Source organism: Indicator indicator, chromosome 29, assembly GCF_027791375.1.
Source record: "Indicator indicator isolate 239-I01 chromosome 29, UM_Iind_1.1, whole genome shotgun sequence".
NCBI classification, from domain to species: domain Eukaryota; kingdom Metazoa; phylum Chordata; class Aves; order Piciformes; family Indicatoridae; genus Indicator; species Indicator indicator.
In genome coordinates, this window is record NC_072038.1 from 11,378,658 (window position 1) to 11,663,744 (window position 285,087).

A 285,087-nucleotide genomic window follows, 5' to 3' on the forward strand; every position below is an offset into this window, starting at 1 on the left:
CTGGACTTCATTATCTCTCTCAAGAAACCAGATCTGGTGGTGTCACCCTGCAATAAATTTGTGTAACTGGAAACCTCTGCACAGGCACACAAACATAAGAGGACAACTGAGCATTGCCCTTCTCTGAAGGCTGATATATAAATATCCTGGACTGACCAGCAACACCTCTTCTCTGCTGTGAGTCCAGCAAAGTCTGAGCCTCCAGATCTTTATTTTCTTGTTTGAGCCTTCACCATCAGCACATAGAATGGCTTAGGTTGGAAGGGACCTTAGAAATCATGTACTCCAACCTCCCCACCATGGGCAGGGACATTATCATCATCAACACTCACCAGCACCAGTAGATGCAGGTGATGGTAAAACCCTTCACACTCTTTAAATCATGTCTTGAAGTTCTGGATGGCTGGGAATGCCTTTTGGTTAGAGTCCACCACAATGGCTTCTTGGTGTGGTGTCACCAGCAGTGTTGACCATGCAGCACATGGCTGAAGGCTATCTCAGTAGGGCTAGAAAGGACCATCCAGGCTGATCTCTGGCTGATATGATCATGGGCCAAGTTCTTGTGGATGATGAAGTTGGTAGTGAGGACTCTTGTGGAGTAATCATTTTCCATGTCAGCTTTCAAATGCAGTGCAGCAGGTAATAGTTTACCAGGCACTCCTTGAGTTTTTTGTGAGGCTGATTTTCTGGCTGTTTTCTCAATTTTAACCTCTTTTATTGGTGTTCTTAAGGAAAATCAGTATCAGCAGCCTGCTGCTTTGCAGAGCTCACACCAGCCCGTGTTCTATCTGGTTTCATACCAAGGCTTTAGCCCACACCATTGCTTCTTATTTGCAATCTTGGCTCATTAAGGTGCTAATGTGATGAAGCAGGTTGTTGTCTTTACCTTGGGGGGATCTCTTGTGGGTTGATGCATTGATACTGTGGACAGCCCTGTCAATATGCTCCTCTTTGTTCTCAGCAAGTGCTACAGCACGTCGCACGGTGATTTATGGTCCCCACCTCTTGTGTGTGCTTGGCAGGGGTGGCCAGGGTGTGTCCTGGGAAAAAGCTGGGGATGGGCCATGGGCAAAAGGCTGGGGGAGGTTTCTGAGGAGACCTTCCTTGGCCATGTCTCTCCCTGACTCCTCTCAGGTAGGAGCTCAGGGTGGAACTGGTTCAGCTCTTCACAGGGAGAGCCTATTTCTTCAATAATCAAATGCTGCAATGGATTGAGGAGATCATGGAGGTCTGTGAGGATGCCCCAGATAAATTCCCCTGATGGAGATGTTAAGACAACAGACAGAGTGGAGGTGGGATGGGTTATTTCACCCCAGCAGCAGGGTAGGGCTTGGCTGGCACCAACCTGCTGCTTTGAGGCTCAGTTTGTCACTCAGGTGCCTTGATGGGATTCAGGGGATGGAAACCTCCCCATCAGCCCTGTGCAGGGCTCCTGTCCCCTGCAGGGACAAGGCAGGTGTCAGAGACATCCCCAGGCAAGTGGATGGCAATGGTGAAGCTGAGTCCTGTGCACGTGGTGGTTTGGGGAGCACCCAAAGTGCAGGTATCTGCAGGGCAGCTCCTGTCCCATCATATTCTCTTCTCTGTTTGAGAAACCTGCATCTAAGCCTGCTCAGCACCAAGAACATTCATTCCCACACAGGGCTGGCTTCGAGATTTATTAGTGGCATACAGTGCATGTTATATGTTAGTGGTAAAAGCATTTGGGGGCATGGAGTGCTGATAAAGAGCTGTTTTTGGGGAAAGGAGGAGACATTTGGCATTGTCACAGTGTAGCAGAGCAGGTCTGGAGCCTGGTCACCTGTGAGAAAAGCCAGAAATACACCAAAACATCTGCCTCCCTTTCTTCCTACACACACTTGGTGCTGAAACATTGCCTGGGCCTCCCTGGTGATAAAAGTTAAATAATTATCAATAATCTGAGTCTCACTGTGGCTAATAAATAATTTTCAGTTGGACATTATGTAAATTTGCAGCATTTTTTGGACTGGTCATGCATAATAAAGTAACTACAGTGATTAATTTTTCACCCTCAGAGTTTAATTAAGATCATTCAGGAGGTTTGGGCTGATGCACCATCCTATAAATCACAGCCCAAGCCACTGCCTGGCTTTCAGGTTAGAGTGGTGTTTTGGGGGTGGAGATCTTGCTGACAGATAGTCACTCAAGTTGTCCTCATCAGGAGGACCACCAGTTAGTCTTCTAAGCACTGAAATGATGTCCACTGGTTATTAACGCATCTGATTCTCTGTGTGCTTTTCTGGGTTTAATTTTAGGGATGGTCTTGCTCCATGGTCTTTATTTCTGTATCACTCAGGGCAGAATGAAGAGAGTCTTGTTCTATGTTAGCCTAATCAGCTTGTGAAGCCAGGGTGACTCAGCTATCCAAAGGGATAAAGCAGAGAGCATCAGGTCACATTTTACTGCAGATTAAGTGTATCCAGGTGTGGCCCTTTGCAGGGACAGCCACTGTGCTTTGAGTGCACAGCCCTGGTTGAATCCCTTGTCAGGCTCAGCAGAAGCTCTGCAGGATTCCCAGGTCAGTGTTGGTTGTGGCTGTTCTAATTAGAGACCTCAGAGCTCCTCCACAGTGCCCTGAGTCCCACACTTCTGTGCTCCTTTCTTGTGCATGTGCTGCTTTCAGTGTGTGGAGCAAAATGAGCAAAACTGCCTGGGATATGTGTGGGATGGCAGCTCCTGAGATGCAGTTTTCCCTCTGCTTTCTCTAGGTGCCTTCCCTGCCACTGGGCTGTGTGCACTCCTGGCTTCTCTGCCCCACAAGTCAGTGCAATCTGGCAGGATGGGAGCCTGCCTGACTCATGGGGAAAGTTTGACTGGAAAGCCTTGCCCTGCTTATACAGATGCTTGGGTTTCTTTTCCACATGATTTTCTTTTTTCCTTTCCATTTTAAATAAATCAGGAGTTTAGCCAGGAAAGGATGCTGAAAGGAAGCAGTGCAGGTGAGTCCTGCAGAATTTCACACTGTGTGTATGAATAGAAACTCATCTCAGGAGTGGGTTTGAAACACATGAGGTGGAGGGAGGGTAGTTTCCCTGATGCCCAGAAGGTAAAGCATGAAATGGCCATCTTGCTAAATCCTCACTGCTCCACTTGTTATCCCGGAGTTATGAAATAAGCAGAAGATGCTACTCTGGAGTACCTATCCCTAAACCCTACTGTTTGATTCCAGAGTATCTTTGTTGTAATTCAGTTGTATTCTGAGGAGCAATCAAAAAAATAACTACTGAGCTTTCAACTCTTACTCCTCATCAAATTCTAACCTTTCTTTTAGTTTCCTTGCTGTCAATCCAGAATAACCCTGTTGAGATGAGGAAGTTTTCAGTCAGAGCTCTGCAATGTGTCATTGCAAAGGAATGGCTCTGGATTTTACCACACAAACCTGGCCCAGGGTGTGTGAAAAGAGATGGGCTGTGTTAACCACGCCAAGCCACTCCCTGGGCTGGAGTGTCTTCAGCCTCAGCACAGCAGTGCAATAGGCAGCAGTTCTCAGGAGGACCAGAACATCAAGGCAATAATTAACATCTAATTCAGCAGTTAGATCAGCATCTAGCTGGGTTCCTGCATTAAGGAATGGCTTCCAGAGGTGAGCAAGGTTGGGGCTGCTCGCTCTGCTCTGCTCCACGAGGCCAGGCACCCATCTCCCTCCACCTGCCTGGTGGTGAGGGAAGGCAGCTCCATAAGGGTGCTTCTGAGGGCTTGTGAAGGTCTAAGGAGTCCCTCCCCTGCTGTGATTCAAAGGCAGAGCAGGGACATTAGCAGAACCCTACACTCAGCATCTTCTTTACACATAGGCAGTGCAAATAGCTTTAGGCACCTCCTAATTTTCTTGAAGCTGAGAATCTCAGTATAAATCCACTTAAAAATCTGTCAAAGGATTGTGGTTTGTGTTGGAGAAATCACAGACAGTTCTTTTCTGGAGAAACGTGCTTTGCTCTGCCATAGTCTTGGTGACCAAGTCCTACATTCTGCAAGTTTGGGTGGCAATGCATAACAGAGCTCTGGGACCTTTCCTGCCAAGCAGCCATCCTCAATGCTGCCATCACCAGACATCACCTCATGGTGACCAAGAAGATCCCCTTAGGGCTTCAGTGTTTTACATCCCCACTCTAACCCTGTGTACTTAAAGCTGGTGGGGATGGTTGAACCATAGGAAGAACAGTCTGTGTTCCCTTTGGGAAGCTGTGAGGAAGCTTCATGATCTTTTCTGCTCCCAAAGGCAGGAGCAGGTGGGTGCTCAAGCTTCCTGCCACACTCATGGTGCCTTCATAGCCACCTCCTGTCACCAGGTCCCCCTCAAGCTTCTCTTCCTGGCTCAGACCCCAGCAGCTTTGACTTTCCCTGGCGTTTGGCTCCTCCCCAAGGAGAGTTCATAGCTTCAGCATTTCCCTGCCTTTAAGTCCTAGGTGCAGATTCTGGCTTTGATAATTTCTTGCTGTTTGAAAGATCTTTTTGATTTCTGCAGCCTTTTGCTGCACCTCCTCTTTCCCCCACAGCATGTGAAGGACCTCAGGACAATGGAGGCAGAGTGCTCTGCAAGCTGCTTGCAGGCAGCTGCTTTGGAGATTTGAACTTCTGTCACTGACTTTCTGGTCCCTTTGTTCAGCCCTTTACATTTTCCTTCTTTGTTTTAGCCTGTCTGCAGATATATTTTGGTTTTCTTCCAGAAAAGCCTTCACTTGCTCAGTTAGTAAGAGAGCTCTTTGTGGAGAGTAGCTCTCCTGCCATTGCATTTGGGTCTCCCCAGTGAGGATCTGCCCCTGCCCTCTTCACACCAGGTTCTGCTGGGCATCATTCTGCACATTTTGCTGCGTGGTGCTTGCAGATAAGAAGCTGTTGTGGGTCAGGCCAATCCATGGTGTCCCAAGCTCCAGTTTCAGCTGCAGTCGCTGCTCCCTGCCCTGCTGGGTCAGTGCTGTTTTCCACACACACACATGGGCTCTTTCACCATCCCCAGTTTTTTATTTGCCTTTGTCTTACTTAATGATTTTGCTGCTTTGCTCAGAGCAGAGGTTATGAGGATCCCAGCTGAACCTCTCACATGTTGAGAGGGAAAGGGAGATCTGGGACTACCTTCTGAGCTTTGTGTCCCACCCACCCCATCAGATCTGAGCCCTGGTCTGAGATCCAAACCCTTGGCTGGGACCTGGGCATGGCCCATGCAGCACAGGAGGAGTTTGTAGAAACAAGCCTTGGTCTGGAAGGCATCTGCCTGCCTGTCCCCAGGGCAGATGCAGAGGTTGTCCCCAGCCTGCCCCGCATCCATCTCCAGCCCCATCCACTGCAGGACAGCCTCCTGTGGAGAGCTGCCCTCCTGCTGCTGGGCAACCAGTGGGAAACCTTGCAGAAGGCTCTGCCACTCCATCTGTGTTTGGTCTCTGCCTGGACACATGATGAAGAATTTCTCCTCTCAGGGGGTTTGTGGCACTTTGTGTTGCTGTTTTCCCTCTTCTCACAGTCTGTTTTAATTGTGGCTTTGCCCTCATAAACTGGGGGCTAAAGCCTAGCAGATTTGACAGTGTTGCTTCCAAAATCCTCATTGAGTTGAGGGGCTGCTTCAGCAAGACCTTCCTGAACAGTTCTTCACATTGGCCCCAAACTCTTCCCTCACTTTGCGTGCTGTGGTGTGACAGCTCGACTAAGCCAGGGGAGCTGCCTCCTTCTCCAGGATTTAGCCACCAAGACCAAATGAATGTCAGGACTTGACTTGACATGAGCACAGGTAAATATTAGAACTTCTGGAACCTTGCGTCTTGGCTGAGCTGCCCTAGCCTACAGGTTGGGCTGAGCTTGCTTTGTGTTTTCAGGACTAAATTCCTTCTTGAGGCCGTGGCGTTAGGATCGCATTCGCAAGGACCATCTCTCACAGATCCTGTGATCTGTTTTGAAGCCCCTGCCCCATGTGGGTGGGGAGGCTGAAGGGCTTGCTGCTGGCACAGGGGTGATGTTTGGCCTGGCTGGAACCGGGTGGCTGTCGGAGCTGGTTGTTTGCTCTGTGTGATTGATGACATCGGTGTGGCACACAGCGCTGCCTTGCGACACAGCCCTCTGACGTGGTGGCCTGGCTCCCAGTGTGCCCTGCTGCAGAGCGAAGGGAATATTTCAGCAACAACTGAAACTCACAGAGAAACATGCTACTTTTTTTTATTAGTATTTTTCCTCCTGGAGCAAAAGGCCTTTGTCAGCTGACAGGAACAGGGCACTGTGTCCTGCAGGGTGTGCACTGTGATGGCTGTGGATACAGGAGCTGTGCTGTTAGCTGCTGAAACACTCTAGCCCACTGCCCCCAGCTCTCCAAGATGAACCCATCCAGCTCACCCCAGTGTTATTTGATGAAGAGGCTGAGGGAACAGGCCTGGTTTCCCCTGCTTTGCTACACCCTGCTCTGTGATCTCACGGAGGTCAGCATGAGCCACACTACAGCAATCCCGAAGCCCCAAGTTTGCAGGAAATGTGCATCCTTCAAACCTCAGGTGGTTTGCCAGTAGGAAGTGGGTATGTGAACCAGATCCTGCGTTCCTTTCCCCATCTGCTTTTTGCTGGTCAGCTTGCACGTGAGGTTTGCCTTTATGCAGGGAGGTCTCTACAGCCCCACTGGGGTCTTCAGGCACTTGCTTAGTGTTAATGCTGGGACTGTGGAACTGTTGGGCTGGATCCTAGCCTGCTATGATTACAGAGCTGGAGTTACTGGGAGGATGGGCTTTGTCCCATCAACACCTCCCTGTCACTGCTGAAGCAATGCTACCCTTACATGTCAACACTGAGAGCATATCTGCTGCAGCAGCCCATCTGCTGGCAACAGTGAGAGATGCCCTTTAATTCCTGTGCTTCAGAACAATCCATCTGCAAATGTACCTGTGCCTGGAGCCAGGAGCTCCTGCATGAGCTGCAGGGCTGCTTGTGTGAAGAGGGGCTCCTCATGTGCATCATTTGCCCAACTGGCTCCAAATGCCCAATCTTCAGCTGCCTGTTGGATGCTCTGGAGAAGACTCCATTGCCTTGCACACCACAGCTGTGTCCAAGCAGAACTGAGCAGCAGAGAACCACGAGCTGTGTGTGATTGTGACCTGACACATTCCTGCATCAGACACCTGGTCAGGGGCATGTGTGATAGGCATGGGATGGGGTGTGGGTGCTGATGGTGTGATGGAGATGCCAGGCCATGTGAAGCTGTAACTTTGGCTGCACCCCTGTGCACAGCAGGAGAACCAGCAACAGCCACAAAGTGAGAGATTGAAAGGTCTGAAATGAGTTCTGAGTTGGCCTTTTTGTCTGAATTAGAGTAAATATACAATGGTGTCTTCCCTTCTCACTCCAGAAAGTCTTTCCATGATCCCAGCATTGAAAGATTGCAGGTTTGGATCTCCCCCTTTGAATCAGAGAATCATAGAACCATTGAGGTTGGAAGAGACCTTTGAGATCACCAGGTCCAACCCTGGCAGTGACCAGAGGGTGAGATGTTCCAGAGCACATTTCCTATCTCCACTTAATCATGAAAGACAGAAAGGAAAAGAGATCTTGTGTTCAAATCTTGGTGTTCAAATGAATTAACAGGGTCTCAGAAAACTGAGAAAGCCTTTCCTGGAGCAGTGAGCCCTGTGCCCTGCCCTGCATGGGATTCAGAGTCCTTGGTGCCCATGGAACCTGGCTGAACACTCACTGGGCAGAGCCAAGGCGAGGAGCTTGGCAGCTGGGCTGTTAGCGCTGCCTTTGAGTCCTGCCTGGGCTTGGGCTGAAGAAGACAGATGAGCCATCACTGCATGCTTGTTTCTCTGGCCACAATGACTACAATGAAGTGCCTTTTTGTTTTTTTCCCCAGGGAAGTCTGATCATTCTGTACACAGGCCTGTCCTGTCAGCTTTAGGGATCTGGGTGCAGATGGAGGATGGGAATCCGGCCCAGCCCTTGGGGAGCTGCTGTCACTGCAGGAGCCATCACAGTGCCGCTGCCGAGGGTATGTTGCCTCTTTCTACCTTTAACAAACCCAACGATTAAAATGTCTCCTGTAGAGTTGTGCTAACTCCATGTGACTCTTGCACACAAACCCACAACAGCCCAGAATCTCCTCATGCAGCTCCCATCCCTCAGTGAGTCCCCACCACGCAGTGTGGCTTAGCCAAGCACCCACTGACATCAGGCTGTTGCCTTTCCTCTAAGGAAGTCCATGGATGTCTTTGTCCATGAGAGCTGGGCCCCAGCACATCCATGTGCATGGTGACACTTGCCATCAGGCACCAGAAGCACTACAAGAGAACTGAGAAGAGCAGCTTTCAGAGTGAAACTTGAGCAGAAAAACTGGGGGGAAACAGTGCCTGCTTTGGCTTGATCAATAATGCCTTTTCCCAGTCTCTTCTGGGGAAGAAAAAACAAATCCATGACTCTGCTAGAAGCAATTACATCTTAGGTTGAAGTAAATATTTGGTGTTATGTTGAAATACTCCTTTCAGCCTGGGGGTGCAGTTTGGCTTGGTAGTAGAAAGCCTGTCAAAGAGTAAGCTGTAAAGGTGAAATCTTCAAGGGGAAGTGGAGAGAAGCTGCATGTGTTCAGGGCAGTCTTAGCTCTGACCTCTCCCTCTGAACATCTGTGGGGTGAGGGTTAATGGGGATGAGGATGTGCCAGGTAGTGGATTTCAGCTTGCAGCAGCACCAGTTTTTGCCATTTCACTGCAAATTGTGTGAGAGTTGTTTTTCAAAGCTCTGGTTCCTCCTATCCTGTAATTATCTGAGAGTCTCGGCATTCTTTAAAGCTGAAGGTAAACTGACAACTTCAGGGATTGTACAGAATCCCTTGAAAAACAACCCCAATGTTTTAAAAGGAAGAGGGACAACTAGAGGAAACCCAAAATTATGTTTCTTTGAAATCTGCAGATGTGTTTGTAAGACAAACTTGTGATTGTGTGGCCCAGGACAGGGCTCCTAAGTACTCAGGGTTGGTAGCACTGAGTTTATTTTCCATGCCTGGATTTCTGCATGGCCTTACAGCAGGAAAATGCAACTTTTTCTGCTGTTCTGTAAAAGGAAGCAGATCTCTTTGTTGGGTGATCTCCAACCCAGACTGTAGCATACAAATCAATTCTATAGGGCACTGCAAAAGGCTAAAATGTCACTCGAGCAGCACAGAACCCAGGCACATGAGGGAGGAAGAGCGTTGTAAGGTAAATGGCTTATGTTTCTGGCTCAGAGGGAAAGGAGAAGCATACAGTGTGTGTCCTGCAGAGTGAAATTACAGAACTCAATGTAATTAGGTCTTCATAAATAAAATCCACATCTGCTGATTTATGATATATTTATTTCTCAGCCTTTGAAAGGATGGCTGTCCCCACTTTGCAAACCAGTCATTTGCAGACACTGGGTCTGTAATTCACCAACTGGCACAACCAGAAATTTGTGGATTTGAATCTGGCCAATGCCAGCCCCAGCAGATCTGGTCCAGAGGCACAGGCTGGGATTCCCAGTGAAGGAGGCAGGGGAAGCAGACTGCAAAGGGCACCTAAACCATATTTTTTCCCCTTTCAAATGTGTAATTATAAAGATTAAGTTGCTGGTTTTGTTCGTTAAAAACCGATACTAGTGTAATATATAATTACAGCCAAAGAGACATCCTCTTTGTAGGCTCCAGCTAAAGGTCCCCTTCCCTAGGGAATATTTCGTGCTCTTTGTGCAAAAAATAGGTGATTAGTGCCCAAGTCATGAGAGAGAACTAAAAGCAGTTGGAACAAACCTTTCTTGTGTGAGACAGAGAGCTCAGGACTGGATCAAGACCTAATGAAAGGTGCCTGTGAAAGGCTAGATGGAGATGGCTTTGCTCACACTAAAGAGGTGTCAGCTGTCCTGCAGTGTGTTGCTGTACCATGGACTTCCACTTCTTTGCCCCAGCATTGTATGCAGGTTAGACACCTGCTCTCCTCTCCACCCCTCAGCAGGTTTGGATATTGGTGCCTAGATGACTCCTGAGAACAGGAACTCAAGTGTGAGTTCTTGATGTGGTTTGAGCCACATTATGGTTTGCTGCTGGTGGAAGAGGGAGATCCTGTTCTTCCCTCTGCCTCCCAGCTTCTGGCCACATATTCCTGCTAGTCAAGCTCTGTCACTCAAACCAATGATTGGGACACACGGTTCCAATATGAAGTCCTCAGCTTCTGCATGGGCACCTCAGCTGCTGGACACAACATGGCACACATTTTCCAGAGTGCCATTTCTTCCTTTTTGCACCCTCCCAGAGCTGCCTTCAGCTGACACAGATGTCTGCTGGGAAAGAATACATAAGGACTTGCCACCAGCTAACTGGGAGTGTTACTTGGAAGGTCTCAGTCAGAGCCCTGGAGGAAGGTGGTGGCTCAGGGCGAACTGGAGTGTCAGGGTCTCCTTTCATCCCTCTCAAACTCTAGCTGCTTTGAAGAACATTTCTGTTCTAGCTGTAGAATCAGGAGCTCAGCTGGAGACAAAACAAGAGCTATAAGTTGTTAGCCACTTCTAACAGAAGGTAATATTGGATTTTAATCTTTAATGTTGAATCCCTGAAGGACTAAGGCCTGTGACAGCACTCTGGGTGTGTGCTGACCAGGAGCCTGCAACAACTGATTTCTGACTTCAGAGAAAGAAATTCATAGTTGTAACCACATTAGCTGCTGCTACAGGGTGTGATGGGTCAGGAGATTAGTTTTACTTCCAGTCCTAAAGACAGGTTCATTTCATCTGCTGTGGAGATTGGTTTGTCTTTCACTGTTGAGCCTTCACGTCATGGGGTACAGCTCTCCTCTCTGAGTGAGCAGGCAGAGGCTGAATGAGGCAGCTCTCCGAAGTGGGGCTGTCACTGGGGGATGGCTCTGTCTCCACAACATTGCAAACAGGCATCAAGGCACTTTTCACCAACACATTCCATCAATGCTAGAGACTTGTCGTGCAGGGAGTAGACAGTGACTGCAGCAGAGGAAGCAGTTACAAGCTGCTGCCATGCAAGGAGACAAGATAAATCAATAGGAGCTAAATCAGCACAGCCAGTAGCCCTCACACCTCCCCTGGAAACTCCATTAAAATCCACAGCCTAGGATCTGCAGGAGGGGTTGTGTGTGTGAAGGGTGAGTCAGGATTTGAGAGTGAGCTAATGTAAGTGACACCCACTTCTCAAACTGCCTGAAAACACTTGCTGCCAGAACATGCTGCCAAAGACAAGAGTCCTACTAAGTATTTGCTGGCTGTCGCTGGCCTCAGATAAATACCTTGGGAGGGGAATAGTGGAGGAGTCAATCAAAAGATAACACTGAGTGAAAGCTCAGTTGCATAACACAAGAAGAAGTCAAATTTATCCAGAGCTGAACACACGAGTACTGGGGGCACAGTTAGAAGTGTAATGGCTCAGTCACAACCCAGAGAGGTGTGTTTGAGAACAACACACAGCAACAAGCTCTGACAGATGCCTCTGTGATGGAGCTGCTTGTGTTACTGTGCTGCTCTTGTGTGACCTTTGTGATTCAGCTCAACTGATATCTGTCCTGGGCCTTCACAGAGCTTTGCAGGTTTCTGACAGCATCCCACTGAGCGCTGAGGTGCAGGCAGGCTTGTGAAAAGCCAGGCTGAGGGCCTGAGCCTGGCAGAAGTCTGCTGGTTGGCACAGTGAGCGCAGTGTTTGCAGCACCCAGGGGGTGTGTGCAGCACATGCATAGGAACCTCAGACACTGGGATTAGTGCAGAGGCACAGCCTCGGATCTGTGCTAGAGTTGGTCCCTGTGTATGTGCCAAACCAAGGGTTGCCAGAAGTCCAGCAGTCACTACCCCAGCCTGGCTGCTGGATAACTAAGGCCTCTGCTTCTGCCAGGCTCGGCTTGTATGAGAGAAAAAGTATCCAGGGGAACCTGAACACATGGCAGCTCTGTGCAGAGAAAATAGCAGCAGCAGCAGCAGCAGCACACTCAGCCCTGGCTCCCAGACTCTCACAGCACCTTCAAGAGAACTTCCCTTTTTCCTAGTGCTGACAGGAGCAGGCTGGGAAAGCCCTCAGGACTCACAGGGGAAAAGGAGCTGGATGAGGGCTGGATGCACAGCAGTGGATGTTTCATCTCTGCCGCTTTCCAGAGCTTCCCAAGGAGTTCAGTACGTGCGGGCTCTGGCTCTGTGCTATGAAAAGGGCAGAAACCTCAGAGTCATTTACCCAGTGCCTGCCAGAGGAACTGCAGGGATAAACTAGTCTGGTCCTGCACCAGTTTGGCAGCCTTTTGCAGAAAGCTTCATACAAGAGCATAAAGGCACCACTCAGCAGTTACAAGACAACTTAGAGTTGTCAAAGAAGTTACAGAGCAGGAGGTTCTGCCAGTCTTGGAATATTCTTCAGCTTCAGTCCCATTTCTCAGGTGTTTTGAGCCCTCCACCTGGGAGGTGCTCTAGAAGCAGAAGGCATTAATACCATGGAACATAGAGTAAGGGCTGCACAATGTAAAACACATGCAGCATGAGCAGGAGGAGAATTCTGTGCATGCTCTCTGCACTTGGCTGGGTCTCGAGCATGCATTAAATTCCAGCAAGTAAAGGCTATGGAGTATGGATCATAAACTCAAATTCCACTGCAAAGCTGTCAGGGCAGAGATCTGACCAATGCTATAAAATATGAGAAGTGACTTTAGGAGACTCTGTTGTGATGAGAAGGATTCTGGAATGGTTTTTCAAAGGTCGGCTGCACAGCGTTTGCAGAGCAGGAGGCGCCAGGGCTGCTCTGCTCTTTTGTAACCCCCCTGATGCTGCTTGAGCCTTGGCTCCACACCTCGCTGGGGGAGACTCTGATTCACAATGGGATATTTGGGCACTGTGGTAATGGGAACTGGGAAAAACTCAGAAGGGCTTTCATGATGAATCACAGCTTATCTTCTGCACAGCAGAAAGGAGGATTCCAGATTTTTTTTCCTGCTTTCTACCTTTATGAGATGTATGGCAAAGATCTTCCAGAAAGATCACAGGGAGAAAAAAAAAAAAATCCATCCTCTCTGTTTTCTGTCTGCCCTACAACAGACAGCTGGGAGATAATTCACTCCTAAGTGGTCAGGTTAGCTGTGCTGGCTTTGGTGTTGTGTGCATGCTGGCAATGCCACCTAGATACCTGGGCACCACTCTAATGTTCCAGGTGGCACCCATATATACCTTGGTTTTGCAGAGCAAGAACTGAAGCCTAGAAGATGGACTTGTGGAGCTTCTCTAGTGGATTGCTGGTGGGAAAGCTTTGGCGTTGCCCAGCATTCATCCACGGGCCAGCTGTTGTAACCAGACTGCTCTGATGTGCAAATTCCCTCTGATCTGTTTTGGGGGACCTTTGGGGCTGCATGGGAGGTGAAGATGAAGAGGGCTGCTCTGGCAAAGCCTTCATGGTCATGCTTAAAAAAGATTGTTAGGTAAGTTTAATGTGGAGCAAGTTTTCTCTTCTACCTCTGTGAAGTTTGGTAGGTCTGGGAGAGCCTGTGGTGCTGCCACTGCCTTGGATGAGTGGAAAGGACCTTCTGGGGCTTCACTTAATGGCTCGGAGTCCTGCAGGCCTAGCCCTTCTCCCTGCTCCAGCACATCTGCTTTGGTGATAGTACCTGCAGGTTTCCCATGGACCAGCCACCACATAAACCAAGAGAAGCTGATTTCCCATCCCAGCAGAAAAATGCTCTTGGGGAGGAGAGATAGAGGGTTTCAGGTGGTTGTACCAGCACCATGGAGCACCTCAGGGGAGTCCCCTAGAGAGAGAGAGGGCAGAAGGTAAGGGAATGTCCACGTCAGATGCTGGTGGACAGTGGCTGTTGTGAGAAGTACCCAGATGCCAGGCACTGAGCCTGGCCTTGGGGAGCAAGGGGGAGGTGTCTGTGGGCTTGACAGCACGAGAGTGGCAGGAACCTCCAGCTGTGCCAGCATGGGAAGCTCCACCACGCTCAGCCTCTGCCTGTGCCTCTGAAGCACTGAGCTCAGCCCAGGGATGGACAAGGTCTTCCGTGGCTGTCTAAAGAGATGTGTGTGGTGCCCCTGTCTGAGCAACACCAACCTCATGCCTTGTTTCCTCCAAGACACAAACCAGCAAAAAGGGAGGGAACTTCATTAGGGCTAGAAACAGGACAGTTTTGGATTCCCAGGAATATTTGCTGACTTTTCAAATGCACCCAGCATGGGCTTACAGGAATTCAGACTGAAACAAGCTGAGCAGAGCTCAGAGAGCTCCCATCCCTGCAGGCTGTGGAAGCACAAGAGCTGCTCTGTCCTGCCATGCCCAGGCTGTGTGCTTTGGGCATGGCACAGCTCCAGCACAGAGCTTCTCCTTGGCGCTTGAGCTAGGTCATTCTGCAGCTCCCCTGCATCCCTGGGTGTTATTAATGGCACACCTGGTGCCAAACAGGATCCTTTCCATTCTTAATCTGTGATTAACAAGGTTGTTAAAGTCATTCTCGGCTCTGCTGAAACCAAACAGACTTTTATATGACACACAGGGCAAAGGCTCTGTCTGAAGTCATCTTTAATCTTACTTCTAGGATTAAATCCTATGTAAACAGTCACATTTTATCAGCTCAGCTACAAAGTAATTTATTTATTAGTCTAATTTTAGTCACTTGTAGGTAATTCAATATTATTTGAAAGTGGTTATAGAGGAGGGAGCAGATCTAATTTTCCACCAGCAGAGCAAGGAAAGGAGTCCCCTGCTCCCACAGAAGGCTCTTGCCTGTTGTGGAGAGTTCCATGGAATTCAGAAGAGCTGTTCCAAGTGTGTGAGCCATGCCATTGTGTTTTTTTGGCAGCTCTGCTTGCCATTGCAGTACATTTTTTTCAGTGTTGCATCTCCTTTTACTGTGTTGTGCAATGGCATTTTCAGGACAGAGCTGTGAGTGCTGAGCATTTTGCTGGAAGCTGCTGTACCCATGGAGGAGATGACTTGGGGGATCCCTTAGAACCAGGGGAGGATGTAACTGTGGTGTCCCAGTCTCTGTGGCAGAGTTTTAGTGCCATGGCTGTGTCAGCTCTTCCATGCAGCTGGACTGCAAATCCTTTATCAGCCTTACTTATTTCATGAGCATTCAGAGGCAGGGAGAGAACCTTGTGAACACAAAGATGAGATCAGATTAGCCTTTGCCTAAGGGACTTGATTTTTCTTTCTGGAAAACATCTTCTACTATGGAAAGCTGAAAGATGTTCCCATGTTGAATCTGATGTGCAGGCTGAGGAACTATTTCCCTGTGCATGAAGGCATTCCAGGATGATTTCTGAGTGACCATGGATATCATTTTATTGCTGCTTGGTGCTAACAGCTGAAGTAGGTTAGAGGAGAAGAGGGGCTGAAAGTTGATAGCACAGTGGAAGTCTGTCCTGGAATGCTTTCCAAATGGAGACTTTTCTGTCCTTACAGCACCTGGGATTTCCAGGTGATTTTGATGGGATCAGGAGGCTCTCAGCAGGCTCCTTTGAAAGAATATGCCTCTGTTTCCTACTCCTGCTTCTAGCTGGGCTTTGTAGAGGCTGCTTCCCAATGGCTGGCCATGCACGCCTTAACTCCCATTTCACAGGCAGCCTCATTGTGTCAGGGGGGAATTTCACCCCTAACTGCTGATCTTTTGTTTTTCTGTTGGGAAATTCAGGCTGAATAAAGGCCAAAGAAAGCTTAAAAGTTTCCCCTCTTTTTCTGCCCAGCCTCTTGCGTGCTGGAGTACTGCTCAGATCACGATTAACTCACACTGGTAACTGAAATCCCCCCTTAAGGGATCACAGTGGTGTGATCTAAAGTAGGAATGCCTTAATTTGGGTAAAATTGATCTCATTTGGGATTCTGCAACATTTCTAGCAGCTGGCCTGAGTTCTGGGCCATACACGTCCCAGTCCTTCACAGAGGCAATGCTTGCAGAAAACATTTCCCCCTTCATTCACAATTCAGCTATCTAAAGCCATTTCATTATCTTCCTGACTTGTGTGCCTGTGTTTGGGGAGGTTTTGAGTTTAGAACACTTTAAAGAATACTCTGAGATCAAATACTGCAGAGCTGTCCCTTGGTCTGTGTGGTTGGGAAATCTGGATACCAGGGCAGGAAAGGCCAATATAAAAAGAATGATGTGACTCAATTGACTGTGAAATTCCTGTAGGAACAGGTGTAATTGTGATTGTAAACACTTTTGAGATGGTTTACTGCCAGCTTTAATCCCTGCAGAGGGGATCTTTAGGAGTAACAGGAGAAATGTGAAAATAACTTCAAAGGCTGAGTTAAAAGGTCAGGAACAGGAACCTCAGATCTGACCAAGGAGCAGCTGAGCACAGAGGGGTCTGTTGATTGCTCTGATCCATCGTTGTCCTCCAGGTAGATGCATCTGCAACTCCAGGAGCCCCCAGTGGGGATCCTTAGGATGGTGGTCACGTCTAGCAGTCCTCTCTAGCATGACCTTCCTTTTCCCATTGGTTCCATTTGTTTAACAGGGTAACACAAACTGTGTAGCAAATTGATCAGAAACCCCAGGAGGAGGGAAAATGAAGAGCAAAACTTGGCAGCTGTGGCACTGTCTCTGCCAGAAAAAGTGGTGCTGGGTTGGAGTCACCCTTTGGGGAGGGAGGCACCAAGAGAGTGGGTGAAAAAGGTCATATTTCCTCCTGCCCTGTGGAGGGCACAAAGCTTTCCTTTAATGAATGCACAGGAAATGTAGAGGCAGGCAAGGGGCTGAGAGCTGCCTAAGGAAGTTCGTTAGGGGCTGAAAGTCCTTCCTGTGATGAGGGCCAGAGCCAGAAGCAAAATGCCACTGGAGCTCAGGGCTGCACAGTTCCTTGCAAAGGCCTCTTTGCTGGCTTGAGTTTTTCCCACTGCCCTTAAGGAAACAAAACTCAGTGGTGATTTCAAAGAGGGAAAATGAGAAGCTATAAAGACAAGCATGTAGGAAGTGCTAGAGAGTGATAAGGAAGCCAGGGTGGTAAATCAAAGCCTGAGGAGGAAGGATATGGAGGGCCAGGCAAGTATAAATCTTTCTAAACCCATCAAGGACCTGGTGGGGCCTTAGAGGGATGTGAATGGAGAGTCAGTGGCTGGAGCTGCTGAGAAGTTGAATGAATTCCTTGACTTGATAAGCAAGAGAGAGCAGCTAAAGGTCACATACTGCAAGGAAGACAGGGGAACACAGTGGTTTTCTATGTGGGGAGAGAAAGAAGGAGTATTATTGAAAATTTTATGTGTGTAACCCAAGCAGACAGTTGGGAAATTAAAACTATTAGCACGGACAAGTCCACAGTTTTAGATGAATTGCAACCTACAATTCCTGGCCTTGGTTTCTGGTCTTAGTGTTTGAGAGGTCCCTGGGAGAGCAGTGGTGTCTGAGGAAGGAGACACAGTAAGCATTGTGTCCTTATCTGTAAAAAAGAAAAGGATATGACAGCAATTAAAAAAAAAAGAAATTAGACAAGTTGTAGGGCAAGTGAAGTGGATATTGCAAAGGGGCAAGCAGCAGGCAAGGTTTGAGAGCTGTTCAGTGGACAGTGAAGTGGCTCTCAGTACCCAGCACCTCCAGCTCTGAGGTGCTTTGAGCAGGTTGGACACGTTGAGTGCTGTGTGCTGGCACAGCACTGGCTCCCCACCACAGAGGTCTCCTTTTGCAGGCAGCTCTGAGGTGCTGCTGCAGCACAAAGCCTGTCACAGAGAAATGCAGTGCCTGGGGCTGTGCAGGTCACTGGGAGCAACCTGCATACTGGGGTCTCCCAGATTCCCAGTTCCAATGACAATGGTGGCCATGGTCCAGTCTTCACGTTGTGATTTTTCAGTGCCCTGTGAGTGCCAACAGCTTTCAGAGGTTGATACTCTGTGCCACTTGTCCCCAGCCATTGCAGTGGCAACTGACAGGCTGGGTCAGACTGGTACTTCCAGTTGCCCTGCTGTCCTGGGGCTAATCTCCCACTGCTCTGATGCAGGAGATGTAGTCAGGTTGCAGCTCTGTGCTCAGATGTCTTAGCTATGGTCAGAACCATTGCACCATGGATTTGATTCATTGCAGGGCTGAGCTTTGGACAGGCTTTCTCCTACATCCATCATGAGTGGTGAGATCTCATCCTGTCAAATGGCAGAGGGCTTCTGTCAGGTTATTTTAGCCAAGCCAGTGTTGTCCAACCTTATTTTGAATTTATGGAGCTCTACACATTTGACACAGCAGACCTGAACTCTCTTACAGTAAACTTAAGCCTCTTTACCATCTCCTTGCTCATGGAAATTCTTTGGAGCTTTCCACAGAGCTACAGAAAGAGGCTGTGCCTGCAGGGAGCACAGCTCAACCCCCGCCCAGGTTAATGAAGCTGTTGCTGCTCAGAGCCTTTTGTTTTCATAGCTGTGTGAAGATGGAGAGAAGCAGAGAGAAGGATGCAGTACCACAAGCTCTTCTCACCTTCAAGAAATGAGGAATACTCTTTATTTAGAGACAGTTGCAACAGAGTTCCCAAGACTCATGTCCCACTAAAGAGCAGAGGCACAAGGCTCCTCTTGTGAGGTGTCAAGTTTCCCGGGAGACAGACTGAGCAAAAGAGAAATGTTGCAAGTTTTTGGAAAAGAGATTTATATATAAATGTGTTAGGGGAAAAATACCTCAGCTCACACACATGGAGATTCTTCTATTGGGCTCTGTTTGCTATCTTTCTTCAGTGTTTTCAAAGATTTAAAGGAATTTAATTAAAAAGGCAGTTTTAACTACCCTCTTCTTTCCAGATATCAAACACTAAAATAAAATGAGGTATTGGAGAGGCTGTTTTATACCCTTTTTAAAACTGAACACAAAAGCCAAATGAGATCATAGGGCTTGTTGGGGAAGCAATTTCCAGCAAAGATGAGGAGCTGCTCCTGACACTGTACAATAAACAGCTGAACCTTTGTCTGGAAACCCACAGGCAGCTCTCATCATCCATCTTTGCAAAGAATAAATCCAAAGCGGAGCTCAGAAGGTGACTGGGACAAGGGGTGATACTTACAAGGAGTAACCAAAAGAGTGAGGGTTGTTCTGCATAGCTGAGCTGAGGCCACTGCTTTCTGTAGATGCAGCAGAGGAGTAACATTAGATAAAGAAAGGAAATCTCTGCTTGGCAGGGTGATTATAGAGTGTCGTGGAATGACACATCTGTCACCTGCCCCAGCTTTTGCAGCTCAGTCAGATTTCTTGCCTTCTGCTCTGGCCTTGAGAAAGGACCCCTGGAGCCCTGGGCTCATGAAATTGCCCATTTTGTTAACTGAACTGAGCCACAGCTGTATCCTCCCAGCTCTTCTGCACCGTGAAAACCTATGACTGCACCTCATGTCTGGGCAAGCAGCAAGGTGGCCTTGGACAACCTGAGTTTCCCAAGGAGACCAAGCTTTAGGTGTGGTCATCCTGTGTGCCTGGGGGTAGTTCAGACGATGTCAATGAGACAGAGGATTTCTCAAAGCTCTGAAGCTCCCTGAAGCATGCTGGACAGATGGAGGACACAGACACCATTAATATACCCCAAAGAAAAGGCAGCAGCAAGTAGTCCCTCCACAGCAGAGACACCACAAGCATGCTCACTAGACCTGCTGGTCAGGAACTGACTCCTTCATAAACTCGTGTGTGTGATCACCTCCTCTCACCACTCACTTCTGGACCCTGCTGGGTGGTTGTGTTAACAACTTTCCTCACTCACCTGCCCATCGTCCCCAGGCCTTAAGCTCTGCTTAGGAGGATACCTCAAGTGGTAAAGGAGAAAACGAGGAGAGGATGAAGGTGCAAGAGGAGGGGAGCTGCAGTGGGGCAACAGCTGCCCCTCAGCACATCCATTGTTCCTGATCAGAGGAGCAGCTTTAAGAAGTGGTGTCAGTTCCAGGAGCTGGATCACTGACTTCACCAATGTCAGTATGTCCCTGCGGGGGCATTCGCTCCCCCTGCACTGGGAAGCGACAAGTTATTATTTAACAGCAGAGCTCACTCAGAGGAATGGATTTCTGTGTTCGTGACCTCTAACAAGTATAGTGGTTGTTTACTATACTCTGAGCCATCCAGCAGTAGCTATAATGTAATAATTGTAAAGAAATCCTCCTGAAAATACATTTCTGATGCATCAGCAAAATCACAGCAGGCCCCTCCAGCTGGCACTGAGCGTCTAAGCTGAGCCCAGTTTAAGAATCAGATGGTGCCCTGCATTTTGTGCAGCTCTGCAGAGTCTCTCTGGAGGAGCCATGGAGCCAGTGGAGACAGGACAGGAGCCACAGGATCTCTTCTCAGTGGTCAGCAACAAGGGAAAATACCAAGTCCATTTTCCAGCTGGACAAACAGGTTCTGGAAATCAGAACACCAATGTTTTCTAATCTGGCTACTGACCCAGTGGTGCCTAGGTCTGGAGGCTCAGTCTGAGCGCAGGATGTGGTGGCACTGTTCATGGAGTGTTCGTGGAGCGAGAGTTCATTCTGGTTAGTTTAGTTCAGCCCTACATGCTAGAATAGCATCTGGAGGTTCCTGCAAGAATCACTTCTGTGCTCAGTGTCAGCAAACCACAGCTGATGTTCTTTGAGGAAGGATCTACAAAAGCTTCAGACACTGCTACCTGGTAGCAGAACCACCAAAAAGCCTCCCTTCTGCTGCTGCCATTCAGAGCTCTATGGCCATGGATGGGGTCATCCATGCTATCAGCCTGGAGGGGAATGCCATAGCTCAGGTGTTTGTTTCCTCTTCCAGCACTGCTGCAGTGCAGCACATCCCTGGAGACAAGCTGGAATCTTCAGAGACCCTGCAATACCTTGGTAGCCCTAAACACTACTGTGCCTTATTTCCTCACCTACAAAAAAAGGTCAAGATAAAAACCCCTCAACTTAGGGCTATGTTCAGGTTTGGAAAACAGTTTTAGTACTTGAGAGAAGGTTTCTGTGGAAGCCCAAACTGTAATTTATTGCTTCAACTCTGAAAGTGTTGTGTTCTACACTCCACAGCCTGCTCGCTCGTCTGCTGCTTAGAGCTATCTCACGAAAAAGAACTCGGCTCTGGTAGCTCGTGGCTTTGGCACAGCTTGTTGAGTCTGAGGCTCACCAACCTCTCCACAGCACACAGTGCTTCTGTGTAACTTTGCAAGCTGTGTTTGACTTGTCTGAACTTGAACAGTCACTAGTGATTGATTAGCTTCTAAAAATACCCACCCGCCATGGTTCGAAGTCCAGAGAGCTCTTGTTGATTTCGATGGAGACCTTCCTGCTGGCCAGAGGCTAAGACAGACATCTGACAGCTGGCTGCTGCTGTCTGGGCTCTGCTCTCTGCCTCCTGCCCAGGGAGGGACCAGCAGAGACCCTGGTGATGGGCAGTGCATGTGCCTGGCACAGCCCTGCTCCACCACACCAGATAGCTCTGGGTGCCCATGAGCAAAGTGAAGGGCAGGATGAACACAGCCCTGCAGGTCCCTTCCCTTCCTGCATCCCCATTCCAGGCTCCCCCTGCAGCTATTGGCATAAGTGGGGTGAGCTGCAGCTACCAGCAGTCCAGGAGGTGCTGTAGGTGTCCCCAGCTCTGGGAGAGCTCTAAGAGCCAGGTGTACAACTGCTGCAGAAGAAGGGATGGCAGCATGCCTGGGGAAAAGCTGCAGGCACACTACTGATGTCTCCCAGTGCCTCCCTGTGCCTGGGGGTACTTGCCCCTGAGATGGTCAAATGCATGGTAAGCGTAAGAATTTAGTCTGGAAGGAGCTCAGCAGGGCTGTGTAGGAGCTAATTAGAGCTCTCCAAAGTCCTTCTAGAACCACTAGCTGGTAAAAAGGGGGTGACCTCTTCCATGGTGCTGCATGCAACAACTCACTGGCTCTGGTGGTCTGGTCAGCAGTGCCAGGCTACATGTGGTTGGCCAAAGAGGGCCAAAACTGTGCTTTAACTGTTACCTGATTTCTGTGGGGAGCTGTGTGATGAACCCAGGTGCTTTAAGGCTGTGCAGCTGATGGATGGGCTGCTGAGACAAACAGTTACTTAGGGTGTGACTGGTTGCAAGTTGAGGAAAAGTCTTGTGTGAAATGGGCCTCAAGGTTTGCAAAGGACTGCAGAGATGGAGGAGGGTCCTTTGCAGAAGAAGCCCTGAGGAAGAGTTTGAAATGCATCTAGTGAACCATAGCAGCATATGCAGATGTGATGCTGAGGTGAATTAGGATTTGAAGATGACCAATTAAGTTCAATGTCTGTGACAATCTGGTCAACATTTGCAGCCTGGGAGGCTGACAGGAGTCCCAGCTGCTGCTGCTGGAGTGGTAGAGCCTCCATTGCTGGTGTTTGCTCAGCATCCTCTGCAGCTGCTGTGATTCATGGGGTTTGTGGCAGACAGGACACACTCCACAAACCAGGAGAGGAAGAACACCTTAGGTGCACAGTGGAGCACAGACTTGTATCTAATGATAGCTTGTGTTGATTGGAGGGAGATGCGGCTGAGGATGGACTTTTGTTGCCTCTGGGGAGATTGCACTGAAAAAAAACTCTCACAGAGCCTTCAGGTTTGGGAGCTCAGCACTTCTGAATTATCAGCTTGTATCAGAGCTAAGTATCTGTCCCCACTTCTGACCTCAGCAGCCATCCTGGCACTGGGGAAAAGAGCCAACCTCAGACACAAATCTGACTTCCCAGACACACGGTGGCCATTGGGCCATACACCCCTCCAAGCAGCACTGTGACACTCTCCGTGTCCATGTAGAAGAGGGTGACTGAAGCAGAGAATGGCAGCTCTGTTCTCAGCCCCTTTGCTTTCTCTGGTTTGCTTTGCATGCTCCATGGTGGGTGTCTGGAGGTCTCCTGTTTAGTGCTCTTACTGCTTTCTGTAGTAACACCAACTGAGCACTAAGAGCCAAATCAAACAAGCCGTGCCAATGAGGCAAACATCTCACCCGACCAGCAAAGCCAATGCCTCTTACCCCTACTCAAGCTTAGAAGTAGAAACCAAGGACCTCACTGCTCAGCAGGGAGAACACAGCAAATGGCAGCTGTGGGGCAGAAGCTGCCACATCCCCCTCCCTGCATGTGCTGCTCTTCTCACCCTGGGCTCGAGGTGGAGACTGGCCAAGGTGAAGGGCTGGCTGTTCTCAAGGTTGTAATGTGGCATCTTCTCTCATGGCCTTTACCAAGCTGGGTCTTGTTTTGCTGGGTTGTAAGCACCTCTGAAGCCCCTGACCTTTAGTGGAAGCTGGAGTTTGTGTTGTGTGGTGCTGAAAGCCCTCCAATGCAGCTAAAAAACAGCCCCAAACCACCTCCCCTAGTGCGGAGCAGTGGTGTGGTGTTGATGCAGGCCTGCTGGAGTCTGGCTTACAGCAGTCGGGTAGCTGGCACTTTCATGGGCACTTTTCCTTTTATTCTCTGTCTCTGCACAATATTCCTGAAGTTTTTCTCTGTTTGCTTTCCCCCAACAAGCCTCAGCCTTCATCTCTGTCCTCTTAACTCTGTTTCCTGTTGTTCTCTGTGATCTCCCTTGTTCCATCTTTCTTCTCTTCTCTGGTTTCCTCCCTTTCATTTCAGCCCTTTTTTGTTCACCCTGGCTCAGCCCATCCTCCCAAAGGGGAAGTGTATCTATTTCATTCCCCTGTCTCCACTTCCCTCCCAGCCCCACAGCTGTTCCCTCTCTTTCCCGTTCCTACAGGCCCCTCTCCTGCTCACAGCACCAGCCACTGCCTTCTCTTTTTCCTCTCCATGTCCAGCCCCCTTCCTCCAACGCTGGAGGTCACCAACGGTGCAACAGAACATGACCCAGGAGGGGGATGTTGCAGCCAAGAGTCATTGTGCCTGGGAGATGCCAAGTATTGTCTCAGCAGCATCAGTCTGGGCTGCTTTCATCTGGCTGGACCAGTTGCAGCACCAGCACTGTCATCCCTGTTCTGGTGGTTGGTGCCACACAATCTGTCATTACACCCCAGACATTTGAGCCTTTTCTTCTGTCCCAGTCTGAACGGCAGCAGAGATGTGGTAGGCTGGGAGTGTTTTCTTAATTTCAAACTTTCTTTTCTCCCCTCCTTGTGCTGCACTTTACCAGCTAAGCACCAGGCACTGTGGCTGCAGATCTCTGTGCTTTGCCTCATGTCAAAGTGTGTTCTGGTTGTGCTCAGTTGAAAGTAGTCATGGAGTTACAGTCTCAGCTGGAGCAGAAAATAACCTAACAGGCTCATGTGCAGGTACAGAAGATGCCTTCTGCCTCTGTCTTGTGCCACTGTTGTGCCCTGCTAAGTGGAACACGCTGGAGGAACAGATGAAGAGGGAGTGTGACTGGGCTGCATCACAACTCTGCCTGTAGCCTGGGCTGAGTTCAGCCTGCAGCTTAAAGGTGTGAAGGGGGAGCTGGGCTGCACTGTGAGTATCTGCCTCACAAACCATCTGAGCCCTGCCTCGGGCATCTTTTTACAGATGTGAGGAATGATGAAATCTGGAAGGAGAACCTGCACGGCTGATCTGGCAGCGAACAAACACCACCTTGGCGGAGCCCCCAGGCACGCTGTGTGCAGCCCTGGCAGCGCGCTGCGGCCCCAGAGCTGCTGTTCCGCTTGCTCCCCAGCTGCCATCGCAGCTCCTACTCTTTCCCCTCGCCTCTCCTCACAGGTCCTGACTCGGGAAAGCCAAGGGCGGCAGGAGGCTGCGGTACAGCCGCGGCTGGGGGCGAGCGCGGAGCAGGGCTGAGCTGCCCTGTCCCTGCCATAATTATCTGCTGCAAGCAACCGAGAGAACGACGCAGTCGGTCCTTCTGTAAGGACCCCCCTGGGGCCCCAGCGGGTAGCTGAAGAGCTTCTCAAAGGACGCTGCTGGGTAGGGGTTGTTCAAGTGAGGTGCAAGTGTTTCCTCTGCAGGTTCTGACCTGCACTCACAGGTTCCTTTTCTCCAAACTTGACTCAGAGCAGCAACCTGGTCCCTCAGCATGTGGCAAACGCCACAGGTGATGCCTTTGAAGTGACCATCAGCATTTTAAGGGGCAAGTACAATACAGAAGTGAGATGGAACAAAACTCAAGTACCGCTATAGCTGGTGTTACCCCTGGCTAATGATCGTGATTGAAGAAAAGAAAAAAGCTGAGTTACACCAGCAGCCTGTCCAGTCTGAGTATATCCTAATGACCCCCTGGCAAGCCCCACAGCTCCTAAAAGTGCCCACTCTGCTTATAGCATTTAATTGGTTTTGTAGAACGTTCTGAAGCGTTTCTTGTTAATGGCTTTCACAATGTGGTTTAAGGGCTGTTGTTATTAATGAAAGTAACTGTGCTGAATGGTGATTCGATAAAGATGAAAGAAGCATTTATGAATTCCACCTCCCTTTCAGCTGTTGCTAGGAATTCTCACTCCTTCAGAATATGTTGAATTTAATCTTGATTTCTTCTTGTTAGAAAACGGGGCTATTATATTCTGATTCTAGAGAGATAATACTAGTGGGGTCAGGCCAGTTGTGAAGTCCCCTCTGGTGGTGAAAACCCATTTTTTTCCCAGCACAACCCAGTTCTTCCCAGCATACCAGAGAGGTTTCCTTGCTGTGAGAGAAAACAAGACTGGTTGAGGAATCCCATAGAGCACCAGTGGAAGAGTAGAGAAGCAGTTTGGGATTGGGGTAGTTGTTTTTTTAAAGATGATTAATGGATCTTAATATTGATGGAAACATGAAAAGAAAATAATTTGTCCATGCTGGATGGGCAAGTTTTCTTAATGGGCCATTCTCCATTACATTGTCATTGCAATGAGTGAAGCACTTTGTTGTGTATAAATTAATTAGGGACCTGCATTTCAGTGCTGAGCTGCGTGGGATTGGCTCCAGTGAAACAGGAAATGTGGAATGTCTAAAGGCTGGTATCTGCCACAAAAATGGCTCTGTAAACACTTGTGGCACACAATAATGGGAAGTACTGCAAGTTATGTTGGGACTGCATCATAAAATTATCATAGAGCTAAACAAGGGCAATTGTGAGGAGGAATGTTAGCAGAAAAAATGGAAAACATGTTCTGTTCTGAGGGAGCTTTGCTTGATTGGGGTTTGATCCATGCACGGACTGACGTCTGTGGCACAGGAGACAGGTATTAATCACAGGAAAGAATTTGTTTGCACAACTAGCAGAAAGCAGTTCTCTGGAGAAGAAAAAAACCAACAACAAAACTTTCTTTTCCTGGACTGAGCTTCTGGTTAAAGATGGATCACATCCATGTGTAGAACCAGCAAGGACCGAAAGGCAGTGTGAAGCTGGAGAGGGCTGAGGGACAAGGGATGTGCCCCTGCTCTACCCATTGCCTGCTGTGTGGTGTTGTAAGACTCCTTCTCTTTTCTGTGTTCTTCATTACCTCCCACTCTCTGGTATTTTCTTTGTTAGCTCTTTTCAAGAGCAGAGAATTCCTCACACCTTGTGTTAGTGCTGCCTGTAACTTCCCCAGGTGCTAAGGAAATACCCAGACTGCTGCTGCTCTGCCACCCTGCTCATCTTCCTAACTGATTCTTTGCCAAACTGGGTGACAGGTTGGACTTTGATGATCCTTGAGGTCTTTTCCAACCTTATTGATTCTGTGATTCTGTGTGTGAAAAGCAGCTGGAGAGAGGTGATGCTGCCACTTTCCTCAGCTCTGGCAAGGCCTCACCTGGAGTATTGGACTAGTTGACCTTTGGAGGTCCCTTCCAACCCAAACCATTCTATGATTCTGTTATATAAAACAGTGACATGGATCTGCCTCTGATCTGCAGGACAAATCTGGGGTAACTTCAGTGAAACTGAGCAGGAATGAAATGGGTGTTTGCTAGAGAGGAATGGAGACATTCTGTACAAAACACAGACAGGACTCACAATGAAGTTTGTAATTCAAGACAGGAAAATGGTGTGTGAGATCTTGGCTGCCTGCACCTTGCACTAGACTCCTCCCATGGGATGGCTGTGTTCCAGTAGAATCAGTCAGGTTTTCTGGACTGCTTTCCTTGCAGAGTGGGCTATAAATAATCATTATTGGTATTGTAAAGGAAGCTGTGGGCTCCTGAGCATCCACGACTGAATTCTTAACTTGTCAGGTACTGATCCATCTGTTTTCCTAATAATTGTAATGATGGTTTGTGTACAAAGGAAGGAATATAATACTACTATTATTTTTGTCTAGGTTCATGAACTGATTGGAGCAGAGCCTACCTGTGGCTGTCTGATGTTCAGGGGTAAGCATTTTGTGTGTGCCACTTAGCAATGTTAGACCTTAGCCCCTAGCTACTCTCTGCAGACAATACCAATATGTTACCAACCTCCCATGGGGCACATCTGATTACTGAGGGAAGAGTCTCAGCAATGAAAATGCAGTTTCATCCTTCTCAAAGTGCCCCTTGCCAAAGTCAGCCAAGGGCCCAGAAGCACTCACCCTATGATGAGTGCTGCATCATTAACATCCTGCTAACTCACTGTGTGCAGGGCAGGCACAGACTTCCTGAGGTTTCAGGTCCTATCATGGCCGAGCATTGCTGCCCCATTTCTTGTGGCCTAGCCATGTCCTCTTGGGCATCCAGGGTCTGAGAAGTCTAATTTCACAGAATTCAATGGACCCAAAGGTAAGGCATTGATGTAGGAGGGAGATGGATCAGTCCCACTGATGGCAGTGATTAGGACTGCAGTCACTGTCACATAGGTGCTGAGAGCAGGGTGCTTTAGTGACTTGGTCTTCAGGTGCCCAACTCAGTGACCATGCTGTAGGAAGGGAGCACAGCTGCCCAGGAAGGGGTGCTGAATGCTGACAGGTACCCCTAAACATGGTTGTTGCCAAAGTGAGTTATTTCCTCTTGCAGACCCAGTCCGAAGAGCTCCTGACGTCGTCTTGCTCTCCTCTGCCTCTTCCCAAAGGCAGGTCTTGTCCACACACACAGTCAGCACAGCATCTCTGCCTGGAATTTATGCTTCAGACCTCAACTCTGTGAGCCCTCAGACAGCTCGTCTGCAGCTGCATCAGGACACCCACAGTCACAAGTCTCTGCTGGAAGGTGACAAGCAGAAAGCTGGTACTTGCTCTGTGAATACTTTTCCTCTGCAAAGTCCAACAGGTGAGCACAACCCACCGGTGGCCCAAGCGCTTTCGTTTGGCTGAGCAGTAGCCTTGAGCAGGGAGGGAGCATACCTGCAGCTGCCGCTGCTCTCAGGAGTAGCCATCGCCTGCAGCTCTTCCTAAGCTCTTTCCCACAGCAGAAGCAGCTTTGTCCTGAGCTGCTGGTTCTGCAGCAGCCAGACAGGCTGTGGAGTCAGCGTGGAGGAGGGACTGAAGGGTGTCCCTCTGATTTGCCATCACTGATAGGCAGTGCTGGAAAGTCTGGGATTGCCAGTTAGACCCACCACAAACTGGAGCATTGGTGTCTTGCTTCCCTCAGCAATTCCAGCTGGAAAGGCTTTCCAGGACAGATGGAAATGTGGCCCCTGGGCTTGTCATTGTGACTGCAGAAAAGCCTCAGGCATCCATGCTCTGACCTGTCTGACCAGTTGCTGTGTGCTTCTGAGGATGCTCTGCTGCCTTTTCACTGGAAAGCAAAAGCAGTTTTGTGCCGAGCAGGCCATAGATTTTTCTGTCTCTTTTTATGGGTCTCCTCTATGCCTTCCCCTGCAATGGGGGAGCAAAAGGGTGGTGCACGCTGTGGGTTTTAACTGGACACCATCCCTTTAATGTGGAACTGTGTTTTTCTTTCAAGACCAAAAATAAATGCTAGTGAAGGAATAAACAGATGTGCAAAGCAGGCTTGGACACTTGAGAGACAAGCCTGCTTTGTGCTGCCCAGAGCAAAAAGCCTGCTCACAAGGAGGTTACTCTTTTAGAAAACCTTGAGTCCTGTGACACTGCCAAGGTCAGTAGGTGCCCAGCAGAGTGGGCATGAGAGGTGCACAGTTTTCTAGGTATATTAAGGGAGAGGAGAGAGGAGAGGAGAGATTTCCTTTGGTCTGCCATTTCATCTCTTTCCACAGGCTTTGATGTGCAAGTTTGATAGTGGAGGATAGCTTCCATCTGTCAGTCTCACACTGTTGTGGGAAGCGAGAGCTTTGCTGCTGCTGTGTTGCAGCTGGGAACACAGGTGAAGCAAGGACACATCATGGACAGGATCCCAGAGCAGTTCTCATGGGAGCAGGGAAGATTGGTGGGGTTCAAACGCCACAGTCAGGATAGAGGCTCAGTGAGAGCAAGGCCAGGCCTTTAGAGGGGCTGAGGAGATGAGCACACCTTGTGCTGAGGGCAGGGCTCCTCTTCTCTAAGCCTGGCCCTATACAGCTAGTCTCAGCCAGGCCTTTGCTCCCTGCCTTGGCTGTGTCTCTGGGGCAGGGCAACCTGCACTCTGTATGTGCTTTGCTTTCTTCAAGAACCAGACAGGATTCGAAGTAAATAGCTTAGCAATGACACCCTAGTTTTCAAGTGAGCAAGGTTAGACTGCTGCAGGGATCCCAGGGGGATTAGGAAGCTTTGTACTTCACCTTAGGTGCTTAACTAATTCCTCATACAGTGCAGAATCTTCTGAAATGCAGTCTTCAGATTCTTTGTCTCAGCTGTCCATAAAATGAAAATCCTAATTAATACTGAGAAGTGTTATGGTGCTACAGAGCCTCACACACAGAAAGGCAAGTGCAGTTCTTTTACTGTCTCTAGAGCACCAAGCTCTGAGTCAGCTGGAGCCTCTGAAGGCTCCAGTTAAGAAAGAGCAGCTTTTAAATGTACCTCATTAGGGCTGAATCTCCAGCACCATGTGTAGTCACACACCAACTATACTCATCTTGAAAAGGGCAAATATTGAGAAATTAAGGGAACTAATTAGGGGAATCAGCTGCACTGAACAGCTGAGGAGTTGAATGTGATGGAAACTGGATTCCAAAACTGGTTGGAACATGCAGGAGAATCAACCTTGAAGGAAAGAACACTGAACATGGTGGAGTGAAGAACCAGCCCCAAACACACGTGGCGTGTTACCTGGGAGCAGGGCAGGAGTGGACAGAAGGTCTGGGCAGCTCAGGGGGCTTCTGTTCACTGGCAGCCAGGGACTGTGATGTCTGGAGGGGAACCACTGCAGAGAGGGACCATTTGCTTTGCTCTTTGCTGGAGCCCATCACCCTACCACAGGGCTGACAGCAGCTAATGTAGGAAGTCCTGAACAGCCATGGTGCCAGTGATGTGCTCAGTCCACCCACTCTGGCCCCTCTTCAGGAGATGTTCTGTCATCTTTACCACAAGGGTGGTACTAGAGAAGAGTAGTGGGGCAGCCTCATTCATCCAATTCTGATTTGCTGAGGTCAGGAAATGTAGAGGTAAAATGAGAAATGTCAGAAGCTGTGAATTAGCCTTCAAAAAGGAAATCAAACAGATGGCAGAAGGTTTCAGCTAGATAAATACCAAACAGAAAAAAGAGAAGAGATGTGGTTGTTATGTAGTGAGAATGGGGTTAAAACCAGTCTACATGTGGTCTAAAAATGAATTAAAAGCACTTTGCTCCATTTTCAGCAGAGGTGGTCATAGTGAAGAGTGAGGCAAGGACAGGATTCTTGTAGGAAAATCCATAAGGGAATGGAAATTACCACATGTATGATTGAAGGGAAAGCTTAAAGAATTCAGTGTGCTCAGATCTAGGTGCACTGGCAGATTTCCATCCCAGGATTTGGAAAGAACTGGCACATTAAAGGAGCTCAGCTTAACCTCATATTTCTCTTTGATGACTGATTTTTTTTCCTAGACAAATGAAACGCAGGTGATTGACTTGATCCAGACTTGAGTCGAGAATCTGATCTTGCACCACATGGGAAATTAGTGGTTGAAGCTGAGAAGATGGGGATTAGTGTGGATGGCAAATGCAGAACTGTTAAAGCCAGGGACAAGGAGCTCTGTGGAAAGGAGAAATGCTGGACAGAGGCAGTTAATAAGTGGAACTCCCCAAGGGTCAGCCTTGAGCCAGTCTTATTTAGGTGGTTAATGACTCTGGCACAGCAGGAGGAATGTGGTGGAGAAATGTGCTGAGGACAGAGGCTTTGTTATACAGGGGAGGATCAGAACATCAATCAGCAGGAACTGAATGAGGGAATTTGTCTGAGATCGAATAGACAAAGTAAAAAGACATGCAGTTAGAAATTAATAACTAGAATATCACATTGCTCACTTGAGGATGACAAAAGCAGGCTGGTGGGGAGAAAAAAAAACAGATTGAGAATTAATTGCTCTGAGGGATAACTGTGAGCCACCGATCTGATATGGAAGAGCAAACACAGTCCTAGAGGTACAGGTTCACTCATGTTCAGGGAAGATTAGCAGGTACAGAGAAGGACACTGAGGCTGATCAGAGGGTTTAGAACGAGAGGAGACTGGAAGAGCTCTGTTTGTTTAGTTTCTCCAAACAAAGAGTAGAGCAGATAGGATTGTTTTCAGTAAATACATCTGATAGGTAAAGACCCAAGAAAAAAAGAGAATTGCTTAAACTAAATTATGATGCTGGCACAAGAACAAATGATATTAAAGGCTGGAAATTTAAAATAAGTGCTGAATTGCCTGCCAAAAAGTGAGATATGATGTAATTGACTCTAATAGGGCAAGACTGGAGCAGTAACCCAGAGCCTTGTGTTCCTAGATAACTGCTGGGCAAGGAGTCAGCCATGCAGGGTGCTGAAAGCAACAGCCTAGCCCAACACCTTAGATGTGTTCCCAGCCATGGAGCAGTGCAATAAATGACTGAGCCCCACGCTGCCCCTCCCCAGTACTGATCTTTCTTACTAGGAAAATTACTGCCTCCTTGGCTCTCCCCTGGGAGCTGGAAGCAGGAGATGTGCTTGGCCCCCAGCCCTCCCCTCTTCTGATGTCCTGTCAGCCCAAGTACCTGGCCAGGGGATAGTGCTGCACACCTGCAAAGGGAAACCTGCAGCAGTAGGCACTGGCAGCTGACAAGCACTATATTGGTGAAATTTATAGACAGATTCATGCCTCAGCAATGCCCCTGCAGTGGCAGGAATTCTGCTGACCATGGCACTCATCTGGGTGATCCCACAGTCCCCTCAGGAGGCCTGGGCGTGACAGGCAGTGCCCTTGACCAGAGCCAGGGGCTCCCAGCTCTGCTCTGCTCTTGGCACAGGCTGGGAGCTCCATGCTGCTTGTGTGAGCACGAGGAAATGTAAGTGGCTTGTGGAAATGGGAGGAAAAAAAAAAAAGGAGGCTGATAGTGAATCTTTTATTTCAACAGCTACAGTGAGGTCCTTCCCTCCTCCTCCCTGTATGGGAACTGGCAAACTCAGCTGTTTAACAGCATAAACTCATCTCAGCCCTGCCTATAAATAGATAAATGAGATTCCTCCTGTCCCAGTGAGTAATTCTGACATCCTCCTGGTGCCTCACAGAGAGCTGAGTCACAGGCACGCTGCACTTCAGTCCCAGCATTACTTACATGGCCTCAAAGGAAATTTTAACACATCCAATGAATCATCAGGGATTGGATCATGTTTAAAGTTATTCCATTGGCATTTCCCTTCTATTGTAGCAAGTCTGCCAACATCTAAAACTTCAGCTAATCTGGACTCAAAATGCATTGAGGAAATATCATGTTGACATAGACAGCTGCTAATAAAAAGAATAAGAAAGGTGCTTTTAAATCTCCATCAATAAACCAGTGACCTTCAGTGGAGTCCTTTAGTGCTTTGGACCCACTGATTCTGTCAGACTCCTGCCCTGGTTTGTAGCTGCTTATTTAAAGGGACTCAAAGCTTGAAATGTTTTGATATTCAATGGTTAGGCCTCTAATTTAATCTCCTGCAGGTTTCCTGCCAAAATACTATTTGCATGGTGCTGAAGCCTGCTGCTCCATGCTCGTTCTCTCACAGACACACATTCCTACTCCTACCCATGATAAATACAAAATGCCTGCAGAGGAGAGACAGAACCAGAGCAGCGCTGAGCACAGAGCACTACCATGCTGCTGCACAGGGCACTGAGCTCCTGTCTGAAGCAGTGACTCTTGATGGAGCACTGTCTCTTGCTACCTTGCCTTCCCCCAACTGGTACGGGGTGAGCTGATCAGCTTAGAAGCACTTCAGATCAGAGCAGGTCTTTCTTCCTCAGAAAACATCTGGAAGAGTGGAAAATTCTCCAGCAAAATTTGGGAGCTGTGAAGCAAATATAAAACTGTTTCTCTCTGCTGGTTTCCTGCCTTGCCTTTTGTATGTTAGGACTGGCTGGCCCATTTCACCCCTGATTACCAGACTGTTTCAGCGAGTGAGAAAATGCCAACCAACATTTGCTGGGTTGCTGCTGGGATTTAGTGTTCTTAGACCTCAAACCTGTGTCTTATTTAAACAGCATTTTCCTAGTACCTTTTCATCAACCAATCCTCCACCTGTGCACAGATTGTTAATAAGTGTTTGTTCAACACATTCCAGCATGAGCTGCAGTTGCTCCAAGAGACACTGCTGTCTTCTGCACCAAGGCTCACTGCTGATTTCTCAGCCCAGCACAGCCTTGGCTGCCAGTTTTCTGCCAGCTGTTAACTATTCAGGGATACTGGGAGAGGGGGAGGGAAGGGGAATCAGTTTTGGCTCTGCCAGCAGAATTGGATATAATTCAGCTACCTGTTGACAAATGATGATTTGTTTAACAGCATAACCTATAATATTTTTATAGCTGACAGTTTTTTCATCCTCCTCTGCAGCTGGCAAACACCTGAGCTATTCCCAGAAGTTCCTCACAGAGATCCTTAATGGGGCAAGTGGGTGATGTCAGCAGGATGCTGGGAGAGGGCAGCTCCTTGGTTGGCCTCCTTCCAACTGCAGCTCTCCAACACCTCCAGGCTGCTGCCTGGTGGGGAGACACCGCTGCTCTCTGGTTCAGGCTGGGTTAGAGCTACACAGTTTAGAAATAGGACCTAATAATTCCAGACAGATGAGGGAGTTGATCATAAAGGATGTAAAGCCTAACCAGCTAGCTCCTGCTTGGGCCTTTGAAATGTGCTTGAGCAAATTTAGAGTGGCTCTCCTTAGAGTGTCTCTAAGGAGAGCCAGATTCTGTAGGACGTGTCCTCAGCAGCTCAGAGAAGGAGACCACTAATCATTAGTGTGCCTTGGTCCCTGGCTATTTTAATCCCAGTTGGAATACACATGCAGTTCCCACTCCTAAAAATGGTATTTGACTCCAATGCACATGATTTCCTTTGGCTTCCTTTCCCCAATTAAGAGTAAGCTGTAACGACTTGGAAGCCCATGTGGTGGAATCCATATATTTGCTTCTCGTTTGTCATGGAGAAAAAAAAAAACAACCTTGGTGCTACACATAGCACAAGATCTGTGCTGCCAGCCATAAATATCAGAGTGTATTGGCACCAGGAGTGTGGTGTGGATGTGCAAGGGCTGCTGTGCCCAAAGGCTGGTGGCCAAAGCCTGGTCTGTGTAAGGGAGCACTGAAGATGCCATTGGGCCCTACTCTATTATTAGTCCTTTTCTGTTCCACTTTATTATGTAATGATGAAAAGTGCCTCTTGTATATGCTGGCACTAATTAGGGAATGTCAGTCTGCTGTGGGAGAAGTGAATGAATCATCTGAAGTGGATAAGCTCGGAGTGTATTTGTAAACTGCAGGCTGCTGAAGCCAGCAAGTCTTTCTTTAATTTTCCCTTTAAAAATGCTGAACAAAAGTCACCCAAGTTTAAGCAGCAAACAAATTGCTCATCCAGAGAGTCAGGAGCACAGTGAATCCTCCTGATTCTCAGCATCTCTCAGGAGGCAGGTGAGCAGCCTGAGAAGTCTGGGGGTGTGTCATTGCCTTCCCTTAATTACAAACTAATAAATAAATGGCTCATGCCCATCTCCATGGGCTTAATGGGATATGATTTCCACACTTGACTGCTGCAGCTCTGAGTTTCTCTGCTCCCTTTCATCTATGAAGATGCTTCTGCTGGGGTCGCACCCTGCACGCTTTGCCCTGTGGTGTCTTGGATCTGTTCTTTGTGGGCTGTTCTAACACCAGTACCAATCCAGATGCACCTTCCAAGGATGTGCCACATAGCAGGAATGGTTCCTCAAGCTTAGTCTGCCCACTGTTGCCCAGTTTTCAAGAACACAACTGTGAGAATGCTAGTCCCAGGGTGTTTTACCTCAATAGGGTCATCCTACTGAGCAGAGACTAGGGATGGCAGCTTCAAGGAAATCTGGGGCAGTGCCCAACTGCAGCAGAAGCTGAATGCATCATCTGAGTCTGAGAAAAGCCATGACTGTCTGTACCTTGCAGAACACCTTTATTTTAGGTATTTCTCCATTTTTCCCAAGCCAACTTGGAGGTCCTAATGACACTGAGCTTTCAATATAAAAAAACCAACAACTAACCAACCCATCCAAATTTGTTCTTGAAATCTCAGTGGCTTAGCCTAGGCACTGTGAAATGGACTCAGAAGTCTGCTGAGACTCACCTGAAGTGCCAAAGAGGGACTGGCAGGGCTGGATCCTACCTGCAAGATATGCCCAAGGGAATCTGCATAATCCCTTGGCCACATCCCAAGTGTCCCTACAGCCCTCTGCTGCACCTACCCTCTGCTCTGACAGGCAGTATGGCAGCTGGAAGGGCTGTGTGTGACCTGCATGACTGGGAGTGCTCTTTCGGGAACAGAGAACAAAAATAGCCCTGAAGTGCTGTGTGCCGCCCCTGTCCCCACACACAGCCATGGGACCGTCCACACAGGTCCTACGAGATGTGTACAGAGAACCTGCAGCTTGCCATAAAGTACAGGATACAAGGGTGTAAAGCACTGGAACAGCTCCTCAGGCATTTACACAGGCAGACTTCCCAAGGCACATAAGAAAAAGATCCATTCATCGGGGCCCTGGCTCCAGGATGAATTGCAGGAGTTGCTCCGCAGGCATCTTCTGCAGAGGTTCAGAATTGTCTTTTCAGCTTTAAAATCCGTGAGTGGGTTTCTCTTCACAGTGACAGAGCTGAGATAGGAAGAAGCTGGGGAGGCATATTCCAGCATTTCAGAGTAAAAGTGCATTTATTTTAACACATAAATATTCTTAAGGTGCTGATACTAAAGATAAAAACTGTAACACAGAAACACGTCCAAGCAAGTTACAAACCCTCCTTCCTGATTGTCCTGTTTTCAGCACAAAGAATATTCCACTGGAGTAGTTGCTGCTCTGCAGCCTGTTGGCAGTTGAGGTGACTGGGTCCAGCAGGCTTGGTGGTATCAGAATCAGAACAGATTAATTCCATCCACACATCTGGCAAGGAACCATTCAAGCCCTCCCATCCAGGTTCAGTGTCAGATGAAAAACATAGGAGTTGCTAGATGAAGAAATCCTCACGGAGAGGAACAGATGATCTGGGGTTCCCTATGATGGGCCAGTGTCAGAAAGCAAAGGTTTCAAAGCAGGACATCCCGAAATAAGCAGTTCCAAAGTTCCTGGGATCAGGCTGCAGGGGAGGGCACTCCCAAACAGTCCTGTGGGTCCTTGAGTAGCCAGGTTCCTTTGTTCCCAACTGGTTCAACATTACCCATCCTTAGCTGATAGCAAGGTGCCTTCCTTGTGCCCACTGTCTCTCTTATCTGGTGACACAGTCCCAGGGACAAGGATTGCCTTTTAGGGCCACATGTGGCTGGCAGTGGCAGGATGACTCCGTGTGAACAGGCTCCTTCCACAGCAGCTGGTGGAGCTCCTGCCTCATACCATACCTTAACTGGAGCAGCCTCAGTGTGCCAGGACGCCTCACAGAGCTAAGCCAGACCTGGGACTGGCTCAGGGGCTCCACTCTCTTCTCCTTCACAGAGAATCTGGGTTTAAGGAAAGTGGAAATGTTCCTGAGAGTAACAAATGACAAATGAGTAAATCTTGCTCCAGGGCCATAGAGTCCAATGAAAACTGGGTGAGGGATATGTAAAGCAAGGCTGTGCAGTTGCTGTGGAAGAGAAGCACGTGTTTGTAATTCACTGGTGCTGGCAAGCAAAGCAGAATTAATTGATAAACTTATCAATTAATTGGTAAACACCATCCAAGCCTTTCCAGAAAGGTGAGGAGTAAAAGGGTCTCCTGCTGCCGTGGGGCCAGGCTGGTCTGACTATCCACACACCTAGGCAGAGTTAGTAAAGGATTAAAGCTTTGAACACTGCTACAGAGTTCAATGAAAATAAAAACTTTAAGTCAACATTCAGAAGCTCTCAAAAAAGCAAAGGAAGCATCAGAATGCATGAAGGTAGCAAAAAACTAAGGATTCTGATTTTATTTATCAAATTGCCGCTTTGCATGCAACTGCTGCATCCCTGGGCTGAGCTGAAAAACAAGAGCAGAAATAAAGCTCAGAGACAGGGTCTGTGGATGAGCAGAAACTTAGAGCAGCTGGCTGAAGCAGTAGTAAAACAGGGAACTGGAGGAAGGACTGGGTTGGGTAAAGGTTTTTCCCTGGGATTGGATTAACTGTGTCTCTGGTTGCATTTCACTCTGATGGGACAAAACACAAGACAGACACCACAGGGAGGAAAAGAGCTCAGTTTGTCCATCTGCCCCACTCTGTGTTCCAGTTCTTGTGCCCAGAGCTTCATACCAAGTACAGGCTCCATACCACAACTCCACCAAAAATACCTTACCCAGCCTGAACCACTGCCCTGACCTGCAGGCAGCCTGCCACACTCACCCTGCCCCAGGCACTAGCACTCTGCTCCCAGGCTGCAGGCCACAGCTGACCATTGCAAGAACAATAAGGATTTTTAGGGGCATTATGACTGGGTTAGTAAAACACAGCTGCCCCTGAAAGTCCCTCATTTTTCTTGCTGCCACTCAGTCCGTCCCTGGGAGGGCAGAGGTCTGCTAGGCTCCTTTCTTCCCAGCATGGCTGTGCTGTCTCATGCAGGCAGGCAGGGCTCTGCTGGTGTGCCCAGTCCCTGCCCCAGCCCTACTGTCCAGCTGTGCTGTGGCCAGCGAAGGTGTGGAGCTGCTCTGTCATCCCTGCAGGCTCCCTGCTAAGCAAACGCCACACTGCCTGTGAGCCTAGCACCAGATGGTTCGTCTGTCACAGGCAGAAATGCCACTAAACAAAGTGTGGCACAGCTAGCTGCAGGCAGCCTCCAAGCACCCCAGACCCCTGGGGCAGCTGCAGTAATGCCCTGTCCTGCAAACAGGGTACTGGCAGTCAGCTGAGTCCAGGAGAGCAGGGACCCTGGTGCTGAGCAGCTCATGCATGTCTTGGCCTCATGGATCAGAAGGGTTGGGCTCAATGATCTTGAAGGTCTTTTCCAACCAAAATGATTCTACCATTCTCTGAACCTGCAATCCCCAGGGCCTGGCTACAGCTCCCCACAGGAGCAGGTCATACCCATCTGCCCACCACACAGGCAGTTGCTTTTAATTTATTAGTAAAGCTGGGATTGTAATTAGGAAATGACTACTGATTTCTCAACAACTTTCATCTTAAGTAATATCTGAAAAAGATCTAAAAGTTCCATACTGAAATGGTGCCAAATAGTTGGCTGGGAATTTTCAACCTCTATTCACAAGTCCTCCTGGAAAACCCAGCCCAGCCTGGCCTGTCCTTAGGTCAAGGAGTAACATTTTCTTGTTTAATTGATCACTAATTTGAATTTTGATGGAGGTGGACTCAATAGAAACCACATGCAGATTCCTACAATTCTGCTGTTGTTTCCCCACGAACTCTGTCTACAGGGTGCTGGGATGGCCCCATCCCCATGGTGGGGCTTCGAAGTGTCCCTGCAAGCTGTTGCTCTTGAGAGGGACTGTGTCATGCTTGAGGGCTTCCACAGCATTATGGCAGAGCAGGGAACTCCTGAGGACTCTCAAGGCTTTTCTTCTTCTGCACTCTCTCCCTGCTCCACTTACAGGCTAGGAAGAACACAAGGGGTTGAGCATCTCCGAAAACCCAGAGGTGAGATGAGAGTGGAGGCACAGTGATGCTCCAGAGCACAGCTCCCACTCCCCCCACCCAGGCCCAAGTACTTGCTGGCCTCATCCCGAGGTGTTAACATTCAGGTCCAAAAGAGAGGCCGAGCTGCCCCACTCAGCTGCCCCGAGCAGCAGCTTGTTTGGAGTTGCTGCAGTTCAAACATGCCATCTCCAGGGACACAGCCTACTGGCGTGGCCACCCTGCATGCAATGGAAACTCCAGGGCTTGGGGCAGTCACAAAGATCACAGCCAGGTGCCACATGAGACCAATCTCTTCACCCCTGCAAACAGGATAGGACACTGCAATGGCAGGGAACCTGGCATCCAAACCCCCCTGAGGCCCTCTTGCTGCTGTACAAAACCACACCTCAGTGTCACTGAGAATGTCGACACCAATGAAAGCAGAGGCTATGCCCTGATTTGGTAATCAAACATAAGCCATGATTCTGCTCCAAACAGGATTTGCATCTTTGAAAAAAATTACAGCAGCACTATAATCATAAAAAAAGCAGCAGCCCTCTCAATGCTGATGACGTTGGTGTCCTAAATGAAGCATAAAAGCCAGAGTCTGCAAGAAGCTCAAGCATGAGTCAGAGCAGCAGCAGTCCCATGCTGAAAGCAGCACTCAGGGCTGCTTCATTCATTTAAGGAATCAATTCCTATGTAATGAGCATTAAGTAGTTTTTAGGACTAAAAGTGAGATGCATGCTGTTATTATTTGCAGAAGTTCTTTTTTTCCCCTTGGACTGACAATAAACAACTCTTTGTAGCTGGAGGGAGCACCAGGTAGGTCCCTGCAGCACTAGGATGAACCTCTGCCCCAAGGAGACCACCACTTCCCCAGCAGCCAAGAGTCCACCACAGACAGAGCATGCCCAGGGCACAGAAAAGCAGTATCAGACTCATGGCAGATTGCAGCCTGGGTGGGCTGCCTCACCCCCCATATTAATTTACAGGTACAGATTCCAGCAAGTACAGCTTTGTGCTGCTGCAGGGAACCCTTGGTGGAGGCTTTCCGTGCTCCTTCTCAGACTGCAGAGCCAGCACAGACTGTGTGTACCACAAGAAGGGGATACTGCCCAAGCTGCTCTCAGCCCCCTGTTACCCCAGTGCCACTTCTAGCTAAAGCACAACCAGATTTGAATCAGCAGAGCACCGACCTCTGTGTGACACTGATGTCAGCAGGCTGAATCAGGACTGAAGGCTTTTTGGTTTGATTTGAAACAGAAAACACAGCCAACCCAAGGTAGAAAGTGATTGCAGTTGCTAGAATTGTTCCAGCTTTAGTCATCCAAGGGGACTGTTACAAAGAGCTGTTTCCCTGAGTTTTTTTTTTAAGTGTGAATTTTGTCTTGACAGTTTCCTTTCAGAAACAAAAATTGAAAACAAATCATCCCCCACACAAAACAAAGGGGCAGACCCTCAGCTGGATGGGACTGGTATTGCCACCAGTAACACCACTCACAGGAGAGCCTCTGGCCGTTCTAACACAGCTCCTGAGCCTGCTCTGACACACAGCAGCAAGATGATGACTGATACCAACCAGGCCCTAAAATGAATGAGCTGCTTTAGTGAAATGCTGGCAAAGCAGGCTTCCAGGAACCACTTACTTGTTTGCTTTCTGAAACTTGTCTTGTCTCAGGTTTGTCTCCCAACACCAAGATGGGGCTGATCATCACCTCGAAAGTGACATGCAGGGTCCCCAAGAACCTACGTAGCACAGAGGAGCAAATGCATGACTATGATCCACCCTAGTCTAGCCCCCAACTGCAGCCAGCACTGGGGAAATGCCCTCAGCCCTGCAGGTTATAGAGAGCAGCCTTAGGGTCCTGCCTCTCAGCAGGCTGTGCTTTGTGCAGGCCAAAGCATGCTCCAGAAGTGCTGATGTCAGCTGGGTTCATCAGTCTCCCTCACCCACATGAAAATAAAAATACATGTCAGGAAAACTCAGGAAATCTTTCACTTTACCAAGGAACTGACAACAAAGGGCTGGAAGGCCTCAGCTGCAAGGACAGGCTGAATTGGAGTTGTTCACCCTGGAGAAGGCTTCAGGGAGACCTTCCAGGGGCCCTTCAGTACTTAAAGGGACTGATCAGAAATCTGGGGACAGACTTTTTAGCAGGGCCTGTTATGGCAGGACAACGGGTGATGGGTTTCAACTGAAAGAGGGAGATTCAGACTAGAGAGAAGGAAGACAGTTTTTACAATGAGAGTGATGAGACACTGGTACAGGTTGCCCAGAATAGAGGGAGAAGTCCCATCCCTGGAGACATTCCAGGTCGGACTGGATGGGGTTCTGAGCAACCTGCTCTAGTTGAATATGTCCCTGCTTGCTGCAGGGGTTTGGGCTAGAGGAGCTTTAAAGGTCCCTTCAACACAACCCAAACTATGATTCAATGACACTGTCACCATCTCCAGAATTCTGAGCTTCCTGTCCTCAAGACCCAAGGCACAGGAGGATACACTGCACTGGGACCAAAAGGTGAAAAAAATTGAGGTCCAGTGGGACCCTTCTGGGCTGGCAAGGGGTAGGTTTGGCCACATGGCTTTTACATTCCCACTTCTTTGCAATCCTCAGCTGGGAGCATCACTTCTCTGCCACCCCCAACATCAGCAGAGGAGCTGGAAAGCCAGAGTTATTTTTAGGAGTTGGTCTATTCAGACCCTGTTAATCTTGACTGGGTCCCTTTTGAAATGGCAGGGTTGGATAATCAAACACATTACGCAGACTTTCCATGGAGGCCACGTTGAAAACCAGCCTCCTACCACTCAGATCTGTAGGAGCCAGCAATTGGGAGGGTAACGATTGATGCTGCACTGACTTGCCTCATTGTGGTGACCTCACCAGCATTTATATGTGGAGGCCTTGAAGCACAAGGAAATTAAAGCAGTTAACTGACTTTAAGTATATAAAATAAAACAATTACTCATCAAAACGTCTTATAGAAGCTGCCACATTACACCCATCTTGAATGGCATGGGACCATTGCCTGGCTCACACTGGTGAGGAAAAAGATGGCAGTGTTGCCTCCTGTGACTACTGTATTAAACTGGTTTGCATCATTAAACTGGGACAGGAAGGGAGAAAAGCACCAGGGGAGGAGCTCTGGCTGGAGAAGTGGCACAACTGCTAGGAAATTAACCAGGGCACAGCCAACCAGCCCAGTGTGGCCACAGCTGTCCTGTTAAAGTCTCTTAGCCACCAATGGAAGGAGGGCTAGCATACTGATACCAATGCCTTGCTTGTGCTGACTTTCTGATAATATCTAGGCCTGGTTGTTCAAGTTACAGGCCAAAGTTCTGCTCAGCACCACACTCAGCACCCAGCCATCAGCTGCTGGGTTCACTAGTGCAGCTGTAACCCAAGGGTATGGCCCCAGCAGAGACCCAGCAGTGCTGGAGAAAGCCAAGCAGATTGGTAGGTGTATGGAGAGCATGCAGCAGCAGAGGGATGTCTGCTGGGACCCAAAGAGTGAGACCACAGAGCTGTGCCTGGACTTATCACCACCAGGAAAAGCAGCTGGGCTGCTGGCATCAGCCTGCCAGTGCTGCCTCCAGTTCTGAACCTACCTAAACTTTGATCAGCAAGTTAAGAGAGAAGCTGCCAGCCAGAGCCTGCCCAGATTGGGCTTTACTGGAACAGAATCTGGGCTGACTGGCTTCAAAGGAAGCAAAGAGTTGTAGGAGAGCAGCAGGAAATTGCCAAGCAAGAGAATTTTAAATCCTGTTACTTTAAAGAAAATTAGAGCATTACCATAAAAATAAATGGACACACCTTGCTCCTTGCATGGCTCTGCTACCCAGCCCTGCTTTTCCACAGCTAGTCAGACAGAACAGAGCCTAAATCACTCTTTTAAGCTCATTTCCAAACTCCAGCCAAAAATCACTTTCTGATTCACCACGTTCTCACAGCAGCATTTAGAGAATGCCAGCAGGCTGGTGCTGTGCTACACAAAGTACATAGGAACATGTTTAATTGCTCCATGGACCAGGGATGTGATTAATCGTATGCTTAAAGTTAAGCATGTGCTTAAGCATGTCACTGACCCAGAGCTTTAAGTGGATCTATCAGGGATCCTGGTGCTCCCCCTTTTCCAGTTCTTTGAGGCTTAGTAAGTAGAAAGATAGGAGAATATTCCTGTGGTTGTACACTCCAAAGAGTTCATCAAAGTCTGGTTTCTGCCTTCCTTTTTTAAAAAAAACTTACAACTTCTGTGCTTCTTCTCCACACCAGTGCTGATCTGGGGTATTACAACAGTATGGCTGTTACCAGAATATATTAGCATTAAACCACCAGCTAATTATTATCATTCACAAGTTTGGAGAAAGCTTGGGGCTTTGGTTTTACTTTGCCTGAATAAGGCTGCAGGTAAGAGCTGACATTCAGCTCACTCACACGCTTTGGGGATTAGTTCCCTTCTATCTGAGCAGTGTACAAAGCCCTGGAAAAAAATAAATAATTATGAAGCATATCATTAAAGTGACTGCCCTGCTAGCAGTGGACTCCTCGGATGGAAGAAGTCAAGCATAAAACGTGCATCAGCTATGGGTGCTCACGTAAGCTCACATTTCATTAGCCACAGCGCACACCATCCTGGGCATTTTGTTCACTGCGCTCTTCTACCTTTCCAGCAAAGTTCCCAGTTCACAATAATTTCAGGAAGGTCAAATGGTGTCCGTTCCCTGGGGAGGAACAAGCAGAGGAGACTACTGGGAGCTGAAAGCTCTGTTTTAATTTATTTTTTAAAGACACAAGTGCCTCTTTAATGACTAAGGAAATCCCTACTCGGGGAGGTGGATGGACAAGAGCTGCTTCTCGAGGCAGGAACATGACCTGTGCCTGCTGCCAGCTGGGGCATGGCAGTCAGGGAACACCCATGTCCAAGCTCACCCAGTCAAATCCCTTCACAGACAAGCCAAGAGACTTCAATTAGAGCAAAGCCTGTGCAAATCAATTTTCAACAACCAACCAAGAGCACAAAGGACTTGATCACAAGAGAGGAGGCACGTGCCTGAGGGAAGCCTCAGGAAGAAAAGATACAACTGATAAACGTTTTGGCTGTTCCTCTAACTAACCCCATCACATGCTGGTTTTTGCCATCAAAAGTGCCTGGTATTAATATGGGGGCACAGCAGAGAAGAGAAAACCTCACAGTCCCCAGAGCAACAGCTGGCTGAGCACAGCTACTGCCCTACAGAACAGCCTCATCAGATGTGTTTTCAAGCACTTAAGCCTGTGCTTGCTCCCTGCAAGCAACTGACCATGATGCAGTACTAATGTAACACCAATAGGCCAGTTAGGAAGTACTTCCACATGGAAAATGCACTTCAAAGTTATTAAAAGTTTGAAAGTGGTGAATTTCCAGCCATTTATAACTACACACTGCTCTAAAATGACAGCAGTGCTCGTGGCTGTTCAATCCCAAACCATCACCAGTCACCAAAATTAGAGCAGGGACAAATCCTGAGCTGGTGCAGGCCAGACAATCTCCACTGTCTGCAGGAGATGTTTTATTTAGCACTGGGCACACCTGCTCTTCCTTGGGAGGGCTGCAAATCCATTCTGTGGTGCAGAGAATCCACACACCCAACTTGTATTTTAAGATTAAACTCCTATCAGATATTTTGAAGTTAAACTGAAGTTTGTGTTCTTTCTGAAAGCAATAATATCTTAACAAGTATAAATAGATCCAAAACTTTATGTAACTGCTATTATGTAACACCTTACACTGGCTCCTAAGCCTTTTCCGTACCCTGGATGTACTGCATGTTCATTTGGCGCATGTGAATCAACTCACTATACAAGGGGCTGGGCTGGGGTGGGGGTAAAGAGTTCACTGCAATGGAAATCCAAAGTGAAAAGCTTATTACCACCTTTGCAAAACAGGCATTAAAAGCATTGTTTCATTGTGTCTCACTTAATAGCCATCGATAGATTCAGTGCAGGCCTGAAAGGAGGCTGCAGTTAGTGATAAGGCTGAACAAGACAAAACTGCACACGCAGCATTAGTGTCATTGATGAGTGTCAATGTGCTCACTCAGGCTGTGACTTACTCCCCAAGGAAAGGCAAAACTAGCTCAAATGTGCTCCAGGCAAACCAAACTCTTCCAGGGAAGTAAGTGCAGTATGTGAATCCTGGAGCTAAATTTAGGCTGGGACTTGGCATGAGGCAATTCTAATCTCAGTGTAGCGCTTCGACTAACAAACACCACGAGAGGACTCAGTGAAGCTCTGCTCCATGTTACCATCAGTTCTCAGGAAGTGCTGGAACCTCTTTATTAACTCAGATTTAAGAAATCCAGATGAAGTTACTCAGCTGAATTTCATTGTTCAGAGGAATTGGGGAGGGGGTGTTTTGTTGTTTTTTTTTTTTTAATTAATACTTTTTAAAAGACAAACACAAGCTGGGTTTTGGGTGCATACAAAAGTTCATGTGAAACAGACAATACATTGAAAGCTTTACATCAAGCACCATTAACTGTGCTGCTGAATAATACACAACACTGAAAAAAATGCACACTCAGAGTGTCTGATTCAGTTTCATCACAAATTACGTTCTTTGCTTGGATTTCTGGCCCAAGGTTAATTAAAAAGGACAAGCTCGTTTCTGATTAAAGGCCTTTTAGTTTCTTGCTCTGTAGAACTGTTAGATTTGCATGGGAATGTTTTCCTCCTCCAAAAAGATGTCTTTCAAAATGAACAGATGAACTCACAATTATACAAAATATCTTTGTAGTCAAAGCAGATTTTGTAATTAAAAAAAAAGGAAAAACTTTTAAATGCAGCTAAGACTTCAAGTCTACCTTTGTAGTATCCTTCAGGCGTAAAATAAACCCAGAATGCCAGAAATGAGGAAACTTTTATCTTTCATAAACCATCCAAATGGCATTTCATTTATAGGTTTAAATCGGGCATATTTTAACTGAACAACATTCAAATTCTGCTTTATGAAACAAGATCTCTTTTCACACAAGATTTTTCATGCACATTCTGGCTCCAAAGCTCCAAATCAGTTTGCCACAACTTGTTTCACTGGAATTAATCAAAAGACTACCAAAAAAAAAAAAAAAAAAAAAAAAAAAAGCCAAGTGCCAAGGAGACATGCTCCTAGCCTCAGCATAAAGTGTCCTACCAAGCAGCGCAGCCTGGAAAGTCCCAGCTGTCAGAAGGAGCTGGTGTTTTAGACAAGAGATCACAATCAAACTCCCAATTCCTGAAAAAGTCTCAATATTTCACTCCATAAATTCTTAATTCATTTTCCAGTGTTTGCAGGTCACCGCTGGCTCCACCCGCTTGAGGATCAGCAACTGCTGCTGCTCCTAAAGAAAATTCCATGTTGGGGAAATGTGATCTTCTTCCAGATGTTCCAGCACACAGCACTTCTGCCTAACCCAACCTGATCTTCGCTCCGTAATGAAGCCAGGAGTTAAACAGCTCCTGGAATTTATGCCCTTCAACTCCTGCAATTGCATATTTGAGTTTAACCCTATTGACAACATCTCTGCCAAGCAGCAGAGCTGCTCCTAAAGAGGCTTTCTGCAAAACCAGAAAACCATGACTAATTTTAGCAGGCCTTTAGGCCTCTGGTAGATCAGTTCCTACAGGCTGCTGATTGAATTAAATGTAAGTGCTTTAAATTGTGTTCTTCGCTGTATTTTAAAAGTTATCAGGCAAAGAGATCTTGCTGAACAAAATCTGCTTCTAAATTTAATAGTTTGAGGAAATTCCACACTTAGAACTACCAAAAAAAAAAAAAGTAAAGTGCATTTATAGATTCAAGAAAGAATTGGTATGTCACTGTTCCATTTCATCAAGATTTCAACAGGAAAAGGACAGGACAAGTCCCTGCCCTACCTGCAGCTGTACAGGACTGAGCCCTTCATCAGACTGGACTGTTCAGAGCAACATTTGCTCCTCTAAATAACCCCCAAAGCAGCTCACATTCCTCCCTGCTCTGTCAGCTGCACTGAAAGTGCCTGAGTGCTGTACTGTAACTGAGCAAGACTCCCAAGCTGCTCAGATGGGACACTGTCATTCAAACAATAGTAATGAATGACCACATGAGCAGACATGATCACAGTACCACAGTGTACCAGAGGTTGGAAGGGACCTCAAGAGATCATCAGGTCCAACCCCCCTAGGGGTCAAGGCTCCAGCCCTTAACCTATAAATGGTGTCACTAACAAATCTTTGCTGGGAAAATGCTGAAATCCTGCATGATGCCATGGAATGTGGGCACATCATCCACCCACATGGACATGCAGGACACCAGGAAGGACTTTCTGCCAAAGGAGAGGAAGAACAAAGGTCTGTTGCCTGCTGCCACAGAAGGGAAAAAGAACAACAGCTGAACCCTCCTGAGCTGATAGGCCACTGAGGTCCAAATAAAATCCAAGAAATCTACACAAAACCAAATCTACCAAGTGATGTCTTGGAAATATTTTTATTATCCAGTGCCAGAGAAATATGCCTTGAATCTGTGGTCCACCATCTATGTGGGGAAGAGGAAGCATCACCCCTGGTTCACATCCTTCCGTCTGCAGCCATATGATTTCCACACCATGCTGGCTCACACTAAAGTTCACACAAACGTGAAGGCAGGTGGTGGGATCTGAAAGATCCATTCTGCCCTCAGTAAGGATGGGTTTCCACACCCCAGTATCAGACACTCCCCTCTTTGGGATCCCAGCAGTTGTAATCCTCTTGTTAATAACACCACACACCCCTGCCCCTGCTCACTGACTCCCCCGAAGCAGTTGAACCCAAGCAGAAACCCCTCTGCACTCACCAAAGGGAGACAGCACTGTGCCTTGGGAATGCCACCCAGATGCCACCAGTCTTTCTGCTGTTACAGGGAAGTTAACTGGACTTCAAGGAAGGGGCTGAAGCCTCAAAGGGGTTCAGGTCAGCTGAAGCTACCCTGCAGCAGCCCCTCCTAGGCTCTCCTGCCCTGCTCTTCTCCCCTCTGGGTCCTGAAGAAGGGAAGTGATGAAATCAGGCGCTGGAAGGATTTTCTCAAACAAACCAGCAATGGAAGGGAAAAGCACATTCTCTTCCATGTCTGGTTTGCCTCTGCATGCTTAAGAGCTGGCCTGCAGCAGGAGCTGGCACAGAGCACACCCATGCTCAGGGTTTGCCATCTGCAAATGGGGCCAAGAGCAGAGGGGAAAGTGCCTGCAAGCTGGGTGCATGCTGGATGCTTCCCTCTTACAAAACTTAGCCCTCACTAAGGGTACAAGCTCTGAGAAAAGTGTGTCCAGATTTCTGTGGAAGGTCTGTCCTGAACAACAGGCACAATCTAACTCTAACCTGCCCCTGATTACATCTATTTGTAACCCAGACACCGCAGACTTGCTATGCTCTGTGTCCTCCTGCAACCTAAAATACAACTCTGGCTTGAAGGTCTCTATTTGCAAACAGAGATGAGCAGCAGTTCCTAAATTGCAGGCAAACATTTGACTTCACTCAGTGCAATTCAAAGAATATCCTGCATGAACCCCACCCTACCGCCCAACAGCTCAAGCCCTTAATGCCTAGATAGTTTTCTTTCAGGCCTTATCACAGATAAAATATGGCCTCTTTTTTTGTTGTTGTTGAAGGAGCAGAACCTGCCAAATATTTACCAACTCTTTCAGAAGGCTGAAAATGTCACTCCTACAGTGTAATAAACTTCCCCAGAAAGGCCCTCATAAATAGAGAGCCTTGCTGTACTGCCCAGAACTAGTTTAGTGTGGCCTGAGCATTGCCAAGTCTGACTGAGGAAGAAAGCATATTTGTACACACAGAAAGATTAGCGAGAGGAGCATAACGTTTAGAAGTGAAAATAAAACAAAGCCTCATTATTAACTGGGGAGGGGGGAAAGAACTGAGTCTGCATCCCAAAGAGAGAGAAGGACATTATGAAAACTTCAGAGGCTCACACTGTAATTTAAGAGCCTGTCCACAACTTGCAGCAGAAGCTTGAACCATCTTCTTTAGCATTTGGGAAATGCTAAACTACAGCCGGCCCTTCCCCCCTGCCCCTCACCCCTCCAGCCCAGCCTTCAGAGCAATATTACTTAAAAATAAAATCAAATATTTTTACTTTGTAATTCGACCCACAAAAAAATCATTTGGGGCATAAGGGAATGTTCCCTTCCAGCCTGAAGTTTAATTCAGAGAGAATGTTTCAAGTCAGCAGTGTAAAACAGATGCTGAGGAACGCTGCGTGGCACGGCCTGGCCTCTGGGGCACTCCCAGGCGTTGGGAAGCGCCTGTCAGTGCGGCGTGTGCGCCTCAGCTCTAAGTAATCACCAACGATCCAGATGAATGGAGGAAAAAATACATTCCTAGTACCAGCAAATCTATCAACAGAGCTCTAGCTGCTATAAACTACATCCACACTAGCTCAAACAGATGAATGTTGCTAAAAAAATGTGTCCTTTCACCTTGGCAAGTGCCATTAAGGAAAAAAATTAGTTCTCCAAGTGCCTAGGGAGCTGGAAGCTCAAATGAACACGTTTAACGAGTCCCAATGACCATAAAATGCTGAGCACTCACTCCATACAGAAGCCAGGCTTCGACTGAATCCTGAATGATGTACAATTGAAAGATAGTGACTCAAATTATGCTTTACAGTGCTCCCACATAGGTCTGGGGGGGAACATGCAAAACTTGCCAGTTACTTAAAGGCAGGAAGAAACCAATTACTGCTGGATAAAAAAAAATAAATTCCAGATTATGGTAAACCTGACAAAAGCTAAACCCAGCAGTTCACCCAGCTTTACAAAGCAAACCACAATTAAGACCATCTCTTATGAAAGGGAAAACTACAGCTAGTCCAAGAGCCGCCACAGCAACACCGATACCCTCAGCAAAAATCACTGCTTGCCAGTGACACCCAAGCTGTCCAAGGAGTTGGAAGGAGCTTGCTAAAGAGGCACAGAAACCTACTCCCCATTCCCCTCTTTCACACCATCAGGTTTTAATGGTAACGACACGGCTCCACACGCTGGAAGTATTTTTACACCATGCTCGTCTCCTTGTAGCGCTGGCTCGTTCCAGTGTGGATGATTAGAATCAGATTTCTGTGATTTCACTGCAGATTAATTTCCTTAAGAGCTATGGATCTGCAGAGAGGAGAGGGCTGCAAAACAGCCCAACAGAACTGTCTCTAGCAGCACTCTCTCCAAAAAGGGCAACTATTTTTGCATTTACTCCTCACTTTCACATACTTTTCCTTTTTGTGGCCTCTAGACAAGAGTTCTCTGGGGAAAAAAAATGGGCATATGAGGGAAAGAAATGTGGAAAAAAAAAGTTCCTTTAAATTCTGGGTTCAATGCAAGCTCTCAAACAATATGTGGAATAGGTCAGGAAAATTATCAATAAACTTGATGAAGAGGTTTACAAAGAGAAGAGGCCCAAAGTAGAGCTGACTATCCCCAAACTTAAAGAGTCACTCAAGGCACTGCACAGGAAACCATTCTGATAGTTGGAGGTCTGTGTGCCCAATGAGCGGCAGAGGGCATATTCATATACATCTTGGGCTGTGTTTGGGTACAGAGGGCTGAAGGAAAGTATGCAGAGCTCTACAGTTCCATTTGCAAGCTCTTCCTAATTGTGAAACACTAAGAAAATATTGTTATTTTATGAGGAAGTTCTACAGAATAGAGCAACTAAGAACAGGGCTTATTTGCAAAAAATGTCACAGGATCAGAGGATAAACGTTGTGTGGAGTTGTAAATTTCTCTGTACACATGCAGAGTATGGAGCCCATGCAGTGCTGCATCAATGAGAGAACTAAATTCTAAGTAGCTCAGAAAAACACACATATTTTAGTTTTCCATTTCATAGACCTTAGCCATGAAAAGACTGCTCTCACTTGGCCTTTTTCCTGTTCTAGATCAGTATCAGTATTTCTTTATTCTAGGTCAGTATCATTGACTTCACAAGTGAAGTAAAAGCAACTCTACATAAAATAATTTTTTAAATTATGAGGAGCCTTAATTCTAATCTGAGAACTTAAAATGTAACAGAACACAGAAGGGCAAGAGAGTTATAAATACGGTGCTATATAAGCACAGAGTCATATACACACAGGGAGCTAGATGTACAGTGCCCAAAGAAGGAGCAGAAAGCAGTGCCTCCAGTGCTCCAGTGCCGAGCCCACACCAGAGACAAATATTGAGGACGTCAGGAGGGTGGGGGGCAAGCGCACTTCGCGAGTAAGAGGAGTTGCCGTACCTACGGGGCTACATTTATTAAATCAATCCTAAAAATGGGACAGAAAACGGAAAGCAGATGCGTTTGCGGAAAGTGAAAGCGGTAGAGGATGCACATGGTCCTGCCGGAGCAAAGCCGGGCGCTAGCTCCCTAGTAGGACAGGGCCCGGACACTGCGTCCTGCCAGCCCGGAGCCGGCCGCGGCCGGGCACGTCGGGGCCCGCCGGCAAGCGGCAGAGCCGGCCGCCAGCACCGGCAACACGCGCAACGTTTAAAGCCCTTTCCGAGGTGGAAGAAACCAAAACGCACTTACGGTTCGCAGAGACCCAGCTCCGTCCTCAGCCTACAGCCCGCCCGAGGCGAGCTAGGGTCACCAACCGGCAAGAGCCGCCCCAGTAACTCTCGCCGGCCCGGCCCCAGCCTCCGCGTCCCGGCGGGAGCCGCCCAGGGCAGCTGCCCCGCCGCGCTCCGTCTTCGCCCGCTGCGAGCCCGGCAGGTCCTGGGAGCCGAGAACTGGGACTTTGTAGGCCAGTTGAAGACACAAACCTCTCATCTCGCCCGCAAAGACCCAGCCCTCAGCTCGCCCATCAGGCGCAGGCAGCGATTTCCTGTCACTGTTTTTAACTGAACTCCCCTCACTGCCCGGTGTCTATCGCGGAGCCCCCGGACCCCCGCCCCGGGGCCACCGAGGACCCCACGGGAGCGGAGCCGTCCCTCGGCATCAGCCACCGCCCCCAGCCGCCGGGGAAAGCAGTGATCCCCGCCGCACCCTCCCCGAACTTGCGAGGTGGCCACTGCCGGGTCCCAGACTCGCGGACGCCCCGAAGCCAGCCCCGCACTTCGCCCCGGGCCCGCAGCCCCCGGGCCAGGCCCCGACGCGCATCGTGACTCGGCATCGCCGAGCCCGATCCTGCTCCTGCGGGAACTTCGTACGGCGGGAGGGCAGGGAGAGCGAAAACACCTCGTACGGTTCAAACGGACAAAAAATCCCCAAGTCCTCCGTTACCTGAGGAGGGAGCACCGGGAAGGGGCTGCAGCCCCTGCGGCCGCCTCCCCACCCAGAGCCGCAGGTTCCGGGGATTACTCCCGGGAAGGGCTCAGGCTGAACTACAACCGACAGGGGAGAAACGGCGGCGAGCGCAGTCCGGTCCCTTCTGCCTCCCGCAGCCCGGCTGCTCCCAGACGGGTATTTAAACTGGTATCGATCACGCTGGGATTTTTCCCAGCTTTCCTCTTTGTCCTTGCAAAAGGCAAAATAATTAAAAAAGAAAAAAAAAAATCGTTGCCACAAGGGACACTGAAACGTTCCTCCCGGCTTCTCAAACTGCTTTTGCCTCAGCGAGCTGAAAAGTCCCGACCCAAAAGCAGCAGAGAAGTAGGAGAAAGAGAAAAAACAATCCCAAACCAAACAGCAAAACCAAATACCCCAAAGCAGCAATTCATAATTTAAAAAAAAATAAAAAAGGTCAAAACCCAACACCCGAAAGCCATCAAACCAGCCAGCGGCGAGCTGCTCCGTGCACACAAGTCCCGGTGCGGCGGAGTTTCTGTCCGGCGGCAGACGCACATCCCTCGAAAGTTTGCTCCACGTGTTGCGGCCGCGTCCCGGGAGGGTCGGCGCTGCCCGGCACACCGGGGCGGTACAGGCCCGCTCCGCCGCTCCCTGCCGCTCCCGCGCCGTTTAAGGAAGCGGCCAGTCCCCACCCCTGCGCCGGGCAGCTCCCGCTGCAGCCCAGCTCGGCAGATTTGGAGTCTCTCCCGGGCTGCTCTCCCCACCCCCCCAGGCCCTCCCCGACGCTCTGCTGGCCCATCCGAATCAGCACGAGGAGGCAGAAAATAGGCATCGCGGCTCCCAGTGCTCTGCCGGTGCCACCCGGTACCCTGCCGGTGCCGCGACGCTGCCGCCGCCTCCCGCCCTTGACCGCGCTCCTCCCGCCGGCGCCTCGGTCGGGGCAGCCCCACGCCGCGCACCGCCGCCGGCGGACGGCGACCCCTGGTGGCCGCTCGCGGGTAGCGCGGGGCGGTGACCGGTACCGGGACGTGAGCGGCGCCCTGAAGGAGAGGCTGCCGGAGCCAGCCCTGCCCAGCGCCAGGACAACCTCTGCAAGAGCCGCGCTGCAGAGTGAGCCACGGGGATGGGCACGGACCTCTCCCTGTGGCAGCAACCCCTGCACTCGCCCCGCAAATACCGCGTCTGCTCAGAGCCAGCATCTCCCGGTGCATCTCCCCAGTCAATGTCTTTGTGAGTCCAGCATACTGCTGCGTGCCCCGCACGGGCCGCGTCAGTGCCCAGTCTCTGTGTCTGAGATGTCAGAGGATCTGCTCTCTCCTCCTGCGTGTCCCGTTCCGGTCTAGTAAGGCTGGGCAAGCACATCCATGTGATGGGCGAGCACATCTGTGTGCCCCGTGAGCACAGCCATACGAGTGGCGAGCCCTGGGCACACAGCACAGCCGGCTGGTGTACACCAGCCAGTGGGGTTTGTCAAGACTCCTTCATTCAAACACATCCGGTTAAAATCCGTCCTAAGGAAATGCCAGGAGGCCCTCAGTCATGTGAAGTCAGCTCAGCAGGGACAGCTGAAATGCCATGAAAAAGAGGATTTTCTTTCTTCCTGCTCTTCATTCTTGCACCACTCCTCAGCACATCCTCACCTGCCTCATCATTTTTCAGCTTTATGGACTTTTAGGAATGAAACTTTTATATGCTTTGGGTAGGTACCAACCCAACATGTCAGGTGCAGTCTGTTCTCCCAATGAACAGGTGACAGAACAAGAGGAAATGGCCTCAAGTTGCACTGGGATTGGCTTGGGTTGGACATAAAAAAACAATTTCTTTCTGCAAGATGTCAGCAATCAAGGTGATGTTCACTGAAGATCACAGCAAGAACACAGCTGATCAGCAGGCCCACAAGAGGTGCAAACTAGAATGAGTTTATGCAATGAGATGCGTTTACCAATTAATATCTCCATCACATCTTCTCTATCTAGTGGGAAAACCTCAGCTAAGCAAGCATCTCCAAACTGGGCTTCAAGAGCTAAGGCTAAGAAAGACCAAAGCCAGCATACAAAGCACTAATCTTTTAAACGCACATCCCTGGATGTTTCTCCTGTGTTATAATGAAACCACATAAGACAGCCCTGTATATGCAGATTGAACCAGAAACCTTCGTGTGCTCAGAGTTTTATGGTTCCAGCATCATTATGGATGTGGTAAGTGACTCTCCCTGGCTTGCGTAGATAGAACATGACAGAGAGAATGTGGACTGATCCATCATGAAGCTGCTCTTCATCAACACTGAAGCCATCCTCTACACAGAAGAGCCTGTTCCTTGGCTGGAAGCCTGATGAATATTTAGAGCCAAGGAACATGTTGTTTAGAACCAACAGTTGAATGCAAAGTGAATCATGAACCATGGGCTAAAAGGTTGGAAAAGAGAGAAGTTGTGCAAGCTGGAAAGAAGATGTACTGGTGGAAGGTCCGGAAATGAAAAATTTCTTGACCATCTGGAAATGTGACACCCATAAATTTGTTCTGCAGTGATGACGCCTGGTGAGTACTGGTAAAAATGAAGGCTTTCAAAACCTGTGTAAGAGACATTAACCTCTTCTCTGGTGATGGATGGTATAGAAATCACTTAGAATGAGAAAAGACCTCAACAGCTTTATAAATGAAGAGACTGTTACTCTTACAGAGACAGCAAGTTACACCTGCCAACCTCCTATCATCAGTCTTTTTTTTTTTTTTTTAAATACTGTTCTTGCTCTTTGGCTGCATCAAAGATCCACTCATAACACCACAGACCAGTGCTGAGCACAACAAATTCATAGCAAACAATGTACCTGCTGCGTGTCTGGAGGAAAGAGCACAAGCCAGGGAATGGAGCAGTTTCTTCCAACTGAAGCTGATGGCACACAGCTTAGCTGGTGTCCTGACCAACTGTTAGCTATTTTCAGCAGCCTCATACATGTTGTCTCTTGCTGCCTTGCCCCCACTGGTACTGATGTGAAGCTCCTCTTTATTGCCATGAGAGCAGGGCAAGACTGCCACACAACATTTTTTTCCTCAGCAGAAGGCTCAGCTGCAGGGACCCTGATCCCATGAGACATGCTCAGCTGCTGGCAGCTCACTCCCACTTCCACTGATGGCACTGCCAGCCCTGTGGTGGTAGCTGGATAAGGCACATTTTCAGGCAAGTCTTCCCTTGGCAGTAGGCACTTCCATACCTGAGAAGGTCAGGTCTTTGGACTTCATCCCTTCCAACAAATACCTTCTAACTGCTCTCCACCATGTGCAGAACCCATGTGCTGGGAATGCACAACTACAGTCCCTGCCTGGATGGGAGCTGGGCAGAGGATTAGCTCTGCATTCAGTTCAGATGTAATCACGAGCATATCAAGTTGTGAAGCATCACCACTTTCACAATTCTAAAAATAAACACAAGCAGCTCGTTTGCAGCAGTTTGGCAGCCAAAGGGCTAATATATTAATAACATTAGCCCAACAATGCCCCAGAACAATAACTGTGGAACAATAGATTCTATCACTTCTGAAAAATAACACTCTTTGGAAAAAAGAAAACACTTTTACAGGAGCCAGAAACCAGATGTAGCAGCTTCTTTATAGGTCTTCACAAAGTAGAAGGCTGGTGTGATACCTCTGAAGTTAGGAAGGATCTTCCATGAGTAGGAGCCTGGACTGCATGTTGCTGAACTGGGACATACTTAGATCCCGTGGATGCAGTTTGGTCTTGTTGAATGCATCTGTTCATCTGAGCTTTTCTTTCTCCATCCTGCCCGTGCTTATGTTGTACCTTTCTCTGAGAGCAGATCTCTTGATTTGCTAACTTTCCAGACTATGGTACTAGGCAGCAGGTAAGCAAGTGTGGTTTATAGCCAACAGCTTGGGATTTCAATATCAGACCTTGCTGACAGAGAGACACAGTTGAAGAAGCTAAACTGGAACGCAATGTGGTGAGAGAAGTAACTGGAACTGCACTACTGGCACAGGATGAAATTTGCTGGTCTTCACCAGAAAATGACTCCATGCTGGAGATCTGGAGTCAGATAATTTTTATCAGAACAAAAAAAGAATAGCAAGTTTATGATTCAAAGCTCTGAAATGCGCAAATGCAACATATTGCAACAAATGCAACACAGCTGGCCTGACCACAGGTACCTCTGCAGGAACACTGAGCAGCCAAGTCCATTAAGGATTTAGAGAAGCTGCAGCCCTCCCGAGATCTTCACTGAGACCTGGTCAGCTCTGAGCACCCAGTAACACTAGTAAGACCCAGTCTGCTCCTCTGCTCACTGAGCAAGGCTCTGCCCATCCAAAGAACTTCTGGCAAATTGTCAGCACCAGATGGATGCCCCACCATAAATGTGACCTTCACATTTAACATGTGTGCTGGTGTGTATATGAGGGAGAGGAGAAAATCACAGGACTAACAAGCTATGATTAAACCCAGAAATAATGGTTTCCTGTTCAAACAGAGCTATGTCTTCTCTTAGCACAACTACCTCATCTCCAATTGTGTCTAGTAAAGACAATTACTGGGGGAGACATATGTGTAACCAGATGTAGAAACAACAGTCATGTTATGCTCAGTGCCATACGCAGTTTAAATTCTTTGAGGCTGAAGAAGCTACATCTAAAAAACCCACGTTTGTGTGCTTGTGCACACAGGAGCAGCTGTCAGTGGGGAAATCCCCTTAGCCCACGTTAATCCTATGTCCCACAATCCCCAGGGATTAAACAAATGCTCTAACATTATTTCCCGTAATGCCCTTTCCCTGCAGGGCTTCAGTCCATGAAATCCACTCCAGCCTTTGCAAGTTCCAGTTGTGAAGCAGGCTCTGCCCACTCTATATTTGGTAGCTCGCAAGCGCTCCTTCAGTTGGTCTTGGAGTGATGAAAGGACAGGAGTCAGGAATTCAGCTCAGGCAGAGGCTCAGGGGAGCAGGCTCAGGCTCTGACTGGGAGCTCATTTCCCACTGCACAAGGCTGACAGAGGCACCAAGGCACTACAGAGACTGCTGTAAGGGGACGTTGTTCACAGGACTACACAAGATGCTTTCTTAAAATTAAAGGTGCTGCCACAGTAGCATTCCTCCCATCCACACCCAGGAGCATGAAATGAGGCTTTAAACTCAGCTACACCAGTAAAGCTCCACATGCCTTCTGCTTCTTTTTTTCCTGTGATGAAATCTGTGTTTGAACTCATGTATGATCCCTGTGAAATTAGTGAAAAGGATTCCATCACCCTAGATGCAGAGGCCTTACAGTCCCAGGGAGGCTGTGACAGGACAAACAGCACAATGCTATCAAGCTCTTCTGACCAGCTGCATTCAACTGAGAGCCACCATATCCAGCAACAACACAAAGTTTCAGGCTGGGGCTCCTGAGAACCTTTTGACATATTTGCAACCCTAGCTGATCTGATGGCTCCATCCCTGGCCTGAGATTCCTGCCAAAGTTTAGTGTAGCCCTTTGAAGACAGCAAACACAAAACACTACATTGGGCTGTCTTTGCCTTGAACTCATATCCAAGCTTCAATCCTTCAACTTAGATGATTGCACCAACTGAGCACTACAGTTTGAATTGCTGCTGCCACCAAGGAGATGGCATATCACAGTCACAAGGAGCATCACCACTCTGGGTACCCACAGATCTCAGTCACAAAATCCTGCTGCCATGATTCATGACGTTCCACCTTGCTGTCAGAGGAGCAGCAGCAGCATGCTTCCTTCATCCTGGTCAGAGAGGCACACCTGGACCTTTTCAGCAGCATCTAATTAGAGAGGACAGCAGCGTTCTCAGGGCTGCACCTCTGTAACAGTTTCTACTCCTGTACCAAAGCAAAAATGCCACTGAGATACTTCACGACTGCTCCGCTCCTTATGTTTCTAGAGGAGGGGACACTAGTGACTCAGTCCCTCCAGCACAGAATGAGGGCACTCACTACTCTTCCTACAGCTGCCATAAACAGCATTTTCAAGAGGGAGGGGGAAACGTCCTTTTTCCTATCTCACTGTCCTTTTAACATTACTGAGCACTGCAGCATCCAGCAGATTACTGCTCGCAGACACGTACCTGCTCCTCCGGCAGAACAAATTGAGTGATTTCTGTTCCTGCTCCAGCTTTAAGCATCCAGACAAAAACATTTTTTATTCATCAGTGGTAAAAGGCTACAGCCATTTGACTTTAAACACAGACATGCTTCTGGGCTCTCTTCCAGGAAGTCTGTGTCACCCAGGCTTTAGATCGATATGTTTGTCTGCAAAGTCACCCTTTTGATCTGCAATTTTTCATTTTGACACAAGAAATGCCTTTTGGTCAGGCTTCGGCAGTCCATTAAATTCCAGGCATAATGGAAATGGGAATCACATTGCTGTAGCCATGTGAAGATTTCCACAGTTTGGGGTTTATTTACTCAGGGGTTAATTTACTCAGCAATGGATTTGAGATTCAGACAACACAGCAGATACTGTTCTCCTGCCTCATCTAAGATCATTGTCACCTGTCCAGTGGTTTGTTGGTGGTCTCACAGCAGTCATGGCTTTATAAAACACTTTGTACATGGAGTTGTCTCATCTGCAGAAAATGCAATTGCAGTAAAGTATTGCAGGCACTGAGCATCCTCCAGCTTGGTTCTGGCCTTGACCATGTACAAAGGCAGGAACTGGGCACCAGGACACCAGCCCCAATGCCAAGAGCAAGGGCTCTCACAGCACATGGCCCAGCTGGCTCAGCAGCCGCTTACCCCTGGCACACCACTCTGTATTTGCACAACTTGGCATGAGGCTTTTCTTTCCAAGTTCAAGGTTCCAGAGCTTGAGTTGGTTAGGTATTTATCTTTTTCCCTCCTTCTTTAAAAATAAAAAGGTGTCAGCCATTCCATGGAGGGATACCCAAAAAGCAAGAGGGGTAGGAAGACAATCAGGGACATTATGAATGGGCTGAGCAGGTCTGAGTAAAGCTTTGGGACAATCCCCCCCACTCAGCTCCACACAGTGGGCTCTGAGCCATGCTGTGGGATGATCTCACCCCATTTCCCTCGCCAGCACCCAGCCCCTCCTGTGCTGGTGACACACTGCTTTGCAGTTGCTGAGGTCTGACCCTAGGGAGGACACAACACAAGCTCAGGAGAGTTGCAAAGCACTGAAAATGTTTCTGTATTCCGAACAAAGAACATTATGCTTTTAGTGCCCTTATCATATCTTACCTTTCAAAAGCAAGATTTTTCTGTCAGCCTCTCAAAAATACATAAACTACACAATTCAGAAGCACTGCTGGTCTAAGTGATTCATTTTTACACTCATTTTAAAGAGGTCATGGAGATGTCTGGATTCTGAGTAACTGGGTTGTCAAACCAGAAATGTCAGGAAATTCTGTATCTAAATATGGCCAAGAGTTTCAGCAGTAATACATCTTTTAAGTACATTAATTGTAATGTGGTTTTATTAGGTAATTAAAAGGGGCCTCATTTTAATCCTAATTTAATAACTCCTTGGTAAATAGGGGCATTATATTCAGAGGGAGGCTGCTTAGTATTTACTGGAATAAAATCAAAGCTCTTAAAGCAACTCATATGGGGCACCTAAAACATTTAATGGTTTTGGTCAGGACTTTGTGCCCAAAATAAACAACCTTCCTTCATCCACCAAGAAAGAACAAACCCCAAACCATCTCCAGCATAGTCACAAGCAAGTCGTAAGCATTTTGATTAAAGTTCATTGGCACCTCAAGACTTTAGCTGTTGAAGCCAAAATCAAATTTATTGCCTCAGTAAGAAGAGGGGCCAGGAATTTAGGAGGAGCTCCCACAAAGTGAAGGCAAAAACAAGACTCTAAAGAGAGGGGAGTTAGGAGAACCAAAAGTCTGAGTGGTGCCCATCCCAGTGAGTCAAGAGAGAGCACCACAACCAGCTCTGTGAGAGCAGGACAGTTTGTGTGAATTTTGACTTTAGGCTGGACTTCGCTCACACACAGGGTCAGCTTACACAATTTTGTTAGTTTGAGCTGCTGATTTACATCAGCTGAGGTCTAGCTGTTGATCTCCAGCTTTGCTGACCAACCAAGCAGTGCTCCTGTCCCAAGCAAGGCGGGACAAGCACAGCTCACAGCTGAGTGACAGAGACATATGTGGGGCCAGACTTCCACATCCTGAGCTCCTGCTGCAAGAATCCTCAGTTATCCAAGTAGCCTGCAGCCTGAGCCAGGGCTGGTAGCTCTGTGTCTCCAGTAGGCTCTGCCCAGCGTTGTGCCCTGGTGTAAAATGAACATGTGAGCTTGGAGCTTTCCTGGGGCATCCTTCATGAGGAGCTGGGCAAGGAGTCTGTGGAGGGCCTTCCTTGCGGGACAGCTGGAAGTTAGAAGGGAATATTCCACTTCTTCAGAGACTGACGCTGAGCAACTGAAAAGCCAGAGCTCTGCTGAAACACCTGGTTCTTAGTCCTAGGCTCATCGCACACATTTGGGCAAGACGCAGTTATGGGATGGCAAGTCTGTTTCAGGGAGGACCTTGCTTTTGCAATTGGTTTCAACCAGAAACAAACCCGCAGAATTTGGAAGTTCTCTGCAAAAGCTGCAAGACAGCTTTTGAATCATTAGAAGCATTTCGATGTGAGATACTGTACAATTACTTAAAAAAAAAAAAAGTTAAACCAGGGTGTTTGAAAGCTGGAACTTTCATCCTCAAAAGCCTCCTACAAGGCTGACAGGATTCTGACAGCACTGCATTTTCCAAGTAAAATTGTGTCTACATTTCCCCAAACAAGTTCTAGACTGCATTTCTTGGTTTTATATCAAAACATACCACGGGGTTTTTATGGCTTATTATTAACATACTCTACAACTGTTTAGTGCAAGTCTCCCGAAACATCTTACACACATTTCCAGTACTTTGAGAAAGACAAACAGCCTCCTACTCAGTCAGTTGCAGCTTTTCCAAGCATCAAAGGAAGCAGCTATTTGTCTAGAAGAGGCTCCTTTGCTCTTCCCAGCTACCTGGCTGTTGTGATTTCGCAGTGAAATGATTCTGTTCACATATTTTAAGCTGTCTGAAAGCAACAATAATCAAAGTGACATTCTAGAGGCAGCACATGTGTAAAGCTTCACGTATTAACCCAGCAACCGAGGATAGTTCTAGTGTAAAGGGTACAATTGCACCATGCTTTTTGTAGCTGTATTTGTTTATTCCAGGATTCAGCCTCTCTTTACCACTGAAGGTCTCTATGGGGGAATTACATCAATCCCAGCACCTATGAAGTAACAGCAGGAGGGATTCATCACTTGCAACTCACCCAGCACTTTCCCTATAGCAATGCAGTGCTAACATCAGATTTTGTTTAACTGTGATTCACTGTGCTTAGGACAACTGCTCCGAGACAAAACTGAGCAATCCCTCCGGCAAGAAAGCGGGTACTGTGCTGGCTTACGCCGGTGTAATGCCCGGGAGAAAACACCCAACACCGAAGCTACAGGGGCCCGAACAGGTCCCACACCCTCGCTCCCTGAAGCCAGCCTGCAATCCCCGTGTCGGCTCTCGCCAGCTCACCGTCTGCGTGGATGCCACGCGTGTTCTCACCACAGCGCCTCCGGTAAACACACGTGGCAACCACCACCACTCCACGGGCTTCACGGTGCAAGTCCAAACGGACTGCTGCCATCCACGGCCTGTACTGCCCCGCTCTCTGGGCTCCGCATCCGCTCTGCGGCCCGGAGCGGATCCGGGACACCCGCGGCCGAGAGCAAAAAGCTGCCGCAAACGAGGCGGCGTCCGCGGCCTCCCCGCCGCGGGGCTGCCAGCGTACCGCGCTGCCTCGGCAGGCACGGACGGGGTTCGAACCCGCGATCTTCGGTTTACGAGACCGACGCCTTACCACTTGGCCACCGCGCCTGACGGGCTAACTGCACCCCCGCACCGCCAGTGGAAGCCAACAAACCGCCCGCCGGGATCGGACCCGCCCCAGGGACCTGCCGCCGGCGGCACCGACCGGGCTCCGCCGCGCCGAACCATCCCCTGCAGCCCCGCCCACTTCGCGAGGGTTGCTGCAGGAACGTGCAGGGCGGGGCACCAGGAACGGGCGAGGCTGGCCCCGCGGAACCTGGGACAGGAGCGCGGCCGGGCCCTTCCCTGGCTGAGCAAGGTCCCTCGGACACCTTTTTCTACTGAAGCCACCTGGGCAGCGTGCCCCGCGCTGAGTCCCTCGTCAGGGCTCGGCGGCATCACCAGCGCTGCCCAAATAGACCCTCAAATGGGGGGGTGAGCAGCGGCTTTGCCTCTCCTGGCCGACAGCTGCTGACCTTTCTCACGACGGTAACGCTGTGCATCGCTACCGAAACACGGAGCTGCCGCAGGAGCCAAACCGGAGAGTTGGCATGAGAAATGCCAGTGCTGAGCTCACACCCCCAGCCCTGCCGCTCTCCAGGGCCCGGCACCTGCTAGAGGGACTGTTCCGGCCCCGTCTCCCTGTTTGCGGGGAGGGAGGGAGCGTCCCTCCCGGAGCAGGAGCGATGGGAACAAGGCCTGCTCGCAGCACCGGGACCTGGCTTAGCGCTGCTCCTGCCCCTGGCATGCTGCTCCCATCTCTCTCCCTGTGCCAAGCAACAGCGTTTCCACCCCTTCCCTTGGGATAGTATCAGGCGATCCAACACGGGTTTGTGTCAGGAACTATTTCCTTTTTACTTCAATCCCATTATCTTCTGTTTACATGGTAAAATCATACTGGCATAAATCATAAACACAATACTACATTATTAATATTTCCTCCTTTGGGTTTCCAGCTACCAAATATTTAGTCTGATGGCTAATACTTGGTTAAGACCCAAGAAATGAATCAGCTCTCTTTTTTATCACCACTAGTTGCAGGACAGGGGAGAAGAATCTGAAGGATGTGGTTTGGAACCATTGTTTGGCTTCACACTGAAATTTCTCTTCCTGGTTTCCAGTTTTCAACCATTGCTGGGCAGTAGAAAGTAATGTGGTGGTTTGAGGCTTACACATGCCTTCTGAAAAACCCAACCCAAAAAGAAATTAAAACAATCCAACCCCAGTTAGAACTGCCTGCCTGTCAGACAGAACATAATCCAAATCCCTCCCTTTACTTTATACCTATGAACATGTATCCAGGCACCGGTGCCTGTTTAACCAGATCCCAGCTACACAACCTTCATTACAAGAGCACACACTGCATCTGCAATATGCTCCTTGCACAAATTAATGAAACACGTGTGGGATGGATGAACAGCTCATTCCAAAGGGTAAGTCCCATTTTTAGGTGTTAACACTTCCAAGCCACTCTCTGATGCTAAAAGCTTTACTCTTGATGCCCTGATTGATTGGGGAGCAGCACTGCAGCCATGCCATGGTAGTGCTGCTCCTCCCTCCCCAGCTCTGGCAGCCTGGGTGTGAAGAGGCTGGCCATTCTCTGCTGCGAGGAAGATTGGCTGCAACCACCCACCACCCCTGATGGGAGGCTTTGGGGCTGCACCTTTAACCCAGAGTTAAGCAGTAGTTCAACAATAACTGCTGCTGCTGCTCTTCAAGGCACTCCCCTCAAACACACTCTGCTGCTTTGCCCAACCAGGGCTTGGGTCCTTAGGCCATGCTTTGAACAAGGAGGCTGAAGGACAGGCTTGGTCCAGGGTTATCTCTCTTTCACACAGGAGAAGCACTCAGGTAAAGCAGAGGATGGCAGAAGGGCTCAGATCAGTCCTGCCCCATGAGCCTTCAGGTTTTAAGTAAAAGCCTAAGCACATAAAGAAAAGCCACACAGTGACCATAAGACTGCGTTACATAAACCACAATCTGATGTGCTACAGTACAACAGGGACAGAGAGAGTGCAGCCCTTCAGTAGCTACAGTTCATCTACCTCATTTTGGTGCCACAGCTCAACTCTTCTTTCTTTTCACCAACAGCCTGCACCCTAGTTGTAAACCTTATGTTACAACATTATGGCATCAAAATATTAATGACCCTGACTGTTCACCACTCTAAGGACAGAGATCTCGATGTGAGGGAACAGTGCTTTCAAGGAACATGCCAGCTGGGAGAGTCTCTCTTCAGCATTACATGGGTCAAAAGACATTTAGAGTGGAGTGACACATCCCAGACCCCTGTCTGCCATCACAGAGCTCACAAAAATGGTGTCACATGGGCCATCAAGAACAGCAAACAGAGCAGAGGAAAGCAGCAAAGTCCTAGCTTTGAGACTGCTATGCTGAGCTGCATGTGCCAAACCAACATGAGGAGATCAGAGCCTGCTGACAGACTTGGGAGCTGCCTGGTGCACTTGTGCAGTGCTCACATCAGATGTATTTCCTCTTTGCAACCACTCTCCTTGCCACCATCCAAGTTTTCAGGAGTCACAGCTCCTGAAATCTATTTCCTGCTCTGCCTCATTTAACCTGACTTCAAACCCTCTTTCCCTTCTCATCCCCCCCTCACCTCCCGCCAAAAAAAAAAAAAAAAAAAAGTAAAAGATAACAATCACCTCCTAGGAGTTCTACGCTTTAATTCCTGGTGACCAGGGGTCTTGGCTCTCCCCAGTCTAATAGGAAAAACAATTTGTTAGAAACTACTACAAACTTGGTGAGGTACATAGCGATGTATTCATGTCCTCAGAGAAATAGTTGTTTTACTTTCCCAGTGTGTCTTTCTTGCATACCAGTGAGTAACTGCTCTGGAAGTAGGTCAGTAGTACAGCACGCTAGCTTGAATTGCTGAGATTTGGGAAGAAAACTGCTCCTGGGCTCTCAGGTGAAGTGATTTAACATACACAGTGGGGGATTTTCCTTGAGCCTGCTGTTATAAATCTGAATATCCAACATCTCATTGCCGTGAGGAATTTGGGAACAGGGAAGCCTAAGACAGGAACACACAGGTAAGTTGCTCTGTGGATTACTCATACACTGGTTTTGCTCCAATTCCCCAAATATCCCTACCCTGAGGAGAAAAGCTGTCCAGCAACCCCATGGGATGGCACTGTAACAACATGCACCAGGATCAGAAACCACTGACAGCCAAATCAAAGCAGTTTGCACACTATGGTCACTTGAAGATCACTATAATGCTTTTTAAAAGAAAGTATTGGCCCCACAACTTGAACTGCTCAGTGAAGCCTTTTCATTTCCTTTCCCTTCCTCTCTTTCTTCCAGCCCCTCTGGGAGCAGAGAACTTGCAACACGCATGGAGGCCTGGTTCTCTGGCTTTACACCACTCACCATCAATCACACGGGTGCAGAACAGTCATGTTTTTTTTCCACATCAAGGGTGCAAGTGACACCTAGTGAAGTGGGGTGGGAGCAGTAGCTTTGCAGAAGGCTAACTTTAAAGCCACTAAATCCCACTGCAGAAGCACAGCCGTGAGCTACATGGCCATGCCAGTGTGGGCTTTGCTGGCATTTCCCTGCTAACCCTGATGGCTTCCCTCTGACCTGCTGCTGGGCAGGGAGGACAGGGCAGCGAGCTGCACGGGGCTGCTTGCTTTGCTGCTTCCCCCAGGAGTCTCCCCAGCACACCACAGAAAGGCACCCTTTTTCCCCAGTGAGAAGTACCCAATGTCTCTGTAGGCTGACTGCAGCTGCCCCTCTTCCAGCAGCATTTCCCCAAAATAACAGACCCCATTTTTTGGTAACAGTGCCCACAGATACCAGCCCTGGGCCCATGGCGCCCTCTCCTCACTCCTTGCAAAAAGCAGCCTTGCACCCGAGCAGATACTCACTTACTAGCCTGTTATTTGACTCTAAAATGACGGCCATAGAACAGACCAGCAGGTCTAGCAGCTCAAACAGGAGAAGATAAAAGAAATTTACCTCAGAACGTTGGTCGGGGGCGGGCGGCCTGCAGGCACCGCTGTGTCCTCTGCCTTCCCGCCTCAGAGAGAGCCTGTGCTGATGGTGACTTGGCAAGTTCTCCCTGAGCCTGCACCAGGCCTAGGGTCTCCTCCTGTCTCCACTGCTTCCTGGGTGATGGGTCCCAGCTGCCAATGCTGCCCGAGAGTTCTTCACCACGGTCCTGGCCCCTCACATGCAACCTTTGCTGGGAGCACACCCGAGAGCTGTGGCTGCTGCCGAGGCCTTAGCAACATGCAGGGGGCCGCTGGGCCACCCAGGGCAGAGCACCCCCTCCGGCTTCTCAGGTGCGCAGAGGGAATCTGTTATCTTTAATTTAGCTGTAAACCTCTTCTGTCCAGTGCCCTGGGGTGGTCAGTGCTGGCCACATGAGGCCACACCATGCACAGTGCCAGACCGCCCTGAGGAGGCGGCTGCAGGCAGCGCCGTCCTCACAGCAGCTCGCGGCTCCCCAGGACAGGAGCCGAGCCCGGGCTCGTCAGCCGCACGGGTCAGTAACGAATTCTGCTTCAATCACTTTAACAAGCTGGCTCCAAATCATGCAAACAGCTCCCAGCTGGAGCTCCATCAGCTGAGAAGGGGAGCGCTGTGGGTGGGGAATTAACGGGGTGGTCCTGTGAGGCTTTGGCATTAGGTATCCACCCAATTCTTGGGAATTGAGCACAGCTGCGGCTGTCAGACAGAACCTGTGCCGGGACAGCCACTCCCTAGTGGCACCGCTGTAACTCAGGCCAAGCTGATGAAGCTGGCACTTGGGCAGGTGAGAGCAGAACCACAATCCATCAAGTACAGAAAGAGAGGTGGATGCAGGTGAGGAGGGACATTCAATCAGTCACCCACTACAGACAAGGTTTTTAGTCATGCAGGAAGAGCAAATAATTTATTTACATATCTGATTGTACCTTACAGCTACCTGAAAGGATCCACAACAGCAAGGACAGCTTTATTGTCCCCAGAAAGCATTTCATGAAAATACAGAGAAAACAGTGTAATGGCACATTGCAATAGTACTGACAGCACTTCACTGGTGGTGCAAATCACAGAATGAGATTAAAAATACTCATATGCCAATTTGGCTGGCTGCTTTTCTCTAGCTGGCTGCTTTTCTCAGTTGTTTGTTTGGGTTTTTTGTTTGTTTGTTTTCAGGAACAATAGAGCAAGTGGACTTTGCTCACTTTCATACCAAGCAGCCTTTGCAGTAAAAAGTAAACCCACCTCCTTGCTTCTAAGGCAGCTTTACAATGTCAGGTGGGTGCCAAATTCAGTTTAAAAAGTGCTCTTCACTGAGAATGGAACATATGATTTCTGATCAACAAATAAACAATTTGAAATCTGTGTCTAGGGGCCAGTGAGTGGGTATTGATAAACCACGAGATGTGAGAGGGAGAACAGTTCAAGCATCTCACCAGATGAGGGGGTCAACACTCAAGAAATGAAAGCACCAGCTCAGGAAGAGGGTGGTGGGAGGGAAGGACACTTGTAGGACGAAGTTACAGATGGCCCAGTCTCACAACACATCTATTCAGCTTCCCGAATGCTGCAGGAGAGTGCTGTGCTGCAGACCCCATGTAAGAAGCTTATTCAGCATTTGCCAAAAGAGCAAAAGTGAGATGCTCAATTCCTCACATCCAAAAGGGGAAAGGTCTCCAGTCACACAGATCCATGATCTGTCCCTAGGAAAAGCTGCCACAGAAGCCAGGAAGTGAAGTGATCTAAAGCAATTTACCCTCTCTAAGAAAAGTCCATGAGCTGGTAATGCTATTTCTCCTTCCATTTCAATTGGCAAAGTCAATCTCTTGCCAACACCACAAAAACAATCCCAGAACTGAAGTGAACCTGAAACGGGAAACATTTTCAAATGAAATTTTGGTGTCCATTTCAAGTATAAAAAGAAGCAAACTGGCTTCAGCATGAACAAAAACTATAATCACCAAGTCAGAACTGTAACATTTAGTTGAGTGTTTTATTATTTTGAATTAAGTGAAACCAACAAGTGGATAGAATTGGTCTTGTAAGGACACTAGAGCAATAAATCTGGGGAGCGTGTATGTGACATTGCCATACAAAAGAGAGCAGCCCTCCAACACAACACTTCCAAAAGGAGACAAAGAACTGCTAATTTTGCTACATAATTCAGATCATGCCCTAGTGCTTCTAAAAAACCTGTACAAAACGAGGACTTTTTTTTACATCTCGGAGGCACATGAATACAAATCTGATCTATTTTATATATACACATGTACATTCCATGAGAACCAGGAAGATCCAACAAAGAAAGTGGGATAAGAAAAGTGCCCAAAAGAGGAGATAAAATGTGACAGTAAAATGTATCCTCGCAACAGAGAAAGGCACAAGTACCAAAATACAGAACCATGCAGGAAAATGTTTAGTACAGTCTGTGCAACAAAGCAAAACAAATGGCTACCACACCCCCCTGTACAGTTAGTTCTCTGAGAACTCAGTATTTAAACATACTGCCAGTGCAACATTTACTGCCCTGCTGGAGTGTTCCTCTTTTGACCTCCTTTCTCCAAACTCATAATAATTTAGCTATGGATAAGGTGCTCCACTAAATAGGGCTAATGCTGGGCAGTGTAAGATCACTACTCTGGGTGGATGAGCAGCTGCAGCCCTCCTGCACCACTCACTCTATGTGCACTCAATTTGTTCCTGCCAGAGCAATCACCTGGGTGCCCCTTGCCAGGGCACTGTGGTGTAGCAGGGGTTTGGCAGGGTGAATGTCACTGCTGAGAACAGTGACATGAAAGTGGTACAGCTGTGACACATGGGCTGTCAGCTAACAACACCTACCTCACACAGAAACACCAATTCTAGGGGCAGGTGTCCAGACTATACCACACAAGTCTGTGTTTGTTATGATATGTTTTCATTAGGTGTAAAGTGTTAGTAAAAAGTAATCCCTCTCTAATCACTTTTGAATACCTGGCACTGCTCTCAGTTGTACAAGACTTTGAGACTTAAGCCAGGAAGTTAAACCCCCAAAGTCGGAAGAGCACAAGGTAGTAGCTCTGTCAGCTGGCTCCACATTGTGGCAAGCCATGGTACAGAGACCCCGGCTGCAGATGTTTCTCTTACCAGGCTGCTGTCCTTACCTGTAATGTTCTCTTGTTAAGCTAAGCTAGGAGGGCTGTGCCTTGTAAACAGTGTGCAAGTAGAGCATACAATGGGATAGCTACACAGGAGCAAGGGAAAACTCACAGGAATGTGTCCATGATCCCTTACCTGGATGGACTTCAGGCTTATCCACCCCATGTGCTAATACATCATGAGAATCAGCTATGTTTTGCCACACAGATGAGACGTAACTAGTCTTCAGGACCACACAAAAGGCAGATGAAAACCTCCTTAAACTGGGATGATTACAGCTTGTCACTGCTGCACTTCAAAACCTGACCAATTCCCAAACAGCTCTAACTTTAATAGAAGTCACTCAAAAGGCTGCCTCTTTGGGTGTCATTGTAGTGTTCAATCAGCACCACACTCCAAAACCAGAACTAGGCAGCAGCAGAGACTGATGTCTGGAGGGAAGCAGCCAATATCAGGAAAACTCTTGAGAGAGAACATTTCAGATAAAGTTTATAAAGAGTTTTTTTTTCTGCAGTAGCTTGTGTGTGGGGTTAGCCTGATGGAGAACTGAATAGGCTTTAGGTTATTAAAACTTTGAAGCTAAAAAGCTATTTTTACTTTAAAAAATATTTAGGGGAAAACATCAGTCACCAGACTGACCTGCAACAGCTTCACCCATAATAAAATCCACTTCAGGAGAGAAGAGTTACTTACCAAAGTCAGGCAGCTCCATCAGCAGGGCTGCTGCTTCAGCCAGCCCTGCTAGTCACAGCAGCTAGCAGCATCCACCTGCCACCCTGAGACACTTCCCTGGGGTCTGTAAGCAGCACAAAGTCCTTTCACAACCAACAGACAGCACCACACAGGGGTAATGCCATCTTTAAGTGCAGGTGAAGAGTCCTGTGGGCAGGGAGCTGTAAGTAGCACCCTTAACCTTAAGTGGCTTAATTGCTCCTCTCTTACCTTCTGGGTGGCACATCCAGAAACAGCAGCAGGTGGGAAAGGTGCATGTGTGGGGTGTCCAGGCTGTTCCACCTGCTTCTCCACAATCAGAAGCTGCTGCAATTTAGCACAGGACATTTAACACCATCCCCAGGTGGCAAGGGGGGAATCTTGCAATTCCTTCCCCCAGGTTACCCTAGAGCCTCAGGAAACCAGCCTTGAGACATCACTGTTTGAACAGAGCTGTGCCATCCCTCCCATAGCACTCCAGTCCTGCAGACTCTGTGTGCTGGCTATCATGTCCCATAGTTACTTCTCTGGTCCCTTTCCAGTCACTTTCTACCTGCCTAATGCAGATACAATAGAAACCAGTTTTATTTTCTTGCCTTCAAGAATGTTTCAACTTTCTCCCTTCCCATCACTCGAGGAACACATCACTGAAGGCAAGAGCACAGAGACTGCAGAAAAATATATATGTATTTACATCCATAACTGAATACATGGTTTATGTATTCAAATGCAGGAAAAACACATCACATATACACACCAAGATACATCAAGAGAATACTAGGGGCAGGACACTGCCAACAGCAAAAAATACACAGAAAAGCACAGTCATTGCTACTGCAACATCCTTCTGGGGAGTGTGTTGAATAGAGGAACCACCTCTGTGCCCTGGGGAAAGCCAGCTACCTGGGTCTCTTTTTCTGTGCCAATTGGTGTGAATTAAAAGTGAGAAATACTGACTTAAAAAAAAAAAAAAAGCATGGAATATTTTTTTTTTTAGCATTCCACTATCCAAACAATTCCACAAGCTCCTTCCCTAAGCTACATTATTAGTTAAAAAGGCCCTAGCCCTACAGCACACAGATGCAGCTCAGGAGAGCACAGGCACATGTTGAAGTCCATCCTTACTTAAGGCAGCATTTCAGCACAGACTCAACTTTAAAGCTCATGTTCTGTCCCACGGACTCCTGTGAGCAGCCACAGCACATGGTGAAAGCTAAGCACCTGCACAAGTGCTCATCTCAGTCAGGATGTGTTCCCTGGGCAGAGCTTTCGATATGCATGGGTGTAGTGGCAACTTCTGCAAGACCAAACTCTTTGTATTGCCTGACAGGTAGAAGTCCCTCTGCAGCAGACTTCTCTTCAGTGTCAGGACCCAGCTGGTCCTATCCACAGCTTGCCCACAAAATGTCAGACTCAAAGGAGTGCAGTGAGTCTGGGGAGGGAAGGCAACTCAACACATGCTTTCAAGGGCTGCTCCTCCTCCCTCTGAAGCAAACTAGTTCATGCAATTCTTCTAGTTTGTTTTTTTGGTTGGTTGGGTTTTGGTTTTGTGATTTTTTTTCATTTATTTTTAATAAGAAGCATAATGTAATGTGTTCCTTCAGTGAAATCCTTAAAACTAAGGGTGAGGGGAAGGGGCAGGATCCCAGAACTCATCTTAATGGCCATAATAAACCCCTGAAAATAGGGGAACAGATTTGAAAACAGTTTCTTAGCCTCAATGCTACCAGGACCCTGGCATAAAACCCAGACATGCACACGCACATACTATAGAGCAGGCTGGCTCAAAGCATCCCAGAGCAGGCTCCAAAGTGATCTCACATAACAAGCACTTTGTGCTGACAGTGGCAAACAAGTGGATAGTGATTTTCCACAAATAGCAACAATTCTGCAACATCTTCCTCTTCTTCCCTTTTAATTTGTGTCTTTCCTTTTCTCTAAAGTTTGGCTTTTTTTAATCCTACACGTGGTTTAAGCACTAAAGCTAAATCAAACAGGAAATTGCACAGTCAGCACCAGTCAGGAACTGAACCTGGGGATGTTAACTGGTTTGTGGCACCCAAATTCCTGGAAGAACAAAAGAACAATTTTTGCTCCTGAAGTTAGGGCCAATCCATGTTTCCATTGTCTTTTTTTTTTTCCACCTTTACAACTAGAGGTAGAGTCATTTTGTCCAGTATCTAAAAGAGCATGATCCAGTTCTATTGTTATTACATTAATATACAGAATCCATCTTATCACAGGTATTGAAAGTGCATGGGGAAAAAAAAAAAAGTCTACCCAAGCCAATCCAAGGACAAACAACAGTGTACCAAATGTCATAGAAACACAGCCGTGTGCCCACACTCACACCTAGTGGGTATGGATTTGTTTATAGCTTCAGTTACAGTATCAGAGTGGTGTTTAGATCCAGTGGCATGTGCAGAAATGTCAGGCAGTTGCTGCTTTCCCTTCTCATGTTCTCCTCAATTCTTTATTTCCAAGATAGAAGGGTTATGGTCTAGGATTGCCAAAATGATCTTGTCCATGTACTGTCGCAATCTGTAATTGATCTCTTCCTGTTCTTTAAGGGCTTCCATGAGCTGAAACACAACATTTGGGAGTTATTCCTGAAGGATTCTCACTAGTTTATATAGCAGCATGAAATTCAAACAGGTGAGAGAGTAGCATCTGCTCAGGATCACCAGGTCCCCTTTTTCATGGGTATTCTACCTCCAGCTCCTGCCTGTATCTGCATTAGAAGCAATCTCTGTGTTAGGAATGTTTACTGTTAAGGGAGGTAGTGAACAGTCATCACCAAATACCTTTTGTAGGTCATTTGAAACATTCCCTATCTACCACATCAATCCACTCAGCATCCAAACCGTGGATGAGCTGCTCCATCTCAGGGCAGCAGCTTCTCAATACTCAACGCAAAATCTAAATCACTTGGCATGAAAAGCTGCTGAGCAGAACAAGGATTTTGCTGGTTCCTACTGGACCACTATGGGCTGCCCCTCTATCATGTTCATTTTCATCATCATTCATAGAAGTCCCATCCTAATCTGTAGTTTCTTGCCTTCATTTTGATTTTACAGGAAAAATGGCACAAAGGCCAAACATTTCTGCAGGTCTGTGAGGGTTACTAAGCCTGGGCCACAGTTGTAAGGGAGGCACTTTCCTCCTCTGAGAGGGGAAGTGTTTGCATGAGCCAGAGTCATGAGATTCAGAAGGAGAAATAAAGACTTTTCTTGACAATAGCAAAGGCCCAATTTGCTTTTACCTAATTAGAGCTCAACAATTAAAAGCCTTTATTCACTGTGCTCTGGTTCAGCAAGAAACTCAAGTATGCACTTCAAGGGACTGCCCAGGAGCCAACAGGGTCATTCAAGTACAAAGTGGGTAAAAAGGTCTGTCTCAGGCCTCCTCTTGAAGAAGAAATGAAAATTCTGTCCAGAAGAATTAAAGCATAAAGACAAACAATTCCTTTCAATGTCCTTCATTACTAACCTGCCTTTTTCCCTGGCAGCTCTTGCATATATCCATTGGCCTGATCTTGGGAGGTGTCCTGGAGCTTAAAGGAAGCTAAACCAGCTTGACTCAGCCCATAATGGGGTCTCCTGTAACATCTCCCAAAGCATTACCAGGTTACTACTTGCATGCTACCTGCTTTCTCCAAGAACCCAGCTCTGCTATAGGAAATATACAGCTCAAATTTAGATCCAAGAGAAAGCTCATTACTGAAGTAACTTAGGACTAAATCTGGGACAGAAGGTAAAAATTCCAGTAACTAGCTCTGATATTTCTAGATGGAATTAATGTCCTATCACCATGAGACCCGATAAGATAGATGTTAAAATTAATCCATTGTAGAACAGTTCACTGAGATTCTAACAATTCCAACTTTTTTTGAGAGAGACAAAAGGAAGACTTACATTAAAAGGTGCATCCAAAACCACTGTTAGATTTAAAGCAATTTTCTAACACTCCTGAACTCCCAGCAAAGCAAATTTTTCTGTTCTTCATTTGTCAGCTTCAGATAGTTCAACCTTGGCAGTTAATTACAGGGAAAAATGCTTATTTTTGGATGTAGTACTTGATTTTAAAAGCACATTACCTCATCTCTTGATGCAGAATCAATTTCAGCAGCCAGTGACTGGGCTTTTGTTTGTGTTGCAAAGAGATTTTTAGCTTCATAAAGACTAAGACTTAAAATCTGTCCATTAAGATCATCATTTTGGTCACGAAGTTTCTGATTCTCCTATTTAAGGATGAAAAGACATCACTGTTAACTTCTTCCTACAAGGGTTCATTACAATAGAAATGGCTTCTTAAAATCACAGGTAGCTTGGATGACAAAGAGTAAGGCTGCAAGCTAACAGCTACTCTAAGCCACCGGTGACAAGTCCTCCCTGCCTGAGCCAGGCATTTCCCACGTGCACAATTCATGCTGCCTGTGCAAAGAAGCCCCAGCCAGATGCAATGTGGGGGTCTTGAGCTTGTGAGAAGCACAAAGTCTCAAGGCAGTGGTGTTAGGGGTCGCAGCTAGAGGCATTCTCCAAAGCCTGTACATTTCACATGGACCGAGAGGCCCTTCCCTGCTCACCTGCTTCAGCCGTTTTATTTCATGCTCCATCTCCACCTCTCTGGTCTTGGCATTGAACTCACTCAGGCTGGATGAAGAGCTCCTCCCCCGCCCCGGACGCTCACACTCCAGCTTGTAGAGCTGCAGGTGCTCCAGCTCCTTCCGCAAGTCTTCGATGAGCTGTGGGCATGCAAGCAGGCCATGTCTCCTCAGCCCTACACCACCAGCCCTCCCTGGCAGCAGCTGTGCTGCACCTCTGTACTCTGCCAGCAGCACTCGGTGAGCCTGGCTGAGGTAGGACAGTCCTACAGTACAGCCCCTGGCTCCTCCATGGAAGCACAGGTCACTGCAGAGCTGGAGGTGGCTCTGATCTCTAAGCTTCATGTCCCAGAGGCACAATTCCCCTTGCAAACATAGTAAGGGAATGTTAGGGCACACATTCAAGGCTGCAAGGTCTGAAGGAGATGTAAACCCTTTGTGTCAGGGACTGTCATTTATTAGGTGTTCTGCAACTTTCATCACCCTGTGGATACCCCTCCCATAGAAACACAACCCTGTCACACATTCAGTGGATGTTGTATTTTCAGTATTCATCCTGCCCACCCTTTTTCAGATGGGCTCCCACGCAGATGAGGTGCAATTGCTTGGTCTCACATCCCTCTTCATACCCACCTCCTGTGTGGCTTCCCTCTCCTTGTTGAATTCCAGTCTGTTCTGCCTCAGCTTGTCCATCATTCTCTTGTACAGATCCATCTCGTCCTTCAGCCTCAGGCTGGTGTCTTCCAACCTGTCCGACATGCGTTGCCTCTCCTGGAACCAAGGGAGAGCTTCAGAGCCAGCTTGCAAGTGCAGGAGCCACCTCCAGTTTTACAACCCAAATCTACAGATGCAGCTGGCCATAAACTGGTGCCTGTCTTGGGACACTCCTGCCACAAAAGGTGACCAATGTTCAAATTCCATTAATGGTGTTGCTTAGGGAAGGCAAACTATAGGAACTGGATCAATTACTACACAAATTTGCTCTTACACCAATGCAGCTGCTGTGAAATTTCTTAGGAGTTGTTACCTCATCTAATCTCTCTGTCTGTGACTTCAGTCGCGTGACAGTGCATTTCAGCTCCCCATTTTCTTCTTCCAGTTGCTGAACCCTGTGTCAATAACAAAAATCTTATAGCAAATGCCTTTTCAAGCATGCAGACATGCAAAATAACATGCTTCAAAAAACCATTTCACTTGCACTTGATAAAAGACCAAGAAAATCTTTCTAATCTTAGCATTTTTAATCATAAGATGTTGGCTGCTGTTCTTTGCTTGTTTCTAGGGCCAAAAATCCTACACAGACCCTCAGACTCTTATGCACCTAACAACAGGTATCTAAAAAGAAATGAGTAGGAAAAAACAAGCAGACACAAGTGTTTGCTACAGCTGGTCACCATCCCCTCCTTGAATCCATGCCAAATATCCAGCTAAACCATCTACACGCACCATGTGGATGAAAGCATTAATGTAAAGCATCCTCCAAGCTTTTGGGTATTAGCCATGGAACTGCACAGCTACTCTGTAGAGCTACTAACCTGGAACCATCTGTGCACTGCCTGGTTGAGAACAGCCTATCCCTGATGTGCAAAATAAAAACGGAAATGAAGAACTATTCTGTTCAGGATGGCACCAAGATGTTTGTTACCTTGTATTCAGCAGTTCGATTTCAGTGCCCTTCTCTTTTTCATACTTGCTGTATGCTTCCCTATGTCTCTTTATCTCTTCTTCCAGGGTCTGTTCTGCTGATGTTTCTTGATCTTTCAGTAGTTCTTCTAGCTCATGAACTCTAAGGAAACCACATCTCATTTCAGTAACAGCTTCAAAAACACTCCAGAAGAAGTGTACAACTTCATTGCCTTTCTCTTTCCTCCCCATTCCTTTATTCCATTTTATTTCACCCTCTCTCTTGGCATTTAATCTTCCTAATAAGTATAGAATTAAGTAATATTGGTTCATCTATTATTCTTTTATTCTCAGTCTCAAGAAGTGGGGACTATGACCCAGCCTTCTCTTGCTGCAAACAAGAAAACAAACAGTGGCAACTTGTAACCTTAGAGCTGGCTCTGTACAAGTCAGTTAAATTTCTGTGCTAAGGAACTTGCTTGGAAGGTCCGTGCCTGCTGAAAATTCAGCCCTGCTCCACTTGGACTTCCCAGACAAGGCCTTATCTTAGCAGCATTATGCAGAAAGCTTGGCTATATTTCACAGGCAGAGATGTTCCCTCCCTGCAGCTTTGTCCTAGCTTTGCTCTGACACAGTAAAGAGAACAGGCTGCATGCTTGGTTACCTGTGAACCAGCTGGGTGTTCTCTTGTTTCAGTTTGCTCTTCAGGTCACCATTTGTCATGCTGTCATTCTCCAGTTCTGTCACCTTTTTTTCTAAGTATGTTACCTGGAAGGGGAGGTGGAAAAGAATCAAGTTAGAATCTCTCTTCAGACAACCTTTCACTGTTTCCAGCTGGAATTTACCCTTTTCAGAAGGGACACACTTCCCTGCAAAGCCAGCAGGAAAATTAAGCTCTGAAATTCTAATTGTGAGCAAGAGAGCTTTGCCAAGCGATGCATGCTGCAGGATTTTGTTGGGTACATTAACTGCAGCACACAGCTTCTCACCTTTTCAGTGATATCATTATCACAGGAGTCTATACTGTCTCTGAACAGGTCTTCTGTGCTGCCATTACTGCTGCTGAAGTTACTGTTGTGGAAGAGTTGTCTGAAAGATCAGAAAGATAATTAATTTGCTTGATGAGGATGGAGGAGAAAGAGTCTGGGTAGTGTCTTTCAGCCTGGCTCTGTGCTTTGAACATGCAGAGCTAAAATCCACGCAGTCATTTCAGTGACAATCACAACGGCTTAAGCACAAGTCTCACAAGAGACTGGCAGCTAAATGAAGTCATACTGAGCACAATCAATGACATTAGTTCTAGGGTGTGAGCTCTTTGTTGCTTTTTATAGGATCTTCCACCAGCCCAGGGCTGGTTCATTCAAAGGAAGATCACAATTCTCTACATCCTTTTTAAAGTGATGCTCTTGCTTTCCTTTGCATTTCAGCAACAAGGACAACAAGACCTACATTCTGAGAGTGAAAGCAGCACTAGCTGGACTGATGGATTGCAGTATAAAGGAAGAAAGTTGGCAGGCAAGGAAGCAACTCTCTATGTTCTCAGCAGAGCTCTTTCCAGTCCAGGGGCCTGCTCCAAAACTAGCAGTGGCTTCTATACTCTGTAATATCCCTACCCAAATACAGGCCACTTCCCCTGAAAACTTGTCTTAGCACCTTTTTGCTTTCCAAAACTTACTCCTTCCTCCGCTCTCACTTATGGAATTTTTACAGCTGATTCCACATGTATTCATGAAAAATTTGAAGACTCTTACCTTCCAAAAGCCGTGCTTGATATTTTCCTGTTAGGGCTACATGGATATAGAAGGAATGATACAAGAATTAAACACTTATTTGAGCAGTGTTGGATTCAATCTCAAGTTAAACTCCAGCTGAATTGCACAGCAAAACACACTATTGACATTTTTAGTGAAGTAAAAAAATGACTGAGTCAAAAGTTGCAGTTTCCAACAACATGAAGGTGAGTGGAGCCACAAATTATTGTGATCATTAATAAGTCAATTTGCCAATACTGTTAAATTTAGCAGAGATTTGTCAGTGTGAATCAGAGTGAAACTAACATTAGAAAGAGCACAAAAGGACACTGAGTTAGTGATGGACATTTATCCTGGATCCCCAGTTTTTAGATGATTAATAAACAGTTAGCTTGTTCTTCCCCATACAGGTCAGTTCAGCACAAGAATCACAGAGCTGAGATGCTTTCCCTATCCACAGCTCCCTTTTGGAGTCCATCTAAACGAAGGACTGGATTCCAGACCACAGCACTAGAACCAGCTGAAAACATCCAGCTGCAGCTCTCGCTGCAAGGATGTCACATCTCTGTGTGCACATTGACACACAGCTCTGTCAGGATATTGCTTTCCTTCAGCCTCCCTCATAAAAGCACCAAAGCCCTGGCTGGTCACAGGCTGAGTGTGAGCAGACTCCTTGTTAGGACAGGACATTTTTCATATCAAGTCCTACCTGTTGTGTCATCAAGAGAAGGCCAAGCACAGTGTGCTCTGTGCCACAGACTAAGCAGACAGGCAGGATTTACCTTCAGTTTCTAGGGGGAGCTAGCAGCCCAACAATTTCCTTCCAAATCCCTAGAAGATTGTTGGAAGCACTGCATTCTTTCCAAGTGCTCAGCACAGTTTGGAAGTGGATGGAGTGGGAGAGATAGAAATGTAAGGAAAAAGTTGAAACTGAAAAGAACCCCAAAAGTAACTCTTGCCATGGCATTCATCATTTTCTCCAAGTTCCCCTGAGGACAGAAAAAATCCCCCAGGAAAAGAAGTACCTCTGCTGACCAATAGCTTCAGGAGGTGTATGTAAGTTACATGCATTAGCTAAGGATCTGCCAGATCACTCCGTCCCATCAGGAGAAAACAGCAGCTAACTGTACATCTTTACCAAGCAGCACAGAAGATCCCACTTCCTGAGAAAAAAACCTGGAAATACCACTCTCACTCTGCAATCAAAGAGCTCATCAGTTGAAATATTTGAGTTTATTAATGCTTCCTGCACCTTAAGTCAGAAAAATACTTAGCTAATGAAGAACAGCATTTTATTTGAGGCTAGGTGTCCAGGTCTGAATTCTTACTGTTCAGTAAGCACAACACATGTAAGCCAGGACAGGCTACAGGGAAGGAGAGAGCTCTTCCTTCCTCTTGCCCTGCTGCTAGCTGCTGCCATTCCAGGGGAGCACTGCTAAAAGCACTGCAATAGGCTGCTTACCTGTTTGCTTTCAAGTTTTTCAGCCTGGCTTCCAAATCGTTGAGGAGATTTATCTTTTTGCAGCACTGTGAGCAGTAAACATCCAGTAACTCGCTGTTATAAACATGCCTCATTTTGCGGGGGGTTTGGCCAGCACTGTTTGCAGGAAAGGAGAGATGTTACTGCTCATAGAACCAACTCACAACAGCTTTGCTCTTGGCAGTGTGTCAGAATCACAGGCAATGGACTTGGGGAACCACATCTAACCACAGCTCATCTAACTTGAAGCTGATGATGGAGTCAGGACAAATCTGCCTGTGTGGGCTGAGGCGTTACAGAGGATGTGCTCTGTGTGTCAGAGGAAAGAATCAGTTTGGGTGCCTGGAAGAACAGTGAAAGGTATACAGAGTCCATGTGATGTATGTAGCAAAAGCTGCTACATTAGTCTGTTGCACACCTTCCCATACACCCTGGCATGCAACCTGAGGAGTTTTTTTTCTCCAAGAGAAACACAGGAAGATGAAAAACAGAGTGGTCTGGTAAGAAGAAGTCACACAAACCTCCTCAGATGGTAGGATGGAAGGAACCCTAGAATGAGGAGAGAGGAGCAGACATAGGTCTAAAGGGGAGATAACATTAGCTCTTGGTATGATAAAGAGAAAATAAACTCAAATAAAAGTGAGCAATCATGGCATAAAGAGCACAGAGCCCCAGGAATGGGAATGAAAAGGGCTGCATAAACCTAAAGAAACAGAGGATGAAGGACACAAGCCACCATCATGAGAGGGCAGTGGAGAGGGGTGCTGGCTCTGCATGCATGCCAGAGGTGGCAAAGTTGGATTACAAGTGCTTGAAATAGAGGGGAACACATGGGGGCTGCATGCAGAACAGAGGGGTGCAGTGAGCTGGCCCTGTGTTAGCAGTGAAGCACAAGACCTTTGTGTGCTGTTGATCCAAGCAGGCAAATCCTAGAGCACCTTCACGCTCAGCTCTTCCAACCCTGCTCACCCATTCCCTTGCTTGGGAAAGGATTTTCAAACCAGCAACTGACTTGGTCAGAGCTACAGAGACTGAGGTCACATGCAGGAAACTGGTGGAGTTTAGTGGCATTTCCAGCTCCTAACAGAGAGCAGCAACTTGGTTGTGCTCTTCAGGACGTTCAAAGTCAATATGGATGCTTGTTTCAAACCAACCCCTGTCTGTACAGAGCACTCCACCTGACAGGTTAGTGCTAAGGCTTTGTCATATCAGAACACTAAAGAGAAACAGCTCTCTTGCAGGTCTTCCATCCATTGCATCAGGGCTGGTGCTCAGCAATGAGCTCGTTTCCAGCCTGCAGCAGGTAACTTCCACTCCTAGCCCCTAACTGTCTGCAACAGAAAGAAATCCCTACAAGCAGAGCAGCCCAATTGTTCCAACAGGACCCGGCAGTGGTTATCACAAACAATGGATTTGCTCTAGCTCTCATGAAGCGTAGTCTGTCACTCGAAGGGCAGAAAAAGAGCTGATAACATTTTGCTTTTAAGGTGAGTCTGTATAAGCAGTGCAAACTCTGGAGGGTCAGAGAAGAAAAAAATGGAAAAAGTGTTTGTTAATGAATAAGGAGCAACCTGGAAGATACAGATGAGCCAAGGTCAGAGTAGGCGTTGGTTCTGGTCTCATCATCAGGGCATGGGCTACTGGGAGTAAAATCCACATCATCTCCTTCCCCATAGTCTTCAAATTGTTCTTCATTACTGATCAGAGAGGCGGTGGAATAAGTGGAGAGGTCAGATGCTGCAGAAGGGTTGCGAGGACTTGACCTGAAACAAGAGGTCAGAACATCTCGAAGGCCGACTTTGATAGCATCTCACCTCGCACGGCATCTTCCACCTTTACCGCCTGTCCCCTCAGCTGAGCTCACAACCCACTTGCCCTGTGCTGCGAACTGAAGTGCTAAACACACCTGATGTGCATTTGCCACAGTGCCCTGAAAGACCAGAGCATGAGAATCTAAGAACAAGCCACCTGTAAGACAGGTCTGGACACCACAAACCATTTCACTTCTAAGAGCACATCTTGACAGCCCTCAGTCATCACTGCCACACGGTGGTGAAGACCACTGCTATGGGACTTCATGTTCCTGTGCATGGGATAGTGAGAGGAACGTGAACAAGATGGAGATGCTCCATTCCACAACCACTTTCCCAGTAGACCACATAAACCTTCTCCACACTCCATGAGTTCCAGCCACTCTCTTTTGTGTGGTCAGAACAAACTTCATCTCACTGCATGCCTGAGAGCCACTAAAGCTACTGAGGTGACCTAACAGATACTGGGTTCCTGCCCTTGTTTCCATCGTGACAAAAGGAGCTATGTACTACAAGAAAGGGCTGGTTTACTGCCAGAGAAGTACCTAAGAGAGTGCCAGACAGGTAGGGGATGGCAAGAGACTGTGGTCACAGAGAGGGGGCATATAGATAAACAGATCTGCAGAGCTGGGCACCACAGGAAACCAGCTGGCAGAGCAGTTCTGAGCACATTACCTCTAACACAATGGAGCAAGTCTGCTGCAGAGGGTGCTTGGTGATTCTCCTGCCCAGAGTCCCCTGCAGGGTGCCATCTGAGGCTGGTATGTTTTACACCCAGGTTTGCTGAACTCCTACCTCAAGCATGCATGCAAACTCACAGTCAAATTCTTATGAACAAACTTCTTACAGAAGAGGCTAACATCTAGCGCCTGAAAAATGCTCTTCTTGTGAAGCCCTGGAGCTGTTCCTACTGCAAAGCAGAATCCAGTGCCTCTGTGATGTGGACAAGGCACTGACCTCATCTGCTGACACTGGGTGCAGACTGGGCTAAGTTTTACTCTCTCTGTTTCAGGGCACAGTGCTCCAGTCTTCATCTCCACCAGCTGAGCCATGGCACTAGCTCCCAGATGATTCTGCTCTTCAGCACCTCAGCAACATTGTCTCCTAGGTTCCTTCTGAGTCTACCTTGACCCTCTTAACCACTGCCTGCACTTTTGAAGACAGAGAGATTCCTCTTCCTGTAATACTGCACTGGTGAGCTGTGGACAAGAGATGCAACAGTGTTCCTTTGGTGGATGGTGCAAGCATATTTGCATATCATTCCCTCCAAAAGCAATTAGTTGAAGAGGAAGCCTGCCAATGTTTCAGTTATGTGCTCTTTTGTTTCTCCTATTTTGATGAGATCCATTTATAACCTGCAATTCATTTATCCAATTCACATTAACAGAAATTAGGGCAAGCCAGCCTGGCACACTATTAAAGGATGAAGATCATCAAGATAGGAATACTAGAAACAGATCAAACATATCTAACGAGGCTCCTTGACTGGGAGGTGGATTAATAAGACCAGACATCACATTAACATCTCTTCACAAAGAGCTGCTGTGCCACAGACACTCTGTGTATTGGTAAGGTTCTGGGGGCCTCTGATCTGTGTATCTGCAACTGCTGTCTGCACCTCAATGTTGTTACACCAGGTCAGTTTAGGAAGAAGCTCCTCATAATGCTTCTACCAGGGCTGGAGGTGAATGCCCAGTCCTCGACTGGGATGATACTTGTCCATAAAATCCACTCTCCAGCACAACACCCCTGGAATCACCACTTGCCAACAGCCTGGAGGTTAGCAGCCCCTTATCCCTCATGCATTGCTTGCCTGAGTTTCTCTACTGGCAGCTCTGCAGTCACCACCGCCAGACCTGCCTGCTGCTGCCACTCAGAACTTGTAATTTACAGTTATTCCTAAGTTTTGCCAAACCTCACACTGCTTGGGTTGAAACAGGCCATGCTCAGGGTTGGTTGTAACAGTCACAGGCTGGAAACTCTTGAAGAATCACACAGCCTTTATCAAGAGAGTTGCTGAAAGCAGCTGCTTTCTCCCATTTTAACATTTCCAGAAGGAAGCTTTCAGGTCTGGGCTGATTTTTTTAAAAGCTATTTTCTGGTCTTTGGAGCAGGACTTCAGAGGGCTGAGGAGCCTGATACACAACTCACCTGCTCCTTCAACAAACAGGCAGCACGGTTTGGCCAGGGCAAAAATCTCCACTGTGTCTTAACACAAAACTATGAAGCTTCTCAAGTGTTTTCCCAGATGTACCAAAGCTGAGGAGGCCTCAGATGATAAGCCAGGTTCTATCAGTAGTAGCACAGCAGCTCTTAGTAGTTCCTGCTCACCCTACAAGGAGGATACAAGAGCACAAAGCCTCCCCCATCCCCTCCACAGAAGCCTGAATGGCAGAGCTGGAGGAAAGAGACTCACTTCAAATGCAGTGGGACTAAAACACAAGGACGGGTGCTTTGAAGAACTGGGAGCGGCAAGGCAAGGAGATAAGTTGGATAAAGAGCTGATAAAAACTGGAATTCTCTTGATAAGAGTCTCTGGGATTGCTTGGGCAAATGGGAGAAGGGCAGATCTCAGCTAGCTGAGACATTCAGGAGTGTAGAAAGGAGGCTGCACAGAGAGCATCTGAAGAGGCTCAGAGAAGGACTTCTTCAGCCATGAAAGAAGCTCCAGAGGCACAAAGCAAGACAACAAGCCAAAAATAGGGAAGATAGGGCAGAGGCTTACAAGGCAAGCCTGGCAGAGCTCAGTCCTGTGGTACTGCATTAACTCAGCTCAAAGCAGGATTAAATCAAGTTGGGTCCTTTCCCCCACCCAATCAGCTTTTACCAGCACCCCTGGTACCTCCTGGGAAGAGTCAAGTGAGGATTACAGACACTCCTGTGTTAACAGCAAACTATGTTACACACATACATGCCAGGACAGCCTGGTTTAAACACAATTCACTGCTGCACACTCAGGGTTATGAAAGATCAGAAACAGACAGAATTCACTTGGTACACAGCGTTGCAAAGCAGATCTGCAGAGCCCACAGCTTCAGAGAACTAGATGTACAACAACCTAAAGCAGCATTCCCCATGCTGCACTGCTTTGCAAGAGGTGTTTGTTTCAACTCCAGCCCAGAAAGGCTATGGGAACACAGAGCTCCTCTGCTTTGGGGGATGCTAACCAAGTGATCTATTCTGGAGAGACCAAACACTTCAACACACTGCACCCAAGTCCCAGGAGTGCTCACAGAACGTGCCAGAAGGAGCCAGGGCTGAGACTTTAAGCCACTTAAAGGACCTGAACATCCATCTCCCTTACATTGCAAATGGATATTAAGATTCTAAATCCCTCAGGAATCCTCAGCCTCGCCCAATAGGGATTAGTCACATCAAGGCTCCTTCCTCCCCAGATCTTTTGCACGTGCCTCAAAACAGGGCTGCCATGGGGCAAAGCCATCACTCACTTGTCACCAGGCAGGAAGAGGCCACCAAGCACACCATCCTTCTCCTCGCTGCGACACACATCACAGGCCTCAGAGCTCTGGGCACTCTCGATGGCACTGTCCATGTCAGGCTCATGGTGAACCTCCTGCTGTGCCAGAGTCATTGTGTCCTCATCAGCAAACAGCTCCGACTCGCTGTAGGCGCTCTCGCTGTCCAGGTAGGCACAGTCCTGGATTTCACCACCCTGGTGAAAGAAGAATTGGGAGTCAATTCAGATCATTCTTCAATGGCACAGGAGAAGCACTCTCTGGATGCCCTGGTAAACAAGAGTGGTACTGAATAAAAGCCATAAACAAGTCTGACCTGCTTTACAAAGCCAGGTCCTGCAAGCCCCATAGACAGCCTGCACCTTCCAGAAGGGCTCAAATACTGTCTCTGACTCTTCTATAGGAGACAGCAACACAACACTCGGCTGTCAGTTTTGCCCTAATTTACTATTAAACTACGCTGGAAGCAATAAATGCCCTCCAAGTTTAATTATAAAAAGAGGCATCCCTTGAAAGAAGATAATCCAGGAAGTCACTGAGTTAGTCCTGTCATTAATAGCATCGATAAAACAAAAGCAAGCCAGAGGAGTCTAACAAATTACTCTGTCTTTCAGGATGGGCAAAAATACAGAAGGTGAGTTGGCAGATGTCAAAACATTTATGGTAAGTCTTGGTGGCAAAGATGTAAGAGAGCAAGAATAAAGAAGCCAAAGGCATCTGTTCCTGCTTCCTTGAACCAAAGGTCTTGATTAAGTATCCACTCAAGTCAGCCTTCATTCTCAATACTGCAATGCTTTGCTTTTGCTGTTCATCTCCTCCCTCCCCTTCTTGCCCCATGAACACTCATAATGGCCAAGACAAGCTGTCTTCTATTTCCTCATCCCTGAGGGACAAATAAAAATTCCTAACTGAAAAATTGAAGCCAAAGATTTTCCTCTTTCCTTTGATACTCAGCAACACAATAGTGCTTTGACAGTTCCCATCCAGCGTGGCACAAACAGCCAATGACTCCAGAGCAAGTCCTGCAAGTGCTCTGACTCTCAGCTCCACTACAAAGCTCACCTGCAAACTCCACAGGCAGCCTCACCATTGAACTGTTGCCAGCAAGTTCAGGCAGTTAAGGCTTAGCTTACTGGAGCAAGTAACAAAGCATTTCATTCACTGATACACCTCACACTTAGGCCCAACTGCCAGCCCACCCAGGAATCCCAAGGCACTGGCAGTCTGGAACCATCACAGGTACCAGCTGCTCTTCTGATGAGCAGTTCACTGGCACTGCTTGCAGCGACACAGCTTCAAGTCAACCTCTGTAGGCTCTCGGCACTTCCAGGCTAGAGCCACAGAGGCTTTTGCAGAACTGGTGATGTTCTATGCTGGTGGCACCATTTTTCTCAGTGCCTTTTTTCACCTCAGCCAGAAGCTGCAGCTTTTTAAGATCTGCAAAAACCCTGGAAATGTAGATCTCACCCTCCACTGTTTTTTAGCTCCTGAAATACCAGTCTGTGACTGTGACAACTCCTAGGACACAGAGGATTCAACCCAACTCCACTTGCTCAAACCCAGTTAAGTCAGGAACACTCAATCAGTCACTTGTGGCATTTGAATCTCCAGGCGCACACTCAAAGCAGCTATCTGGATGCTCTCCTAGCTGAGCTTTCAGCAGGTCCTCAAGACACACAAGTATTATCACTAAGACACTTCAGCACTCTACAACAAGCACCACATCTGTATGAGCCTTCTCCCTCTTTTCTGTGTCAGCATTATTAAGCCTGCAGCTTTCCCTAGGTACTGCTCCAAGAGGATGTCCAAAAGGATTTCTTCTCAGGCTGTGCCATGCAGTATTTATGGAAGCTATGCTGCCCAACCCAAACAGATTTATAGCTTCACAGCACCTTCAGCATGGCCATGACCCCACATCCACTGGGAGCTGGTGGTCTTGCAGGTCAGACACCAGCTATGGAGATAGTCCTGGCCCTGCTGTAGGTTCTTCAGCTCATATTCTGACCTGCACCTTGCATCCTCAATTAGACCTTGTTATTAGGTGCTGAAAAAGTAAAGATTGTTAAGGGCAATTAAGATGTTTCAAAAGCTTCCAGGAGTGTTTACCTAACATTTCCCCAGCAGTTCCTCCTGCATGCTGAGCCCCACAGGCACAGAGCTCCTGGTTCTCTTAACAAGTTTAATGCTGTAATGGAATTGCACCAGCTGACGAAAGTCTGATCCAGGAGGGAAAGAGAGGCATGGAGCACCCCTGAAGGTGGGGGGCAAGAGGAAGCTCTTGCACAGCCCCTACCTCCCAGTTAGAACATCTTCTTCAGAGGTCTTGGCAATGTCTCTGTCTAAGCAAGTTTTTGCAGCAGGAAAATCTCACTGGTATTAAACAAATTAACACACAAAAGTAAAGGTCAAGAAGATCATGAAAGACTCTCTTTTTGTTCCCTGTAGGTAACACCACACATTTGCTTTTTCTAATAATAGCAGCCTTGAGGCTCTTTAAATAAGTCCATTAGCAATTAAATGTGCAGTGTCATCTACAGAGGCTAAGGGCTCACTTTGCTTTCCTGTCACTTTTCTGGCAACCTAACCTTCCCACATCTACTTGTGTTGAGTCTTGATCTCTAACTACAACACAGATGGAGCTGCACCCATGCTGGTCAGTAACAGATATTCTTTTTTTCAAGTGTAGTTGCTCTTGTCCCAAACTGGCACTTCTAACCCCCATGGGAAAAACCAATAAATAAAAGAAAAAGAAGAAAAGATTGGAGCTTGTGGAGGCAATGACTCCTCATAAGCCTAACACCTGCTTTACAGCTTCTGAAATGCCCCACTGCAAGACTTGGAACCTCTCATCAAAGCTGGTCTCCTCCTTCTGCTGCCCCCATTCTCAAGCTCAGGGAAGTTCAGGAGCTGATGAGGAACAGATAAATGAAGAACATGAGCTCCCCACCATGCTGCTTTCTCACCATGGAGAAAACAGATGTCATATAGCACACCAAACCCTGCACTTCCAGCCCACCTCTGTCCACAGATCTGGAACCTACCCCACAGACCTGTGCAAAAAAAAACCCCAAATAAATGGATGTTTAGGACACACAACTCAGATGCTCTTCCAAGTATTTGGCAGCTAAATCTCACCCCAAAGATCTCAGCCCTTTCAGAGCAAGCAGCATGACAAAGAGTCCTGCCATGGAGGCTCAGCTCCTTATCCTGCATCAGCTGCTTATTTATGCTTTTAAGTGCTGAAGCTCCACCCCGCAATCAGGGCTAAACATCACTGTTTCAGCAAGGTGTACAGAAGTAGTGTGCACAGAAATGCCACCCATTGTGCTGCAGCCTGCATGACTGCCGTGGGTAGGAGCTACATGCCTGGCTATTAAGCTTTAAGAGCTTCAGGGTGGAGAATCACTGCAGGTTTCCAGGCACCAGAACACCTCTGATGTGCAGCACAGAAATCCTGTAAAGCACAGGGCTTGGATAATCATCCAGGTGTCTCTTCAACTTGGCAAAACCAGCCTTCAGTTCATTGAGCAAAAACTATTCCTTTGTGGTCGACATAAAAAACCAGTAGGAAAAAAAATAGACAAAGCACCTTTAAAGCAATAGTACAGGTTAAAAAAGCTACTAGAAGAGGTTGGAAATGGGGCACGTTTATAACACTAGTAAACAATATACAGACATCAACACCTCACTGACTAAAGCCCTAAGATATTTGAAGCTCTAATTGTTCAGTGATCACAGTTTCTCACAGGACCATACCTTCAATGATGCCACCTAGCAGAGGCTGCTTACAGCCCATGCCTAAGGAAATGAAACTCCTAAAGAAGAAGGGAGAGGAAAAGGGAGAGGGGAGGGGAAAAGGGAGAGGGGAGGGGAAAAGGGAGAGGGGAGGGGAAAAGGGAGAGGGGAGGGGAAAAGGGAGAGGGGAGGGGAAAAGGGAGAGGGGAGGGGAAAAGGGAGAGGGGAGGGGAAACGGGAGAGGGGAGAGTGGGACAAAAAGCCTGACTGCATACTACACTCTCAAATGATTCCTTCAGAGTTCATATACCTACACCACTTCTTGTACTAAATTAGAAACTGGCAAGGACAAGTGTTACTCAGGTAGCCTTAAAAGAACTAACTCGAGTTTAAACAGTATGCCAAAGCCAGGACACTTCTCTCCTGAGTCATTTGTTTTCAGTGTACATGCCATTAGCCGAAACCAAGTAAGAGAATGAGGTCCTGACGACTTGAATATGAATCACTGTCATTCTGCTAGGCAGCTCCCTTCTCTGTTGGCTGAGTCAAAAGAGATAAAGTTGCTGCTTATCATCCGGGAAGATTCACATTAAAAACCCCAATAATGAACGCTAAAATACCAGCGACACAACATAGCTGCGGGTAGCTTTAAAGCACTAAGTACTTTGCACTTTATCTAATCAGATGCTCAAGATAACTCCAAGTGCTTCCCAGGCAGTCGGCCAGACGCTTCTGCAGCGGCTGCTGAATATTCAGCAACAGTTTGCTGTATAGAAGCACCTGCTGCCCGAAGATCCAAGGCCATTCCACAGAAACTAATGAATTCCCTTCCTCGAAAGAGGCAATTGTGTGGCTGCATTGAAGCCAGATGAGTAACACGGCCGTGCCTTTGCACAGCCACCCCAAACAGGAGCCAGAAGACAGAGATTCCCATGGATGCCTCCTGATCCTTGTGGAGCAGGAAAGCGGCGTCAGCATTAGGTGGGTATGGGAATGGAGCTCTGCACTGGCTCTGCCAGTGACCTGCCTGGGCTTTCCCAGTTTGGAAGCAGTCCCTAAAATATGCACATAAAGCAGCTGAAAGCCAGCAGCTTGGCTGACAGACAGGCTCCATGACATGCCTGCACCAATACATTCATGCTGAGGAGCAAGTCTAGTTAAAATTCGCTCCCATCACAGCCAAATCACCAGCACCCCTGACATTTAAACAGCCTCTCAGTATTCCAGAGGGAAGAAAAGTCCTCATCTCCCACCACGCGGGCAATTAGATTACCAAATGCTGGAAGCCATCAGCAAGCACATCAGCCACAGGCACTGCCCTCATCAGGACTCTGCCCCAGAACTGTCCCCATCCCACAAGCTGACTGCTGGCTGTGGGACAGACACAAGTCTGTGTCCCTGCACCCTCCCCATCCCGTTTCTTCCCAACAAAGTGCAGGAAGTCACTTCACCACAACTAGAAGGGAAGAGGTGCCACGCAGAGATGTGCCAGGCTTGGTGGTCTCACATGAAATGTCACTTAATGTTGCACATCCATCAGAGAGACATCCAGGCTCCCTCCTCTTTCAGCAGCCACTGCAGTGGAAGGCAAGTGTTCTGCTAACTGCTGGGTTTGTTACCCAGCAGAAGGGTGTGAAGCATTTCTGACCCATGTGTTCAGAAACACTCCTCCATTTACACCTAGTGGGCTACAAACTTCTTGTACAGCACAGATTCTCCCCCAATGTATTTCCTTTCCTTTCAGTTGTCAGGCAGAGGTGGAGAGCTGCTGATCTGCCCTTTGATCTGACCAGGAACAGGAGAAACTACGTAAGAGGAAAATGCAGAAGCACCAAGTGAGACCACGCTTCTGCTTCCAGGAGGAGGCTGAGCTCTCGCCCACGCCGCTGCGGCCGAGCACAAGGCAGAGCAGGGGCTGCAGAGCAGAGGCAGCACGGCAGCGACGCGGCTGCAGGTAGGCTGATGGGGGAAGGAGGGAGGCATAGACACTGCTCCATCTCCTGCCGCAGCATGGAGGAACAAGTTCCCCCTGCAGCTGAGTTTAAAATCGCCGAGTTCAAGATGTGTGCAGAGCACGGTTATTTCACTAAGCTGTTCACACAAGAAGCTATTTTAGGGCCGCAAGTTCGTTTGTTCAACGCAGTAACTTCCTCTGACTGACGAGTTACACAAATCTACTATTTAAAGCTCAGTTAAAGGCAAAGTTTCACACACTGCTGCCGTGGGTACTGAAGGGACTTCTAGGGGCAAGTCTGTTCCTCAGATCTGAACCCAGGACGGAATGCTGGACAGCATCCTGGAAAGCTGCGGAAGATCCCCAGGCAGAGGGCAAGCTGTGCCTGCGCTCAGAGCGCTGCCGGCCGCCGGCTCCTTCCCGGGACCCTATCTCAAACAAGCCTGCAGCTCAAGGACAACACGTTGTGACTGAAAGAACAAGCCTCAGCTTCTGGGCTATTCACACTGAACCACACGAGCAGAGGGCACAGGGGTTCTGAAAGGCTGCTTTGTGCTCTGGATAGGAAGTTCAAAGTGAGGTGCTGGCTGGAGCCAGGCAGGGAACGGCAGGAGTCAGAAGTGTTTACACTCTGCTACCTGTCACTTTAATTGGCCCTAATAGACACGCCAGACCTCGTCATGTACAGCACTCCTTTTCACAGGTCATCGCTTATGCTCTGAAAGTTTTAACATTAAAAGACTTTAGCAGACTGCTAATTTGATCTTCCGAAGAGAGTTAAAAAAAAACAACCAAACCAACTCAGAGAAAAAAGCTCTTTCCCATTGCTTTGAAGCTGTGTCCCATCACTCCCTGAGTTGCTTCCCACTACAGGACTATCAGACACTCATCAGTTGGCAACAGAATGATGAAGATTGCTGTGACAGAGGCTCAGAACAAGGAGCAACATTTTGCAGAAGGAAAAACATCCAAGACTGCAGTGTTGGGTACCTTCCCTTCACCTTCAGCACAGATGGGACCAGCACAGAGTTCAGAATAAACCCCACCAGATTGTTTGGCACCTTGTTCTAACACTGATCAGGGCACTTTGAGCTGCAAGGCAGCTCCCATTCTCTTTTACATAGCTAGAAAGAGAGGTGCAAAGTGGCACCCTGCAGATATCCCATGAGGATGGCACAAAGGCCACTCAGGAACTCCCAAGCTGTCCACTCCAGTAAGAGTGAGAATGAGACCTAATTATCTGAAAGCCTTTGGCAACATTTAGACTGTGAAATGCTTTTGACTGCAAGCCAACAGACCTCTGCAGACTGGTACCAGAGCCCTTTCCATACAGCCAACTGCTGGGACAGCCCCCAGCAGGTACCTGCCTGCCACCCCTTCCTCCAGCCAGCGCACCCAAGTCTGTCTGTTGGAATGAGCTGTGGTCAACTCAGCATCATCTTTGCAGCACGGACGGGGGGGTGCTGCAGCCCTTGGTTTAAAGAAGCTGGCATACAACTAAATCATTATTCATATTTGCCTAAAAAGATCTGCATAGCAGATAATAAATGTGACATAATTAACCCTCTTGAGAAGCCTTTGCCTTGAGATGAGACAGTCTCTTTCTATTTTTAAAGTCAGAACAGCAGTAGCAGGGAGGGAAGAAAATGTCAAACTTTTAGCAAGGATCATTCCCTGGGACTGGGGCTGGGGCCTGCCCACTGAACCTGCCCCTGTGGACAATGGGGCCAGCAAAGGTGGCTCTGGTACCTCATGGGTAGTGGTGTTTATGTTGGCATGCACAGCTGGTGACAGAATTATGAAGATTGCTGTGCCCTGGGCACCACACAGCCAGCCACGGGCCAGATGTCACGATGTTCCTCACACACAGGAAACCCAGAGCTGCAGAGTTCATAGTCTCAGGCACTCCAAAGACACCCCAGCACAGACCAGCCTTAAGACCAAGGCTCAGGGGTAAGGTCAGATGACCTGAAGCCATGCTACAGGTGAATATCTACACCACCTCAAAGAGAGCTGGAGGCTGCTTGCAATGTCTTTATTTTAAGCCTAAGGCACAGCACTTGCTTCTCAGTTCAGTTCCTTCATTAACCAAGCTGAAGTTACAAGATGCTTTTTGCCACACAGGAGACAGCTGAGCTCACATGCTAACTTGTTTTCCTTGAGAAGCCTCAAGGTCACCCAGTCCAGTAGTCAGTAAATAGCAAAAAACTTGCATCATCCTCGCCTGTGGGTGCTGCAGGCACATGGATGAAGAGCTCCTTGAGCAGAATGAGTGCTGCTGCTCCAGCCCACAGCTAGGTGAGGAGGAGGGGACTCCTGGTACCTCTACAAGTACTATTAGGTATGAGCTGTGAAGAACAGGAAGTTGTCCCAGGCAGGAACAGTTCTGCCAGTGTCTAAGCTCATTACTTGCAGGAGCCCTGGCCAAACTCCCTTCCCCCAAAGAATTTGGAAATGATAATATTTGTATTTCTTTTCTATAGTGTCTGGCTTCCAGCAAAGATGAGGAAATAAAGACATTTAAAGAAAAACAAAGCAAACAAGATCTTTGCCTCACAAATCATATTTCTGTTTTCTCACCCACCTGTCTTAGATTACACTGCAGTGTCCAGAGGGGAGGAATGGCTGGGGAATGGGAACATGTTCAGACCCCAAGAGGTAGAGAAACATCTCGAGTTTCCCCAACACAGCAGGAAACCCAGCCCTGCTTGATGAGTAGTTTACGTTGGCAACCAGAGGGAAAGCATTTAAGGATGAGGCTTTGCTCTGGTGAATATGGAAATACTTCCCAGAGCTCAACGGCCAGTCTGAATGCAGAGAAGCCTAAAAACTAATTTACTTCATGTTTAAGAAATACTGAAATAGCTCTGAAGAACTCCTCACTAGGAGGAGGAAGGAGCTCCAGGACCTTAGCTATTTGTCAGCTGGTGGCTGGGCAAAGCAGAGGTTAAGTCATCTCTGCTGCAGGAATAACTGGAACTGCAGCTTTTACCCAATAAGATTTGCAAGCACTGTAGGTTTTTAAAACATTTTCTGTTTTATAAAAGGCATTCTACTAAATTTTGGAAGAAAGGCTCTCACATACCTGCTCTTTTATTTTCTTCCAAAGCGAACACACTTAATAGTAGCTGCCAAGTACATCACAGCACTCAACACGTGACAAACACAAACTAAGAACCCAGTGCTCATAAACTCTGGCACAGTCAAACAAACTGTGTTTTTTCACTTAGAAGGTAAAACACAAAACAGGGCTTATTTTAGAGTGTACAGCTCTGCATGGGCAGGAGATGTTTCTACCCTTGAACCTGCACAGACAAAACAGATAGGGACCAAGTGGAAATAATTTACAACAACATTGGTTTACACACTGAAAACAAGATTCAAAGCAGAGCCATGTTCAGAGAGCCCTGCTACTACCCAGCAGCATTAGCTGCGCTGCATTGTCAAGAAGCACTCACAGAGCCTGTCTGATGCTGGGTGCAGCGATCACCTAAATGACTATGGAAAGAACAAAAGGAGCTGCATTATTACACTGCAGTTCAGAATTTAATGGGTCAGCTACCCAAACAGGGTGAGCATTTCAGAAAATTAATGCTTGGATAGTGGTTCATCCTGCAGCAACCCATGATTAGTTTCATAAACATTAAAAATACTCCACCATGAAAGCGTTAAGATCAAGGTGTGCTCAATTCATGTGGCAGGGCTAGTTAATCAATAACTGAGGCAAAGCTATTCCATTCCCCGTGCTGTTTTGGCATGAGAACAGTTTTGCTTTGCAGTGTTTGCACATGGCTGAGATCCCTCAGCCACCGTGGGGGTAAAAGCCCTGTCAAGGCGACCACAGCTGAGAAACATCTGCATGTCAGGTGGCTTCTGGGAGACTTGCTGCTGTTTGCAGGGATTCTTTAAATAACAAAGTTAAAAGAAGCCCATTAAAAGAGGTTTTTAAAATGCTTGAAGACAACCACATCTAGCATTGGGAACAGCTCAAGCTCCTCTCCAAACAGCCAGCAGAAATTCTGCTATCTCCTTCTGTAGCCACTTGTGTGATTAATATGCCACACTACTGCATGTATGGGGTGGTGACACCATGTTATTCCCCCCTCCCCAAAAATCAGAAGGGCCACAGGCAGAAAAATCACTCTTATCACCAACAAGTTCACACTTTACTTCTTACTGAGAACCAAGAAATGATTAAAGAAGGGACATCCAGTCCTATTACTGGGGAGCAATCCCACTTTCAATATGGCATCTGTCTGGAGTAAGACTATTTTGAAGGGGAGCAGCTATGGCAGCATGTCAAAAGGGACCCAAAGAATGATAAATTATACTGGCAAAAGGGCTTGAACACAGGTGCCATGAAGCCCACCATCTGTCCCTCCTCCTTAATGTAAGTAGTTAAATCAGCCAAAGGACATGAAGCCAAAACGTTATCTGTGCCCCGAAAGCCACTAACCTCATAAATCTGCCAGAACGAATGAAGATTATTGTTACTACCAAAGCAGCAACACTCAACTGCCACCCAAAGCCCAGCACTAGCAGAGCACAGCACAGCATTTGCCTGCCCTGGGATCACTTCTGCTTACCAGAAAAGCACAATTGTCCATCTCCATTTCAGAGACCACAAATTACTCCAGACCAAGAACTGTTAACATCTCCTGTTTCCCACTGCGGAAAGCTTCAGAGGAAGCTTTCTGCTGCAAGCTGCTCTCTTAGGCACATAAAGCTGGGGCCTGACTCCACTGGGTTCATCAGGCAGGGCCACTTCAGCCACCACGGCAGGGCCACACGGGTGCCACATGAGGGCTACACAGAAGCATTAAAGTTGGTGGCTGTCGTGACAGCCACGAACTAACCGCGAGTCATTTTTTCCTGCCTATGTCACCAGCATCCCAGAGACAGCAAATGCATTCAGAACCACAGCGGGGTACTAAAAACCTTCAACGGTAAGTGACGGCAACCCAAACCCTTCACCAGTGCCACAGAAAAATAATTATAGAACGAGCTCCTGGATGGGGTTCACCCTGAAAAAGTACTCTTTTCTCTGCCTTCCCTTCGGAAGATTTAAAACCCAGGGATTTGGGCATCTCCAGGCGCCAGAGCCGAGTGCCAGGAGACTCAGCAATGCAGAGGACCCCCCCTTTCGTCCCTGACACCCCCATTCACCCCGCAGCTTTCCATTTTCTCCAAGGCTAAACCTCTCCAGGACCTTCCCACCTCCACAGCGACTCCAACCTTTCCGCCTAAACCATTGTGGGGTGAAAAATCCCTCCTTAGGCAAACAAGAAAGAAAGAAAAAAAATCCGAATACACCAGCCCCGCCGGGTTGCGCTCTACCTGCCTTATTTCCTGCCTTCCCAACCGCTCCGTGTGCAACCATCAACGCGCTGGTACCTCAACAGGAAGGGCACAGGGATGCTCTTCCCCTTCTTCCTCAACCCAAAGCCACGACTCCGGTGGAATTCCACGGCCAAGCGCGTTACCGCCCCCGCGGAGCTGCCCCACGGATCCCTCTTCCCCCACGCCGCAGTCCCCAGGGCGAGCTCCCGCTCTGCCCCTCAGGAGAGAGCCTGCCCCGAGGACAGCAGCGTGGGAACCCCCAATACCGCCCCGAAACTTCCTTCTCACCTCACACGGACCTTCCGCCTGCGCTTCCCGTACCTGGCCCGGCTCCGGGACGACAGTGCCGTCCCCACGCCCCGGTCCCGCCCGCAGAGGAGGCGGGAGGAGGGCGGAGGGCGGCGGAGGCGCGTCTCCGTTTGGCGGGCAACAGTTGGCGGAGGCGCGCGCGGCCCTGCCCGCGGTTGCTAAGCAACGACGGGGCGGGAGGGAGGGCAGGGTGTAGCTCCCGGGGTGCCGTGACGTCAGAGGGTGGACAGGGAGAAACGTCGCCCCTGCCCCACAGGGGTGGTTGTGGTTGGGTACTCCTGTGAAAAACGCTCTCCTCCAGCTTCCTCCAGGTCTTCCTGACCCTGCTGGTGGTTTTAGTCCTAATTCTCCAGTTTTACCCAAAATTAGCCATAACGACTGATAACAGAGCTGCCTGGGGCTGCTGGGGAATTAAACAGCAGAATCTTTTAGGTTGGAAAAGTCCTTTATGATGAAGTCCAACCATTAACCCAACATTTCCAAGTCCACCACTAAACCATGTCCCTCAGCACCAGATCTACATGCTCCCAAAGACTGTTGTCAGAGGAAAAACAGAAGAAGTGTGGCTCAAAACCTTGAGTGATTCTAAATATCTCCGTCTATATCTGCTCAAACCCAGGGCAGCCAGAGTCCTGTTCAGACATGGTGTGGTGGGAAGGAGGAGATTACTGAGCAGATCTAGGTGAGGGCAGGTGAAGCATGGCCCCACCCCCCTCGGGCAGGTGCACCCACAGGGTGTGGGGCAACCAGCTCCTTGCTGCAGGTGCTGGGTCTGTGAGGACCACATCTGACACACCAGTAGGGGAATTTTTGCAGAATGGTTTCAGGTTTCCAACGACTCATAAAATGAAGGGGATGCCCTGGTGGATAGGGCCCCTGAGGACAGTGAGATGTTGGGTCCCTGGATGGGAATAGTCTCTGGGGACACCAGGGTTTGCTGAGGATGACCTCTCCTGTCCAGTGTGCCCTCATTCCTACAACTGGGCAAGTATAAAACACACGCAGGGCCTTCCCGTGCTGGTGGTACCAATCTGAAACACCCTCAGGCTGCCACAAAGCAAAGCAGACCTTGTTAGGCAGCAACGTCTGGTTTGTCCTTGATTTGAATCCCTTCAAGTTACAAGATAAAGCAAAGCAAAACAAAAAGGCTGAGCACTCTCACACTGACTTTGTTATTTTCAATTCACTTCACTTCTTAGAAGTTGTGTAACTTCCTTTTTCACAACGCCCCCTAAGAATTGTGTTTACTGTGCTAACGAAAAATTAAATGGAATCTGTTTCTGCAGCTTTGCAGTAGAGGAACGAAAGGCAGAGGGTGGTATTTGAAAAAACATTGTCTGCAAAGCTCCTGTCCAGGAGCCAAACCCTGCCCTCCCCGACTGTCAGTTCTCACTGAGCATCACACACAGAAGGAAACACCTTCCCGTAAGCACTTCCCTCCCAACCAAAATGGCCCTGAAAGACTTGGAAAGAATCCCCAGTCCTTACCCTGCTGTTGGATTAGGCTGCATTCCCAAACCTGCTTTTGAAGTTAACTCTGGATATTCCAGGAATGTTATGCAAAGCTCTTCTGCAGTGTTTTAGTGAAGTGCATGTATATGGAGTTATAGAGATGCTGACTGAATGATCAGTTAAGTTTTGGACTTCACCAAGTCCAAAGATAGGGAGTTTTCTAGAGAGCAGGGAGGCTCAGGAGTTAATTGGAGCAGAGGATAAGGAAATTATAAGAAACAGACCAAAGTGAGCAATGACAAAGCCGCTGGCTCAGGCTTCACTCAAACCCATCTCATAGTCATATGCCCTGGGTATCACCTGAGCCTGCCCTGTTTTCATCACAGTGACTTCTGAGTGTGAAGCATTGCTGTTCCAAAAGCAAAAGAAATTCCTTAGCCTCATTCTTACATGCAGAGCTTAAAGCAATCCACTGAACCTGATGCTTTGCTTTGCACAGTCAACCAAAGAAAATGAAAAGAATTCCCCCTGCTGAACAGAGAAGCATTGGATGGCTGGGGGATGCCTTAGCTTTGGTGCAATAAAGTGTAACAGCAAGAGATGAAGGTGAAGAGCACCTTCAGCCATCACACTGCTGTCCTCAGGTGTCTGAGGAGGTCCCTTAGATTTAGCAGGGCAGGTCTTGGGGCAGATCCCTGTACACCCCTGGGATCCCTGCCCAGGCAGTGGGCTCTGGAGCCTTGAGTTTGGGGCTCTCCTGGGAAGCTGAGCAGCAGCTGATGGTGAAGAGTGTGAGAGGGATCAAAACCACCTCCTCTCTTCATTACTCTAAATGAAGCCATTTTTACAAGGCAGATCTGGGGACAGACAACTTCACCACTTATTAAACAGGACACCTCTAAAATCAGCCTTTCCTGTCAGCACCCACTTTGAAAGAGACAGTTGTGTGTCAGGGCTTCAGTGCAGAATAAAGAACAATTAAAAATGACATAATTACTGGCACAGTGGTTTCCTGAAAGATGCAAGTAAGGACTGCTGTTACTACACTGCTCAGGCAGCGTCACAGCACCCTGTGAAATGGTTCCTGATGCTTGTAGAATGATGGCCCAACACAGCTACACTTCCAAGGGCTTCTGAGGAGTAAAATGCAACATAAATGTTTTACAGACCAAGTAGCAGCAGTTAGAACCAGTATTGTACAACAGAGAGTAAGCACAACTGTGTGGTGCACCTGCTGCATGTGCTACCCAGGGCTCTGCCATTTTTTACACAGTCATCATGGAGAAGAAATAAAAGTCTCACTGGGAGAAGTGTTCCTTAGGTCCTAGAAAATGTACAGGTTTGAGACAATCACTTCTTATTAAAGAATGACTTACAAAAGCTTCATTAAATAATAATCTTAGCTGTAATACAGGCTCATTTCTCACTTCATTAAAACTAAGCCTGACTAAATGGAGATTGTTATAGGCTGGCTTTGATATCCATTGAGGCAAAGACTTTATTTTTTACTTATTTAATGGTAAAATTATAATTTTCTACTTAATATGATTTGTTTCCTACAAAGGGAAAAGCAGAGCACACTGCCAGGTTGGATGGGGCCTTCAGCAACCTGGGCTAGTGGAAGGTGTCCCTGCCCATGGCTGAGGGTTGGAACTGGATGATCTTTAAGGTCCCTTCCAACCCAAACCATTCCATGATTCTATGATCATGGCTGAGGGAAGGCAGATGGCCATCACTACCTGCTCTTGGAGCAAAATATCTCTGTTACCTGAATTGACACAGAACTTTAATGGCTTCATACCTAAGAGCAGCAAGGGTGAGGAGGAAGGGCTGCATGCCTGTGTGGAATGCCCAGGAGAGCAGCTTCTGCTTAGTAAGACTAGCAGCTGCCACTCTAATGAGTCAGCACCACAAGATGTTGCATGTCATTTTTTCCCACTTGAGACTGAACATCTCTTCTCTTGTCATAATTTCAGGCAGCTGAGGAATTGGTGGAGGTTAGTAAGAGCTCAGATGACCACAGACATTGAAATACACTCCAGGCTTCATGCTCAGTTTGTGTGAATAGGATCTGCACACCTGGATGCTCACGAGCATTGTGTTTTCTGACTCCATCAACAGCACAGCTGTACGAAGGCAGATGTGACCCCTGGAAATGGCAGGGCTCTGCCTCACATTCAGTGTCCATATTAATTCATCTTGGTTTTCCCTAAATCTCATCTGTCATATGCCTACCTGCACACAGTGGTGTTTGCAGAGCGTGTGTGCTTGTGAGTCCTGTCAAGGGGCTGGGGTTAGGGTAGTGACAATTACCTTTCCATTAATGGAGAGCAGACTTTTATCCCCATTCCCACAGGAAAGAAAAGAGATGGCTACACTGGCAGAGGATGCTTGGCACTGCCAGATCCCACAGAGGATGTTTCTTCAAAATATTCATATTTGGGTACTAAGAGGAGGATTGCTAAATGCAAAGCTGAGTGCCTAAATCACAATCACTGCTGGCTTCCAGAAGCAGCCAGAGTGCCTGTTGAAAGCAGAGGCTCCTAGCCAGGAAAAGCTGGGCAGGGTACGCTCTAGGCAGTGCAATCTGCTGGCCTCATACAAAGCACTGCAGTTCCTTCTGGAGCAGTTCTGAACAAAGGTTGGCACCTCCTCTGTTGTTCCAGAGGCAGAATCCTTCCTCTGACTCTCACTAAGGCATCACCCACAGGCTAGTCACCCTAATGATAAGAAACTGGAGCTGAAATGTGAAGAACAGAGACTAATTAATAATGAAAATAATGAGATCACCAGAATATATATACCAAACCTGCATCTTAATTGTCTTATGGAAACTGGCAACTCCAACCCTGCTTCAAGAGCCTTTAATCATACTCTCTCTGATGATTATTGGTGGCTATTTTGTTCAGATACTTCAGTCAAAATACCTTTTGTGTGAGTTTTTCCCCATCAGCAATAACCAGCCAAGTTACTACTGCACCTAACTGCTCTGCTTCAAAATGAGATATTGCAGACTAGTAATTACAGCTGGTCTGATCTTCTCATCCACTCTCATCTTATTTTGGAGTGCCTCCTTTGAAGCAAATGCAAGGAGACTGGTTTGAGTTACTACAGTGTTATTATGACTCCCTTTTATTATGACAGAACAAGCCAAGAATGATCCCTAATTAAGGCAGTTTCTGCAGAAACACAGGGAGTGAAGCGTCCCTGCCCCAGAGATCTTACAATCAGAGTAGGCAAAGACAGACTTTGAGGTAGGGAAAAGTGGACAAAGAATGCAGAATGAACTCTCTCCCAGCTGCAGTTTGCTCCCATGATGTGTTTGCAGGTGAAGCCAGGAGGAGGCTGAGATAGAATGAACACAGGGAAAGTGTGGGGCTGCTGAGCTGAAGACTGCAGAGGAGCATGAAGCAGGCTGCGTTTACAGCCTCTTAGGAGCTTTCTGCAGTTTCCTCCCTGCTCTCTCCTTCCCTGCATCCCTGGATAAGGCAAGAAGGTCAGCTCCAAACTTCAGCAGGACAGGAACATTGCTCTGGGTGGAGCAGGCTCAGCTCAACCCCTGCTCCCACTCTCAAGAAACAAGACCCCAGGTGTCTCCGGAGAGGCTTATTTTAGCAATTATGGAAGCAGCTCTTCAGACTCTACACTGTGGGGTAGATCATGGGGGACTGTTCTCCCTGTGATCCCCACTAACATTAATAACAGCAGAATGCTTGCTTGCCTGCTGTCCTCAGGAATATGGCAGACAGCCTGGCAGATCAAACAGCATGGGTCAGGCAAAGAGCTCCCAACAGAAGGTCTCAGTGCAGAGGAGAGCACTGAGGGCAGGATGGAGCTGGCTGAGGCCTCATTGGCATCAATTACATGGGCCTATAATGAAGTTGGACCTAACTCTCTGGCATGCAATTATAGCATAAAGACATTTCAGGGTACTTACCCATTCCTCTCTCCAGAGACGAGCTCCTTGCAGCCTCTCTGCCATCAGTAGGTTACATTTTGGTTGCTTAACAAGGCTGCATTTGGAGGGATTTTCTGTTCTCCTCTCCAAAAGCCTGAGGGACAGTAAGTCAAGCACTGCAAATCCAAAGGGCAGACAGTGGAACAGGACAGGGACCCCTCTCTGGAAAGCAGTTTATTTTTTGCTCCCCACTGCAACTTTATCATTAGGTTTTTCATTCAAGCTCTGAAGGTGTCTCATAACAGTAGCTGTGAGTCCATGATTAAAGCATTTGTCAAAAACTTATGAAAATGTGCTGGGCCCAAAATCTATTTAGCCCTTCTCAAAGTGCCCAGTAAGAAAATTTTTTAAATGAAGCAACAGATTACATGAGCAAATTCAAGTGCAAAATACGTAGCCTGGCCTTTAGAGAGAGGCTGTGCAGCCTGAGGGCATGGACAGGGGAAAGAGTGAGCATCCCTCAGGCACCTTAGAGCTTAAGCCAAGGTAGAGCCAAGCAGCTCCATGCTGCACCAGAGAGATGCAAACACATTTACTCAGCTGTCTCTGCTGCAGCGAACTGACTGCTCCTTGTGGCTGCAGGGACAGGAGGGCTTTACTGGCTGCTTTACCTGAGCAGGAGTGAAGAGCACATCTTTTGTGAATGTCAGCTCTGACCATGTTTTCATGACAGAATCATAGGTTGTCTGAGGCTGGAAGGGACCTTAGAGATCATCTACTCCAGCCCCCCTGCCATGGGCAGGGACACCTCTCAACTAGACTTGGCTGCTCAAGCCCTCACCAACCTGTTCTTAACTCATCCAACACGGTTTTAAGGTCTTAGTCCCCACTTCGTATAACATAACTTGTTAGCAGAGGAAAGGAAAATAATCAGCTGGCCAGGATAAGAACAGTTCATGGTCACTAGTGGCTGACATTTCACACACAGCTAACAGCAAGGTTGCAGAACAGAGCATCCTGAAGCAATTAAAAGCCTGTACCAAGCTCACAGGCACAACTTCACTTTGGTCCTATTCCTTGTTTGCATGAACATATCCCTTTAATCACCCAGCATTTCCCACTGCTCTGTGGGATTTGTTCAGGACACAGGCTGGATGGTGCTCAGTGTAGCAGCAGCCATTCAATATCTGCTTCAGTCTCCCCGATCAAAGTCTAGCTTCATCTCTTATTTAGGGCTACTACTAACAGCCTTCTCTGTAGACAGAACTATTTATTTCTCCCCGGGCTTTTCTGTGGTGTTCATCACTCTGACATCTGAGTGCTCTGTGAAGATTAATTTATCTTCATAAAGCCCCTGTAAAATGAGAGAAGATGGCATTCCCATTTCACAGATCAGGAGCTGTTGCACAGACAGATTGAGGTCAAACATTCCTACTCATGATGGCTCCTAATAGGAAATGTCTCAGATCTAAAGTTTTCTATCTATCTTCAGATACAACACCAAAACAAACATCTTGTGGTTGGTGTGTTAAAGCAGAGCTCTGACTAGCTCTTCATGAAGTCAGGTACTGCAAGAACAGGAGAGGAGTAGGACTGTAAATGCTGGTTACTGAAGTAAGGATGAAAGCTCTCTGAGTGCCAGTCTCAGGAATACTGAAAACCAACACAGACACCCCCTGTGAGTATAAACCACATCCTGAGCCCTCAGTGAAGCAGCAAAACACACCTTGAAAAACTATAGACACAGGGTTTTTTTCTCTGCAGTTTACAACACAGGACCAAGTCCTGGGAGCACAGCTGAAGGTAGGAGGAGTTGCAGGTTCTCTCTGCTTCCTGAGGTCTGGCCCCTTAAGCATGGACAAAACCAGAAAGCTTTGTAGTGTGGAAGACCACCCCGGGAAGGAAGGCTTTTGTTTTATTCGTGTGTTAAAAGCATCTGTGGATCAGCCATGCCAGTATCAGTTTACAGCATGGAAACACCGCCCAGGGGACTCTCTGGACTCATCTTTTCAAACGCTGGTACCTCTTTGTCAGTTTTAATGAAAGGCAGCTACCAAAACAAAGTGAGCCATGTGGTCTCAATGAAGCAGAGACCCTGGCAATCAATAACAGAAACAATCTGCACTTACTTGCTGAGAGAATTTGCTTTCAGCAGCAACATCTATATAACAAGGCATCACTCAAGACCTCCCTTTGCTCTGTCTTGGGACAATGAGCCCACCGTGCCCAAAGCACATCTGTGCTGATGGAAACTGGCAAACCAGGGCAGTGTTTAGGCTGATAACGTGTCCGTGCAACATATGAGGGGTCAGAGCTTGTAAGATATTTGATCCTCCCTCTTCTGTTCTAAAATGGACACTTCTGTCTCAAAAGAAAACTTCTCTGATAGAAAAGTTGATATTTTTTTAACGCAGCATGGGCATTCTTTCCTGCTGGACTTCACGATCTCTTTCTCAGAAGGCCACAGAAGTGCTCTCCTGTCTCCAGCCCTGGTTTTTAGCAGATGAATAATGCAGATGTATGGTTCAGGAAGACACCAAAACTTGGGGTGAAGAGAGACACGGAAACTAAAAGCAAGTCTCTTTCATTTGTTATCCCTGAAAGACATCAAACTGTGCCACAGCAAATATTTGTTAGTTGAGACTTGCAATACATCTCAGGCTCCCAGACTGCATGAGTTAGATTGTTTAAATTACACTGCACATCAAAGTTTTATTTGTTTGGAGAATTGCAGCTGAGGCCATTAATCTTCTTTGTTTTATCAAGCCAGTGCCATCTCCATGTAGCACATATCTAGTAGATGGAGCTGCTTGACCAGAGCTGGTCATCTAGCCAAATGCCATCACCACCACCAGCTGGCTGGCACCAGGGGAAACACACTCATCAGGAATAAGGTGGCCTTGACTCAGTCCTCTGTCATTGACAGCTATGGTGTCTCCATCAAGGCTCAGTGAGGCTGCCAGAGAGAAAATGAGGGTCTGAAGAGTAGGAGCTGAACTGCTTGTTGCATTTGACTGTTTTCACAAGATCCAGTTGGTGCAGATCTGCCTACATCAGTGGCTCAGGGACTCTGCTGCCTTACAGTGTAGTGCCAGAGATACTGCAGTGCCACACCAGCTAAGCTCCCATCTTCCATAGTCACCTGTGGCTGCATGGTGACAGCAGAGTGTGACAGACCCTGAGTCCCCAGCCCCTCACCTCCCTGGGTCACCATGGATACAAGAGGGATGCGCTGGTCCATTTCCTGTGACTCTGCACTCCAGTGACGCTGCAGTGCTCAGCTTATTTTTCACACCTTGGCAGACTCCTGGCTCTTCACCAAAGGAGGAACCAGATGTTTTCAGTTCTTTCTGCCTGAGAGACACTGCAGCATTGGTGAGCAGAGGAGCTGCCTTGTCAGGTTAAGCATATTTCAGTAACTAATGTTAATAAAATCAGCTCAGTCTAAGTTGCAGCTGCTGCAAGTTTGTCTGTGTCTGGTTCAGGATTAATCTGTGGTTTAGGATCTTGGGAGAAAGTCAGGGATGAGCTCAACCATTAGTTCTATCCAGAAACAGAATTTCTTTTTTGGATATGGCTGAAAAGTAGCAACCACCAAAATATTAACATATGGAGGGAAGAGCCCCACGACTTCCTATAAATAATGTCTGCACAGCATTTCCAAGGCAGGGCTGGAGACCACAGAGGGAAAAGTCCACTCCTTGTGAGAAACAGCCCCATTTCAAAGTCACACATGGGCAGTCTCACAGCCAAGACATGAAGTGAGTTCTAGCCTTCAAAATGATACCACTTCCAGCCTGGACCATCCCCAGCACATTCCTCTACCTCTGGGATCAGTGGGAAGAGAGAAAGAAAACAAGGGGTTTGCATCGTGAAAGTGGTGCTTTGTAAAACAACCTTCCACAAAAAACAGAATAAAAGGGAAAAGATACAGGTAGAAAACTTTTTTGCCAAGCCCTGTGACCAGAATGTTGCTGTCTTCCTCCACACCACTCTTGCCCAGTCATCAGATCCCTTTCTCAGTATTTCATTCTGAGATCAACCAAGAGCCAAACTCGAGGCTCCCTGGGGACTGTAGTGTGAAAAGCCAGCTGCAGGAAAACCAGGAGCTAAGTCAGCAGAGTTCAGTAAACATGGACAGAGTGAACAGCAAAGGGAATCTACTTAGAAATGGAGCATCTGTGAACAACCATTTGCTCACAGGGACTAAGGGACTAAAGGACTTGCTTTGCTCCCCAGGTGTTTTCACTCCAAAGGTACATTAAAAGGCTTAGGAAATCCTGTCTTGATTCTGCAGCAAACAGCTCTGCAAAGGCTGTGGCAAACCAAACACCTAATGCAGAGATGAGAAAACAAGAGGGGTTTTTCTTGTACAGTCATTTCATGTTCTAGCCTTTGCTCTAGCCCAGCCAGATAGAGACAGAGCCTCTCTGGGCACAAAACCCCCAAGATCCCAGACCACAAGACATAAAAACATTTCTGTGCACCGATTGCCTCCTCACAATAACCTCATTATCACAGCTGTCAATCAACAGGACAAACCAGTCACCAGCATGGGAACTGTGATAAGAGATGCTCACCCTCAAATGCATTTGCTGCCTGGAACAACACGAGTGCTGGCAGCTTTAACAGAGCAACAGGCTCCTCAAAGCCAGAGCTGCAGTCTGTGCCCTGTCTCTCCTCTGCAAGGGATGGGTCACACAAAGAGCTTCCCCTCGGCTCTGTGTCATGCTGCGAGGGCTGCAGTGCTCAGCCCCTGCAATTCCATCCCCAGCTAGTATTGATTTGGAGGGAATTGTTTAAGGACCAGATGCACAGACTCATCTAGCTTTATATCCCACAGTGGTGATGTCCCATGATCAGCCTGAAGAACCTAAAAGCCTTTTTCATTATAGATTTCCCAGCAAGTCTCCACTTGCTACCTCCTTCCCAAGTGGTACTCAAACCCTGAGTATTATCAACTACTCACCTGGCATGAGACCTCTCTGTGGTTAAGGCAAGTCCTTGGTTTGCTGCTAAAAGCTATCTAACATTCCTAAGACATGGAGCTGTTGGAGTGGGTCCAAAGGAGGGCCACCAAGATGATCAGAGGGCTGGAGAACCTATCCTATAAAGACAGGTCCCTTCCCACCCCGAACATTCTGTGATTCTGTGTGGCTCTCTGTAGCTCAGAATCAGGCTTTGCTATTGAACTGCAGGTATTCACTCACGGTACAGTTAAGTAGGAAGACTTGGCTCAGAACTCTAAACTGCAAATGTCTTCATTAAGGTCACATCTCCCATGGTTACTTTTCAGAGTAAAACCTGGGCAGCAGTGAGGAGGGAGGATGTAGTTGTACAAAATCCAGGCTGAGCAGCATGGATCAGCACATGCATGGAGTCCCAGTCACCTTCTGTCTCTGCCATCTCTTTACTTCCCAGCTCAATACGTGTAGCACAGCTACACCACCACCTCCAGAAGCCCAGCATGGTGGAACGACCTCACCATGCTGTGATCCTTGGCTGTAAGCAATCCAAGTATTTGGAATCTGATTCTTGTGGCCATTTCCCTAGGTTGCACGCACGGTCCTGATGGCTGCCAGAAGAACACTGAGGTAAACTCAAACTGTGATAACAGTGTGACAAATGGCAGCTGATAGAAAACAGATCCATTGTTTCTCTTTAACCGGAAGGAGCTAGGATTTCATGTGTGTAATTAGTGGTTTCTCCTGGCATCATTGCAATAGTTTGTGTCACAAGTTTATTCCAACAGGAGCTCAATTTTAGGTGGAAAGCACTAGAAAGGACAAGGGGAAACCTGGGGATATTGCACAGGGAGCCTGCATGGGCAGCTGAGTGCTGCTCACCTGCATGCTGCTGTTTTGTGAACAAGGAGCTGTGCTGATCTCCCCAGGCTGCCCCGGGAGAAGCTTTGCCCAGCAAGTGGCTCTTTGGAGATGCTGTCTGGATCTGCAGGGCAAATGCAGAACAAGGGAGGATGTTCCAAGGCCACAGGGCTTGGATACTATCTGTAATTTCTTAATACTTGCATGAAGAGAAAGAGTGGCTACTGCCATTTCACTGCAGAGAAAGGTGACAGAGAGAGGCTGTGGCTTTTAAAGGTGTTCTGACACCTCCTTCCCACCCTCTAATTGCTTCTGCTCTGTATTTGAGTAATGAAAGCTCAAAGAAACAGTGACAGACTTTGCTGAACAGCAGCAATACAGCCTAGGTGGTCTCTAGCTCCAAAACTACTTCCATGTGACTTCTCCAAGCTCAGACAAGAAAACCATGACAAAGTTAGGACTCGGATGCTCATTTCCCTGTTCTTGCAATGCCACCCCCAGGGCTCTGATGAAGAACCTTGCTGGGATGGATGCTGCACAGGACTAAAATTGTCCTCATCTGGGAAATATTTTCCTCACATACTTGGCTTCAATCTCTCCCTCCTCCATGAGCAATGGGCAGCTACTGGGAGATCCGAGGACTTCAGATGATTAATTTTCTGCTGTGGCAGAGAGGATGTTTCCTTCTGCATCTGTGTTTTTGTTCACTGGTGCTCAGACAAATGACTAAGCCGTGGGCAGCGATCTGGAGCAGCAGCAGCATGCTGGCTCCTGAGCACACAGTGCAGCACTCATTTGTGAGGGTGGCTGATGGGACCAATTGTCTGTCCTTCCCAAGTGATATTAGCATTTTGTCATTTAATCATAGCTAACATCAACACTGAAAGTCTCTCCAAGGCCTGAATAAAGTACATTGCAGAGCTCCTCAGCTGAAACCAATTTTTCTCCTCCCGCTCCTGGGAAGGGTGGTGTTTTTTTGATGCCCAAGGATGCTACAGCAAGCTGGCCACCAGACAAAGGCAGCCCACAATGAACCAGTGAGTACCAGCACTTCTGCCACAGCCTGCTCTAAAAGTTCCTGACATCAGTGGCAAACCTTCTTTTTATTACAGACACATTTTGCATGAGCCCTGCAAACCCTCATTCAGTTGTCTTCTCTCACACTGAACCCCAGCTATGCTACATGAACAGCTCCATTGGTTTGAATTGGTTTCCCTGGTAGGTGCTGCCCTGCCTGTAGACTGTGCTGACCGTGTGAGCAATGGCTCCTCCAGGCAGGCTGAAGATCTCCCCAAGGCTGGGAGACAGGTCTGGAAACTTCTGGTACCCTCTATCCACCAAGCTTAAAGGCTTAAAGGGCAATGGAAAGTGTGTCCTACCAGATGGCTTTGCTCCTGCAGCTCTCTGAATGCTGCTAGCACCTTCTTCCCAGGAATAATCAACATCTTTCAGGCTCACAAAGAAATGCTCTTTCTAAATGTTGGCATTTTCATGCAGCAGTGAACAGCAATAGATATGGAGTGAACACTTCAGATATACAGCAGCTCCTCCAGAGGGTTTGCATTTGTACCTGTCCTGCAGACACAGCATGGAAACTGCAAGTCTGGGGTAAGACCTTATGCAAGTCTCAAGAGTAAAGTGCCCATCACCCCAGAAATAAGCCTGCTCTCCCTCTCTCCCACCCTCTCTGCAGACCTGGCTCTGAGGACACTCACACCAGACTTCCATGTTTGTCTTTTAACACTTTTCACTTCTTTTTGCTTCTGTTTTACATTGGGGTGGCCAAGGCTCAAGAGCAACAAGTTCAGAGGCTTTCTCAAATCACAGTATAACAGCAGGTGGTCTCCTCTATGGCAATCACACTTATCATTAGACAAAAGGAAAATGAAGGAAATAATTGCAGTGTCCATATAGGGCCCCTCCTGTCAATGATCCCTGATGTGAGGTGTCTGCTCCGATTCCTTCCCAGCAGCTCAGCCTCAGGTAGCCAGAGGCAGCACTGACAACCCAAGGATGGGTCAGCATCCCCAGGCACTCCTAATCTGATGTCCAGCATGACTGAAGACTGGCTTCAGCTGCCTGAACACGGACATGTAATGCCCCTGCAGAGCCCTAAGATACTCAAGGCACAGCCTCTCCAGCAGCTCATGCCCACACAGCAGCACCGCCTAAACATTGGCACAGGCACTCAGGAGACAGAGGCTGCAGGTGAGAAGAAACACATCCTCCAATGGTGTTGCAGCACAGGGCCCCTCCTGGCTCCATAGCCTTTCAGTTCCCCGTCCAGTTTGCTGGGCTTGCTGTGATGCCTGTGCAGCTGCAGCCAAAGGTATCTCAGTCAGAGCCATCTCCCTCTTTAACATGCTGAGATGTTCTGAGCTGTGTGATCCATTCTCCACTCAGTCCCTCTGGAAAGTGCAATTTAACTGGAACAGCAATCATGAAGTTTCTCCACCTGAAACCCAGAGGAATGCACAAGACCCAGGGGACTCTCCTCTGCGGCTGCAGACACTGCTGGCACCTGGGAACTCTCCCATGGCTATGCAGGCTCCTTTTCAGACAGTTATTGGATTACAGCTTTCAGGCTCAGTGCTTTATGCTTTAGGCTTTGTCAGACCTCTTTAATCAGCTGGTAATGTGACACTTCCTTCTATAAAGGACTGAGATCTACTTCCCTGGCAGCAAGCCTTTTCCTCTAGGAGGTCAGCCTGGATCTCTGATTTCTGATGTGCTGCTGGCAGCAGGGATGAAGCAATAAAAGAAGAAAACCCATCGGGATGGTTGTTATTTCCATGTAAACCTGACAGGACATCCTGCTTGGCAAGGACATCTCAGTGAGCTCCTGCAGGCTGACCCGTTTCAGCCCCAGACAGCAGGAGAGGCTGAGCTCTTGCATTCCTCCCAGATCCCACTGGGTCTAAGTGCTTGAGGTGATTAAAGAATGAGAAGTGAATCTCTAAAAGAAAATCAGAGGTGGCTCTCATGTTTTAACCCCAGCCAGCAACAAAGCACCACTCAGCTACCTGCTCCTTCCTCCCAGGGGGATGGGAAAGAGAATTGGAAAAAAAAGATAAAGCTCCCAAGGTAAGAACCAGAACAGTGGCACAACAAACTCAGATACAAATCTGAGCAAAAATGCCCCACAAGAGAGATGTTATCTGCTCATCTGGCTTGCTGAACAACCTGCCTTGCAAGATGTCCTGAGACAGGAGTGGTGCTCAGATGAGGAGGGAGTTTTTACAGAGGCTTGTAGAGATAGGATGAGAGGGAATTGATTGAAGCTCGAGAAGTGAGATTCAGACTGGAGATTAGGAAGAAATTCTTTCCAGTGAGGGTGGTGAGACACTGGAACAGGTTGCTCAGGGAGGTCAGGGATGACCCCTCCCTGGAGGTGTTCAAGGCCAAGGTGGATGGGGCCTTGAGCAACATGGGCTAATGGAAGGTGTCCCTGCCCATGGCAGCCTGCTTTGAACTAGAGTGTCTTTAAGGTCCCTTCCAATCCAACCCATTCCATGAATCTATGAAATATTTACTAAGGCTTAGACATCATCATCTCACCTGGATACACTGGTTCCCTGCTTGGTGAAGAAGCTGGAAGCACCTCCTTCCCCTCTTTTATACAGCAGACCCCCAGGTGAACATCTCTGGGCAGTCTCTATGCAGCACACGACCAGACAGAGCCAGTCTTGTTATTCCAGCATGGAAATTCTGTCTGTTACTGATTGCTCTGCAGAAGCCTCTTTCGTTGGGCATGAATGAAAGGCAATGACTAAAACATTGTATGAAATTAATTTAATAAGGTTCAGTGATTGAAATGGGAAAGATTTCCCTCAACAATTTGTTACAGGCCAGATCCAGCCACTGTGACCAGCTCTGCCATCAGCCTAATTGAAATCTGTGCAGTGAGTAGGGGCAACAGCTTTTGCTCTCAATTAACCCTGAAGAACAGCTGAAATCTTTTTAATCATTCTGAATTATCAGCCCTTCTTTCATCTGTTTTTTCAAAAGGTCTGGATATTTATCCAGCCATTAAGAATCAAAGAATGATTTGCAGAGGTAACATAATTTGAGATTGTGTATTAAACTGTGTGTTTCAAAGCTAGGACTAAAGATCAGGAGACAATTTGTATTTCATTTGGAGGTAGCAGGTAGGAATCACCTACAAACACCCACTGCAATGTCTGCATCAAGTCCCAGCCCATCCTGGCACAGACTACTGGCAGGAGACTGAATTGGATGCATTTGGAATTGCCTAGATTTTGGTTAAAGCTGCAGAAAATCCATGTCTGCCATTCTGACTTATGCTGACCAGCACCTCCGTTGGAATTATTCCTTATGGCTTAACTGAACTTGTTTATAGGGAACAATAACATCTCACAGAGCTAACGGAGACTTTTGAGTCTGGGTGTAGTAAAATTTGTGGCAAACCAGACCGTTCATATAATCTAAAGGTCTCAGCAGGTACCACTGAACCTGGTCAGTGCCACTGGCTGGTCTCACCCCAAAAGCAGCAGTGTGGGGGTTGTAACCCACATGTGGCTCCCAGGCAAGAGGCAGTGCCTGGGCTCTAGGTCGAGGCAGCAGCTAAAGCTGCAGAAGGCTTCATGTGAGAATCTTCTCCTGATGAAAACCTCCCTATTAATAAAACAGTAGGGAATGCAGAAAAGCAGATTTCTCTCAGAGTGAAATGTTTCTCTGGGAGCTCCCCAAGGAGCCAGCAGCAGCTTGTTCCACAGCTAACATGACTTTGTCACAGCCACGTGAGCAAGAAACACTTCAGTGTTGGGAGCAGCGAAGAGAGGCACAGAACAGGAAAGCTGGGCAAGCAGAATGAGCAGCTTCCAGTAACACAACCCCCAGCTACTGGAAAACCTCCTGAAAGGTTCTAAGTTTGAAACAACCCATGACCTAATTAGGTGGCATGGTTACTGGAGAACAGAAAGAAAGGAGGGGGAAGATAAAGGTGGGGGAGAGAGAGAGGCCTAAGTGCTCAGCAGCCCAGCCCAAGCTAGAGCTGACCAAGGCTGATGTTTTTATTTAACACACACAAGCATGCTCTATGAGGCATGAAGGAGGCAAAGATGAAAGGGAACTTCCTCTGTGCTCCTGGACAGACTCCTCATGGAGCACACCTTGCATATTTTGATGAATGATTTTTTTGGTGGAGATCTGGAACAAACAAGTATCATCCAGGTTGGTTTCTGTTACTAAATTATCACATTTTTTCTCTATGGGGAAGGATGGGTTAAGAATCTCTAAGCAGCCTTGTAGCAAACAAGTGTTGCAGTGAATTGGGACAAGACGTGATAAAGGTGTGATCTGTTCTGCATCTTTCGCAGAATAATTCTCCATTAGTCACAGCAGAAGCACAGCTCAGAGGCAGCTGGAACCTCTGAGCCAAGAAGAGCATGGTTCATGTGCGCAGGTTACTTGGGTGACACATGGCAGCTCTCTGTGGGAGCAGGTCCAGCAACTCAAAACCAAGCAACACTATACTCTTGAGGTCATCACAAGAGGCTGTAATGTAAGGGAGGCATCAGGAGTATCCACATGGATACTGCCATGGAGTGCACAGGCACAGTGTCTCTCCAAGGCAGGAGGCCCTGGAAAGGCCAAACAGTTAAAACATTACACACAAGGAACTACCTGAACCACCTTCTGCCTTGCCATGGCTGTTACAGTCCTTCTTAAACATGCCAGGTCAGACCTTAGCTGGGATTTACCATCCCAGTGCTGACTTCAGTGAGCTTTGCTGGTTTAAGTGGTGAGATTCTGGTCGGATATCTCCCAAATGACACTGGAAGAGCAACAGAGCCAGGCCAGCCAAACCCTTGTCACTTGTCAGCCAAAGAGGTTACAGCCAGCCACAGCTGGCTTCCCATAGACACCCTGCTGGGAGCAGCTCTGGACAGCAGCAGAGCTGATGAGGTGCAGCAGGCTCCTCTGGCTGCTGTTCAAGTCTGACAGCCCTTTCCTGAACTGCACATTCCTTCAAACAAGGAACCAAAGCTACAAGGATCTGGCCTGCCCATCAGATGTTTGAAGCCTTTGAACTGAGTTTCTTTAAACTCCCATTCCTCGCCACACAAAGCATTTGTACAACTGCCCCATCAAAGAGCATCAATAAATCCAGCCCTGACTTCTTCCTCCCACTGCAGTGCTGCCTGTTCCCAAAGGAGCAGATCTCCATTCTTCGTTCACTGTACTCTGTGACTAATCTCCTTCATCCCCACAAAAGGAGCTGCTGAGAAGTGCTGCTGTGTCAGGATGGGTGGCACAGGGCACTCCCCTGCCCCATCACAGAATGACAAACAGACAGACTCAGCTTGCAGGCAGCTGCTTGATTCCTGGCCCTGCACGATGCTGCAAGTTGCCTTCCTCAGGACAGCTTCAGGCAACTGAGCTGGGAAGGAACTGCAGGTGAGGAAGCCACACCACTGCCCTGGCCTCTGCTCTGAGCACCAGTTGAGGCCCCATCCCTGGAGACATTCAAGGTCAAACTTAATGGGGCTCTGAGCAACCTGCTCTAGTTGGAGATGTCCCTGCTGACTGCAGGAGGGTTGGACAAGATGCTCTCTGAGAGTCCCTTCCAACCTGATGCATTCTGTGATTCTGTGACCACAGCCAGCCCAGCCCTCTACTGTGCCTGAGGGTTGCTCAGCTCTGTGCTAACACATCCCAGGCTTCTCCACAACATGTGCCACCTCTCTGCCCAGGAAAGCTCAAACAAGGAGAGCAGACACACCTGCAGTGATGGCTGTTTGCATCAGCACCATGGGAAGAGGTTGCCATGAGGACGAACCAGCCAGTCATGCCCACCCAGCCCACACCCAGCCCACACAGGCATGACACATGCCAGGCAGGGAGGGCTGTGTGGGCCCACTACAGCCCAAGGGGACATGAGCTCCTGCTCCCAGGTCACACTGAGAGACGGTAGCAGAGGCTAGAGGTGACTTCAGACACCCCTATCCTAAGCCAGTCACACAACCACAACCTTGCCCTCTCCCCTGGTTTGGTACCTCTGCAGGGCTTGCATTTCCACAGTCACTTTTTAGTGCATTCGAAGTAAACACAAACACTTCAGAACGAAAAAAAAAAAAAAAAGCTCAGGGCAACAAGAGCTCACTGCAGGGTCTGGAGCTGCATAAGAAAGCAGACATCTCGGGACAGCCTAGCCCAGCTGAGTCCTCCTCAGAACGACAGCGGGGCAGGTGCTGCCAGGCTGCTCTGTTGCATCAGCAGAGCAGGAGACCTGCAGAGCCCACGGAAGCGACCGGGGAGCTCCGGGGAGGCTGTCCCAGCTCCCTGGCTCCGCAGACAGCTCTGCTGTAGGTAGCACCGCACACAATGAAAGGGAAGAGCTGACAGAGGGGGCAGCGGCGGGCTCTGCTCTCCCCACCGCGAGGTTTGCTAAGGTTCAGCTCCTTCACTGCCACCATGCAGTTAATGGCTACTCAGAGCAGCCTCACACTAATTGAAAGCAGGCTGCCGTGTGCTTTAACGGTGCCTTTTAGCCTGATTTACATCCCTCATCTACAGCAGGTTAACAAAAGCTGGTTTCTCGGGGATGAAAATTTACCATCCCTTAATTTGAAGTTCTACTTACTGAGAATAGCTCTGGAAGTCTCCGCAGAGGAGTGCAGGGTCTCTAAGCCTCTCTGGATAGCAGGGAAGTTTTCTCCCTTCCCTTTGCAGGAGTGGGATGTGAAGTCAGACCTGGGACACTGTGCTGCTGAGGGCTCTCTACTGTGTATCGTTGCCAAGACACCCGGGGCAGGCTCCAAAGCTTCCAGATCTCGCCCCGGCTAAGGCATTCCTAATCAAATGCTCCTTTCATGGGAGCTTCCAGCACGGCCACGGGTGTCACACAGAGCAAACTGCATCATCTGCTTCGATTCAGGTAAAGCTGAACTCCCAGGCAGGGCTTGCATGGGTTTGAAGCATGGCTGATTAACAAACCAGGTTCTATCTGGAGCTGTAACAAGCTCTCTACCTTACTCTTCTGAAACAATTGAGTTTTCTGCCTCACCCTCCTGCTTTCAGCTGCTCAGAGGAGATCAGAGACCACTGAAGCCTGCCTTTGGATTTGATGCTGAAGTCTGCAGTGGAATCAGTTGTTCCTGAACAACTCTGTGAACCTGCTATGCCAAAACTGTATGACCTGCAGTTGCAAAATTCTTGATCTCTGGAAATACAGAGAATTCATAAAATCAGCTGCTGCAATAACACAACACAAGTGACTAAACCTCTGCAGTACGGCAACAGACCTGTGCCAGTCAGGCCTTACCATGCCAGATGCTGGTACCAATGCACAAGCTCTATCCCCCAAATCCCCAAATACAAAATATATGAGGCTGCAGAGAGCAAGAAATACCCAGACAAAAGGAAAACAGAAGTCTGAAGGGCAGCAGGAGCCAAAGTACCAATCTGAAAAAATACCACCCTCTGCTACCTCGCAGACCAGTACCACAGGTGCCACTTGGGGCTTCTATTTGAATTTGGTCTCTTTTATATCATGTTAATTGTGTTAATGGCTATGCCCTACCTTAGAGGTGTTGAGATGGGAAAGGTTCACAGAGCTCATGGAAGCCTGTGCAGAGCCAGAAGAGCTGAGCAGACATTCAAGAGTCCCATTTTCCATTGCTCCTATGTGACAGCCAATCCCAAACACACTCCATCTTCCTCATGCAACAGCAATCTTTGTTTCTGCAGGTAAGCTGATTACAATAAAAATACTGACATTATGGCAGCCAGGCCAAAGCAATTACAAATGATCAGGATGTCTGAGCTGGCACTGTTTCATTATGTTATTTTCTATGCTCCTTGTTTTGAGTTAAGGTAGGCTAGCAGGGAAGGGTCAAACATTTAAAAGACTGCAGGTTTCAGGGAGGACATATTTAATCCTTTCCTCCTACAGTCACCACTCTCTGTGTGTAAATAACTTAAAAGAACTCCTCATATGAGACCACATACAGTGTGGCCAAAGTAAAGCAGTTAAATAGATCTTCCCAGTAGGGCCTCAGGTCCTGATTTCAAATACTAGTGAGTTCAAGGACAGTGGGAAGCAAAAGGAGGCAGTAGGCTCAGGGAACTACCATGGGAAGATAACTCCGGTTTTGCAGATGGGTTTTCACCCTTCTTTATACTTCCAGAGACATCCTCTGGAATAAAAAGAAGAAACTGTTCTTCTGCCTGCTCCTGGCACTGTGTTTGCCTTGAGGCCTGGAATGTGCAGCCCTCAACCAGCTTCATCATTTCACCCAGAAGAGATTAAGCATGAATAGTTCTGCAAAAAAAGATGATCATCTATTAGTAACACTCATTATGGACACCCCAGGGAGGGAGACAGCTGAGAGGGTTTGTGTTCTTTACACACAGGTGCTGAAGGCACTTCACTCTCAAGCAGCCAAGGCTCAGCTTCTAGGTCAAATCACTGCATGGCTGTGTGATGTAGGATTCTCTCCATAAAATTTAGGGATATAGTAAGTCTGCAGAGCTTCTTAATTCAGTGGCTCTCTGTTTGGAGCTTGTCTGGAGATATCTCAACATAAAGCAATTTTCCTCCTTGTCTGAAAGCCTCACTGCAGGGCTGCAGGTTCAGGCTGAGCTGGAGGATGGGGCTGCTTAGCTCTGCAGCAAGGCTGGCATCAGTGTCCCCAAAGGGCAGACCAGCAGCAGTGATGGAGCTTGCTGTGACTCTGGGTCCTCCTCCCAAGAGCTGGGGCTATGGGGCAGGGGATGAAGCCAGTTCCTCCACAGAGGTGCCAGGAGTGTGCAGTGTGAAAGGAAAGGGAAACCTTCCACTCTCCACAAAGATCACAGTTCAGCAAGCTGAGCATCATTACAAATGTATCTCTCCCATTCACAACTGCCATTAGTCTTTCAGGAGGTTTGAATGTGAGAAGGCAAATTAAGTCCTTATCTGCTCACACTTCCAAGCTTTTTACAAAAGCATGCCTGAAGTCTGGAATGAATTTGGTAGGCAGCAAGCTTTTAGCCTTACATGGGGAAATCGTGCCTAATGAAACACTGATTTTTATCAGACTGCTTCCCTCTGTTTCCTTTCTGGTGGGTAATGGAAGTTCCACCCACCACTTAGTTTTGACATGCATAACCCAGAAAAGCCTCAGCTGGCTGTGCCAAGGCCAAGTGATAGGTTCCTTTGTGAGGAGATGTCTTGGGGCTCTTGTCGCATTCCTCTAAACACCTCAGGAAAAACGAAGTGCATTGTTAGCAGCCAGCAGAACAGCAGCAGGCAGCAGCCATTCTTCTTCTGAATGGGAGAGAAACAATTTCTGATGAAATATAGTTCCTGTTACATTCCTAGATTGCTTTACTGGATCACTGCCCTGTCTTTCACCAGCCTCGGGCTGAAAATAGGAATTCTGAAAGAGAAATGCTGATCCTCTCAAAAAAGAATTACAGGAAAAGGTGAAAGTTCTTGCTAAAAGGGTTGTGGGACATTTATTTATTGTTTTTTTTCTAATTGGAGTCAGTTTCTTAAAATGTTTATGTGACTAAACAGATTTGTTCAAAATCTGGTCAAAATGAAGTTGAAACTCTACTCTGAAAGACATCAAAATGAGATTGAGGCAATTTCCTTTCTCCCGAGCCAAAATATTGTTAAAATCAGGATTTTACAGAGATTTCAACTTTAATAGGAAACAGCTCTGCTCTTTGAATTGGCTCTCTGTCTGCTGGGAAGACAGCCAGAGAGAGTTCACACCAAGCTGGAGTGCAGAGGTGAGGGACTGGTGGCTGCAGTGTGAAGGCTCAGACTTCCTCCCCAAGCCATGCGGCAGGTCAGTAACTGCTCCTAGCACAGCAGAGCAGTTGTGGGATGGCATCTCCTGATAGTTCCTGGGGTGGCTGAGCGTGGTGTGTGCTGCTCTGGAGAGCCAAGGCTGCTCTGGAGAGCCAGTGCTGGCCTGCAGGCTGCATCTGGGATCAGCTACTCCCGCCTAGCAGGGGCTGCTGGCCCTAATGCTGCTTTTGTAGCCCAGCATTGTATAGCAGAAAGGCTTCAATCTGTCTCCTCAATGCCTGTCAAAACGCACTATAGCTGCACTATAGCTGAAATTTCTCCTGGTGGCACAGCCAAACTACAGCTATTGAGAAGCTATCTCATTTCTTCCTAGGAGGAGATACAAAGACACATAAAAATGGCAATTAAATTACCCACAATAGACTGTGTTAACCACTGCTAGCTAAGAAGCCACCTTGATCCCTTTTGCATCTAAGATATTCAGCACATGACACCGAGGCCTCAGCTCACAAAGACTTTTCAATCTGGGATTAAAGATGTTGCATGGGAAGCAGCTCTGGTAACCCACAGCAGCAGATTCTAGCTGGAAAGGAGGGAGGAATCAATGGCAGAGGGGAGACAGGAGGGGATCTGCACTGGGAAAAGGGGTGCAGAGGAAAACCACTGGTTTTAAACATGTTTAACCACCTCTGGGACCAGGCAATTGCCTGACCATGGTGGAAGAGAGAAGTTACACAAGCTGGCAGTTCTCTCAAAGCCTGGTTCCACTGGCTGGAGCTCCAGTTCTTGAAACATGGTCAGAATCTGGAAACAATCCCATCCTGGGAGAGGGAACCCCAGCAAAACTGGGGAAGGCAGAGCTAGGGAGGGATATGAAGTCTCCCTAACAACTGGTGCTGGAGGTGGCAGTTTTTCCATAGGAAGACTTCACTTGTTTCCAGCTTGCATGATTGCTTCTGCAAACATGGCTGCCTCCTTTCAGGACTTTCTTGAAGAAACTTTTGCTAGTTATTCTCCAGCTCACTCCCATTTAGCCATAGAGACTATTTTTAGCTGCTTTTATTTCAGCACATATTCTTGGAGAGTTTCTGCTATTTATGTGGTCTCCATTTCCCTTCTCTTGGCTTCTCTGGGGAGAAGCTCCACAAGGTCAGCTATTGAGAGCAGAGCTTGCACATCATTCCTCCTCCTGTGTCCTCCACATAGCAAAGCCTGTCAGAGCACTTCTGAGGTCAAGTCTTTATCACCACCAAGATAGATAATGGAAAGAAAACAAGCCAAAGAAACTCAAACACTCCAGTTCTTCAGACTGCTTGCAAGGCCACCTCGAGGCTGGGTTGGGCAAAGGTCTGATGATCAGGACACAAAACTGAAGGTGCAGCAAATATACACAGACACAGCTGGGTACAACTGAGCACTAAGAAGCATGAGAAAATTGCTGCAATTCATCTAGGGTGAATCTGACACCAAGACTTGAAGTCACCTCTTTGTTTGGGGTCACAGAGCTTTATAAAACATGGGAGGCATGAACTCAGCAGCATGTCCCTGGCCAGCATGGTGCTAGGTGTGTGTCTGCTGTTTGAGCTGGGCTTGGGTGTCTTAAGGCAGAGTGTTATACCTTGGACACAGCCATGGTGGGACACAGCTGACAAGCACCCCAAACACAGCACTTGAATAAAACTCACAGCTCCACCAGGGGGAAAGTTCCTTACCCCAGCCTGCACTGCTTGCTTTCACATATGGGAATAGTGTTGATTTATAATTCATTTTCACACTGCTGAAGTCAGATGAATGCAGTCCTGTTGTGCTTTAACTGTGCCCAGACAAAAGCCTGTTTTTATCAAACACAAGTTTAATAGTGTGGAGGTTCCTGCCTCCCTCCCAAATGTGCCTGCAATTTTTGAACGAGCCTAAATTTTTTGGTGGATGGAAGTGGGACTCATGCATGCAAGCACACACTCAGGAGACACCACAAATATTGGCAGATCTAAACCAGAAGAAAATCAGTTGGAGGTAGAGGTGAAAACACTCTCAAGGTACAAATGTTAAGGAAGCCTTGAGTGCAAATTGTAATTTTTCTCTTTGAGTCTTCCCACACAAGTCTCTCCTCTACCATGGGGACATCCAGCATGCTTGAATATACAACCTCACCTTCTAAGAGCATCTTGTACATTGATCCTCAAAGTATGGCCCAAGCTTATTAGCCTTTAATCTGCCAGGTTAGTAGGAGCTCACAGGGAGCCAACATATGGATGTACTTCTGAGCCCATCAACAGCTGCAGCAGAGCAGCTAAGTCCATTACACTGAGCAATGGAGTTGGTTGGACTCTTTTCTTGTTGCCAATATGGCAATGATTAGGGCTGCTGTTGGTTCAGTAAAGAGCTGGCAGACCAAAATGATCCCAGAAGTAATTCAAGGAGGACAGAGAAGTTACCCTGGGAGTCGTGGCCCCCTGTGTTCCTCTCCTTGAATGCCTTGCTTGAAAATAGTAGTTATGTGCAAGCTGAAGTCTGGGCTGCTAAATGGTAATTAGACAGCTACATGGGAAATAATTACCTGATTATGAGATGATTAATTAGCATGCTGTCGAGATACCGTAGTCCTGGCATCTAGGGAATACATTGCATTTCTTCTTTGCTCCTTACAGGATGCTGATGGCAGCACAAAGCCCTTCTGCTCTAAATCCCTACAGAAATGAACAGCAGAAGAGCATAGAGGGTAGCTCTCAGTACCCAGGGACTTAATGAAGCTAGAAATACAGAGAGCAGACTGACCCAGCCCAGTCCTGTCACAGCAGATCTAAAACAGAGAAGGAGACAGCTTCACAAGGAGCAAGAACCACATAAGGTCCTACTTGCACCACTCCTGACAAACACTCAACCTGCCAGTGGGAGAGAGCAGCAAGTTCTGGCCATCTGTGTATGGCAGTATAGGCTCTCTGCGTGAGCATCAGCTCCAGAACAAACCTTACACATTTTGAAAGCTGGCTGCAGGGGCTGGAGGGTAACAGCACATGCACCTCTGCCCCCTGAAACACCAAAAAAGGCTGATAGGACAGGGCAAGATTTCTAGCATCAGCTCCTTCTAGTAGATTTGACACCTTCTGATCTTGCTTGAAGCTGACCAGCTTCCTCAACTAGTGTAGGTGAGCAGAAAGGCAAATGCCTTCAGCAGCCCCACCACCAGAGCCCTGGCTGGGGCAAGGAAGCTCTGCTTTGCACTCTGCCTTCCATTTGGGCAGACTTTGCAGACAGGGGAACAAGAAAAAACAACCTGGAAAGTTATTAGCCCATGAAAGTGAGCATCAAATCCCTTCTACATGCACAGAAACACTGCTGGCTGTGACATGTCAGCTGTGAGATCTGGGCCAGCAGGCAGGCTACCAGCTGGGACACAGGTCCAGGTTGCCACTCAGTGAGGGGCATCTGTGCATGTAGCCACCTGGCTCTTCTGGAAACCAGCCTGACTCTGCCACCACTTGGGCCTTATCACTGAAAACCTCAATTTATCTTCGTCAAACCTGGGAGGAATAGCAATTTTCTAGCTCCCAGAGAATCTGTGACATGAATTCATTTGGAACCTACGAAGCACCTTGATGGTGTAGCAATGGAATAAGCACTGTAGTTTCAATGTTAGTTTCAATGCTAATTCCTTCAGCTACATGCCTGTGGCTGTCACCTCCAGGAGTTTAACAGACACCTGGCATGCAGAAGCAGTCTCTCAGAGCTAACAAGGCTCCTTATCAAGTCTGCAGATCATTGCCACCCGTGTAGGACCACCCTACTCTTGTCCCTCCAGGGTAACAGAGCAGCCTACTGGAAGATGATGGTGAGTGACAGCCTCAGTGCACTGAGCCTCTGAACTCTGCTGCTTTGCACCAGCCTTAGGGAGGAGCAACCAGGGTGGCAACCCCTTAAAAAGTCCCCCAGTAACAAAGGCTCACCCCACTCTCTGGCTGCAGATTTGTGAGCAGTCTTCCCCTGGCTGGCCCAGTGTTCCAGGCAGTGTTTTCTCCTCCTGTGTGTGCAGGCCATCAGTACTTCTCACATTCAAACCCTTCTGCTGGGCCAGAGTCTGGCAAAGCCTTAATCCAGAGAAAGCAAAGTGCTCAAGTCACCAGCCCCTTTGGAGGCATCAGGAATCAAGTCCCTGTGCAAACTACAGACACAAGGCCACCCAGGCCTCCTGGCCATCACCTCCCTGATAATGCTCAGCACTGCAGCCTGGCTGCAGAGCACACTGCCTTGAACTTTGCCTCCATGTTATCTCTCAGCTAGACAGCCCCGATTAACAACTTTGTGTGAGCCCAAGCAGCTCTAGACAGTATTTTCAAATGTCACCACTGTGAAAGATGGAAAAAAAAATAGGTCAAGAGGATTATGCAGGGTGACTAACAATTGCTGCATGCTGGGCTGAGATGTGAAGTCTGGCTGTGTTTTCTAAGGTGCATAATAATATGTCCTGGTCTGACCTGTGCTGCTGTTGACACTTTTTCTGAGCTGATGCCTTCTCACAGATCCCCATTAGGCTGGAAGCTTGAACGCCCACCATGACTGATGCCAGCAGAGTGGAAGGGCTATCAAACTTTGCAGAACTCGCATTTAAGTTTCACTTTGTTTCTCAAAAGCCAGGCAGCAGAGGCAGTTATTTAACTGGCAGGCCCTTTGGGAGCCGTTTGTTGCTGTTCTCAGGCTGTGGGGCACAATGTGTTAATTCACTTCTCATGTTGCTGGCCAACAGGTAAGAGAGAGGAGGAAGCTGTTCTGCTCAGCCAGCACAGCCAGCACATACAGTCAGGGGAATGTGCTCTGCCAACCAGCTTGCCATCCAAAGAGCCAGAACTGGTAGTTTTGTTCTTATTTTACTGATAGAGAGGATAGGATGGTATGATAGAGGGCATGGTTAAGCTACCCTGCCTGAAAATCAGAGGGAAATGAATTCAACTATTTTCTCTCCTGGTCCTGCATTTAGCATTAGAGTCGCTCCAGGTACCTCTTTCATTAACAGGGAAATTAGAATTAAATTTTCTTATCTGAGAAATGTTCATTAGCCAAGCATTTGTATCCATCTCACCATCCTGCTCACAGAAATATGTCCCTTTCCAGCTACAGAACTTGGAAGAGAAGGCAATTCAGCTGTAGCTGACCTGAACCTAGAGCTCCACACAGGAACTCTGGAGCAAAAAGTGATGCAGCAGCCTCAGAGAGCCACAGAAAACAGCCCTTTGTTTCTGTCAGAGCCCCTTCATGGATTAGAGGATAAATATAGCCACAGAGAAGCTTCCTGGAGAACCAGAGACATACCAGGAAAAACATAACCTACAGTTCAGCCTAACTGTGAGGAAGATCTGAGAGACATTTCCTCTCAGACAGCAGAGGCCAGCCCTTGCATATGGGCTGTTGGCAGCCTGGCAGAAGCTGGGTGTGATGATGCTAGACTGGATGGTGCTGAGCCCTAGCCATGGAGCAGGGAACAGCAGGTGCAGATCTGCAGTAGGAGGCACTGACACCTCCTGCAGCTCTCACTGCACTTCTCAGAGTGCCGCAGGGAAAGCTCCCAGCTTTGGGAAGGACATGGAGCTGCCCAATAAAGCTCACCAGTGTGGGCAAAGCTGAGACAGTGTCAGTGCTCTCAGGACCTTTCTGAGGCACCATCAGGTTGATTTTGTACTGCTGTTGGGCAGTGTACACATTAAGAGAACAGGGGAGCACAGCACATAACACACAGCCCACAGCTGCCTTTAGAATAAGATTGGTTTCAATTCCCAAGCAATTCTACACTGGCAAAAGAACAGAAATTCCTTGCTACAGTAAGAGCAGTCCCTGTGAATGAAAAGGTCCAGCCCAGGCCTTTCAATGGGGTCCCACTAAGGCATTGCCAACTCCAGGCTCATAGAGAGCGTGGGCTCCCTACCTCCCTCCCTGAGGTACTGCACAGGATTTATCAAAGCATCAATTTCTGCCCCATTGTTAGGTCTCTGCAATCACAGGCCAAGAAGATTAGTTTTGCACATGGTCCTTGACTTAGGTCAGCCCAAAAGTGACAAGAATGCTTTTCTTGCTTTTAAAAAGAAGCCTGCTGGAGCCAACCAATTGTTCCATGCAGCAATTTCTGCCCCAAGTGTAAAATCTCCAACTGCTCATCCCCTGTCCTTCATCCTAATTAAACAGTGATGAGAAGTAATCAGGAGTATTGTCCATGGCCCTGCTGCTGCACAGAAGGAAACAAAGCCTATGACTAAGATTCCTGCTCAGTAGCTGCACCAAGACTGGAAGCACAGGCTGGGAACATCCATGCAAAATGAGACAGCCCAGCTAGGAGCAGGGTGAGCCCAGCTAGGAGCCTACAGTGCCCCATGTCCTGTAAAGAACAGGTCATGGAAGGGCAGCTCCCTGTGCTAAATGTGATGAGTCTCCCTCTACCATGTCAGCAGAGAGTAACCTACCCCCAGTTACCTTTCACATTCTAATTCCATAATCTGGTCAAATCAAAATCCTGAATTACTCTTAAACACTGATCCCTGCCCTTGACACTCACCTCTCCCTTCTAATTAATCATCTTCAGTGTGGAAGTGTTTAGATGCTGTGAGAAAGAGATCCTGGGAGGCAGTGAGTTGTCAGCAGGGGGGAAGCTCTGGGACACCACATCATGGAAGAAGCAGTTACAGATGGTGAATTAGCTCAGGAAGCAGAACCCCTGTGGTCCATGTGGTTCTTGTTACCCACTGGTGCTTGTGGACATGTCAGGAATGTGAAGGCAGCCCTGGTCTGCTGGAGAGCAGGAGCAGGGGAAGAGGATGTGCCTGCCTGAATGCATCTGCACCAGCCAGCCCAGGGAGCTGTGCTAACAGGGGTGAGCCACGAGCAGATAAGGGAGGATGTCCTAATGCAACTCCTACATCCTAATGGGAGCTCATCCAGGAGATTCCTTTCTCTCTGACTATCAGTTCCCTCCTAAGAAGAAAGGCATTGCACACAAAGACTTCTGCAAGCATCTAAGTCAGACTGCATATGAACAGTGCAGTAAATCAATGGCAATGGTTGGGCTCAATGAGGTCTCCTCCAAGCAAAACGATTCTGTGCTTCTCCTAAGGACAAATCAAAGTCTCTTGCAAAGCCAAACTCTTTATCACAGTTCTGTTTACACAGGCTGGCAAATCCCCAAGGAATCACCCTTTTCAATAGGCTTTTTTTACCTTTCTGTGTCTACCCCACACATCTCCCTTCCCAACACTTCCTAGCCATGGTAGTTTGAACCCAGGCTGCCAGGTCCAGCTTTCAGCTCCAGATGCTCATCAGCATTTGTGTCAGCTCTGTCTCCACATTGCCATGGCTGAATTATTCCAACTTAACCTTCCCAGTAGCTTATCACAACACCAAGTACCAAAACAAGCCTGAGATCCACTGCACCTACCCACCTCAGCAGGCTGCTCTGTCTCATGGCCTGTTCCTCAACTGATACCAGTGTCCACAGCCTGGGTAAAAGGATGAGACAAGGAGCAAAGCTCCCAGGGTCCTGTTTAATCCTGTCTGGACTTCTGTAAACTCAGAAAACCTAACAACTGACAGTTTCTTTCCTATTTCTCATCTGTTTAGACTGCAGTTCTTGGAGCAAGGATGTTTTACTCTGCTTCTAAGCACCGCCTGGCCAGTGGCAGTCCCCATCCCTGGTGGCACTGCCCTACCAGTGTGTCCACAGCTATGAAACCAGCCCAGGCTCTGCAAGGACTGTGCTGAATGGGAAGGAACAATCTGTTCCACCAAGCTTAGGATGAACTTCAGCAGCCCCTCCTTGGCATACAGTGCACTGGTCAACAGAAGCTGCATTTCTCTGCATCCTTATTGCAGTCAGGGCCTGTGTGGCCCTGGCTGAGGGAAGGTCAAATAGCCCATATCTCTTCTTCATTTTTAATCGTTATTTCATGCTGTTATTTCAGCTGCTGGAGGCACAAATCCCTCAGGAGTAATTCCTAGCTGCTCTCTGATAGGCTGCCCTACTTTTTCTTCCTGTTCTGTTACAAATTGCTTATTGCAGCCCTGATATGTGATGGTGCCTGTCTCCACCCAAGCACATTCCCCACTGCAGCATCTTTAAAAAAAAAAAAAAAATCACATTTTGATTCTTCTCCAGCTTCTGAAAATAACCAAGATAATAAAGATCTAATTTTTAGCTCCCTGAGCCCAGCTGAGCACAATGGTTTCATTTTAAAACAGTGCCACTGCCTGTGCCAGAGGACATGCCCCTGGCCCTGCCAGGCAGCACCTCGCTGTGGTGGTGTCCCACCATGGAGACAGGTCTCAGCATCACCAGGAAAACCTACTGAGGGCAGACACTCAAGTGGGCAGGCCAAAGTCCATGTGGTTTTGTGGGGAGTTTGGACATTGCAAGAGCTGGGTGTGAAACACAAGAATGGGAAGTGGGAAAGGTGTCCTAGAGGTTTCCTAACCAGAAAAGGTGTTGGGCAGTTTCCTGAACTTCATGAGTCATTGTGGGGACAGTTCTGGAGGTCCTTGAACTCTAAAATACTGTGGGCATATAGTGGCAGCTGCATGACAGGAATGGTTCCTGTAAGATTTCACCTGTGGAGGAAGGATATTATGTAGGTGGGAAAATTCTTAGCAGCCTGTGCAGCAATTTTGTTCTGAAAAGTGAGAGAAGCTGCCTCAAAAAAAAAAAAAAAAAGTACTGCTCTGCTGGGCCAGAGGCTGGAAGGCAGAAAAGAAGCAGTCTGACCCTTTTTGTTTGCTGGTGCAGTAAGGGATTTTCCTGGGTTTGTTTAGCTAGAACATCTCTTTGTGGTTGACTTTCTCTCTACAGTTTCATAATAACCTGGAATCTTGGCTTTATCAGCCAGCTTTTACAGGCTTACACAAAACCTTCTTCTGAAGGAAAAAAGTACATAAAAATAAACCTACCTGAACCAATGCTTTCTACTCACACCCCACCTCCCCCATGTTTCAATTTCACAGATTTTGCCCCCAAAAATATTCCAAGAAGTACACTCTGTGTCCCAAAATCTTCCATAAATGCAGCACAAATTTCCCCAAGCAGCAAGCAGAAAAGATATGAAGGAGAGCAGAAAATAGAAAAGCAAACCCAAGGAGGGAGGCAGCTTCTTGTTGTGGGTTTGTTTCACGGCAGTGCAGCACACCCTGAGTGCTGTCATAATATTTCTTTTGCTCATGGTGTTAAGAATGCTGTGTTCATTCCACAGCACAAATTCAAGTGCGCAGATTTTCAGTACAGCAAACAAAAGTCAAACTACAGATTCCTACTTACCTGAAAGGTTAATCAATAGGGATGTGACTCCTTTGGTAGAAAGAGACCAACTTTTACCTTTGAGTCGTTTCACAGCCTCTACCCAAAGAGTGAGCCACTGCCTAAATTGGTTTATCCATGGCAGAAACAAGGATGAGATGAATATTTTGCCATAGCAACTGACAATTCCAGATAAACCACCCCCAAAGCTGTGCTCACTCAGAAAAATCAGCTGATTTAAAGCTTGAAGATAATGCCTCAGAAATAAAAAAGGGGTGAGACAGAAAATGTCTATTAAACAGAGATTCTGTGACAGCTTTCCAAATGACAAGCTTTTGAATGCTATCAAAACCCTGCCTGGGCCACAGAACTTAAATAAACACTCAAAGGAGAGTCCCATACAACACAAGTTCAGAAGGTGACTTTCCTGTAGATGCCTGTGCTTGAACTTCATCTCTGTCACCAAGTCACAGCAAGGATGACTGAGCAGGGCACTCACGCTTCCACCTGTTTGCAGCCACCTGGCCAAGAAGAGCCCGATGAAGTGGTAAACTTTGACTCAGACAAGTCCCTGTGGGTAGTGAACAATGTTTGGTTCCTCACTGGTTTAACCTTCTACCTCAGGAGGCCAGGAGTTCACCTGCAAGTGCAGGTGCTTAACATTGACCCCAGCTAACTGGCAGAATCTGTGCCAAACCACTGACAGACGCCAGCCCAGCTCAGCTTCCTAAGCCCCAAAAGACAACACTGCCTGAACAAACCTTGCTGCACTGGGATCCTGGGGGCTGTGGGCACTCTGACACCATGGCCAACAGGTCACCCCCAGCCAGGAGCAGTCTCCTGCTGCTCTCAGGCAGTGGGATTGCATTTGGAGTGTTGTGGCCAAGACATGAGAGGGAAAACATTTCTCCCAGCCTAGGATCTCTTTGATTTCAAAGTATTTTCTTGGCCCAACCTCAAACTTTTCTCCATTTTGAGAAAGGGAAGAAATCTTATTTTTTTAATGGGGCCAGTTCTTCTTGTTATTTCATTCAACTGAGCAAGAACAAGTCAGGGAAAAAATAATTTCCCTTTAAAAATGTCCATGTGTGATGTTCCACCCAATCAAAAATTGAAACTGGTTTTGCAAAATAAAATAATTCTCAGTCTCTCTGATGGCTGTTTTGGGAGCAGTCAGCATTTGTTTTGTTGAAAGGTTCCTACCTGGCCCCAAGTGCAGCACTGCTCATTCTCTGTGCAGCAGATCTTCAGGGCAGCAGTTTGCAATCAGCTGGAGCAGGCAGAGAGGAAGATTCTTTCTGTGCAGGTGTTTTGTCCCAAGGACATTCACTTTTGCATGTATGCACAAACACAAAACTCAGAATCCAGAGCAGTGCCAGGTGGAAGCAGGCAATTTCCATGTAAATTAGTCCTGACTGGGGGCATGCTGTGCCTGCTCATTGCTCTTGGTAATTGTGCACTGGGGGGCTCTCAGCAGTTGTAGTTAATGTTGCTTTCTGATGCTTGGAATAGGAAAAATGAATTGCTGAGAGTGTTGCCCTTCGAGGACAATGAACTCCTCACTGGGGCCGACATTGTGCTGCCTGTGTGTAAGCCTGCCTAGGAATGTGGAGTTTTTTATCTCTCTACCTGCATGGCTGTGCTCATCAAGCATTTCTTCTCCCCCCTGCCCCATCCAGTGAGGGGTTCAGTCAACAACCACCACACAAACTAACCCAGGCTAACTCCTGTTGGGGTCTAAGAAGTCTTCCCCACTGATTTCAGCAGGGACTGGGATCAGTCCTTGTGCTGGGCTTCCCAGAAGGCCACACTTGGAGATGTTGAGCTTACTCATGGCTCAGGGGATGCATGAGGGGAGGGAGAATGTGGCTGATTTAGGAGCAGCAAATAGAAAAAAGACTTCTAGATTAGACCATGGAACCCAGGGAACCCTCTGCTTCCCTTGGCACATCCAAGAGAGATGCTCAAGCCAGAACATTCCCCAGTTGATGTGCTGGGGGACAAGCATGTCCCAGCTTTTGGTTACTGCAGGAATGAGGATGCAGCCTCTCTCCCAGCTCCTTGAGGGAAGACTATGATCTGCTCATAGTCACAGTGCAGGTCCCACAGTGACAGCAGGACAGAAGAGGCCCCCAGCAGCTGGAGAAAGGAAGCAAACTGGAGGCATGCAGAGTGCTGAGCACTGCAGAGCACTAACACTCCAGGAGTCTCAAGCACGGGCAGGGAACTCTTCCCAGGCAAGGCAGACACTGAGCATCTGCAGGGCTGAAACATAATGGGAGCCAAGAATGGCTGAGTGTGGGTGGTGGAGAAAATTGGAGGCTGATAAGAAACAGAGGGGGGAAAAAAGCTTCAATTTGCTGTGTTTAATATTGCTTCTCCTTACCACACAAGCTGCTTTTTTTTCTCTCTCCAGCTCAAGAACTTCTTAGCTGCTTTGTCTCTGCTAAGGCAGAGGCATCTGTGCTAACACTATGACAGAAGGCAAGAGAAAAGCTGTGGTTTGCACTTGTAGTTGGGCAACACCTGGGCTTAATGTCAGCACAAATAGTATGAAGAAAACCCTCTGACAAATGAGGACAATCGTGGTGCCCAAGAGCACTGCTGACTCAATGGTCAAGGTGGAGTCATTGCTTCAAAACACACCACCTATGAGATGAAAAATGGTTTAAAATATCTAGCTACAAACTCTCCAAAGTTTGCCCACTAGACCTGACACCCTTCACTCAAAGTTTGCTACAGCTTCTAGCAGGAAGAGTGAATTCAGAACAGCAGGGGAGCACAGACCCGGAGCAAACTACGAGGGGTTACATTTTCCAGGGGCTCAGCACTGCCCAGTCTGCACCAAAGATGAAAACACATCAGCAGGCAAGCTCTGAAGGATGTGTGGTGCTGTGTGGGGTCAGGTTAGTGCTGATCCCTGACGTTGTCTTTGGGGTGGACACAACCCCAAACTGGGCAGAACTGGAAGTGATGGGGCAATTATTTATTTGGCTGCTCTAAGATGTGAGGTCTTTGCTTACTCGTCTCTACTGAAGTGACCCAGAGGGGTTTGGTCACTAGCAAATTAGCCTTGCTGCAGCTGCTGCTGTGCCTGGTGAAAGGGATGTCCCGAGTGGGACAAAGAAAGGGAACTTCATCTAACATGGGAACAAGGAGAACTGTAAGTACAATAAAACATTCAATGATTTCCTGGGCTTTGCTTTTAGATACGCAGCAAGGACAGCAGAAGTAGAGATGCTAACTGCAATTCCAGGCTGCCAGAGGTCTGAGACCTTTGTAAGATCAGTTTCACCCCGCCCCAGGCCAGCTGTGCCTCCAACTGCTACCTTCTTCCACAGCCAAATGAATCCCCATTTGGGTCACAGCAGAAAGGCCCTCTGTGTTCTGACATAGGTGCCAGCAGATATCCTTCAGCAGCTAGTGGGGAAAATCAACTTTTTCAGGAGCCAGTGGGGGACTGCTAATTGCTACTGAAAATATTTTCAGAGCCAGTAGCCCCAGCTCCATCCCAGAAGCAAACACCATTTATTTGTTATGTTTCAACTTTTTTTTTTTTTTTTTGCTGCTCATAGAGTGTAATTAATCACTTGGCAGGCAGGCAAACACACAGAGGACTGGAAAGGAAGCTCCTTCTTTGACATGAAGCAATCCTGTGCCTTGTTAAGAGGCAAACTCACTCCCAAATTTACAGGTGAGAGCAGGAAAAAATAAAGGAAAAAAAAAAGGAAAGAGCAACTCAATACAGCAAAAAATAAGAAATAAACAACCCTGATTCCAACAAGGCCCCTGCTATGATGGTGTCTTACCACACTCTCCTCTGCTGGGTTTGCCTGTATGGCATTTGGGCATTGATTTCACATGGAAAGGGAATTACTGACATGTGAAAATAAAGCCTGTCCTTTCACAAGCAGCTACTCAAATAGGTGCCCTGCTACCTGCTGGTGAGAGGCTCTCAGTTCTGTCACCTATCTGGGTGGGCCAGATTCAGGCTCCCTTCAAATCTCAACAGCCAAAATACAGCAGGTGGAGAGCTGAAAAATTCACCTCCTGCTGCTGAGTCCTTCTCCCCTAAGCCCAGATGCTCAGACAGAAAATCACCTCAACCCAGGTCACTGCAATGCAAATCCTGGCCAGGGAGCTGCAGATGCAGCCAGCCTCATTCCTCTGAGTCCTGTGGCTACTGCTCCCAGCTGGCCAGGAGCCCAGCAGGGCCTGGAGCCAGCCATTGGGAAATGCTGGGCACAGGCACTTTGCTTTGTGTGAGCAGGCTGAATCTGGGTCTGGGTTTTCACACACACAGTTCAGCTGTGGACTTACTGTCAGTTACCATCCCCAAAAGGCTATCCAAGGGCTCTGAAGTGCTACCAGATGCTTGCCCCAAAGCAAATCCTGCACACTGGGCTAAGGAGACTTTTGTCTCCTTTCAAACTGGAGCCAAAACAACAGTTGAGGCTGTAGCCTCAAACAGTGTGAAGGGAATTCAAGGGTGGATAAATTGGCTCCTGGCAGATACAGAGGATTTCTGTTATCTCTCTAAAGGCTGTGAGAGATGGAAATTATACTGATAAACAGCACTTGACAAGCAGTGCCTTGGATGGAGCACAATGAAGCCCTTCAGCAAGTCTGCAGACTGAATTCACAGAGGGGCAGGGAGCTGAGGGGCTCTACAGCTCCTAACCCCCAACTGCAATCTCACCCTTCAGCTTGCTCTGCTCCAAAGACAGAAGATGCTCCTTGCAGCCTGAACCACTGCTGGTGGAAGTCAACAGATTTCCCACTGCTCTGAGAGCCCTGTAGGAACCCAGTGCTGCTCCTTGCTTTCTGTGTCGCACCTGACCAGACTGGAGCTCAAAGGAAGGGCTCTCCCCTCACCTGAGATATCACTGACACAGCCTCTCATGATAGACCTTTAGAAACCTTCCAGGGAATGGTCTTTGCACTTTCAATTGCATATACAGTGGGATTTTGGGTTTTTTTTTCCTCTTTCTTGGACAAAGTTTTAGACATTAAAGGCTTGACAGCTTTTGTTCTTCTTCATAGTGAAGGAAAAACAAAGAGTAAAAGCAGACCATATAGAAAATGCCAAATGATGTGCCCCAAGCTGCTGGTGTCAGGGGAGTCTGTGGATCAATTTCAATTAATTGCATCTGGTTGGTTGCAGTTAAAGGCTGGAAGTTTGGCACTTTCTTGCTGGTTTAACTCAACCTTTCTAAATATCTGAATCTGTTCAGCACCTCCCTGTGGCTCTTGCCACTTCCTGTCATCCCCTTCACCTCTCCAGGTCTCTGCCTTTGGGCTTCAGAAAGCTACAACACAGAGAGTGGGCACTTGGTTGGGGAAGCAAAAGTGAAAGCAGAGTGACAAGGGAAACCTCCTCTTCCTCTCAAATCACATTGTGAGTACAGAGACAGCAAAACAATGAACCAGCTCAGCACCTGCTCTTGTCTGAGCACAACCCCTGGGGTGGAATAAAGAAGATTAATTCCCTTTTGAAATATTTATTTGTGCCATCACAGCAGATGCATCCTTCCACTGCTTGACAATTTGACTGCACCTGAGAATCAGATGGACATGCAAAGGCTGTACTGGGATGAAAATCAGACTAGGCAGGCAACTACCATTTGTGCCACTGGGAGCTGCCCAAAAACCTGACTGCATCACCAGGAATTCACACTCAGGAAAGTCTGGGAGATGGCAGGAGGGGTTGTATGTTTTCAGTGTGTGCTTCCTTGGGAACAGGGAACAAATCTCATTAATGGGATAGCCTCAAATCCACCCAGGCCTCAGTTCTCCTCTGTTTCATCAGACTGAAAACTCCAACTCTCTGCCAGGCAGAAGATGCTTACAGCCAGTGCCAAGCCTGCTCACAGCCTTTTACCAGTCTTGAACTGACATCTAGCGAGTGGTTTCCACACTGCACCTCAAGAGCAAAGACTTGCAGATGGAAGATCTCCTCTGGAGGGCAGCTGTGCAGAGGAGCTGTGGGATGAGCATGGGATGTAGAACATCCTCTCCCCACCATGACAGCTCATCTGCCCTGTGGGCAGGTGGGGAAGAACCTGGTTCTGCTCAGGGGCTGCACAAATGCTGCACTGGCCTAGTAAAAGTGCACAAACAGCTGCTGGGCTCTCTGCAGTGATGCTGCCCACTGCAACAACAAGGGGGGCTGGTGGACATCAGAAGTCCTACCCAGGAGTGATCAGCAAGGCTTCCACCACAGCACTGCCAGATCAACTCTTTCTGAACAGACAGGAATGGATAAGTGGCAGGAGTGGTGCAGTTTGCAGCCCTCTTACGGTTTGTCTTCCAGCACCTTCCACAGCAGATCTTTGGGTGACAGCAGATGTGCAATTAGGTACAAATCACTGTTTTCCACTTGGTGTGGTGTCAGTGAACTTCTGTGTGATGTCTCCCTTCACTGCTAAGCAAATACTGAGGCTTGTGAGAGCAATGCTACCCAAATCCCAAATACTCTCATGCCAGCTGACAGCTACCCTGTGGTCAGTGCATGACACCAATATGGAAGGCCTGCAAACAGTCATGAATCCAGGAAGGAAGAGTCAACAGACCAAGCAAACCAACAGCACTGACAATGCCCCAACCACACAGCACTCCAGGGGCTTCCTCAGCCCACCAATGTGAGACAGAATTAGTGCTTCTCTTACCTGGTAATAGTAATCAACATACTGTGGCTCATAGTGCTGAGGCTCAGAGTTTTCAGGAGACAGGACATCTTTTAGTAGCTCTTCACAGCCTGAGAAGAAGAAACAAGAGCAAATGGTCAGGCTGAGAGTTGATCTCATGAGACTGCATGGATGGTGAAGGAAGAAACACAGCTTTGTACCTGATCCATATGCACATATCCCTCAAAAGCTCTGGGATATGTTTAAAGAGCTGTGACAAAGCTCTGCCTTCAGAGTTCTGCAGAGCACAGATTCACCATGGGGCACTCCAATAAGAGCAATTACCCTGGTGCTGAGGGGCACACTCCACCACAATCAGCCTGGCAGCTGGACACTGCTGAGCTCACTAATCTATCCTGTGGGACAGAAACCCAAACCTCTGCAGCTGGCAGGCTTGGCATGAGCCAGTGTCTGTTGCACAGCAGTGTCAGAGGAGCAGCTTCTGATTTTCCCTGGTCTAAGGGACAAAAGGGCAACCTCTGAATGTCATCAATGCCTCTCCAAGAACAGGGCTGTCAGAGTGTGTGGTGGTTGGCAAGCAAATAGCTGCACACTACAAACAGAGATCTTAAGCTTCTGTGTTTGCTTTTGCCAACAGCCACATTAACAGCTGGAAAAATCAATGTCTCTGTTTCCCTCAGTCCTTCTCTTGTGGGAAAACCCAAGACAAATATAGCAGCACTGAAATCACCAAATGCCTCATTCCTGTTAATTACCAGTGATGGTGCTTGGCAGAGTGAGCTGCAGAGGGTGGTGGCATCAGGCCAGCTTGTTTTAGAAGAACCAGCTTCCAGCTGGGGCCTGAGCTGTGTAACCTTCTCAGCACGTGGTGTACACTGTCCTCCTTGGGAGCTGCAGGCAGCCAGCAGCATTCTTCTCTTCCATCCCATCACTAATACAAGACATGTGGCTGTGACATTACACCCTGACAGCCACTCAGGAGCCAGAAGGAACTGAATAAGGGAAGGAATTGTGAAGTGCTCAGCTTTGTGCTGCGAGTTGACCTTCTCTTGTTTTTAAAAGAGAGGAATAACCCCTGTAGGGATGAGGATACCTTGTGGTTATGGAGGGGAGTCCCTTACAAAGGAAAGGAGTACTTAACAGAGCAGAAAAGGTGACCAGAGGGAAGAAGCATGATAGAGAATCCTAGAGCCACAGAATCATAGAATTGGAAGCTATTAATTGCACACTTCTGGGCATGTGTCACTTTGTTGGAGAAGTTAATGGGCAAGAACACTGTGCTGGGGTCACTTCCCAAAGAGGAGCTCAGCTGGGAATTACAATCACAGAATCACAGAATGTTAGGGCTTGGAAGGGACCTTGAAAGATTATCTAGTCCAACCCCCCTGCCAGAGCACCTGAAGTAGATCACACAGACAAACAGTAACTTAGTGTCTAACAGAGGCAAGATTTTAAACTTGGCTGCCTAGGGAGGGCATCTTCCTACACAGCTTGCCCTGCCTGTGACTCACATTTCCCACCCAGCCATGATCCTTTTCTTTCTCTTGCTTTTATCTTTGTGTCAGCTTGTGCTTGGCTGAGGCTATTTTCTAGTCCTCTTACAGAGCAGAATTCAATTTACAGTTTGTGCCTTTTTGACATTAATAACCAAATCTTATTACTCATCAAGCAGCCTGGTGCCAGCACCCTCTGCCAGAGTCCTTACACCTCTGAACTGCTTACTCTACTGAAAGGTCTCTGATGGTATGGAGCCTTCATTCATTAGGGTGAGTTATCTCCAGCATAAAAGAAAACAAATGCCAAGTGCTACACAGTAATGGATGCAGATTGGTGTAATGGAGATGTGCTCACACAGCTCTAACAATCCCCAATAACAATCTCTTCAGCCATCATTTCAAGTCTTCTCCTAACTCAGGTTTACTAACAACAGTGCTTCCAGTTAAACACCTCCAAGAAATCACTCTTCATTTAAGATCATTAGGTGAAAAGTTATGCCCCCACTCCCACCTATCCCTTTGGTGGGGAAGTCACAAAGGTTGTTCCTCTTCAAAGAAGGATTTCACTGCCCAAAATAAGGGGAATCAGAAACCTTTCTGCCTCATCCCCCTGCAAAATGTGATAGAAAGGTGGTAAATGCCCCATGCCCAGAAACATTCCAGGTCAGGCTGGACAGGGCTCTGAGCAACCTGGTCGAGTTGCAGATGTCCCTGCTCACTGGAGGGGGCTTGGACTGGGTGACATTTAAAGGTCCCTTCCAACCCAAACCATTCTGTGATTCTATGAAATGCAAGCCAGACTCATTAGAGCCAGACTCATAAATAGCTCCCAGATCTCCAGGGTCTCAAATCTAGAGTTTAGTGCAAGGTCTTCTGTGTCCCTTCTCTGCTGTTCAGTTTTCACCTAAGATTATTGCTGATCACATTCTTTCACTTTCCTTGTCCATCAAGGCAGATGCCTTCATGATAGCCCTGGGGCTGGTTAAATTCAAATTCATAATTCATTGAGTAAAAACAGTGGGCAGAAAGCATTTCCTTCTTTGCACCTAACCCCCCTGGGGCAGCCCTCACCACCTCTTCATGAGAGCTAGCTGGCACAGGCTTCTCTGTCCTGATCCAGAACCAGAGAGGCTGACCAAGCATTTGAGCCATTTCCAGAGCATCACCAGGCATTTAATCCAATTTGTTTCCCTATTTAAAATGGCAAACAAAGCCAAGCTTTGCTCTCATTGCAGTCACAGGCCAAGCTCCCTGGCACTGACAGTCTCAGATGAACCTGCACCCCAGGTCTATCTCCTTCTGCAAAGGTGACTTTCTGGTGGGAAGGTGTTCGGGTGTGCAGCATCCAGTGTCCCCTGCAGGAGAGGTTAGCCTGGCATGCAAGCTGGCATGACAGCTTGGATCTGCATCCTGCAGGGAAGATTTGCATGTTATTACACTCCACAAAAAAGGGAAGAAGAGAAGCAAATGCTGAGAGGCAGTTTTCCCTCTGAGATTACTGAAACACATCATTGCTACCATCACTATCTAAAGGCATCTGAACGTGTTCCAATATCCATCAAACCAACAGAAGGATGCTCACTAGCTTCAAGAATCTTAGGGCTGTGCCACTGGTTTTATTTCTGATAAGAACTGTGTTTAAAGACCAAATTCTCTGCTGCTCTTTTTCCCTGTGAAGACACAAGCAAGGATCTCTGAGTTCTCTGGTGCTGGACCTTTCCCTGGGCCAACTTTTATCACAGGGAGCTTGGCTTTGGCACACTGTTGGGAACTGCATCAGCTTCCCTAGTCAATGTTTTTCTGCAGCAGTGCTAATGTATCTCACCTTTTGCTCCCCTTATCTAGATAATAATTTGAATTTCCCAAGTACTCCAAGAGGTTTACACAAGGGGCTGGTGTGTCTCAAACACTGTGCTGACGTCTTCTTGTTACCAGAGTGTATTTTGGCCTGCAGCCTGGGAAATGCCAGTGAGCTAAATGAGCCTGCCAGAGTCCAGACAGAAAACAATGGCAAAATCAAGGTTTACTCTGGCAGATCTCTGTATGGAAATATCAAGGTCCTGGTCAGCAATCTGCACAGGGAGCACACAAGGTGCTCTCTGCCACCACTACTGCTCCTGAGCAGAAATATGCTTGCCTGGGCTTGCAGAACTGCCACAATGGATATTGCCAGCTGCACACAACGTGCACCCAAGGCTAGAATCTGTCCATGAATAAGCTCTGCAAAGAAGTGAAGGAACACTTCCTGGCTGCTTTAAGGATCTCCTGCACTGAGATGTCTTCATTATTGCTCTAACTTCATTTTCCAGGAAATAGTAAAACTGATGGCTGATTAGAGACATTTCTTTTGGATCTCTGCTTGTATCAGAGGATATTGGTGTGCTTGATATTGTCTTTCCCTTGTTCTGGTTGGGAAAATTTCGTCCTCTAGGTTTCTGGGCAGTGCTCAGAGGGAAGACATCACTGCACTGCAGTCATAGTGAGGCATCAGATAGAGGCAAAGAGCTCCCCAGGAGCAGTTCAAGCCCATGAGTGTTTCCTGCTGCAGCTCCACAAAAGGATGCTGCCTAAGGAGGAACAGGGCCACAGGGCTGTGCATTGTACAAATCACTGTGCAGGGTGACACAGGAACAATCTTCTATCTGGAGGGAGAAATTAACTGCCAGATCACAAAACCAGAGTGGCCAGAAGCTGCTGAACTGAGCTTGTCTGGCTAAAGCCACCTGAGGAGGCAGCACAGGGGCAGCTCCTCTGGGCCACTCAGGAGCTTGTTTGACACACAGATGTGCACCAGATCCTGTTTAACAAAGCCCTGACTCACTCCCTACTCTGGTCTGTCCAAATCAGCTGAGTTAGAAACTATTTATTCTAATATTTAAAAATGCATTCACAATCACAGTTCATTTGAGCAGAAGTGGGCTGGGGAGTAGCATAAGAGCTTGGAGTTATTTGCACTTTGCAGGGCAAAGTGGAAGAAAATGTCAAGTACCCTGCCATGGTCAGAAGAAGTCTGCTGCAGAAGAACTCCTCCAAGCAGCACCAAACCCAGGAGGTCATTTATCCTTTTTTTTTTTTTTGGTCAAAATAGCCAGTTAAGATCTTTCCTTTTTTTGAAACACCTGCCCAGGACTGGTGAACTCCCAAAAGACAGTGCTGGCTGGCCACAGGCAGGACAGGAGCATTTTCAGTCCTGAGCAAAGACGATGAAAGCAGTTTACAGATTACTGAAGGGCAAGACACGACCCTTTAGCTCCTTGTGTCGGTGTGAGCTGAAATTCCCCCCCCACCAACAAGTAACCAGGCTAGCCCAGTCTGGAAGCAAATGAAGTCTGTATTTACAAGCAGAGTCTAATATTTACGATGAAATGCAATGAATATGTACAAATATACAAAATTCACAACATTTACAAATATATACAATCAACAGAAAAAGCACAACAGATCTCCCTTTGCTTCCCCCCAAGGGGACCCTCCCAAAGGGGCCTCTCTCTCTCCCAGGAGCTTTCCCCCCAGACCCTCCTGGACAGAGAAGCAGAGTTAGTTAAGCAGAAAGTTGTTAACTTAGCTGCCAAGGTCAGTGTGTGTTATCTTCAGCCAGAAGAGAAGAAGAAACAGCAGCCAGACAGCCCAGCAACTGCCCCCACTGCCGAACACAGAATGTGCAGAATGCCTACTTTGTTTTGGGTAATAGTTCTTAAACATTTCTATCTATCCAATGGAAGTGTTTAGAACAATCGTTATTTTGCTTTCTTACACCCAATAGTGACTTATTTACATTCTTTCACTTTCTCTGTTCTGAACTTTGCAAGGAAAAATTAAAAAGACAGTTTCAAACCATCACAGTCCACCCCTTCTAAACAATTCCATTGGCTGCTACTATCATTTATCTAATCTAAAATAATATCTACAACAATAGGTGAATAAAGACCATAGTCCATTCCGGCTATTTCAGATGTAGATGATTCAAAAGAGTCAAATCACAGGAAAAACAGCAAACAGCTTGTTTCCTTGCAGATGGAGCAAAGAAAGGAACAGGGACTCTCAGGTGACTCAGGGCTCTCAGGGTTCGTGCACCGTAGATCTCATGGACTCTCCTCTTAGGCGCGATGCTGTGTCTGCGCAACACTCTGAATTTAACCTCTCTCAGCCAAAGTTAGATTTCTTTGTGGAATACACTGAATTTCACCATTTTCTTGCATCACCCAATAGGTGTGACCAGGACCTTCAGCAGAAACCACCCCTCAGACAGGTTTGACCTCTCCTGAAGGAGAAAATACCCAAACAGTTTTGCCTAACAGATTCTTTTCTCTGATAACAGGAACTCTATCACCTTCTTCCTTTCGCAACAAATCTGATTGGGCAGGTCCAGCTCGATTCACTGAACCTCTACTATTCACTAACCAGGTTGCTTGTGCTAAATGTTTCTCCCAGTTTTTCAAAGATCCACCCCCCATGGCTTTGAGAGTGGTTTTCAGCAAACCGTTGTAGCGTTCGATCTTCCCTGCAGCTGGTGCATAGTAGGGAATGTGGAATATCCACTCGATGCCGTGCTCTTTGGCCCAGTTTTTCACAAGATTGTTCTTGAACTGAGTTCCGTTGTCTGACTCAATCCTCTCTGGAGTTCCGAGTCTCCACAGGATTTGTCTCTCCAGGCCAAGAATGGTGTTACGTGCAGTTGCATGAGGAACTGGATAAGTTTCCAGCCATCCAGTGTTCGCCTCTACCATAGTCAGCACATACTGCTTACCAGATGGAGAACGAGGTAGAGTGATGTAGTCAATCTGCCAGGCTTCACCATACTTGTACTTGGACCATCGGTCACCGTACCACAAGGGCTTGATCCGCTTTGCCTGCTTAATAGCAGCACAAATGTCACAGTCATGGATGACTTGTGTGATAGCATCCATGGAAATGTCAATGGATCTGTCACGAGCCCATCGGTAGGTTGCATCTCTGCCTTGATGTCCTGACGAGTCATGGGCCCACCGAGCTAAGAACAGCTCACCTCGGTGTTTCCAGTCAAGATCAGGATCAGGATCAGAGTTTGTGTCCACCTGGGAAACTCTTGCAGCTAGATCTGCCTGATGGTTGTGTTGTTGTTCCTCAGTAGCTTTGCTCTTAGGAATGTGAGCATCGATGTGTCTCACTTTCACTGGGATTCTCTCAATATGAGCAGCAATGTCTTGCCACAGATCTGCAGCCCAGATTGGCTTTCCTTTCCTCTGCCAGCCATTCTTCTTCCAGTCTTTCAGCCAACCCCACAAGGCATTGGCTACCATCCACGAGTCGGTGTAGAGATAAAGCTTTGGCCATCTCTCACGTTCAGCTATGTTAAGAGCTAGCTGGACAGCTTTTACCTCTGCGAATTGACTGGATTCTCCTTCTCCATCTCTCGCTTCTGCAACTCTGCGCGTTGGGCTCCACACTGCAGATTTCCATCTCCGCTTGTTCCCAACAAGATGACAGGAACCGTCTGTGAACAAAGCATATCTCTTTTCATCATCAGACAGATCACTGTAAGGAGGAGCTTCCTCAGCATGAGTTACTCTCTCCTCTGGAGGTTTTGCACAGCTTGTGCCTTCTGGCCAGTTTGTGATCACCTCCACCAAACCAGGCCTTTCCAGATTTCCCATTCGAGCTCTCTGTGTTACCAGAGCCATCCACTTAGACCAGGTAGCATCTGTTGCATGATGTGGTGAAGAACCTTTGCCTTTGAACATCCAATTCAGAACTGGCAATCTAGGAGCTAGAAGAAGTTGTGACTCAGTTCCAATCACTTCAGAAGCAGCTTTCACTCCTTCATAAGCAGCTAAAACCTCTTTCTCTGTTGGAGTGTAGTTTGACTCTGAGCCTCTGTAGCCACGACCCCAGAAACCAAGAGGACGTCCTCGTGTCTCCCCTGGAGCTCTTTGCCACAAGCACCAGGTTGGACCATTGTCACTCACAGCTGTGTACAGAATGTTCTTAATGTCTGGACCAGTTCGGACAGGTCCCAGACCCATCGCTTGGACTACCTCTCGCTTGATCTGGTCAAAGGCTGCTTGTTGCTCAGGACCCCATTGGAAACTTTTTCTCTTTTGAGTCACATCATATAGAGGTTTCACAATCTGACTGTATCCAGGAATGTGCAGTCTCCAAAATCCCACTATGCCTAAGAAATGCAGAGTTTCTTTCTTGTTGATGGGATTTGCCATGGTGGAGACTCTGTTTATCACATCCATTGGGATGTGACGGCGACCATCTTGCCACCGCACTCCCAGAAACTGGATTTCTCTGGCAGGTCCTTTCACCTTGTCTCGCTTGATAGCGAAACCAGCTTGCAAGAGAATGTCAATGATTTTGTTACCTTTCTCGAAGACTTCTTCAGCAGTCTCACCCCAGACGATGATGTCATCGATGAACTGAATGTGTTCTGGAGCTCCACCTTTCTCCAAAGCATCATGGATCACTGCATGGCAGATGGTTGAACTGTGAATCCACCCCTGGGGCAAACGATTGAATGTGTACTGAATGCCTCTCCAGGTGAAGGCAAACTGAGGCCTGCATTCCTCTGCTATGGGAATAGAGAAGAAAGCATTAGCAATGTCTATGGTAGCATACCATTTGGCCTGCTTGGATTCCAGCTCATATTGGAGTTCCATCATGTCTGGTACAGCTGCACTCATGGGTGGAGTTACTTCATTCAAGGCACGGAAATCAACTGTCAGACGCCACTCTCCATTCTGCTTTCTCACTGGCCAGATTGGACTGTTGAAAGGTGAATGAGTTTTGCTGATGACCTTCTGACTCTCCAGATGATGAATCAAGTTTTGAATGGGCACCAAAGAGTCACGGTTGGTTCTGTATTGTCTGTGATGCACAGTTTGAGAAGCAACCGGCAGCTTTACATCCTCTATCTCATGTTGTCCCACAACTGCAGATTCATCTGAAAGCTCAGGTCTAATGGACAACTTCAATTTCCCTCCATCAATTTCTACAGTTGCTATTCCAAAAGCCCATTTGTAACCCTTAGGGTCTTTAAAACGCCCTTCTCTCAGAAAGTCAATTCCCAAAATACAAGGTGCATTAGGTCCTGTTACAATAGTATGTTTCTTCCACTGCTTCCCAGTTAAACTTATATCAACCTCTATCTTAACTCTTGAAATCCACCAGTGACTCCCTGAATAGTTATAGATTCTCCCCCTTGATAATTTGTTGGTATTATGGTGCACTGAGCTCCTGTGTCAACCAAGGTCCTGTACTTCTGAAATTTTGAAGTGCCAGGCCACTGGATGTACACATCCCAATAGATTCTGTTATCTCCATTATCCCTTACCTCCCCCTGGCGGAAGGCAGGGCACCCCTAATGGTGGGGATTACCTCCACATGTACAGCTGGCACAATGTCCAGCACCAGAATTAGGATCACTGTTGGAGCTATCAGAGTTGTTCTGGGAAACCGAGGAAGCGACAGCTACCCTCCTGGTATTGTTACCTCGGGATCTGCCCCTCTGCAGCTCCCGTAACCTCTTGAAAAGATCAGAAGTTGGTTGACCATCCCATCTGTTCATGTTCTCACCAAACTGATCACGCAGAGTTACCCAGATACTGCCACGTGATTGCCTCTGCTGTCTGTTTTGGTTTGACCTGTTCTGGAATGGCCTCCTTGGAGCACATCTGTTCCTAACAGCTGAAACTTGTATCCATCTGGAGGAAGAGGAATCAGAATCATCCCCCTTCATCAAGTTGGATATGGAGGTTTTAAGTTCCTCCTTCAGCTCTTTCATGCAATTCTTTATTTCTCCAGACAGAGTTTCAATGGCTGAAACCAAAGAAGTACGTGCAAGACTATCCTCCAACTGCCTCATTTGGTCAGTGAAATGGCCAACAGTAGGAGGCACTCCACCATAATTTCTTGCCACAATCCTGCTTGCCAGAATAGTAGCGTAATTAGGAGGATGTTTTGGGTGCAGGAATTATGGGTATGAAATAAGGGGTGGAGTGTGGCAGTTTAGGCTGGATGCCCCCTGCCACTGCTACATGAGATACACCTCTGGTGTCCTGGGTGCCCACCCAGAGGGGTGGACACAGGAAATGGCGTATTTCTACCCATAAATCCTACGCCCTATAAGGCCATCTGCAGAGTCATTCTCTTCCTCTTTCTTCCCTCTGCTCCCCTGGGAGATGTCCTCTCTTATCGGGTAATGCCGGGGGAGTATCCTCAAGGCCTCTTAGGCCTGTCTAGGCCTAATGCCAGCAGGAGAATGGAGGGGGGGGCAGTCTCAGACCTGGCCAGCCTGAGACTTGCCTAGCAGTGGGAGGGGGGGGAAGGAAGAGCCCTGAGGGGTTGGGTAGACCCTCAGGTGGGAGGAAGGGAGGACTGGGAAGCTTTTGGGAATCCTGTGAGGGGATTCTGTATGCTTTAGGATGTTCTTTTCCACTATGCTTTGTAGTTTGTAGTTTTCTGTAGCTTCACCGATTCGTTTTTCCATTTAAACTTTTTCTATCACTCTCCAATCCGTTTGCGTGTGTCATTCTTTTGTCCCTTTCGGGGCAAGAGATGTTCTGGCTGGCCTCAAACCAGCACAGAGGAGCAAGCTTAATGAGCTTTTTGACAAGGCCTGTTCCAACAGGAATTTCATCAGGATTCAGAGTCTTATGATCTCCATACATTACTTCTCTCACAGCAAACTCTCTCAGACGCTTGATTCCCTCAGCTATTGTGGTCCAAGGCTTAGGGTTCCATGGTAAATCATCTCTGCTGGGGTACCTCAGCAGGACTGCCAGTAGGAGGCGTGCCCACAGAGAAACTTTACCAATGCACTTGCCTAGGTGCCTGTCTATGCCTGTATCCTTTGAGAGCATCCCCAACTGAGAGGCCGACTTGTCACCTACCACCAATGCTGGGGCTCCCATATCAAAACACCTGGCTAGCCAAGACAGGACTGGCTCATTATCTCCTCTGATGTAATCCTTTCTCACATGTCTAATTTCCTGTCTGGGTGCATTAGCTGACTGTATGTCATCCTCATCATCATCATCATCATCATCCTGAGGTTGCTGTCCCCATAATCCTGTTGTAATCCTCCGCTGAATTTCCTTGAGTTCAGAGGCACTACCAGCAGTTGCTAATCTACCAGGGTCTACATCATGACCTACATCTCCATCATCCATGTGGGGTCTCAAGAGGTCTACCAGAGTTTTAAGGCTAACCCTCTCTTCCTCACCAGAAGGATCTTTCTTAACAGAGGGACCCTGAGTAGAAGGACCCTCATCTCCATCTGCACCATCTCCTGCAGCATCTGCATCTCCTCCTGCAGCTCCTTTACGCTTTCTGCTTACAGTGGCCACCAAATTTACTGGATTGGTTTTCACATTCACAGCAGAGTTGGAAGAGCAAGTAGCCTTATGTCTTTCTTGACACAGTGCTATCAGTAGCCATATGATTATTCCAAGGAGCAACAAAATTAAGATTAGCACAAGATGTCTAAGGTACCAAAGAACCTCTGTAGCTGTAAGAGGAATAACAAACTCAAATGTGTCTGCTAGCAGATCCATAGTTGAGTTACCATATCTTCTTAGCCCAATAAGACCACAACAGAATTCACCAAAATTCAGTAACTTGTTCTTAACCCAAAGAAATGACTTATATGCCACATATCTCACAAGCTTGTCTATCATGCAGGAAACAGCCCATCTGTAGACAATCACACTGATAATAGATAAAATAGAATGACTCAGAATCCAAAACAGCTTCATTTTGCTTCCTAATCTGAGCAGAAATAAATCATACAAGCAATCGAGCCCCACGTTGGGCGCCAAAAATAAAAAGTGTGTCGGTGTGAGCTGAAATTCCCCACCCCCCCAACAAGTAACCAGGCTAGCCCAGTCTGGAAGCAAATGAAGGCTGTATTTACAAGCAGAGTGTAAAATCTATGATGAAATGCAATGAATGCTGGAGCATGTCCAGAGAAGGGCAACGAGGCTGGTGAGAGGCCTTGAGCACAAGCCCTATGAGGAGAGGCTGAGGGAGCTGGGACTCTTTAGCCTGGAGAAGAGGAGGCTCAGGGGTGACCTCATTGCTGTCTACAACTACCTGAAGGGAGGTTGTAGCCAGGAGGGAGTTGGTCTCTTCTCCCAGGCAACCAGCACCAGAACAAGAGGACACAGTCTCAAGCTGCGCCAGGGGAGGTTTAGGCTGGAGGTGAGGAGAAAGTTCTTCACAGAGAGAGTGGTTGGCCATTGGAATGGGCTGCCCAGGGAGGTGGTAGAGTCACCATCCCTGGAGGTGTTCAAGAGGGGATTGGACGTGGCACTTGGTGCCATGGTTTAGATAGTCATGAGGTTTAGGGTGACAGGTTGGACTCGATCTTTGAGGTCTCTTCCAGCCTTCTTGATTCTATGATTCTATGAATATGTACAAATATACAAAATTCACAACACTTACAAATATATACAATCAACAGAAAAGCACAACAGATCTCCCTTTGCTTCTCCCCAAGGGGACCCTCCCAAAGGGGCCTCTCTCTCTCCCAGGAGATTCTTCCCAGACCCCCCTGGACAGAGAAGCACAGTTAGTTAAGCAGAAAGTTGTTAACTTAGCTGCCAAGGTCAGTGTGTTATCTTCAGCCAGAAGAGAAGAAGGAACAGCAGCCAGACAGCCCAGCAACTGCCCCCACTGCAGAACGCAGAATGTGCAGAGTGCCCACTTTGTTTTGGGTAATAGTTCTTAAACATTTCTATCTATCCAATGGAAGTGTTTAGAACAATCATTATTTTGCTTTCTTACACCCAATAGTGACTTATTTATACTCTTTCACTTTCTCTGTTCTGAACTTTGCAAGGAAAAATTAAAAAGACAGTTTCAAACCATCACACTCCTTTCAGTTCACTCAGGCTGCAGACAAGACTTTTTTAAGGGAATTTTTACAAGTTTACCTTCAGTTTCAGTTTGAAATTTGGGGGTTCACCCCCTAACAAAGTCCCTTTGCAGACAGACATTCTGGCCACAGGCAGAATGCTCTGAGCAGGGGGTTTAACCCATAGTGCATCAGGCAATTTTCACAGGCAATTAAGCAATTTTAGTACTATAGGAAATCAAATCTGGTTACCTAATTGAATGGTGCTGGTTCCTGGCATTTCTCCTAAGAGCAATAGCTTTTATTTTATCTGCTCTTGGACATTTAGTGGTGGATTAGACTCATTTATGGTTTTGGGCTGTATTTAGTAAAATCTAGTTAAGTCTTTGAAAACTTTGAAGTACTTCTAAGAGTAACCAGCTTCAGTTCATCAAGCAGCTAGAGTGTGATTTACAACAGGAGAGCTCAGCGCTCTTCACACTCACATGACAGCCTTGGAGCCATCCCAAGTACTGCTGCTGTCACTAAGTTATTCTTAACAGATTCATCAAATCATCTCCACTTAGGGAGTGCTGTGAAGTTTGAGGTCTACAACTAAGAACCTAAATGAGTTCATCAAGGCTTTGAGGTTTTCTGCAGTACTTCACTGAGATTCCTGTGCTAGTGCAGCTCTCCAGGCCTTGGATACTGGTAGGTATCACAAACATGTGTCTGGCAAATGACTGCACACATCCATCTCTTACTCCATAGTGGATCTTCAGGGTGAAGCTGGTACAATACTGTTCTGAGCTCTGGGACTGCAAATTAGATTTTAAAGCTAGCTGGAAGAGATGGTCAAATCTCAGCACTGGTTTGTGTTTGTTCAGAGCATCTGAATGAAACTATAAAAGCAAAGAAAAAGAAGTCTCCAGTGGAGCATGAGGCCAGAAATAGTCTGCTTGGGTTGTTTTGAAACCCCCTAAATTTCATACTATATTACTTTCATTTTCCTTCCCAGTTCAGATAACCTGTCACAGTCTAAGATACCAGAACAGCAAATTTCCCCTTTTTGAACATTTCTTTAAAGCTTTGGGCAAATCTCTGTTATTGGAATTTTCATCAAAACTGCCACAAACTCATGGAGAAACATCTCTACACTTTAACTTTTATCTGCTCACATAAAGACTGCCTCCTGAAGCTTTCCAACCAGCTGCAGTAATTAGACACCTAAAGATCCAGGGAAGCACTGAGATGGATTTTTGAAGGCACCTAATGGTCTGGGTTACTATTTTAAAGATTCAGAGGTTGCTATTGCTGCAGGTGGGGAAGTATAAAATTCACCACTGTGCCCCTTCCACACTGATAATGAATATGAAGGAGCTCCTGCAACTCTCCATCTTCAAATATCGTAGCAGAGCATAATTTAAATGTCCTTAAAACTTCTGCAAGATGAGGAAAAGACTCTCTTGCTCCAGGAGAAAAACAGGCTGTGTGGTTTCATATGAAAAAAAACCTACAGTGACTCTGCTAAAGCACAAAGATTCATCACTGCAGAAAGGTTCTGTGCTGATGTGGCTCATGGAACAGCTCAGGTTGGAAGGGACCTCATCTGCTCCAACCTCCCCACCATGGGCAGGGACACCTCTCAGCCAGACTCAGCTGCTCAAGGCCTCATACAACCTGGCCTTGAGCACCCCCAGGGAGGAGGCAGCCACAGCCTGTTCCAGAGCCTCACCACCTTCCTACTGAAGAAGCTGCCCCTCAGCTCCAGTCTAACCCTGCTCTCTCTCAGCTTTAAACCATCCCCCCCCCTTGTCCTGTCTCTAGACACCTTCATGAAAAGTCCTCTGCAGCCTTCCTGTAGGATCCCTTCAGGTACTGGAATGCAGCTCTAAGGTCCCCCTGGAGTCTTCTCTTGTTCAGACTGAACACCCCAAGCTCCCTCAGTGTCCTCATAGCACAGGTGCTCCAGGCCTTGGATCATCTTTGTGGCCTCCTCTGGACTCTCTCCAGCAGCTCTGTGTTCTTCTTCTGCTGGGGACACCAGAACTGGAGGCAGGATTGGAGGTGAGGTCTCAGCAGAGCAGAGTCAAAGGGCAGAATCCCCTCTCCTGCCCTGCTGCCCACACTCCTCTGGCTGCAGCCCAGCACACAGATGCCTGCTGGGCTGCATGAGGGCACTGCTGGCTCCTGGGGAGCTTCTCAGCAACCAACACCCCCAGGTCTCTTTCTTCAGAGCTGCTCTCAACCCACTCTGCATCCAGCCTGGATTTGTGCCTGGGATTAGCTGGACCCAGATGCAGGACCTTGCACTCGGACTTGCTGAACCTCATACACTGGCATTGGCTCACTTCTTGAGCCTGTCAAGAAAGCCATTGCCCTCTGATTAGTACCCAGTGATCAGCGCTGTTTCCATGGTTAAAAAAACCTCTGAAGTCAGAACACATTTGCCTTTATCCTTTAAGTCTGCATTTGCATTCATGCTGCATCCTCTCATCCCTGGGAGCTGCAACACGGAGGTCAGCAGGGGGAGCTCAGCCTTTATTTGTCAGGGTTTGGGGTTTTTTAAGTGGAATATCAAAGCAGAGAGACTATTGCAAAGACAACAGAAACCTTAAAATAGAGGAACAGGTCAGACTTAATTAGAGCCTGCCAAACGTGGCAAGAGCCTGGTATGCCTGCACAGCACGTTAGGAAGAGCAGCTCCACTCAGGCTCCCTGCATTGCAAGTGGCAGGAAATATTTATCACATCAGTGCAATAAATTCAGTGCAGCAAAACCAGTAACTGACTCCACTGAGCAAAGAGGAATGGATCCCCAGCTGACCTTGCTGAAATCAGTGTGAATTCAGCCTTTGAGAGATGTTCTGGATGCTTTCAAAGTCTCTAAGCAGTGTCACTTCTTAGCCTACCCTGGTTTGACAGAGCTGCTAGGTAAGAGGGTAGAGGTGTAATTTCATGGCAATTGCTCTCCAGACAGACACTGTTATTAGGAATAAAGCAGTGCAGTGAGCAGACAGAGAGGACAGCTTCAGCAGGAGTAAAACCTTCCCACTCCCCATCCCAATGAAATTGCTGCAAAGCTTTCAATTTGATGGCAAGGCTGTCCCTGGCTCTGGCAGAGCCTAATTGCATGGGGAAAGCAGCCTAGGCAGCAGGGGGCTCAGCACAGATGTTGAGGCAAAGTCCTTTAATCCACAAAGGACCAGCAAAAAGAAGCAAAGCTTTCCATAAATAGAAAGCACCCTGCCTGTCCAGCATTCCATCCCAGAGACCCAGCAGGAATGAGTTCTTCAACACACTTCTCTCTGGCATAGACAGCTCTGCTTGATAAAGTCCTCCCCATCACTTCCAAAGACCCCTGCTGTTAGTGAGGCTCCTCAGCACATCCCTCCCTACCATTCCTGCTACTCAGCAGCCAGAGAAGATTAGTTGTCTTTCCCATCTGATAGTGCCAGCAGCTGCTGTGGAGGTGCATGACTCACATGTCATGAGGTCTGTCCAGCTCAGAAGCAGTAGGCAGGGGGCAAGCCTTGATGTCCACTTGTAAAGGAACAAAACACTTTTAATTTGTATCATGCAGAGTGAACAATGCCCTGGTTTTATGGGGGAAAGAGGCCAAGCTGCAGATTCTAGATCCAGAGCTTGAGGTTTCTCCCTGCTGCATGAGCTGCTACCACCAGTTACAGAGCAGGCACTGAAAACACTTCAATGTTTGGGATTTTTTCAGGTTCCAACATTGTTTTTTTCCCAAGATCCATACCTGCATCTGAAATGCTCCAATCAGCATCATCAGAGGTCAATTCTTCACCACTAAGAGATGAATCTGTTGTTCTAGATGCTTCAAGCCTCATGCTTTAAACAAACACAAGGCAGTGAACTACCAAAACCACCTTAGCACTACATCACCTCTGTGCAGCAAAAAAATTTCTTCAACGTATTATAAAGGCAAGAATCTATGAGATATTGATGAGACTTCAAATGAATTTAAGAAACATGGCAAGGCATTGGGAGAGTAAAGCTTGAGTGTAACCATTTGGCTTCCAGTGCTAAGAAAAACACAGCTTCATACTCCTGAAAAAGCCCACTGGATTTATAGGAGGATCTCATTTTGCACTCTTAATCCTGTTGCCCCAAGCATCTGCAATGGGCTGAGATGTCAAAGAATCATGTTTGTATTCTGCTGCTGCCAAGACAAATTGGTTTTGCTTGACGACAACCCTGCAGCTACCCCTGGGGTATGGCTGCACCAAAAAGCAAGAGGTGACAAGAGGGTGCAGGCTTTCCACCCTGAAAGGCAGCCACAGCCTGCCTGAACTTTGGTACCACCAGTTTAATTTTCAAGAAAGATATAGCTGGTACAGACCAACCCAACCTTCATGCTGCGAGGTAAGCAAGAGAAGCAGCTCTGCTGAAGAGGAGCTGGGAAAGCAGGCACAACAATCCCTTATCAGAGACAGACACAGCTGGCTTGGCACTGATGCTGGTTGAGCATTAACAGCATTAATGTGGTGCTGAGGGAGCTCTGGGTGATGCTGCAGAGCAGGATGATTCCTCTGTATCTGCTCACATGGACACACTGATAGCCAGCAAGTACATCATATGGACCCTGCTCATATGCTCCACGTAAGGCTGTTAAGCTCTTCATAAACCTGGAGTATCCCAGAGAGTTCCATTCAGTTACATCCTTGCAGGACCAAACCTTATGATACGAATACATGGATCAGGTCCCACCAGGAGAGCAAGGATGGTAACTCCTAAGGGATCATGGCTCTCCCAAAGCCATGCTGTCCCTCACAGTAAGGTAACATAGCTGCCCACCCCTCCACTGAGGGCACTGCCCACTGGGGACAAGGGCACAGGTACTACAGAAGAGATCTTCTGAGTCACATCTTTTCTGATCATATTTTGTGCACGGCTTTAGACTGTGAGTTACAGAGGACTACCAAATGATTTGCAGGGCTTGTGTCATCTTTAACCCAGGACCCAATTTGCTGCAGACTTTCCTGGATAAGGAAAACCTCTACTATAGGCTTTAGTGCCTACAGGCTCACCTATAAACTTTCTTTCTGGGCTTTCTATTGCCTTCTCCTCAAACACCTCAGTGTCACCTTGGAAGGTGTCTCCAAGAACATGGACTGAGATCAGCTTCTCACTGTAATTTCATAGAACTGTTCTGACCTCAGCTGCCATAACTTTAATTAAAATGGCTGTGGTGCTAACTTCTTGCATCATTATGGCTTCCTAATGAGCTCATTGCAGCAGACTCTCCAGAGGCATCTCCTGGAACCACACTGTGATTGCTGTGACATTCATCTTGCCCCTGAAGTGGATCCTCTGGGCTGACAGCACTCTGGCACTTTGCTAAGGACATACTACGTGTCCAGAAAAGGACAGGCTGGATTGTTTAGCTAAGGGAAGCTAGAAAACTATCTGCCAGCAAAGCAGCTGAAATCCTTCTCCACTGTTTGTTTTGTGCCTTTGGCTGAGCTCTAGAGCAGAAGAATATCTGCCAAGGACTCTGTTTCTTTGCAGAGGAAAGGGTTTGATCTACCTGGTCTTTAGAGCTTGCATGGCCAACCTGTAATCAACCCTTTTCATTCCAGTATATGTCCTCAGGTACTTAGCTAAACATTCAGGTACTCAGGATGAGTACAAATAGTCTTAAACATCCTAGGAGAGAAACTAAAGGCCAAGAGCTCTCTACCTTCCTTCCATGAATCAACAGCAGAACCAGAGGAGCACCTGGAAGTACCAAACTTTAGCACTGCCTGCTAATCACCAAGCTGCTCTTTCTTCTCCATGTCTCTGTAGAACACATCCCATTTGTTCTGCAAACCAGCAGTACACTAACACAGGAGCCCCTGTTCACCGCTCACCTCTGATACGTCAGGTGCACGAAAGGCAAAAACTTCCTGGCTCTGTGCCCGCAGCTGCCCTCCTGTCACTGCAAATAGTCACAGTCAAAAGAGAGGATGCCTTTGATCATTACGCTTCCTGCAGCCACAGGAACATTAGTGGAACTGAATTGGACTACTTGGAAGAAATATGCACATACCTTTGATAGCAAAAACTCCATGACAGAAGTCCTTAAAATTGATTCTTCCCAAATCATTTGGGTCCAAGTACTTGGCCAGTTTTTCCACCTAAAAGACAAGATCATAGAATCCATGTTGAGCTTGGTGTATCAGCTGTTGCTCAGGTGGTCTACACCTTCTACAGAAAACCCCAGGTTGGGGAATAGCTGTAGTGTTGACTTCACCAACCAACACACTGTTCTGCAAGGAGAATTCATGTCCTATAGCTGGATTGTCTGGTGCTGAGCAAGATATGTGCTCTAACCAAAACTTCTGCAGCTAGGACATGTTCATACTCTCCCATGAGGATCCCAAAAGCTCAATAAGAGGTGAATCTGCAACCCAGCCTCTCATCTCAGGGCAGGGTGCTAACAGAATCTCCTTTCTTAGGAGCCCTTGCTGTGTGTGCAGCTCACAGGAAAGCAAAACCTTTGTGATCTGCATCCCTCTTATCAAAAGTTACTGGGGAAGAAGAAAGGACAAAGATGTGCACAACACACAGCAGCCTCAGTCCTTGAAAAGTTCAGATTATAGGAGAGAAAACTCATTGGGCAATTGGGATCAGGCAAAACTTCCTTGCCACAGAGGATGCAAGTTTTGTGTAGAGAAATAGGAATATATTAACAGCACAAAAAAAGATTCATGTGGTAAGACAGAGAAGGGTTCTGTTCAGTCCACTAAGCAAACAAGAAATGTATTTAATGTTTATAACCTGACCTTCACAGTTCAGCCTTTCTGATCACTACTCACCATGAAATGAGATGACACAGAATCAAAACACAGCCACCAGATTGGTATTTGCCCCAGAGAAGGTTTGTCAGACCTTTCAGGAGGGTTTGTGCAAGAGATAAGCAATCTAAACTGCAGAGGCTGTTGTGTGTTAAGCTGTCTATAATAAAGAAATAGAGAAACAAGTAGCTGAAGAAGAATAAGGAAAGAGGCAGTCCAGGGAGGTGAGCACAGTGCTGGGACACCCCAGCTGGCTGTGCTCCCCTCTGTGATAAATATGCTGCATGACATTGTGCAAGTCCCCTCCTGTCCCTGTGCCTTTGCCTGTGGTACCTCAGGCAGCGGTACCCTCACGGAGGCAGAGGCAGCCTCTTGCTGCTCATAAGCAAGCTCAAAGTCAGCTGCAGCACAACCCTGACCTTGATCTGGGCCATCCAGACAAACAAGATGAGTGTAGGAGGCAAGGACAGCAGGCACGTAGGATGCTGCACAGTCCTGGGGACTACAATGTGAGCTCAGCTATGTCAGTCTGAGCAGCAGCAAAAGCCCAGCTGGAAGGAAACACAGCAAACGAATCCAGATGACCCAGTTTCTCAATTTTCTGGTGGATTTTGTTGTTGTTGGTTAATTTCTTTTACAAGCTAGCAAGCCCCTAGCAGTTCCTTAAAGCCCTGCAGATAATGCACTAACGTGCGTGCACATGGCACTTCTTCCTTCAGATCCTCTCAATGCCTATAAATTCCCTCTGTGCCAACAAACACCACCAGCAGCCAAGGGCCTCATTTAGAACAAGCAAATTGGGATGAGGAAACAAAAACATTTTCACTCCCATGAAAAATCCTATGCTGAATAAGAAAGGAACGATTTGATCCTTGTATTGAATTCTTTCCCCTCACTTTTGCTTAGGAAAAAAATAAATCAGCTGATGCAGGCAGGATAAATAAGGAGCTATATGGTGAGTTCAGAGCCCAGGGCAAGCTAGAAATCTTTAAAGTGTCTTATTGCAGAAAACTAGAAGTGGGTAGATTCAGATTGGATGTTAGGAAGAAATTCTTCCCTATGAGGGTGGTGAGAGACTGGCACAGGCTGCCCAGGGAGGTGGTGGAAGCCTCGTCCCTGGAGGTGTTTAAGGCCAGGCTGGATGTGGCTGTGAGCAACCTGATGTAGTGTGAGGTGTCCCTGCCCATGGCAGGGGGGTTGGAACTGGATGAGCCTTAAGGTCCCTTCCAACCCTGACAATTCTGTGAAAACTTCAACAACTCCAGTCCTGCCAGGTGGGCAGCAGAGCCCAGCCAGCAGCTCTCATGTGACTCACCATCAAATTCCAACCTCTGCTATCCCAGACTTTACTGTAGCTCCACTAATTTCTGGCAGCAGAGGACATGTTTCTGTTCCCAACACAGCCACTCCACAAGCAAGTGCAGTTGTGTTTAATGGCTACAAAGCCAGCTGGAAATCCTTGCTGAAGCCAGTTAAGTAGAGCCATGCTTGATAGGGGACAGCTGAGTCAGTGTTAGCCCTGCTTTCCTTCACAACCAGCACAGATGACAAAGATCAAGTAGTGGCAGAAATTCCTTTCTTCAAACTCTATCTAGGTGCATTTAAAGCAGTATAATCAAACAGGCCATTGAGGCTGGCAGCATCAAGATCTTTGCAGCAGCTCCAAATCTTCCTGACCACTGTAGCAGCTGAAATATGTGGCGCAGATGTGTCAGCCTGGTGTAAAGAGTCAGCCTGGCTCCAGAGGCTTTGGTGAAGAGCTTGGTGTGGCCACTAGCTGAGCATCTGTCCCCTCATGGACACAGCAACAAAATCTACTCAGACACCAGTCTTCTAGGTTACAAGATCAGCCTGTAACTCTCTCTGACAAATGGCAAGCTCCCATCATTGTAATCTAAGTAAATACTATTTCAGATGCTCCCAGGGCTGCTTCACAGAATCCTATTTCCTTCTTGGTCTCTTGCTAAGAGGCAACAAATTGTGTTTTAGTTTTTAATGTACAGATTCCTGCAGCCAGCTGGGAAGCCTCTACACGATTTAATATTGTGCCACAAGACAGTGGAGTCACTGGGTGCTCCCAGGGAATCTGGCATGTTTAGTTTATTTCTCAGAGCTGATCCAATGATTTTAGTCCAACAGTTGCTCAGCCAGATGCAATTACCTTCTTAAAATCAAATTAAATCCAATGTTATATCCCTGGGTGTGTGTATGATAAAGGCACAGAGAATACATTCAACGTCTTCAAGGTAAAGGAAATTATCACCTGAGCAAAGTGCTTCAGTCTCCAGTTCCCCTTAAATGCAATTTTGCAGGTTTTCAATTAGATTTTAGAATGGAAATCACTGACACCAGAATTTACAGAGCAGCCTGATGGAATTTCTGCTACATCTTCAGCCAGTGCTAATCAATACAGCTGCCAGCACAGGTCAGGGGCTCCAAGGGTTGTGATCAAGTTGGGGCCACATTTAGCTGGACACCTGCACAGAGTTTGTGAATTAATGCACACTGGTGTGGCACAAAAATCCCTGCACAGCTTCCAGCCTGGAGTGCACTTGCTCATGCTTTTTACCAGAGCTTTCCGGGGTGAGGCAAGAAGCTCTTCCTAGTTACTTCTGGGCTGAAGGCATTACTTCAAATTAAGCCCAATTTTGAGCTGTGGCCAAATAAGCTATGCCATCACAGGCACCCCTTAATCTTCTCTGCTGGCTCTACTGCATCAGCCATCCTCCTGCTTCACTTTGGAGAGGAGTAATGTCCTATCCTCCTCCTCCTCAGAAAGGGTTGCCTCCCAGCAATTAATCACCAGCTGTAACACTTATTTATTGCCTGGGGAAACATCAAGGGCTTGTCAGCCTAACTGCCAAGCTGCATGACATCCAAGCTTGGTTTTCTTTTTGCAGTCAACAACCCCTTGGGCTTACAGATACTGTAGTCTGCTAGTAAAGGAGGAAGCAGCAGCCTTCCAGCCCCTTAAATGGACTGGGCAACGAAGCCTGCTCCAGTCCTGGGCACAGTAAGACTCCTGAGCCCTACAACTCTGCTGATCCCACTGCAAGGGACACAGGAGTGCAAAACCAACCACCGCCAAAATTCAGTGCAGGAGTGGCCCTGTGGCTGCTGTGGTACCAACAGGCAGCACAGGGATCACATCACGTGCCCCAGAGGTCAACATCATAACCATTATGATGAGCTAGAGACTGTTTGGGGCTGGGGACTGACACTTCTCTCTGCACTGCTGCACAGAGCAGTCCCCCTGCATGTGGAACAGCAGAGGGAAGAGCTGGAGGGCAAACTACTGTAGGAAGAGGACAAGGACAGAAAAAATTAGGGGCAAGCTCAATAATCTACCTGGCTCTATTGGCAGCTGCAAGAATCTCTCTAAAGAATGCTTCAGCAGACATCCAATAGTCTCTGAGAGAAGACATAAACCACTTTTGCTTTGGGAAGTAGAGTAACCCAAACCCTCAGTCCCTATTGTATAACTTGCTTGGATGAATGGGTGATTGTCCTCCAATGCCAACATATTTCTGCACTGTAATAACAAATCACTTCCATTTGCCTCCTCTCTGCTGGGTTTCCCAGCTGCACTGACTGCTCTGCAAACAGGGCTTTGTCCTTGCTGCTTTCTGATACGTAGGGGGAGGCTGGGAACACCTTAAAGAGTCTGCAGTGAAAATAGAGACAAGGTTTGACATGAAGAAACAATTTTGAAATCAAACCCAGCCAAGGCAGATAGATATTAATGAGCAGAAAGAGTCACAGAGCAGTGGGCAATGAAATGAGGCAGTGCCTCTTGAATACAAGTTCTGGTTGCACCACAGAGGTGAAGGGCTGAGGCTTTGAGGAACACTGCAGGTGAGCAGGCTTGGGTCAAGAAGCAGGAGGGGCTGGAGTCTCAGCTCTGAGGCTGTGATTTACAACCCAGCTCTGTACAGAGTGGACACAGTAGAGCCTCAGCAGGAAATCTGCCATCCTAAACCCTGCCCAGCAAAGGAGAGAGCAGGAATTAAGTAGAAAGGCCAAACACATAAGAGCCCTGAGTTGCTGCAGAACCAGCTGCTAGATGCCAGAACTAATAACATGGCTGAGTCCAAATGCAGGAGGAGAGCAGAAGTGAAATCCTGGCATCAGGATTTCTTGCCAATGCAGAAGTCCACAGGTAGCCCAGGGGCTGTTCAAAAGTTCATCTGTCAGGGTTTAACATCCAGCAGCACACTGGGCTATTGCTATGTCTAGGTACAATCAGCCGTGCTGCTCTCTGCTCAGCTCCTTCCACAGGGGTTTCAGGTGGTGCCCTGCCACACAACTCTGCAGTCTGAAGTTTTCAGATCTGCTGTTTGTGCTGAATTCATTGTGTCCTAAAGATTAGAAGGAGGCTGTTTATTTCAAACTCCATCTAGTCATCTTGTTCCAGCTCTCACAAGAGCAGCAATGCAGGCAGAGGCAGAGAGCTTGATGAGCTATTATAACATTCTTGATTTTGGTGCCATTTGCATATGAGAAGAAGATTTGAGTTTTGTCAAAGTCACCTAACTCAGCAACTCAAGCTAATTCCCTTCCTGGCATCCCTGAGCACGCCTCTTGTCCCAGGACTTGCAGTGCCTCTTGGTATGAGCACACACTCTATGTTCCAAGCATCTGCATGACTGTTAAGAAGGGAAAGGATTTTTATAGAAGAGGGAGTGGAGGAAGAAGAGAGATGAGGACAGGTTATGGAGAAACCTCAGAAGAGATTTATTGAAACTGATCTTTTCTTGCAACTAAGTTCAATAAAGGGCACCTCCTGGCCAAGGCATCCTCTCAGGATTCCTGGCCAGGTCTCAGCCTGATGCTGCCAAAACAGCTTTTTTTCCAACAAAGATTTTCTGACTGGAAATGAATCCTGCTTCCAGTTCCAGGCAAGGAAAAAAAAAAATCAGACCTCTACTGATCTGAGTCGTCTTCAAAAGCTGACCAGCACAGAAGGGAATTTGCTAGCACAAAGAAAATGTGTCTGTGTGTGTATCTGTGTTTCATTTAGGTGTAACTGAGTTCTGAGGGCCCCCACAATGGCTCCATCCACTGAAATCTTGCAGCAGGATCCAAGTCACAGCCAGAAGATGCCGTCTGAAATAAACAATTCATCTCAGCAGTTTGCCTTCATGCTGCAGGAGTCTGTGAGCACGTCTCACAGACGTGAGCAGGGCACACCTGGGAGCTGGGAGGGTGGTAGGACAAGTGCTTGCAGCAAAGGTCAGGGCAGCATCTCCTGCAGCAGGAGCACTTGGGAGAAACATCAAAAAGCAGCTACAGGAGAATATGTAAATGCTGCAGGGTGGACTTAGAGAGGTTCCCATATGGCTTGCACAGGGAGCAGCAGAGCTGCACTCACCTTGATTTTAACAGACTGGCCTTATCTGGGTCTGGGGAAGGGGCCCAAGCTTACACTGCTGCACAGGGCTTCTTGTTTTGCCCCCAGTTTAGGTCTTTGAGTCCCAAAGCAAGAGGGACTCCTGCTGCTGTGGCTCAGTAATTCACTGTCACTCCAAACCTGTCTCCTCCTCTCCCCCTCCTGCTTTCCCTTTGCTCTGCAGGTCCTAGTCCTCTGCTTCACCCTGCAGCTGGTCATCTCTAGACACTGGTCCTCTTTCACCTCACCTCCTAACAGCCTACACTACAGACAGGTTTTGCTGTTCCCTTGCTTGTAAAAACCTCCTAAATGATGAATCCAGCTATTAATTAGTTCCCTCCAGAGGGCTACTGCAAAACCCAACCTGCCATAGCGTAGATGCAGAGGCTAATGGGTGCTCAGCAGACCCATTAGTGCAGGATCCAGCATCTCTACTGGCATTTGGTAGGATTGGTCCTTCTCTGAAGCTGTTTGGTGTTTGCATCCAGAGACTAGAAGTGAACATAAAGCCATGATGATGAAATCTGCAGATGACAGGCTGATAACTAACAACCATGCAGAAAGCCTCACTCTGCTCTGGAGAGCTTCCTAAGTGAAGCCCACCAATGTTTTAAGCACCACCAAGCAAGGTCACAAACCAGAACAGAATACAGAAGAGAAGGAAAAGGATTAACATATCTTCTGAGACAAGGAGTGTCTCTTGATGAGCTGGGATTTATGGATGCACTGGAGAGGAATGAGGCTTCTCTGTGGTTTTCTGGCAATTCTGGGAATTATTTTCCACCAACAGCAACACACTTGTGGTACCTGCTTTCAGAAGGGATGCTGGAACCCCAGCCAGCCTTCAGGGAACCGACATAGCATGCAAGTGCTATGGAAACACCTCATGCAGCCAGACTTAAAGACAGGGTTTTTTTCTCTGTTTAATTTAACAAAAGGGAGACCAAGTGGTGACTTATTACAAGGTACAAAGACTTCTGCAAGCAGGAAATTGCAGGTTCTAAAGGACTCTAAAGCACAGAAGAGGAAATTACCTGCCAATTAAACCTGAACAACCTCAAATTAAAACCAAAGCACAATTTTTATTATCGTGGTTGTTTACCCACCAGAACTATCAACCAGGATGGGGCTGGAACTATTAAAAGGAGGTGAAACCTTTTGAGAAGACAGATATACCTGGAAGATTCACCTGGCCTGCAGTAAGTGGTTAAAAGCTGTGCTGTCACCCTTTCAGGACATCACATCAGGTGATCCCTAAGCACACAAAGGTTGATGTTCCTAGCCAGACATGTCAGGAGTGGAAGAGCAGCATTCAGGAGTCAGAGCCCAGCCCCCAGCCGGGCAGTCTGTGCAACATGGATAATTCATACCACTGCAAACAGCATCAGGAATTTCCATCAGCTGCTGTCTGATCCCAAAGCATGCAGGAACACACATCATTGCTGGAAACAATGGTTTGGAATGTGCTTGGAATTTTAATGTCAAGCATCAGTCACTGTCCCTCAGTGCTCTATCAGCAGGCTTCATTCAAGCCCCGAAGTTGGCAAGTCTGTAAGTCTTCTGCGGGTTCCTTCAGTTTCTGCTTCACCTGGGGACAGCCAGTTCACCAGCTAGGAGCTGCATTTTGGGACTGTGTCCTATGTGACATCAGCAAATTTGTTGAATCCTCTTGGCCTTGTCTTTGAGCAAATTCCTCAATCTGTGACATCCATAACCACAAATAATGCAAACCCTCTCATCTGATTGAGAAAATACCCACACTGGGAGAATTCTGCTGACTGTGTGAAATGTATCAGTGACTCAGAAAGGCACAGAGAGAAAGGGGAGGTTTCAGAGGCATTGCAGGGGGCTCCGTGTGTTGGAAGCCAGGAGGGAAGCTTCTGGTGCTCATGTGTTATTAATGCCCTGGGTAAGGATCACCTCTGCTCAGGTGGGTGACAGATGGGGGATGCAGCTGAAGTGCTGAGGCAGGACTGGAGGAGCACTGCAGGCCTGCCCCACACACAGGTCAGCTGCTGCCCTGCAGAAATGCAAGGACAGCCAGCACTCTGCATCTGCTGAGCTGCACCTGCCCACTCCCAGGGGAGAAGCCTTGGAGCACCTTCCAGAAGTGACAAACAGGAGAGCTCATGGGAGAGATGAGGGCAGGAGCTGTGGGATCCATATCATGGCATCCAGGGCAGAATGGCTCAACTGGCTAGACTGGGAATGAGATCGGATCCCATGACTGTGGGACCATGGCATGGGGGTCAGAGCTGCAGGGAATCCAGGCAGTGCCAGGAAAGCTGATGCTGTGGTTCCTGTTCTCTGCTGAGAAATCCCTCACAGTCTTTAATACACATGACACAAACCTGATTGGGATAACAACAAATACAGCTCTTGTGATAGTACCTACCCAGCTTTTGCATTTACCATCCTCTCAGGATTTTTAACCACAGCTGAGGCCCAGAAGTTACTGTACCTGAGGAATCCCTTCCTTGCACCAAATGCCTCACTGGTTAACCTCTGCTTACAGAACAGAGCATTTTCTGGCCACAGAAAATCACCAGTAAATGTTGAAACTGTGAATGTGAAGAGCTCTGAGTCTGACCACAGCTGGAATTAGGAAGTTTTTAGAGGTTCCTCACAGTCCACATCTCACCCTATCTTCAAGCCAGCAACCACCAAAATCCTGGTGAGTTTTTCCTCTGCCATCTGCACCTTTGGATGCTTACACAGACAGTACCCCTACCACAGCATTTCTCATGGGTTTCATCCCTCCTAATGTAATGTCAGAGCTGCCAGTGAGCAAGCACCAGAATCATGAGGCCAGCATCTCTCTACAGGCTTTGCCACCATCCATGACCCAGGTGAGAGCCTCTCATTTCGAGTTACTTGAACAGAGCCGATTTGAACAGATTCCTTTTCCCTCCTTCCCTCTGATGCTGTGTTGCAAAACAAGATATTTGGGCGGGCTCACCAATCTTACAACAGTCTATGGGGAATCCCACACAGTCTGGAGTACCATGGGAACAGAGAGCAAGGCTAAAAATATGCCAGAGCCATCTGTTCACTTCACAGTGATTGTGTGTGTTGCTCTGGAAACAAAGGGTTAATGTCTTGAACTCTTTTCCTAAACCCTCTGATTCACTCTCTGGCTAAAATAAGCAGGGCTGCATTAACACCTTCCCCTCCACTTCTACCAGAGCTGAAAGCAAGGCTTCCTGCAAAACAAGGCTGCTAGCAAAAGCTGTGACAAGCTGAAATGAAGCCCAACCCATTACCATCCCATTCATTAGTGTAAATCAAATATAGCATTAACTAGCCAGACCTCAAGGGACACAGGGGATTGGTCTTGTGGGTGCTGCATGCTTTGCCTTTAAACAAGGAGGAAAACCTTTGGGTAACATCTGGCTTATCCACAAGTGGTGCAGCATGGATCCATTTGCAGAGTAGATATTCTTCCTCTCTGCAGCTTGTGCTGCATGTGATCATGCTCATCAGGACATGAAGGCAACTCACACAACGATGGCTTTCACAGCTCCCAGTGGCGTGGCATCAGCCAAACGGGATCCACTCCAGGAATAATTATCATTTTTTGAGGTAAAAGTGGGAAGAGAGGTGGGGCACACAGTGCCAGCTCATCAGCCTGCACCTTTCTCAGTGCCTTCCTTGCTGTCACATCCACAGTCACATTTTAACTGAGGTGTTACCAGACACAAAGAACAAACAAAACACAAAACACCAGCTGGAAGAGGCTGGAGAGGGTGGGGAGAACAGAGCAAGCCTGAACCATGCCTGGTAGGTAGGTCACAGCATGCAGCTCAGATGTCCTCTACACCAGTGAAAACACAGTGCCCAAAGCCAGACAGATGCTGCAGAAAATTCACCAAACCAGAGCCTAAAGCTACTGCTGCTGCTACAGGTGTGCTCCAGGCTTGTGCTGAGATGCAGGCAGTGACTCCAGACTGCATGGCTCACACTAAACCAGAACAAGAGACTTCTCTGCCAGCTATATGGTGGCACTTTATCTGCTCACCTCTGACTGACAGGGCAAAACCATGGTTAAATGCAACAGCAGACTCCTGAGCTATAGCATCACCCAGGTTTGTCAGCACCACCCTTGCAAGCTGGATTTGTAGCCTCACAGATACAAAGCAGCTATCACAGTCAACAGCCACTTCTCCTCACTGTGTGCTTTCCTTGCTACTTTCTCTCCTTAATGCCTAAAACTAACCCAACATGCACCCAGCACAGAGTGCTGTGATTCACACACAGCGTCTTTCAAAACCAATTTAGATCCTGGTCTGAGAGCCAGCCAGAGACCTGCCCAGGGGAGCACACTGTGGGAATCCTCAGTGCTCTCAGCCTGGTCCTCTGAAATCAGCTTTGAACCCAGCTGTTAAAAGAGATTGTGGTCAGGTTTTGGCATGCTCAGAGGAGCTCAGACAGACAGCTCTTGAGAGCTGATCTCAAATGCCCAAGCAGCAGTCCTGAAATGAAGCTGACTGTAAACAAATGTCATGACAAATTAAGGCTTGGACAGAAATTCTGGGAGGAATGAGCACTGGATGGATCCAGCACAGGGAGACACAGGTTAGTTAGGATGATAAACACCAGGAAGAGAGCTGTGATTAAAGGAAAAATCTTCCACTTAGCTGAAAAGAAAGATGCTTAACCTTCCAGAAAAGTGGCGCTGGGAGATAACCTCCTTCCCAAAGAGCACAGAGGAGGAAATGTGCACTGAGTATCACTTGCCAGGGTGGGATAATTACCAAGTCTGCAATGAGGGTGACAGGTTTGAACAGCAGCTGAATCCTCTGATGTCAAAACAAGGGAAGCTCAGATGGGCTGGGCCAGCAGTGGCAGAGCAGGAGGCAGGACTGCTAATGCTGAGAGAGCAGAGCAGTGTTCCAGAAACCTGTGCCCATGGCACTTGGGGACATGGTTTAATGGCCACGGTGGTGTTGGGTTGATGGTTGGACTGGATGATCTCAGAGGGCTTTTCCAACCCAAACCATTCTATGAACCCCACCAAGGGGCTGAGGAAAGGAGGGAGCCCTTGCTGCAGCAGCTTGCACAAGCAGGCAGATCCCTGACCACGGCACTCCTACAGCCAGCAGTGCTAATCTTGTCCACTTGCCCTGTGCCTCGTGGCAACCACCTGCTCCAGGCAGTGTAAGAGCCCAGAAGCTGCCTCCCATTCCTATGCCAGGAGCCATCCCCTCATACAAAATTGCACAGAATCACAGAACTGTCAGCATTCAAAGTACAAAGGAAGACATTTTCACTGTATAAAATCAGACATAGAAATCCACACTGATCTTTGATCTACAGCAGGAAAGACATTAGAAGGACTGCTAATCAGCCAGCACTTCTGTGTGGAAAGGGAGAGATGAAACACAAAGTCTGTGTGCAGAAGAAATGCAGGCTCTGCTCTTTCCAGCCCCAGAAGCTGCAAAGGGTGCTTCATGGTGCAGTAATTCCTGTTCCCTGCACCCTTATTAACCACCACAGTCTGGTCACTATTAGTACTTCTCCATGGTTAGAAGGCTGAGTGGAAGAAAGATCCAAAGCCTAATGCAAAGAGAAAGGAAATTAAGGTGCACAGCCTTGACAGGATTGTGATTTTGTGTTTTAGAGGTGTGCTCAGCTCAACGGCTAGCAATTGGCATCATGAGGATCTCAGTGTGGGACTGGCACTCTCAGCTCACTGCACACACCATTGAAAAGATAATACCTCACACAAAGGTAATTTTCCTTCCTGGCACAGGATTTTCTCTTCTTACCCAGAAGCAGATGGAGTGGAAAGAGAGCTGGGCCCAGAGACTAAGGGGGAACAGCAGATTTTGAAACAGGTTTGGCTAATGGAAAATCCCTACTGTCCTGAGCAGAGAGGTGACCAGGGCTGTGGCATCACCACCTATGGAATCAGGGCATTTGTGTGCCCCAGTCGAGGTGCTCTGCACCTGCCAGCATGCCCTGCATGTCCCTGGGAGCACCCTACAGAGGACACTGCCTGGCAACAGCACCTCTCTTTCTAACTGAGCAGAGACACCACTCCAGCTAACTCTGGCCCACTCCAGAACCAGTAACAACCAGCACCAGCACAGCACGAGCCAGAGGTCCAGCTGGTCCTCAGTGCCCTGTGCTCCACACCAGGAAAGGTCAGAGTGGTTCTGTGTTGCCTTCCATCAGCTGCAGAATCACCACTCCCAGGCTCAGGTAAGCAGCTCACTGCTCCCAGCCCAGCTGTCAATCAAGGGAATAACCATTAGAGAGGCTTTTCTGCCTGCCTGGACCTGGACTGCTCATGGTTGTGCACCCAGCACAGTAATCCACAGGGCTGCTCCTGGGGTGTAGAATTATTTTCTCCTAAAGCCATTTAGGAAGTTACTCTTTTGGCCTTGCTCATTTCCACTGCTGCCTTTTCCCCCCTGGGCCTTTAGCAGGGATCTAGCTTGCACTTTCTGGCAGCCTGATATATTTATCATCTCTCAGTGGGATATGTTGATTGTGTTTTTTTTGTATTTGTTGATGCTTTGTGCAGCATGTGAATTCATTTTTCCCAAACATTAAATTCAACCCAAACACTCTGAGCCAAGAAAAGCCCAGTAATTTGGATTTTTCCAGCTAATATACCTTCCCTGTAGGCATTATGACAACACAAATCCCCAGACAGGGAAAATTAATTGCTTGGAAAGTAAACCCAATTAACCCTTTCCTTGTAAAACCAGAACAGGCACTGCTGAGAGTGACTCAGGAGAGCTGCTCCTGAGATGGATCTCTAAGGTCCTCTTGGGTCAGACTCTGTACCCTCAGGTGGAATGGTCCCTGGCACAAAAAGGCTCAGAGCAGAACAGGCAAGGCACAAAAATGACAGGCAGGGAGAAGCAGCTGGGTGACAAAGCTGAGCAAAGGAGCAGAAATGATGCTGCCAGGAGATGGTGTCTGGCAGAGGGACCATAGCAGTGCTCCTGCTGGCTGTGGTTCTTGAACACAGGTCAGATATCTGAGTGGTGTCACTGACCCTGGTGTGGACACCTGTGCTCAGAGACCCTGATGAGCCAAGGCTGAAATCTGGAATTTGGGGCTAAAAGAAACTGCTTTGCTTCTCATAAGGAAGGTAGATCTAGACTGGAAATTAGGAAGAAATTCTTTCCAGTGAGGGTGGGAAGGCACTGGCACAGGTTGCCCAAAGAGGTTGTGGCTGCCCTCTCCCTGGAGGTGTTCAAGGCCAGGCTGGATGAGGCCTTGAGCAACCTGAGCTGGTGGGAGGTGTCCCTGCCCATGGCAGGGGTTGGAACTGGATGAGCTTTAAGGTCCCTGCCAACCTGAACCATTCTATGGATATATGAAAGAAGGTGAGAGGGTCACTGGGACTCATGTTCTCTCCTCCAGTGTAGAATATCCCTCCCCACTGCCAGTGAGACTCTGCAGCTCTGCTTTGGAGTGCCTACCCAGGAGGAGAGAGGACTGGTTTATGCTTTTCACTGTATCGCACCCCAATTCCAGGCATAACACAGATAGTAAAACATTGCTGAATCCCTTTTAAAATCAGAGTAGGTGTTTACACTCTCTTCTTGGCCTTTCAGTTCACAGTTGCCAGATTAAACACTCTTGACAATTTATTGATTCCCTGTGAAATCCCTAAACAGGCAAAAATTGATTACTATGTGTTTTCCATACCTTCCAGAGTGCAATTTCTCTCAGATGCTCAGAGATGCTGCTGCTGCTGCTACTGTCTCTCAGCCTGCCAAAAGTGTGCTTGCATCTATTTTCCTCCAGCATAAAGATGTCATGTGGGAGTTACAATCAGGAGATGACAAGATGCAGAAATCACAATGGGTTTACACTGCAAGGCCCTCACCTAGCTGCATTTCACTGCAGTGCTGGGACTGAGAAGCCAGCACACTGCTGATGGCTAGACATAGGCCACAAGGACATGTTATGGACAGAGCATTCCTGGTGCATTTCCAGGGGCACAGCTTCTAAGGGGTGTTATCTTCAAGTGCTCAGAAGATAATTCTATAGTAACAAGGATGTAGCTTACACCCTTCAGTGCTAAGGCTCAGCAAAACCCTGTAGCAAAGGCAGATGGATGAAACAAGAGGTGGGAAGCTGAGAGCCTGGAAGAACAAAAGGAGACTTCTGAGAACACCTTTCCCTGGACCAGATCACCAAAGGAATCCTCACTGGGCAGTGTGTGGTTGGTTTCCTCATTATGGAGTGAAGGAGGTAGTTTCATCCATCTGGATGGAGTTAAGCAGCCAGGCATTGTCACATCTGCACTGCTGACTGCAGTCTGGGGGCTGAGGGCTCCCCACAGAGAGGGCTGTGGCCTGCTTCTGCCCAACAGCTTCTTGGACTGGGAGTCTTTTTGCAGATATTTTCTTAAAATCTTCCTGTGAAGACTCTGTCTCTGGGAGGTGCTGAACCCAAGGGCTGCAGCTTGGTCAATAAATAAGGAGAAAACACCAAAGGAAGAAGCTGGTGGCAAAAGGCAGTGCTGGTGCTCAGTGAGAGCATGGAGGCAGTCCCAGCCCACAGCAGCATCTCACCCTGCAGACAGACCTGCTGAAGAGTTAGCAGCTGCTGGATCTCTTCATCATGCTGGTTTGGACAGGCTCCATGCACTGTTTTTGTAAGAGTAGGAGTAACAACCTCCCAGGCAAGGTGTGCAGATACTACAGAGATGGGCATCCTGCCAGCACTGACTCTTGGAGGGACCAGAGACAAGTCCAAGGTCCTGGACAAATTGTGCTGTGTCTCCCACCAGCTGGAGAGACACACATTGCTCCTTGCTCAGAGTTTACACAATGGTTTGGTTCACTGTAACAGGAATTCCCCTTCAAAGGGGGAAGGTCTTGCAAATGCCTCTCAAAACACAACCACATAACCAATTGGGCCACCAAGCCCAGGAAAATTCTGTGCAGGTATCTTTGGTCTCCTGCATACAGGGAGGCTCCAGGTCTCTTTGGAGCAGCATCAGCACAGCTCTTTCCTGCAGTCTGTGTGTAGCAATGAGATCAGGGGAAGCATCAAGGCTCCACAAAAGGGAATATTTTGTCAGTGAAAGAGAAGGGCACCATCTCTTTGGCCAGCAGTCAGGGAGCCATGAGCTGGCAGAGGAGACAATTCCCCTGCTCCAGGGTGTTTTGCATCTTGATGATAAACTCTTGTGGCTAAATTGCTTCTGGCTCCCATCATGTATCTCACTGCTCCCTGTTTATTTACACTGCTGCACTGGTGAGAATTATGGAAAGCAGCAATAACTGAATTACTGCCATCACGGCAAAGCCTTTCAAAGGCTGCTGCCCCAGCACAAGCTTTGTCTGGGATAAAAATGACCAATTAATAATAATGAATCAGAAGAAAAACCTTGGAGCACAGTGCATGTTGAATGGTTCACCACTGAATAGGAGCAGCAGCAGCCAGAGGTCAGTCTGCATAGCAAAGAAACAGGAGGTGACATTGGCACAAAGAGAAGAAATATTAGAAGGTAGTGCCTGTGTCCTTGTTAGTTCCAGCTCTGGGGAATGTGGGTGGAACAAAGGACTCGGGAAGATGAATGGCAAGTGCTGAGCTCCAGGGAAGCTGCAGAGTTTTACTCTGAAAGCCTCCCACCAACAAACCTCAGCCTAAAGCTGCACCAAACCAAAGTCTCGTTCTAGGGGAGGATGCCTTGGTTTGGGGACTAAGCAAATGCTGTGGATCTCACAAGTGCCTTTGATGTCAGCACCAGTGCAGGATGGCCAAACCTCTGTGGGCTAAGAGATACCCACTCAGCCCTGACCTTAATGGCCAAACCTCTTATAGGTTAAGAGATCCTCACCAAGCCTTGACCTTGACTGCCCTTCTGGAGGCCACCACAGCAGACAGGAACAGTCATGGGTCCTGAGATCCAGCAAGAGGCAGAGAGCCTGGCTACCTGCAGAGTAACACAAGTGTAACCTGCACACACAGCTGTGGCACAGGGCCAAAGCTCAATGTGAGAAGGAAGCTTTCCAATGACCCAATGGCTTGTGGTCGATGTGCAGGCTCAGGCAACTAGCAGCAAACCTTCTTCACCTGTGGTTAAGCTTTTCACCACCAGCAGCACTCAGCAGGAGCAGTGAGACTTACCAAAGGATTTAACAGAGCTCAGCATCTTGGTGGAATTCTGCCGTGTATCAAGAAGAAGCTGCAGAGAGCAGCCTCACTTCTTCAGTGTCAGACTCCTGAAAACCAGCTTCTCTCTCCATGATTTCTGCTGTTTCTCTTGGCACTGGAAAATCCCTTGCCTGTACCATGGGGTGCTCTGTTTCTAGGGCTTTTCCTTCTTGCACTAGCTCTCTAAATAAATTCTATGTTCATGTAGACTTGACCTTTCAGAGTAAGCTTTAGGCTTTCTTATCTGGTTTTCAAGCATTTTCCAGTGCCTGCATGCCAGGATCAATTACTCAGCTGATTCAAGCAGGACAGCCTCCACTTGCTCCAAAAACCCACTTGCTGTGTGGGCTATTAATATCTTACTGGCCACACAGCACAGGTATAAATTTAGTGCTAATGCAGCATGCTGAATTACTGCCTTGCAGAGCAAAGCTTTAAGAGCATCTGGGAATCAGGTACAGGCAACAGCTTCTGAAGGTTTCTCATCTTGGCCATTCAAACTAGCACAGCACCTCTAAGATACGGTCTGATGGTTCGTTTTATGCTTGGATATATCACATATTGACAGCAAAGGGAATCTGTGGCAGCCATGGCTAGATGTGAGGTGCAGGCTAGTGCCTCAGACAGACAAGACAATCTGTCACTCCTTGAATAAATTACCTGCTCAGAGAAGAATACAATATGATGCTGTTCTCCCCAAATCACTCTCTTCCCGTTGCCCTTTCCTGGCAGTTAAGCTGCACACACTGCCTGCTCAGCTGTGGGAATTTGCAAACAGAGCTGAGGCACTTGGTGCCCCAGGGGCTCCCCTCTTTCCATTTGAAATCTCGGCAACACCAGAGACTTCTTTCAGAAGAGACCAGAAGCATCACCCCAGTCCATAATGCAAGGAAGCTGGCCCTGCAGGGAAGGTGAGACTCTGAAGCTTTAAGAGCACATGAATGGGAAATTAAAGTGAGAAGAGGAGAGGGATTTGTCTTCCTAAAAGGCACAGCAACACAAGGTACAGGCAGATCTCATCTGCACTCACATTGCCTTGGTGTCAAGCAAGCATCCATAGAGCAGGGTGCTCCAAGCTTCTTGAATCTGCAACACTGGAAAAACATCTCCAGAGAATCAGAATTTTCTGTACAATTCCTGATGTGTTCTTCTCTAGTCCCTGCTCAGCTGAACACCAAACCTCTGTCACTTACACAGACTTTTTTTTCCCCATGATGTTGCTGTTGTCCTCACTGAAGCAAAACTCTTAAAGTGCATAAAAAACATCTAATGGCAAGGATGGAAAAAGGCTGCTCCTTGTCTAAAAGGCAATGGTTTAGCCTGAGCAGGAGCTGCTGGCCCTGCTCCAGACTGAGCAGAACTGGTATAAAGGGAATTCTGCCTGAATAAAGAGCTGCAGACTGAACTCCTAGAGAAAGCCAACTCAGACTGTTTGAGTGCATTAAAGGAGGTCAAATGTTAAGTAAATACTCAATTAGGGATGGAGAACAAGTAATTAGTAAGGCTAATTCTGTGGTGAAATGGTCTGGATGGTGCACACAGCCACTCATTCCAGCATCTTCTGTACAAAACAAGACTCAGTTCTTGAAGGAGTCGCTCAGCTTGCAGCAGAGCTGTGTTAAATTACCAACTCTGTCACAGGCTCTGGGTTTTCCTCATGGACAGGTCACTGCTCTTGTTGCATGTCCACTCCCCAACCCCCAGGATGCTGACAGTAAGTCCCTACCTGCTGAGATGCTTAGACACTACAGCAATGAATCCAGACCCACCTGCACACATAGGTTTGTGCACATTAAAGTAGGTACTTGCAGCAGGTACAGCACTCCAAGAACTTCTCAGAGGTCAAGCAAATTCTTCTCTGTCCCTAGAACTAGATTTAAAATAGGTCCTGTGTGAAAGAGTCTCCTTACTGAAAAATAAGATGTTCTGCTTCAAGCACTGGAACAACACTACAGTGGGGAGATTGGATGCAGCATGGGCACAGGAAAACAAGCAAATGCCTTATGTAGTGTTACATAAAACCCACCAGAGACATCAAGCCTGGCTGGCTCAAACCTTTTTGGCCTGTGCTCTCATCTGCTGCAACACAGCTCTCACCACTGACACACAGAGGTAGAGAGCCTAAAAATAACCAGTGCAGAGGAAGGGAGAGAGGGATGAGGAAGAAAACGTTTCCTTGGCCAGGCTGCCAGATTGGGCAGCAGCTCCCAAGGCCCAAGGAGTGCTTGGTTCCAGCCCTGCTCTCACCATTGTCTTGGTGGCAGCCCTTTTATGGAAAGTGAGCATGGCCTGAATACATATATAAGACATGCAGGAAGGGATTTTTTTCAGTCTGAGGACAGGCCAGAAATTGCAGCAAATCAGCCCAAAGAGAGCTCTGACACAAGACAGAGTCTAGCTGCTAGTGAACTCATGTAGGACATCACCCTGATGCTAAGTCAGATACACAGAGCTGCTAATTCAGTACCAGCAACCTAGTCCCCAGCCTCTTTAACTGAGAAGAAGCTGTAAAATTTGATTTAAAAAGAAATTAAAAAATAATGAAATCATCCTCACAGTTTGCCCTCTACTTCCCCAGCAGAAAGCACTTTGGGAAGCCAAAGCAAGATCATATCCTTGTGTGTAAGCTCTCCACCTCTGCTGGATTGTTATCCCAGGGCTCAGAGTTGAGTCACAGGGTCCTGCCACAAGTTCATGGCATGCTGGGAGGAACAGTGTTCTTCCCTCCTTCCCACTTCCATTCTCATTTAACTACAGCATATTCTAGTTCTTGAGCAGTTGATGCTGCAGAAGTGAAAAAGGCCTCCCGTGAAGTATTGGGAAAAGTGATAAAAGCAAAGTAATTGCTCTGTGTGGAGTGAGTCTCAGCACACACAGCATGTTTTGTCCTGGCATGTAACCAAGTTTATACAGTACCTGGGAGCAATTTGCAAGCAGCCACCCAGTAACACCCAGATTTCATCTAACACTTTCAACTACCTTGTATTTTATCACTGACATTGACTCCAGCTTACTGCTGGGAGATGTGCAGATATGGCAGAGCAGGAGATTGGGCATGAGATACCAGGAAAACCAGCACAGATGTACTGCATCCCAAACCCTGCCCTTGCAAACTGTCCTGATGGAACAGAAAACACTGAGAGAAGACGGACTAGGTGTGCAGATCTCCCCCAGCCACCCACTAGAGTAAGACCTGAAGGCAACAGCAAGACTCCCAGGAGGGTAAGCCATCCTGTCAGGGGCAGGATTTAACAGTTGGCTGGTTCAGATAGCAGCGAGAAACAACAACAACAAACTTCACTTTCTTCACTATAATCAAATGTTTTCTCAGGCTCCTTGTGTTACTTTTCCCCTGGTGAAAGCATCCAGAGCTAGGCTGGAGTAGTAGAGGACAGACAGCCTGTAGCTCTCCTGTAATTATCAGCTGTCATCTCATCTGCAAGGCTCCTGCTGCATCACAGGTACAATTAACTTGTTCTTCTCTAGCAAGGACACTGTTTGAGTGAAATGATTTGGAGGCTTTTCTATCTCCCCACAAAGCTGTGTTCTCAGCTCAAACTGCTTGTGCCTCAGTCTCAGTCCATCAGTTGTTTTCCTCTAGCCTCAGACTCCAGCCAGTGCTGTAGCTCCAGGTGTCCTACTCTGTGGGTGGCTTTTACACACACCTCAGCCCAGGACATGGGTAGTCTGTGCAGGATTGCTCCTGACCTATGGATGGTCCCCTCAGATTCCTATCCCTCTGCAGTACTCCACTCACAAGCAACCATGCTCCAACACACAGAGAAGATGCAAATCCTGCAGCCAGAAACGTTGGCATTATGCAGTCTGGTTAGATTTCATCTCACCATGGCATGCAGTGAACAAGCTTTGGCTTACAGGACATAGCAAACACTACCTCAACTCTTGCAGCTGATTGGATCTGTGCTGCCATTTCATAGAATCTGAGATCACCCAGTCCCACATCAACCCAACACCCCTGTGGCCACTAAACCATGGCCCAAGTGCCATGGCCACACATTTCTTGAACACTTCCAGGGATAGTGACTCCTCCTCTTCCCTGGGCAGCCTGTTCCAGTGCCTGACCACTCTTTCAGTCAATAAATTGTTCCTAATATCCAACCTAACCCTCCCTTGGTCCAATTTCACAGGTTCCTGAAACTCCCTGCAGGCTCTGAGCTCACCCAGTGCTCAAGAGTGGCTCCCCAGAGTATCTGCATGGCAGATTACTGCCCAAATACTTATCCAAAACATGAGACCAGCATCCACAGGCAGCATCTGGGCTGTCTCTTCTAAGCCATGTGCCCTCTACATGGATCCTCTTATATGGATCTTGCCCTTTTGGAAGTAAGATTGGGAAGGAGAGGCACAGGATATTGCAAACTCATGTCTTGTTTGGAGCAAATAATGAAAAGTGAGGGATAAAAACCTGCTGAGAATGGAATATTGGCAGGCTCAGGTGGCAGCAAGAAAACATCACACACTGCATTACACTTGACCAGAATAATTTATCAGATACCCTCAGTAAATTCTAACCCTGGTTCCACTTCCCCACCCCAGAAACGGACTCCTGTTACACAGCTGAGCAGGCAGTAACTGCAGCCAGTGCAGCCCAGTGACACAGCTACCATACATCAGCCATTCCTGGTCTCCAAAAGGACAAAATCTACACACTGGAGAGTGTCAAGATAAAGCACTGATTAAATGAAAGTCACTGCAAATTCTGCTAAGCACTTTTCACCTCATTAAAAAAAAAATGGAATAAACTCAAGACCTGCCAAAAGAAGAAAAGGAAATATGCCAATGAAATCCCCACCTAGAACACAGCAAACAGGCAGCAAGTTCACATTCTGACAGTGAAAAAACCAAAGGCAACAGCAAGTTCTGGGCAAATAACTCACCAATAAAGACTGGGAATGAAGGAAAAATGTTGGGCACTCAATTCGAGCACAAAGGGATCAGTGACACTAAACTCATGCAAGGAATGCAAAATATTCACTCTCAGAAGCAGAAAAAAAATGGCATCTAGAGCTCTCAAAGGGTATTGCTAAAGCACTGGACTGCAGCATCACCTCTTTGCATCTGTGAAAATGTTACAGAGGTGCTTTGGGAATAGGGCTGCTGAGTTTTTAGCATACCCTGGGACAGCTTCTCTTACTCTGACAGAACCATTCCAGGCCCTGGTCCAATCTCAATGTGGCATGAAACAGAACTTATGCAAGTTCAGTCCCACCAATGCTAGAGTCATGGAGAACAGAGTCAGGCCCTTGAAATGTCCTTCAATCCAAAGGGAGAAAAGTCCTAAACAGAATTTTTTCATCTAATAACTTGCAAAGAGAAATTCCAAACTCTTCCAGGTGATTTTCCATGAGGTCACCAAAGCCTCTGTTTCCTTTTGTTGATGCTGTTTCCCAAGTGTCAGAGCACAGACAAGCTATCCCTGTTGTGATCTCTTTTATCCCAATAAAAAACACAATATGAAGCTTCTGGGATTTTCAGCAGCAAAGACCAAAAGCAGCCAGCCTAAGATGAAACATCTTGGATTGTGTTTGAACAGATCAGTGCAATCTTAACACAAGGACAGACACTGACAAGATTTAAACAAGTGCTCAGTTTGCATTTCAGTTTTCATCCAGAGCTCACAGGCATTTTGGACCAGGTTGGGCTGAGCAGGCAAAATTGGGAGTCCTGCCCAAAACCAGAGCTGCATCTTCCTTTTCTGCTACAGCCACATCTTCAGAGGTCCCTTCCAATCCCTACCTTTCTGTGATTCTCCCACAGTTACAGACAATTTGGCCAATTTCCTGCCAGGTAGAGGTGCTGACAGCTGCACATAGCACACTGTGGTGCTGACTAACGCCTCCCTGCAGCAACCTGTCACAGCATGTTGACAGACCTGCACAGAGTGGATGGGAACCTGCTTATTTTCTTGTTAATCCTCCCACTGCAATTCAGCTTGATGGAATTGCATGTGGCCTTGTGTTCTCAATGCACAGAAAACCTGCATTCAGGTAAGGTACCAGCTGGAGGATGCTGTCTAGCTGGTGGAGGTAGGTTTTTTTTCAGTTCTGGGTAAACAAATCTGTTCAGATTTTTGAACTTCAGGCTTTGAACTCCCTCTGAAATCCCCCAGAAGAGAGGAACTTCACTAAGAGTTCCAAGCCTACATTAACTAGGAAAGATTTAAGAACACAAAGGTGTGTGGCACCAGACTGCTGTCCCTGCAAGAGAGACAGAACACACATCCTGCCAGGGGCCTCAAAGCAGGGCTAGAGGGAGCAAAAGAAAAAAGAAGAGATCAGCAAAGAAACAGAAAACAGACAGGAGAGGAAACAAAACATGGAGAAAAAGATCAGCAAGATGTTTAGCACCTGCCTTGCATGAAGTGTGAGAACAGTTGAGCTGCTTGGAGTCTTAGACCTCTGCCCTTAAAGTCTGCAATCCTTTGCTCCACAAGCAGTGCACACAATCCATGCACTGGGGTGAGCCAGCAGAGAACTTCCTGCAGAGATTTTCCTTGGTCTCAGTTATTCTGCTGAATCTGGTGCCTCTTCACTGCAAAGAGCTGAGCTCTCAGGAAAAGAGAAAGTCTACTTGCAGCTCACCTCAGATGTGATGCATTTGAGCACGTTTTCTGCATCTGGCTTATTTGCCACGGTCAGATCTAATTGCAGACTGAGGATGGAGGGTACCTGTACCTTCTCTTGCATATTGTGTTTCGTGGCAGGTGCAGGGAGTTTCCTCACCTCTCAGAAATCCTTAGCAAAGCTAGAAAGCAGCTTATTTTTCCAAATTAAACAATTATTCCTATCTCTCACTTGAATTTATTTAAATTTGAACATTTTATGCCAATCAAGAGGAGTCAAAGGCTTGAGTCACCCTGGCTAACGCTGGGATGTTGGCAACTGGAGCCCCCAGTTCAATCAGAAATCACTGCCAAGGAGCAGGCAGCATTTGTTTCCAGACCAACTATGCTGTCAGAATATTCTGTGTTATCATTTGGTCTGACAGCATTATCTCAAAGTGTTGACTCAGACCTGCCTTCAAGATTTCCTCTGGAACATCTTGATCAGTGAGCTAATTTCCTTCCCTGCTCTGCTGCTCTGAATCTCCCCTTGCAGGAATGCTGAGCAGCTTAGCCCAGCCTAGCATAGCTATGGAGTGTGTGCTTCCCATCTATCCCAAACTTCCAACAGGATACTTTGCTGCAGGAGGCCACCAACAGTCCAGCTGAAGCCAGGGCTACTCACACATCCCAGCAGGAATGCACTTAGGGACCAGCTCAAAATTTTGCAGGTTCAAATCCTCCATCTCTCAATGCAGGTTTCTGGTTCCCCGTTTTCTGTTTCCGAGCCTTATTCCCTTAGAGTTAGCCCTTGGCTCATCAGGAATATTATGCTAAACTGATTTAATATCTCAGCATTCCTGACAGCCTTAAATATCTTAAAGCTTTTACAATCTTAGCAACTTCCTCCACTGCTTAGCTCTCCTTACAGATGATAAAACAGAATCAAGCAATAAATTAAAATCTGTTCTGGAAGAAGCCCATAGCAGAGAATGCAAATGACAGATTTCCTGCTTGTAGAATTTAATCATGCAATGTACTTCTGCTCTGGAATTCTATCACACAGCTAAAACCTTTGAAAGCTGCCAGTTTTTACATCCTTTGTGCTTCCAGATTAATTTCCAGAGACTCCTGCTAAGATGGATGCCCTCAATCATACAGGACTTCTTGAGGGGAACAAAAATGAGGCTGAAATTCAACAAATCACTGCAACCTGCATTCAGCTTGAACCTTTTATTCAACTCCTCCCCTGCTCAACAGAACCCATCACAGCCAGAACCCATCTGCACAGACCTAGAGCCCAGCAACACCACTGCAGTCTGGACATGTACCTGAGCACTTGGCACAACTGCAGCCTGTTTATTCCTCTCCCTCACTGCCTTTATCAGGGGTATAAATCCTGCCACACACATCAAGCTACCCAGCAGTGTCTGCCTGTACTGATGCAGAGAAGGAGCACTTAGAGGTTGGTTTTCTTTTTGCCTTTTTCTTTGCATTGATGGATTTTCAGCACAAGTAACAGAGCAGCTGCTTGAGCCTATGAGTGTCCTGAACTCTGGAAGGCAGCACTCCACTGGCAGTGAGGCTCCTGGCTGCAGGTAGATCATCAGCTCAGCTTTCCTAACAAAGATGTTTCTTGTTTGTCTGCTCTTCAGGAAGTGTTGAGCATCAGCTGCACCCCTGGGGCCATCCATACACACAGTTGCTCTGGCAGGTTAATGCCTGCCACACCTAAACCAGACACGTTCCAGATCAGCTCTGTCACCTCTTGGACTTCTGCAGCAGCTACAACCCAGTCTTGACACACGCAAGGCAGTGAAAGGCTACACCAAGGAGACCTCTGCTGAGTGCTGTACAGACCCTTTTTGATTTAAGATTTTCACAATATTGCCAAATACTTCACACACACCCCCCACACACCACCACCACCACCCCCATCCACCTACCTTGAACTCAGATTTTCAAGCGAATTCCACAGAGAGCTTTTGCAAGAAATGTCCACTGCAAGCAAGGATATCAAACTTAAACCACTTCAGAGCCATGTTGGAGGCTATTCTGAACTTGGGTAACTTTGCACCAGCACATTTATTTCCTTTCCCCACTACTCTTAGGAATAGTATCTCAAAAAGTGACAAATTAGGAATTATTACAGAATGCCAAGTGGCTCAGTGGAGCCCAGGGAAGTCTGATGCATTTCTTGATTGCTTCCTGCAGGAGCATGGGCTCTGCCATGCCAATCAGTGACATAAGTCTTGCTGAGAAAGGTTTTTGCCATCTCAAATCTTGTATCCAACCATAAAAACCCAGGAGAGCTGTTGCCTTCAGCATGAGCTCAGTTGAAAAGTGTTCCACTAAATACTGCAGATACCTCAGGATTAGGGAAGCACCTTGCAGCTGATCAGAATCCAAGATCATCTCTTCTGCAAGAAAGCAAAGCAGAGACTGCAGAAGCCAGTTTCCCCAGGAACAATGTGACCTTTTGCTTATTTGCCCTGTTTGTACCAAGAGAGACTGCAGCCTACCCCAGGCTGTGCAAACGCAGAACTAAGTTCCTCTCCCCCTGCAGAACCCCTAAGTCAGGTATAGGAAGACCATAGCCAAGAGGAGACAGAATCCTGAGTTTATTTGGTTTCTTAGGAGTCGTTTACAATTTAGGGCATGCTGAACAAGACATTCAAGAGAACTGAGTTTCAGTATTTTACTCTAAAAGAGAAATGGAGCCTGGTGCTGCCTCTGCCCACAGGGCTGGGGTGAGTAATTGCTCCCAGGTTCTTCTGCAAGCCACTGAGAGATTTCACATCCCCTTCTCTGACACCTGCACAACTCCATTTGATGTCTACAGATAGTGCCAGGAGGACAACATGCTCTGAGCATTAATACAGCATGACAGAGCCTGTCTTCAAGAACCAGCAGCCAGTGTGCCCCATTGTGACACTCCTATTAGCAGCAACAAGGAGCAGAAAGCAGAGGGATCAAAGCAGCCCAGCCATCTACCACTCCAAGAGACTTCTGTAACAGCATTTGCTGAGTGAGAGCCAAGGCTGGAGGAGTCTAAGCCTTCGTTTCAGATCTCTTACCATGTGGCAGACCCTGAATATTCATTACCTATTAAAAGCTTTGAAAGTGTAAATTCATCCCACAATCAAGCCAGCTGATTTATTCACACAGCTGAGTCACACTCATTTACAGCCTGTGACCTAAATCTATTAATCCAGCATGCACCCTCCTCCCTCCTCCCCCCCCCCCCCCCAAAAAAAAAATAATCTTTTTCATTTTGGTGCTATTGATTGAAGAAAGGTGACTATTTGAGAGAAGAGTGTGGTGCTTCCCTCGAGCAGTGGCTGAGCAACAGCCCAGCACTGTGCCGAGTCTGCCTTCCTTTGCTGGTGCTGCCCCGAAGTGGTGCAGATATTGCTGCTGTTACCCAGAATATAACGAGCCATTTAATAGAGGCTCCACAAAATCTTCATGAGAATCACATCAGCTCTTTAATAAGAGCCTCTGAAGTGCCAAGCAGCAAATATCACAGAAGCCTCACCTAAAGGGAACAATAATTCCCTCATTAATAACAGAAAGCACAACAGCCAGTTCCGACAGTGGGGAAAATTGCTCTGTTGAGAGCAATGTGTTATTGGGTCTAGCACCTCCAGAGTCTTTTCCTAAGGCCAAGGTAAAATTTTGATAAGGTTCTGCTGTGGCTAGAAATAAAATCACCTTTTCAAAATGACTGGAGCCTTTTGGAGTCCACTGACTTTCAGCAGAATTAGAGAAGCATCAAATACAGTCTGGGGGTTTACATTTAAAATGCCATCAAAATGGAATCTTTTGATAGCTTCTCCTTCCCTCCCCATCTGACAGCCCATGACATTCCCTGAGTTCATCCCTGATATCACAGGCTCCTAAAGGAAGAACGAGTATTTGAAAGGTTAGTTAAAGTTCAGTCTAGTGCTGAAACTGCCATCACAATCTAATTACAGTGTGCACTGAGCACACACTTTAGGTCTTAAAATCAATTTCCATTCCAGGTTGGCCATTTACCCCTAGAAACCAGCTCCTGCATGTGGCTATTAAGGTACAGACTCACACATATTCCACCAGCACAAACAGTGACATCACAGCCTCCTGCCTTTCACCTGCATTGCCTATCTGCAGTCACTGCTGTCCCTCTCTTCACCATCTATCCATCTGAAGAGAGTAGCCTTCTTCCTTCCTTCATTCCCTTTGCCATCCTTCTGCCCAATTCACTTAGAGAAACCACAAGTTGGTGTTGATGATGGCACACAATCAGCATTACCCACTGACAGCAGGGTCACCAAAATTAAGCAGGGATAATAACAGAAAAGGGATGTAAAAAGGGTTGTAAAAGGGATAAGTTTCTATCAATAGCAAGAGTGGAAGAGACAAAAACCCCCAAAACCAAACAGGAGCAACTGCAGTGGAAATGGTATTTGGTTAATGGGAGCAACCCTTCTGTGAGTGGCACACCTGCAGTTCAGTGAGTGGCACAAGCTCCCGAAGCACTGTGAGCCTTAAAGCAGTTACACAGTGCAAAAAGGGGAGGAAAGGCACCAGTGAGGTGCCAGACCAGCTCAGTAAGGTCACATCACACAAGGCACCTTCAAAGGACTCCAAGAACACCTTTCTGGAGCCCAAATTCTTCATACAATCCTCCCCCCAAATAAAAGTTTCTGCATCTCTTCCTCTGCAGAAGGTGCTCAGAAGATGCTCAGCTTGGCATCCTTGTGGGCTCTGGAACCAGCTCTGGTGCAGCCAAGGGTGAATGCAAGTGTCCCTTCTGCCATCCTGTGCCCTGCAGAAGTCTGGAAGATGATGAACCTGACTCTCATATCTCATCACAGGACAAAGTGGGCGGAAGGAAATCAACCCCAATGTTTCATAGCTGTTATCCATGGCAACCCTTCCTCCTGTGAAAAAGGTATCTGAAATGTGTCTCTCCACACTTCTCCCCTGAAATAGAAACACTAGCTATTTCTTGCTATATGAGGAGAGTCTATACTCCTACTCTCTTCACCCTGCCTTGTAAATCCAGGGAATCAGTGCCACAGAACAGTGCATCATCTACAAAATGCAGGCAATGGCAAGCACTGAGTTAGAAGTGCCATTGAACAGAACATTTGCTGAAGAGCTGCTACAGCAGCCAACAGCAATAAACCCAAAAGAATTCCTAGCCACATTGTTCCACCAACTCAAACAAGCAAGCTTTCACCTGAGATGTTGTGTAAATCATTCCTGTTTATAACCACTCAGACCTGCTCCTCCAAAGGTCCTTTCCCTTCCAGAGAGCTGCTGATGTGCTGTAACACAGCTAGAGCTGACTGACCACCACCACTTACAGAGGAGCCACCCACCAAAAAGCACAATGATGAGTCCAAAAGCAAAGCTGGCCCTGAAGATAGAAAGAATAAACTGGGAGAAGAGCAGAATGAGGACAGGACATTGTATCTGGGTCAGGGGCCACGTGTGTCTCCTAAAAAACTGCACATTTTAAGTGTTAGAACTTCTCCAGCTCTTGAGCTAGATCAGATCTTGAGCTGATCCTCATCACATCAGGGATTTTAAAACGTTGGTGCACATTAGCATTAAAATCAGATTAAACTGATAGGGAACAGTATCCTCAGCTCCACAGAGAATTAAAACATCTACTTTTACTTATCTAAGCTTTATAAAACAATTGATTTCTTTCCACCTTCTTGCTGTAAAAGCACTGCTGGCCAGCATGAGACAATTGTGCTAAATTGTAGGTAATGATGCAATTCAGAACCCAAAAGGAGATGCTGTCCTGGGGATGGCTCCCCACAAATACTAGATGACAGTAGCTTGTCTCTTCCTCCAAGACCAATCCTCCCTTGCAGCAGTTTTGCCTAAGTCACTTTCAAAGCTTAATCATGTTGGAGGAATAAAATCAGTACGTGGCTAGAAATGTGAAATCCTCCCTAGGATCTGCAAGAGCAAATTTCTGGAGAGCATGTAAACATGTCACAGATGAAGAATACTGATTTTACAACTTAGCAGCACGGCTTGAATCAGGCATGGAGAGGGGGGAAAGGAAGGGAGTGTGTGTGGAAATTTACATAGAAGATATCTAGTCTTGCTAGGCAGCTAATGCTATAACTTCCCCACTTGCATATGCTACCTTCCAAGCTGCACACAAAAGATGCAGTGCTGTCTTCTGTGCTTGAGCCATGTGCCAAAGCTTTTCTTCATTTTGCATTTAGTAATTCATGAGCTGGAAGAGGGGAGACTGAGGATGTGGATTAGGATGAAATTCTTTACAGTGAGGGTGGGGAGACACTGGAACAGGTTTCCCAGGGAGGTTTGGGATACCCCCTGTCTGGAGGTGTTCAAGGCCAGTCTGGATGAGGCCTTGAGCAACCTGGGCTGGTGGGAAGTGTCCCTGCCTATGGCAGGGGGTTGGGACTGGATGAACTTCAAGGCCCTTTCCAACCCAACCCAACCCATTCTATGATTTAATGATAAGCCAACATTGTAGCACTGTACCTGGACTTACTGCAAGCACTGAGGCAGTTGTAAAGCAGTCAAGAATTGCCATCAGAATTGTTTGCCTTCCCTCTGAGCATCAAGAGCCCACTGTTTCAGATCACTGACTTGCATTGCAAAACACAGCACCAACCATTTCTTAACCACACACAGAACCCCCTCCGAGCTCCTACCTTTGAGATGCAAACACATTACACAAGGAATTAAACTCCTAAGTGCTCAGCAAACCTCCAGCTTCTCTTCCTAACAGCACTTCAGAAAACATTTGATAAACAGTAAATGTTTGATAAACAGTAAGCTCTAAGCTTGCTTTATATTTACAAACATAGTTTCAGGATATACCAAAAGGGTGTTTGAAACATAATCACTGCTGCTCTCTGTTGAATTAGGAAGGCTACAGTGACTGTACCTTGACTAATCCATAAACTTAATACTCCACTGTGCCATTTCAGAACTGCAATTTTCCAAGGTCCTGCAAACGCTATGAAAGATCTGGGTCATTAGCAAATGTAGTCACAAGGAGTCTAAATGCATGGCAGCCTTGCTGTAACCTAGGGAGCACTGTCACACAGGAGTGCTCTTTGCATCCTAGGCTAATATTTTATTTGTTCTGTCGTCAATTATTTCCAGGAAAAGCAGAGAAGAAAGCAGTCATAAATAACTCTTCCCTGCCCCATCACGAGGATGGCAGCATTGCTTGGCAACACCACAACACTTTTCTTTCAGTGTCTGAGTGCCAAAGTCTCTTTTTCCCGTGGATGCAGGTAAGCCCAGAGCATGCTGCACAGTATCAAGAAGATATGAACTAGTCTGTCACCATGCACACTGATGTGAATTTGCAGTGATTCTGCTAAGTTCTGGGTGCAGGTCTGGCTAGGAGCCTGAAATTCACCCTTGTCTCCCTCAGGAAGCCTCCATGTTGTCATGCAGTGAAACGACTCCTGCTCCTCACAGGGCACACCAGGTATGATAGAGTGGCTGGGGTAGAAGGGCTGTGTTTAGAGCATGACTCCTTCAGGTGACCCTGGGAGACACCTGAGAGCAAGTCAAAATGCAGCACTGGGGCTGTCATTAAACTGAGCCAGCAGCCACAATCTACCACCTAGGCAGCACTTTTGATGCCTTTCATTTCAGCCCAAAACAAGGATGAGTGGAAGCAACTAATATCAGCAACAAGCACCTCCCTACTTCAACAGCTCCTTTTGGCCAGCATGTTTCCTTTTTTCCAATGGAATTATGTGAATTTATTTTCAGCTACTTCTGTTCTACACCACTTGTAAACCACTGACCTCAAAGGAATTACTGTCCACTGGGAAAAATAACTGATATTGGTTATAGATTTTATTAGCTGCTCAGCTCTCTCTCAGCTGGGACACTGCTTTAAGTTGAGGAGCAGCTGCTGATCTTACCACAGCAAAGACTACTGGCTGAGCACCTGTATGGTTTACCACCTGGAGGTGATTACAGGTCTCAAAAAGTTGTCAACATGTTCAAGATGTTTCACTTGTGACTGAAAACTGAATGTAGAGCTTGGGTAGAATCTGGCAGGATGAAACATCAACTGCACTACTCTGCAATACACATTCACAGAAATGGGGCTTGCTGAACATGTCACTCACAGCGCTCCCAGACACTCTGCTGCTGGTGCAACTATCTTCCCAGGGAAAGGGGAACAGATGGAGAGCCACTCTTGGCATTTTTCAGTGTTGTGTGAAGTGTTTCTTCAGCTATGAGCACATGCCACCCAGGCAGGTCACTCTGGAAACAGCCCTCTACATGTAGCTTCAGATTCCTCCACAAACTGTTCAACAGGGGAGCCAGGCCCAGCCTGCTCTGTTTAGACACTAAACCAAAAGTCTCAGCAAGGAGTTTATGTTGTCAGCGGAGATAAAGAAGCACCTCTGAAGGATTTGTTTCATCCTTGAGTCCTGTTACACCCTCTGAGTGTTCAATTGCTCATCAGTGACCATGGAGGAAGATTAATCTGGGTAACTCTGATACCATAACTCAGGAATGTTAAGGAATATGCAAGCCTCAGAATGTATCTGTCATGTAAGCTGAGAATCATTAACTGTGCAAACAATGAGAAATTTTAACTGTGGGCTTGAGAAAGAAGAAGTAAACCAGCCCATCGTGAAACCCAGATACTGACAAGTGTTACTTTTCTACTGCTGTCATTGTTGGGAGTTCCAATTTTCTTTTCTTTCCCATTGCATTTAAATATTTCCCAGCTGACATACCCCAGTTCACTCTAGGCTTATGAGATCCCCCCTGAATCCTCCTTTGCAGGAGGATTCACAGAACCTGCTCCCCTCTCACAGCCTTAGAGATTTCTAGGAGCAGGAAAGATTGTTATGATCCTCAGTGACACCCTGCTGCAAAACTGCCACTGGGATTTGACTAGACCTCCTCAGTGCTGCAAGAGAAAGCCTCTGATCTACCTCCAAAGAAATGCAGCTGTGCAAAAAGCAATTCTGATGCAGTGTACCTGGCAGTAAGGATTTTAAAATACTTCTATCAGTTTGCATAAAATTGTACAACATGCCAAGAAACAAATAAACCCAGAAATCAATAAAGCTCTCTACTATTACTCATTTCTCCTCCTCATTTTGCTGGTTAACATAAAAACCTCCATCTACTCATTAAGAAAATGTTTAACAGACCTGTGACTATCTGCGAGCAATAAGCCTTCTGTCTCCTGGTCTCCTGATCTCATTCACAAGCTGTGTTTAATTACCAGCATCAAGCCAAAAATAAGTCATTTGCTTCAACAATTACTGTGAATTCACCCTGGTTTTGCTGCCTCTTTGACACCCCTTTATAAAGCACCATTTTATTGGCTCCTCACATTAATTTGGTTTATTGTGCTTTAAAAATGCTCTGAAATTGTGCCAGGGGAGGTTTAGGTTGGAGATTAGGAAAATATTCTTTCCTGAAAGAGTAGTCAGACATTAGGAACAGGCTTCTCAGGGAGGTGGTGGAGTCACCATCTCTGGAGATGTTCAAGAAATGTGTGCATATGGCACTTTGGGACATAGTTTGATGGCCATAGTGGTCTTGGGTTGAAGGTTGGACACAATGATCTTAAAGGTCTCTTCCAACCATAAACGGTTCTGTGCTTCCATGAAAAGGTTGGCTGGTAATGGTTTTCTGGGTCCTCTCCTAGTCCTGACTTGACTCCCCAGCACCCAGAATTGCTGGGGCACACCGTGAAGCACCCAACAGCTAAGTGCAGCATCCTGAGCTCTCCCAGGGACGCCAGCCTCTTGCTGGTCAGTATCACCGGAGGTGCAGCCCTTGGCTGACTCACTTCAGGGAACCATTTCAAACCAAATGCTCCTTATGGCTCTCGCAGCCCCTGGCCCGAATCCCGCTCCCGTTTACACTGATGTCATAGATTTACACAGGATTTACTCTGTTCCCACTGACGCAGCTGCTCCAAGTGAGACCAGCGGCACGACTCCAGATTTACGCTGTGTCACTGGAGGGCTGCACGGAGCCCTCGCTTCCAGCCATCACCTGAAGGTTTTAGGAGGACACCTGGGCAGGTGCTTCCCCGACTTTCAGCGGCTGCTGCGCTTCAGTGGCCCGCGGGCAGCCCCAGCACCGGCTCCCTCCGCCCGGGCTTTGCTCCCAGCGCCCCACGGAGCCCGGTACCCCGGCTCAGACACGGCTCAGCAGGGACGGAGGGGTACCACGCTGTCACCAGAATAAATACACCGCCCCGAAACGCACAGCGACCCCCGAGCGCTCCCGGGACGGCCGGGGAAGAGGGCACTGGAGAGGGTCCGAGCAGTCTACCCCAGGGGACAGGGAGCCGGGACAGACCGAGCAGTCTGGACCGCCCTGAAGGGAGGGGGATGATCCGGGACCCTCTGAGGGCAGGAGGGAGCTGAGCTGTCTCTGGGGAGGACTCAGCGGGGAAAGGAGAGGGCGACTGGGTGGCCCTGCAGGAGAATAGGGCCATAGACCCCAAGAGGGATGAGGAGAATCTGGGCCATGATGCGGGACGTTTGGTGACGGGATGTCCGGGTGGTCCCGGCGGGGTCTGGCCAGGCAGAGGCGCGGCCGGTTCCCCTCACAGCAGCAGGTGAAAGTTGCGCGGGGGGCCGCGGGCCGGGCTGGGCGGGACCGGGGGTCGCCCCCACTCACCTCATCCCCCTGGCCGAACTGCAGCCCCAGGGCCACGAAGTGCTCCACCCGGATGAAGCCGTCCGCATCCTCGTCGCACACATCGAAAACCTCCTTAAGCTTCCGCAGGAACCGCAGCAGGCTCGCCGTCTCCATCGCGGACATTAGCTGAAGGCCAGCGGCACGGCCGCGGCCGCAGCAGCCATGATCGCCCGCGCCTTCAGCCGGTGCGTGACATCTGCGCCGGGCAGCAGGGCGGGAGGGACGACGAGAAGGAGGATGGAAGGATGGAGGGAGGAATGAAGGGGAGCGGAGGGAGGAGAAGCCCCGGGCGGAGGGAAGGAGCCGAGGACGGGAGAACAATGGGGCAGAGCTGAAGAATGAGGAGAGAGACGAGGCGGGGGGGACGCTGGGTGCTCGACAGGGGCGGGGCCGCCGCCAGGGGGCGCAGCGCCGCCGGGCGGAGAGAGAAGGCAGACGGTGAGGGGAGAGGGAGGGGAGCGCAGCTAAGAGGGAAAGGACAGGGCCAGCCTGGGTGCAGCATCGATAAGGAGCTTCCTTGGGAAGGAACGAGGCAGGAGAAGAGAGGGAGGCAGGAGGAGAGAGGAGAGCACGCTCCCTACCAGCAGCCGGGGCACAGCAGGCACCCCCGCGATCGTTTCCCATTCCCCTCTGCTGCTCCACACCTCAGTCCTGCTCCCAGAATAAAACATCAGGCACGCTGGGATTGATCCTGGTCTGAAGAGGTCCAGGCCTAGGGAGAAAAGCAAAGTGGAGAGTCGAGGGGCAGTTAAGGCAAAGAAGGACAAGCAGAGCTTCCCGTGCTCCATCAAGTGCCCAGGCTGAGGCACTCCTGATGGGTGGATCAGGCTTAGGATAGGGGTTGCTCATCCCTGTTTTAATGAGGCACAGTTGATAACAAGGGCATGTCCCTCATTAAAACCTCCCACAGCTGCTCTGCTCCATGGCTAGGCTTTCATTTGATCTTTCTGTCCCTTTTCTTTCTCCACAATTTTTGGACTGCTTTTAAAGCCCACGTCAATGAGCTGCCAGAGGGAAGAGCAGAAGTGGTTTTGGTTCCTGTGTTGTGCCTCAGGCCAGAAATAACAGGACAGCATCTCAGGGTGGAAGGAGCACTGGCTGGGTCAGGCTGAGGTGCTCACTGCCTCTTCAGCACTTTCCCACTCTGGTGGCTGAGCACAGGTGACCATCCATCAGTGAGGGATGTTCTGCAGGTGATTGATGAAGCTGGCATCTAAAACGACCATGAAAGTGCAGCAGGTTTTGAACTGAGACAGCATCCATTCATTGGCTTCTTGCAGTATCCATGTGGCCCTTGGCAATGCTGAATTCCCATGATTACAGCGAGTCAAATTCACCTCTTTTCCTAGGAACCAATACAAGTGTTCTCAGGAAGTTTTGTTTCTTTGATTGCTTTCATGTGCAAATTCAGGGCTGGGAAGAGCCTACAGGGCTGTAAGTCTGCTGTCAGTCAACAGCACAGTGACAGCACACACTGCACTAGCAGTGCAACTCCCCCCCATAGTCACCCTCCTACACGGAGATAAGGAGCTGGTTCCAGAGCCTCTGTCACCTTGACCTTCCTTTAGTTTTCTAACAAATACAGAAAGGTTCTCCTGTTTCCTTGCTGATGTACAAAAGGTTCTTTCCAGACTGTAAAAGGAAAAAAAAATCCAAGTGCAGAGATCAGATATGACCCTTGGGAAGCAAAGGATTTGTGAAGAGATGTGAGGAGATCTGAAAGAGAAAACGCAAGCAAAATATTTGATCATCAAACTTCTCTGAAGTGGTCTAGTTAGAACAGGATTCTTAAGATGTGGAGATGTTTAGCTTTTATCTCAGGACCCTTAAATTCATCTTTGGGTTACAAGGGGATTGAGCTTAGCACACCCCCCCCAGGGGCACCTATTAAAAGTATTCAAACATCTATGAGCTGGTCCCCCTCAGAGCTGTGCAAGCAGATCTTTGTGGAATCAGCTGCTGTTAGTCTAACTGCTCTGAAGGGGAGTTCAACCTCCTCAAAGCTTCTGAGCAAAGCTTCTGTGTCATTGTCCCACCTAGTCTGCAGAGATTCCTCAGAATGCCTCCTTGCACCATCTGATTCACCTCTGTGTGCAGGTGGGCAGCTATACAGTCCCAGACAGGAAGTGAAATCACACCAGGATTTGGGAGGGAAAGTATGAAATGTTTATTCCCATTTGCCAGGACCAGAGGAGGAATTCCCACACCCCAAAAGTGGTCACCCTCTGTCTCATTTTTTTAATCTCTTTTTTCTTCTGCTAGAGGAAGAATGAATTTGGTCCAGATATGTTAGCATAAATTTGGACCCAAACTGTCATCATTAAAATCTGTGTCATTCATGCATTGATTCACAAGGGGTGAAGAAGAAAAAATGCTCCAGGTACAGACACTACAGTCTGGGGTGTGTCGGTGTGAGCTGAAATTCCCCCCCCCCAACTTAGTATGGAGGTCTGAGAAGTGCCACAGACAGCTTGAGTGCCAGAAAGCAATGGAATCAAGCTGATAGGAGATCTGAAGACGTTGTAGAGGCTGTCACTGTAGACAGCTGAATATCGTGAGCAAAGATCTGACAGCTGGGAGAGGATTTGACAGCACTGACTGCAGAAGCACTAGGATGTGAGATGCTGTCAGCAGAGGTGCAGGACCTGTGAGCTGCAGGTGCCCCCAGTGTTCTGTAGGTGGGACCCTGAGCTGAACTTGTGCACATCTGTGTTGGGGAAGGGACAGTTTGTAAGGCTGAATCAAGGGACAGCTCAGTTTTTGTTGCCAGTGGATGTAGCTGACATCAGCCCATGCTGATCTCCAGCTGTAGGCAGAACCTGTGGTAGTACCCCTGGGCTGGTTTGCTTACTGCTATATACCAAAACATTGTTTAACCAGAGATATTTGGCAACTTCTTCACTTTGAGTTAAGTGTGAGCAGTGGTGGTGCCACCATGTTTGCCTGTTAATAGGAACTAGTTCAAGAGGAAAGATCTTACTGAGGACCACAGACCAGGGCTGTCCTTTGCAGGCTTGCTTTGCAGTCAGCTGCTTTTCCATCGATGTCACTTCCACATAGTCAGCAAATTGTAACAAGGTGTCAGAAACAGCATCCAAAGGAGCTCACTCCCCAAGGCTGATGACGTTATCTGCAATTGTGGTTGTGTTCCAGCACACAGGAGCAACATCTTGAGGCCCAGCCTCTCAGCACAGTTCTCTTCATAGCATACACCACATAACCCTCACTGAATATTTGGCTTTTAACAGTCTCATTGCATTTTGAATCAAATCCTGTTTTCCACTGAGCACTGTAGCTCTGATTAGGAAACATAACAGATGTGTTGTGTCAGTTGAAAGAGACCTTAAAGATCATCCAGTTCCAAGCCCCTGCCATGGGTAGAGACACCTCCTACCAGAGCAGCTTGCTCAAGGCCCTGTCCAGCCTGGCTTTCACACTTCACACTTGGAGCCTCCAGAACTTCTCTGGAGAACCTGTCCAGTGCCTCACCACCCTAAAGGGAAGAGTTTCTTCCTAACATCTGATCTAAACACAGCTCTTTCCAGTTTGAAGCCATTACCCCTCCTCCCATCGCTCCCAGCTGTTGTACAAAGTCCCTCCCCAGCTCTCCTGTGGCTCCCTTCAAGTACAGGAAGGCTTCCCTAAGGTCTCCCCAGAACCTTTTTTTCTGCAGGCTGAAGAACCCCAATTCCAAGTGCTGCCCAGCTCTCTGCAGGGACAGCAGCTGCAGCGCTGAGCTGGCACATTCCCATGGTATTTGAAGGTCTCCTTACTCCACCAAGTGGCCACTGCCCTGTACTCTGCTGCCACCAGCCCAGAGAAGTCATCATTGGGCATCCCATGCAGGGCAGCAAGGTGTGGCTGCTGTGGTTAGTGAGAAAAATCATAGAGGAAGCAGAGGGGAAGGAAGAACATGGGATAAAGCAAACTTCCTTCCTGTCCCAGGAAATCCCCATCCTCCAAACACCCTGAGACCAAACCTTTCTTTTTGGTGCACTCCCTCCTGCCTTCTGTTGGGGAAAGGACTCCATCAGCTCTTCTCTGATGAACTCTAAGCAGCTGTGTAGATTTAGATTTGCACATCAGAGCAGAACATGCAGTGGCATCTGGCAACCTCCTGGGTTCCTGTGTGGCTCACTGCTCCAGAGCCCCAGTGAGGGGAGAAATCTTTCATAGTCCAGTTTGTGGTAGCACCCAAGACACCTCTCCAATAAATGAGCACAGTGCTATGGCTTTTTAGTGCCTTGGTTCTCAACCTCTAAATTAAGGGGAGGTAAAAAAACAAGCAAACAACCCAAAGGCAGAGGGTTGGATTTGCTTCTATGAAAATCACCCTCAGTGGTAGGCAAAAGAATTCAGTGGCTCTTAGGCTACCTGCTGCAGCCACAGCCCCCAGCTGCAGATTACACACAACCACTGGAACATTTCCTTTTGAATGGTCCAGCATTTGGAGAGTCTTATTAATTAATATTTAGACTGACTCACTCTAAGGGATTTGCCAAGTGACACAGCCCTTGTCTGGCCACAGCTCACTGCATGAAATCACAATGGACAAAGGATGTCACTGTTGAGCAGACAGACAGCAGGACTGCAGCTCCTTCCATAGCTGCTGCTGGACAGGAGACCTCCCTCTGTGATGATCCAGAGCTGTGACACAGCAGTGACAAAGCCTTTGGTGAAAGGAAGTGAAGGAATCTTCCTTGACATGAAAGGATTGCTGCTTTGTGGTTTGCATTAAAATGGATGATATTTAAGAGCCTGTCTCCACAGGCAAGGATTTCTATTCTAACATGTCTAGCATAGCCCCCAAAACCAACAGATCATTACCAGCAGCTTTCTTGAACCATCTTTTGTCCTCCTAAGTCATCTCTTTGCCAAGAAAGACCTGCAGAAGCTAAACCAAGCAGGACAAGGAACAGATGTCTCAGGCACACGGGCACAAGCTGTAGGCAATGTGGAGGAATATCCTATTTGACAAAGGGCAAGAACAGCAGAAAATGCTCCTTCTGGAGGTACCACCTCCTCTATCAAGCCCTACAATTAATTAGGCATCATGCAGAGCACTGTATCTAACAGGACTCAGGGGCACAAGCCATCTCAAGCTCAGAAATACCTGTTTGCTTAGCGAGTTATTTTTAACTACTCCAAGAATGCAGACAGATTTACACACCTTTAGTACTCTTCTCTTACTTTTCTTCATCTAATGTTTGACCAGAAAGAACCTAGAAACAGTTGCTGGATTGATCCTGCCTACCCATTCCAGGTTCCCCTTCCTCCTGGGAAGAGGGAAAAGAGAAGGGCTGTGGTACCCAGTGCATGTGCTGCTCATCACCCCATGCAGTCATGGGGGACAGCACAGACCTGTCCTCTCCCTCTTGAATGTGCCAGCATCTGCAGGGGCTTTACACTGAAAAGCTAAAAGCAGAAAATGTGGCTTTCAAGCAGCAAAATCAATGTGATGCCAGAAAGAGATGAATTAGACCTATTGCATTTATTAAAAAAAGTGGTTTAAAAAAAAAAAACCAGACAGGATTTGTATTGCTGAAATTCTGAAGGATACAGTTCAGGCATAGAGCAAAGAAGGAAAGCCATTATGAGGTGCCAATACTCCAGCTGCTGGGTGACATTGTGAGTGTTTACCCAGCATTATGCCTCAGCCCCTGCTAAGCCAACACTAATCAGACACTTCATGACAGTTTCAGCTGCTGGAGTAATTGAGGGGCTGGAGTAATTCAGGATTCTGACAGCTGGAGCAGGCTTCTGTTCCTCCTATCAGACACCAATAAACAGCCAGCCCTGTGCTCCTCAGCTGAAGTTAAATGATGTCTGATCAAATCTCCTCTGGACTGGACATAAACCCCTGATGTTTCCAAGTACTAATGGGGTTCTGCAGGACTTAAATGGCTCTGGAAAAATATGGATCCAGATAGAGATTCTGGCCTCTTTGAAACATTCCTATTGTCTGCCAGGGTGGTGCTATTACTGCTCAGATCAAGCTCTCCTTTCCACACTCTCCAGGATAAGCTCAGAAGGGTTTAAGAGACTTCTGTCCATTGGGATTCTCTCCTACACAAGAGGAGGGCATTAACAGTATGGGTAACAGTCATTATAGAGAATGAAAACAAGAACTACATGGTCAGGTGAAAAAGGTCAGATCTTCCTCTGAGCAGGTGTCTCTCTCCATAGCACAGGAAGGCTGAAGAATCTTGGTTCCTAGTTCAGGCACCTCAGCAAGATGAGACAGACTGGAATTCCTCCAGAGCAGGTCCTCTCTCCTGGCAACTCCATGTCTTCAGCTTGTAATCCAGCCAGGTGACTCAAGCAGAGGCCTGAGGACAAAGGAAGGCACATTCCACAGCCCCATGAAACAGGTTAGCTCAGGGGAGGAACAACCTTGCTTGGAGAACAAATCTATCAGGACGCCAATCAGTTTTAGTCTTGGTGTTTGAACAGACAAGAGAGCAGTCAGGGAAGGGCAGCTTTGTGCAAAAGCACAAAATGCTTCCAAGTCAAAGGCTCAGAGCTTGTTGTTTGTGAGTAGACTTCCCTCTGGAAAAGCCATCAAGAAAAGTGTTAAAGGCAGCAAATCACAGCTTTAAAAAAATAAAAATCAAAAGCATCAACTCATTCAAGAGGAAAAAAAAAAAAAAGCCTTTCCAAAAGGGCCTGTGCACATTGTCAGCAAGACCAGAGAGGCTGTGTCCAAGCACCACTGTTCCTCCTGCAACTTCTTGTTCTGGACTCTCACTCTGCAGGAGCAATGCCAGCAGAAGCCTGAGCTGGCCTCCCCTTCCCTAGTGCTGCTGTTGGGTCACCATTCTGAGCATCTTCAGTGCCATCTCTCCTTGGTCAGATGGTACCTAGCACACAGAGGAGAGCACATGATCAGCAGCTGCTGTAAGGAAGCAGACAGTAAGTACTTGGACATCTTCAATTTGCTTGCTCATAATCATAAAACCATTTGGACTGAAAAAAGACATTTGAATCCAACCATTCTCTACCTCTACCAAGTCTGGTCTCTCATCACCACATCTCTGCCTCTTCTAAACCCCTCCAAAGATGGGGATTTAACCACTACTCTGAGAAGCCTGTCCCAGTGTTTGAGAACCCTTTCAGTGAAGATGTTTCTTCTAATATCCAAACTAAACCTCCCTTGCAGCAGCTTGAGGCCAAAGCCTCTCATCCTAAATGCTGAGTTACCTAATGGTATATCCCACCTCAAAAAGTGCATTATTACCATGTGTCCAGCCTTCAGAATCCAGAAGAAAGCCAAGTTCTCATAGGCCTTGTGGAAAGCAGCTGTCTCAGTGGATTCTGGAGACACATAGAGTGGCTTCCACCTCTGCTGGCTGAACTGGGCCAGACAAGGCCATTTCAGCTTCCGGATCCATGCCTCCTGGCCTGTTGGAGAAAAGAAAGATGCTTGATTGCCAGCACTGACATGGCAGCTTGGGAGCCCCAGTTCAGCTGGATGCCTACTGTACCAGATAGACACACAGCAGAGCAAACGGAGTCTCTGTGTGCTCAGACTCTAGAAACCATTTTGGCGACCTTAGGAGAATGACAAAGGCTGTGTTCAGGACAAGCTGAAACAAACCAGTGATGGGAAAAGGGAAAAAGCAAACAGTGAAGGTGTTTGTGAAATGGACAAGCTGGAGATGCACCTCTGGGAGGCTCTGCAGCCCTAGCAATTCTGACATGCTTTGCTTTACTCCTCAAACACCATGAACATGCTGCCATGGAGAAGAACCAGCCACACCAAGTGCCCTTCCTGGAAATCAGAAGAGACACTGCTCCTCTGGCTGTTGCAGTCATTCATCAAGAGCAGCCTCAAAAGGTTTTCCATTTTCAGGTGCCTGGTACAGAAAGTGGAAGTCAACACAGCAAAAACAGATAAATTCCAGGACACCAAGGGGGACAACTCTTTAGGTTACCTCTGAACTACCAGAAGAACTTACATGTGAACTGCAACTCAATTTTATCACGTTTGGAGCAGCTAAGCTGGAGCACCACCAAATGCTAATCTGTTTTGACAGCCTAAATACTCTGGTTTCCTGATCTATTGGCTGCTGTGTTGTTCATGAAGGGCATCTGAATATCTAAGTGGGCAGAGACAGACAAAGGATAAAGCTTTTCACAACGTGGAAAATGTTTGAGCAGTCTGTGATGGCAGATTATTAAATCACTAAGAAGAGGTGAAGGGAAGGGAGCAGAGCAGCCTTGCAGCATTTCACCAACACTTGGCCTGCCTCCCAAGCTTCCTCATCTTGCAAGCAGCAAGGGACAAACAATGTGAAGGAGCCCACACCTTACTGAGCAGCACCTGTGATAACTCCTCAGCTTCACCCTCCCCCAAGCAATTACCAACACCCTTGTTTCTGGCACCTTGCTGCAGGCCACTTGAAGGCTGACCTGTGTCTTGCACCAATTTTTGACCCAAAGAACAGGATCTTCAAGGCACAGCAGAGGGGAATTTCCAGATACTTATTCATCTAGCCTCATTTATGAATGAGTGTGCACAGATCTGTATGTGTCAGGGGAATTGAGTTATTAGCTACCCACCTACTTATGGGCTCCACTGAAACAAGCAATTATTGATGCTGCAGATCCACTTCCCAACAGTACAATGGAAGTAAAGGGATTGCCTCTCTGAGGCATGTAAACAAAACATGCCCAGTGCTGCTCATTTCTGACTGCAGTGTTTAAGTGCTGCCAGTCAGGAGATGTGCACGGAGAGCTGGAGACCTGAGTACCAACATTACTGCAACTTCATGTTCTGCTTGTCACACATCCTGCTCCCAACTCAGTCAAGAAGTCTCTTACCCATGGTGTCAACAATGAGATCCAGCTGCCCATTGTAGACTGTAACATTGACCTTGGCTGCCAAAAGCTGATCCACAATATCAATGACAGGTTTCATGAAGTCCTCAGCCATGTTCTCAAAGACTTGCCTGGACTGACCTGGGCAGAACCAGAAAGGAGGCAACTTTTAACTGATGAAGGAAAGAAGTCATCCCCAAGCTGGGACAGAAGCAACTGGCCAAAGGTTTTAAAACACAGTTTGTGGCTGCATACAAAAGGCAGTTCTAGCCCAAAGCAGCAGGCAGTGATTTGTCTGAGTAGCTACAGAGACCCAGAAAGCAGCCATGCTCCTGCTGGAGCTCACAGACTGCACTGCAGCTTCTGCCTGCTATTTTACACATACAGCAGGCTGGCATCAGTCCTTTAAACCTTCCCTCCCTGTTTTACACTCTCCCCTCCACACCACACACCAGCACACACCATCAGCCTTCTGGCAGAGAAAAACTGACAGATTTCAGCAGGACTGCATGAAGACAGATGCCAGCTGCTGAGACACACGAGATCATCCTCCTCCCCCTGTATTCTTAGCTGCTTGGCTAAAGTTAGATGCAAGCAGCAAAATCAGAACCACATCTGCTCCCACAGGCCTGCTTCACTACAAGCTCATTTCTGAGAGGAATCCCTCCTCTGAGACCCAAGGATCAGGACAATTTCACATCACTGCCTTGGTTTGCATCTTCCTCCAGCCTGCAATACACAGATCCACAGCAGCCAGGAAAGTACCTCCCCACTGCACACAGTCAGGGATGATTTGCAGCTTCTTCCTGATGGGGCCATTCATCAGATCTTTCAGGCTGTCCTTGCCCATGGTTTTGACGTGGCGTTGGTAAAGCCTCACTGAGGAGAGAGGACACTTGGATCACTGCACGTTTAAGCCTCTGACCCTGCACACAGCATTTTCAGTGCTCCAGTCACAGCCAGCAAACTCTTGCCTAATGAAAATGCAACACCACAGAGATTTGCTGACTTCTACTTAGCACCACTGAAATCAACCCTTATTTAGGTCAGGGCATGACACAGGAAGAACCCAACCACCCATTTCCACTTCTGGCTGACAACACTATCAGGGGACCAGCTTTGCTGTAGCCACTTGGTACAGCCAGGATTTTCCCTCTCCACACAGCAGTTCTTTTTTAAGCTGCAGTGCTTTGCTTTTGGGTCTTAACTGTGCCCTTCACCTTCCCTGCTGAAGCCAACAAATTGATGAAGAGCTTGGAAGAAATTCTATACATTTAGTTTTTTCACTCTGATGGATAAACATCACAGGGCAAAAGTCAGACTGTTTATATGGACAGGGCATTTCTGTGTCCTAGCTTGACAGCAGAAATAAGAGACATTAAGAGGAAGCAACTTAAAGGTCATAGAACTGTTGCAATTATACTGACTACTTCCTTGGAGTAATCTGTGCAGGATGTATAGTTGGAGGTGTAATCTATAGAAGGGTTGTTCCACATTCCTATTTATCCCTATTTATGCAAGAGCAAACAAGTTCTGCTCAGGAAAATGCCACATCAAGTGGGATTTGAAGGTCCCATTGAAAGGATGTGTTAAATTGAGGCTGTTGCCACTATCAGAGTTTAATTGGTGCATGAATGGCCTCAGCAGTGCAAGCACTGAAACACAACTTACTGAAATGAAGATTTTCTTGGTCACTTGCTTTCATTTCTGGAACATCCTTAGTCATGATGTTATAGAAGTTGACATTGTCTGTGTTCTGAAAGACAAGATAATGGCAGCACCACTGCAACAAACACTTCACAGCTAAGAGGAACAGACTCCTGAAAGAGTTCCTAAATAAAGGACTCTGACCTGCCACTTCATCTACATGTCAGGATGGTGCTTAGGCCAGCACTTTGTTTCTCCATTTGCTTTGAGAAGTTGGGAAGGGGTTCCCCAAGCCTTTGTTCACACACAGGCTGTGCCAGAGATGCTATTTACTCCTCTCACACGGATGTGGAGCTACAGGAAGCCTTACGCCCTGCAAATGACTGCAGGCAGCCTCATTACTCATCACAGAGCTGCAGTGCCAGAGATGCCTTCAGAGGCCTCTTCTGGCAGATCTAGTCCACCCTGACTCTGCCTCTTGCTCAACATTCTCCTTTCATAATCTGAAATGCTTCCTCAAGAACATGGTGATAAGCATCAGCCACCCCTGCTGACACCTGGACACATCCAAGAATTGTAGTGGCAGCCCCGATGCAGACAGCCTGAGTGCAAAGGACAGGTGTGATCAGGGTTGCCATTCCAGATTCTTGAAGCCCTGCTTGATTCAGTTTTTGAATTCTTAAAGGTTCTGATGCCTAGGTCAGAAATCAGCTCACACCACCCTAGAAGTGAAGTGCCTGCACCCTGACAGTGGTATCACAACTGGGAGGAAAAGAGAAGCAGACTTGAAAAGAAAGGGAAAATGGGAACCACAAGTTCCTTCCAAAGTGAAGCAATGTGCAAGGCACTGTCAGATACAAAGAAGCTCTCAGCTGAGTCCCTCCCATCTGAGGAAGGCAGAGCCTTACTTGTACTAAAAATACACAAAGCAATGAAATGGTGAGCAATCCTTCAACTAGCAAAACAACAACAAAGCTTTTAACCATCTTTTAAGCTGGGATTTGCTAAGTAACAAGATGCAGCAACCCACAAGAGGGGGACATAACCTGAGGTTCTTTTCCTCCTCTTGTAGTTCTTTAAACAAGAATCTAGGCTTAGCTGGAAACCTGTGTCCTGCTGGATGCAGTTTTCAATATTCCAAACAAAGCTTTGAATGAGACAGCTGAAACTGGGCTCCACCGGAATCAGTGGGACCAGCTCTGGGCTAAAATTGAAGTGCTGGGTCAGGTTGAAACCTTGATGCAATGCTGCAAAACCCACATGGGTCACTGCCTCTCCCAATCAGTGGCGTGAGCAAACAAACAGCTCCTGGTAAAACTAATACTGCCAGAAATGGCTGGGCCAGGGGCTGGAGAATTTGTGCCCAGGCAGTGCTCATAGAAAGGGTAACCTGAAATTGTGTCTCCCCAGGCACTGGTCAGAGATCTCACCTCTTCAATGATACTCTCAGCCTTGCCCCAGAGCTCAGTGGCCAGCCCATATTGGTTTTTATTTATAGCAGCCATTATTTCCTTGGCAACAGCAGTCACCTCTGCCAGCCCATTGTCATCAAGGAGAGACTAGAAGACAAAAATAAAAAGACAGCTTTCATTACAATTCCGCATTCATTTCTCCCTAACAGCCTCCATGCAGCTGAGGTTTTTCTTCTGGTTAAGAGCTAACCTTACAAATCAACATCCATTTGTACTGCTTGGCAGAGCAAGTAACCAGGTGAGAACAATGAAGGAGGTACTTACAGTGCTGTAAAGGTAGGGCCCCCAAGACAGCACAGAGTCTAAAAAACAGAACAGATTGCAAACTTCAAGTTTTTGACATTTGATTTCCTTTATTATAGCAAGGTCATGGAGATGAATTCAATCAGTTAAAAGGTACTGGCAGCTCACTTTAGCCCAAAGGTTATGCACCAGAGAGCAGGTGCTTTACAAATCCTGAAAGCCAATAAAAGCACTGCAACAGCATTAACCCCCTAGACAGTAATTAGCGACACTTAGAGCAACTAAATGTTCTCACCCCAACTCTGCAGCACATGGCAGAGAGCTGAGAAGTGAATGGGCACTGGCTAAGCTGATCTGTCTGCAAACTTACAGGGTTAAAATGGGGTAATAACCTAAATCTGCTTTATAACAAGATTGTCTCTAAGGTCTCAAGGATCAGCTGATAAGAGACAGAGAGGAATTTGCTTGGCATTGTCTCATGCTGCAGAGAATCTGTGAAGCCTGCCCTTGCAAATATCATTGGAGGACCAAGAGACCTTTAGCTTGATTTTGTCCTCCACCAGACACTATCTCTTGCAGGTCTGTGAGTACATCAGTTCCTCAGCACAAGGTCGTCTTGTGCAAACAGAAAACTTCAGCTGCAACCTTGTTGAATCCCTTGGTAGCCATATTTTAAGTGCAGTACTCTGACCTAAACATCTCAGAGGCCATGGAGATGTGTAGGGGCATTTCCCCACCACCCAACTTCCATGCCAGCATGCTCCTCACTGACTTTGCTGACTTTTCATAATCTATATACATCCCAAAGGTAGATCCTTCAATCACAGCTTGCAGTGCTCAAGTAACTCACTAAAGATTCATTCAATTAAGGCAGGGCTGGCATTTTTGACTCTATAAACACAGGGAATGGTCAAAACCCCCAAACAAAACCAAATCAAACAACAACAAAGCAGCCCCAAACCTCAAAACACCACCACAAAACCAAACCAACAACAAACCTCCCACAATCTGAAGCTTTTAAACATACCCAAAGGAGAAATCCACGAGTCTCCAAGAGCAGTCCCCATAAAATTGCACCTTATTGTCCCATTTTGCACAGCCTTGGCAAGTAAGAGGAAGAACAAAAGCAAAAAAAAAAAACCAAAACCATCAACTTTTAGTTAGCTACTCATGCCTCTCACTTCTCTTTATGTGAAAAGTAAGTAGCAGGCAAATATAAACTTGTAGATCATGCTTTAAAGTGAAAATGAACTCATCCTCCAAGCACTCACCTCATGCAGAGCTAAAGCAATGCCAGCAGCCATTTTACCTCCATAGGATTCAGAAAATACATAGAATGGGATGGTCTGGAGAGAGAGAGAGAGAGAGAAGCCAAACAATGAGGGCAGAAGACCTCCAAGTATCTCCCACATCCCACTGAAGCCAAGCACTGCCTCCTCACCCCTCACTAGCAGACACTGGCTGTTCTGCTTCTAAGCTGCAGGCAAACTTCTGTAATAGCCTTACTGGGGGGAGTTTTGAAGCAGGCACTTCAGTGTTTTGGCACTAGGACAGCCATGATCCTGTCTGCTTCTCAGATCACAAGACAGACAAGAATCCCTCCCCCTCTGCTTACCTAACTAGCACCAAATTCAAGACAGCTGCTGCAGCAAGAGGCAGTGGTGACACCTGCCCTGACTCCCACCAAACACATGCTGCTACCTGCAGGTCTGTTCACTCATTCTGCTTGAGATCTGTTCAAAAGCCAAATAAAAAAAAAACCCTCATGATTCTAACCAAAAATTCAATGTGCTTACCTGGAATTCTGTTCTGCTTGTGAAGAACTCTCCAAGAAAAACCATCATGTCAGAAACTACTGTGGTCAGGTTTTTGGCAAACAAGCTGCAGTCATCTACATAGCTGAATCCAGCACCCACAGGATTGTCCACAAACAAGATACTGGCTGCCTGCAGCTGTACAAGGAGAAGGAAGGGTTTGTATGAAACCTCAGTCTGGCACCAGCAGAAACCTTTGTTTTGAGGGCAAATATGATTAACTGAGACACCAAATATCTGACCCTGAAAGAGTTTGCAGAAAGATTTAGTCCAAAGGAGAATGGGACAGGTGAGACTTGCCTGTATGTAAAAGAAGGTTTTTCTTTTTGATTTGCTGGGCTTTTGCAAAATTGCTACAGCAAGTGTTCTCTAAGTGCCTAAATACATTCAGGAGATGAGCACACAGCTGGCATAGCTCAGAGCAGGAAAGCTCACAACTAGGGAGGTACAATAAATTCTGCAGCAAGAAAGGCACCCAAAAAATCCCAGTGATCACCCACACAATCTAGGGAGCTGCAGGGCAGTCAGACTATTGGTAGCTCAGAGCACAAGTTAAGTTGATTGAATAAATTTCCACCTTCAGAGGCAGCTGTAATTTGTTTTGCCTTGGAGGCCATCCTAGACTTGTCATTAGGAGCTGCTGGTTACTTGTTGCCAGCCATCCAGAAAAACCTCTTCAGCTGTATCCAACAAAGCTAGGATCTGAAATAACATCTCCTGGAATTTCCCTGCTCTGCAATTCACAAATTCATTCACATATTCCATCCAATCAAATTAACTACTGACCATTCTTCAGTTCTAACTAGGCTCTTGCTATTTTAAGATGAATTGTTGTAGTTCTACAGAGCTAAGTGAAAGCTGTTCTGGGCAATTTTTGCACAGCAAATATTTGCTTACACAGTCAACAAAGCTTTGCAATTAGAAGCTGAACTCTACTATACCCAGGTTGTGTTTCTTGGTTTCATTTCTTTGTCTAATGGACCAATCTCTTCAAAGTTCCCAAATCCACTGCCTGAAGCTCCTGGACCTCCCTGTGGGGAAATACCAAATGACAAGCAAGTTAAAAGGCAGCATGGTACCAGATATGGCAGATAGGAGAGGAACATAGCAAGTCAGTAAGGAGAATGAGACACTAAATTTAAAGTGGTTTTTGCTCTCCATGTCAATTTCAAGGCAGGCTCCCTTCCTCACCAGCTCTCCTGGTGTGTACAGAGGCTGTTTTTGAAAGCAAGAAGTTAAGGAGAGCAATCACCCACTTGTGAAAGCGTCTGATGAGCTGCATGCTGGGTGAGTGCAGCTGGAAAACCCTTCCCCTTAACACCAAATACAGAAGTTTGCTCTCAAGTCACAAGTTTACCATCATGTGCAGTTCACTGATGAAATAACCCCAAAAAGAAAAACACCGAGTCATCAGGTGAGCACAGTCAACAATAACTTCTGAAATCTACTGCTGGAGGGGAAGGCAGAGCACACACCACTGCCTTTGATCAAAATGTGATTGAATGGGACCAAAGGCTAAACAATCAGAGTCTCTCTTACTCCTTTCCATTTAGAAATCTTTCTTTATCACAGGTTATTTTACCTACTCTCTGTCTGAGCATTGTTTGGACTGTAAGCCCTTCAGAAAAGGAGCAGTGGTGCTGCAATGTACTTGTAGTATGTGGCCCCAAAAGCACTACTGCTGTATAAACGTTAAGAGCAAGCTCTCTGAGACTTAACTTGATGGAAGGGAAGCAGCTGGGGACACCCCACAACTGCAGAATACTATTTTCATTATTTCTTCCTAAGCTGGACACCTTCACAAGGTGAATCATTTAGAATTGGGTAATTCTGAATCTCATTTCTGCAGAGCTGTAAGAGAGCTCTGAGACTGAACCAGGCATAGATGGGATGAATTATCTTTCACCAAAGCTTACCTGAAGCCACAGGATGAGAGGCAGCTCTGTGAAGTCTTTGGTTGGGTTGTTTGCATAGTAGAGCCACCAGAACATGTGGGCCTTGCTTCGAACTTGCACATATCCCCACAGCTCTTTGGGCTCTTGTGGTTGCCTCAGAACTACACCTTGGAGGGAAGAAATAAGCAGCTAAGTAAACAGACTCTGCTTTGGGCTTCCTACCAAGTTTGCCCCAAAAGATTAGATTTCAGTCTTGGGTGTGACAATTATTAGTGCTTCTATTAAAAAAAAAAAATACTCTAAGAAATCTGCCCATACCTACACCCACAAGTACAGCTGAGTTATCACCCATGAACGAAGTTAAGTGATCAATTAAAGGCTTACTTATCAGGGCCTGACATCACTGCTGTTGCCAAAACAGCAGAGCAAGAACCAGGAAATCTTTTCTATCATCAGGAAAACATCAAAGTTTGAAGACCTGTATGGAAAGCACAGCTCTACTAGGCACGATAGAGTAACTCACACCAGCTTCTGAGGCACCAGGGCTCCCTTAAGGATCCAACACTTCGATCTTAGACTCTGGGATGATCAAATCATTTTACAGTCTCCAAAGAGAATCAATGCATAATAGCCAGAGCCTAACAAACAAGAATCCTAGCAACTCAATCAGAACAGGTTGCCCAGAGATTTGGTCCAGGCCTCATCCCTGGAGACATTCAAGGTCAAACGTGATAGGGCCCTGAGCAGCCTGCTCTAGTTGGTGATGTCCCTGCTGACCAGGGGGGTTGGACAAGCTGACCTTTGAGGGTCCTTTCCAACCCGATGCTTTCTGTGAGTCTGTGAATGAAGTCAGTGCAGTCTTCTCAGTTCAAGCAGCCAGACGCTGCCCACGTAGGACACAGACACTTTCCCAGAGACAGACCTTTGAAACTACATCCCTTGGTCTCCTTCATCAGGACAGAAGTCCCCTGGCGAGGCAGCAATGAGACGCTCAAGCCACAGCACCGAGTCCTTTGCTGGGCTCCACAGCGCGGGCATCACCACAACTTCCTGAGCAGCCCCTACTGCAGCAGCGCTGCCCTGCTTCATGGGGAGCCACTCCCTCCCGTTTTACCCAGGTCGGTCAAACGGGACCTTAGTTTCCACGTTGCTGCTTTAAAAACGATTCCCTGGGGCTCTGGGGAGCGCAGATCCTGATCAGGCAGGGTGGGAGGGGATGTCTCGCAAGGTCACGGGAGTCCCTAGCGCACACACGGCGGCAGCTCAGGCTGGGGCCACCCAGGGCCACGCACGGGGCCGCCGCCAGCTCCCATGGGGGCTCCCACCCGGCTCCCACCCCCAGCCACGGCAAGGCGCGGAAACTTCCTGCCGCTCAGCCCAGGCCCCGTACTGTGCCCAGAGCAAGGCCACAGGGCAAGACACTTCGTTCCGCTGCACTCCGTTCGTGCCGCACTCTGTCCCTCAGCCCCGTACCTGCGGCCAGTGCCAGCAGCCCCAGCCCGGTCGCGGCGCGCAGCAGCCTCATCCTACCGACAACCTTCAGGGTCCGGGACCGCACTCTCTTGTGTGCGGGACCAGCCCCGCCCTCGGGGGGCGTGGCCGCGGCTCCCTTGTCTCCCGCTCATTTTGTCCGCTACGCGCCGCCGTCGTCCCCTTCTGCCCTCCCATCGGTCTCTTTCTGCTCCAAGATGGCGGCGGCCGGCGGGGCCCCGGTGCGGCTGCGGCTGCTCTTTGATTACCCGCCACCGGGCAGCCCAGGCTGCGCGCTCTGCTGGCTGCTGCTGGAGCCCAGCCAGGTGCGCCTCATCACCGACCTCGTCAGTCTCATTCGCCACAGGTTCGGCTTCAGCCGGCGGGCCCGGCTCAGCCTGTTCCTGGAGGGAGCGTTGCTGCCCCCCACTGAGAGCGCCCGCCTCGTGCGGGACAACGACTCGCTCCGGTACGGCGGGGCAGGGGCCCGGGCGCAGCCGGCGGCGGGAGAGGGACGCTTTGGGGCCCTGGGACTGCGCGGCACCGGGATCGGGAGTGGCCCCTGACAGGCCTGAAACAAGGCTCCCGCAGTGGGACACAGACGGGGGCCTGGCGGTGCCCACCGCGGGGAACCGGAGAGGTGTTCTCGGGCCCTTCTCGCTGTTTCCCGAAGCCCAATGGCTCCCTGAGTGATTGAGCGGGGGCTGGGCGCACATGGACACCGTTCACCGTTCCCTAAAGCCTGCAGGGCCTGAGAGACCCCGGGATGTCTGAAAGGGGATGGAGAGCCAGGGCGTTGGAATCGCCTCAGGGATGGAAGGAGAGCGATACCTCCAACCTCCGGTGCTCCTGGCACCTGCCCCGAGCATCTGCACGGCCTGGGCAGAACCCCTGTCCTCAAGGGAGGGCTGGCTGGGAACCTCGGGTCCCAAAAGACAGCTTACCCGAGCTGCAAACACGGAGAGAAGCCTGTTAATGATGCTGAAAGTGCATTTTGTTTGCTGTTTTGACAGAGTAAAATTGGAAGAGATAGTTGCAGATGAGTATGAAGAGATCGATGATGACTTCTCTTCTACACCAAAAGAAGCCAAAAAAAGGCCCAGACCAAAGCATGAAGAGGAAGAAATCTCTAGAAATGAAGGCAACAGGCATAAAAAGGAAAAGAAAAAGAATAAACATAATCCTGAGTATTCCTCTTGTAGGGAAGAGACCTCTGTAGATATTTGTGACTCTCAAAAAAAGTACAAGAAAAGAAAAAGAAGGGAAGAAGCTAGTGGGAGAAATAGACTCCCAGAAGGTAAGGAAGAGAGCTCCACTGACCAGTCTAAAAAACTAAAAATAACAGAGAGGGAGAAACAGCTGGCAACAAAAAAGAAGGATCGAAAGCAGACAGAGGTTGCTGCAGCAAATGTGGCTTTAGAACAGGCAAATGGTAAAAGTAACACCAAAAACCCCACACCACAGCCCAGAAGAAAGAGGGCAGGATCTTCAGATTCCTCCAGCACATCATCTGACAGTAATAGCAGTGAAGTGAATGTAAAGCAAAATAAATCTTCCCATAAAGCTGTAGTGGCAACACTTCCCAAAGACAAATCCCAAGCTGCTGCCAATGCTGGTGTGAAAACTGTTGTCTCTAACAAAGCTAACACTGAAAATGCCACAAAGACTACAGTTAGTGACAATGCTAAAAAATCCCAGGCTACTAGTTCAGATTCTGACTCCAGTACAGAGGATGAGAAGGTGGCAACTGCCCAAGACAAGAAGTCACTGCCTAACAAGGTGACAGCTGTGAAACCCAGTGCCACCAAGGCTCCCAAAGCAAAGAGCTCCTCCTCAGACTCTGATAGCTCAGACTCAGAAACTCTTGTGATTAAAAAACCCACAGCAAATGCTGGGCTGAGTAATTCCACGGGGAGGAACTGCACTCAACAGCTGCCAACCACCACTGCCAACAGCCGCCAGGGACCACTCGCCAGCCAGGGCCGGGGCCGGGGGCGTGGAACAGGGGATGATAACTTCTGGAGAGCACCTAGGGGCCGTGGGTTTCGTGGCATGACGTGGGGCCAAGGCCGTGGGAGAGGAGCAAACCCTGGCTTCTTCTACAACTACAGCAGTGAAGGCCAGAAACAGAAGCACTTAAATGAGGATGCAACAAATGCTTCTGCTCTTGTCCAGGTGAGTGACCTACTCACAGTCACCCTTTTCTTGCAGCTTTGGCCATACAGAAAGCTGACAGGAAGAGTCACTTGTCAAACTAGAAACACATTAGCAGGATAAAAGTTAACTTAGTAAATCTGCTACTCTGTCTCCTCTAGGCAGCCTGGGGAAGTTTAGGAAACAATATTGCAGTGATTGTATAATGTATCTCAAAACAAACTCAGACCTGCACCTTTCCCTCCTCAGAACTTGTTGCAATCCCTGCAGCAGAAACATTGTGTTTTGTGGTTGCTACAGCAGTGATTACACCAATGGCTTTGCCCTTTGCTTCACAGGATCCTGTGGAGGTCCCCAAGAGAGATTACAGTGTTTTACCTCTTCTAGCTGCTCCACCACAAGTGGGAGAAAGAATTGCCTTTAAGGTAAAGAACTGGTGAAATCATGTTAGAGGGCTGGAATTGGTGTAGTTGAGCCACTCAGGTTTTGCAGGACATGCTCCACATACCTTAGTCCTGACAATGAAAAGCTTGCACTGATGAACTTTATCTTACTTTGTTGGGGGACTGTTATGCTAGGAGTGCAACTGCAACTCTCAGCATACAAATAATTACATTTCACTGTAAGATAAAAAAGGAAATGAAAGTGAGGTCACTGCAGTTGAGGAGACTAGGATCCATCCCCTGATCTGTTCTCACAGTCTGCCCTGGACATAAAACCTTTGGAGCAGTGAGTCCCAGCACTGTGATCAGCACCAGGATGCAGGAGTGGGAGCCTTGGTCCTTACCCTTAGCTCTTGCTGCAGAAGAGGTGTCTGGGTGTAGGTGACATCATCAAGGGTCAGGAAAAGTTTTCATTTATTGTTTGTATTTCTTCCCACAGCGCTTGGAACTAACTGAAAATTACAGTCCTGAAGTTTCAGACTACAAGGTAATGGTTTTCTTTCCTCTAATTCCCTGACAATATTAGGTGAGACTTAAATATTTTGAGATCATGCAGTGTTTTTCTTCTTGGCCAGCTGACTCTGCAGAAAATGTGAAAACTCCAGAACGCAAAACTAAGAGAAATGTTGGCAGGTGGATTTTTAAAAACCCACAACTGTTATTAGTGATCATTAACATGTTGGAGATGACAACAAATGCAAACCTTCCAGTAGCTGTGTTTGAGTCTCCTGCTCAAGTCAAGGCAGATTCTGAAACTGCTGCAAGTAAAATGTTGTAGCTGCTTCAAATTATGGCCAAGTTCTGATTTAACCTACAGAGATGGTGACAGTGAATAACTTGGTTTATTGATGCCAGTAACTGCAGGCTGCTGAGCTTTAATACTTTGGAGATTTTATACATGGAGATAAAAACAATTGTTGGACAGATACAGTCCTCAAACTGTGATCAGGTACCACAGTGGCTGTAGATGTGAATAGTTACCCAGTGCTGAAGTGTCTCTCACTTGGTTCTTTTCTTGTTGCTTTATTGAAGGAGGGAAGAATAATCAGTTGGAATGCTGAGAAGAAACAGATTGAGCTTGAGATCCTGTCATCAGCAGCAGGACAGTGTAGGTACCCTGAGATACCAAGTGCTGGCTGTCCTGTGTCTCAGAGTCTTGTTGAGCCTGACCTTGAATATCTCCAGGGATGGGACCTCAACTCCCTCCCTGGGCAACCTGTTGCAGTTTCCTTCCCCTTCTCAGTCCCTCCCCAAAAGGTCCGTTTGACTGGAGAAGTTCTAACGCTCAGTAGGTGTACTGCACATGCTGGTAAGTTGTTACTAACTGAGATCCCATCAGCTGGAGTCCTCAGCAAATCCATCTCTGCTCTGGTTCTGTTTTCTGAAGAAATTACAATGACTGTATGGGATTAGAGAGGACATTCTGGTTGCTCTCTGGTTGTGACACCAGTGAAGCCACTGTCTGGTGAATGTAGAACTGAGTCCCTGCAAGGACAAAGTGCACTTCAGACACCTGAAAGCAGGAATGTCTCTGAAGAAGGAGGTCTGTACTGGGGTGGCCATTTCAAGCAGCATTCAGGAATCAGCATATGAACATTTTCCTCAACTTTAGGCATCATATTGTTGATTAACTTTCTCAAGCATAGTTCTGTTAGGTAATTACCTTAATTCTGGTCTGTGTCATCCAGTTCTACCTCCCATTCTGTTACAGTTGTGAATCCAAACACCCAGCTCAAAAAGTCCCCCCAGACCAGCTGGCTTGGCTTTGCTTTCTAACCCTGATAAACATTTTTGTTTATAGCTTTGTTTGTTTGTTTGTTTTTCAGCTGCTAAAGAGCCAGGGAAATTCGATCTGGTTTACCAGTCTGCAGATGGAGCAGAACTAATAGAATATGCTGTCCCTCAGGACACAAAGGTACCTGGGTGGCTTGTTCTGAAGCCTGTTACAAATTTTGCATAGCAGAGAGAGGCCCTGCTCTGTGACTGCACCTCAGATTCCCTTTAGAACAATTTGCCTGATTAAAGTAAGTGGAAGCAAAAGTAATTGTTCCCTTCTAACAAAAATGGGCATGACCACAAGGTGCCACATTACCGACAGCTTCCCAGCGTGGTGGGGGTTGGAAGAGAGCTCTGGGGATCATCCAGTCCAACTCCTCTGCTCAAGCAGCGTCACCCACAGCAGCTTGACCAGGATCACAATGGCCAGGTGGGGTTGGAATCTCTCCAGAGGAGGAGACTCCACAACCTCTCTGGGCAGTCTGCTGCAGGGCTCCAACACCCTCACACAAAAGAATTTTTTCCTTCTGTTCACATGGAACCTCCTGAGTTCCAGTTAGTGCCCATTGCCCCTTGTCCTGTCACTGGGCACCCCTGTCAAGAGTCATCCTCGTCCTTTTGACCACCACCTTTTAGCTTCTGTTGAGCATTAATCAGATCCCATCTGGGGCTGCTCTTCTCCAGGCTCAACAGCCCCAGGGCTCTCAGCCTTTCCAGCAATCCCCATCTCTCTTGAACTGGGTAGCTCAGAACTGGACCCAGTATTCCAGCTGTGGCCTCAGCAGGGCAAAGTAGAGGAGGAGAACCTCCCTTGAGCTGCTGCTCACACCCTTCATAATGCAGCCAAAAATTCTGTTCAATCTTTTAAAATTCCTTTTTAATTAATTTTTTTTATCCCAGAGTGGTGCCCTGCCTGTACCAGAATCAACCAGACTCCAAACCAATCATCAACCTGTTGCTTGGCTAATAAAATGAGTCTAGAGAGGCAGTTCTTCCAAGGTTATACATTAGAATCCTAGAATGGTTTGGGTTGGAAGGGACCTCCAAATGTCATCTAGTCCCAGCCTCCTGCAGCCAGCAGGGACATCCTCCACTAGATCAGGTTGCTCAGAGCATTGTCCAGCTTGACCTTGAATATCTCCAGGGATGAGGCCTCAACTGCCTCCCTGGAAAACCTGTTCCATGCACTGTTTCTGTTACCTTCATCTTTCCTTACCCAGGAGGTCAGGCAGGTTAAGGGTCATCAAGAAGATCAATGAATCCTCTAAAGATCAATGGATCCTCTCGATTCAGGAAGGGAAGATCTGTGGTCTTTGTTCAGTGGTGCTGCTGTTCAAGTCTAGGCAAAACAGAACATAGAAATGCTCCTTGCTGGTGTAGCTGCTCCATGCTAAGTACTGCCTCTGTCTTGTTTTCAGATAACTGAGATCTGGGATGCACTGATAGAGCCAAGACTGATTGTTGAGCCTCCAGTTAACGGATCCAGCGCTGCAAATGGAACAGGCTGAGATGTGAAGAACTGTACATAACTGTTCAGATGTGCTTAGTGGACTGCTGCTGCCTGGTTCTGGGGCCTGCAGATGAACTGGTGGATATTTCTAATAAATGGTTTTAAAAGGAAGCTGTGACAGAAGAAAAAGAGACACTTCTTTCTTAGCATATGTTTTTCTGGAGTACTTCTGGAATACTTTCTGATAGGAGTTGGAGTTTTTTATTAACAGTTTTTACACCCTGCTACTGTGAGCTGCAGAAGTGGAATGGTTTGGTCAAGGAGGTGAAATACAACCTTGTACTGTCAGTCACTCCATGGAGGTGTCTTGGTTTGGCTGGAGCCGTGTAACTGCCATCCAGAGGGAGCCTGCTGTAAGGGTGGTGAAAAGCAGCATCTGAAAATGAAATAGAAGTCTTGTTGATGTCCACATCTCTTCCTCTGCAGGTGCAGAGCATGACACAAATGCCACAACCTTGCTGCTGGTTACGTGTCAGGAGGAGCTTGTGAATATCAAGCTCCTGTGATTTCAAGAGGCAGATAAATAGTGCTATTGTTAATTGTCATCTTTGCCAATTCCCCTGGAATTTAATGTGAATCACTGGCAAAACTGTGTCCTGAAACCTGTTTGTTTGTTTTAAAGCAAACCCTTTTGACCTATAAGTGCTGAGGTTTCTGTGCTTTCCTCTCCCTGACAGGAGAATGGGTCACTGGGTGGTGGCAATGCAGTTCACTTGCACCTCTGCTCATTAGGAGCATTGACCTGACACCTACTCACACAGAGCTTGCATCTTGTCAAGTCTTACAGTTTAAGATAGTTCCTGTCCTGGGGAGGTGACTCTTAAAGAGAAGACATTGGGGGAATAAAGAGTAAAATTAGTTACAAAAGAACAGCTTAAAATTGTACAGCATGGTTTAGTTAGTGGGTACTGCCCCAGCTGTCAGTCACAGGGGATCCATCCCACCCTCCCCTGCAGTTTAGCATCATGGGGTGGTTTAAAAAGTCTCTTGGAAGCTTTTACCAAATCCTAGTCTCATGACTCAAAATGTGAGGCTGTGCCTGAGCCAGCAAGCTTCAGTTACACACCAGGCTGCTGGCCCGCAGACAGGGAGCACCTGCAGCCAGAACCTGCTGAACAGGTCTTAAAGGGGACCTACAAGAAAACTGGAGAGGGACTTCTGACAAAGGGATTGAGGTGCTGTGATGAGGGGTGATGGCTTTCAGCTGGAAAAGGGGAGATTGAGACTGGAGGTTAGGAAGAAATTCTTTCCAGTGAGGGTGGGGAGACACTGGAACCAGGTTGCCCAGGGAGGTTGTGGAAGCCCCCTCCCTGGAGGTGTTCAAGGGCTGGTGGGAGGTGTCCCTGCCCATGATAGTGGGGTTGGAAATGGATAATCTTTGAGGTCCCTTCCAACCCAAACCATTCCATGATTCTATAAAGACTTGAAAGTTTGCTGCTATGACTACAGACCCTGCAAAAATACAGAGCCACTGTCAGCTCTTTAGAAATTTGGGGTTATTTATGATTTCAAGGGGAAATCAGACCCACTGAAATCTCCACTGAAACCACTTGGGAGTCTTAAATCCATAGAAGTTGAAGAGTATCAAACCAGCCATCTCACGTTGGGTAATGCTCAGCACAGAGCATCAAACATCTCTGCTGGGCTTCCCACTTCCTGCTCCAAGCCTGAGTGGCACTTTCAGTCAGCAGTATCTGGGTGCAGGATTGGATTTAGTTCAGAACCACATGAAGAAGTCCTCAAGTCATTGCAAGGAAGCCATTGGAGCAGTAACTTCAGTATCTATTTTGATACGGAATAATGCCTCAGCAATTGTTCTTGTCAAATGCTGGGGTGCAGGCAGCAGGAGTGGTTTGGCTTAGTCAGAATTTCAAACCCTCTTTGACAATGGAGTACTTAAATTGGTCATTAGAGCAAACATCTCCTGTTCTGCTCCAGAAGCAACAGCTATAACTCTTGGGGTATGTTCGTGTTTGCATGCCTTTGGGTGAGCAGACACCAGGTGAGTGCTACAGAAAACACAGTGAGGTTGCTGAGCCTTTGAAAGAAGACAATGGCCTACTCCAGATAAGCCCAGGAGGAAGTGCTTTGTTCACCCATAAGACAATAAGGATGTAAACATTTAACAGCTGCTCTTTGGTCCCACCTCTGTTAACAGACACCCCACAGCTCTCTTAAGAACATTCCTTTTGTAGTCTGTCATCCACCACCTCTCAGGTAGTACCTCAGCTGTTCACATCCCCTCAGACAGCAGTTGTGAAGTCCCAAAGAGCATATCTCAAGGAAGCTGTAAATGGCAGTGGAGACAAACCCGTCTAGAAACTGACTACCCTCAGGCAGATTATATATTTGATCCTTGAGCTTTCACTCCTCTCACAGCCATGGCAGCTCTGAACACCTCCTGTGGTCCTTTCTGCTCCAAGAACAAGCAGGGGATCAGAGCCTGTGATGCACAACCCCTCTGTATCTCATCCTGAAGGAGTCTGAGACTGGAGCTGGGTACTGATGTAGGTAGAAGTCAGCATTATCTGTACAATGCAGGGGTGCAGTCGCCACTCAGATTTAACTGAATCTTCCAAAAGAACTGGCCAGGAGTCTCTTTCAAAGCACTCTGAAACAGACAAACCTCAATGCTTTCCTCAAAGCTTTTGGTCTTCTCAGAGAAGAGCCTTCCCATTCCCTACTACTTTTTAAAATGTCATTAAAAGGAACACCAACAGCTCTCCATGTGAGGTGTCCTTTGGCAGCGGTGACATGGACATGAAATAGAATTTGGTTGATATTTCCTGCTCTAGATGAAGAACAGATGCACAGAAGCCCAAGCTGCCTGGAACACCTAAAACCTTGAAGCCTGAATACCAAGGCAGGCACCTGACTTGTCTTTGGCAATTAAATATGCAATAAGCTTTTACCTGCTTTTTTCCAGTTCTTACACATGAAAATCTGTTTTAAGGCTACAATAAATCCCACGTGGCACTGTGCCTCTTCGGGACATGGTTTAATGGCCATAGTGGTTTTCGGTTGATGGTTGGACTCGATGATCTTAGCGATCTTTTCCAACCGAAACAATTCTATGATTCTACGGCAAACCCAGTCGGAAGCAGCCCCGTGGGGTGCAGGCGGACGTGCCCGCAGCATCCCCGTCCCGGCTCCCCAGGCGCCGTCCCGCGGGGCAGAGCTGGGAGCGTCCCGCGGCTGCCGGTCCCGGAGCGGCAGAGCTGCAGCCTCCGCCTCGGCAACTCGCGCTGCCGGGGGCCGGTCCCGGAGCTGCCGCCCCTCCTGGAGGGGCGGGGACCAGCCGCGTAGATTCTCGGAAAGCCTCAGTCCCAGTTTCGTTTCTGGTGTCCCGGGCAGCAGGAGCTGGGGCGATGGCGTCGGTGTTGGAGCCGAGTTTGGAGGGGCTGGAGGAGGAACTGACCTGCTCCATCTGCCTCTGTCTCTTCAGCAGCCCTGTCACCATCCCCTGCGGGCACAACTTCTGCTCCTCCTGCCTGGAGCTCACCTGGGCCGGGCTGTCGGGGTCCTTCAGCTGCCCGCAGTGCCGGACCACCTTCAAGAGCCGCCCGCAGCTGCAGAAGAACACGGTGCTGTGCAAGGTGGTTGAGCAGCTCCAGGGCCGCTCCGGGGCCGGGAAGCAGGAGGAGGAAGAGGAGGAGGAGGAAGCAGCAGCAGGGCGCGGGGTGGAGGAGGCCCCCATATTTTGCGACAGCTGCTTGCAGGCCCCGGCCGTGCAGACCTGCCTGACCTGCACCGCCTCCTTCTGCGCCGAGCACCTGCGGCCGCACCAGGACAGCCCTGCCTTCCGTGCCCACCAGCTGTGCCCGCCGCTGCGCGACCTCCAGCAGCGCAAGTGCCAGAAGCACGACAAGCTCTTCGAGTTCTTCTGCAGCCAGCACGGCAGCTGCATCTGCTCCCTCTGCCTGCTCGAGCACAAGCTGTGCCACACCAGCCCCTTGGAGGTGGCCAAAACCAACGCTGAGGTGAGCGGTGGGGGGTCTCAGCTCTGCCCAGGGCTGAAGCACTCTCCGAGGGGCATCCCAACCATCTCTTTGTTCCCCCAAGGTCTGGCAGGTCCTCGGATGCTGGGGTCATAGACTGTGGAATGCTGGGGAGGCAGGACCAAGGCCTGGACTCCTGTTTCTGCCTTTGGTTACCGTTACTGCCCTCCAACACGGCACCAGCAAGGCCTGAACCCTTCCTTTCGTGTTCCTACTCTATCCAAGATGGTGCCCCAGGGGCCTGGGAAGGCGTCGGGGAGGTGACTGCCATCTCCTGCCTTGGGCTGGGCTGACTGGGAGGGCTATGACCTCTGGGGGGTTCACCCACAACTCTCAGCCTACTCTGCTTGCTGCGCAGGCTTTGCTCAGGGCCCTACCCAGGATGCCCGAGGAACTGTAGGCAGACGTGGCTCTGTATCACTTTAAGAAGCAAAGAACTGTAAAAGTAGCCCAGAGAGGTCTCTTATCACATAGATGAAAGGCAGGAGGAGGTTCTCCACAGAGTGGGAGGGAAGAAAACCTGGGCTCCATGTCTTATGGCACAGCTGAAGATGGGGCCTTGGTGAGAAAAGCATGCTTGAGGGGGGCAAACTCCCACCCGTGTGCTGACCCTCAGAAGTCCTCCCTAGTTTAGTTTAGCAGCATCTTGAACTAAAGGAGCAGGTTACTGAGCAATAAAAGTGCAATTACACAAGAGGGGGTGACAGTAGCATTAAGGCAGTGTCCAAGTCCAGCCTGAGAGATAACGTAACTGTGTCAGTGCTGGGAGCTGCTCGGCTGCTGAGAGCAGCCAGTCCTTAGCAAGAGGGTGAGTCAACGGCAGGCGTCTTGCTGTTGGGAGAGGTGGAGCTGCAGGGAGGGTCTTGCCTCCACAAGCCATATGTGCAGGAGAGGACTTGTACATCGTGGCAGATGTGAAGAGCAGTCCATCTTAAACCAAGAGTGCTCGGTGCTTGCAACAGTTGTTAAAACTTTATTGTAAACAAGCACAGCCTGACCCAGAGCAGGCATAGCAAATGCTGCACTGAAATGCTTATGGATTTCTTCTGTTGCAGTTGGTGCTGAAGAAGAAACTGGTGGAGCTGCATAACCAGAGTGAAAGGACTGCTCAGTTGATAACCAGGGTGAAGACAAACCAAAATCAAGCTGCTGTAAGTGGGGGACAGCAAAACCCCTGCAGGTTGCTTGGTGTCTGCTGGCCACCACATGGGGTTGGTGCCTGCACTCCTGTGATAGCAGTGGCAGGAGAAGGTGTGACTGGGAAGGAACAAAAAAGAGGCATTTTGGTAGAGCCAGGCAGCTCTGTGGGAGACAGAAGCAAGCCAGACACCAAGGAAGGGCTTTGTACCCCCACTGCTGGCACTCCCGACCTGTAATGGGGCTCAGACCCATCTTTTGCTGTCACACCAGCAAGCACATGTCCCTACAGCCCAAGCTGATGGATCAGTGAGCAGTGCAGAAATGTGGGATGACTCTTCCCCATGAATCATCACCACTAATCCTTGCCCTTAGCTGATGGTCAGGGATGCCATCTGTGCCGGGAGCTGCATCAGGTACCATCCTTTCTGAACCAAGTGGTAGAGACCAAGAAACTGAGGAGCAGCTAGGGTAGCTGGGCAATCTGTGAGGATTGTCTGGATTCCTTGGGAGCAAATGAGTTTTCTTTCCAAACTAAATATATGGATTTAATGGTGCTGGCTCAAGTAGTAGAAACCTATATGTTCTTCAAGGACTTTCTCTCTCATAGTAGTAGTAAGCAGTATTTTGTCCACAAACTGTCCTTTTGAAACTGTCTGTCCTTGTCTGCTCCAGGAGACAGCTTCCAGAAAGAGAGATCTGATCAGAACAGAGTTTTCAGAAATTAAAGCGTTAATTGAAGAAAAAGAAAATAACACCTTGAAAGTCATTGCAGATGAAGAAAAAAAAGTTTGTAATAAGTTTGATTATGTTTGCGGTATCCTGGGAAATAAGAAGAAGGAAATTCAGTCTCTGACAGATCAGATTGAGATGGCCCTGACTGAAGGTGATGATGTTCTGTTTTTGAAGGTAATATGTCCTTTCAAGGCAAATCCAGTCCCCCATGTCTCTAGACTGCAGAATCACAAAAGCCTGCTGTGAGAGTCCTGCTCTCCAGACACCTTCAGTCCAATGGTGCAGCTGTGTGCAAGAGACTGCTAGGACAGCATGCACTCATCAGTACACAGCTATCAGTGAAGGAGTGCTGGGCTCTGCTACCTGCCCCCACTTCAGCCACTACCTCTGCCACGAGCAGAGGGACCAGTGAGTGAGAGAACTCTCCCTGAGGTGTTGCAGCTCTGTGTTGTGAAGCTCTCTAGCAGATGTTTCTTACTGCTTCAGCTGAGAATTTATGCCTGTGGGTTGCAGCCAAAATGCTGTCATAGGTAGTGTCTGACTGTAGCCTTTGCTCCTTGGAGAGGAATGCACAAACCCCACCCAGTTTTAAAGCACTCTGGTTGTGTTTTTGTGTTTTTCTATGTCTTCTACACAAGGTGGTTCTCATGAGGTCTTCCATTTGTCATTTCAGAGAGCAACAGCACTGCAACGAACATCCACTAAAGATGCTTATGTTCCTACAATTGAAATGGACCAAAACTTGATGCACTCCACTTACCAGGCTGCCATTAACCTTAAGGACATCGTGAAACAATCAGTGCCTCAGTGTAAGGAGAGAAAAAAAGTGGAAAGTACTCTGTCAGTGGGAGAAGTGGCATATGCTGCCATGGCTTTGAGCTCAAAGGAGGGATCTTCCCTCTCCAGTGCAAATATCATTAAAAGAAATGGTACAGCAAGTAGAGTTGGTTCATGTGAACCCTGTCTTCCAGCTTCTGTAGCCCTCTGTTTCCACACCAAAATGCTGGGCTAAACTAAGAGCAAAAATGTCCCACTTTTATCTGTAGATGGAAATGCTGCTGAGTATTGTGATGCTGTAGCATCCTTCTATAGAATATAAAATGCTTCTGGCACAGCTCAGCCTTTATTCCTCACAGTAATTTCTGGTTTTATTATGCAATAGGGTGGGTTGCAGTTAGAATGTGGATTTGAGGCTTTACAGTGCTAGGACTATGGTTACCCAGCTGTGAAACTGCTGCTGGTGTAAGCAGTGTAGAACAAAGTTCTACTTACCAGGTTAAACAGAACTATCTTCTGGACTGGGGCATGGGCTGGCTTCTCTGCTGAGGCTCACTTCAGTTCTATCCAGATAACTGAAAAATGAGATTGAAACATGTCTAAAGCATGACTGTTGCTGGCAATACAAACCATAACATAAAATACCTTCATTGCAGCAAACCCACCCCCTGTGAAAGCTAAACCTGCTCCAGCAGCTGCTGCAAGCAAAACTGCTGGGAAAAAGGCACGTAAGTACTGAAGAACATCATCTCCTCCTCCTCATCTCCTCCTAACCACAGTTTTACCATTAGCTAAGAATCCAAGCAGCTACCTGGGAGCTGTGGTGGTGGTGTGGGGATTCTCTCCAGTAACACTTTGGCACAGGATGGAAGTGTGGTTGGGGCTGTTCAGTGCTGTTCAGTGCTGGATGCCTGCTGAGCTGTACAATGGTTGTGTCCATGCAGGCTGGAAAGCAAAGCAGAGCCTCCCCTTCCTCTGGTTCTTGCAGGGTAGTTTCTTTTGAAGTAAACATCTGGTGGCTTGTTTGATGGGTTTGTGTGTATTGAGTCCTGCTCATGACCTCTTCACCTTCTGTTTCTTTTCTTTCCTCTCCCCAACAAGACAAAGTCCTTCAGCAGGCTCAAGGCACCTCGCAGGTGGAGGCAAATACCAGTAAGTGGTGACTAATGACAGACTTAAACATTTGGCTGGTCATGTCTTGGCTAGTCTAAGGCTGGAATGATGGAGACAGTCTCAATGGCAGCTTATGCTGGGACTTTGCATGCTGTTTTGTCCAAGTACCAGCATTGATGCAGCCCTCTGGCCTGTCTGGGAGATCTTCCATGTTCTCCTTTGAAATAAATCTGTGTGTTAAGAAATGCTTCTGCCCCCTCCACTGAGCTCTTGACACATGGCCCATCCCATTCACAAGGGCTGAGTGTGGAGCACTCAGTGGGGTCTGCTGGGGATGCTGGAGCTGAGTGGACTTGCAGCTCCTGCTGCTGCATGAGGAGTTTTGCTGTAACAAGCAAGGGAAATGTCTGTGTGCCTCGTGGGGACAGGATTGTTACCACTTGCCCTAACAGGCTCCATCCTGGACTAGAGGTGAAGCTTCTCCCAGGCTTGTGACCCTGTGAAATAGGAAGCAAACAGCAGGTTGTGCTTCATCTGTGTGAGTGTACTTGTATGTGGCTTCAGCATGCTGGACTGTCAGCTTCATCCACTGCTGCAGCCTCAGAAAAGCTATGATGATGGTGCCACAGCTGCCACAGTCCATCAGTGGCCCTTCAGTCTCAGTAGTACTCACAGTTCTTTTCTTTCTTTTTTTTTTCCTCTCCAGAGGAGAAGAAGAAAGCTCCTAAAGTTGGTGAGTCCAAGCTTCCAGCATACTTACTCTTAATTTTCATTGACTGCTCTTAAAAGGGTAAGTAATGGTCACTGGTGTTGGTGTATTTAGCAGAAACCCAACTCTTGCTCTGAGAAGGCTCACTAGTCACTCTGAGAGCCACCAAATGCTGAAGGAGGTTGTCCAGAGACAAGAGAGGGTTTCCAAGCTTGAGCAACCTGAGCTACTCTTGACATTAAGCTTGCATGGACCTCACGACTCTAGATCACAGATCTGCAGAACATTAGGGGTTGGAAGGGACCTTGAAAGCTCATCCAGTCCAACCTCCCTGCCAGAGCAGGGACACCTACACCAGATCACACAGGAATGCATCCAGATGAGTTTGGAATGAATCCAGAGAAGGAGACTCCACAGCAAGAGTGGAGCAGCCTGCTCCAGGGCTCAGCACCCTCACAGGGACAAACTTTTCCCTTCTGTTCCTGTGGTACCTCCTCTGCTCCAGCTTGCCCCCAGTGCCCCTTGTGCTGTCCTTGGACATCCCTGAGCAGAGCCTGGCTCCAGCCCTGCACATCTTTATCACCGTGAATGAGGTCACCCCTCAGGCTCCTCTGCTCCAAGCCCCAGCTCCCTCATCCTGGCCTCAGAGGGAGATGTTCCACTGCCTGCAGCAGCTTTGTGCCTCTGTGCTGGGCTCCCTCAAGCAGTTCCCTGAGGTCCTTATTGAACTGAGGGGCCCAGAACTGGACACAATATTCTAGATGTGGCCTCACCAGGGCAGAGTAGAGGGGGAGGAGAACCTTTCTCAACCTACTAATCACTCCACTTCTAATACACCCCAGGATGCCATTGGCCTTCTTGGTCACAAGGGCACATTGCTGGCTCATGGTCATTCTTCCATCCACCAGGACCCCTGGGTCCCTCTCCTGTGCGCTGCTCTCCACCAGGTCAGTCCCCAACCTATCCTGGCCCACGAGGTTGTTCTTTCCTAGGTGCAAGACTCTACACTTGCCCTTGTTGTATTTCATGAAATTTCTCCCTGCCCAGCTCTCCAGCCTGTCCAGGTCCTGCTGAATGGCAGCACAGTGGATGTCCATCCAAACTGTGTCTGGGATGGTGTTAATCATCTTTGTTCCCAAGTGACCAAAGTCTCTTTTCTTCTGCCAACACAGCACCAACCACAGGAACTCCAAGTGCTACAGCTGCTGTTTCAAATAAAGAGCTTATGGAGAGCTTCATGAAGAAACCCAGAGAGGAGCTTTTGCAGTGTAAGAGACTCAATGATATACTACTTAAAGATGAACCACAGAGGGCAGGGAGTGCAGGAAGTTATCTGACAAAACTACTGTAGAAGGGGTTAATTTAGCCTGGTAGGTTGTTACAAAAGAAGGAAATTTTTGGAGGAGAAGGGGTCAGGAGGTTTCTAAGTGGTTCTTTCACCAGATGAATCAAGTTGATCTTTGATTGTCAAGTATCTTTCTGTAGGCAAATGAACTTTTCTCAGTAGTGGCTTCTGGGGTTTTTGCCCAGAATGATTATATCAGGGTAGCCTCGAAACATGATGTGCCCTGAAATGTAGGCTTTTACATGAGCCCACAGTGGCTTGCTGAAGATGCTATTCCAGACGGTAGACAGCATGGTATATACCTTCCACTGCCACATCAGCCATCCCCTTCTTCTGCCAGCATCTGTTTGGCAGGGGAAGGCATCCCCTGGAGATGCAGAAGGGAAGGAAACCTGTCCTACATTTGTCTGCTGTGCAAAACAGAGCTGCAGATGAACCCAGCAGCTGTTATGGGGACAAGTTACTCCTGGGAAAATTCCCATTGGAATCCAGAAGAAGCTGTTTCCCTATGAGAAAAACTGGACACTGGAATCATTTCCCAGGGGAAGCAGTGGATTCCCCTACATTGTCAGTTTGAAGACACAGCTTGCCAAGGTGCTGGGCCAGCTCATTGCAACTCCATTGTCACCTAGAAAGGTTCAACCAAATGATCCTTGGGGTCCCTTCCAACCTGGCATTCTGTGGTTCTGTGATACTGTGGAGAAGAGCAGGACAGGGAGATAAGCACATGGAGGAACAAGTGCCTGGGCAGGGCCCTTCAATCCCTTCCTTGCCCTGTGTCATTGCAGATGCTGCTAACATCACCCTGGATTTCAACACCGCTCACAACAAGGTGGTCCTGTCTGACAAATACACCAAGATGGCTGTCTCAGATACCCCCATGAGTTATGGCTACCACCCTCAGCGCTTCATGGATTGTCCCCAAGTGCTGGGCTTCCAGTGCTTCAAGAGAGGCATCCACTACTGGGAAGTGGAAATGCAACAGAACAACTTCTGCGGCATTGGGATCTGCTACGGCAGCATGGACCGGCAGGGCCCCGAGAGCCGCCTGGGCAGGAACAGCAGCTCCTGGTGCATTGAGTGGTTTAACTCCAAAATATCATCCTGGCATGATGATGTAGAAAAGTGCCTGCCCAACGTGAAGGCTACCAAGATTGGGGTGCTGCTCCACTGTGAGGGAGGCTTTGTGCTCTTCCTGGCTGTTGGAGAGAAGCACAATGTGATCTATAAGTTCAAGAGCCAGTTCACTGAAGCCTTGTACCCTGCCTTCTGGTTGTTTTCCAGTGGCACTGTTCTCTCTCTCAGTGCAATGAAACAGTAAGGCCTCAGATCTTAATGTAGTTTGCAGATAATCAGGCCTACAGCAACTCTTCGTAAGTCTTAGTTTGAAAACTCTCAAAGATTTTGTTTCAGATAAAAAAGGAGTAGCTTTTTTAATCAGTTTGGGAAATCTCCTGATGCTTTGGTCTGAATTACTAAAGCCTTTAGATAGTGATGTAGTAGAAATGTCCACGAGTGAGAGGAAGAGCTACAGTGAAAGGTTTTGCAAAGACCTTAACTGTCCTTCCAAGAGTGAAATGATGGTACAAACCATTGTCAGCTGTCTTCAGCAGCCACTGTGGCTTCTGTTGTTTGCTGTAAAGGATCCCCAGAGTTAATTTTCAGGTCTGAATGTGTTTTGCAGGTAGCAATAACCCCTTTGAGAAAGAAACAGGAAGATGTCCTTGACAGATTCAGGTTCCAGGCTTTGAGGTATGTCTCAGTGTTGCCTTTTTCTCTATAGGCAGATTGTTGTCCATCATCAGGGTCTGCAATACACAAGTTCTGGGTGTATGGCTCCATGGGATGGTGCAGAATCAACTGTTACTAAGTTCAGGCCTTAGGACCTGAAGTTATAAAAGGCAACATGACAAATCTCCTCAGAATGGAAATGCAGAGGCTTTTACAGAGTTGATGGATAAGAAATGGTGTCAGAATCACCAGAAAATTACATCGACTCAGAAACTGGGAACACACCAGCAAGGCTTCAGGGAGGCATCCTGCAGAGCAGGGCTGTGCACTCTGTGACAGCAGACCTTGTGGAATGAAGCTGTTTGTCTGCTGTTCTGCTCCAGAACATGCTTCACAGCTTCACACTGCAGGCTCTTCAGAGGGTTTTTTACCATGCTGAAGAGTCCAGGGGGTGCATTTTTAGCTTGCACAGGGAGCATAAAGGTGCTGTTCACTCAAAGCAGGGCCTCCTGAGATGAAGCCTCTCTGTGAGGCAGGAAGTTCTCTGCTGGTGTATCTTTAGACATTCAAGTGGAAGAAACTGGATTTCCTATGTGCTGTTGGGACTCTGACCTGAGGAGTGTCTAAACCCTCTGCACAATGCTGTTTCTTCTCTGCATGAAGCTTGTGGGTAGACAGGTGAGGCTTCTGAAGCATGCAGGGAGTCAGCACAAAGGAGCAGGCTTGGGGATGGGTTTTACATTCTCCTGGTGTGCTTTGCTTTGGCTTGTGCTGCATCTTCAGAAGTTCTGGCCACGTACAGAGGCATCTGGACCTCTGCATTTGTTACTTACAACTTCAAAGCCATCAGTAGAAATTCAAGGTGTTTGGGGCTCATAGTTATTTGGACTGTGCCTTGTTGATGCCTCTGGACTTGCTATCAATAAGGCTTAGTTCTTATTTTTAGCTCTCATTTCTTATAGTAGCCCATGAAGGGAAGTTCACATGAGAGTTTTCCTGGACTTTGATTTGTAAAACTTCCCCTCAGGGGATGTGGTGAAATAAACCACAAAGCTACTGCTGGCAGTTTGGAAGGGAGCTGTTAGAAGGTTCAGAAGAACCTCTGTGACTACCTTTCACATTAGCCAAAGTGCTTTAGAGGGAGACTTGCAGGAATTCAGGTTCAGTGCCTCTGTTTTAGCTTGGTTTGTTAAACTCCTGGTACTTTGTCAAGGATAGCATCAGCCTGACAAGACACTTCCTTTTCTTGGGGCAGAACAGGATAGGAAATTGATGGTGGACCTAGAAGTGCCGTGGCTGTGTCTGGAGTAGTTGTGCGATCTCAAGGGTCTCAGCTCTCCAAAGCACAGTCCAGCACTGAAACCAGAAACTAAGCAGAACACTTCCCAAGGTGCAGAGGGAGGCTGTGTCCTGCCAGAAGCCAGCCTTTTTTTTCCCTGCACTTGCAGTTTTTCAGTAGTGAGGGACAAGAGCAGTTTCCTTTGAGACATTCCATCCCTGCCTGGCTGTGCCACAGGGCTGCAGATTCTCTCAGAAGGGTGCTGAAGGAGTGCTCTGTTCCTTTGTTCATGGAGAAAAAGGGGCTCCAAGTGGTTTTTGCAGTGGACAAAGTCCACATTTTCTCTTGCTTGCTTCTTGCCTTTGAAAGGGTGTCAATATGAACCTCCAGGTCTGTGGGCTGCTTTAGCCACAGTCTGGAGTGATACTCAAGCAAAGCAGAGCTGCTCCTACTCCACGTTGGACCAGGTTTAATTCTTTAAACGTGACTTTGGTGTAGGCGCAACAGTCTGTAACACACAAGGTGGTGTGGATTCCCACAGGCAGTGACACAGCTGCTGTAGGCCTGATTCTCTGGTTTGTGTGTCTCCTTTCATGCCATGAATGACCAGAGAGGATAGAAGGGGTTTCTGTTGATTCAGGAGGAAATGGGAATTGCAGAACTGCGGTGCAGAAAACTGTTGGTTTGGTTAGCTTTAGATATCTTGGATATAGCAAGTCATTGGGGTGATAGAAAAAAAACACTCAAAGCATAAATAATGGTTCAAAAGCCTCTTGAACACAAACTGGAGTGATTTTACTTAGCCATTAACTATCAAAGTGGCACTGCCGGTAACCAACACGTAGATGAAAGCCTGTATTTTAGTTATGCTTCTCTTTTTCATGCTATAAAAGAACCCAGCTTAGCCAGTCTAGGAAAAAAAAAACTCATTCACAAGGATGTGGCTTCATTTTTATGCTTTGCATGAAATGATTGATATACTAATGTACAAGTAGGAGAAACTCTTACTCTATGAAAATATCAGCATCTGTTTTAATCCTTTCTTCAATGAAACACATTAATAAAATACTGCAGGTAGGAGTAGAAAAAAGAAATGTTCCTTTAGTCCTGAACCTGCTGCCTGTACTCATTTATCAGCCATGTACTTCAGGATCTGTTCCTTCATGTAGATGTGCCAGTTGGACAGCCTTGGGCAGGGCAGCAGCCATGCATTCAATGCCATCTGGTTTATGGCTGTGCCTGTCACTGGGTTAGAAGTTAAGACTTGTTGATTTCTTTTTCAGCTGTAGAAGTGAAGAATCATGGTAGTTTGAATTCAATAAATATTCAGTGCAAACTCTAACTCAGTGTTGTGTTCTGTGCTCTAACTTGAAGCAAGCAGGAAGGCAGAACAAGGATGCTAGAGAGTACAAAGTGGTCTTTCACTGCATAACTCACTGGGTTACACAAGCACTGGGGTGGAGAGGAAAAGAGGAGAGCTGCAGAGGCTGTGGTATCCTCTGGGCTTGCAAATGCTGGCCTAAACCATCTCTTTCACCTGAGCTATACTACCTTTACCAGGAACACTGCATCTGAGCCCAGGATGAGAGGAACACCCTATCCATTAAATGAACCTGCAGGGTAAGCCCCAACTCACAGGCTTCCCAGGGAAGTGCTTGGGGCCCCATCCCTGGAGATATTCAAAGTGAGGCTTGACAGGGCTCTGGGTAACCTGATCCAGGTGAGGATGTCCTTGCTTGCTGCAGAAGGGTGGGACTGGATGACCTTCAGAGGTCCCTTCCAACCCAGACCATTCTGTGATTCTGTGTGGGCATCAGCTGGGGACAGATGGCCTGAGGACTCACTTTGTGCAGTGGGATTGCTTAACAAAGCCTTAGGTGGTGGCCAGCAGGTCCAGCTTAAGTTATATCTGGAAGCAGCAAAGGATGACGATTCCTAGCATCACTCAGTGAAATCAAACTAGAAGGTTTCTAAGCTGCTGCCTCCCCACTTGGCCAGCAGTAAGCAGCTCAACAGACTTTAAAAGTAAGTCAGGACAAAAGCATCTACAAAACAAGTTAAAAATTGACTTTTCTGCTTCAAGTTTCTCCAGGTGAGTTAGGCTGAACTCCCGTTTCTTCCTCTGCTTCCCAGTTTCTCCCAGCTGAGTGGCTGCTACTTCTCAAACAATGTCAGTTAAAACCACGTCACTGTGTGACTCCAAAGTTCATCTCATTTAGATTTTCCTTGGCTATCAAAAAGTTCAGGACAGCAATTTGTGAGCCTTGCTCAGCCAAGTGGAACTGTGGTTAAAAAAAAAACAAACAACAAAACAAACCAAAAAGGAGTTATTTCAGAAGTCAATTAATCCTGCTCTGCCAGAGTGTCCCTCATTCAGATTTCTTCCAGGCTCACATCCGTCAGCCCTGTGTTTCCCAGGCTGCTATCAGATGCTGTTACACAGCCAATAATGCCTTTGTTCACACCCTTCACTGCACTTTGTGTGGCAGGCACATTTGTGTAGCATTTGAGGGTGGAACAATTCCACTGCCATAAAATAGGGACACTGATGGGAGCTGGACCATGAAAATAATAAAAGCTAATTGATAAGGGGCAGATAATTAAATGAAAATATTATCCTGAGCAGTGCCTGGCCCTAAATTAGTTCAACAGAACTTCAGAGAAGGGAGTGAGTTGTATTTTGTCTGTGATTGTATTTAACTCCTTAATGCTTTGCAGTGGGAGAAAAGAGTTTGTACTTTTTACAGCACCTACATCCCATTTCAAAAATCAAGTGGTTCTTGTTGGAAGAAAAAAAGAAAAAGGTTGGTTTTTTCATTAGTGGTTTTTTTTTTTGTTAGGGCTAGCTTCCCCCCCAATGCAGAAAGACTTTCCCTATTTGTCTGCATTATGCCTTAACAAAAAACAGGGAACAGAAAAAGGAGCTGTTCAGAAGGGCAATCAAGTAGAGATGGGAGAGGAGAGGAAAAAATATCTAGAGAAGTAGCACACAGAGCTAAAGCTATTAGAGAGAATTTTGTAATACTGAACAGGAGCTGCTTTCTAACTACAATAAAACGCCAACTTTCCCAAAATTCACAGTTATTTTGTGAGGCAAAGATGTGAAGAGGAGAAACTAACACAGCTAATGCAACTGTGGCTTAAAAGCCAGAGTTCACAGGGCTCAGAGCGATTATCTTCAGGAAGTTGTTCAGCTTTAGTCCTTGGTTTCCACTCCATTTCAGACCCAGCATCCAAAACCTGGGCTGAATCTTCCCAGCTGCAGTGTCAGTGCCATCAGTTGAGCTGAAACTCACATGGGCTGGTTCCTCTCTCCCTGGCAGCCTGGTAAACCACCAGGAAATCTTTGAAGCGAGGAGCACAGCCCAGCCAAGCCTCACCAAAGTGTTCATTGCCAGTGAAAAGGAAATCTCCACCTCCCTTCTTCACCTGGCACTGTAGCAGAGTTCGGATTAGGCCTCTCCAGCCACTGCTGGCATCATCCTGCTGGAAAACTCTGCTCTTCTGCCTGTAGACTCTGTGGGCACTGACATCAACCTGGGAGACGTGGTGAGCGGTGTCGTGGCAAACAGCTTGGATAGATCCTTTCACCACTAGATGGGAGGGAGACAGGAGGGGGTTATGGAGCAGCAGGTAAGTAGTTCAGGTTGTACAGGTTCACCATGAGCCAGCGGTGTGCTCTTGTGGCCAAGGCCAATGGTCTCCTGGGGTGCATTAAGAGGAGTGTGAGCAGCAGGCCAAGGGAGGTTCTGCCCCCATACGCTGCCCTAGTGAGGCCACATCTGGAGTACTGGGTCCAGTGGTGGGCTCCTCAATCCAAGAGAGACAGGGAACTACTGGAGAGAGTCCAGCAGAGGCTACAAGGATGCAAATGAGAGGTTACCAATGCAAAGAGAAGAGAACCATGCCTCTGCCACAAACCTCTTTGCTTCAGGTACCAGAACTCAACAATCCAGGAGGCAGAAAAAGCTAATTTCTGAAGCTTCTGAGATCTTCCTCCTCTAATTCAATTTCCAAATGGATCCAGAATTCTGTGTAACAAATGCCTCTGATCTCCATCTCCCTCTGTGTGTGCAGTCAAGTCTATTGACAAGCTATAATGCACTCGTTCCTGATGCTCCAAGTTGCTCCTGTGCTGCTCAGGGCCTAGTGACTGCAGACCTGTATCTGAAGAAGAGCTATAAAGCCTCTATTGACTCCCACTGTTATTTACACTTTCATTAGCAGCTATTTTCTCTAATCAAAAAAGCTGATGATAGGATTTGTGAGCTCAGTGCAAGGAAGTCAGGCCATAAATAGAATCAGTTCAAAGGACCATTTCTTCTGCTTGGCTGCTGCTGTGAGTCTCACTGTCCCTTTGTGTGCCTGGGCCTCCACATCTGTCAGTCTTGGGTCTTTCAGGCAGTGCAGAGGGGGAGAGCCTGGCATGGGAACCTTAACTTCATCAGGTAGAAACAACAGGCTGGATTGCATCAATTAATTGGGAAGAAGAAGAAAAATTACCAGGGACACAGGGGCTGTGCTCTGGGGTTGTGTGAGCACTCTGAGGCTGGCTTTGATTCTACCAGCCTTGGAGTATGGCAAACCCTAGCAGGAAAGCAGTGCTTTGGTGGATTTTTTTAAAACATTGACTAGGGGTAAATATAGTTCAGACTTCCCTTTGTGTAGATACCTTTACAGCAATAATCACAGCCATTTGGAGAGGCAGCTCTGCAGCTTTAGCTGTCAAAGAGCTACAAAGTTTCATGTGCAAAACTATGGGAATTAAATGACAAATCATGGTAGAGAGGAGAAGAAAAATTATCTTGCAGCATTAAGGAAATGGGGAAAAGTTTCAAATGTGTCCCATCAAACCAGAATTTCTTATTATTTCTTGGCTTACAGAATATTAACTGCTCCGTTTTCTCCCAAGGCACAAAAGCTAAGCAGTGTGTCACTGCAGTGGGTTTAAATCACCTGAAATCCCCAGCTCTGTAGAAAAAGAACTGGGGAATGTGCAGATTGTGAGGGAAGAGAGAGAGAGAGCAGATTCACTGGAAAAAACCCAAATGGATGAAGGGAATGAAGGGAACACACCAAATATGTACAACATGTGTGTGTGTCTATACATCTGGCTTTGCTGCCTGTAAGAGCCGGCAGCATGCTTGTGAGAACCAGGAAATGAGGACTCTGAAAGAGCCTCTCCCTCCTAGCCTTCATTTCCCCCCACCTTCAAATTCTTTTTCACAGTTAGTCTTCTGGCAGTCACATCACAGTCATTGAGAAAAGAAGCAAATAAACCCAAATAATCAATGCGTAATTCAGGCAGAATGACTTCCCCTTAACCAGCTTACCAAAATCACTGCTGCAAATGGCCATCAGAAGCTCCACGTTGTCACAAGGGCGGCACATAGCTGGGAAAGAGAAGAGTCAGTGACTCACAACACTGCCATGGCCCTTTGCTGGGGGGCTGCTGAGTTACCAGAGGAAATGGGGCACAGCTACTTAGAGCTTTATGAGCAGGTGCAAATCAGAATTCTTGTTATGCAAATACACCAAAAGAAAGAAACACAGAGGGTCTGTAAAAGTCTGAGTGAAAAGGGAGCCTGATAGCACAGAATCCCTTCATCAACTGCTGAAGCACACAAAAACTAGAGCAGGAAACACAGCACCTGGCACATCCCTACCCTCTACCACCTTTTCAACCTTTCCAGATTGTTTTCTCTTTGACAGAATGAGGGGGAAGACCCTCCTATATTACTTCTGGCTTCCAAAAGACAAGAATAAAGACAAGCATCTATGTGAGTGTGCTGGGAGCTGTGATGACCTCAGACACTGCAGCTCCACAGCCAGGGAACACTCCAATACTGCCCACAGGGAATTTCATTCCAAGTGTGGGGTAGCAGGACAAGTCATTCAATAGGTTGGTGATGAAAGAAAACAACTCACACCACATCTGATGCCTTCGTGAGCCTACCACCAGGTGGTTCCTGTGATCAAACAGGCTCTGCTCCCCTGTGAATGCAGTTCTGTGTTCACACACTTGGCTGCACCCTGTTTGCTATATCAAAAGCTGCTGTCTTCAGTGGGCAATCAGGCCTACAGGCAGCCCTGTGCCTACAGAACGCCCCTCTTGGTGGGAATCCAAACCCATCCTGCACTCATTGAACAGTCAGCAGGCCCTCCCTTGCAATGTCCGACCCCTCAGCCCAAACCAGCTTCTGTCACTAGGGACATGCTGGCAAGGTCCATGGCTACCAGATGCCACCCTGGGCCTGCACCCAGAGCGGAGCCCCGAGGCTGGCGCTGCCCTTACCTTCCACCAGTGCCATCTTTCTGAAGTCAGGGCCAGCAGCGCTCTGGGTGCTCAGCAGCTCGTACTGGAAGCTGGCGCTGCGGCGGCTGATGTCCCTCTGCGGGCTGGCCTGCAGGAAGAGGCCCACTCGTGGTGCGTGGGCGCTGAAGCAAGACACGTGGTGGACTCGGGCCCCTCCTGCCTCGCTTACCACCAGATGCAGCTGCCCAGCACGTTCCACATAGATGCTGGCACCCTGGAAGTCGCTGGCAGGTTTGATGCAGACTGTGGTGTGCCGGGCACTGGAGAGGTTGGGCTCCAGAACCACCCTCAGGGCTCGTGCTGGGTACATCCATTCCAGGGAGCCCTCGGTGCAGCGCAGGTGGACCTGCTCCACCGCACGGGAACGCGGCTCCCAGCTCAAACCACTGCCAAGACAAGACCAGGAATCCATCACTCAGTACCCACACACAGGCAGAACCTGGCAGTCCCTGCCATCCTGGCTGCCCAGAAGCACAGCTGCTCCCAGCTCCCACTCTCCAGGTCCCCTCCTGCAGCTGGGAGCCATGGGGAGGGGATGAGGATTGCTCACACCTGCTGCTACACCTGGGTGCAAAGAGAGGAGCCTCAAGGCCTTTTGTCTACCTGCAGATCCACACAGAGCTGTTGGAGGGAAACCTCTCTGCCAGAGAGCAACAGAATCTTTCTGTGGGACAGGACTAGCCAGGGCTCTGTGGAAAGTCCCAGTGGTGGGTAGGGCTAGGAGCTGTGGGTGCTGATGAGCACCGCTGTCACATCTGAGAACTGGGGTTTAAAAGCCTGAATTTCTACAGTTCTAAAGTTCCCAGTCAGAGTTCATCAGGGAAACGTTTCTAATGGCAATAGGTGGTGCTAGCCCTGCTAAACCGCTGTCATTTCCTTGCCTTCAGAAGAGGTGCCTTTGCTCACGGCACTTAGGAAGATCAAATCTGTAACAGCAACATTAGTTAGAAGCCAACAAAGCACAGAGGAAGAGTATGGCATTTGTGAGAAAGCTTTGCTGCCTGCTTTCCAGTCAAACTCAGCACAGGGAAGCTGGCGGCGCAGCTGCTCTCCGGAGCTGTAACCGGCTGCTCCCCACTCAGAGGCTGAGACCCCCGGGCTCTGTTACTGGGTCCGGGCCGGTGCTCGTTCCCCGCCTACCTGCCCCTCCAGCTGCAGAAGTCGGCGACTCCTGGTCGCTGTCCAGCTCCTGCCAGCAGCAGCAGGAGGGCCGGGAGCCGGGACAGGCCTCGCGGGGCGGCCATACCGGGGCCTGCGCTCTCCGCACAGGGGCTGCGGCCCCTGCGGGCCGGGCTTTAAGGGCCGGTGGGAGGAGGGGGGCTGCCGGGGCCCACCGCCCCCGGTCTCTCTGGCGGCACCGCTGGGACCCCACCAGAGCGAGTAAAACTTCCTTAAGCCGGGCGGGGACACGGCGAGGTTGGCCACGGCGGCAGCTGCTTGCCTGCCCTCTTACAGCACACAGGCCCCGCAGCCCCCTCTTGGCCTTTAAAACATTTAAAAGTGATTAATAACAGTTTCTCGTCGCAGTTCAGGGACAAAACAAAAATCGTGTCAACATAATCAAAGCAAACACTGAATGATCGATGGAAATGCAATGGTTTTAACTCCTGCGTTCAGGGGTCCCTGCACACGAAAGCCCGGCGATTATCATGCTAAAGGTCGATAATTAGATTCCTATATGCATCGCCCTCTCCATCTTCTCAATGAAGGGCATGGGGAGCTGCTCTTCGGCAGGTCTGAGGGAGCCAGGCTCTGTGCCGTGGCTGCTGAGCGTGGAATCAGCGTTTCGCGGCCGGGAGGGGACAATGGCGCTGGGCGCAGCCTGGGCTCCGCTCGCCGTTGTTCGCCCTCAGCCCCGCCGCGCCCTCGGCCACCGCGACCCTCCGGCCATCTGTTACCTTGCGGTTAGCAGCGTGTTCCCACATTGCCTGCAGATGCGCCAGGAAAGGGAAGCAGTCGGTCTGCTGGATTTCTGCAGTTAGCGCTTTTCCTGAAGAGGAAAATACATGTCCTAGAGGAGGCACCCTGAAATCAGAGCTTTAGCCATCATGTATCTTACCCTGTGACTCTTTGAATCTTATCTGGACAACATGGGACTCCTTGAATCTTATCTGGACCCACACATAACCATTTCACTTTTCGTTCACCAAATAGTTTACATTTCTACTTTTATTATCAAAAGGCAGAAACAGAACTTCAGCCTTGACTTTCCCTTTTCTGAGACCCTACCCTTCCTCCCCACACAAACCTGTGCTGTGACTCCTGACACTTCTAGGCTAAAGTTTGGCTCAAGTTGGTGCTGAACAGGGTTTACTCCAGAGGTTCTAGAAGCATTTTAAACGGCATTAAAAGTCACTCTTGTATTAAAGTGAGTGCCAACGATCCTCAGAGCTCTGTGAAACCATTGCCTTACCCAGCGAAGAAAAAAACCTGCTGAGTATCTGTGCTCTGATGCCCACGGGAATAGGAAATAGACCACCAATGGCCTTTAAAAGGTTTGATTGTGGCATAATACAGGAGTGAAGAGGCCAGAGCTGTTGTCTCTTTTGTGCAAATGAGATGGGGGAACAGAGGAGAGGACTCGGGAGGGGACTGACACCATGATAAAGTAGGTCTGGGGACATCTAAAGAAGATCTGTGAGCATCCAGAGGAGGTCTGGGTTTCTGAGGATATTTAAAGCCGTTTGTGAGAGGCAATGTAGATATGTCCGTCTCTTCCTTCTGGCATGGCACGGCACGGCACGGCATGGCATGTAGGGGTATCTGTGGGGTCCCCACAGTATCTGGGGTGTTCTATGGAGTTGTGGGGTCTCGGGTTTTGGGGTCCCGCAGGATTTGGGGAGGGGTCTCTGGTTTTCGGTGTCCCCCGCATGCCCGGAACTGCCAGCCATGGCCCCCGGCTTTGAAATGACGCCCCTCTATCTCCTCTGTTCTATATAAAGGCTTCTAGAATACAAACCCCAATTGTAAGTAGAACCAACTAGGGTTTTGAAATATAAATTATGTATATATAAAGTAAAACCAGTGAATTTTCCGTTGTGAGTCCTGTTGCTCTTTTTCTTAATTTAAATGGAAAAAACTCTGAACAGAGCCCAGCTGAGCTGCTCCCCGCGCACAGGAGCGGGAGATGTCCTGTCAGTGCTGCCACCGTGTGTTTAATTGTCGTCAGTGCAGTTGTGCAGCGGCGTGTGCCGCCCCCTCAGTTCTCAGTGCTGCCACCGTGTGGTTCATTGTCGACAGTGCAGTCGTGCAGCGGCGTGTGCCGCCCCCTCAGTTCTCAGCGCAGTGTTTAGGTGTCGACACTGCAGCTGTGCAGCTGCCGTCTCAGTCTTCTCGGTGCCTTGCAAGCTGCCCCATGCCAAGAAAAAATGGACAAGTGTTGATTTCAACCATTTCTGTTGGAGGCTCAATACTCTACTGGCTGGTTATTTATTTCTTTGCAACTAAGATGCCAAGACACTTCAGAGCTGTGAGCAGCCAGGTTTGCTCTGTTTTTGGTTTCTGAGAGGTGGGAACAGTGCAGATGGCTTCTGCTGATGTTTGGACACTAAATAATACAGACCTCAAACTGCACCATAAGGAAACAGCTGCACTGTCACAAGTACACTGATCCCTCCCCTTCCTTACTGCCCTGTGGGGAACCCAAACAGTACTGGACCCCAAAGTGTCACCTTTCTTGGATGTAACCCCCCCTAAGATGTTATAAATTCTACTTTTGGATTTATTACTTGCCTTTTAAGCTCATCCCCCCCCCCCCCCCCCCATTTAGTGCAACTTGAGAATATATTCATAAACACTATCATTACCAATCCCCTCTCAGCATTTCCAAGCTGAAGAAGACCTTTGTTAACGTGTTGGCATGTTCTTGTATGTAGTTATCACTATTTTAAAGTTACAGCTCTTAAAAGTAATATTTTCACACTATTCTGATCCATTCTTACTGGATAGGAATAGCTACTATACATATTGAAGCTACAAAAATAAAAATCCATTCTGTTTTGCTATGAAAACCCTGCAAAGAGAAGACTGCCTGGAGGTACTCTGAGACTACAACAGCTGGTAGCAGACAAAATGGTTTTTAAGGGGTGTAAACTTTGAAGGCAGAATGCAATGAACTCACAACGTTCCCAATTACTCTTAAAATTATTTTTATGCTGGATTCTAAAAACGATTTGCAAACAAAACATCACCAAAGATGGATTACAGACAGCATGAGGGTACAGAGCACAGCCAAGAGGGCAGTGTGAGCGAGGAGCAAACAGTGCTGAATACATTCATACTTCTGAGCAGGTAAGAGCTGGATTCTCAGCTCACATAAGTCCCCATCCCTAGGTTTAGTCAAGGCATGTGGCTTGACTCCAGCTACAGGTCTCTCCCTGAGATGCCCCAGACCTGAAGTGGGTGCTCTGCACTCACAGCAAAACAAGACACTTGGATCAAGCTCTGCTTTCAGACCTGTGGCCTGAAGCAAGCTCAGCAGGGAATGTGCAAATGCTCTCCGTGTATGTAATTGTCAAATGAACAAGTGTCCTGCTATCTCATTCCTGTGCTTCAGTAGCAGTCAGAGCATTTGTAAAGCAATGCTTCACATTCAGCAGGATCTATCAGGTACTAGTTTACCCCTAGTATATATCCTCGTTTACTCCTAACTGAAGGGTCAAACCTTTTTCCTTTCCAAGAGGAAGAAAATTGCTAGTAGTCAGCATGAAGTGCAGAACAAACCAGGATTTTCAGTCAGAACACATGCAGTGATTCCCAAGTGTCCTACTGCTAACCAGAGATTAACTACCCAGGTTACAGTGGTGCTCTACCAACAAGCATTTGTGGCCAAGTAAAAAAAGTGTACTAAAACATTGCTATCATTTTGCTATTCCCAGCTAAGCCACAGTGCTTTGAGGCTTTTAAGCAGTGAGATAACAGTAACACTCTAAAAGCTGTGAGATTCAGTGCAACATAATACAGAACCAGAAAGAACTGGCCAAAGTGAAACCAGACCCCCAGAAAGGCTCTCCATGCACTTTCAGTTTTTGTACTGCATGCCACAGGACTGAGAACCCAAAAGTAAAGCAAGGGTCTGGAATCTGACCAAACCCAGACACACTGAAGTGCCTGCAGCAATAAAACCTAAACTTTGTGGCTTTGCTTTTGAGCACTTGACAGCTGCTGTTATTATGCAGCCGGCACTTTTCACACAAGGGGGTGCTGCATGAGGATTGCCAGAACAAACTGCTCACGACTTTGTCTTTCCAGTGCTGACCAGGAACAGGGTAGGGGAGAGTTGCTCAGTGTTGGATCAAGACCCAGCTGCAGAGCGCCCTCGCCTGGGTAGAAAGATGTACTGCAGCACCTCCAGCTTTTCAGAGCGACTGTGCCGGTGCTTTATGCATCTGCAACATGAAAACCCCATGGAACACTTTTACACTTACATCACACACAAGGTATTAGGCAGATATAGCTCCATTACAAATTAGAAATGTTCATTTATGTTTCCATTAAAATCTGGGAGCCCACAGACTCTGGAATTTTAGACCGGACTGAAAACAGTTCAATAAAAGCAACTCAAAACAGGGTTTAACCCCATTTGCAACACAGTAGAAAGGAGGATACCCTGAAACCAAAGGGCAGTGTGTTGGAAACAGCAAGGCATCCCAGCAGACTCTAGTGCTAATGCTGTATGTTTAAAAAGAGCTATTTTTTGTTGTGCATATGACAGCTGCATGTAGTTACAAGAAAAGGATGACCCCATGTCTGATTGGGAGGTGGACACTTGAACCTCAGAGTATTCTCCACACCATAAATATAATTGTCCAAGAGGCCTCCTCATGCTTACAATGGCTACATTTGCTACATGGCATTCACTGCAGTCACTGACAGTCACTGTGACACACAAACTTCTTCACTTCCACCTGTCCACTACACACAAGACCATTCCCCAGTAGTTTTCCCAGACACATGCTCCTTTCACTTACAGTTCTCCTTTCTTTCCCCTAAAGGAGTGGTGGATTGACATTTCACAGAGGATTGCACACATTTAGGCCTGGCAATGAGCACAAGGACCTTGCATGCACACAGCCCAACACCACCAGTGCCCACTCAGGCAAGCACAAGAGGAGAAGCCAGCTCACCCACCGGGAGACTTTCAACCTCCTGCCATCTCTTTTTTCCTAGATGTCAGGAGCTAAAAGAGTGAAGTTCTTCAATAACTCAAGTTTCTTATGCTATAAACCAATGTAAATAATCATCTGACCAACTGTAGATAACTCTTTTAAAGTGTTTTATGACTAAATCAAGTAGACAGCCGTGTCATTTCTCTGCTTTTCATAGCACAGACCCTGCTTCTCCTGTCATCTGCTTGTAAACAGCAGTTACCCAAGAGGAGAACTTCACTGCTTTTAGGCTGTTGATAGTTACAAGTTATTTAAATAATTAATAACTTAATTAATAGAATTCTTGAAGCTAATAAAAATTCAACCTCATAATTTAAAACAAAATAGTAGACAAATATATCTAACATACTTGGGGGGATTTAAACTAATTTTTTTACATATATTTAACTATTAATTTGTTCTCTGTATTTACATACAATAACATAATTCAGATGAAATGCATAAGGCTAATGAATATGGAATTTACAAATGCCTTCTGCTCTACAGTTCATGACACTCTTCACATTTTCAGGCAGGTATAAATTCACTGCTCATCAGTAGTATTTAAGATCTAGCACACAGACTTTCTACAATAAAACCCCATCAAGGTAAAAATGCTCTCCAAAGAGGATTACAATTGAAGGTTTTAAAAAATACTGCCTTTGCCATGGGTGCAATAAATTACTCTAAAATCTCAACAGTCCATTCAGCATTAATGCAAATGCCACATGCATTGCTGCAAAAAGTTTCATTTTACAAAACCTAGAAACCAGGCTCTGCTTCACCCTGTGGTATCAATTTCAGTTTGCATCAAACAAACCAACAACAAACAAACAAATAAACAAATGACTGGGGGAGTTCTGAGAAAAGCAGCAACCTTCAGAGCTCTGACCAAAGCTCTCAACTTCTTTTACAATCTTGGCTTGTGCAAGATATATTCAGCATGAATTATTTTGCAGTTTGGAAGATCCCTTCAGCGACTCAGTTGGACTTGACTGAATTAGGGACAAGTTTGAAGCCTCAACTCATAGCTCTCACGTCTTGCAGGCTTAAAGTACCTAGGACAGAATAGGCAAAAGGAAGCAGGTTTTTACTTTAACTCTGAAGGTGTTTTCACCTGAGAAGCTTTGAACCTGAGAAGCTTCAGATATGCCAAACTGACAGTTTCTGTGTCCTGCTGTATGGGTTCTCAACCTTTACTGCCAGTAGAGACCATTTTTCTCACCTAAAATCAGTTTTCAGGTCCATCAAGGTATCTTTGACTTCTAAGAGCCAAGCAGAAAACAAATGCTTCCATGCTTGTTTCACAATCAAATTACACACATGAAGGCCAGGGCTTGCTAGCCTCTGCAAACAGCTCTGAACCTCCACATTTAAAACTGAAACAGTTAGCAGACTGACTCACTATTGACTATTTCCAGGTAGTTACAAAGCAAGATCTTCAACAAGACTTGAGAAAACAAACACATCTGCCAATTATAATTATGTCTTTAAACCCCTTCCTTAAACAGCTTAAAAAAAAAGACAGCTTCTTTGTCCAAGTCTTCCTCCAAGAACCCTCCCCAACAATGACAGAGTTGCATTTACAAAAACTAGAAGTAGTCTCTCATTGACCTGAAGCAGCATCAGTCACAGGATCACTCAGTGCAAGTCACAGAGTTGTATCTTGGGTCCTCAGGACCTCAGGAGTGCTCTGGCTATGGCTTACAAAGCTTCTGAAAAAAGTCATTGGCTAACAGAACTTTTCCAGAAACTTTTGGTCCAAAAGCTTATTTCTTCCTAGCTGCCTTCCCAAGAGCTCCCAGATCCTCTGCTCTCCCAGTCAAGCCCATTACATATACACTGCACAAGCTGGTGAACAGGTAAGGATTTGTCTTCCTCCCAAGAAGAGATGGCAATCAGGGGCAGGCTGTTGTCAGAAAATCAGCTCATGTCCTGCTTGGTCTGGGTTTCTGTGCCAGGGGAGAGGGCAGGTGGAAGCAGGCCAAACTCCCAGCTGTTCCCCTTCCCAGGGGTATCAAACTTTGCAAACATTATGTGCAGAACATCTGATTGCACAGCAAGGAAAGGCTGCAGCACCTGTCTCTGTCCTGCCACTCGAGCAACCAACTCCTCCAGCTAGGCAGGCTGGGCATCACCACTGACCAGCCGTGGGAGTTCAGCTGTGACAGTTTTCACGCAGTAACAGCATGGCTTTTTCCTCAGCTCTACTTCACTCACGGGTATGAACCTCACAGCATAAACCTGAAGCTAGATTAGGTGTTCTCAGTGGTTTAATGAGCTGAAGTGCAGCGCTGCATGACGCTCAGCTCCATCACATCTACTCATCCTCATCTGTCTGCTCCCTGGCGGGCTCTGGCTCGGACGTGCTGGAAGCGTCGTCGTCTGTCTGCTCCCCCGAGTGGTACAGCATCAGCGCACGAGTCTTGTGAGTTATGGTGACAGTGCAGGGCCCCTGGGCCCACGGCTCCCCATCCACCTGCATCGGCGTCTTGGAGCTCTTCAGGATCAGCTGCCATTGAAAAAGAGCACAGGGTCACAGCAGCTCCCAGGAGCTTTCAAGGCAACTTTGTAACCACTGATGCTGCACCTTCTCAGCCTGGCCAGGGAGAAACTCAGCATACAATCAGTTCACAGAATTCTAGCTTGATGGGGATAGGAAGGGACCTCTGGAGATCATCCAGTCCAACCTCTCTGCTAAAGCAGGGGAACCCACATCAGGCTGCCCAGGATCACAATAGCCAGGTGGGTTTGGAATTTCTCCAGAGAAGGAGACTCCACAACCTCCCTGGATAGCCTGCTCCAGGCCTTCAGCACTCTCACACCAAAGAAGTTTCTCCTTCAGTTCAGATGGAACCTCCTGGATTCCAGTTTGTGCCTGTTGCCCTTTGTCTTGTCACTGGGCATCATTGAAGAGTCTGGTCCCATCCTCTTGCCCCCCACCCTTTAGCTCTTTCTGAGCATTGCTCAGATCCCCTCTGGGGCTGCTCTTCTCCAGGATCAACAGCCCCAGGGCTCTCAGCTTTTCCTCCTCACAGAGCTGCTCCAGGCCCCTCAGCATCTTTGTAGCCTCCATTGAACCCTCCCCAGTAGTTTCCTGCCTCTCTCTCTCTCCCAGAACATGACACAGTACTCCAGATGTGGCCTCACTAGGGCAAGAGTATGGGGGGAGGAGAACCTCCCTCAAGTGCTGGTCATGCTCTTAATGCACCCCAGGAGACCACTGGCCTTCTTGGCCACGAGGGCACACTGCTGGCTCCTGGTGAATTTGGTTGCACTCACAGGCCACCAACCACAGCAACTGAGGACTGTGAGTTATGCAGAATTACTTTTTACTAGGAAGAAGAACATCCAGCTCAGCTGCAAACTGCAGCTTCAGCTCAGACAGTTGAGAGTTTCAGATTCTACCCCAGGAGTTAAACCCAAGATGGGCTGCTAGGCCTCACTTACCCTCACTGTGTGTGCCTGCCCTAGGCGCACAGGATTGGCTAGTTTCACTTGAATCTGGGCACAGTGAAAAGAACCATGAACACCAACAACTTCTAGAAGTCCATCATCGTGCCTATGAATGAAAAAAGGAGACTTTTTAGTGATGCTTCTGAGCTGTAGAATACCTGCCCAGATGTTCCGCAGCCCTTTGATGGCTATCCCTATAGAAAAGACAAATGTTACTCTACAGAGCTGTTTAACTTTCTGTTTCTGCTGGACAACAAACCACACAAGAACACAAGTATGGAGCAACAGCCCAGCTGGGACACCCCAGCTAGCTCCTGGAAATTGTGGATAGATGACTTTCCAAGGTGCAGAGGTGGATTTCTCTTCCATAAATCTGTACAATTCTCTAACACAAGGGAAATGAAAACTCTTAGATGGCCTAAGGTCACAAGGAGTCCTTCTAACTTCCAGACAGGTCTGGCCACATAAGGACAGCTTGCTGGAGGGAGCTGCTTACACTACAAGCAATGTTAAAGGGGAATAAAAAAGCTGCACTGTGTACCTTGCCAAGGGGTAAGGTTCATCACCCATTCCTTCCCAGAGCCTACAGCCACCTCCCCAGTAGCCAATATTCAGGACAATGATGCCTTCCAAACTGGGCAACTCGATTCTCTCACCATCCAACTCTAGCTTTAAAGACAAAAAACAAGTTAATTACTGTGGCTCAAAGCAGTACTTCAACATCAGCCTTGATGCATTTAAAAGGTTTCCACCTGAAGAAAAGCTGGCCCTGTACAAATGAAATTTGTTTGCTTTCATACTTTAAAAAAATGGCTTCAGATTTCACAAGATAGCCTAAAATGTAACAAATCTCTGTTAGTAGAGAAAGGAACTCTCACTTATGCAAGTCCCTGGTGCTAAGGCAAATTTTATCTGCCCATCAGTACTTGAACTGAGGCAAGGCCAGAAAAACATGCAGAAAATTTTCAGTTCAAGAAACTTACCTCAACCTTTCTGTTAAGATCTTTACATTCTTGTACTAAGCAGTCTTTGGTTCCATAAAAAAAATAAACAGCCTATAAAAAACAAAATCAACAAAAGAAGGAGAACAGAAAACAGTTAGAAAAAGACAATACAGGGGAATAAAGCAATTTAAAGCAAAAAACCAGCTTTAACTCAAGCCAGCAAGGAGAAAATGGCACTTCCCCAAACATACCTTGTTGATAATTCTGCTGGAAAACAGAGAGGGAGTCTTCTGACGATGAGCATGGAAATTTAAAGCCATGAGAGCATCGGGTCCTATAGAAAAGTAGTTGTTCATTGTGAAGACCTGCAAAAGAGAACTTCCAGTTAGGCTCTTATTAAATATCATTACTAGGACTTAAAAGTCAGAGTGTTTAATGGGAGGGAGGTAACCAGAGAAGTATAAACACAGAGGTATTCCACATAATCCATATTTACACTTGCAAACCATACCTTTGGTTTCCTTAAGTTGTAGTATCCTTTGTTTGTTACTTGAACCTTCCATCTGAAAAACAACAGCCATGACTTAGACTCATGACAGACTTCTCAGTTAGGAATCTCATTTCTACAGTGGGACGAAGTCAAAAGACTCAAATTTAGTTAAATTACAAAAGAACTAAGCCTTGTAGAACAACAAAATAAATTTTGGACCTCAGCTGCTCTGCATTTCTTTCCAGCAGTACTTGTGTTTCTTTACATACAGTGCTGAAAACAGCAGTGCTGCAGCAGTGTTTGCTTCTACAGAATTCATCTCTGCCCTGTTCCTTACCTGTCCAGTTTGATTCCATCTGCCTCCATGACATTCCGTAGGATTTGCTCCACAGGGACTTCTCCAGCATAACCTGCACCCCAGCCCAGTGTGTTAGACAGGTCATTGCCTGTTCCCAGAGGTAAAATTGCAACTTGGGGAATATAACGTTCTTGCCCCTAGGATACAAAACCAGAGTATCAGCTCCTTCTTCAGCACTCCTTTCCTCCCCAGAGATCAATAATCTTCACGGCAGTTTGTGCTGAGGGTTGAGCTGGCAGTGCTAGGATAGCAGAGAGCACGTTTAAGTACTTGGTGTAAGGATAACACAAAGGAAATGTTACACAATGAGAAGGAAAGGGAATACCAACACAACATGGAAACAAGTGGGAAGGACTGAGCAGGGCATGACTCCAGAAGAATGGTGCTTTGGGCCTCTAAGTGGAAGCCTGGACTTCTCATCTGATTTCCTTGTGCTGCAGCCACAGTAAGTTACTACTCCTGCATGTCCCTCTGGGAAGTGATAGCAACGCCAAGAGGGAGGTAACCCATGAGGCTCTGAAGCACAGCAATCACCAACATGCTCTTACAGACTGAAGTGAGCTTAGGTCTAACCAACAGAAAGACAGTGGAGTATCCAACCAGGGACAAATTCACATACTCAGGAGAGGGACAGTCAGTCTCTAAGCTCCAGAGATGTCACCTCACAAACACACAGACCCAGCTGCTGCCAGCTGCAGATGCTAGACCCTTCTGCAGATCACAGAGTGACAAACATTTGACATGGCCACCTCAGCAAAGATCTTTGCTCTCTTTCCCACAGAAGCATGATCAGCTATTTCAGATGTACCTTGGCCTTTGAAAGTCAGCTCTGAAAAGTACTTGACTAAGTGGTTACTAGATTTTTCTAGATGAGTTATCAGCCAGGTAACCTCTCTTTGAGAGTCAAGATAAATGAAGGGAGCAAATAACCTGCTGCTGATAATCCCAGCAGTATTAATGTAACTCCAATGGCTCCATTGGAATACTTAGAAACAAAGAACACAGATTTCATCAACTATTTTGCCTCTGAGGGACAATATATCAAGTGTCCAAGGCCAAGTACCCAGATAATCATGTTCCTTAGCCTTTATGGTTACACTTTATTGCATGTCTAATTTATCAGTACATACAAATTCTCTGCTTACTGTTAATAGGTGAGGCTGCAGACTGATAAGATTGTTTAGAACATATGATAAGGAGCAAACCACTACACTTATTCATACACTGGCAATATGAGCAACAGAGCCAGCAAAATGATGAGGTTTTTAGAGAGGATTGAGTGTGCTGGGAGACAGAAGCAGACTGTGCACATAAGCCATTGTTATTGAGGCAGTTTACAACAAAATAAATCTGCTTAGACAAAGAGGAAAGAATAATGCATAAAATATTCTTGTTTTACTGAAAAGAACAATTGCAAACATCATTAAAAACCTAAAGCTTTCCTAGTTTTCTGAACTACAGGGACTCAAAGCAAGATGCATTCATCCCCCACCACAAATAAGGAATTCTGCAAATATTTCTCTGCAGGCTTACTCAGGAAGATGAAAACAATAAAAGCAGGTAAGAGAGTGGGTGTAGCACTTCAGCAGTTCAAAACTCCTTTCACCCTAAGACATCTTTTAATCTAAAGCCCAATACCTTTATCTTCATCTCATCAATTGCATCCAGGACCCAGCCTACTGTGCCATCCCCACCACAAACGAGAACCCTGACAGCATTGCAAGGCAGCAAGAGACAAAGCTGGAGTGCTTTAGCCGGTGCAGACTTGCTTAGATCAAAAACCTGGAAGAAAGGAAAATAGAAAGCTCTGTAAGTTCATAAAACACAACTCAGGGTTTGCCTCACAATAAACAACTTCAGTAAGTTTACTCTAATGCAAACCAAAGAGTCTTCATTCATAACATTACATTAACAAATAGAATGGCTTGGGTTGAAAGGACCTTAAAAATCTACTGCCACCAAGTAAGCAAGGTGGTGTTCAGTGGAGTTCAAATTTCTATCTTATGATGGTGGCTTCTCACTGTACATACCTGAACAGGGTTCAACAGAATTTTAAATTCTCTTAGCAAAGTTTCACCCATGTTGTTCCCACTGCGAGTATTGGCCAGGACGATGACTGGCATCCAGTGCTTCCTGCTGTAAGGGACTGCCTGCAAAAAGGGAAAACTCAGTCAGTCCTCTGAAAACCTGCAAGCTTTGCTCCAAAACCTGTCCCCTCTGAGTCCTGCAGTGAGCACTGAAGCTGCAATCAGCAATTAGACTGAAGTAGTCAAACCAGAAATAAACACTTCTGACACATCAAGGTTGAAGGAAAATCACAACACATTCAAAGAAGAAAAGGGCAGAAATCTCAGGGTTGTTTTGGAATAACAAACCCCCAATGTCTGCTCATGCTTCAGCTACCGCATTAACAAATATCAAATACCTTCTAAATCACACTGCAAGTCCTTCAGATACTTTGAACCATTTACCTGGCAGTTATGAGCCTGACAGTGTGCTGAGTTCAAGTCTGATTATGTGGGGTTTGGGATTTTTCTGTTCTAAGCCCAAGCAGCAGCAGCCCATTACCTTTTCATAACTGGTTCTTTTGTCTTTACGCAGCTGGTTGATTGTAGACAAATAATATGGTGGAATAATTAAGTCTCTGAATTCTCCAAATGTGCACTCCTGAGTCTTTAAATGATCCATCATGCACTCGTCATGTACAGTGTACTGACACCACACACACCTGGGGAAAAAACAAACCAAAAGCCATGACAAAAGAAATCCCTCAGACAACAGGCACTTGGATTTTGCTCCTTTATTTCAGATGCACTAACTTTCTCAAAGGCACCACTCTAAGGAATAGTCTACCATAGAACAGTTTGGGTTGGAAGGAACTTCCACAGATCATCCAATCCAACTGCCCTGCAGTCAGCAGGGACATCCTCCACTCGATCAGGTTGCTCAGAGCATTGTGGAGCCTGACCTCCATTATAACCAGGGATGGGACCTCGACTACCTCCCTGGGCAACCTGTTACAGTGTTCCACCACCCTCATGGTGCAGAACGTGTTCCTCACATCCAATCTAAATCTGCTCTGCTCTCATTTCAAACCATTGCCCCTTGTCCAGTCACAGCAGGCCTTTGGAAACAGTCCCTCTGCAGCCTGTCCCCATAGCAGAGGTGCTCCAGCCCTCTGATCATTTTGGTGCTCCTCCTCTGGACCTGCTCCATCAGGTCCATGTCTTTCCTGTGTTGAGGGCTCCAGAGCTGGATGCAGTACTCCAGGTGAGGTCTTACCAGAGCAGAGTTGAGTGGCAGAATCTCCTCTCTCTACCTCTGTCCATGCTACTTTTGATGCAGCACAGGCTGCCAATGGCCTTCTGGGCTGCCAGTGCCCATTGCTGGCTCCTGTCCAGCTTCTCATCCACCAGCACCCCCAGGTCCTTTTCTGCAGGGCTGCTCTCAATCCCATCATCCCCCAGGCTGTACTGATATCTAGGATTGCCCTGACCTAGGTGCAGGACCTTGCATTTTGCCTTACTGAACCTATATTCTATATATTGCCTATATTCTAGGCACGTTACAGAGCAAACCATGCATGCCCTGCAAGCTGTATTGGCTACAGAAAATGACATAACTTGGTGATGTGCTTCTAAGCCTAGAAAAGCATTTGAATCCTGTGGAGAAGAAAACAACCAAACAAACCTGCTTTAAATTAATTCTATTGCTTTCACTTCCCAAAACAGGTGCTATAGGTATCCCTTTGGCTTGTCTACAATATTAACAGACTGGAAGCCTGTATGAGAAATTGAACTCTTAATCCTTAAAGAGCCCAGAGAAAACAATACAGTTCAATTTAATAATGCTGAATAACACATTTCTTAATATTGCCAACAACCCTTTAAGCCTCAAACCTGAATGGTTACACAGCACTGTACAAGGCTGGTGGGATTTCATCAAGCAAAATTGCTCAGCTTTTTGACCTATTCTATAAGATGTCCTGGAAAAGGGACTGGAACAAGAGCTGCAACATCCACTACCAGCCTCTGCAGAATGTTAATCCTTGTTTGCTGCATCCAAAGCCTTGGTTTAAACAGATGTGAAAGCTATTTTTAGAGTCCTTCTGACTAATCCAGCACACAACCAGAGTAGCAATGATACTCTGGCTGCCACGTGACTTCCCTTCCCTCTCTTCATTCCTTTTCTTTCCCTTTTCCTTTCCCTTACCTCTCTTTGCCCCTTTCCTATCCCTTCTGCTTCCTCTTCCTCAAACCTGATACAGGACAGTTGTTTGTTCTAGTTACACTGGGCAGAGGAAATAGCCTGAAATTGTCCCAGGGGAGATTTAGGTTGGAGATTACAAAAAATTTCTTTGTTGCAAGAATGATCAGGGATTGGAACAGGCTGCCCAGGGAGGTTTTGGAGTCCCCATCCCTGGAGGAGTTCAAGAAACCTGTGGCCATGGCACTTTGGGTCACAGTGGTCTTATGCTGATGGTTGGATTCGATGATCCTGGAAGTCTTTTCCAACCAAAACACTCTATGATTCCTTGACATCTTGGTGCCCTCAATTGTGAGCTGTGCCACCCAGATTGCTCAGGCTATCCACTGCACAAATCACAAGTGCATTAGAACCTTCTTAAGGTCTAAAGCATAAACTTTCTTGGGCATAGAGTGCCTTTTCAATCTAATTACACGGTAGCTAGCACATCATGCTGAAGTAATGCAATTAAGAGAAGTGGCCATGAGATGCAATGCCATACTCTTAATCTGACTGAAATTACCCACAAGCATTTTAATTTTAGATTCCTTTAAGTTGTTTTTTAACAGTTTCTCATTTGACTACTGCAGGATCTCCTTGGGGTGCTGTGCCCCAATAACCCTGTGCAAAAACACAACACTGACGTGGCATCACACTCAAACAAAGCAAACTCCCCGGTGGTACCTGTAGTCACAGAGCTTGGGCTGCGTGCCACACTGTTGTTTGCAGACCATGCAGCAGCTGCAGAGCGGGACGTTGCCCCGGATCCAGTGGTGCGGCATCGAGCTGTGGGCTCCAGCACTGCCTCTCATCATGATTTCCTTGCAGAGGAATCGCCGGTCGGCCGCCTTGAGGCAGTCCTCGCCGACACGCAGCCCGCAGCAGCTGCAGAAGGCGCCCTGCAGGATGTGCTGGGCGCAGACGCAGCAGTAGGTGGGCTGCCCGAAGAGGTCTGTGTAGTGCCAGTCATGTTTGCTCTTCCGAAAGATGTCTCGGATCAGCAGCTGCCGCCGGGACCGCTGGAAGCTGCACCACAGGGTGATCAGCACCGGCAGGAGGACGGAGCACAGCGTCCAGAACACCAAACTGCAGTCGGCCAGGCCCGAGGAGGCCGCGACGCTCCTGCTCCCCGGCCCTTCCATCCCTCAGCAGCTCGGCCTCGCCGGCCGGCCCCTCACACCGCCCGGGCACACAGCAGAGCAGGTCCGGGAACGGTTCCCTGCTTCAAGGAGCCGACGTGCAGCTTCACGGAGCATCTTATAATCCCTTATTAGGACCCAAGCACCTCCTGCCCCCCCACATCTGACCTCCCAGCCGGGCGCAGGATTTCAGTGCTGCCCAGGGGCGAGCCCTGTCTGCCCGGTGCTAGAGCAAGGCCGGGCCGGGCCCTTCTCTCGCCCCACAGGAGGGCTCCGACTCACGGCTGCGGCTGCCCCGAGCGCTCCGCTTCTACTCAGGCCCCTCTGCAAGGGAGGACGGGCGGGAAGGAAGGGGAACGGCCCCGCGGTGTGGCCTCCGGCCCCTCACACCGCCGCGGCCCCTCACACCGCCGCGCCCCCTCCGCTGCTCTGCGCTGGGGGCCTCCGCCGTCCGACCCTGTTCCCCGTCCGCAGCACAGGGGGAGCTCCCGGCGGCAGCTCCCCAAGGGGCAGTCGCTGGGCCGAGCGGCGGCACGAAGGAAAGAGACAGGCGGCAGCCGCCGGGGATGCGGCGGAAGCGGAAGCGGCAGCGGCGGAGGGCGGTTGCCAGGCGACCGGCTCCGCCCGGAAACGGCGGAGAGGGTTCATCAGCCCTGTGTCGCGACTACGCGTTCAGTGCCGGTACCTCTCGTCTGTCGCGACAGGCGCCTCGGCTTTGTCTCCAGTGGGAGCAGGGCAGGAGCTCGCTGGGGCGCGGGGCCGCAGCCTGCAGGCAGCAGAGGCGAGGCGAAGGGGCTGGGTGGAAGAGGCTGGGAAATGCTGCTGCTGGAGTTCTCGTGGTTGTTTCTGTGCTACCCCGCTACCCCACCCCTACGTGCTTCCCCCCTCTAATGTCGTTCTGCCCTTGCATACTGTGCTGTTTCCTGGGCAGCAGTTCTAAAACAAATAGTCACTGCCATTAGAAACTACAGGCTTTGCACTTTGGAACCAGTCCCTTCTACAATAAACTCAATCAATATACACAAGATTTCCTGGATTTGGGGCTGTTGCTGTCTTAAAACACCTGCTGTGAAGGAAAGGTGCTCTGCAGTCTGACAGTACTCAGGTTTCCAAGGAAAACCTCGTACTGGAGGTGAGAATTGCAGAACTGCTTTGTCGGACTTACAAGCTCCTCACTAACTGGGAACAGTGGTGCTCGTCCAGCTTGGCTGGCTAAGGAGATGTCATACAGGTTTTCACCAAAGTGAAGGATGCTGAAGATGTCCATCCAAGGGGCCTTTAATGGAACCCCACTCTGACCTGCTCTTTCATTTCCTGATCCCTTCTGCATCTCAACATTTTTGAGACTCACAGCTCTGTGCCAGATTTCACTGACACTCAGCAGACACAGTGGCACAAGCAGAATAAACTCCACTTTAGGAGATAAAAAGGCACAGAGAAGAGACCTGCTCAATGCCAGGCTGTCAAACCCCAGCTGAACCCCTGTGGTGCAGCAGATATGGCATTGTGCTGTACCTTCCCCTCCAAAGGGAGATGCTCATTACTGACACCCTTCCTACAAGAGCCCCTGGTGGATTCCAACTCCTCATTTCATACACAGGAAATGTGTCAAAGGGACACATTTATTTTCCTACAAACTGGTGATGCTGGTGCTGTATGTCCAGCAAGGCACTGCTCAGGAGAGGTCCAGATGATCACATTTCTCAGGTTGGAAAGCATCTGTTTGCCAAGTCATTTGCTAAACTCTGTTCTTACTCCCCACTGTTAAGGACATTTATAATTCTGTTTTCTACTAACTTGTCCTGAACAGAGAAGGATTATGTGAGTTTTTCTTTGCATGGTTCTATTAATTTGCTAACAGTCGCCCTGTGGTGTTTTTCAGCAATGGCAATTTGGCTTTGCTTGAGTTAAACCACATCAACATGTGATTCTGTGCTGGAGTGGAGTTACATTTAAGTTGAATATTAGGAAGAATTTCTTTATTGAAAGAGGAGTCAGGCATTGGAACAGGCTGCCCAGGGAGGTGGTGGAGTCATCATCCCTTTAAAAAGTGAGTAGATGTGGCACTTTGGGACATGGTCTTAGCTGAGTGTGGGTAGAAGGTTGGACCTGATGATCTTGGAGATCTTTTCCAACCTTAATGATTCTATGATTCCAAAAGACAATTTTTGAGGAGGGGGCCCAATTTCAGTTGCCTTTGAGATTAACATTCAGTAAGGGGCAATTCTTACATTCACAAAATGGTTTGGGTTGGAAGGGACTTTAAAGATTATCTAGGTCCAGCCCTCCTGCCATGGACAGGGACATCTGCCACTAGCCCAGGCTGCTCAAAGCCCCATCCATTCATCCCAGCCTTGAACACCTCCAGGGAGAGAGCATCCAAGACCTCCTTGGCAACCTGTTACAGTGTCTCACCACCCTCACTGTAAATAATTTCTTCCTAATCTCCAGTTTAAGTCTCCTTTCCTCAAACGTCAATCCATTCCCTCTTGTCCTAGTTGTTTCCTCTCAAAACCAATTGTTTAACTTAGGCAGCCAAACCCATCCCTTGCTCCGCTAAACTAAGATGATGTGTTTTGTTTTCACAAATTTAGACTACCCAGTGTGTAACTCTGAAGTGGAAAAGAGGTCTTCTATTCTCTTTCCCACAGGAGCAGAGTTATGCTGAGAATGTGCAAGCAGATAATAGCCCAATTCAACACTTGAGGCCAGATGTCTTCAGAACCACGGTATCACTGCAAGTAGCCAAAGCATAAACAAACAGTTGTGACTTCAAATAGGGGAGTGCTTCTGTCAGTGCCACTCATTTTGGAAGAGACCAGGAGAAAGCAGGAACAAAATGCAGAAGTTACTTCTGCTTGTCTCCTTTTTGGTCCTGACGAGCACTTTTTCAGGTAGGAGCTTGTATGAAACAAACTTGTATGTGTGTGTAGAGCTGCACAGCATGTTATAAAAGTATTAGTTCATCAGCCTTGTATTTGAGTGTCTTCATATTTCATATTTAATGCTAAACTAGTTTTATATTGCAGGCTTTCCATGATTTCTTTTAAACAATCCTGCCATTGTATTTGATATTTTGACTCTCTGCATTACCACACTGTAGCCATTCACTGTAAACCCCCCAAAAGTTTAATTTTACTAGCTTACTATTTTAATATTATTTTACCAAGGTCCTTCAAGCTGAGTGCTGAATGCAATCTCTCCTCTGCAACAAAAGCCCGACTCACTACTTTGAAAAAAAAGAACCCTAAAAAGGAAAGCACCACAGAAAAGAGCAAAGAGTTGGAAGAGCTGCTAACATCTGTGGTTAGATGGTGCTGTTATCTTTTCTCATTTTAGAGAAGAACAGGCATATGTAGGGTTGACTCCATACTGGTAGAACTATAGAAAGCAGGAATATAAAAATGGTTTAAAATTCCACTCATCTCTCCTGGAATGCAATATTCCCTGGGAAGGGGCTGGAATGAAAGAACACTTTGTCTCTGGACAAAACTCAGGTTTGGAGACATTTTGTTTGACAACTGACAGGTAAAATACTCACTCTTTTGGGGGACATTTCTGATCAAATTTCTGCTTTTCTGTCTTCAGCCTCTTCACCAATTTTGCTTGGAAAAGATGCCAAGCAGGTTCTGAGGAGTCGTCGTGAAGGCAGACCGAGGAAAGCTGGTTTCCCTGATGAGCCAATGAGGGTGATTGGTGATATTTATTTTAAAATTTAATCATCTAACAATAAAAGAAATCACAATACCAACCTCCCCAAAATATTACTGCTTGGTGTTAAGTTTCTATAGATCTCATTCCAAGCAGTACATTATGAATATCATCCTTTTAAGCAGCTGAGTTCTTCCAGGAATCATTACAGCCCCCTCCCCCATCTCCCCCTTTTACATTCTTTCAATTACTCTTAACTATGATTCTGTAAGTGCTGGGCATTGCTGAGGAAATGTGTACTTGCAGAATGTGGAAATGATTTATCAGGCTTCAAAAATGCCAATTAAATTATTGAGAAGAAAGTGGCTTTTCATTTGTAGAAATGTGGATTTCCTCAGGTTGTCCCTGAAAAAGGAAATACCAGGAAATGTCTTCTGCTTGCAGTACATTCTGCACTCAAGGCAGAAAGGAGAGGTCAGTGGTCAGTGTGGAGATTGAGATAGTTCCGAAGTAGCTTTTAAAATCACTTCCTTTCACTCTTTTATTTATGGATGCCACAGGATGGATTGTTCTGATATGGCAGAAGTTTTTAGTCGCTAGTTTAATGCAGCAGCATCATTTGTGCATGCAAGGTTTGCCTTTGTTTATTTCTAAATCATATTCTGACAAAAGAAAAAAGGAAAAGAATTAAAGAGTCTTCTGTTTCCCTTGCTTTAACAACTTCTAACACATAATCCTGTGCTTCTCAAGAGGTACTTAAGGTATTTTAAAATGACTGCCTGTTTCTTTCCAAAGTAAATAAATTGCTAAAACAATACCCTTCTGAAGAGGCAACCCCCCCAGAAGCTGGAGAGCACACCACAGCCTGGGCACATGTGACAAAAACACAAGGGGCTCAGTCTGGGAAGGTGCTGGACACTTCTGAACCCTGCAAGACACAGGGTGCTGAGACCTGGCAGGACTGAGCTCATTGGACTCCTAGTGGACAGCAAGTTTCCTATGGGCCAGCAGTGTGCCCTTGCGGCCAACAGGGCTGGTGGCATCCTGGGGTGCATGAAGAAAACGGTGTCCAGCAGGTCTGAGGAGGTTCTTCTCCCCCTCTACTCTGCCCTGGTGAGACCACACCTGGAATACTGTGCCCAGTTCTGGGCTCCCCAGTTCAAGAGAGACAGGGGGTTTGCTATGGAGTCTCTGTGACAGAATGAAATGAGTGTTGGGGTGAACCCACCTCTGCTCAGCTATTTTTAGCAAAAGCTATTTGTACCAGGCCAGATATTGCTGGAATTTAATTTGCAATTCTTTGTGACATTATTTGACTTTGACAGAGCTGCTTCAGACAAGAAGCCTGTGCAGCTGCAGGCAGCAAGACCTGCATCTTTGAGGACTTTAAAAATGTAATTTCTATTACCAGCATCTTTTAATCTCACTCTGACCAAGACCCTGCTCTTCATCATGTGCCATATTCTCAGCCATACAGACCCATTCTCCCCCAGACCATGATGCAGAGAGGTTTGAGCCAAGTCTCCCCATGCTGCAGGGACAGAAAGCACAGTAGAAGACAGGATATGGAGGCTTCCTGCTGGCACCCAGTGTGCCAACCCTCTGATCAGCACAAAGAGCAGAGAGCTGGATGACAGCAGGAGGTCTTGGCCATGCAAAGGGTTTACACTGCAGCTTCCACTCCTACTAAGCTCCTCTGCAAAGCCCTGGGGGTTTCCTTTGAACATATTGCTGTTCCCAAAGTTTATGAGCCCTCCTGTGCTGGGGCTGCAACTTTTCAAGCTAAATTTTGTTCCTGATAGAAGGCAAGTATTTTGTTGGTAGCCCTCCAGCTTGATAACTTGTGGCTTACACCAAACCCCTTATACATCAGAACAGGAAATGCACATTAGTTAATCTATCACAGAATTCAGATGCATGCTGCTTACCAGAGCTCTTCAGGCTACTGCCACATGACCCTGCAAGGGGTTAATGTTTTTGAATCAGCAGGAATCCATCTTCAAAAGAGGCTATGACAGACCTATCTGTGAGAATCCTTCTGTCCCCTCAGGACCCACAGGTTTCTGTGTCACTATGCAAATAAGGAAGGTGCATGCAGAATTCCTGTTTTCCTACTCATAATTCCTATTGTAAAATTCTTGCTCAGCACATTTACTGATCTGGATGTTGATGTCTTTCACTGAATATAGCTAGGTTGGGGCAGGCTGACTGACAACAGAGTTTCTCTGTATTTGATCATTTTAAGGGACAAATTAATTGTTTTTATATAAGCTGTAAATTCTCCTGGTTCACTGCCCTGACATTAGGCTTGGGTGATTCCAATCACTTTTCCCTGTCTTTAACAGGAGTATATGCTTCACCTCCAGCGCCTGGAGCAGAGATCAGAAGAACAATTCCTTGAGCACTGGTTGAACCCATATTGTCTCCCACACTGCAACAGGGATTTAGTGCATCCCGTCTAAAGGCTTTGCCTATCCCACACTCAGCAGGTATATTTCCTGTACAGTGAGCATTTCCTTCTTTGTAATAAAAGACAGAGCTACAAAAAAAAAAAAAAAAAGGGGAGAGAATAACCAAAGGATGGAGGAAAGTACCTTGAGCTGAAAAGTGTCTGGCCACAGAGCAGTGGCAGGAGACATCAATCTCCTAGGCACCAGCTGTGGCACAAAACATTTGGTGAAGCATTGCTCTGTGGACATAAGGTGGTGACTGAACAACATTCTTATCAATGTTGCTTCCTGTCTGCTTGAGCTCCTTTCCCAACTCATCTGTAGTTGTTTTCTTAGCTCCCAGTGGGACTGTGGCAGGATTAAACTCAGCTGTCATCCTTGAGCTCTGGAAGATGCAGTCTGTCCTGCCACCACCTGAACCTGTTCTGCACTACCTGTTAGAATTTGCTGATTTTTTAAATGGAATTTACTATTTACTGCACATACTGGTAAACATCAACACACAACATTTTCATGTGGCTTAGTAGTTCTGTTTGTGATTTTCAACATCAGTGTAACAGCATCATTGGCTTTATTGCTTCTCTTTATCTCATGTGTCACAGATTTCAGTGGGCAAACACACTCCAAAGCAGAGCTCAGAAGCCAGCACCACTCACAAGCCCCTCATTGACACAATGACACATCCCAATGGTGCTCCATGCACTTTAGGTCTGTGATGTGTGAGGTGTCCCTGCCCATGGCAGGGGGGTTGGAACTACAAGATCCTTGTGGTCCCTTCCAACCCCAACTGATTCTATGTGGTCTTTTTTTTGCTTTCTGTATCTATTATGTATTAACACGAAATTCTGTGATGTGTGAAGGTAAGGGATGCACAGGATTGTGAAGTGTAAGTGTTAATTATAACACATATAATTCCAGCAGTCCTTTTTGAGGCGAAAAAAAAAAAAAAAAAAAAAAAAGCAGCTACACCTCCATCTGTGTATCTTTAGAACAGGATAAACCTTCCTGTTTATATGCTTTCAACAGACATGAAATTTGTCAGCTGGGATAAATTGAAACCATGAGCCTAATGCTGGTGCTGGATCACTCACAGTTAACTTTTAACACAAAAGTTGCAGGCTTAGCTCCATCTTTTCATAAGAATTTAAGCAGTAGAACACAGACATGGTGGTGATCAGGGCTGATCTGTTTCAAAAGACAGAAAGTTTGTCTGCCTAAAATTCTGCTGTTTGTACCAGTACCAACCTAAATGCCTCTGCACACCTGGCTGCTGTGGTAGACTTCAATGGAGTTATGTCAATCCACAATAAGTCAAAGGTCTGAAGCTCATTTAGCCCCAGGAGGCACGTTGGCAGTTTTCAAAACCTCTTCCAGCTGAGGCACAGCTGAAGTTGGCTCTTGTTGGCCCTTAGCTCTTGTAACCCTTCACAACAGCTGCTCCCAGGCCATTGTGAAGAATTCATCTTAGAAAAGTGCTGAAATGATGTGAAGCCATTTATGTGTTGTTAGTATGGCCACTGTCAGCATGGGTTACAATTACAGTTTCTCATTTTTTTTTCCCTCCTGCAGATCTCTTCATGGGCACTGAGGAGGGTGTACACTATGGCTGTGTCAAGGAGGACAAGATCATTCCTATAGTGGCTATGTGCTCATTGTAGAGCTGAACCTCTTTGCAGTACAGTGCAATCCCAGTGAGGCAGCAAAACTCCCAGCTATAAATAGCTAGATAAGTGATAGACCAAGCAAATGTCTCCTACCAGTAATGATTGCAGGCATGAATAAAGAGATCAAGAGTTTCCCTCAGTTTCTGAAGTGTAAGTAAGAATAAATCACTGATTAGCCTAGAGTGTGCTTGATAAGGGTGAAGCTTTAGACTGTCTGAAGCCAAAGGAACTTGGAGGGACAGGTCCACAGAAAACTGGAGGACACAAACCTGAAGAGAAGGGCAGCTCTCTGGATGGGCAGCTTTCTGGATGGGCAGCTCTCTGGATGCTGGAGGAATCCCGAATTATAATTTTTTGGGTTAAATGCCAGTATTGTATGAAGACATAGTATAACATCTCTGCAATGCTACTCTCTTTCATTGCCTGATAAGTATTTCCTGCATTGTTTCATAATAAAAGCTTGATTCAGATCTTTTTTCAGATGATATTGTTACCTTAGTCTCCCACAATATATGCTGACAGAAATCACTGCTTAGTGTTGTGCAGAACTAAGTAGCTGTCAGAGGACTTTCTACTCCCAGCAGCTGGGAAGCACCATGGAGCAGTCTCATCATTTTGTAATTTCTCTGCACAACTTTCCTTTCTTTTGTAGTTCTGCCAGGTCAGGCACATGCATCCAACTATCCCTTTTCTGTCTATGTGCCTTTAAAACTTATGCCTTGGTAAAGAATATTTTTCACAGTTAGTTGGTAGACATCTGCAAATCAACATCAGAAATGTCCTGATGGTTGTTACATGACTCTTATGATCTGTAATGGCAACAGAATTAGTTATGAATCGACCAATGTAGCTTCCAGAGTTCCTCACTGCACTCACACTAAGAGTCTGAGGACTTGTAGCAAAAGAAAACTTTTTTTTTGTTTTGATGAGACATAAGGTAGTTACTGCTGCAAGAGAGCATTTGATAGGCTGAAGCAGCTCAACAGTCCTCCTAGTGTACTTCTCTTCCTGTAAGTGACCTCTCCTAGATGATTCCAAGGAAATAATTTAAATCTCAAAGCATCAAAGGCTTGCTTTCCCCTACTGTCAAGATGAAATCAGAGATTAAATTTGGGAGTGTAAAAGAGTATAATCAGGCTGCTATTGTGTGCTTCATTTGTAATACTCTCAATACATAGACCTCAATTTGCATATCTCTATTGAAGTTAAAGTCATTAGGTGAAATCCTGGCTCCCTTTTCCCTTGTGCAGTGAAAAGCTTCATGCTGAGCCCAGTTATGCCAACTTTCATCTGTCCAAAGTGGACTGAAGTACTTTTCTAAAACAAAAGAACTCGTTTAGTTATATTCAGGCAGGAGTTAGAGAATTAGGAAGGTTAAATAGCAGCTTCTAGGTCTGCCTTAGTAACACTGAGCTAATCCTAAAGCAAAGATGTGGAACAGAGATTGTTTATGGGTCTGAAGTTTGCTTTTCCACATTAGGGCTGAAGGATCTCATATAGGGCATCTCCAACCCTGCCTAAACATTACACTTGGCTACAGAAATGATGTAATCAAGCTTTGCTCAGAGTCCTTCAGTGTGGCAGCTCTACTGTGGTTTTATTTTCCTTTACCCAGAGCTTTCCTTCAAAGCTCTGTTGTGCTTGACATCCCCCAAAGCTGAGCTGGATCAAGTGTGTTCAAGGACTGGTCTGCACACATTCACAAAATTGTTTGGGTGGAAGGGATCTTAAAGATTATCCAGTTCCAACCCCCTGCCATGGCCAGAGACACGTTCCACTAGCCCAGGTTGCTCAAAGTCTCATCCAACCTGGCCTTGAAAAACTCCAGGGAGGAGGCATTTCTGGCCTCCCTGGACAACCTGTTCCAGTGTCTCACCACCATCACTGTAAAGAATTTCTTCCTATCTCCAGTCTGAATCTGCCCTCCTCAAGCTTCAATCCATTCCCCCTCATCCTGTCACTTCAAGCCCTTTCAATGTCTAACTTGAGTCTTTCCTTACCTGAAGACCTGCCCACTAGATGCCACTGTTTCTGCATACAACCAGCACCACAGCCCTCGAGGGACTCAAAGTTCTGCATTCCTCCTTCTAACCCCTTGGTTTTTCACTCCTTCTCTTAAATGTTTCTGAAAAAAAAAAAAAGTCACCTCTAAAAAAAAAACAACCAAACAAACAACAAAATAGCCCCCAACCCCCCCAAACCTTTAGCAAATGGCTGCCTGCTTTCTCCTTTGGATCCCAGATTGCTCTGAAAGTGGATGTCGTTGTGGTGTCTGCACCTAGGGATGCTACAGAAAGAAATGGTTGAAAGTTTCTACATTGTAGTGGTTTGTGACTTTTAGTGTCTGCCATTCAAACACTAATCCTAAGAATGGATTTTGTGTGTTTGCAGAAGCTCTTTGCTCTCAGAGCAGATCCCATTTGATCTATCTTCAGTAATTCCAACACAGAACCATAGAATTGTTTCTGCTGGACAAGAACTCTGAAATCATCCAGTCCAACCAGCAACCCAACAGCCCCATGGCCATCACACCATGTCCCCAAGTGCCATGGCCACAGGTTTCTGGAACACCTTCAGGGATGGAGACTCCACCACCTCCCTGGGCAGCCTGTGCCAATCCCTGACCACTCTTGCAGCAAAGAAATTGCTCCTCATCTTCAACCTAACCCTCCCCGGCACAATTTCAGGCCATTTCCTCTCCTTCTATCACCTGAGACTAGGGAAAAGAGACCAACCCCCACCTCACTGCAACCTCTTTTCAGGGAGCTGTAGAGATCAATGAGGTCTCCCCTCCCATCTTCATGATACTCTGAATCAAAGGAAAGCTTCAGTTATGAATGGTGTAGAGCAGAGTCTGCTGTGTCTGCAATTCCAAGACATGGCCTGCATCTTGTTCTGTCCAGCTGAGAATCTTATTGTCAATTCTAAGGAGGGCCAGGTTAATGTCCAAGGGCAAGGGGCAGCCACAGCTTGCTTTCATTCAGCCCTGCCAACCAGGCTTGGACATTGATTCAATTTGCAGTTGTGAAAAGCACAATTCTAGGCTCCGAAGCAGCATATTTCAAGTCAAAGCAAAAGCAAAGCAAAGCAATGCAGTGGATTTCTGTTTAGGTTTGTTTTTATATATGTTTAAAATTACAGGCATTTGAATGTGCTGTAAATGATAGAAGTTAAGCTTATGTTTCATGGCTCTGAGTTACATTTTAGCATGTTGGCCTTCCAGCTGCAGGAATTAAGGGTTTCAAGAACGTTTTCTGCCCAGAGTAATTTATTTTAAACTCTTCAATATCTGAGGGCATTTCAGTGATGCACAAAGTTTTGCTAACAGTAAATCTACAGCACTGGGGGGAGGTTGGGGGGGTGTGGTGTTAATATTTTGTATTTTATATAAGAGCCAGAGCAAAAATAAAACTGTTTTTATCCTCCCTCCCTTCTTCTCTGTTTGCCATTTGATGATTTTTTGAGTGGCTCAGGGAAAGAGAGAAAAATGTCTTCTATTTCATACTGTACAGCTGCTGCACTGCTTGAGAAAAACATTTTAAAAATTAATATGGCTTTGGGGCTGAAAACATTTCTGAAGAGGCACTTCAGCTCAGTGAGCTTCAGTGAACAATCTCACAAAGAGCTGCAGACCAAAACCCTTCCAGCTGATAGTGAGCCAATTTATTTGGGGTTTGATGCCTTTCTTGCAGAACTCACTGTGTGTGATTGTATCAGTTACAGCTTTCCAGTCCAACCTCCCTCAAGAATTGATCATACATGTGGGTGATCATGGTTGCTGGAGTCACAAGTGGCTTCCCTTCTTCACCTCAAGCGTGGATTGGCCTATCTCACATTGGACTGAGGTCTCTCCTCCAGGCCAGCTTTAGTAAACTGGGGATGCTTCTGTGTAGTTTAGGGTCTTTTTATCAGTTGCACAGCCTCCTCCTCTAGGTTCAGCTGTGGTTAAAGTGCCCATGGAGGTTAAAGCTTCCTCAGACATGTTAATGGGTAAGGGTGCAAGTTGTGGCTGTCTGATTCAGTTCTGCCCCTGGTCACCCTGTTACTAATCATTCCAGCTGCACCCAGAACAGGCTCATCCCAAAGGGATTCAGTGTTTCATCCTACCCAAGATAGAAAGAGGAGTCCCTCAAACAAAATAGTCTGGTAGTAGATTTCAAGCAGTACACCGGGCAGAACCTTTGGCTGCGATCAATCCTGAGGAGACACAGCCCTGCACACAGGGCAGGGACACCTCCCACCAGCCTCAGCTTGCTCAAGGCCTCATCCAGCCTGGCCTTGAACACCTCCAGAGAGGGCACATCCACAACCTCCCTGGGCACCCTGTCCCAGTGTCTCCCCACCCTCACTGTGCATATTTGTTCCCTGTTGAAACTCAATTCCTGTTACAGCAAGCAGTGTACAAACACCTCCCTGAGGAATGCTGCTCTACATCATGCAGGCAAACTTAGTCACTTGGAGCTGCAGTGGCTGTGCTCAGCCCTGTGGTGACAGGGTTGATGAGGTGGTGCAAGTGATTGGGGTGGTTACTGCAAAGCAGGGAGCTCAGCATTTACCACAACATCAGCACTCAGACATTGCTCACTTTGTTAGCCTCCCAGCCAGGTTTTACTGCCTGCAAACCTCACCTCCTGACCTCCTTTGCTGCCTCACAAACAATGCATGCCCCTTCTCAGGTTGATTAGGCTGGGGTGCTTAGCAACTGTAAATACATCACCTCAACTGTCCTGAAACTTGGAGGGTGCAATAATGAGCTGCATGCTCTGAGCAAAGCAGGAAAGAAAATCTCTGAATTCTGCTGAAGTTTGCAGTGTTTGCATTTAACTCAAAAGCTTGACAAGTGTACGTTGTTATTTATTGAGAGCCAGACTTGCAATAGAACCTTCAGTGAAACCTGAAGGTGCGACGCTTCCAAAAAATGCAAACTCACATCAAGAAAGAGTTACTGGAGCTGCAGGCTCCCCAAAGCCAGGCATAAGGCAGTCTGCATGCATGTGGGCATGGAAAACTGCTTGGCAAAGTTTATATAAGGCAAATAGAATCCACTATTCTAAAAGGGGTGTCATAAAGTTTGATGTGCCTATTTCAAAAGCATTTGGAACAGATATTACCCCCCTCCGCCCCAACCAGACAGAAAGGGTTTTGCTTCCAGCTTTAGTGCCAACTCTGGGGGGGAAAAAAAAGGAATTACACTTTCTGGCATTTTGGAGGACATGGGGCAAAGCTGAAAGGAGCCAATGTGGGAAAAAAGGCTGAAGGAGCCAGGGCTGGAAAGAGCAGAGCTGTGGCTGTGATTGAATCAGGGGAGGCCACCAGGGACAAACACCAGGCTGGTTTGGAGAGCAGAGGGTCCCTGCCTGTGCTGTGTGGAAAGGGTGCCCCAGCTTTGCTCTTTGATCCTGCAGCTTAATTCAATCCAGGGACATGTCAGAGTGCAGTGGGTGTGTGGAGGTGCAGGTGTGCACGTACCTCTGGGGGGATGGAGGAGGGATGGAGACAATGGGCAAGCAGTGCTGCCCCTCTCCCCAGCACGCTTCACCCTTGCACTGCCTGAGCCAGCTCCTGTGGCTGTCCCACCTTCCCAGGGCCCAGCTCTGACACACACAGAGATTTTTTTTCCCAATTCCAGAAGCAGAGATTTCAATTACAAGAGCTGAGCTTTGGGGTGCCTGATTCCCTCAGGATGTTGCAGTTTCACAGGGTGGTTGCAGTGTCAGGGGCTCCAGGCTCCAGTCACTCCAGAACCTGTTTGCCCTGGGGCTGTCCAGCACAGCTCTCTGCTGGGCTGTCAGTTTGTCAGCCTGTCAGTCAGTCTGCCAGCACTGCCTGCTTGCCTCAGAACCATGCCAGGTCATCACATCAAGTGGTGGCTCACGTCACTCCCCTACCCTGAAACACTGAGCAGATCTGAGATCAGTTCAGACTTACAGATGAAGCCAAAGAAAGTTTCCCTTGCTGATAAAAGGCCAACCCAACCCTCCTCATGGGGCAAAAAACTTCTACAGTGAGACTGTCAGACCCAGAGAAGCCCACAGCAGTACCTCTTTCTCCTGTGCTCCAAGGATATCAGAGATTACCATTGGCCAAGTCCTTTCACACTGCTTCCAGAGCTGTTGTTCTGTGCTGACCAAGAAAGATTCCTCCTGTTCTCATAAGGGTAAAGTAGATCACCTGGCAGAGAAGGGGCAGTGGATGCCAGTCTGAAGGTGCTGAGGCTCTGCCTTGTGCTTTGTCCACCTACAGGCCATACATCTCTCTTGAAGCCCCTGAGAAGTGACCCACAGAAAATAAGCAGTGTGGCCATCCCTGCTTGAGGCCATGTCATGAGAGATGGAAGAGCACCACAAATTCTGTCCAAACAGAAATGTCTTTTTTTCTGTTCCTAAAATAAGCCTCTCAGTATTATCTACAAATAGCAGCAGGCTGTTGTGAAGCAAACCCAGAAGGCTGAGTTTGTTGCTCTTTTTTAGCCTAGTGGAGAAGGTTACTTTGTGTTGCTTTGTTCTTTGGTTCAACATTGCTTCTGCTTCAGGAACAAGGAGCTGTGCTTAGGAGAAAGTGGCCATTTGAACTGAATTGAAGGTTCAGCTGTGTCTCCTGTGGCTGTGTCCACTCAGCACCACTGTCTGTGTGTCTATCTGTGTGGTGTGATATATGGCAGCAAGACAGAAATGCTGCATTCTGGGGCATGAAGTGGCTCAGTGGAGGAGGATATAAACCAGATGTGCAAGGTATCCTGTGTGCACTCAGTGTACCTCCTGTGACCTGTCTGGAGATAATACAAATACAATTGTTTTTTGAGACAAAGAAATAGAAATGAGCTGCAGGAGCAGGGAGGGAATAGAACAGACCAGAGCAGTTCAGGGAATAAGGAATTGTTTCAAGCTACTAAGAAAGAAAAAGCAAGAAAACATTGATTTTTCTAAAATGCTGGAAAATAAGGAAGCTAAGTGTCTTTGTGGTGGAAAACAAGGAAGCTAAGTGTCTTTCTCTGTGTTTTGATTAAAATCATGAAGATAATTCCCTGCAGGAGCCTCCAGTTTGTTTCATAGACTCCTTTGTTAAATTATCTTTATCTCAGGGCATAGTTATGGTAAAGCTGCCTTGCTGTCACCTAAAATTTGATCCTAATTCTGCACCTACTTCCCATCAGACCAGATTGTAGTGGAATGAGAGCACTCCTCATGGTGAGTCCTGACAAGCTGATTTTAGAGGTTCCACCTGAAAAGAAAACCTCCAACAAGGAGCTTACCCTCATTTGTCACAAGCTTCCGTGGCTGTCAATGTGCATGAGCCTCCACTGTCCCAGGGATAAAAATAGAAGAAATCTAAGAGTTTAGACCCAAATTCTGCTGCCCTTACTGAATGGGTGGCACAGCCATGCTGACTGCTGGGGAGTGTCACAGACTCTCACCCACTGAAATCAAAACAATGGCAGAGGATGAACTCAGGGCAGTGGGGGGTGCTTAAGCTCTTTGGTAGCATACAACTGGATTCAGGTGGATGGGGCCTTGAGCAACCTGGTCCAGTGGAAGGTGTCCCATCTTAAAGATGGTCTTTAAGATCCTTTCCAACCCAAACCATTCTATGAATCTATCCAGTAATAATTATCATCAGCACTGTGATAAGACTGAAAAGGAGGCAGAGAAGAGACCTTCTGGCTCTCTACAACTCCCTGAAAGGAGCCAGGAGGGGGTCAGACTCCCGGCCCAAGTAACAAGTGATTGGACAAGAGGAATTTGCCTCAAGCTGCACCAGAAGAGGTTTAGGTTGGATATTAAAAGAATCTTCTTCACTGAAAGGGTTCTTAAAGACTGGAACAGGCTACCCAGGGAGGAGGCTGAATCCCCATCCCTGGAGGTGTTTAAAAAGGCAGAGATGTGGTGCCGAGGGACATGGTTTAGCCCCAGACTTGCTAGAGTTGGATAATGATTGGACTTGTTGAGCTTAAAAGTCTTTTTCAACCGAAACGATCCCGTGATTCTATGAATTCTTCTCTTGTGGTAGAGTTTGGGAGTGGGAGTTTTCCCTTTCTTTTCTTACCTTGGCTGCTGGTGCAGCAGGTCCCAGCAGCAGCCCTTCCCATTCCCACACAGACGGGTGGGGAACGGGTGGGCTGGGAAGGGGAGCTGAGGAATTCTGGTTTGGCACCCCTCACACAGCGAGGCAGCCAGGCAGCAAGGAGGGGAAGGCAATCAGAGCCAAGCACAATGCTAACAGGGATTGCTGCTTTTGGAAAGGAGGAAACCCGGGAGCCACAACTGAAGCCTTGCTCAAGTGTTGTGCCTGTTGTCCCCAAACCCAGCAGAACCAGGACAATCTTTCACTGATCTTTGGGCTGTGTCTCAGAACTGAAATCCTCATTGTTTACACAATTTGGAAAAATTCCCTTATTTTCCTTTGGTTGGCTGCTCTCTGGAAAAGTTTGGATGGCATGCACATTGTGGTAAGAAAGGGAAAAAAAGGAGAACAAACAAAAGTGGGAATGAATTTGAGATGCTGGGAGTAGGACTGCTGGGGAACTGAGGAAATTGTAGACTGCAGAAGGAAGTGACACAGAGAACTGTGCATACTGCTGGAGAGATGGACAGAGGATATCCTAGGACGAGGAGTGCCTGAAAACCCCAAGAGTTCAGTGGCTGCTGAGAAGTGGGAAGGTGCTTATGAGAAAGGATCACAGAATCACAACATAACTTGGGTTGGAAGGGACCATTAAAGGTATTCTAGTCCAACCCCCCAGCAATGAGCAGGGACATCCTCAACTAGAGCAGGTTGCTTAGGAACATTTGCTCACTGATAGCCAGTGTTAAACAGTTCACTCTCCAAGAGCAAGCCTTTATATCAGGTCACATAAAGACTGGAAAGGGCTGAATCATAGAACTGTTGAGGTTGGAAAAGACCCTTGAGATGCAAGGAGTTACCAAGGAACGTGAGAAGTTCACAGCCTAACCTAGATAATTTTATTTGTGTGGGTTGGATGCTGCTGGTTTAATCAGGCCATCACTCAATGGCCCTTTGGGCTGCTACTGAAGAAGTAGTTCCTCCTTTCCCTCTTTCCCCAGATGCTCATTTCTGCCTCTGTTACAGCAGCAGGAGCATTCATGTGGCTGTACCACCTGAAGAAGCTGGACCCCTTCTGTGGTCCAACTCATTGCACAGCCATAGAAACACTGGTGCCAGGCAAGTGTGGGTGAAAAAAGTGCCTGGGTGCAGGGAAAGAGGGGAGAGAGGAGTGGAACAGCCCCTTTCAGCAGCAGCCAGATTTATGCCAGGTTAAAGTGACCGTGAAACCGCAGCCTCTTTGAGGAGCTCCTTAATTTAGTTTTGGGCACGTGAAGAATCAGCTTTTACTGCTGTGGAGCTGAGAGTAGCACAAACAGGCTTCTATCATCTGCTGGACTTGTGATGTGCTCCGTGCTCTGCCAGAGCTTTTGGGAGGATCTGTGGCAATTATAAGGAAACCCACCTAGGGACAATGCCATTGCAGTGTGAGGAGGCTGGTGTGTATGCAGCCGCTTCAGCAGCTCCGTCTGCTATGAAAGCAAAGGAGCTCAAGAGCAGACAAGAACTGATATGTGAAGGAGAGTAGAAGACTGACTGCATAAATTAAAAGGAGGGGAATGCAATGGATTTTGAATAGCTTCTTTCACATAACAGTGTTCTCCTGGAATCAGTAGGCAGACATTGCAGCAGAAAGGCTTTCCAGTGCTCTGAAATGAATATTGGTATTTTCCTTAGCACAGAGGAGTTAAATGAAGTGGCAAATCCAAACATATATGTGTGTGCACATACATTAGCTGGAGACAGACAGCGTGGCCTGCACTGAAAAGGGCTTGATGTGGGGTATGGATTGACACAGAACATGGACAAGATGCATTGTAAGCTTTCTGCATTATAGAATCACAGAATCATGAAATTCTTTGTGTTGGAACAGCTCTTTAAGGTCATAGATTCCAACCACCAACCCAACCCCACCATGGCCATCAAACTATGTTCCCAGGTGCCATGGCCACACATTCCTTGAACACCTCCAGGGATGGGGACTCTACCACCTCCCTAGGCAGCCTGCTCCAATCCTTGATCACTCTTATAGGAAAGAAATTGTTCCTCATCTCCAACCTAACCCTCCCCTGGCACAATTTCAGGCCATTTCCTCTTCTTCTATCACCTGATACTAGGGAGAAGAGACCAACCCTCACCTCACTGCACCCTCTTTTCAGGGAGCTGTAGAGATCAATGAGGTCTCCCTTCAGCCTCCTCTTCTCCAGACTAAACCACCCCAGTTCCTCAGCCGCTCCTTGTAACACCTTCTCTCTCTATACCCTTCATCGGCTCTGCTGCCCTAAGACATCTTCTTTCTGGGCTAGAACAGCAGTTGCATGAAATTTTGGGCTTCCAGTTTGTGATTTCAGCTTCCCTCAGCAATTCCCTGCACATCACTTGTTGTGGAAAGTGTGAGGAAATCGTGGGCCAACAACTCCCTGAACCAGCTGAAAGCCTGCAGAGGAAGGGGCAAGGGAAGAGCTGAGCTCTGTAGCCACTCGATTACAATGTGGACAAAATCTCTGCAGCAATCCCAGAAGCAGAACAAATGAGGAAGTGCTGAGATCCAAGGACTCCTGCAGGGTGTCCAGGAAGCAGCACAGTGTTATTTTAGATCACTGCAACAATGACACCAAGACCAGTAGTTCTAAGAGGAATTGTTTTGCCTGGTCCACAAGAGTCATAGGACTGTTCAGTGCACTGCCACCCATGTGCCACTGTGACCATAGCCATAGCCCAGATTGATTATAGCCAGTGTGATTTTCTTCAATTGTTTTCCATTTTCTTAAATTTCTTTGTAATTTTCTTCAATTTATGATTAGGATTTGTCTAGCTTATCTGCAATTCAAATGCAATTATTCAGCTTTTCTGCTCCTCTGTTATGACTCCTGTTTTTAATTTTGCAGGTGATTTGATATTGAGCAACTGGCATTTCAAGCTTCAGTTGTCCTGGGCTAGTGCATTTTCAGTGACAACTCCTCTCAGGTCTGTTCTTTCCCATTTATTGATTTCAATGTATTTTCTAAAGAGTTCTGAACTGGTCTCCTGTCTCAAACAGCACTGAAAACCTGGCAGAGTTTGGTTTTCTTGTTAAAGCTGATTTAAGGCAGCATGTTTTCACTGGTACCTCTAATGCCCTGTGAGTTCTATGTTTATTATGAAATTGGGAAGAGAATAATTCTGCTGCTAGTAAGGTTTGATTGCAGGGTTTGGTTTTTTTTTTTTTTTTTGATTACATGCCTCCTCTGGAAAGCTGTCCTCTCTCAGCTGGCCAGCTCTTCTCTTGCTTGCCTGCTCCAAAGCCTGCTGAGGGTGATTCCCAGACCTTTGACTCAGATCCACTATCCATGTCTCCTGATCTGCTGTTACACTGGAAATTATTCACCTCTAACTGTCTTACTGAATTTCAGCTGGCCTTGCCGACTGGCCTGCTCTGAGGGTTGCCTTGTCAGGATGCTTATTTACCTTCACCAGAACCCCAGGAGGAGTTCCACACACAGCATTCAAGTATGCTCAACGAAATAAATGATTTAAAAGGAAAAAGACAGCACTCTGCTGCAGTTTGGTGTGCCTCTGCCATCAGTGAAGGCTGCAGCCAGGCATTTCACTCAAAACAAACCATGCAGTCTTCCCAAACACCCTTCCTGAGCAGACCACCAAAGCACTTAGCATCTCTCTTTTGCTCACCAAATATTTTTATGATTTTCCACAAGAAACAGCCAGGCCAAACGCTAATAACCACTGAGAGGATGGGAGTACATCGTGTCTCCAGACACCGTGAAAATAAAATAAATCACTGGAGGAACCAAATTTTACATGGCTTGGCTTTGAAATTCTGGTTGGCTACAAGGAAATGCTGAACAGAAGCATGAAGCACAGTAAGGAGCACAGAGCTGTTCATGCCTAGATCCTGGAGTGCTGCTGCTGTTATCAGACCATTGCAAGCTTCAGCAGCAGCCAAGAGGTTTAAAAGCACCAGCCACGGTCTTTAGAAACCTTGCCCCTTTAAGATCAGAATGTCAACATTAGAGCCTGTGTCTATACTAATAACTAACATGCACAACTGTAACAATGAGGGTAGTTAATCACTGTGGTATCTTATCTGGGGATGAACACAAGTCCTGTTCCTTGCAGTCTTTAAATCACAACTTGGCGTAGGTCTGTGCCACGCTGCGATGTAAAGCAGAGACACCAGAGCCATTTGAAACCCACCTAGCTCAGAGTCAGACTAGCAGCAGAAAGGCAGAGTCTGTACAAGCTAATAAAGCCAATTTACACAGGTTTTTGGTAAGGTAAATTATCCCCCTCCAAGTTCAGCTGGACTGCTCTCTGTCCCACTCAGCTTATTTACAGTTACCCCATGTATCTTTGCTCTTCCCTGTGGTCTCTGGTGGAGATATAACATGATAAATTTCTATACAAGGCAGTAAAGCTCAGACAGATATTCCAGGCTCCATGGAGAGATCACTGGATGATGCTCATGGCCTGGTAGACAGCAGGCAGATAAAATCACTCTCAGAGATAAGCCCTGTTACAGAGATCACTCAGCAATACGGATTACAAACAGTCTCCTCTGGGACTGGCTGCCTTTGGCCCCCTCTGACCTCCTGTTCTTCTTTGTGAACCTCAGACCTAGCAAGGAGTCCAAGTATTGGGACCATCCTGGTTTGCACTGCTGTCAAGGTTCACACAGAAGCAGCTCTTTGAAAGCAGTGAGATGTTCTGACAGGCATTTGGTGCTTTAGTGCTATTCCATCCTAACCAAGAGTGGCAGCCACTACCAGAGAAGATTCTGCCTGTACTCCCTCCCTACATGGCAGAATAAACTCCTATGGGATCAGAGAATCATTTTTGGTTGGAAAAGACCTCTAAGGTCACCAAGTCCAGCCGCTGGCCCAACCCCAGCATGGCCACTAAACCATGTCCCTAAGTGCCATGCCTGCAGGTTTTTTTGAACACCTCCAGGGACGGTAACTCCACCACTCCCTGGGCAGCCTGTTCCAATCCCTGTGTCCATTTCTATTCCTAAACTCTGGATATTCCCCCCCAGCATTCTTGGTCTCCCAACACTTGTCCTTGGCTACCCTCACAACCCTGCGTGGCAGCAGCTTCTGCCCGTGCTGCAGGAGGCTGAGCCCAGGGGCCGTTCCCCGCTGGCAGGGCAGCGCTGCCTGAGCGGCACCATTTCAATCCCACTTTGTGCTTTGCCACCAGCAAGCCAGGCACACACTGAGCTGCTGCCCGTGCACTGCCACAGTGTCTTCTGAAAGAAAACATGGATTGCTGCCACCAGACAGACACAGAAACTAGTAAGCTATTCCCTGCATTCTTCTATCCCCCTGGGCACCCTGTGTAAGGGAAGCCATTGATGCTTGCCATCAGATAGACACACAGAGCAGTAATAAAATCCCCATGATTCACTGCCTTTTTATTCCTTGGGGTGCTTCTGAAGAGGGAGCTACTGATTTCTTACTTATGTTTAAATGATTTGTGAGGGGAAAAGAAAAAAAAACTATTTCATAGCCCCTGCCTTTAGCCATAGGGGAAACTTTTCTGGGAGTTCTGTGTTGTGTGATAGATAACTCCCCTCTAATTCCTTGTCTTTACATTACTTGGCTTTTAAGGAGCTGAAGTTTTCCCTAATCTTGCAGTTTTAATCAGTGGAAAGTTGTTATCTATCAGGTAAAACATCAAAGCCCCCCCCAGGTTTGGCACTCATTTCAGTGTGAGGTTTTCCAGCCTGCAGAACATGATCTTTAATGCCTCACCACACAGTAGCCCCTCCAGTCCACGCCAACACATAATAGTACCCTACCCTAAGCATTCTGTACAAGGCAAAGGTGGTGAAGAGAAATACACATGCCAAGTATTTTTCCCAGTTACATAGAAAATCAGGCAGAAACCAAGTTCTCCAGATCTCTGGCCCAGTGCCCTGGTTACTGGATATGCTGCATCTCAGCCCCTGTCTAGCCCTGGGCAGAGCAAGCTCCAGCACGTGTGCATGAATTGTCACAGTGGAGAACAGCCAGGACCTCCTCAACCTACATCTCTCTGCAAGGGAAGAAAGGCCACAATGGTGCTCCTTGTTCTTTGGAAGCAGGAGGACAAGGAAGTTCTGCCGTTAGCCGGGGATGGGTTTGGACACTGTGAAAATAGGCACAGGACAGCATGGAAATACAGGCACAGGACAGAGGTCTCCACATTCAGCCAGCAAAGGGAATCCTATCCCCAAGACAGCCTGGAGCCACACATTGCCTAATGCTCTAGAAAGCACAACACTCCCTGGAACTCCCACAGCAGAGCCCTCACCACAGGACATGTTTTGGTGCGTGGTGTGAGCGTGGCCCTTCCTGGCCATTTCCTTGCCATGTTAGTCACATTTCTTTTGCTCCACTTTCTGCCTCCAGAAGCCTAGCATCAGCACCTTGTCTGGTCAGGGCAGAAAGCAAGCATTGCACTTTCTGTACCAACTATCCACAGCTCAAAACCACCTAATAATACGTCTCAGTTCTTCCTGACTTGGTAGTGTCTGCACTGGAGAGGCCAAGGTTTGGAAGAGAAGGAATTGGCCAGGAGAGAAGTGCATTGGCAGAGCTCTGTGGAGGCACTCACGCAAATCCTGCCCACACTACATCTGGATCCATCCAGGGCTTTCATGATCACTGGACCTGTCAATCTTTTTTTTTTTTTTTTTTTTTTTTTAAGCAAATAAACAATAAAGGGAGAGGGGAAAAAAAGAATAAAAAAATGCTTGGCCTGAAGCTTGTTGCTGCTCAAGTACTTCCCACATTGTGCTAAGTGAAAGCGAGACAGGAAGTGTACTCTTCTGGGGTCCAATTCACACCCAAGGTCTTGGCCTCAGCAACATTTCTTCCAGGGAGGCTCAAACATTTAGATGTGGCTGGTGAGCTCCTAAAGTTGGTTGGGCCAAACAAGCAGAGTTTAGGGCTGAGCTGGCCCAGAAGTAGGCTGACTCAGTTCATTTCTTCAAGGAAGGGTTGCTGAGAGAGGCATTCAGCAGCTCAAGCTGGAAAATAAAGCTGCTGCTCATGTAGGGAAGTCCTTCTGAACATCAGCAGCAGAGTGGCAGCTTGCAGTCCAGCAAGGGGAATGCCTCAATGCAGACTTGCACTTGTGGATCTCACTTTCCACTTACTGATATCTACTGCTGCCTCTGCCTCTGCAGAGGGGAGCAGCAGCCTGAGATCAGCATCTGCAGCATAAGCCACAAGAAGGAAGCTTGCAGGAACACCATGGTTGTTCTCCCTGCATCTCTTCCCTGACTGCACACGCAACAAACATCCAGCCTCTACTTCTTCCAGTTTGTCTTCCCAACCTTTAAATCCTCTTTATTTGATTAAATTTACCAAGAGACTGATTGGTGAGTCACCTGTATCATCCTAGCCTTTCTCTGTTGTCTAGAAGGCAGCATGTTTTTTGTTCTTCCTCTGCCTTGAGAGGACAACCTGAATCTTCATCTGCATTCTCTGCACATGGAAAGAGAGGACCTGAGACATAGAAGCAGCCCCAATCACTTGCATATTAGGTCCCTCGGTGAAGGTGAGGATATAACCTTGTGGAACAAGAAATTCAACATCAAATATCAGAAATTTCTTCCCTGACAAAATGCTGCTCATCCTTGGGCATCACTGCCAACTGCTTACTGTCATTTAGCCTCAGTGGGAACAGATTTATCTCCACAAGGCATCATCAGTCTGTCTTTCTGGGAACTGGACATTACAATAAGCAGTCTCCTGAAGAAGACCTCTTATGTGCAAAATATTAACTCAAGGTAAAGGTTTAGAACCCTCCAAGAGACACAGAGAGTGCCTGAAGCAGAGGTACAGATTCTGGAAGGAGCAGCTCAACACCTCATTAAGTGAGCTTCGTGCCGTGGAGTCAGAGTGACTGCATATTTCCAACACAATTGAAGCTGTGCTTCTCTGAATTAATGTTGTTTTTAATAAAAGGAGGCGTTAGGTTGCCTTCTTTGGTGAGCATCGTGGAATGTTTCTGACTTCCCTACCAGACACGACTGCGTTTGAGTGATCTTTAGGAGGCACTTGGAGAAGAAATGTGCTATATAAAATTAGAGAGGATGCCAAACCTCAGAGTTGGATTAATGTGTCTGTGCGAGTGGAGGATGAAAAGCCACCTTCCAGTTGATGGCAAGGTGTCAAATTCCATGTTAGTGTAAACTGATGCAGACAGTTAATTACAAAAAAAGTGGCTCCAGTTGCGCCGACAAAGGATCTGACCCTGGTCCATATGCCTGAAATGGAGCAAGCAACACCTAGATCCTAAGCTTTGCTTTGGGGGCTTTTATCAAGGCATTTTTTCCCCCAGTACCTGAAGGGAGCCTACAAGAAAGATAGGAAGGGGCTTTTTATAAAAGTTTATAGCGCTAGGATGAGAGGCAATGGATTTAAGCTTGAGGAGGGGAGCTAGAGACTGGAAGAAATTCTTTGCAGTGAGGGTGGTGAGACAGCAGAACAAGTTGCCCATGGAGGTCATGAATGCCTCCTCCCTGGAGGTGTTCAAGGCCAGGCTGGATGAGACCTTGAACAACCTAGGCTGTGGGAGGGGTCCCTGCCCATGGCATGGGTGTTGGAAATGGATGATCTTGAAGGTGCCTTCCAACCTAAACCATTCTATGAACCCATGATAAATTGCGAAATTTGCAGCAAATGTTATGAAGGAAATCACAAATCAGTAGCAAGATCTTTTATAAATGACAGGATTAACACTATTGGATTTTTCCAGACACTTTGTATGTTCACCTGAATTGCAGGGCAAGCACGCAGGGCAGCTCAAAGTAAGAATCAGTTTCTGTTCAAAACTGAGGAATGAATTCTGTGTCCTCTCAGACTTGAGAGATCTCTTTTGTCACTTGGTAAATGGTACTTTGTGAAAACTCACCCTCTGCTAGTGCCTGAAATGAGGATTCTCCTTTGACCAGGACAGAATTGAGCAGTGCAGCAGCAACACCTCAAGCCAGATCCCCACTGCTACAAAGGACACAGCAAAGACTCCAGCAAACAGATCTGCAGGACCATTTATAAAGTGGTTTCAGAGTCTCACTGGGAGACTTTTGCAGTCTAAATTAGCAGAATTCAGAGCATACATTAGGTCTGTGACTCCAGTTAATGAGGCCTTTGTTTGATTAGGTGAATTGGTAAGGAGGATCATTTTCTAATACATCTTTGGGAGCAGAGTGAAATACCCACCCTTGAAGACAGCCATGGGCAATCCATTATTTTTATATTACCCATGTAAGCTGCTCCTTACAAATAATGAAGGCTCATAACGAAGCTTCGCTCAGAAGAATAAATGACTAACCAGATTTTATCAGCACACAAGCTAAATTCAATGATTTATGAAGAAATCTTGGTCCAGTCTAATGGAATTTTCCCAAAATAAATTCATGTAAACAACTTGCCACAAAGAGGCAGTCAGTGCTGCTTGGTATGTGTAAACAGCTTTAACAGTTGAGAATATAATCTCCTTGACTGCTGGGCAGTCTGGGGAGATTCGTGCAGAGTCTCCCTGCAGAAAACCACCTTTGGCTCTGATCCTCCTGACATCATAATGCCACCCATTTCATTAGCTTTTAGCAAACATTGCTATCATCACAGATGGGGAGAATCAGTTTGCCTCTGGAAGCCAGCGCATGAATTTTTACAGCCCTCATCCAAATCTCAGGATGAGAGTCATGGGTAGGAGTAGTGGGAAGAGGAAAGACAGACAGAAATGAAGGGAAAAAATCCCAGCTCCTGAATAAAAGTGTCCCACTGTATTCTGTTTCCAGCAGGGGATTACCAAACCCTTTTAATGTGTTCCTAGAATCAAGCTGAAAGCACAAAGTGTGGCATGAACGTGTTGCAGTCATTCTTAACGTGTTTCCAGGGGAACTCCTATTTACATGGTCCCTGACTGCAAAGTGAAGTCAAATACTGAATAAATTATCTCCCTGCTGTTAATTAGGGCCTGTGACAAGATAGCACTGAAAGCAGTGTGTGTAAGCTCTGCCAGTGGCTCAAACCCATTTGGGCTGATTCCCAGCCAACCCCCCGAGCCCAGTTCTGAACCAAACCAGGACATTTTCACTTTGCATCATTATCAGAAATATTTCCTTCTCTGTCCTAATTCACCCACAAAAGCAACACATCAGTCAGCACCACTAGAAAAAGGGTGAGTAGGCAGGCTGGCTGAGAACCAAGCCTGCAAAGACAGTTAGCTTTTTCTAATGACTATTCATAACTACAGCATCATTAGCAGCTTCGTGGGCATGTTAGCTCCAGAACAGCATGTCCTGCTGCTCAGGGGGAGAAGAAATCCTGCTCTATCCACACAGATTCTGCAGGCACTAATAAGGAGCTTTTTTTAGATTTGCAGAACTTTCAAGGCTTTTCACAGCTAATATTTCTGCATTACCCTGATTTCCCACTCTGTCTGCTAGGCAGATGAAGACTGATGTGTTTCAAAAGGGACTAGTGAGTTTGCATGCCTCTTCTGGGTTGCCTGACTTGAGCCAGCCCCAAGAACAGCCTGATAGTTTTGAGGATTTCCAAAAATCAGTTCCTTTAAGGCATCTCAGCACAACACCTCATCAGTCTCCCCTCAGCTCAAGTCGGTAACAAAAAAAAAAAAAAAAAGAAAGAAAATAAAAAGAATCCCCAAACACTTCTTGCTCCTGAAGTCACTGCTGAAGCTGGGCAGGCTTCTTGCTTGGAGATGTGAGATTGAATTTGCAACCATAGCTGAATGCTGCTGTTAGATAAAACAGGGATTAGATCTCAGCCTGGAACTCGTCGAAGTGGTCCCTGTGATTTTTATCGTGCAGAGAGATCAGTCTTTACTTCCACTGCCTCAGACAGATGTCTGATCAGCTGTCACCTCACTTGGGAGCTCTTGGAGCTACACTTTCTTGACCATCACATTCTTGTTTCAGTTTTTAGGGTGATTTGGTTAAAACAAAAGGAAGTGTCTTCAGCCAGTTGAGTTAAAGGACATTATCCATCCGTGGCTTTTACATTAGAATGGTTTCATTTTTAAATAAGAACAGGAGAGTTTAATTCAATCATTGGCACCAAAATAATACCACTATCAGATAATGGAGACTTCCTAGGAAAGATATACCTGATGTCAGACAGCCTCCTAAGCAGGCTGGCAGCCAGGTCTAATGGAAAAACAGTCTGTGAAGAATTCCCAGCATATTATATTCCCAGGCTTTTTAGAAGCTATTTTCTGGCTAATCAAACCCCAGAAGCTATGTCTTCAGCAGATATAGAATAACATCCTTGCTGAAATACAACAGCTCCAGATCTGGATGAATTTAAGATGTTTAGCTACACTTGAACTCAACTCTTTCTCTGCCCACCCAGCTTCAATCAGGTGTGACAGCACAGGGCAGTGAGAACCAAAAGGGACATCAGGCCAGGTCAGAACACGCTGCAACATTTAGAGTGACATTGCAGAAATGGGTCTGGCACAAATAAAGCATCAGAGAAGTCACACCTTTCAAGCATTCTGTGCAAATGTGGATTAATTCATGAAAAGAGGATGAAGCACAAAAAGTGAGTAGTGTTTATGCAACACCTGGGCTGTACACAACTAGTTTTGTACACAACTAGTTTTGGACTCCCCTTCTTAGAAAGCTCTTCAGAGAATCAGAGAATGGTTTGCAATGGAAGGGACCTTCAAGATCATCCAATTCCAAGCCCCTGCCGTGGGCAGGGACACCTCCCACTAGCCCAGGTTGCTCAAGGCCTCATCCAGCCTGGCCTTGAATACCTTCAGGGAGGAGGCATTTATGACCTCCATGGGCAGCCTGTTCTGGTGTCTCACCACCCTCACTGTAAAGAATTTCTTCCTAATCTCCAGTCTCAATCTCCCCTCTTTCTGCTCAAAGCTGTTGCCCTCATCCTGTCATTACAAGCCCTTGTCAAATGTCCCTCCCCAGCTTTCTTGCAGGCTCCCTCTCAGGTACTGGAAGGGGCTTTTTATAAAGAGATTCTTGTCCTAGTCTCTTTATAAAACATTATCTGGAGTCATGTACTGGAGGCATGTATGCTGTGGACAATACAACTATTTAAGGCCTCTTATGGACTACTTGCCAACCTTAAAATACTCCTGGAAGATGACATTTATAACCAACTTTATGCATAGGGTATACAACGAAATATCATCTCTCTTCTAATCATGTGGGATGCTGCTTCCACAAAGAACAGATCATGCGGGCAGCACTTTGGTCAATGCATGGCAAAGGAAAGCAGGAGCTATCCATGCTCTTTCTCCTGCTTTCACTCACTCTGTCAGTCCAGACAAATTGTTTAATCTCCTTAGAGCTTATTCTAGCAATCTGTAAAATAGTTCTTCTGAAGCTCAGTTGCCATTTGTGATGCATGCAAGAGCTTCAAGTGAAGGGTGCCATGGGATTATGAAGTATTGCTGCCTGCTCCTTGGAAAATTTGGGGCTTTTCATTAACCATCAAGAGGGTCCAATTTGCCTCTTAATTATTACCTCAACCTTCTTTCACAAGTCTGCAAAGTAATTATGCTATTGTAGTAAGAACAGACGCAGGCTGAGGCTTCCTGCTTTCAGAATTGACTTAAAGACCTTCCAGTTATGAGGGTAGCTCAGTTTGAAGCTGAACTGGCCAGCACGTTTCCCAGCTGGCTGTTCATGGAATGGTTTAGGTATGAAAGGATCTTAAAGATCATCACACATCCACCCCATGGCCCTGACCAGATTTTTTGCTCCACTCTTTTTCATCCAGCAGCAGATTACTGTAGCACTTCACCTTCCCACAGGGCATGGCAGGTTTTGACCTAGTCCAGGCTCATACCACTTTGCAAATTTCACATCTAGAAATGATCAGGAGCAGGGGATGCAATTCCTGGCTAAAGTTAAAATTTGGTAGAGCTTGTAGTAGAAAGGTTTGAAGTGTAGCTCCAATCATCATCTGTGAATTGGATCCTTGCAGCCTACATCTCATGGTGGTAGAGAACTTCATGATCATGGAACCATAGAATCACAGGGGTTGGAAGGGACCTCCAGGGATCAAAGCAGGATCACCTAGGGCAGGTCACAAAGGAACACATCCAGGCAGGTCTTGAAAGTCTCTAGAGAAGGAGACTCCACATGATGCTGGGACTTTTGTATTTTCTGCATAACTACAACCCAGATGTGTCTGGCATTTAGGTCCCCAGCCCCCTAAGATCTTCTGACAGCTCCAGCATAAGCACTTAGTGCCATCTTCACATTCCACACTGCAGTCAGCTTGAAAGCTCAGTCTTTGCCCATTGATGTCCCCTGCCACAGTGCATGAATAACTTTCATAGTGAAACCTCTTCTCTCTACAGTCCAATACCTTTGTTCTTGCCCCCTCCATCCCAGCTTAGCCTGCAGCTGTTCACAAACTAATGAGCAGAACATTTCATACAGAACTCTTTTGGGAGCAATCCTGCCATTTCTGTCTCCTCAGAGCCATGTTTGCAGCCCTCTCCTGTACCAGGAGTCCCAGGCTGCTGAGCAGGCTGCAGAATCACACCCTCTGGGTGTTAGCTTTGGAATAAGCTGACAGCTTTGCACAGCTCGCTGCTTGATGTGTTAACCTGATTATGTTTGACATCTGAGGTCAGTAAGAACACTGGACATGTCCCATTGCTGATCTTCTGAGGAGCATCAGAGTTTTCTCCCTGACAGCTGGTTGTTGAACTGGCGACCAGAGATGCCATAACCAGATAGGAATGAAATATCTTCCCTTAGATGTGGGTCCTGGGGCTGCTCCTTTGTGTACTTGCTCCTTACATGCTCACATGAAGTGTCTTGTTTGTCCAGTTGTTGGGATGGCACCAAAAACTATTAATAGCTATAAATTCACCAAGAATGAGTCTCCAAGCTAGAATGGTAGGGGCTGGAAGGGACCTCTGAGAAGATCAAACTCAGGGGTTGGATATACACAGCACTGAAAAGGGGGGGAAAGAGTCTGAATAGGGATGATCAGTAGGAAATGGCATAAGCAGCTTTTAATGTGTCCTTCTCTGACACCCTTGGAGGTGTTAAAGAAATGTGTGGCCATGGCACTCTGGGACATGCTTTAGTGGCCATGGTGGTGTTGGGTTGATGGTTGGACTGGATGATCGCAGAGGGCTTTTCTAACTGAAACGATTCTACAAGCAACACAAAAGACTCTGCTGGTGCTCTTCAGAGCACAGCCTGGCCCTACCCATCTAGACATGTCAAACAGAGATAACCCGGAGAATTGTCACCTTCTAGGAAGCCACTCAGGGCCGCAGGAAAGCCCTGTGCGGGTGGCTCCAGCTGGCCACGGAGTGTCGCTGTTAGCCCAGAGATTGGAGCTGGTCACTGCCCTGCTCCAGCATGAGGCAGATAAGAGCACAAACCCACTGTCCCTTTAAAAAGAGCAAAACCCCGGAGATTATCTGGTAGCATCTCCTTCTCCCTCTTTTAAAATGCTCAACTTTCTCTCCTCTGTCCTCCCCTCCTCTTTTCTCCTGGGAAAAAGGATTCCTAAGCCTTGCTTGGAACCGAGGTTCAGATTTTTTGGCAGTGCAGAGGGACTCAAATGAGAGCTAAATTAAACCTTTTCAAAACTTCCCCAGCCAGGCGGGTAGCAGACAAGAGGCACATTCCAGGACCGTGTGGGAGATCTGAGGGCTGAGGCAGACAGCAGAGGCAAGGGTGATGCTTTCAGCTCTTGCAGAGGTGCCAACCCGTCTGCGCCAGCCCGGCTGCAGCCCGCACAAGGGTCAGTGCTACTGTCCCCACAAACAGAAAATCCCTCCCAGATATTCTCCTGCCAGGCTAAACATTTGTTGTGGATTCCAAAAAGGACAGAAAGCATAGCAGTGGAACAGCACACTGGGGTGATGGTGTAGATTCACAGAAGGTGAATGCACAGGACAGCAAGAGGAGGCAGGAGTGTGCTCTGCTAAGGCTGTGTTTGTGTTTGGGGATTAACAGGAGGCCACACAGAACCACCCAGCAGAATTAGGAACCTCTTATCCTACTTGGATTTTCTCTTTGGGTTTGCTCCAGAATGTACAGAAGGCAGTGGAAAGGTTTCCTTTTGGCTTTGCTACCAGTGACAGTCACTTGCTTTTTCTTTCTTTGCCTTCCTCCAGTAGCTTTGAAGCAGGGGTGAGAAGCAGGTCCAAGAAGCAGGTCCAACAGAACAGAGGTGGGGGAGGAAATAGTGCAATGTTCTGCTTCTAGCACTGCACTGACCTTCTGCTGGGAATGCTTGGAAAATTCAGCTCTGGGCAATTGTACATTTTTGTCACAATTTCATAACAGTAGGACATTTCTTTGGAAAAACTCAAAGGCACTGATTGCTCTAAGCTTCTAACCAAGATTTTTTCCGAAGATAAGGGATTCTCCCCTCCCTCTCCTCCCTTCCCCCCCCCTTCATTTTATACAAACTGTTTCACTGAAATGTTTTTGAGTAGAGAAATGGAGACATTTAGTGCAAGTAAGATCTGGTTTCATCATGCATGGGTCACAGCCACATAACACTGCCTGCCACCGAGGTCTGTCTGGGTGCCCCAAAGGAGCTGTCCTATGTTATTTTCATTTCCCAAGTGTTTTTTCTGTGAACATCTAGGGAGAATCAGCACTACTCTCTAAAACCTGCTGGACAAGCATCTGACCGAAAGAATTTAGGTAGAGGCAGAGGGCCTGAACTAGACTCTTCAGGTCTATGATTCTATGGCAACACCACAATCTCTGCAAAACTGTATGGTTTGTTCCCAGAACCATAAATCTCACCTGTCATCCCTGGAAACTCAGTGTTGGAAAGCTTGGTTTAATTTCAGATTTATTGCAGTAATCAAAACTGAACAAGATCAGCCCAAGAACAGCCTCCTACCTGAACCTGTGACTGGTGGAGTAAAAGTTGTTTGCATTTTCTGGTGCTTAGGAATTCCTGCTGGATCAGAAATGTCACAATCATTTTATGTCTTGGCTTCTGGTAGAACTGGAGTCAGAGCTGTCGCCCCAGACAAACAAAATAAACTCCTGGGTCTTAGTCTGCTGGCTGCTGATGAAGGCATAGTGGAGTACACTAATTTTCCTTGAATTATCTAATGTCCTCATGTACATGAAAAATTGCTGTGTCAGACAGACTGGGCCATCCCTTCTGTGAGCATTAATTTCTGCTCTATGATTCAGAGTTTTCCCTGATGGTCCCTACCAAAGTCAGAGAGGGCAAAAATATTTTTTAATTTAAGGACTGATCTCCAGCCCCACAGAAAGATTGTTCTTCATGAGAAAGAGCTAAGATTCTGTTGACTAGTAGGGCCTTAGATGAATAAAAACTACTCTATTTTATTATGCTGCAACTGACCTCACAGCCACATCCACTTGCCATCACTGAAATGTTTCCCACTGGGATGCCCACACACTGAGGAGATGCTGCATCCCGAACCAGTAGGTACAAACTCCTGGGCACCAGAACACTGGCTAGTCAAAACTGATATATTCCTAATTCAAGAGAGACAGGAATCTGCTGGAGATAATCCAATGGAGAGGTATGAGGATGATGCAGAGACCTGCATATCTCTCTTATGGAGAAAGGCTGAGAGCTCTGGGGCTGTTTATTCTGGAGAGGAGAAGGCTGAGTGGGGATCTGATCAATGTTTATAAATACCTGATCAGTGTCAAGATGAAGGTGCCAGGCTCTGTTTGGTGGTGCCCAGTGATAGGAGAAGGAAGGAACACACTAAGTTCTACCTCAACACGAGGAGACACTTCTTTATGGTGAGGGTGACAGAGCCCTGGAGCAGGCTGCCCAGAGAGGCTGTGGAGTTTCTTTCTCTGGAGACTTTTAAAACCCACCTGGATGCATTCCTGTGCAGTCTGCCCTTGGTGATCCTACCCTTGATGATCTCTGGAGGTCCTTTCCAACCCGTAACATTCTGTGATATCAATGTTTTGTCTTAAAGCCACCTAAAATTTAAATCACATTTTAAAACCTAGATGACGGAGTTTTTCTGTCTTTAAAGTAGACAATGGAACCATTGGCTGTAAAACCTAAAGAGTTTATCCTTTGCCTTGGAAAAGCATTGGCCAATCTTAGCCAGATAAGAATCTCATTATATACCTTTAAAGTGACATTTAGAAGCCTCAGTGCTGTTCACATTTGATCCCAGATCTTAGAGCTGGCATCTGTTTCTCCTTTTAGTTAAGGAACTGTAAGACTATTTACATATTCTTAGGAGTATATCTCCAATTAGATCTTTTTCAGAACTGCACTCTCAACATTTCATATTAAGTTTCTTGGCAGACAACTATCTTTTTCTTGAGGAGATTTATTTATTCAGTTAGATACTTTTTTTTTCATCCTTTGCCTGGGCAACTTGGAGTCTTCAGCCTCACCATCTTATAATTAGAAAAATGACCCTACTTAGCAGTCTTAGAGCTCTGCTCCAGAAGGTCTTCTTCCCAGTTCATTTATTTATCCACCTTTTCACTGATGTGGCTTCACCTTGTAATTGCCTTTTAAACCCAACCTACAGCAGCTGAGTGGAGTCAATTTAATCAGGCATTTTGAAACTGGTGGTGTGGAAGAACAACATCCAAACCAAGAAATAACCTAGTGAATGACAATGAAATATTTATACGTTTATCACTCAGTGATGAGAGGTGTGTGGGGAAGACAAGAGAAACACAGGGAGAGCACAGACCTGCTGAGGACAGTCGTTTTATAAACAATTCCTTCTTTCCCAAGTGTAAGGAACTATTCCTCCCCCAGACTGCAGGGAGAATTCCTATTGCCTCATTTTCCTAATCAAGTGTAGATGTATTTTCTATTTAGTTGTCAGATACTGAAGCTGTCTGCCCAGGTGTCTCAGCACACACAAAATAACCAGACATCAGCTCCCCAGCATTGCCCTGCCCCTTCCATGGGGCACATGAACACAGACACAGTCTCACTTTCTCCAGAGAGCTGACAAATGGGTGTCTTCTGCTACATGCCTGGAAAGTCACCAAATCTGGGCTCCTTTGGACAAGGGTAGGAAGCAGACTCCAGAATATTTCAGACTCCTCATAAAGATCCTCTGTCAGCACCCTCTGAGTAATGGAGTAGGGCAAGTTCCTCCCCCCCTTGCACTGCTGTTGACATCAGCGCAAGCAAGACTCACTGGATCTGTCCTCAGTGGCACCACTGTGAATCTCATTGACCTCTGAGCTATTCTTCTCCTTGACACTGGAATCCAGTTTACCAGAAATAGATATTCAGGATTTGGTAGCTAAGTATCAGACCAATAAATAGAAGCAGGCTTTGGCCTGTTAGATCTCAGTTATGTTTCCTTACCTGTTATAGCAAAACATTAAATCCAAGCCTGGTATGAGTAAAACTTTACTGGAATCTAGTCCAGTTACCTACATAGCACACAAGTAATACTACCTGCACTTTCTTAGAGACAAATAAGTGGGCTGCAAGATTTTTCAGAAGTATTTTGTGGAACCAGGTTGAAGTAAGGCATCCTACACAGCTGCACCTCAAGACAGAGCCACCCATGCTACAGAGAAACCCTTCCAAGCCCTCAGCAGAGCACTGAAGAGTTGGCTGCATCACCTATCTCAGCTGAACACCTCACCTACATTTGACCTTTGCTCTAAGTCACTCTCTATATGAACCTCTCTACTCACAGTACAGTAAACCCAACATTTTAGTCCTAAAGCTGGACAAAGTGGCTACTTCCAGCCATTCCCCAGCTCCCTCTTCACGGGAGTGGAAGTGGGAATTAGGGACAATCCAGACCCACAAAAGCTGACTTAAAGCAAGTCATTTGTCTGTAAAAATGAGATTAAGAGTCTATAACTAAAATATTCACTTATTCAAGTTTATGATTTGTTTTAAATGATCTGATCCATAGAAGAAGTTGGAAACTCTTGTGATAAAACACATTCATGGAGCACCTGGAAGCAGAAGGCTTGGAAACTCAGAATTGTGAGGCCTTGAGCAGCTGAGTCTAATTGAGAGGTGTCCTGCCCATGGCAGGGAGGTTGGAGCAGATGAGGTTCCTTCCAACCTGAGCCATTCTATGATTCTACAATCAGTGCTTTCACTCCTCTTCCTCACACCATGGCAGCCCAGACAAACTCTGCTGATTCCAGGGCAATTCCCTCTGTGTTCAGAGCCAGATGAGACTCAGGTCTCCAGTGTAAGGATGGAGGCTGTAATTCCATCCAGGGGACAGGGTGTGGTTTGCAGACACTGACAGACCACGGCACATCCCCTCCTGTGGTTCCTGATGTCATTGAAATGACTCAATAGAATTACAGCCTTCTGTCCATCTGGGTGTATATTATTCTACTACAATGAAAGCTTTAGAAATAGGAGCTTCTTATTTTTAATAACTTCAGTTATCTAATTCTTTTCTCATGTTAGAGCTTTGATAAACATTTCTCATGCTAAATTTTAGTCCAGATCCATCCTTGCCAGTTTTGGGCTCAGAACTGATATATTGGAATAATCCTCTTCGAATTTAAGTCCCACAGACACTGCACTGTTCACATGATGTCATTATGTGTCTATTCCTTCATTTACTACTGGTGAGTCATTATTATTGGGGCTAATAGAGGATTATCTCCTTATTAAATCAAAGGCATGGCATTTTAGTGATGGTAATTTGCCTCCTTGATTTTTAACCCTTTCTATTACATGAGTCAGGATTTTTCAGATTGAAAGTTGCCCATGAGGGGAAGATGCCTGGTGCTAGAAGCTTGTCACAAAGTAGAGAATTTAAGACTTAATGAATTAGTTAAGGCTTAGAGAAATTAAGACTTAAACTCAATTACCAAAAAAAAACAAACCAAACCAAAATGTTCCAGAGGAGGCAAATCTTTCAGAGATACTACTTCATATAAATATTGTGTTCAGTTTTGGGCCACTCACTCCAAGAAGGACATTGAGGTGCTGGAGCAGGTCCAGAGAAGGGCAACAAGGCTAGGGAAGAGTCTGGAGAACAGAGCTGGTGAGGAGCAGCTGAGGGAACTGGGGTTGTTCAGTCTGAGAAAAGGAGGCTGAGGGGAGACCTTCTGGCTCTCTACAATTCCCTGAAACAAGGTTGGAGTGAAGTGGAGAGAGGTCTCTTCTCCCAAGGAACAAGAGATAGGATGAGAGGAAATGGCCTCAAGTTGCACCAGGGGAGGTCTAGGTTGGATTTTAAAAGAAACTGAAAGGGTTCTCAAAGACTGGCCCAGGCTATCCAGGGCAGAATTCCCATCCCTGGAAGTGTTTAAAAGAGGCAGAGATGTGGTGCTGAGGACCATGGTTTAGCAGCAGACTTGGCAGAGTTAGAGAATGGTTGGACTTGATGATCTTAAAGGAATTTTGCAACCAAAAAGATTCTATGAATTCCTCATCCGAGATCATACAGGACTATGACAGCAAGTCACTTGGAGCCAAAGCAGCATAAGAATCTCAGAGTCTGGACCTTAATTTCTCCTTTTAATTCATGAAATAAAATTTATCTCTAGATCAAAGGCAGTGCTGTGATTACAAAATATTGCCTTGATAGGAGCAGTGCTGGTAGTAAGGCACTAATCAGTGCAAAGATCAGGATTGTGAGAAAAGCCCAACAGGAAACAGGGCTGCCTTTCTGTGAAAGAAGAAGAAATGTGACTTGAGTTTAGAAAAGCAAATATTTATCACAATAATCTTTTCCAGGGCACAGCTCTCGTGCAACAGAAGCTTTTTCAGAAGGCTGCAGACTTAAGAAGAACTAAAAAGATCAACCAGCAAAATTAATAATGTCTGCACTTAATACAGGAACCAGTCAGAAAGCAGAATATCTTTCTAATAGGAAATTGCAATATTTCAAATGTCTTCATTCTAAATGGAAATATCAACTTCTCCCCACTAATCAAGGTTCCTAAGACTTTCCAAAAGTTAGAATTAGCTGAAGAGTTTATTGCCATCACATAGAAACAATCAAATATACAACTGCATTTGTGTTTTTAAATACCTCTTTTGCAACCTCAGTGTAAAAGTGCAAACCTAAACACCGACTAAAATTCAGACTTCAGCTTCATCAAATCCTTCTCAAAGCCAAGATGCTTCTTTTTAACTTTCCTGTGGAAAAAAAACTTGCTAAAATTAATACCCTCCCTGGAGAAACATTTTGATTTTAGTGAAACTGCATTTATCACCAGTGAACTGCTCCGGCAAGAGACTTTCAAAGACCTCCATTTAATTTAAACAGTGATCATTGCTGTGATAGAAACAAAAGCTGTCCGTCTGCACTGCTGCGAGAAGAATGAGTCCAGAAAGCAGCTCCTGGAGCTGTGATATCTCTTTACAGTAATCTTCAAGTCTCCATCAGTGGCTGGTAAGAAAGGCATTAAGCAGCCTGCCATCAATCGTGGCTTTCTCTGTTCTGAAGCAAGAGATGCCAAGTCAGCCAGCACCTCAGAGGAAACAGCAGCTGCGGGTAGAATGTACAAGCCTGAATGAAACCTTCCTGGCACATTTCCTTCTCTTATCTGCCCTGTCATTCGTTATCAGACAGTGGATTATAATAAAGAACACAAGGTTGAAACAGAATTATCCGTGGACGTGTTTGAGGACTCACAAATCTGCTAATGTTACTAACAAGGCAAGTTACCCATTGCAGAACACATCAGCACTCCAGACGAAGGCTTAACTGTTAATGAAACCTAAATCTCAGCTCCAGAGATAAATTTCAAGCGTCTTGTGGCTTAAACCTGGGAGCCAATACATCATGGAAACTTTGCAGAATTATCTAAGGAGTGATGGGAAGCCGCCACAATTAAATCTTAGCTGGTTTCACATCTGAGGGATCTGAGCCGCGAGATGTTGTCATCGAAATTATGACTGATGTTTTTGTTATGGCTTGTCAAAATCCACCACCAAAATACTGCAGCCCTGGTATCAGCACCAGAGTATTAATGCCTTTAGCAGAAAGCAATAAGCTTCTAGATTCCTAACAGCAACCAGTGTCAGTCTGGCACCCAGAAAATCAACAGCTTTAAAGATATAGGTCCTCAAACGTGATGCCACTTAAATCCAGCTCACAGGTCTCCTTTATGGCTATGGAAAGGCCTTTTCCCTTCAATAAATCTTCTCTCTCACAATCATATGGCTAAGTTCTGCTATTATAGTCTTCACTGTCAGGAAAGAGATGCTGATTTTGGAAGAAGAATTCCCTTTTCCTTCAAACAGATATAGCATTTCAGAGGGGCATAAGCTAAGTGTGTTTGTGTGGAAAGAAGGCATTCTTACGCAAAAATAATTATCCGGATCTAAAGCAGGATAACTGCAGTGGTATAGACAAGCTTCAAGACAAGCACAGACAAGCTTTATGAGACACCTTGGGCCTAAGCCACAAAATACCTTGAGGATTAGGGTCCAGATCTTGGACTTGACTTGGTACTGCTGGAAAGGACAGTTTGGTATTCTCGTTGTAGTGGTGACTAAGGAAGCACATGACAGACAGTGCCATCAGCAACAAAATCTCTGTCCTTCAGCACTGTGTACAACAGGGACACTTCATGGGGATAATATACATTATACAGGCAACCGCTTACCAGAAAAGCTTTTTGTCCATCATTTCTATTTAGGCTGGAAATATCTGATGATTAATAAGAAGCTCTGTGTACCATAGAAACCCAAAGAGATCTTGATAAAATAATTAACAGATGCTTTGTTTCCATTATCAGTTGTATAAATACATTGCACAACCACCATGACTGCACACACCAAACACCAGGAACTATTTTCCCATCTCTATTTTCTATAGAACCATAGAGATTTGTATGGATCTCTACAAAATGTCTAAGTAGATGCTACACAATACTTGCTCAGGCTTCCACAGAGCCAAGCCAGTTCCCACTAGAGGGGGGAGAAGAGCAATTGCTTTGCCTAAACTCATGAAACATAAAATCAAAACCACAGTCAGGAGGGTAACATACAATTCTAAGTGGAACTTGAAAACTTGAGAAGTCATTTAAGGGAACCACATTAAATGCTAAAATGTTTAATGGGACCCATGTGTCTCAGGCAGAGAAAGAGAGTGAGAGAAATGCACCAGAGGAAATCAAGGAGACAATATGTCTGTGCAACTTGTTCTAATTAGGGGCACAGTGCTGGTGAGGATCATTCATTATAATTTAGTTAAATCTTTAGCATGGCAAAGGCACCTCTGTATAGTGGTATAAAACAAAAGACCCCCAGTCGTAAAGCAAGAGAAGGCCTAGAGAACAGAGGTTAATTTCAGTCGTTTGTGCAGGCTGAGGGCAGCACATCCTATGAATGCCAACACTTCTTTACTACCACACAGCTCTGCTCCGGCTCGCAGATGTCTGCGAATTTGGCATGCGGGGGGTGGTACCGGGGAGGGTAGTACCGCATTGTCTCCAACTTGTCTGTCCCTTCCCTGAGTGGATCTGGCTGTTTCTTTTAGCAGGGGTGGGAAAGGAGTTCAAAGAAAGAATCAAAACAATCCATCCATCCAAGCTTCGGAATATCTGAACTGAGCCCAAATATCACCAAGCACTTCCCAATCTCTGCTTTGAAACAGGAGAGCAGCCGCTGGTCTGCAGCAGTTTGGGATGATTTACACACACGCAGCATGTGTAAGGCTGCAGTGTTATTTTAAAACTCACAAAGCAGCAGAAGACCCAGCGGGGTCAGGTTCAGGTTTGCCACACTGGTTTGTGTTGCTGCACAGCAGAGCTGCAGGACCAGCTTCAGCTGTGCTTCACCGGCACAAACCAGGGGCACACTGTGGACCTAATTCACATTGCATTTGCCATTGTGTATTTTAGGAGTAATTCTGGTTAAATATGGGTCAGATTCTTAGCTGGTGTAAAGCAGCTGAGCTGCCTGCATTCCAGTGCAGATAAACTAATTCACACCAGCTGAAGGCTGGGCCAATGGAATTACATTGCTGTAAATCCAGTGCCAGATCAGAATGGCGTTAACCTGGGTTAGCACTGGTGGGGCTGAGAACAGAATTTAACCCACAACGTTTTGACACCCTTCCAAATATTCGTAAAAGCCATATTAATTTTGAGTGTAAATGTGCCAAATTCACCCTAATCTCATTCAGAGTCCAAAAAAATTACACCCCAGGGATAAATTTGGCTCTGCATATTTAATCTAAGTACACGGCATCATCCCAGGGAGGAAAGCAAATGAGCAATAAACATAAGTTTGCCGTTGGATGTTGTCTCCTTGCTCCTCAGCTTTCTAGGACATTTTGTTTTTGGAGCTTATTTAAACGAGCAGTTTATGATTTGATCAAGTCCTAAACAGGAAACCTAAAGGGTTTATAAAACATTTGAGTGTTCTCATTACAACTGACCTAAAAAAAGCTCCGGAGTGGCAATCTTCATCTCTATTCTACCTGCTGTTCCTGCGATGGGAACGTTTCCTGGTGGTTAACACAGGGAGTCAGGACTCTTGAGGTCCAACCTTCAGCTTTGCCACAGGCTTGTTGTGTGGGCTTGGGGGAATTAAGTTCTCTGTGCTTGAGTTTACTTATATGGTGTGGGACAATTAATGATCGCCAAAGGGCTTTGGGTTCCTCAGATGAGAACAGAAGGGGTAGTGTTCAGAGGTATGACAGGAATGCC

The 285,087-nt window shown here is 47.3% G+C and overlaps 7 protein-coding genes and 1 non-coding gene across 9 annotated transcripts; 3 read left to right on the forward strand and 5 right to left on the reverse strand.

The window, feature by feature from the left end:
• Positions 1 to 61,819: 61,819 nt before the first annotated feature.
• Positions 61,820 to 61,891, reverse strand: TRNAT-CGU (transfer RNA threonine (anticodon CGU)). Its single transcript has one exon. It is a non-coding gene; the product is annotated as a tRNA-Thr (tRNA).
• A 10,241-nt stretch (positions 61,892 to 72,132) lies between these two features.
• RAB11FIP4 (RAB11 family interacting protein 4) lies at positions 72,133 to 185,609 on the reverse strand. 2 transcript variants are annotated; one of them, XM_054393812.1, is made up of 15 exons: positions 185,466 to 185,609; positions 151,965 to 152,052; positions 133,617 to 133,705; positions 84,385 to 84,608; positions 80,696 to 80,887; positions 79,107 to 79,241; positions 77,645 to 77,680; positions 76,883 to 76,982; positions 76,558 to 76,661; positions 75,916 to 76,056; positions 75,298 to 75,379; positions 74,904 to 75,041; positions 74,253 to 74,411; positions 73,764 to 73,907; positions 72,133 to 72,249 (listed from the first exon to the last, which is right to left on the reverse strand). In XM_054393812.1, exons 1-15 carry the CDS (start codon positions 185,607 to 185,609, stop codon positions 72,133 to 72,135), a joined length of 1,893 nt encoding a protein of 630 aa, XP_054249787.1. The 2 variants fall into 2 exon arrangements, with proteins under 2 accessions (XP_054249787.1, XP_054249788.1); XM_054393813.1 differs by lacking the exons at positions 80,696 to 80,887; positions 133,617 to 133,705; positions 151,965 to 152,052; positions 185,466 to 185,609 and having other exon boundaries at positions 84,385 to 84,422.
• Positions 185,610 to 192,280: 6,671 nt separating this feature from the next.
• On the reverse strand, positions 192,281 to 201,488 carry SCPEP1 (serine carboxypeptidase 1). Its single transcript, XM_054393963.1, has 12 exons — positions 201,399 to 201,488; positions 200,424 to 200,513; positions 199,465 to 199,620; positions 198,940 to 199,014; positions 198,696 to 198,768; positions 197,690 to 197,727; positions 197,384 to 197,512; positions 195,978 to 196,062; positions 195,072 to 195,185; positions 194,310 to 194,447; positions 192,724 to 192,887; positions 192,281 to 192,346 (listed from the first exon to the last, which is right to left on the reverse strand). The coding sequence occupies exons 1-12, from the start codon at positions 201,471 to 201,473 to the stop codon at positions 192,281 to 192,283; spliced, it is 1,203 nt and encodes a 400-aa protein (XP_054249938.1). The 5' UTR covers positions 201,474 to 201,488.
• Positions 201,489 to 203,065: 1,577 nt separating this feature from the next.
• COIL (coilin) lies at positions 203,066 to 208,835 on the forward strand. Its single transcript, XM_054393901.1, has 7 exons — positions 203,066 to 203,316; positions 203,861 to 205,022; positions 205,340 to 205,426; positions 205,884 to 205,931; positions 206,477 to 206,552; positions 207,271 to 207,359; positions 208,639 to 208,835. Exons 1-7 carry the CDS (start codon positions 203,066 to 203,068, stop codon positions 208,726 to 208,728), a joined length of 1,803 nt encoding a protein of 600 aa, XP_054249876.1. The 3' UTR covers positions 208,729 to 208,835.
• Positions 208,836 to 212,098: 3,263 nt separating this feature from the next.
• TRIM25 (tripartite motif containing 25) lies at positions 212,099 to 219,922 on the forward strand. The gene is made up of 9 exons (XM_054393770.1): positions 212,099 to 212,710; positions 213,784 to 213,879; positions 214,541 to 214,774; positions 215,274 to 215,433; positions 216,034 to 216,105; positions 216,479 to 216,529; positions 217,197 to 217,223; positions 218,372 to 218,467; positions 219,333 to 219,922. Exons 1-9 carry the CDS (start codon positions 212,099 to 212,101, stop codon positions 219,863 to 219,865), a joined length of 1,881 nt encoding a protein of 626 aa, XP_054249745.1. The 3' UTR covers positions 219,866 to 219,922.
• Positions 219,923 to 224,830: 4,908 nt separating this feature from the next.
• Positions 224,831 to 229,114, reverse strand: LOC128976645 (meteorin-like protein). The gene is made up of 4 exons (XM_054393962.1): positions 229,011 to 229,114; positions 227,850 to 228,256; positions 226,888 to 226,947; positions 224,831 to 225,147 (listed from the first exon to the last, which is right to left on the reverse strand). The coding sequence occupies exons 1-4, from the start codon at positions 229,112 to 229,114 to the stop codon at positions 224,831 to 224,833; spliced, it is 888 nt and encodes a 295-aa protein (XP_054249937.1).
• Positions 229,115 to 229,648: 534 nt separating this feature from the next.
• On the reverse strand, positions 229,649 to 244,651 carry DGKE (diacylglycerol kinase epsilon). The gene is made up of 13 exons (XM_054393771.1): positions 244,194 to 244,651; positions 241,833 to 241,992; positions 241,295 to 241,414; positions 240,903 to 241,046; positions 239,244 to 239,401; positions 238,928 to 238,979; positions 238,668 to 238,781; positions 238,456 to 238,527; positions 238,014 to 238,141; positions 237,467 to 237,578; positions 236,341 to 236,528; positions 235,055 to 235,074; positions 229,649 to 229,860 (listed from the first exon to the last, which is right to left on the reverse strand). Exons 1-13 carry the CDS (start codon positions 244,649 to 244,651, stop codon positions 229,649 to 229,651), a joined length of 1,938 nt encoding a protein of 645 aa, XP_054249746.1.
• Positions 244,652 to 247,487: 2,836 nt separating this feature from the next.
• C29H17orf67 (chromosome 29 C17orf67 homolog) lies at positions 247,488 to 250,761 on the forward strand. Its single transcript, XM_054393992.1, has 3 exons — positions 247,488 to 247,542; positions 248,237 to 248,337; positions 250,645 to 250,761. Exons 1-3 carry the CDS (start codon positions 247,488 to 247,490, stop codon positions 250,759 to 250,761), a joined length of 273 nt encoding a protein of 90 aa, XP_054249967.1.
• Positions 250,762 to 285,087: the final 34,326 nt, after the last annotated feature.

Coding starts and splice junctions, on each gene's coding strand:
- RAB11FIP4 (XM_054393812.1), bottom strand. CDS start 185,609: ATGTCCGCGATGGAGACGGCGAGCCTGCTGCGGTTCCTGCGGAAGCTT. Junction 76,983..77,644: donor TCAAGCACGGCTTTTGGAAG/GTAAGAGTCTTC, acceptor CTGATCTTTCAG/ACAACTCTTCCACAACAGTA. Junction 72,250..73,763: donor ATTCTGCATCAAGAGATGAG/GTAATGTGCTTT, acceptor GTTGTGTTTCAG/CTCATGGAAGCCCTTAAAGA.
- SCPEP1 (XM_054393963.1), bottom strand. CDS start 201,473: ATGTTCTGGTGGCTCTACTATGCAAACAACCCAACCAAAGACTTCACA. Junction 199,015..199,464: donor CAAGCAGAACAGAATTCCAG/GTAAGCACATTG, acceptor CTCTCTCTCCAG/ACCATCCCATTCTATGTATT. Junction 192,347..192,723: donor TTCTGAAGGCTGGACACATG/GTAATAATGCAC, acceptor TCTGTGTGCTAG/GTACCATCTGACCAAGGAGA.
- COIL (XM_054393901.1), top strand. CDS start 203,066: ATGGCGGCGGCCGGCGGGGCCCCGGTGCGGCTGCGGCTGCTCTTTGAT. Junction 205,427..205,883: donor GAGAAAGAATTGCCTTTAAG/GTAAAGAACTGG, acceptor TTCTTCCCACAG/CGCTTGGAACTAACTGAAAA. Junction 207,360..208,638: donor CTGTCCCTCAGGACACAAAG/GTACCTGGGTGG, acceptor TCTTGTTTTCAG/ATAACTGAGATCTGGGATGC.
- TRIM25 (XM_054393770.1), top strand. CDS start 212,099: ATGGCGTCGGTGTTGGAGCCGAGTTTGGAGGGGCTGGAGGAGGAACTG. Junction 213,880..214,540: donor CAAACCAAAATCAAGCTGCT/GTAAGTGGGGGA, acceptor TGTCTGCTCCAG/GAGACAGCTTCCAGAAAGAG. Junction 214,775..215,273: donor ATGATGTTCTGTTTTTGAAG/GTAATATGTCCT, acceptor TTGTCATTTCAG/AGAGCAACAGCACTGCAACG.
- LOC128976645 (XM_054393962.1), bottom strand. CDS start 229,114: ATGGCCGCCCCGCGAGGCCTGTCCCGGCTCCCGGCCCTCCTGCTGCTG. Junction 226,948..227,849: donor AAAGATGGCACTGGTGGAAG/GTAAGGGCAGCG, acceptor TCTCTTTCCCAG/CTATGTGCCGCCCTTGTGAC. Junction 225,148..226,887: donor CATTTGCAGCAGTGATTTTG/GTAAGCTGGTTA, acceptor CCTCCCATCTAG/TGGTGAAAGGATCTATCCAA.
- DGKE (XM_054393771.1), bottom strand. CDS start 244,651: ATGGAAGGGCCGGGGAGCAGGAGCGTCGCGGCCTCCTCGGGCCTGGCC. Junction 241,415..241,832: donor AAAGAACCAGTTATGAAAAG/GTAATGGGCTGC, acceptor CCCTTTTTGCAG/GCAGTCCCTTACAGCAGGAA. Junction 239,402..240,902: donor TTGATGAGATGAAGATAAAG/GTATTGGGCTTT, acceptor TTTGTATCCTAG/GGGCAAGAACGTTATATTCC.
- C29H17orf67 (XM_054393992.1), top strand. CDS start 247,488: ATGCAGAAGTTACTTCTGCTTGTCTCCTTTTTGGTCCTGACGAGCACT. Junction 247,543..248,236: donor CCTGACGAGCACTTTTTCAG/GTAGGAGCTTGT, acceptor TTCTGTCTTCAG/CCTCTTCACCAATTTTGCTT. Junction 248,338..250,644: donor TCCCTGATGAGCCAATGAGG/GTGATTGGTGAT, acceptor TGTCTTTAACAG/GAGTATATGCTTCACCTCCA.